The sequence below is a fragment of the Platalea leucorodia genome, assembly GCF_965183815.1.
Source record: "Platalea leucorodia genome assembly, chromosome: 6".
Lineage (NCBI taxonomy): Eukaryota > Metazoa > Chordata > Aves > Pelecaniformes > Threskiornithidae > Platalea > Platalea leucorodia.
In genome coordinates this window covers 17,120,932-17,409,289 of record NC_138828.1, presented here as the reverse complement: position 1 = coordinate 17,409,289, position 288,358 = coordinate 17,120,932, and the positions used below count along the sequence as shown (strand labels likewise).

The 288,358-nt window shown below is 41.3% G+C and overlaps 1 protein-coding gene across 1 annotated transcript; it reads left to right on the top strand.

Moving 5' to 3' along the window:
- Window positions 1–73,922: 73,922 nt before the first annotated feature.
- On the top strand, window positions 73,923–283,984 carry NR3C2 (nuclear receptor subfamily 3 group C member 2; the record flags this gene model as incomplete). Its single annotated transcript, XM_082314777.1, has 8 exons — window positions 73,923–75,697; window positions 188,398–188,537; window positions 224,416–224,532; window positions 245,413–245,751; window positions 246,172–246,316; window positions 265,073–265,203; window positions 269,456–269,613; window positions 280,210–283,984. 8 exons carry the CDS (start codon window positions 73,923–73,925, stop codon window positions 280,363–280,365), a joined length of 2,961 nt encoding a protein of 986 aa, XP_082170903.1. The 3' UTR covers window positions 280,366–283,984.
- Window positions 283,985–288,358: the final 4,374 nt, after the last annotated feature.

Below are 288,358 nucleotides of genomic sequence, written 5' to 3'. Positions count from 1 at the left end.
GGGAAAGTCAAAGAAATGAGTAAAATGGTAAAAGCCATACTGAAACCAAAGGCAAGCTTCCAAACCTTGGTGCAATGTACATTAGGTGCCAGGATCTGATCTTGGTCGCAGCAGTTCAGTACTGGAACTACTATCAAAGTCATGGGAAACTAAGTGTGACTGGGAACTGGCTTTCTATATGCATGTACATATTGTCCAAAATGTGACAGAACCTCCCAGGCAACCTCCATCTGTCGCCTTACAAAGTTTCAAGTCAAAAAAGGAGCTTGTAATGACAGCTTACTTCAGGAAGAGCATCGCCATTTGACTTGCGCACCGTGCAGCATTTGCACTTAAGGCACTTCCATTCTACTGAAGTTACTACAGAGAGAAAACAGCATTACTTAGCTGAGCTACTGTTGAGCACCTCTGCAAAGAGGACTGTATCACTAAATCACACAGCGTGAAGTTACGACAGCTTAAACACATCTAAGAATAAACATCGTCACCGTGCTGCTGCATCGGAGAGGTGCTGCAAGGAAGGGCACGGAGAAGCGAGGGTGAAGCTTCCGGCAGCCACAGCCCCCTTGGAGGGCCTGGCACAGCCACCTGCACCATCAGCTCACACGGTGGAATTGCCACCTATAGGAAAAAGAATTTATATGCATTTCTGCTATTAAAAATAGGCATCTTTTATCAATGTATGTAAATTGCTTCAAGAGGGGGAAACATGTTCAAGTATGATGACTCATTTTCACATTCATATCTAAGAGTATACAACTAATAACGAAAGTACAGGAGCCGTTCTTGCACATTTGGTTTATTATGTGTTCAGATTCTAGAGTGTACGAAACACTTTCATAATCACTTACTCTCTGATTTGGGTTTCCTTATTACTGGGAGGCAAAACTTGCCTGCCCTACTTGCTCAGTGCCTTGTCTTGCACCGGTGACCTTCACAGTTCACTCATAATAATGCTAAATGGGTATTCTGGGGGCAGGCAATTACCCCGCCCTTCAGCTGCTGAGGCTTTTTTTTCTCTTTCATTGTAATTTAAGCATCTCCCGGCAACTCATTTCCACAAACCTGTGACTTTTTTTTTAACTAACATTTATTTCAAAGTGATACATCAATGGGAAAAAAATGTATTTGGCAGGCACCCCCTCAAAGCTCTCTGTATTTTTTCTCCATCAGTCACTATTGGCTGCTTCATTTTAAAAGTGAGGCATGTGTGTTTTCTACAAGAAAATCAACAAGCTTTATTACTGCAGGATTATGACCGTCCTTGCTCAACATTTGTGGAAGGTTTGTTAATCTCAAATTTCATTAATTTTTAGCACCCAGGATTGTCTATCAAGAAGTTTCATGTTGGAAGGATTTAATTTTGAAAGCCTGCACTCATAACCCTTTATTATGCTGTGCTAGGAGAAGAAAATGTATTTTATAAATGTTGCCTAGAACTAGTGGCAAGGTACTTGGCAGTGTGGAGAGATGGCTAGTACCTGATGGCTAACATCTGCATAATGTTGATAGATACAGTAAAATGTGACATTATTACAGGTCTTTATGACAAGCTGCTGGAAGAAGCAGTCTGAAATTTGGCTATCCTAGCTTAAGTTGATTCTTACAGTTGGAGTCAATGACAAGGAAGCAGGAGCTAATTAAGAGGTGGGATGGAGGAGAGACTAGAAAATTATTCCAAAATCTTATGCAGGTAGATAATTAGTGACACAATGCCTAATTACCAGAATTATATGCAAATATGAATGAGAATCTTTTCCTCTCTTCCTAACTAAACACAAACATTTCTTGTTTTGGTAGTAATTACTAGCTGTCTTTTGCTGCTTATTTTTGTATGCGAACAACTATTTCTGTTAAAAGCTAAATCAAAGCAAGAAGATGTATTTATCAGTTCTAAGTATGGTGAGGTTAATAATCACTGTTACCTGCTGTGAGGCGTGTTTTCACACTGTGCATCTAGCTACTGAGAAAGGTCCGCCCCTGGCATTTACAGACCTCCTATTTCGGTTGAAAGTTTTGCTATGTTAGTGCATTTCCCAGCGCTGTGAAATGGAAGCAGGTAAATAAAAAACTAAATATTTCAAGTAGCCAGAGACACTCCTAAAAGAGACTGTGCATTGATTTCAGATTTTAGCCTTACTAATCATTAATGTCTTGAGGACCATGGACTGATTTTTTATCTTAACTAGCAGCACTTTTTTCCTATAGTCTTTCCTATCCAGACTCACAGATTTTATTCAACTTTATTTAGCCATCCATTAGGAAGCCCACACAAATGTTGCTGTTACATTTTATAATTGTTTCTGAAGATTAAACATGCAAAATATCTATAATACATGTTGTTTCTTCAGTAGAAATCTCCATACCTCAGCTAAAATGACTCTGCTGGGAGCCTGACAAGCATCGGTCACTTGTGAATCTACTCAGCAAAGACTCAGCACAGTTAACAAGTCCCTATAAAATGTGCTGTTTGTTGCTGAGGCTGCTGTCAAATTGCACGATGCTTTTCCACTTTGTCCAAGCAGTTTGAGAAAAATTTGATCGTTCTGTGTCAGGCTCATTCAGAGAAAACTCATTTGGATTGACAGTAATCTGAGGAGGCACTGTTTGATCAGAAAGATACTTTCTTCAAAATACACGTTTAGGTGGAGAGAGTTTACCAGATGTCACAGTGTAATCAATTGCTTCCCATTGAGGTGGCACGTGAGACAACCAGCGGCTCTGGCAGAGTGCAGATGACGGCTGTGCTTCTGCAGCTGGGCCATCTCCGTCTGGAATCGCTCAGCACTGATGTGCAGGAGGTGATCCCATAGGAAATCACGTCTTTTCCTACCTGTGAGAAGACCACAAAGTCACCACATGTATAATCCTCAGTTATCAGCATCTGCTTGCATTTTCCTCAGATGCTGATATTATACTTCACAGAGCTCTGGAAATGAGATTAATCTACTGGGAATGTCAGAACAAGAGAAAAAACTGGGGTCCCGCTGCGACATGTTTCAGTCAGCTTTTGCAACATCAGAAGTGTGAATTTCCACACATGCCACTGTCAGGACACAGGCGTACCACCATATTAGAAACAAGCCCCAGGATGAAGGCAGCATCCTTGGTTCAGAGAGGAGGGAAGACAGCCTGGCACCCATGCCGGGCATCACACCAAAAGGTCTCTGACACTGTCAGTGCCATTTTTATCTTATTTTTTTCGTCCGAGGCCTGCTACCAAGAGGCAAATAGCAGAGGGCAGTCCCGTGCTGGCAGAGCAGTCCTGAGATGGCGAGCACCGAGGTGGGTGGGACCAGAGACCTCCTCTTTCCTGATCTTGGCTCTGCCCCCAAGGTGTTGGCACTGCGTGTCTCTCTTCCTCTCCTGCTTATGTTCACCAGCCATAAAATATGGATAGGGCCTATTTAGCTCTTAGTCATGTTGGGAGCATTATTTTATGAGTGTGTTACAGTGCTTTGAAAACTAAAGTATTCTCTGAATTACTGTTTTAATGCTGTGCTATAGATCAATGACATTGATAAACCGGGTTGCCTTGTCATTAAGTCATACGTTTGACCAGGATGCCCCTCGGCACACAACTTGGAGAGCTGTGAGCTGTCCTCTTGTCCATGCCATCACCAGAGCAAGAGGCTTACCCATATTTGCTTAATCATCTGCTGGAGCTGCATAATCAATGTATTTGCTCTAGATACTATTTCCAGTGAAAATAACTGCTCATGAGGCCACACCTCACACTTCTAGTGAGATAAGCAGTTAACCATTGTCTTAATTAAAGATTGACATGAAGCTGATAAAGTCACTAAGCTAACTGAGCGGTAACTTCATTAACTCCCTACATGCCAATCAACTGGGGAGTTTTACAAGCTGACCAGAAGCTAAGGCCACCTGAAATGCAGTGCAGGCCTGTTCCTGAGTGTTAACTGAGTAAATCTCCCACTGTTAGTGTGCACACTGTGCTGGCTTTAAAGCCTTACATGCACCTGTTTCAACTAGCTTTGCAAGCTTCTGCAACCAAACCTTCTCCATGACTGTATGTATCCCTTCAGGCTCCCCAGACACCCGGCCTTCAGAAAAAGCCTCGTCCTCTGGTCCATGTAAATGCACTTTCTTATCTTGCTTCTTGTCTCTTCTTTTCTCCTTTACAGCAAGAGAAACACTGATCAATCACAACATGGATGGAGTGCCACAGCAGACAAGACACAGTTATCTCTACCCAGCAGAGTTGTGCAAGTCCTCAAGATTTCTCTCGCTGTGCCCAAAATGCAAACGTGGCACTTTTTTGTCTTTTCTCCCCTCCAGGTGCTCCACCCAGCAGCCTGCTTGCTGTAACACTGGTGGGATGGAGACACCACTGCCTAAAGAGCCTGCAAGTGCCTTGTCAAAACTCATTTGCTTTCAAGACCCAAATCCAGCTCCGCTTCTGGGTATTCTATAGTTGTCTTTCAGCCTACCTCCAGTGTCCGCTTTCCCTCATCAGAGGTGGTTTTGCTACCAGAACCTCCCGGTGGCAGCCTGCCCGGGGTGGCCCTCCCGCTGCCCACACTGCCCTGTCCTGCCCACGCATCGCTGGGTGCCCATGCACCGGCTCCCCTGCCCTGCCCTGCCCTGCCCTGCCCTGCCAGCCCACCCACGCCCCTCCTCACCCACCACTTCGCCAGCAGCCCAACAGCAGTTCAGCTAAACCTTTGGGACTGGGTGCTTTGCGGTCTTAGAGCTGACCCAGACATAATTGTCAGGCTTGTTTGCTGTCTTCTTGGAAAACCAGGGGCTGAGTGGACTTAACAGCTTCTCTGCCGCAAGAGTTGTCTTTTCACGTCAGGACTGGGGCACGTTGCCAGGATAAGATAAAAAAAAAAAGATGTGCTACAGGGGAAAGTTTTGAAAGTCCTGTTGAATCCCAAGATTCAAGTCTCCCTCCTGCAAAACCTTCAGTCTTTGCTGTGTAATCTGCTGAAGTTTGGAGGATGATGAATAGCAAGTTTCAGTTTCTCAGACTGCTCATCCAGAGTTCCACACAGGGCCCCAAACCTACAACGTACAACGTCTGCTGCTTAAAATATGGCAATTTTTTTTCCCCACAGACTTAAGAGTCTGAGAAACCACCCTGTATATATTATAACAGTCTTGGATCTGTAGTAAGTCATCAATTGCAAAGAGAAAATATTTGATAGCTCCATCCTGTTGAGTAATCAGCATCTTGCTCTTAGACTACATCATAACATTTGCAGCATGCCTCTGCAAAGCATACTCTGCAAAGGGATCCCTGACTCCTTGTACTTGCTATCCGTATATTGCTTTTATCTTTCCTGCAGATGAAATCTGACCGAATCTTTCACACCCCAGGAGATAGGGCAGGATTCTTTTTGAAGCAAATTGCAAAGTAAGGAGTTCCTTACCAGAGCAATTATGGTTTATTGTTTCAGTTGGTAAATGTTTAAAAAAGCAGCTGTCTTTTAAGAACATATCATAAAATGTGACATGCACGCAAACTGTAAATAAATAGAAATAATTGCTTGTACTAGAAGATCCAGTCTGGGGTTGGTTTCAGTGCCTGGTTGCAAACTTTCTGTTCACCTATGAGCAAACCAATTAATCTTCCCCGTATCTCATTTCCCTCAGTGCAATGAGCAGAATACTTCCCCAGTCCAGAGGATGAGTTCTGTAGCTTGACAGAGCCACAGCATTCTTACCCCCTGCCCCAAGGAGGACTTTAGCGGGACAAAAGTAAATAGCTTGCAGTGATTTCACATATTCCCAGCCCCATGGGCTTAATGTAATTTTTAAAAAGAGAAAGTATTTCCAGCGAACCCGTGGTTTGACTGTTACGCATTTACACCAAAGAGCCCAGAAAGGGCTTAAGTTAAAGTGTGACTTGGTTAGCAGTATTTCTTTTCACAGTCAGGCACCTCACTGTCTTTTAACACCGTTGCTGTCCAGAGGAGCAAAGGAGAACCTCAAAAGCCAGGATTTACATGAGGGCCACAGAGCGCAGCTGCTCCTATAGCTCTTGAAACAAGAGCAATCAGATTCGTGCTTCGGTGATTTTTTATTCTTGCTCTATCAGTTAATACTGGTAATCATGCAGCACTGACAGTTAGAAGCAGCGCTTGTTTCCCACCCGTTGTTATTACATCTAACTATCCTCCTGTAATTAAAGTGCAGGGGCTCCTTCCCCCATTTCCCCACCCACTTCTAGTAAGCATCTGAAAATTTTTGTGTCTCTACAGGGAGACACAATAAAGACTCGTGCTTGTGTTTTTCTGCAGATTTTTTTCCTGCTGAGCTGGTGAACTTGTCATCTGTATAGAAAAAAAGACTTATTTTCAAGGAGAATGAAAAATGGATCTCTGCAATTATGAGGGACTCACCTCTCCGTGCTTCACTGGTACCTTCACTATCATGACAGTGGCTACCTAGCAACCATGCCTTTCGACTCAAGTCAGCTTTATTTATATATATTTGTATTTCTACTGACATGGGGGAAAGGTGGCCATAAAAATATTCATTTACTTGGACACGGTAAGCTAACGCATCTTCTTTCAGAGAATCTAAAACAATATTTCAGCAGCAGCTTGAAGAAACACCAGTGTCTTGTTTGTTGGCATGGCAGGTGTACCTGTTTAAGCTCATTATTTAGACATGCTTCTTCCCAGGTTAGAGTGTGTAAAAAGTAGCTACTGTAAAAAGTAAAAACCAAAAAAAGTAGAAAACAAAAATGAAAAAAGCACCCCCAAACCCCTGAAAAGCAAGACCTTATTGTTTTACAGGAGGAAGTCCTCTTCTTAATAATGCACAGTAGCAATTAACCCCCACCAGTGGATGGTTTCTGGGCTTACCTTAACATAAGAATTACTTAAACTTTAAATTTATGTACGTAATGCCAGTTACTTTTTGCCCAGAAGACAGGGTGGAGTTAAGTGTGCTTGAGATTTGTAGACAGAGGCAATCTAAGGCAATAAATAAGTTCTTTTGCCTCCCTCCTGTCTGAAGGCAGAACTAGGTTAACCTTATAAAGCTATGTAATTGTTCTTGTTGTTTGTATTTTAGATCACTGCCCTCCCTTTCAGCCCTCCCCTCTCCCTCCCCATCACCTACGAAAAACAAAATTAAGTAGAAGCTGTTAATCACTCTATGGAGCTTACCTAACTCATCCCTTTTGCAGCTGACAAGAAGCAAAACCTAGTAAATATAGATACTGCCCATTTTCACATGGCAACACTTTTGTTAATTCATGGGACAAGATATCCCTCCAAAAATGTTTAAATACAGCTCTGTATTCCTCCCTATCACCCCTCTGCACCGAGCTGCAGCCTTGTCACAGTGCTCCTCTCCCTGGATTTGTTCCAGACTTCAGAGTTGGTGTATTAGGTTTTATCCATTTCAGTGTTTCTTATTTAGTATTATCCCATTAACTTTGAGTTTTTCAGAATATTTATTGATTAACCTTCACAAAACTTCTGTGAAGTAGGAAACTGCTCCTAGTCCAATTTAACATGCAAGGAACAAGGCACTGTATTTAGTGTTATAGAGCATGGGGTAAGTTTCCTGATTCTGCTGGAATTGGGTACCGAATAAAAGGACTTTGTACAAGCAGACAGTATTTGGCCAACTGTTAGAAAGATTGAAACAGAAACAGCCAGTAGGCAAATCAAAGGAAGGAGGGGAAAATTGTTTCCGTAAAAGTAGACATGGTAATAAATAGACGTACAAATAAACCAGAGCAATTACATAGAGTATTGCAGCGTAAAACGAACAGCAAGTATTTCTGAATATCATGCTACTCATCCTGGATGTTAGAGGTGTGAGTTCAATTTCAGGCTCCCACAGGAGCCTGAAGGTCCTGTGACAGGTTCACAGTTAACAAATAAATACAAAAAGAAGGGACTAAGTGAAATGTAGCCCCATGTTAAGTGCTCGGGCCATTGAGATGCTCCAAGTAGGATCCAAAACAGGTGTCACTTTGGGTAGTGACAGAAAAGAAACTGAGATGTGAGAGGAGGGCCACTCTTTCCCAAGGTCTCAGTCATCTCAGGTGAGGCTTTAAGGAGTCATTTCTTTTCACCTGAAATCCACAGACCAGTGGACATGTGGACTCTGGTACCTACAGGTAACTTTTTTCTACATTTCACATTTTTTGAAGGACTATATACAATTTTAAAATCATGGATTACATCTCAGGTCTTCACCACTAATGCCTTACTCATGTAGTATCGATTCCTGTCTGCCTTTGTGCTATCCAACTGGATTACACTGGGAATCATTGTTTTACAAGAGGGGATGTGCCACTGAGTCACACAAAATCTCCTGTGGTCCTGCTTGCTTGAGACAGACTGAAGCATGGACTTCTGCTGAAAGGAGCTGAACCCACAGATCTCACTAGCTGGGTGACTGTTTAAAGGGGATAGAAAGAGCACCAGCAGCAATTTAAAACACAGCAGCTACAGCCGGTTTCTTTCTGAGGTGCGCATCCCTTCAGCATTTGAGACACTCCTTAAGAAAGTGGTAAATTCCAGGTGAACATTGAAAAAAAGATTTTTTTTGGACAGAAGGATTCACAATCTACTTAAATCCTGCTGGAGGCACCAAGTTCTCGGTCAAGACATGTCTCTGACAACTGATCTTATTGAGCCAAACATGTCACTGCTTCAAGCCTGCAAAAGCCCATGAAGTTGCATCACAAACTATGGCTCCATTTCTTTAACAGGTTCTGCAAAGGAGAGCAATGCCTTGCCTTTGCCACCCCTACTGCTTTCATTAGATCTCATATTAAACATGTTGAATGGAAAAAGGCAAAGACCCTCTGAGGCAAAGAGCAGCTTCAATTTTAATGTGGGTTGTATTCAAGGTCTGTAAAATGGGGATAATACCACTTGCCTAACTCACAGGAGAGGTAAAGTTTGCAAAGCTTTCTGCAGATGTCAGAAGAATTATAATGATCATTCATTAGAAAATGATTATTCAACTTAGTCTTTGATTATAGGCAGATTTCATTCACTACCCTTTCTATTACAACTGTTGAATTGCAATTTCATTTATCTTCATTGTCTGCAGTTTTCAAGTAATGGGAAAAGTTCACAGTGAAGGCTTTGAGGTGTCTTCATGTTATCAAGGGTTCCTATTAAATACATTAAATTGATTTAAGCCTATTAGTTTATCAAAAGAGCATAATCCTATTCTTTATCCTTCAAGGGAAAGCAGCAACTATCTCAGTTAATTACTGTTTCCTTGCTGGTACCCCAGAGCAAGCAAATGTTCCATGGTCCAAAGTAATTGGTAATGACTGGGAACAAACATGTACGTATTGGTCCTACTAACTAATAAGGTTAATTCGAAAAAACGGAAAAAGTGTGGATTGTAAAATAACTGGGTTTTCTTCACAAAAGAACATGAATCTTCCAGCTTACAGAAAACATACACATTTTACTTGGTGCTTATATAAAAAACAGGTTATGAAAGATCCCTAAATGACATAGACAAGTAACCTATGAGTCGCCAGACAAATGCATCAAATGCAGACAAACCCAGTTTTGACAAGATGTCAGCCATTTTCAGTACACAAGTGTAACGCAAAGTGTATGAGCACCGAAGAGGTTCAGCCCGCAGATCCTGCTTGCCCTCATCATAGGCAGCTTTAGGGCCCTTCTGAAGACCTTCTGTGTTGTTTCATGGACAGGTCACCTGTGTCCCACCAGCCACATGATGCTGTTGCAAGGTGACAGTAAGTGTACAGTGGGAATGGAGAGGGTGAGTTTGTCCTGGCCATGCTACCCCAGAGGCATACTTAGCTATGGGGGAGAAAGGAGCTGGTGTTTCCTCCCTGATGTGCAGGGTTCTGATACGCCTCACCCCAGGCGGATGGAGGAAACGCATCCCAGGGTAGGAGAGACGAACAGGACCAAAGGGACGGGTGGACAAAGCAAGTTGGGTGCAGGGAGAGGATGGTGGCATGAGGGGGAACGATGCATTTCGCCTCACACAGGTTTGAATCCAAGCTGGAGAGCACGATGAAGCAGAAAGCTTTTTGAAGTATATTTCAATAAATTTGCCCAGATTCTTAAGAGATTTCTAATAAAATAGTCCTGTCAACTTCAGTGAATCTTTGATTTATACTGACTGGGGATTTATCCTTCTGCTGAGGTATTTCTAAAGTACCTATAATTTTGTTATACTAGCGAGTCAGAGCTATTCTGATATATGTATTATTGGTTATTATGGACTGTCATCAACCCTTCAGTCAGCTGGCCATGATTCATGAAAGAAAATCACTCCTAATTAAACATTCATCTAATTATTCTTGCCAGAAACAAATGAAATATGCAACCAATATGTTCCATAACAGCTTCAGAAGAGTACCACTAGGATTTGTGAAGCCAGATGATTGAACGCACAGAGCAGCTTTTCAGCACGTTACATGAGAAAAGGATCCATCCCTACCTTTTAACTGTCTTCTGAACATTTCAAGCAGTATTTAATGTCAGACTAGATTTTGGAGCAAGGCACATTAATGACTACAGTAATTGCTCTTTGGGAGAACAGATTTGAGTGACAACACTTTCTCTAACCTCCAGGGTCTTACTTTCCTATGAACAGCGTAACGTTTAAACAAACTGATTTCTCAATATTTTACAAAAAAAAAAAAAAAAAAATCCCTGCAGAGGCTCACGTAACTATTTTTCTGTATGTAATTAAAAAGAAAAGATCTAGCATAACATTTTTCTTTGGTGTGTCACTGTATTGCTAGTCTGTTTCATGCATGCATACGCATCTAAGTAGTAGGATGTTGACCCCTACAGAATAACTTCAAAATGCCTAGAGCTTATCGTTCCCCCTGTGTCTGAGAGTATAAATCTAATTACTGAGTGCCTGGAATAGTTTTGTGATTCCTGCAAATTTCTTTCTTGCCCTAACTTATCTCGGCTTACAAAGTCTTGAATATGCAGTAGCTGAAGATTTTCTTCCCAATGCATGGACATACGCGATGCAAATTGCTTATATACATTTGACTGAAATCAATTGAACTTCCCTAGTATTAAAAGCTAGTCTAGCTGAAGGGAGAAACAGAAATGAGGTTTAGCAATATTTGCCTTATCAAAAGGGCAAATGTATAAAGTGAGTGTGCCCTTCCCCTTCAAATTCACCCCAAAAGTCTGGCCTTTGTTTTTTTTACTGCATAATCCAATACCCATTAACAGATGGGTTGCCAAAAGATATATTGTGCCTTCATAAAAACTACAGTAATGCCATGAAATTCTCAATACTTGGTCACAATTGTAATAAAATAATTTCTGTTAAGAAACCTTCTCCTCAATCTGAGAAAAAGGTAACATTAATTATAGGAAAATAAGCAGCAATTTGTGGGGCTTATGCTGTTCAAATATGTGGCAAAAGCCTGGAGATTCAGCAGGTTGCTTCTGATGCCATCACATCTGCAGGTTATCAGGTTCTGGCATGGTACTTCTCTGTAATTCTTCATTAAAAGACCTAAAATAAATGTTTCAAAAGGATTTTGCAGAGCAGTTGGAGTTTGGGTTTGTTTCTCAGTCCTGCCAGCTTTTATGCGCAGGAATTTTAGAACCACACTTGCTGAAGCAGGTAGGTGCTGATCTCCCTTTGAAATCAAGACTTACAGATGTTTCTTATAAAATCGGTGGGAAATAGACATCTAAGAAACTTAAAAAATCTAGCCTCTATGCTCTCTAGAATAACCTCCAATTGGAAGTAAGTAGTGCAAGGCCTGATATGGTTTGTGAGTTCAACATAAATTTATTATATCTTGGAGATTTCTTGTGACTAGCTTGGCTTTTCATAGATATCTTAGTGTTCCAAAGACTTCTTTCAGTAAACATAAAATATTCCAGTTTTTCACTGAAAGAGTTATATTTTGAACTCATAGAACTGACTGTTTAATCACATTTTGATTCCAGCCACAATTTGATCCATATTTACCAGAAACAGGTAATTCAGCAAGACAAATGATCGTTGTTGAGAACAATTATTAGAGTCAGGATGTTGAATAGGTATGATGCTGCTGTTGTCTTATACATGGTAAATATCTGTTGTCTGGGGTTCACGACAATTGTGTTAAGATCAGGGCTCAAACACTCCCCTCTCCAAGAGCCACGTGTGCATCACCTGAAGCTGGCAGCCGCAGTACAACCACCACATTATTAATATAGTTTTATGCTACAGGAATATTTTGTGACTTTTGAATACCACCATCAAAGTTTCCTCTTTCTTATTCTGAAAATACAATCAATTTAGCTTTACTTTTCAGTTATCATAACCAGAGATTACTGCTGATCTTAATCCACAAATCATGTCTGCCTTACCACATTGACCAGATTAGTCATCAAATAGTCAGATCCATAGTCATCTTTCTTTCTTGGTTTCCTTATTATCATTTTATTAGGTGCAAGTTCCTGCAAAACCACACAGACTTCCTTTTCAAATCTGACTACCGCTGCTCCCATAAGATGGAGGAGTATTTTAGCAAGCTGTGACCACAGGAGAATGGCAATTAAGAAATTGCCACTATGGCTGCATACTTCTGTGATTGCCAGCAGGCACCAGCGAAGCACCACGGCATCTCACACAGCACCCAAAAGTGTGAAAAGCAGGGGAAGCATCAAGGCAGTAAACCAGCAGCAGACCAATGTACTGGAAGGTGGGAGGTGCAGGGTCCCTGGGAAGGCTCCCCTGCACGATTGCTCGTGCAGCCAAAGCACCTGGTTTGCTTCTCCTGCTGCCTCCTGCAACTACCAGCAGTGCAGAGCGCATTTTCCCCTGGGAGATTTCTGCTTTCACTTGCTCACTAACTGCTGCAACACGTTAGCATTGAACTTGTGACTCACTCCTCACGCAGCAAGCGCAGTGCACTCTCTTCCCATTGCACTGCTGGCAGCAATGCCTGCCATCCGCATTAGCCCTCCTCTCACCACCCTCTAGCTCAGCAATGGGACCAGCCCTGGCTTCAGACCCTGGGGGCACAGGACTACCTCCACTGGTGCTGAGTCTCGTGAGATGGACAAATTTAAAGCCATGCTTAGTGTTTCCAACTAGCTAGCTCTAGACAGGTCTTAGCTTAGCTGTGAGGGGTTTTTTAACAAGCCCTTTCGACGTGCCTGTGTGCTGTTCGAAGGGCCCAAGCACTTAACTTTAGATTTTTGCTTCTATTCTGAGGACCAGTTGGCTAAATATTCACTTTGCAGCATCTAAACATATGGGCATCTACATTCTTTATCACATGTAGCTGAGAGTCCACTGAGCAATAAGGAGACTTATTTGTGCTAACTGTTCATTTTACATTGTTTTTAATACTGCAAAATAAGGATTTAAATTTGTTTGCATACAGAAAGCAAATTATTTTTATGTTGTGCTGCCAGAGTAAAATTTTGCTGCATGCAGATTTCCTCTTCTTTTCTAAGCAGCTATCTAAAAATAAATGCTGTACACCTGCCTTGTCTCTGTATACCATCCAGTAACTCCAAAACTAAACATGTATGTAGCACTCTGCTAAAAGCCTCAGTGAAGCCTAGAGAGCGAACTTCACATGCACTGCCTTTACCAACAGTCTTATTCGCCTCCCACATCAGAGAGCTTAGACTGTCCCAGACCAAGCTTCCCCAAAAAAACACCTTTGATATAAAATACTTTAACTTTTGGTCAGCCCTGAAGTGGTCAGGCAGTTGGACTAGATGAGTGTTGTAGCTCCCTTCCAACTGAAATTTTTCTTTTCTTTTCTTTTCTTTTCTTTTCTTTTCTTTTCTTTTCTTTTCTTTTCTTTTCTTTTCTTGTCTAGTCAATTCTATTCTATTCTATTCTATTCTATTCTATTCTATTCTATTCTATTCTATTCTATTCTATTCTATAGAAACCGAAAATCCATTTCCTTGCTCTTTCCTTTATGGAGGTTTGCACAATTTTTCTGTTCAGTTTACGTCAGCCTGCGTTCCCACAGCCACACACCAGCAGACGTAGCAGCACAAGGTCGATCACAACAGGAACCAAGGCCAGAGGCACATTCCAAGACTGGGAGGGTCCTGCACTTCACACCACAGCTCCCACTGGCAACATGGACTCACAAGCCAAAACACTGCTGGCACACCGGCTTGTACAACAGACTCATTCTCCAAGAGCATATGAATTGGCAAATTGCAGTTTCTGATTCAAACTGGGCCTCAACAAGTTTTGCACTGTTGAATACACCTCAATTTCAGGGATTTACGTCATCCGGATTTCTGTTTCGCACTAGCTATTTCTGTCTTCTGAAAGAAATGCTCTTGTTTTCACATTCTGGAAAACACTGTGAATGTTGTTATGCTGCTACAGGAATATACCATTGGCTAATAGCTGTTTTGGAAATTCATGTCAGGTCTGTTCAACCATTTTTATTCTTCTCTTGTCCATTAAATCGGACAGGCGTCCTGGGCCACAGTTGCTCTCCAACTGATTTCTGGCCTGTGCTAGTTAATGCAATGCCCGCAAACTTTCATGGTAAGCTCATCTTCTCCAAAGTTATATAGATGATCTGCTCACAAATCAAGCACATATAACTGGCTACAATGACATCTGCAAATCTAACAAAAATTAAATGTATCTGGGACCTATAGCCAAGATCAATGAAGATCAATGAATCTTGCACTCTTCGCCATCACTGAAGAATTTCAAGAAATAATGGGGAGAGAGCCATACTTCTTGACTTGAAGTTGCTTATTGCTTACTGCTTGGGGTACTCTGTTTAGAGATGGGAGGTACGTGTTTGAATGACTGGGGATGGAGAATGGATTAAACTGTGGTTTTCCATTTGCTGGCCCTGAGCAGAGGACCATATGAATATTATATGAAAGTTGTAAGGTGGTTATTTTCCTCCTCCAGTGGTCCTTACAAGCAACAAGCAGCTCCTGTTGCATTTCACAGGGACGGATTCTCATGGCGTGCATACCCAGCCTCTGGGCTTCTGCAGGTGGGAGATCATCTCTAAAGCACGATCCAAGGAGTACTGAGGTCAGTTGGCCAAATCAGAGCCTAAACTAAACTGAAGACCAACTAGTCTGATCTGACCCAGCTGTGTCCTACTGCTTTTAAAAATGTAGAGATTAAAAGGCAAAAAAAAAAAATCTGAGAAGCGTTTTCCTACTGCATTGGAAAACCAAACAAAGCACACTACTGACATAAAAAGCATTTTCAGGGAAAAGTTGCACTGTGGTGTGAATTAAAAGGTTTTTTTCACTCATACCTGTTACATTGAAATGACAACTGTCAATCCCTGCACTTTAGGGCATAAAATAAGGTCAGAAAAATATTCCCTGAGGATGAAAGCTTTGCAAAATTGTATCAAAAAAGGCACTGTAGAGTAATTTTACCTTCTGCTGGAATACCTATGAATATCAGTGAAGACAAGTGATTGGACTAGTCACCGGTGTGTGGCATTAAGATTCCTCTGTAAAATTACTGAGAGACATGATAGGTGCACGCTGTCTTCACCTATGAAAATAAAAACACTGTGGGTAGGCTATAGTATAAAACATGTAATTGCTATCAAATGAGCACAAAAAGGTTTATCTTTGATAATTACTACCATTTTTAGATGACATGTTTTGGAGCAAGGAAATTCTTTTTGTCATTAATTGTTTGCTGTTTTGGCTCCTGGGTCAAGAGCTCTAGAGGCACCAGTAATATACAAACTAAGGACTTCCTTCTTTGTCCCAAAATGTGCCAGCCAAACAATTTTAGGAGAACCCACCAACCTGAATGGCTGCAATAATTTGTCAAAAATAAGAATGGACGCGATAGATCCTGACGTGCAGTACATCACCAGAGCAGTGGGGAAGAATATAGCAGAATGCCCCATAAGCAATATAGATACGGTCACCAGTCACTCTGTGCCACTGTGAGCTTCCAAAGCAGTTAGAGAGTTGTGCCCACAAGAAAAATAAATCAGTACTGTAGTAAATGTTTCAGAATGGTTTTGGACTGGAGTCTATAGTATGTCAACACGCACCACCTTAATTAGCCTTCATTCTGCACCAAATACCTCAGAGCCCTATCCTGTAGTTGGGCAAAATGCCCATGAAAGCCAAGAGGAAAGTGTAGAGCCCTTTAGTGCAAGGAGGGAAATTTGGCTTGTTTTTTTAATAAATCTACAAATATCTCAGCCAAGCTCAGAATAATGCAGGGAAGTGTTTTTCCTTCTTCCTACAAGTTTGTCTTTCAGTGGAATCACACTCTTCCTAATTTGAAATGCCCACTTCTAATGGAAATACGGGGTTACACCTGAGTGGTAACCTTTTGATTCTGGAATTAAAGAAGCAGAGGAAGTCTGCTTTAGAACAGATACAGCAACTTTAAATTCCTTCCTCTCTTCCTTCAGTATGTCTTATGCTGTTGTATAGAGAAGGTGTTATTAAGCTTTTTCAAACTACCATCATAGATGTATCAACGTAGTGCCAGCGGCTTCGAAAACAGTGTAAGTTTATAGCAGGTGAGGATGCAGCCTGCAGTTTGTGCTTGTGTGTGGGCATGTGTGTGTGCTGAGGAGAAAAACGCATGCGCAAGCACAGATTTCTAGTTTCCTCCATTTGTTTATTTTTAGCAATTTCTCGGTTCAGCTCACTGTTTAAAGTGTAAGCTCTTTCAAAGCTCTCTTTAAAAGTCCTGCCCTTTTTGAGAGACAACTGAGAGTTTTGAAAACAACCTTTAAAATGTCCATGTCCCATAAAAGAGATTTGACCACTTCTCAGTTAACATATAGTCAATCACCTAATAACATTTAATCCAACTAGGAGACCAACTAAGAAATTATTCTGGGGGCAGCTCTTATAAATCAGGAACATATTTAGATGAGTAGTAGTAGTGATGGTTTAGTAGTAGTAGTGAATGGTTGTTGACCCATTTCCAATTTATGCCTTTTTTAACTTAATGTAAATCCCACTCTTAGAGTTAAAAATTGAATTAGAAAATAAAATCTAACATAACATCTTTTTGATGACATAGGAGATGAGAAACAGTATTTCATTCTTCTATTGTTCAACACTTAAAGGTACTATTAACTTGAAAAATGGAGAAAAAAATCTGTAGGACAGAGTAACTCCTATATTTAAGATGAAAGAATAACTGTAGATTTCTTGAACTGATTAATCTCCCTTCCTCTCTCATGAAAAAGACTTCCATATGAAAACAAAATTGCATATTTCTTACAGCATGAATTGTCTTTACCTAACTAAATAGAAGACTCTTCCAAGAGTGCTAAGGAAAATGTATTTATCCTCAGACAGAACATAAGTACACATGGTTATGAAGGTCAGCCTGGTTTCTAATCTGAGTGAAATATATGTACCATATTTAGCAGATGCATGTATAAGTATGCCCATACAAGAAGAGTGAGTAAGAAAAGCAATTATAATTGAATCGCAAATTCTCAGACTTTCACATTATGCTTTTACATTCCAAGAACAAACCTTCACAGGTCTTAGTGGCAGGAGGGGAAGATAAGAGAAGTTTTAGATTCTGGCAGGACTTTTTGCTTGGTTAATTGTTAAAAAACAAAATAAAACATCTTTAGTGAACTGCAATCCTTTTGTGATCATTCAAAACATTATATTAATCCAAAAAGCAAATTTTATTCTAGGCGAAGTTGGATGGCAAAATTCTGCTCTCAGTGCAACACTTTAGATGCCCATGAATTGTGTGAATCTGTCACTGGAAGTTGAATTTGATGACAAATATCTGTATTTTCAGTGTCTATTGAGAGGCCTACAAATAACATATCTAACTAGTCTGCTACAGAGAGAATACTCTGATCTTTGTACCTTAGGGAGCTTTTGTATTTAAACAGCATTGAGGAAGACAACTTGGCATAAGGCTATTACAGTGTTTTATACATACATACAAAGGAAACACCATTGATTTCCTCTTTGATCACTATTCAAATGAAATCAAAGCAAATCCATAGTCCTCAGATTTTTTTAGGCTTAATACCTATTGTATAGACAAGCTAGGTCCTTTATCATGTACACCATCATTACAGCAATGTACATGGCATATGCCTTCCTTGCTTCTTTTGCTTTCTCTTCCTAGGACATATAATAAACACAATCAGAAAAATAATTACTATTAATCAGAATTGTTCCCCCTTTTTACACAAATAGACTTTTACGCATCTTGAAGGGTGAAAAAGTTAAGAAATTTTATGCAGGTACTAGCATGGCACAGCTGTCAAGATCTGATCTCTCTTCCCTTTTTTAATTCTATTGTAGCACAGGAAGAGTACAAAAATTCAATAGAAAAGAATTAAAGTAAAATCATTACATTTCTTATAGCAAATCATGACCAATTGTGTGGCGTCACAGAAGAGCATGAAGTGCAGTAAAGTCTAAGAGCTGTAAGTGCCCCATTATTCATTTTTACTGAAAATCTAAGAGAGCTTCTTGTTAACTCAAAATTTGTCATATGGCCCTTAAAGTAGGCCTTTCAAGACTTCAAGCAGTTGCTTCACTACTGACCTTCAGAACCATGAGTTATTTCCATGTTTATGGGGTTCACAGCATTTATAGATGCCTAAAGTGCTGTGTTAAGAAGCAAAAACACGAAGTGAAAACTGGATCTCTTTGGCTACCAACATAAAACAAAAACCAAAATATAAACATATGGAGACTGAGAAAAGAATTGCGTTCCCTCTTCCATTTAGAGCACTTCAGTGATTTTGTGTCTTCACTTCTAGCCTTTGCAAGGATTATACTTTTAAACCAAAAACCTTCAACCTAATAACTGAAGGGAATTTCTTCAAAACCTGGGATATCCACAATACCTTGCAGTTTATTGTTCTCTGAAGTGAAAGATGCAAACGAAAAATAAAACAGTTAACCAAAGTGGACTTCATAGTTACTGAATGCTAATTGCTTGGGAAGACCCTGACCTGCATTAACACTTCCCATATTCCTCAATAGACCAATTGGTCTACTTTGAATTTTAAATTTGCTCACACAAAAAGAAATATTGCACAGGTGGAGAGATCAGTACAACTGTTCCTGTTCCAGACCCAGTTTATGGGGTAGGTAACATCTCTGAACAGCTTCTCACCACCTGATAGTTTTCCTTACTTTACTCCTTGTGCAAGTGCATCCGCATGCATCATTTCAATAAATTTTCAGGATCTTTTTGTAATTCTTTAATCTTGTATAACCATCTACCACCTCATCCCACTTCAACTCAGCATTTAGGATATTCAGATCAAATCTGTCTCAAGACCTCTGTTTCATAATAGAAAACATCACTGACAGAAACTCCTGTACTCTCATGCTGGACGCCTGCCTCCATACCAGGGGAGACCATTTCTTTCTGATCACAAGGCATGCCTTTGTGGTTACTGTACCTGCCGTAGCCAGCGGCTGCTTGACACGTGCCGCTAGCTGCCAGCACCCAGCCAGGCATTACGCTACACCCCAGCACAAGTTTAGCTTCTGACTACAGTCAGACAAAGCCATCTGGCTTGGTTCCTTATTGCTCGTAATGATGATGATGGACCTCAAGCATTAGCTCCTGGCTACGCCGAACTCCAACTTTTTTTTTTTTTTTCTTCTCTCCATTCTGTAATAGGTAATTAAGAGCTGAAATTGCACCAAGTACATGACAAAATGCCTACAGAGAACTATGCTTCTTAGGAAGGAAACTTACAGCCTCAGTACCAAGCAGCAGCAGCAGCCTGCGCCCATCCTGTATTCCACAATCTGTAATTTCAGCTACATATCTATTTATTCCAATGCTGCAGTATTCCATTTCTGAATGAGTTCCCACATCATGGTGACACATGCCTAGCATTATTGCATTTTAGACAGCCATCTGTACTGATATATTCAGCCAATAATTTGCCACCAGGAAATTGGTTCCTGGGAATATATTTTTTATACAGAGGGCATGCATGCCTGTCTCTAATTTCTAAAATCCATATATCCTTGACATATCTTGTAGGAAGCGGAAATCCTCTTCCATCCTGAACTGGCCATAAAATATAATGCTTGGTATTAATTAACAGGCAAGAAAATTTATGCCATAGTTCATCAGCAACTAGCTGATCAGTTACTAGCGTAACAATCTCTGAAAGAATAAGTAGTAGCATGGAGATGCCAGTTATCTAAATATGGCAAATGATAGGGAAGAATGAAATAGGTCTGATGGGACACAGATCCTCTAACTGATGAAAGATATGGGCTAAAAATATACTTCAGTGCAGATAAATATAGAATAATGATTGTAAAAAAAATAATCCAAACGTGGGTTGTAGCATTTAGTGGAGCAATATTACAACACCCTGAAAAAGAGCCAGGTAGTTATTAACAAATAATCCTTCAGTATATTATCAGACCGGCTTGTAATACCCGTATGCAGTGAGAAATGGCTACCTAACTTCAGATCATTAAGTCCATTTCCTGTGACACTAGAACATAGTCCACCAGATGGGAGACACATGAAATATTAAAAAGATACTAAACATGTACTTTAACTTCGGGCAGAAAGCCAAGGGTAGTAGAAGCATGGGCAGGCAGCTCACAAGGGGGGCTGAGGAGGTAAGAGATCCTCAGCTGAAAAGCGTGGTTCAAATTATATGCAATACAATCTTTATATCTGCTAAAGTAGGCTTTTTTTTTTCCTTTCCTCCTTTTTTTTTGTTTTTGTCTAGGGAGGGGTGGAAGAGGGAGAGAGAATTAAAAAGGGAAAGCCTTAAAGGATAGTTCATCATGCTGAAAGAGAAATTCTATTACTTTAAGCTAAGAGAGACGGACTTATGGAAATAAAGATTTTTTTTTTTTAATTATCAGAGATTTTCCTGTTCTTGCACAGACACCAGGCTGCTAATCAGGGGCTTTCACAGCAGTTAATTCCACTTTGAGTAGGATTAGCTTTAATATTTAAATAAATAATCTCCATGGCTTTGCAGTTTTTGGGTGACAGGAGTCTGGGGAGGAAAAAACTGGTAATAATGGGAAAAAATGAAGCCTCTGTCCTCCACCAGATCTGGAAGCTAAGCAGCAAAACTGGGAGAATATCTCAAAGGTCTTCCACAGCCCTGGAGGAAATTTCAGAGGAACTGGTCAGCCATTTGCAATAAATGTAAGTTCAGTTTGTTCTTGGAGGAAAGAAGACATTCATAAGGATCTCTAGTCTACTAAGTCTTTCCAGAGAGAATACTTGTTCATAGTGCAAAAGCAGTCTTCAAAGTGTTTATGAAACCATACAGGAATATTGTTTTGACTTACACAAAATCATCTTTGGTGTGGACTGATTTTTTTTTTTTTTTTTTTTTTTTTGCCAAATTTACACTATGCTACAAGAATGCTACACTTTGTAATAGATGTCAGCCAGGTTTTGTATTTCAACAAATTATATACTGTCAATTTAAATATTTTTATGAAAAATTCACTTAAAGATTATTTGGGGTGTGTTTCCTTCCTGTATAGAATAACTTTTCACTTCTGTATGTTTTGAACTTCTACAGACCATCATAACAATGCTATCAGTACATCATGCTCAGAAGTAGAAGTATTGCTGCACCCTTGCCTTCTATAGTATACCAATATTTTATGTAATATCCTTTTCAAACTCATGAGAAAGATTTTTAAACCAATTTGGAATTAGAAAGGATAACCCATTTCCTTGATTAATGGCACCTTACATATAACAACAGGCTTTGAGAAGGAAATAATTTACAGTAGCAATTTAAAGGGATGGCAAGATTTTGCAATAGGAATCACATCTTAGAGATATTTTTTAGAACAACCCTGTTAAATTAAAATAAAACATAAGCTATTGCAAGAAGGGAACAAAAAAAGTTAGGTACAAGAGAAGTGACCAAGGAATATATTTACTCAGAGGTCATCCATCATTAACTGTAAGATCATGGTTTTGTGAACACTTTAAGCTGGCACCAGCGCAAGCATTGGTGCAGCCTTGCACTGCCCCCAGGGAGGGAGTCATTGCAGATTAACCCCCCCGAACCCACTCCTCACTGCACGGCCCCACACGTCAGTGGGCACAGGGGACAGGCACTTGCAGTAAGGGGTGCAGGTGAGGGCAAAGGTAGTCCTGCTTCTTCCACCAGCTTCACCAGACTTTGCCTGCTTTGCAGAGCTGCGACCTAATACACGTACTTAGGACAAAGGGTAAGATTTTCAATTTTTGACTATATCTGCTTCAAACAAAACAGAAAATACAGAGTGCTCCAAGCTTCTTAGCTCTCCATGGCTGGAGATACTGGGAGAATCATCCTAGAGGGAAAAATTCTCATTTTTACTGAAGTCCGCCTTGCAAGTACTCTGGGTAAGGAACCACAGAGCTGATGTCAGCTACATTTAGATTGGCTCTAAGGCCTTTTGGCATTACTAGAACGAGGAAAAAAGAAAGGAAAAAAAAAAAAAAACAGATGCCCATGAGCTGACTTCTAGGTTGAAATTTGTTGCATATGTTCAAAAAAGACAAGCGACATTTGCTCCCATGTATTGCAGGCAGCAGTAACAGAAATTTGACATGTCAAATAGAGTACATGCCACTTAATCTATCCAGCTTGAGATCTGGAACACAATGTGTTACAAAGACCTGAGAAAAAAAAAGAAACATTAAATATATGTGAAATGCTATGGAAAAAAGTGTAAATTCTGTTTTTCAGCCCCCAGCTTCACGATTCCTCCTTTCTGATGTAAATAGCTTCCAACAGAAAGATTTGGGAGTGCAAATTTGTATGAAATGTTGGCAATTCAAAAAATAAAACGTTGAGAGGAATGACATAGTTTGTTTCCTTCAAAATTTCTAAAGTTCTTATTTTTTTATGAAGCATCAGGAGAGATTTCGTAACAGGTCAGAATTAAACCTCCCTGAAATGTTACATATTAGCTCTTCAATACTTCAACAGGACAATGTGTGGTAAAAGTCTAAAAAACCCTCTGTATTAAAAAAAAACCATTTGAAACAGTAATTCAAAGCGCTAACAACCACTGCAAATACATTTACTACACTTCATTATAAAGTTAAAGTAAACGGAGCATTTAAAAAGAAATAACAGATGCCATCATCCTGGATGGATAATTAACAGCAGACTCTTTAACACTTATATTTAAATGGGACGGAAACATTTCAAAAAGATTTTTTTTTCTGTTGTAAAACATTCAGATGTAAAAAAAAGACCATTCTCCTCCAACAACCTCCTTAGGGAAATAAACTTTTGAATAAAACTGAGAGAACACTTCAGCAGTCCAGGTTTCCACATTTCTTGAGAGGCGTGTGGGCAGTGTGTTGAGTTCCTGGATGTAGAAAAACAGTGAAGGTGATACCTAGCCCACTACCATTCCTTTTGGGCAAAGAATTTTGCCCTCCTCAGCCTTGCAAACCCCTTGAGCTCAGCTTCCCCACCTCCGGTGGGCTTTCCAAGGCAGCTCTGTCTTGCCTGCACCAAAATGGGTGCTGATACAGAGCCAAGAATGCTCTGTCCTCTTCTGCACCGTCAGCTCAGGTATAGCTGCATGGGCGCACCATCCTTTAGCAGGTGCTTGATAATAAAAATAGTAATACTTTTTTCCATATGCTTTTTTCTTCCACCTTCACTTGAGCAACTCTGCTTTTTTTCCACCTCCCCGGTTTTGCGGAGATGCACAAAGCCAAGGTTTGCTCAAACCTATTCATCACAAAACTACACCTAGTTTGCTGTCACTTGGCGCCTTTTTTGGCTGCAACAGTAGAAAAACTGGCTCATGCTGACAGAGAGGTTGGAACCCTCCTCTGTTTTCTAGAGGTGATCTCTCAAGGTAAGGATTAACACATTGTTCAGAGAGTCTGCAGGAACAAAGCTGCTTTTACCATTCTCTGGGCCCTTTCAAGGCATTGGATAACACCTTTCACTTTAATTTTAAGGAATACAAAAGCTTTTGAAAAGATGGTGAAACCATCGGCTGCCAGGTTGCAAAACTCGCTCCAAGTTACCCGCTCTGAACGTCGAGGTTGGTGTGTAATGCGTGGCTGTCCAGAGGCTGGGTCTATACCTGCTACGGGTGGACGGCCATCCAGGCAGGACATTTTACTTTCATCCTGGGCCCCTTCGGCACATGGCACAGTTCAACCATCAGCTGCCCCAATATATCGTTTCAGGCTCTGAGTGTACATTGCTTATAAAACACAGCCTTTCACATAAACACAGGTTTCTCACTTTCCTTTTCTGTTTACCAGGCTGTATGTGTACAGATTCTCTTCCGAATTGAGACACACAGATGCTCTCCTTATTAATGTGAGAAAATAATAGTGCCAAGGGGCATTAGAGATCTGTTCATTCAGTAGGGGGAAAAAAAATTGCGCAATATGACGAAGTCAGACAAATACCAGGAAATTAAGGACAAACACCCCCCCAACTATTTACTTGTCAAACTGATTTTAAGTTTGAATATGCGGTCTGCATATGTAGTCTCCATATTAGCAGGTGCAAATTAATAATTGAGCCTTTTGACAATCCTAGCAGTAGAAACTTAACATGCAGCAATAGCAAAGCGTGTAGTGTGCTCCTAGCTTGCTAAAAAAACAGAGACTCCAAACAATAGAACAAAACAGGCTCTATCTGATAATCAGGAACAACTGCGTTTGCCTGTGCCTACATAGAAAGCAAACCTCCAGCTCGAAGCGTGCAGAGGGTAACTGATGAATATGAACATCCAAGAACGATTATGACAGGAAGTTTACATAATGGTAACAGGATCTGTCATACTTTGCGATTCTCCCACATGTGATATCTGATGTCTGACAGTGACTCATGGGCCACGGCTCTCATGTGGCTGCTCAGTTAGGTATGACTAAAAGACAAACCCAGAATCATGTAAATGGCATGCACGTGTGCCCCGATGCTGACAGATAAGTGGGTGTTTATTGGTGTTGGTGTCAGACACCTGTATGCATCATCAATATTTAGAGGAAGGCACATGGGCACTAAATTGTATCTTTTATATAACCGTGATTTTGAGATGTCTGGGAAGAGAAGTGATACTCGGAGTCACAGTCCCCCCCTTCTGATAAGTCGATAAGTTAGCATTTCTGTCTCGCTTTAATTTTCCCAAACTTCTACATGTATGAAATTGCTATAGGCAACTGCCCAATGCCTTTGCATCTGCTAGAGCTGTTAAGTAGCTGATGAGGTCTTTTTCACAAGATCTGGCTTTTATTTAATTAATTATTTAGGGTTCTTTTTTTTTAACAATTTCCAAAGATATAGAATCTGTTCCAGCAATATGGCGAGTGCAAATGCTTCAATTGGAGACTTGCTGATATCCAAGAAGATGTCTTAGTCCTGCTCATAAAATTATCTTTTGAGCATAAAGGTGTAAATAAGTATGTATATATGAATATGTAGAGAAGGGATATTAAGATACATAAATTTCCAGTGTCTGAGATTTGTCTATGGCTCCCATGAGAGACATTTATTTTAATGGAAATTGCTAAAGGACAGTCAAGCTCTTCATGATATTAGTATTGAATATCAATATCTTCAATGATATATAGAGAAGGTAATGGGCTATATTCACTCCTTAGTTCATGGTAAAACTACCACTGAAATTGCAAACTGTTGACTACATACAATTACGATTATATGCTTCAGTTAACTTGAAAACAACAAGTAAAAAACCCATTTTTTTTCTTTAGTTAGTTGGATTGTTTTAATATTACAGCATTTTCATGACTGAATGGCTTCCCAGGAATCCTGCAAATTGTTAGTTTATAGACAATGTTTCATATATATTTTCTTACACAGGTTTAAATTCCCTGAAATGCAGCCTGATTTCACAGGTTCCTTCCTTGTAAACTTATTTGTGAAGGGAGGATCTCCAAAGCTCAACAGCTGTCTGCTGCGGATGGAAGTGAGGCAAAGGACTGTAAAACAAATAAAAAAGGGAGGGGTAAGATCAAAGTACCTCATTAAGAGCAGTACGTTACAGCCTTGACTCTGACTGCAGAGATTGTATAAAAGTCTGTCCCCAATTAGCTGATACCCTGTTTCTGCGGTGCCAGGGAGGGGAGAGGAGGAGAGGGTGGGGTCAGGAATGACACAGGTGCTAAAATTACCTGTGCTTCCCAACATGACCTGTATTCTGAGCCATCCTTGCAGCAGTTCGATAAAGGGGGCCAGCACCCTCACTTGGTTTTTGAGCAAGTTGTGAGGCTGTTTGCAATGTTTTCTAGCAGCCGAGTTGCATTTCCACCTCAGTGTTCCTGGAAACATACAGCAGATATTTAATATTTATCTTAACAGAGGCTCCTAATTGTATTTGGCTGTGTAGGCATACATGATTACACCTCTTCTGACAACTGCAAGTCAAGGAAAAGACCTTGGAGGAGAGACTTCTCTATCTACATCATTTCCCGCCCGAGTCTGTGACTGAGCAAGGGTGACTGTGCTCTGCCCTTGCCCTCACGCTTTGGCTCTCTCTTGCTAATGCCAGTCTGTTCCCCAGCAGAGATGCCAGCCCCGTCGTGAACTTTCCATAACAATGGCGTCCTCACCTCGGTATGAGGACATGGCCTGCCTTTCCTTCTTTGCGTTGCCAGAGCCAGGAGGACTTTGGACCCATCCTTCCCACCTGACAACTGTTTCTCAGCTCTGAACAGGAGCCAGAAACTCTTCTGAGCTGACAACTCCTCCGGGGCCAGTTTCACACCCACTCCTTGTGAGTGCTCCTCCAGGCTGGTACAGGTTCCTCCAGGCTGTCACGTGCCCAGTGGAGCCCTTAGGAAGGAAGACGCATCCCTAGGATTTGAACCACCTTTCCAGCAGCGTGGCAAGACTGGTCTAAGGAGTTTTGGGTGGCAGAGGCAAGTTGGGATTTGCTCCTCTGTTGAAAAGAAGTAATCAAGAGCAAAAGCAATTGGTTTTCCATTTTGCTGTGTGACCTAGCTTCTGTCCTGCCTCCTACCAGGACACCTTGGTTGCTCTGCTGCCTGTTGAAATTGCCAGGCATTGCTACAAGGTATGTGATTTGGTTAAGATTAAAAGAAAGCTCAGCAGTAAGTAACCTTTGCCTTGACCTGCTCTCAGCAGGCGCTGTGTGGCAGCATCAGCGGTGGCTCTGAAGTACCTCAGGACACTTTGGCTACTGCTTTGGGTGACACACTACTGCCTGAGCAGGAATACTTGCAACTTGAAAAGTGTTTTCAAAGCCAAATAACCCTGTTGCACAGCTTACACGGGACATTTTTGGTGCAATAAGTAGTGGTCTTGCTGCCCTGTGCTGGCTTGACCAGGTGTCATCACCTCCCGTGCTGCACGTAGACACGTGCATACCTCAAATCCTCCCTGAAATACAAAATTCACATGGTCTAGCCAAGAAGAAAAAGTACAACAATTTCACAGCCATCACCATCACAGCTACTCACTGCCACTGCCATGTCCCAGAGGGACACCCCAGAGCCCCGTCCGAGAGACGCCCAGCTGGGCTCACCCCAGACCTCACATGTGTCGGTACGAGTGGATTGCAAACAAGGAATTTAGAGGCCTAGAAACAGGAGGTGGATTGCCTGAGGACCTGGCTGCTGATTAGGTGATTAAGCAGCCTTGGCTGTTTGACATACATGTAAGAGAGGCACCTAGGCTTCTTTGTATGTTTGAATATTGGGGTGCTGCTCTCCTGCAGGTGTAAGCTCGACATGTATTTAGACATCTAGCCTAGGGCCTGTGGTGACTATGGAAGCGAGAGAAACAATGAAGATAAATTCCTGCCAAACACATGGCTGACTAAGCAGCCTTAGATGCCTAAATTGATAAGATTAATCCTATCCTTGGTGCTTCCTAGACGTGTTGGTTGCACCTGCCCATGGCTCCTCATCAGAGGCGCAGCAGGTATGCCCTTCAGAGATGTAGGCAGGGACTGTCTTTTCATTTTACACGCTACCTAAAACATTAGTAACCAAATCACTAGTGGTGCCTTACAGACTATATTGTTGTATAAATAACTACTAATAACAATAGTTCAAATATTTATCAAGCTATAAAACTGCCCTCACCACACCCATGAGAGCATGATCTGATTCCACGGGAGTGAAATCTCACTTCTTAGCAATCACACCCTTGGCAGGTTTGCTCTGCCACAGCAGCTGTTCACCTGACCTGCCTGCCCAATGAAGACCACTATATCTCTGCAGCATGGACTCAAGGAAGTTCATGGTTGATCTTTTTTTTTTTTTTTTATTACTTACTAATTACCTACTAATAGCCTTACAAACAGCTCCATTGGTTCTTCTCCAGCTGGACAGGCCAGTTTGTAATGCAACTTACGAGAATTAGCTCTTCCATCAAAAACAGGAAAAACAGAAAGCAGCTCAGTCATGGTCTCTGCAGCAGAGAATTTACAAAGAGGTTCAACTCCACTTGTAGGGAACAGGTCTATATTGAAGATGTTCATGAATGCACTCACTCTCCCTCATTCTCTTTCTTTTTTTCCTTACCTGTGCCCTGTCAATCCGACTCCTCCTAGGAGGCAGGGACTGCTTTGGGGGCATCTTCGCATCCTTGCAGAGGCTGTAGCGCAAGGTGGCACTGGAGTATTTTTACACCTTTTAGGTGACTGCTGGTTTCCTTCCTATTAAACTAGGATTTTTCCCATAGGGAATACAAACAAATTAGTGTACCATATAAATAATTACCTTTATGTAAATGCATGTGATAAGATAAATGGAATCTGAAATGATTAACTAACCTTCCATTTAACAACATTTCTGACATTTGATTCAAGGAATGAAGCCCAACCAGCTTTCCCATGCCTTTTACTGTGGAATAGCAAGGATGTGTAGTGGTCATTAAAGCGACTCAGCCATGCTTTGATCTTCTTCCCCACATAGGCTGAAAATATGAAAAAAGAGGGGAAAAAATTAAGGAAGCAAACCAGTCAGCCAATTTTTGATGTCCAACCAGAGTGAGCTACCACTAGGGGAGAAACACCTTCTTCTCCATGGCTTGTCTTCATCAATTTCGTTTGATCTGTGCTTCCAGTTAGACTCAGGCTGACTTGAAGCCTTGAGTCCCAGCATCACCCAACCAGCGCAGCACCGCACAGCTGCCAGCTGGGAAGCTGGTGATCCAGCAGCATTTTCCCAGGGTTGGTCCCGAGCTTATTGAAGCTGCCTGTCAGTAGCTCCATGCAAACGTGGCTGTTCTGGTTCAAGGTCTGGAGCTAGCTCGTTCAGTGTTAATCTGGCGATTTCTGCACCACACCTTCCTGCTCAGTGTAGACATGTCCCAGGTCTATCATCATTTTCATCTGCCAAGCATTCAGACAAAATAATTAACTTAGCTTTGCTGGCACACATTCTTTACTCTAAATTATTTGTTTCAACAAAATCTTTATATTTAAATCGTGAAAAATAAACATGAGAAGACTCAACAGTAACAACTGATTAAAAATGTAGAAAAACTTGACTGTGTTTTCTGGCACAGACAGATAATTAAGAGGATTTGTAAGGGTTTTCTCTGTAACAGGTAGAGATTTAGTGGTATTTTGTGTTAATCACCTCTAGGCTGCAGAGGCAGTACCACTGCATAGTGCAAAATAAATGACCAGAAGGCTTAATGTTTTTTGTGTTTTTATTTAAAGTGATTTCATATTACAAGCTCATGCCAAAAGGTTCATTTGTTTCTGAGTTTCTGGCTCTGAGGACTGTTATCCATGCTGTGAATGTACGACTGTTTGTCCACACAGTTACTGGAGTGCCTATGAATAGTTTGCAGGTGCCATTCAAGCTTCTCTCTTTTTTGGTCCCCAAAAATACTTTTGACAGCTACTGATCAGTCCATTTCAACTGCCTACAATGCTGTATCTGCTGTGATTATTACAGTGATTCATGAAAAAAACGTCTCTTATCAGGCTAGGAATATCTTTTGCATAAAAGCATACCTGCTGTAGGAGTGTTATACAACACCTCTTGCGATCAGTGGAGGAGTCTTACCAGTCACTTCCCTACACTGTGAATGAAGTCCTAAATTGTTCACATAAGCTCTTTTATATCCTAGGCTTTTTTGAAGGAATCATTCTTGTTATGTTACCCAGCTGTTCTTTATCCAGCCAGAGTTTCAGCCACTTTTTTACTTCTGGACATTATGTTCCCATGCCAAGACTTGCCTTGATGCCTTTTGCCATACGCCTCTTCTGTTGAAAAGTTCCCAAAGGGCAGCCTGAGACACCTTTGGGTAAGACTCACAAAGTGACATTAGCTGCAGCCATCCTCAGTGAATTCAGGTGTTGTTTGAGGCTGTTGCAGCTGCAAAGTCTCCTCCACACATGCAAAGTGTTTGCCAAGTGTTTGGGGACCCCAAGAGTCCGGACAGCTAGATGTGTCACACCCTAACTGCACCACTCAGTAGCCCCTTTTCTCTGAAAGGCAGCAAGAAACTGTGGCTCATCCTTCTGCTTTCAGGAGTTGTAAGAAAGGGGACACCAAAAGTTTTGGGGAGCTGAGAAGGGAGTGGGCCTGTGAATTACAGGTTAATTGTTTCAGGTCCTGCTACTTGATGCCCTGCTTGTTGTGCCAGCTTTCCATAAACAAACTTTGGGAATCCTTGTTCTAATAGTATCTTTCCATCTTCTTAATGGTTATGTTTTTTCACTCCATATGGCCACTTCATCTGCATTAAGCCTCCTCACTTATAACAAAAAATCCTTCTGTCGTTTCTGTGTTTAGCCAGGTCTGTTGCTCAGATGGTGCAACCACTGAATGGTTAAGCTGAGTCTGTGTAAAATGTTGTTTCTCTAGCTATAGGCAAGGGCAGAAATAAATATCTTTGGTACCATATCTATTTAACTGAAAATCTAACTAGACCTCCAAATCTGTGCGCTTTGTCGCATATGTTAGAAACAGATCCTCTATGAATTGATTTGTAATAACCATTCCCACCACCACCTCCTCCTCCCCAGAAGCCTAACTGCTCTTGATTATATCCCGATTGTGTCCAAGGAAAATTGTCTGGATTGAGTGAGGCTCAGAGAGAAATTGGATGTTGTTTTAACACCATAACACTTTGGCTGTGCTGGACCAAAGGTCCCGTGTTTCCAATACTAGCTGACGAGGAACGTAAGGAAAACAGATAAGAGCAGAGGAGCAGAGTGAACCTATGACGGTACTTTCCCATGCAATCTCCTCTGCTTCAGGTATATCTGCCCATTCTAAGCCACATATAATGTTCTTGCACACGGTAGGTCTTTTCTTCCATGAATTTGTCAAATCACTTCTTGAGCACATTGAAACCTTTAGCATCAGCAGCATCCTATGGCAAGCATATTTCAGCTGTATTTTGCATGACAAAATACTTTCTCTTGTTTCTTTTGAACTTGCTGGATGACAATCTTATCTGACCTACCCTAATTCTTATCATATGCAGAACAATGACCAATTGTTCCTGATTCACTTTCTCCATTGCCACTATTAATTTCACAGATCTCTACTGGCTTTTTCTTTAGGTCTTACTCTACTGAGTTATTTCTTACAGGACCTATCCCATGCTTTCTTTTGATCACTGTTGGTCTCGGTTTCTCTTCTAGTTCTGCTTTATCTTTTTTGAGAGAAGGATCTGAACTGCATATGGTAGCAAGATTATGAATTTAGACAGTGACAGAAAGACATTCTTCTCTTCTCTTCTCTTCTCTTCTCTTCTCTTCTCTTCTCTTCTCTTCTCTTCTCTTCTCTTCTCTTCTCTTCTCTTCTCTTCTCTTCTCCTCTTCCCTTCCCTTCCCTTCCCTTCCCTTCCCTTCCCTTCCCTTCCCTTCCCTTCCCTTCCCTTCCCTTCCCTTCCCTTCCCTTCCCTTCCCTTCCCTTCCCTTCCCTTCCCTTCCCTTCCCTTCCTTTCCCTTCCCTTCCCTTCCCTTCCCTTCCCTTCCCTTCCCTTCCCTTCTCCTCTCCCCTCCTCTCCTCTCCCCTCCTCTCCTCTCCTCTCCCCTCCTCTCCTCTCCTCTCCTCTCCTCTCCTCTCCTCTCCTCTCCTCTCCTCTCCTCTCCTCTCCTCTCCTCTCCTCTCCTCTCCTCTCCTCTCCTCTCCTCTCCTCTCCTCTCCTCTCCTCTCCTCTCCTCTCTCCTCTCCTCTCCTCTCCTCTTCACTTCTCTGTTCCTTTCCTATTAATGCTAAGGTAACTGTGCTCATTAAGGACCTTATCCAAATTACTTTCTGCTCAAGAAAAAGATTCCCATTAACTTTGAATTGAATCAGGTGTTGGCTTTCCTACTGCCCAAAGATGGAACAACAGGAGTGGCAAAACACATTCTTGTGGCGATCCCATTGATCACATGTAGTATCACACTCTGTTCTGTGTAAAGCTCATTATTAACACCCGATAAAGCCTAATCCATAAATCTAACAAACACCCAAAGCTGGATTTTATGGTGTTAACAAGAACCATGCCATTGATTTTGGTATGGACAGGCTCTCTCTTCAGGTCTGTATTTCTCTCTAACAGCCAGTAGAGTCATCCAGTGCTGCAAAAGCACAATGCTGTACTGAAAACAGCACCCTGGTTTCCTCAGTGCCCAGGTGACTGGACATGTTCTTCATTCCTGTAAGGAAAAACAGAATATTTTAAATTCACTGACAGATTAGCTGTGACCAGACCGGCCATTTTGTTGTGACACACTAAGACTTTTGCTAGGTAGGATGAGAGGATTTTTTCTTTGAGGCGATCATGACAGATTGTCTCTACTTCATAATCTTCCTGTTGGTCTTTTAAAATATTGTCTTACATCTTTGTTCCATCCAGCCTTCTTTTGCCTAAAGTCATGCTTACTCTAGACACTTATGTCTAGAGTGACCTGTGGGACCTTCATTAGAAAAGGAAGCTGATTTAATTGGGGACTGGGAAGCTGTGGCAGTAGCTCAGCTGCTTCATGTTCAGAATTCTTCTTTCAGTTTCTGGTGATGCAGTATTTCTGCAGTTCTGCTTGCACGCTTTCTCTTAACAATTCCATTTCCAACATTAACTCACACATTTATTACCTCAGAGCTGTAAATATGTCTCCAGCAGCCCCTGTGGCAAGCTGCTGCTGTAAGGCACAATGCCTTTTTCGCTTTATCACTAGGTGTGTCTTGAAAGTTTGCCTCTCCTTTCTACCCTTGCCTTCCCTCTTGTCAGGAAACCAGAGTTTTCAATCAGAGTATCTGGGCAGCCGGTTCAAAGGCAGGCTAATTCTTCAGTAACACTATAAATAAGCCTGTCTCTCTCTGCTCCTCCAGTTCAGCAGCTCAGGCCTCCTGGTACCATAAAAGTCTCTGTCATTGGAACCTTTGCTCTGTGACTGCACATTTTTGGGCAATAGGGCATGTAACACACTTTTGAGTCTTCATATGCCAAGATGCAGAAAATCAATTTTAATGTCCCTACAAAAAAGAACTAGTGAAGCGAAAGGCTATCAATATTGCCAGACACTCTCCTGCACTGGACGTATGAAGAGAAATGCAATGAAAATAAAAAGAGGTTCAGGGCTTTTTTCAGCCAGTTACTGTTGTGACAGTAATTAGCTGTATAACACGGTGCAAGGGAATGGAAATGGAAAAGTGAGTGTCTTCTTCATAGTTTTCTTAAGAAATGTTTGTTTCAATGAAACAAAAAATTGAAAGATCATGCTTTCTTTGCCTGCCTATTAGTAGATCTTACTCTGTTTGTGTCAGCACTGGATCAGAGATCAAATGAGAAAATTGAAAAGCAGCATCTAGAAACCTATGATACCTGAAAAGAAAGTGTTGACAAAAATTCCCCCAAACAGAAGTAATTAAATAGTAAAGTAATGGTACTACAAAGATCTCCTTGTAGTTTTAATTAAAATCTTTAGTTTGTATCACTCAGTAATAATTGGCTTGATCATATCTTGCTGCATCTGAGGCACAAAACCACCCATATCTTGATCTTTTAAGCCCTCATACTATCTCCAAATTTATAAGGGTTGAAATCCACAGATGAGAAAATAGAAAAAGTGAAAAGAGGAGAGAGAACAAATCAAAACAATCAATTCAAACCAAACTGTTTTTTAAGAGCTGAACGTTAAATGTCTTCAGAACATTTCATTTCAGGGTTTTGACAGAGGCAAATTCTAAAATCTTGGAATACATGGTGGAAAAGAAGTCAACAGCTTTTGTCAGCAAGTAACACATAAATGGGAATTTATTCAATCATATGAGAATCTTAACCTTTGCAACTGTGCCTTTCTAGGGATATTTCGAGTTGTGCATGAACTGACACTCTTTTGTATGCTCATACAAGGCATGTTCTTGTTCTTCCAGTTTTCTTCGCCGTGTCTGCTGCCGCTAACCTCTTCCTTTCCGGCTGCATCCTGAAACAACTTCTCAGCGCACTCCGAGCGTTGCACATGGCTATCTATTGGTTTTATTTCGCAATAGGGAAGAGTTGTGTTGTGCAAGACTTCTCTATTAATGTACAAATACTGATACTCACACAAAATATCAGCACAGCATTTGGCACAGTGAAAGTCTTTTCAGGATGGCTATATATATAAAAAATAAATGGATGTTCAACAGGTGGATTTAGCTGGTGTTTTATTTTCCTCTAAATATCCTCTTAATAACAGCATCATTTAAGCAACTTCAGAAAGAAATAATGCTGAGTGCAAAGCGCCAAATATAATAAAGTTGTGAGAAACATGTTCGTACAGCGCATTTAAATGTGTACTGGATTACAAATTAGGTGATTCCCTAGAAACACCTAAAATAAAAAAAGTTTGGTGTGAATAGCTCTTTCTATTATGAACCAGCTGTTTGCAGAATTATGCAGGTATCACCATGCAACCCATTTAAAAAAATAATTGAGAAAGATTACAAAAAAAAAAGTTTGAGGCATTATATCAGACAAAAAATACTCGAGCAGAAAAAATTATTGTAAGTACACCAGACAGAGACCTACAGGCACTTAAAACACGGTATCCTATAGGGTAACAAACATTCAGACATGGTATCAGAAAAAGAAGTTAGGCATTTTGAGTGCTGCATATGCTCAAAATATATAAAGTTGAAAATAGATATTCAATATACAATGCAAAGAAATTTCTGAATTATTAAATCCATGCTGTTTTTCTCTGAGCAGTGCTTGCTCATAATAGCTACTTCAATGAAGCTTTCTAAAACCACTGAAATAGTCACAGCTTTTACTACATTATTTTATGCCGAAAGAATCATAGCTTAGTGTGTTGCTGTGGCATGTGAAATAATTTTAATATTTGTACCACTGAAGGACATGGTCAGTGTTTTGCTACTACAAATGGTTATATTTTGTTAGAAATTCACTGGTGATAGGATGATTGGTGGGCTGTGAATGCATGTGTAAATAACAAACTCAGAGTGCACAGAGCTGTCAATTTCTGGAAAGAAATAAATCACATTCTGAGTTATTTTACTAAATGAAAGTGTGTACATCACTTCTACATATAAAGTAATATTATATTTCTACCTGAGATAGAGAAGATTTTCACAATAATGATTTTTTTTTTTTAATATTGTAACATATATGTATAGCCGTGAAACACATGGAATACACACTCTGAGAAATTTGGGGTAGTTTGGCAAAGATGTTTTTCCCAACAGCAGGAAAAATACATATTCTGAAGATGATGTTTTTTAAAAGAAAAAGGCGGGGGGGGAGGGGGGAGCGGGTGGAAATTATTCTGGAAAAATCAGCTAGTTTTGGAAGTGAGATAGAGTAGCCATCAACCCTGCCTCCAGAGTGAGAAACATGCAGAGCCTCACTGGTGGCCAGGTGTGGCACCGGTGCCTGGGGGTGGTGCTTCTGGACAGGCATCAGGGGTGTGCCAGGACCCCCAGACCTGTGAGAGGACGGGGATGCCCAGGGGGTCCCCAGCACTTGCCAGCCGCAGCACAGCCATCCCTTGGTGGGACCTGGGGCCGCAGTGCCATCACAGCATGCATGCATCCGCTGGAGCTCAGCCTAGGGTCCAGCAAGGGTTTAACCTCTCTGCTTCCCAGAACAACTCCGTTTTGACAAACACGCATTACTTCCAGTGGAAAGCTATTTTCTTGTAAAATTCCCAGCCGTCTGTAATCAGGAATTACAGCTATTTCCTTCCAGAGGTTGTTTTCTACAACAAAGCAATACAGGTTGCAAGGCTTGTGACAAATTTGTCTTTAACGTTGATGGCATGCCAGGCAACTGTTTTTTACCCATGCATGCCAAACTGTGCAGGATCAGGTGTTCGTTCTTTTTCTGCCACGTTTTAAAAACAACTGTGAGCTATTACTGCAAAACACACCCCTGTCACAAAATAATATAGTAACAATAAAAAAGTGTCACTGCCTTTCACACGGTATACTCTATCATTATTAGGTTTTGCTCACTGATGGAGCCAAACTAGTTTCTGATATAAATCCACAGACTTCCATGTTTTGGGTTTTTTTTCACATTAGGAAACAATTAATTTCATAATGTCTATGAACTGTTAAAAATAACTATACCTATTTTTCTCTTTTCTACAGTCTCAATTTTCTGCAGAGGATACCACATGAAAATACAGTGATATAAATCTAGATGAACCTGCAGAAACATTTATTCATAATGCATTTTCAGAGCTTAAAGCACAAATGCGATGCAGCTCACTAGCTTTCCTTTCAATGGTCCTGAGGCATATAGCAACAGCTTATTATACTGATGTACTATACAGTTTGCTTTTTGCCAGTTCTCAAAAATCAAGAGAGCCTATATAACCAAAATTTAAATGATAACTTTTGGGTTCACTTCTCTTTATCTTTCTACTTGCAACAGGTATGTACTGCAACATACTTGCTCTACTCACTTGGTATTTATCATCATTGTGAATAGTTCTTACCCAATTTGTGTATTAGAGTGACTGTACCTAGCATGTTTTCTCAGGTGTTCAGCTCAGTTAGAAATTCATCCTGTAAAAATGCCTACTGGCACTAATCTCTCAGGGCATGTATGTACGACTATGGGTGTAGGTAGGATTAAGGTTAGCTATTTTTTGACTCAGTGGCATCTGGCAGAGCATTTCTTGCAATTTCAAATATGCCTGCAAGACTAGTTAACATGTTACAAGAAATGGTATAACTGTGAGATTTTTGCTAGCCTCTAACTTAGCATCGATTAGATGTTTCCAGAAGCCTAACCAACGTCGGAACAAGCTGACTACTTGGATTTAACAAAAAAAAAAAAAAAAAAAAAGTGTTGCGTCCTTTCTTTTCTGTTTTCTCCTCTCTGGTAGATCAAATATCGTGATACACCATCAGTGAGAAATAGTACCCATAATGTTGGCCTAAAGGAGCAAGGGAAGGATTGGAAGAAAAGCAGAGGAAGAAATTTAGAGTGCAGAAGACACCTGAGTGCAGCCTCTGCAGGTGTATGAGGAAGGGAATGGATGGAAAATGGTTTCAATCCCAGCTCCCTTTCCTCCCCACTGGCTTTCTTTTCAGTTTAAGAATCAAGAAAGAGGTCATGGTGCTCAAAGTTCTTCAAGTTATCAACCGGCTGTTTATCCATCAGGAGCCTCAATGCCCTGACAGAGGAGATCAGTGGTAACAGCCACCACCCTCCTATTGCCTTCACAACCTGCATTTGAGAGCATTCATGATCAGAGGGGAAAAAAACCCTTTCTAAGTATTCGGAGTCACAAGCCTCCACTCAAACGGCTCCCTTCAAAGGTGTAGTATCTTTTTATACAGCCAGAGACTATTTTCATTTGGAAGAAACTACTTCGGCTCCAGCAAACAGTACCGAATACTTGTCCCACATTGCTTCCTGAGCGGGAGCGTTTCAGCCCCACAGCCACCACTGAGCCCACAGGACCTGGAGTGCTGCGGGACAACTGCATAAGGACAGTAAACATCGGTCCAGTGCAGGATAATTACAGCACCCCTCCCTCTCTCCTTCCCTCCCTCCCATCCAACACGGATACCTGTGCATCCTGTCCTGTGGCTTATAATGTTAGAAAAATAAAAAATCACTCTAGATAAGCTGTTATTTAGAGAGAGCCTCCCTCCCTGGGTCTCTCTCCAGCTCACTGCCTCATCCCCTTTCCAGCCACTCCTCCTGCCTACCCAGACGCATCCCTTCCCATCCCCTCCCACACCCCAAGCCAAGGGCTCGAAGCAGGAGAGGGCTGCCTGGATGCCAGCTAGGAGGGCGCCTCAGCCCCCAGCACAGGTCGTGGGGCTGGCCCTGGTGTCCCTAGAGCCTCCACAGGAGCCTTGGGGCTCCTTGCATGAGTGAATGGCTATGAAATATTCTCAAATGTGGTGGCTCCCATGCACTGAAAACAGTTTTCCTTATCCCTAGGAAAATATTTATTATTATTCAGGTAAGCCTTCCTTAATGCTTTTATTCCTCTGTTTCCCACCTTACAAACAGCAAATGGAATTAAACTCAGACAACTGTTGATGTGGGAGAGGAAGAGCAAACAGACTTGTACATACACACTTCTTAAGGATCTGCTTCTTATTTTACCAAAAACAACCTTCTGTTGTTCAGCCTTAGTAAGTCTTGATGATTTAAACTAAAGTTTTTGAGTGATGCACAGCTCCTTCTTCCCTAAGGGGGACGTGAGGAGAGCAGATGCCTTCCACGCAGCCCTAGACCCAGAGTTAAAGTTTTGTTCATCCTCTCTGACTCAAGCATACAGGGACAAAGCCTAAAAACTTATTAACAGAACACAGATTTTTCTAGACATTTCCCATAGAGTCCACAAGGCGTGAGAGACGTAGCTCAGCACCAGAGGATGACTGCAAAGCACCACAGGGAGGTACCAAGAACCCCAAGGAGACACCATCCTGCAGACATGGGACAGCAAAGAGGCATTCGTGAAGGACACAGCCCAGCCACTGCAAAGGGACAGGTTGTCCCCAGACATCCTCATGCCACTGCTACAGCTGGCGTGGTATAGGAGGACTGCAAGTGTTTCCCTGGGAAAACCTTCCCCAACCGGGGCAGCCGTCCTAGCAGCGCCATGCTGGATGTCTCCTCTTCCCACAGGCCCTTGCTCCAGAGGGCTGTCCATGGGTGTTGGTTTTTACTTCCGAAGTTGAAATATTTCCTGAAATGCTGTCAAAACTTGTCATCACTAAATAGGTCAGACTGGCTGGAGCACTGCGTAGGCTCCTCCTGAAACGTCGCCAATGTGTCTTAACCAGTGTCCTTTCATTCCTGATTTTTTTTTTTTTTTTGCTATGTTCAAACCCAAGCCATACCAACAAATAAAAGTTAACTCCAAAATTCACTTTAACTTTTGTCCTAACGTGGCTTTGAGCCAAAGGCAAAGAGTTAGTGCTTTAATCCACTTCACCATCTATCCCTCTGGGGGTTCATGCCTCAGCCATGAATGTTTGTTTTGAGCTGAAACTTGCAGTGCAGGTTCTCCGCCAAAGAGCTGCGGCAGGGCGGCGGGCAGCCGCTCTCCGGCAGGCACCGCGGCCCCCGCAGAGCACGCGGTGGGGAAGCAGTGGGGGACACGGGAGAGAGGAAGGGCAGAGCCACCTCTCTCTGCAGGGACAGAGGTGGGAAACGTGGCAAGGTGGAGTCTTGGAAAGGGAGGGAGGGAAGGAGGGAAAAATTACAAGACATATACACAATAACACCTTCATATTTGGCTTGCATATACTTACTCTGTTATGGTTTGGCTGTCTTGACTTTTCACTCTGCGAGCTCTTTGCACAGACTGGGGCTTTCTCCTGATCCTGATTAGGCAGTGTTGGTGTCAATGTAATGTTATGTTCTGAATCATCATAATCACAATTATAACAACATCAGTGTGACTGGTTCTTATTTCTAAAACTGACCATTTTTGCATTTGTGAGCATACATTTTTACATCTTTGCAAGTTTTATGCAGATTTTTATAATGCAGAATAAGATTCAAGCAAACAATGCACTTTATCTGAGGTCCTACCACTGGGCTGCCTGCATGTCTCAGGCTTTAGGGTGTGGGTTTTTTTAGAATACCTTCATGAAGAGTGGAAATGCTATCTCCATTTTACAGAAGAGGAACTGACGTCCAGAGAAGCTAAATTACTTCCCTGAGGCCAAGTAGGATGTCTCAAGCAAAGCAAAGAATGGAAATGTTTCACAGAATCCAGACCACTGAAGTCCTGTGGTGGATTCCCAAGCACGGGGGTGCTGAGATGTAAACTATGACCTTTACTGGCTAAAAAATAAAATTAGACATCCTCTCATCAGAACACAAAGTACTTTATGTATGCCATGTTTACTCACAGTTTTCCTCAGTTTTGATTTCTAGAGTTACATCTTTAATCTCTTTAATGCAAAGCTTGGTGGAATTATATCAATAATGGATCTAATGAAAGGTTTTCCATTTCTAAACTCCTTTTTTCTGTTCTGACGTGCACCTTGAACACACATCTTATTGAACCACTCTCTTGTTTTGCTTATGTAGCTATTCCTTTCTTTAGAAATCTTTCCATGGGTAACAGTTACTTAATCTGAATTTTGAAATTCCAGAAGGAAAACAACCTTTATAACCTACTATCACCTGTATATTGGTATACATACCACTATGCCTGATCAAAGGTACACCACCAAAGACCGTTGCAGCTGTAAGCATGGTAAATAACATTTTATTTAACATGCTTGTATTTAACATGCTTAACATTTATTTAACAGGGGCACAGTTACCCAAGCTGTAAATTTCCTGACAATTTTTTGATTGATCCAAGGTGTTTGATTTGCAGCAAGGACCAAGTTTCAGTACAAAAGTACATGGAAAAATGTATTCTTTATCAACTACTGACGAGTCAGTGTGAGGACAGGCGTGATTAAGCAAGTGCGTGAACGTGAATAGATGAAAAGTTGAGGAATTCTTGGAAATGCAGCTCTCGGTGTGCAATGCTGCACAAAGATCTGCCCACTTAATTCTGTCTGAGAGAGCATTAAATGATCAATCAACAGCTCACCCACACAGCCATTTACCTTCAACAGAAAAAGGGACAGAGCTTGCATGGCAAGAAGAGCCGCTTATTCAGGCAGGCAGTTGCAGAAGCTGGAAAGCTGAAGGATGAACAGTTCTGATGAGAAAAATACATCCCAGTTGCCCATGGTACCTCAGTATTGTCTGCAGCAAGCTGTATCAAACCAATGACTGGCACAGCCTACATAGTTCTGTGCTTCGTACAGGAAAATGGCCGCAAAAAGGTGTCAAATGAACACAACGGCCATAATCGACCACCTGCATAGGCTCTTGCAGCAGAACATAATCACCAGGTTTGCAGTCCTCTTTGCTGTAAGTCCTCATCACGCTCCCATCAGTATGCAAATAGCAACACTTCATATGTGGCCAGACTGATGAGGCATGTCTCTGGGTCATCCAACTGCATCTCTAACTTCCTGACATCAGCAAGCCCACTTTAGCCAAATATGTTGCACAAGAATGGCTTTTGCCAGGTGCCATTTAGCAGATCAAAAACAAGTGGTCACTCCCACTTCTTGAGTTGCTGAGTCATTAACAGGAAAAATAGACAATGATTCACCATATATGCATGAGATGGGTGCACTGCAGTGGCTACGCTATGCCTTGTAACCAGTTGTCATGCCACAAAGAAAAATCTTTGCATACTTTCCAAAGAGTATTTCACTATATGCCACTGACATAAAAGGCTAGAAAGCTTATGAGGTACCACCATTGATGGCTACAGATGACTCACAAGTCCAAGACTCATGGATCCTTATATATAGGTACTTTGCACTATAGGCACATACACCAGTATGCCATTGATAACTGTAGATGTGCAAAGAAGAGATGTAGGAGGGTCATCTTAGGAATATTAACTTAAACTTCTTGAAAGATATGCTCGCATTTCAAGCACATCTGATACCTGTGAATATACAACTGATTTCTCTTCTACATCTTACTCTGTCCCATTCATGGCATTACAAAAAGTGGTTCAGCTTTGCTCTCTAATGTATGCCGCTTCACAACCACCAGTCCAAGCAAGAAACCAAGCCTGCAGGCGGGCAGAATAAGACATTACTGAGGATTCCCTTTGAAACAGAAAAATGAACAGTCATCAAACCTAGTATTAATGTAGGACATCAAAAGATGCCTCAGCAGAGGTCATACATCTTAACTATCATTTCCAAAGCCAAATTAGCACAAACATTCTTTGAAGTACCAGTGTTTACCCAGGAGCCGTTAAATCATCGCTGGGTACTGGTAAAGATCTAATGACTAAGCGAAAGCATTTTGCACCTCATTTCAACCATGCACAGTGCTTTGAACAGGTGCTCTAGTCACGGAGCATGCTCTAGTCATGGAGTGTGCTCTAGTCTGCTAGCGCCCAACTGCAGAAAAGGGCTTGTGGCCCACCAAAGAAAAGCCAGTTCTGGGAAAGTCTTCAGGCCACAGGATCACACGCTGGCAGTCACCACCTGCCTGTCAGCACAGGCAATCTGTCACCTACCCCTTCTGTCACCTGTGTTTATCTGGTGGTCAGTCTGTTTTTCATTAAATGGTACGAGAGCAACACAAGTTGACCTCCTTGCACCCAGTTCCTGAAGTCCTCTGTCTAGTCCTTCTGCACACCCATGTTCTCACAAAAGAAGCAGAAAAAAACCCAAACAAACAAACAAAAATACTTGAGAGAGAGAGACAAGGAGATAGCTACTGGTGAAACATCCTAGCTCTCTGACTCCCGGGAACCAGAATTTACTTTTCCCGGCGGCCCTCTCTGAACACAGCAGCATTGGCTGGCATACAGTGGGACTTTGAGCTCTGGCTTTTTCGGTGTTTTTCCTTTGGGTGATTATTAAATGTGTTCGCTTCTCCGATATTTGTCTCTTCGGTCTAGAAATAGCACAGAAATAATATTTCAGCTGAATGAGAACACGCTGACTTCTGATGTTTTCCACAATAGATGGGTTGATGTGAATATGAAAGATGATGTACTTGATTTGCTTCATTTTTACCAGCCTCTAGAGAGTTTAATCTATCCAGAAAAGAAGCGTCTGTCTGATTTTTTTTCCTGTGTGACTGTCAGTTCATCATCTTGCAAGACAGAGTTATTCTAAAAACAAAAAAGTAGAATTCGTAAGGCAACTTGATGAGTTTTACTCATCCTATTTGTAGTCAACTTCCTCCATGAGATTATGTTGTGATATGTTTAATTGGCCAGCTACCATCAAAAAGGTGACATCTGGATTCAGTGCCCGAACTTTGAAAGAAAAGGTTTTTCTGTCTGCCTACCAATATTTACTGAATTGAAACTGTCGGATCCAACTTTATAAAACTGGCCTAAAGCAGCACATGTTTACTTCATGTTTACTTACAAATGTATGCTTATTTTGCATACTTCTCAATATTTATTTTCACTCATTTTATTTCCCAAAGGAAAAAAGAAAAAAACACTTCAAACATCACACAACAGAAAGGTTTCTCAGGCCATGTTTTCTTATTTTTATAAAGATTTTTTTAAATCCCCACAGTAGGAAAGTTATACACTGAATATTATTAACAAGGATGGTCCTGATTCACTGATCTGTGGGGATAAGTCTGACCAGCACAGAAAAAGCTGTAAGATGACACAGAACAAGGGGTCTCTTTCTTGATGATCACCAGCAGCCAGACCCCAGAGAGCCAAGGCCCCCCGTCCTTTACCTGAAGGAGCATCAGTTGCAACCATTTGACTTTGAGGTTTTCCGTTGGCCAAAAAAGCAGAAGACAAATTTAGTTCCTGGTACCTCCAGCTCAAATTCTGGTAAATATGGCCTTTCCCTGCTTTTATCGGACACACAAACCCCCGAGTGACACAAAAATATGTAAGAGCATAAAACAAATGGATGTTGAGCAAGAGCTTCTGCTTTTCTTCCCTAGTCATATGAGGGTAAGGTGACATTCAATTACATTAAAAATTGGCAGCTTTGACTTAAGGAGGTCCTCTTTCAGATAATTAATGGATGGAAGTCCTGGCCCCAGGATGTCATTGAAAAGAAGTGCTACTCCTTGACTCCGATGAATCTGCAGGGATCTGCACAGACTCTAAACCGGGCCCTGGAAATGCAGTCGTCCCTCTGGGACTTCCCAGGATTAACAGTCTGCAAGATCCAGGGATGACTCTTTGAAGGGATTTTATAGCAAAAGAATGAGAAAAAATGCCTCCTTTGACATGTCACTAAATGTTTGTTACATATGACATCTGTACAGCAATCGTGAAGATTTAATTCACCAGCAACAAAGAATGACATGCAGTTTTTCACAACCAGTAGAGTACTGACAACTCTGCTAGAGCTAGGGGCTTCACTGTTAATGATTTAAGAATTTAAGGTGATTAATATTTTTAGACAACTTTTATCAGCTATAAAATCTTAAGAAGTTCTACATTTTCATTTCCATCATGACCTGAATTTTTCCATTGACCTTGGTGTTCATTTTGATAACCAAAAATTAGATCTGACACCCACTTTGAGTAGCACATGGGCAAAATTAATAATAAAATAAACAAACATCTCCTGTCAGGTGGATAGTTTTTGAAGAAATACTGAGTATAGCTTGTTGACTAGGGACAATAGGTAAGTAGTCCTGGTTCCTCAGCTACCAGCAACTTTTTTTCCATGTTTTTAACAAACATATTCAGCCACATCTAATTGCATGATAAAAGTAACATGTTCAACAGGTTGGAAGTCACCTGTGAAACTGTCCAATTCGGCTCCCCAAGACCTGGAGTGGTATAAATTGAATATGTTCTACAGTTACACAATAGCCCTTCATTTCAAGTTTTATTTATAACAGAAGGAGGTGCCTCAAAGACTGCTTACATCTAGATAACTAATGGGGAAATGCAACAACAGGTGGAGCCAGTATCTGCCCAAATTGCAGCACAAGTGCACCAGAGTTGTTGACAGGGAATTATTTTCAGAGTATACAAAATACCAGACTGGAATTTAATTTTGTAGTTCATGAAAGTACTGTACAGCACAGGTTGACTAATAAGAGCACCAGATTATGTTGGATATCTGTGCCGCACCTATAAAAATTCAGGAATACAAACAGTTTTAGCAGGTGAGACCAAAGCTACATCTCAGCCAATGTCCTGTCTCCAACAGCTGCTCTAGCAAATGCCCAGGGAAGAGTAAGACAAGCAACAACTCGAGTATAAAGACATGCTAGCTTGGCTTAAAAGACCAGCTCCTGAATTTCTATACTTCAAAGTAAGTATTGGAGCAGCAAGTTTACGGACACTTTTTTCCTCAGAAACATTCATGAGAAGTAGATATGCAAGCAGAAATGTCATTTTCAATGCTGTAATCCAAGTAATTTGAAGTAAGTACAGCTGTATTGTTAGAGGTTGAAGAGGATACATGATTATTAAAAAGAAATCAGCTTCACCAAACCATTTATCTTATTCTCTTTGCTTCCAGAGGATAAGATCATGACGGTGTGATCTCTCCTGCAAGAGACAGGCAATTGTGCCTCTCTCCTCCCACGAATGGCTCTCCAGGCTCTTTTGGGCAGGAGAGAAAACTGCACCCACCAGGGGAGAGGTGCAAGGCGCTGCTACCCGCAACGCCGGCAGTGGGCACAGCTACACGAAGCCCAAAACGAAGGGCAGTTTTGGGAGTGTTGGTAAGTTGGACACCTTTGTCCCAATGGTCAGTGTACTCCAAATACCAACTTCTGCAAGAGCCTTTAATCTTTCTAAAAATCTTATGCTTATAAGAAGGGATGGATGATTTAGGCAGAGCAGCTTAATATTGTTTTAATTGATATTTGCCCTTCATAGCAATTCAGCCCAGTGTCTGAAGTGCTAAAATACCAAAACAAAATACATGTGGCGGCCAAATACACCCGGTCAAGATAAGCACCTGAAAGTTAGGATTTCCATGTGAATTAAAGCACTTTATCTTTTGAGTTTGTGTCTCACTATTTATAGCACAGCTAGGTGGGTCCTGGTCTTGCAGCCTTAAGCATATGAATAGTCCCATTCACTAACACTACTCAGGAGAACAGGGACTGTAACAGCATCTTTCCCTGTCTCACCATTAGCAACGACTAGCGCTGAGGCCGCTGAGCAGATGAGGCCACTAAGCAGATGCCATTATAACCCACAGCCCGATCCTGATCTCAGCTTATGGTGGCAAATCACGGGTAAATCCACGGCAGTCACTGCCGTTACGGCAAGAGTAAAACAGCTGTGAGCTAAGTGGGATCAGGATCAGATCATCTGCTTACAGCCTCATATGTTTCCAAAACATCCTCTGATGGGGCTGAAATTTTCCATGATTGATCTCTGGCCAAAGGCAACTCTTCTTTTTTTATTTTTTTCTTTTAAGTATAAGCAAACCCTCCATTTTCGAGAGGAGACAAGATGTTGGAAAGAGGGCAGAGCAACCCTGTGAGGAACAATTCTGTAACCCACAACCTTTTTGTTCAAGCCTTTGCATCCTCGTAGTGCAAAATGTGATTAATTGCCCTAAGACAGTTAATTGCTAAAAAAGGCCAGAAAAAGTGCTATTGGACAAAAATACTGGTTTTGTCCCGCTTCTTATTCAAACACAACTCCTGCATATATTTTTCCTGTAATTGTATATATTGTGCAGCAGTGAAAATCAGAAAGTAACCGCTATACAGCTGTTTACAGAATGGGAGCTAATAAAACTGACTATAAAGCAAAGAAATCTTTCTCTCTGTAGTTTCAAGAGTGTAAAAGCATCCCTCTACTTCGCAGAGCCTGTGCAGGGACCTAACCCACAGGTCCCACATCCAGGAGAAAGTACAAGCTCAAAGCTACTCATCAGGACAGAACCAAAGAGAGGGCCAGCTCATTTGCAAGTGAACAGTTTACATAAACACACCAAAAAGCACAGACTCATTTTAAAAAGTTGTTTTACTGTTAAAAATAATTTTTTAAAAAGCTATGAATGTATCTTCTAGTGTTTGCCACAGACTTTTGGATAAACTACCTCTTTACTAACTCAGAGCAGAAGATGGAGAGCCTGCTTTAGTTTCTCCAGGCTTTTGTTTCCAGCTCAGTGGTTTCTGCCTGAGCGCAGCCCAGATTCCCCGCGAGGTCAGCAGCCATTCAAAATCACTCCCGCTCCCAAGGACCAGCCAAGCCTCATTATATTTCTGTGCAAACATCCTCCTGAAATCGCAGCTCCACTGACAAACAGTTTTGCACAGCAGAAAACAACAGGGTAAATCACACCGAGCTACAAGTCGCCACTTTAGAGTTTCCAGCGAATCTATAAAAAGCATGTAACAGCGTAGAGGCACAAAATCTTTAAACATGACAAAAGCAGGCAGTGCCAGTCAGGTCTAAGGAGGTGTTCAGGATCCATACAAGGGTCAATTTGATAAGATGGTCACACATTTAATGATTTTTAAATGCACACGGTGAGGGCCCAGCGCTGGCTCAACAGCAGCATGAGCTGTTCAGCAAAAGGTTGGTCTACAATGGGAATCTAACACAGAAGGGGAAAAAAACCACCTTACTCCACAATGGGAAGATATAGAGCTGCTTGGAGGGGAGGTCTCATTTCATGGAGATGATGGTACGCACTGCTCCCGCACCACGTTTCCCCTGCCTCTGGCTCTCTCTGCTAGCACGTGCAGTCCCCAGGAGGTCACATCTCCTTCCCACACTGGGAAGAGGACTGATGGATTTTCTTGGATATCAATTATTTAGCGTGTGTATATCCAAAGGTAGAAATCACATTACACGGCAAACGTAAGTGGTGTATGGCTGATACCATGACACAAATGTTATCAACTGGGAGGTACCAGTGAAGCAGCCTCAAACCTGGCAAGTTACCTTATCAACCCCAGACTGCCTGTCAAATCTTGGGCAAACCACTCACCTGCCCCACAGGACCACAGAGCAGGACTGTCTCAGATGCCTGTATCCCCAAATCCCTGCCTCACTGTCCTTTAAGTGCTATTTCTGCTCAATCCCAGACCCTTTCGGTAATGCTATCTCACTCCTAAACCTCACACAAGCTTTTCCTTGGCTCCCCTGACAGCCCAATTAGACACATTTCACATTTATAAAGCTCTCTGAGGAAAGAAATCAAGAGAAATGAGGATTTCCTTCTCACCCAGGGATGCCATAAACACCAGACTTCAGAGCCAACCTCACTGACATTGGACATCTTTGTCTCTGCACTACATTGCTTCAGCAAAGGCTGTGGGGAATACAACCTGCCCCAGAGCCTGCTGCGGCTGCACAGCCAGCCAGCCAGCCAAGGCTGGAGATCCCAGCCCCATAAGGAATGGGATGCTCTGAGCCCAAGCCTTCCTCATTAAGGAGGAGGGACACCCAAAGAGACTGGCTTTCTTCCCCAGCCAAAAGGAATGAGCTGACCTCCAGGTGGGGAGCAGGAGCTGGGACTTCTGCCTGCACGGTGCTGGATGGCAAAGGCTGCCGGGGGGTAGGGGGTGGCTGCTTGGCCAACGTGGCTGGTGGCAGAGATGCGCTGCAAGATGAGCAAGGGTGGCTGCTGCCCTCAGTGCTTGGTGGAGACGGCCAGCATGAGTGGGGAAAGCAGTGGCTGCTGAGTCTGGAGGCACTGGGGAGATGGGGTGCTGCTCCTGTGGCATGGGTTGTTGCTGGAGTCCCAAAATCATGCTCAGCCTTTGCCACAGCAGCAATGCTGGGCGGTCCTGACTTGTATGACTAATGCCAAGAGAGAGCTTTGGTTTATGATTCTGGATTTCATCAAGAGTCCTTCCTCAAGTCCAAATTTAAGCCTCTGCCTTCTGTCAGCAAGCTGAGGAGAGCTGCCTCCTCTGCCCCAGGGACTGTGTGTGTAGAGCGTGTTAAGGGAGAGAGGCACAAAAATAGTGTGGCAATGGGTGACCACAGAAGCACCATAGTTAGACATGGTTTGTTTAGTGCCAGAAGTATGCAAGTCACTTTGCCAGACAAGAATCTTCCTCCCAGAGAGGCTCCCAAAGAGCCTATCATCAGTTTTTTAAAGTGTTTGCAGTTTGCTGGCTGAAGCTTTCCACTGGAGTTGGTCTTGCCTAGGGGCTGTACACTTGCAGGGTTGGAAAACATAGTGTTGATGTATTCTTGCCAAATTCAGCTTGTTCCTTGGATTGTTTCCTTTCTCTAATCACTGTTTATCTTTACATGGGCCAGATTGGCCCATTTCTTCTACTCTTTCACTAGTCTTTACAACAGATATATGATCTCTGAAATTCTTCCTTGGCTGACCACAGTTCATTCAACAGGGAATATATTTATCCCTTTTTGGGCAATTAGTAAGCAGTCAGTGAATTTCCAAAGGCATTTCTAAGACCTCAGCCACCTTGGATTTCCAGGTGTCACATGAGCACTACCCTATGTGCACCCAGGCTTTTCCCCTTTTAGCAAAGCATCTCTCACCAACAGCCCACAAAAGCGCTGTACCTCCAGCTCTTGGAGAGGAGTCAGCTCCTCCCCACTCCCCCCCCACTTTGGCAGGCAAGGAAAAAAAAGAGCTACCCAAAACCTGCCCTCAGCTGTGTTTCTAAGCAGGGATTTTCACTGAGCCAACTGCATTTGTGATTTCTACTCGTTCTCATGATATTTGTTTTGATTCTGTCTATCCACCTCTGTCGCTTCTATACTCCCAGGCCCATTTGCTTAATGTTCTGTTATCGTTGCTTACATTTCAGTATATATTCTACTCGGAATAGGTAAGATAGATGAATAAAAGATTACCATCCCTTTTTACAGATAGACAAGTGAGAGAGTGGAAAAATTAGGTTATTCCTTCACAGTCTGCAGCACAGTCACAAGCAGAGCCTCAGTCCCTTGAGTTTGGTACCCCGATCATAATCCCATAATTTTCCACCTGAACCCATTCCAGTTCTTACTGATTCTGAAGGGCTGGATGAATGTGCTTTAGTGGTACCTCTAGCAGCCTGGGACAGCAAAAGCAATACTTTTACACTGAGGAGAGAGGAAGTAACTGGCCACTAAAACACTGGGAGGCAGATTCAGCCCTTACATAAGTGAAAGCAACTCTGTTTTGCCAAGTTTGAATTTGCCTCTGTATCCATAGCATTGCATTTTTTAAGTTCTTCTGGCCAGAATGAAAAGGGTTTTGGTAACCCAAAGAAACCATAAAGCCCAGCTCCGAACTGGCTATAACACAGCCGGCTGCCATCTATGACAGCTGGAGATCGTTGGGCCGTGGACGCAGTGCCAGCACGCAGATCCATCACCCATTGCCCCCCGTGGGGATGCAAGGACCGTCGCCAGACTATTCCCATCTTGCAGCCAGAACTGTGGGGCTGAAGCAGTTCTGCTGCTGTCTCATGCTGTGCTTCTTCTGGCCTGCCTCCGTTGAGAGCCTGCTCTCCACCACCGGGAGCGGAAGCCGGGGCTGAGCACGGCAGTGATGCACGGGGCCCCGTGTGCTTCGCTGTTGGAATTTTCACACATTAGCCTCTGCAGAACTCCCACTTAGAAATAAAAATCACAAGTTTGGGGCAAAAAGTGTTTGCCAAGACCCCTTAATTGGATGAGTTTGTATTCAGTTTCCCCGTGGCTGTGTGGTATATTTATATACAATTTCTAACTTTTTTCCTCTCAAGCACATATTTAACATTTGGGTGTGCAGATCCTTATGGAAGGAAAGTGCTATGATTTTATAAAAGTCCTGGAAATATTCCTGTGCAAGACAGCGCACAGGGTGGTGATGTCCAGGCAGCTGGCATTAACGGGTAGATTAATGTCATTGCCAGAGTCATCTCTGTCAGCAATGAGTTATACTTCATTCAAAACGGTGACATCAGCTCGCAGGCAGTGAAGACAACAAAGTTTTCTTGGGATATCCGAACATGCTGTCTTGAAATCCTAAAGATATGTTGTGTCACCCTGACCTGTGCTTCTCTCCTTGTAAATAAAATTACTAAACCTACTTTTTTTGTAATCTTCTTGCCCATTTTAAAATAAAAAATAGCCAAGTCTATTTTAAGAGCCTTCATATAGCCCCCCTTTCCATTTTCCACAATGAGGCACAAATGCAGCATATACAAATGTGACAGTATTTACATAATACAAAGTTCCAGCAAACACAAGACTGTAATCCAGAATAACTTTGACTCTCCAGAGCAAATGGGAGAAATAAAAAAGAAGGATGCTGGGCCCTGGGATGCTGAGGCAACAAAACCTCTCTGCTGACCTTGAGCGAGAAGTCCTTCCAGTCCTCTGCCCTACATCAGCATGAACTCAATTCAAAGATGCCACAGATGGTAACATGCCCTTTGACCACAGCTCGTAACCAAAAGACTACACCCTTTTGTGGTCACGATTTCAGTGGTCAGCATGATATCTCAACTTGGGCTCTAGAGACCTCATGAAAATCGTGCACGGTGACTGCTGCATGTAGGAGGAGCATTCCTAAACCCCATTTCCTAAGACACCTGCGCTATGGAGAACTCTATAAAAGGCCAGAGTTTTATGCAAAGAAAAAAAAAAAAGAAAAAAAAAAACAGTAAACATTTTCAAGAAATGGTCTAATCACATTCAGTTCTTTCAGTGCTTGCTGGAATAATCATGATGAACTCTGTCAGTGTTAATGGGGGTGTTGTAAGTATCTGTGTAGGACTGCCTCTGTAATTCAGCATTAATTAGCTGAATCATTATTTTAGAGTGTTACTGAATTATCTTATAATTACCACCTAACTTGGTGCTTGTAAATGAGGCAACAGAAGGAAATGGCAATTCTTTTGAATGTACTTAAAGTTAAGAAGGCATAATAAATACTCCATTCTGTCCTTTTTAGAAGCTTTTTTATCTTCTGCGAGATGTAAGGCTAGTACAACTGCTTTCATCTATGCCTTGTAGATTTATTACAATCATTATAACAAATGGAAATGAATATTATTCAGGTTTATTACCCCATAGTATATCTTTATGAGCACGCAGGAAACCATGTTGCTTCTTTATCCACTGCCTATGAAGAGAAAGAAAAATCCTACCTGGAAAAACAGAGTATTGTGATTAAAAAAAAAAATCATTTGATTCTCCTAATATAACTGTCTTGCTAATAAATTATCTGCTCTGATTCCCAACACAATCAGACCTAATTGTTGCTCACTAAGAAGCCTCATTACGGCTTGACTGGGAAGGTAGTTAGGAAATACCACGTGCATTTTGTTGTCACTGATTCTGCTCTGGAAGTGTTAATTCTGTGGTACAAAGTCTATTGCACCACATCCCCCTGCCTGAAATGTGCAGAAGCAAGGGGGAAGAAAGGGAACATATTTGTCGCTGGGCGAATCAGAAAAGCTTGTAACACCTGGCTGGTTTGGGTCCAGACTTTTGGGATCAACTTTGAATGCTCTGGACAAGACACTGCTCAGATAGTCATGTGTTCCCAAGAGACTATTCAGTACAATTTTTTTTCTGCAGGATTTTCTGACGGCACAGACACGTGCTTATAAAACCATAAAGAAGTGCGTTAAGCAAATCTCTCCTTATTCTCAGGCTTTTACTGGAAAGTACTTTTTGTAACTTCTCCACTCAGACTAAAAGAGATTGTCCAGGTCAACAGATCTGAGGTCTGCTAGACCAAAGGGGAGTCAATGTTGTGCAACCAGTTGTACTAGCAACCAGACATTTCTTGCGTGCTTTAGTTTTTCAGGGTGTATTCAGAGATTTGCAGCAGGCAGTTACAGTCTGCATTCTCCTACTTTTACCACATACTCCTTATGTGGGACTCAAAACATACCTATAGCCTCCATTTTGTTAGTATTTTGCCGGCAGAGCTGGGGGCACGTTAATACTTGACTTCTTTAGCAGCTAAGTGATTCTAAATATGAAACAAAAATATCTCTCTCTCTCTATATATATATATATGAGGAATAGAGATACTCGAAAAATCTTTGTTGTGAACAGATTTGCAGCCTGACTATTCTCAAATACATTGCTTCCTCAACACTAAATATTATATGCAGTTTGAAATAATGTAATAGTTTATTGCAGATGATTGCTGGTAGGATGGTACTGATACAATGAAGGTATGAAATACTAAATCATACTTCACTATTATATCTATGAAAAAAGATGATTTTCATACTGTGGCATGTTTATTGCTTTGAGACCAAGCCTGTTATTTATTAGGGTTCACTCTGTAGTTCTTAGAAATGGCAGAATATCACTATTTTGATTGCTCTTCTTGCTAGAATCATGATGGTATTCACTCTTCATACAGAGCAGTTTAAATCACAGGAAGAATTCACAGCACAGTTAAACAATTTGGTGGCAAACGTAGTCCACAAATAACCACAACTTATGTGTGGTACTGTCTTACAGGTGACAGGAGAATGTTTTTCTTTCCTTAAGTTTCTCAACCCTCTTAGCCAAGGTCAATCGATTAAAAATGTGTGTCACAGCTGGTCTTCAAAAGCAACTTTCTAAATAGACAGTAGTGATCCATTATTAGGAAATATAATGGTCCTGAAAACTAGAACATAAAACCCTTGGAAGTTTATATGATGAAAATATGAATGATAGAAAAGTTTTGGTTGGAAGGGACCTTGGGAGCTGATCTAGCCCAACCTCCTTCTCACAGCAGTACTAACTTTAAAGTTTTGTCAGCCACCTCAGGATCTCACATGAGCAAATTTTGCTTACTTCCCAAACTTTCCAAAGCTCCAAATGACAAAATGCAGCTGACATCCAGAACACCCCCAGTTTGGGTGCATTTAGATTTGTGACTCCTACCTGCACTGCTAGTATCAGCACAGGCAGTAGTTTTACATATTAGTAAGTCTGCCAACCGCCTTGAAGAGCCCACTTCCAATTGCGCATAACATTTCCAAACACTACAAAACATTTCCATACTGAGTGAATTCTTTGCTTTGCTTTTGTTTTAAAAGGCAAATTTCAGCTGAGTTAGCTCAGGTGTTTCTAAGGAGCAGACTCAGGAACAAGGTTGCTGCTGAAAAACCCGGTGCCCTCACATAACTTTGGAGCAAGGACAAGAAGCTGTGTCAAAGAACAGCTTCTCTGTGAAGTTTCTGTGCAGGTCCACCTACACTTGGTTAAAGGATGAGCCTTATAAAAATTGTGATTGAATTCACTCAGTGTAGATTTGCTAGCCTTTAATAGACACTGTCTGTCAGGATGCCAGCCCCATGGAGCATGTCTGAACCTCTCTCCACTTTTTTGGAGATCAGACTCCAGCTGTGTGCCAGGGCAGGACTCAGGCACAAGCAAGGCACGTGCTGACTTGCGCACTAGTCTGTGCTACCAAGGGGACAAAAGTCTGGTATCAAGTCTTGGACCAGCCAAGTGGGGAGAGCACGAGGGGCCAACACTGAGAGCGGGAGCACTAAGATGGGAACAAGTTAGAAAAGACAAGGAAGGCAGAGTAATTTGCTCATAAGCTTCTACATGGTGCTCATCACTACCAGTCCTGAGTGATTTAGAAACATCAATGATTTCATTTTCATAGCATGTTGTGAACTGAGGTGACACTATTAACTGTATTTTAAAATGGCAGTCTAAAACCTGGGGATATGTAGGTCCAATGTTTCTACTATTCTTGGTATCTGTTCTAAGTCATGTATTTGTTTTTTCTGAGCATTTACCACTACGTAACATTTCAGGCATTCAAAGTTCATTAGCGATGTAGATGCTCATATGTCTGAAAACCAGAAGCCATGGTCAAGTGTCCTTAAAATAAGGAACACTGAATTAAGAATAACTTGTGAAAAATTTGGTTTAAGCAACTACCCAACATCCTAATGGGACTCTTCAGCAGAGCCAGAATAAAAACCATCTCCCACAGCGCAACGCTCAGCTGAGGCTCCCTGTGCTCCAGACTTTCTAGTACGCCTTCACTTTCAGTTGGACATCCTAGAAAAATCTATCATGGGCTGGTTTAGAAGAAGGAATTTGTCAAGATGGAAGGATAATTTAGAAAGTTATGAAAAGGATAAAACAGCAGGAAATACTATTAAAATGTTGACGAATATGCTTAGTTTCCCCCACTGCTACATCATCTCACTGTTTGGGCTGACTGGTGCCTCCAGGACATGCACGAGCCAGAGAGCTCTTAGTGACATCTTCCCTGCTCCCATAAGCACAGACATTCAGCTGTCCAGAATAAATCTCCTGGGAGGTGTTTTTCTTCTCCAGCCCACAATTAAATGACTTCTTCTTTACTGCCTCTTCCTGTTTATGCATTCCTCCTCCCCAGTGATTGGGCTCCGTGGCTGAAGCATCACGTATTTCTGCATGGAATGGCATCCTTCCTTCCCTCCCTCCTTAAAGTTACTTGCTTAACTTTTCTTCTGTGTATCTTAATTAGCACATTGCCAGCTTTAGGCATCAGGACACTTTCTCCTACTTAAAGTCTCCTTAAAATATGGTCACGTAACTTTGCACATTATGGAGTATGAAAATATTTAATGATGAAAGATCTTTTTAAGGTTTATTCTGTTGAACTTGAGATTTTCAATACCCTGCTGTGTTAAATCCCCACATACATAGACAAATGCAACAGCAGGTTTAAGAATGAAATAGTTCAGGCTACACAGCTGGCATCTCAATTTGTTAGATTAGGGAAACGGCCTTGCACCTGCCCTGATTTTAGTGCTGGGAGGTTAACTCCAGTTTCAAGGCATGAGCTAGAAGGCAAATAAAATACATTTACTCAGTTAGGTTTGAACATGTGTTGCCTCAGTTGCCTGATAGCCTTCCTGATACCATGGCATTTATAATTCTGTTGATTCTTACTGTTGGGTTAAATATTAATACTATAACTTTTGGGGTATTTTTTGTGTGCAAAGGCAAAAAAAAAAGAAAAAAAGATGTAAAAGTACAATATGTTTGAGTTCTCTTAGGTTCATCGTGGGCTCAGTTAAAATGATCCTATTTAGTCTTGGGTTTCTTATTAAGAATCTTGTTTCAGGAAACATTTCACATCGATTTCATACTCTTTCAGGCACGAAGTTATTTGCCTGTGAGCTGGTGCCATGACCGCAAAATCCTTCATTTCTGATTTCTAATGATCATTTTGTTGGGATTTACTGACAGCAGCCATCGCCCATCCCAGCACCCCGCTGGGCAGAGCACAGGTGCCGTCAGCTCTTTGTAGCCCACCAGAAGCAGGCTCAGAACAAGCCATGCCCAGTACTCACCATACACACGTAGCAAAACTCAAAGGATGATTCCTCTAAAAAAGTTTGCCTGACAGATCCACATACGTCATTTCTTGGCATCTATCTGTCAAATTATTTGGCAGTTCTCTCCATATGAACTGTAGCAGTTTAGCTGCAACAATTTCCAGATCAAAGCTGTCAATCACTAGGCAATTCCCACAAGGACATGCAAAAGGACCTGACGGGGAAATTATCTAAAGCTGCAATAATCCAGAAGTGATAAAGAAAAAAAGCAAGATTTCCCAAATTATATGGACTGAAGTTCAATTACTGTTTTCCTTTGTACAATTTGAGACAGTGAGCTATCATAGCCACTAGATCTGGAGGCAAAAATCTAGAAAGTGAATTGCAATTCATCTATTTCCTTGGCATCCCCTCCCTTTCCAATTAAATATGCTTTTCTTTTCTTCTCCATTATTCTGAGGAGGCAGTAAACCTCAGTCTAAATGAGCATTTACATGAAAATCAGAGCTCTCCAAGGCATCCACTGAAACTCCTTTAATACAATATTTGCTTTAATTTGATTTTCTTTCTTGCCTGTGGGAGAGTTTCAATCATATTTGGTATGATTTATAATTGTACGCCCCCTCCTCCTGCAGAGGTCATTCCCTTTCCTAAAATGGCATCATTTGACTAGAAAGAATTCCTTTTACAAGTAAACAGCTCAGCAATCAATATTGTCCATAGATGAGCATGAGCACAGTCCAATTTTTAATAGGATCTCTCAAATGTCAAAAAACTCACTTTAATCTCCAGGAAATATAATCTGTTTACATCACCTGCAGCCTCTTGGTTGTCTCCTTCAGAACGACTGCTTTCTTCGGGTCACTGAATAATCTCTTCTACCTTATCTTATGAAGAATCCAGCTTCATCATACATATTTCAATCAATCTTTACCTTCCCGAATACAAGTGAATCAGGGAATCATATTCTGTGATTCTCATTTATTTATCTCTCCACTTCAAAATATAAAATCATATACAAAGGGTTAGGTTGCGAGCATCTTCTTAGACATATTTAATCCTCCTTTCATATTGATCTCATTTTGTTTTATTAAAATAATCTGCCACGTGCTATTGAAACTGTCTCTCAAAGAAACAAATACTTCTTTTAAAGACGGTACATTGAGGAAATGTGTTGCTTAATGTATTAAAAAATAGTATTTAGCATTGTATTTATACAGATATACTAAGCCTTTACCAAACATGGAATGATGTGCAACAAAATAAAAGCTGAAGCCAGTAGCAGAAAAGCAAAACTCTAATAATAATCAAACTAACTATTTTTTCTATTGCTAATCTATGCTATGACATACCACCACCATGCCTGATAGCATATTGAACCCAAAGTAAAAAATTTTGTTTATCTGAAACACATACACTGGGTCTGATTGTCTGTCCCCACATTTATCTCCACGTTTTGTTGCATGTCTGCATGATATTACATAAACATATCATGATTTCATACATATGTGCAGTAAAGTAAGTATCTAGCCACCTCTACCTGTGTATCTTCTGCTTAGCTGTATATGTGTGGTTGTGTGCATACTGATCAGACATACAATCAATAGAAAAATTAGGGTCCTTATCTTTCAGTCAATATTTATCTGCGAGATCTTGGGGTTTGAATTTTGTGAGATTCCTCTTTCTTGCAATCTGAAGCTCTTAACAATTCATTATTTATCTCCTAAACCAACTGATTTCCCCTATTCAGCTATCTCAGCTTCAAGACGGAGCTATGGGAAAACCCAGGTGATTTCTGCACAGTTCTTTTTGGCTTCTTTTGGGGAACTTTGGCCTTTATTTTAGCAACAGTGTGCATTACCCAGCCTCAGGTCAGCTATTCCATCTGTCTTACTGGCTGGCTTAAGAACATTCCCTTCCCTACACTGCAAATGACAGCAGTTTTCCCAATTTTTTTTTTCTCTTCTTGCTCTTAACAGAGTATCTTTACAAGAAAGACAACAAACTTTGCATGTGCACTTTGCATGATAAAGAGCAGTGCAGAGACAGCTAACCTGTCTCCAGAAACCAGGTGAGGGACCAAAAGTATGGTACTTCCTCAGTTAACATACCCTGTTAAAATAAATCCATATGCATTTCTGTAATATATGTACTCTAACTTGTTTTACTTGCTTTTATAGTGGCTATAGTCCAGCTGGACACAAAGAATATATATATTTGCACGCAGCTTCCAAGAGCCACGCCACTTCAGTTGACCGTATTGTTAAACACACGGCAGAAAACCACAAAGAAAGCCTGCCAAGCACTGAGACAGGGTAAGAGTTGTGGCCTCTCGGGCTTGAGAAGCTCACGTGAGGGGACATTCCCAAAGAAGAGGCAAACACATCATCAGTCAAGGATTTTCCTAACCAGAAATCCCCTGCACTGCTCAGGAAATCCTGCCAGTGTGCAACAAAAAGCCCAGAGCCATTGGCAACCTGAAGGGGTGAGCGAAACCACTGCACGCCATGCCAGAGACGCTATCTCACCCTGTGGTACTTGGGGAAAGGCTAAAACCGCTGTATCCCCCTTCCTGGGGTACAGCTTTTGGCTGGATTGCTTTAGCTGACAGGACTTATCAGTGACGCCAGTGATCAGTAAACCACTTGTTGGCCTCCGCAGGTAAAGAGTGAGAGACCCTGAAGTACATCATCCCCAAATCAAAGCTGAGTATCAACAATACCACTATCTGTATGCCACTCAGAAATGAACGCTCCCAGGAAGACGGTGCCAGCTGACTTACACTGATAGTGAGGGGAAAATCCAGAGAAGTGGTGTCTCCTAACTCTCTGGGTCACCCATTTGTCTGGTCACTGCCTGTCCTCATAATGCACTGCAAAACCTATTCCACCAGAGCGATGGGATTTACCTTAAAACTTCCAGTCTAACTGAAACCCTATCAGTCTGCTCAGTATCATACTACCAAAATGTTCCTTTGTTTTTTCATCATCCTAATAATGCGAAGCTTCTTGTTTCCAGATGTGTCCACTGCCCTGAAAGCAGAAGGCACCCTAATTGGATCAATGCACAAACTTCATTGCTCCGTGAGTACGCGTTGTTGCCTTACAGTAACTTCTGCCGTGCCTTTGATTGCCCTTATCAATGCCTTTGTTGTAGCAAGCTTTTCCTGTGATAAGCAACATTTTGAACAGTGCTCATTTCAATCTGTAGGCATGAGCTGTGGGACAAATCTCCTGTTTTTTCTTATGGAAAACCCATTGTCCTTGAAAAGAAGATTTCCTTTCACCTGAACCAGGGCTATGCCAGAATATTATTAACTTTAAATCCAACAAGTAAAATAGCAGGGATGCACAGCAATAACTGGAATCCTATTTAATATTACATTCTAGCAAGCCCCAAAGTGACATAATTACGTAGCCACTGCTGCATCAAGCAAGGAATAACCACTGAGCACACTTGAAGTCATACGCTGTCATTACAGATGCTCTTTGGATAAAATTTGCAACATGTAAGTCTGCAGCCTCCCTCTGCCTTTCAGCTGTTACAGAGGTGCAGGGAGCTGGGGAAGCAGAGGCAGAGGAGGAGGAGGGAGAGCCACTTCTCTGGTTTTGACAGACTCTCTTATCTGTCACCTCCAACTAAGGTTTCTTTGAACTGCTCTTCCTACTGGTCCATAACAAGACTGGAGTGTCATGTCTTATTCCTTGCCAAGGTCACTGGGACATAGTGTTGGAGAGCCTCAAATGTTGGCTGTGAAGGCACCTTATAAGAAACACTTTTCTCACTTCACTTGTACCATATAACATTACCTTTCCACCTGAGGATCGACACAGCTTTGCCAATCCTTTCCCACCTTCATGGCAATAAACTGTCAGTATGAGAGCTGTGAACGATTGCCCCTCTGTTTGAATATCCCTAAGGTGATATTCAAAAACTCCTGCCAGTCTCTTCCCACCGAACCATACCCCTGAAGCCCCTGTACCCAGACCGAGCTAACAGGAAATTATCAAAGGGATGCTTCAAATGAAGGACATTTCTGCTGCCTCCTTTCTCCAGTTCCACTTCTACCCTATTTTGACCACTACTGTTTTCAACTCTCCGTCTCCCTAGGGCAGTGGTCCTGGGTCACACACTACAGAAATCTCACCCACCCTGTACTTAGAGCTCTATCTCCCCATTGACTCTCTGCCTGCTGCAGGTGAAGGGGTCTCACAGAGAGAGGGACCAGCTCGAGACTGCAGAGATCCCCCTGCTCTCCCAGCCAGGATGCTGAGCCCCCCATATCAGCGCTGACACTGGCCCTCTTTCAATTCAGTGCCCTGTAAAAACGGAGTCTCTCCCCTCCCAAAGGAGTGCTCCAAGCCCCCCATTTCACTGGTCAGATTTCCCAAAGACTTGTGGGACTTACCTCCCCAAGTATTGCTACTCACCACTACTAAAACCTCTACAAAGACCCAGATGGATAGAGAAAATGACAGGCTTTTGTTGGTGTGCTTCAAGACTTCGATACGGCTGGGATGGATGGATGGATGGATGGATGGATGGATGGATGGATGGATGGATGGATGAGTGTCAGTCTGTGCTGCACGACCATTAATGAGGAGATACCACTGTCCTCTGTGCCCACATTCATTGTCGTCTTCATTTTGCCTTTGCAGTCTAAATTGTAGTCATCTTATGATGTCATTACTGGTATGAAAACCATCCTGCCAAGTTTCATGTACTCTATAAAGGTCATAGATACCCATTAATTTATACCACATCTGCTTTTTGTTCTTAATTGCTCAAATACTTTCCACATTTTATATACATGCTTTCTGGGTTATGTGACACCAAATTATTCTCCGCTGTCCATCAAAAGGAAATGCCTTCTTCATACCGCCCTGAGTATCTGAAGTCCTCATATCATTCTGGAGTACCTGCAATCCCTCCCTCTCACTGTTCCATTTACAGATTATCAAACCAGATGGGGCAACTTTGAACTCGGTATCTTTTTCATACATAAGGCAGGAGGTTGCACCACCTCTTTTATGAATTATTCCAGTAATCTCTGGATTCAGAAGTTTCTTGCCCATGTCAATTTGTCTCTTTGATTAGTCGTCTTTTTTATTTTAACTGGAACTGGCATGGGGAAGTACCTTAGGCTGTTTTGACCCACTCTACGTTCAGTCCTAGAAATCATCTTTTTGGCACATTTGATTAAAATGGATCACTTAAAGGGGACACTTTGCAATTCCTTGACATAAACTCCTCACTTTTGGTCCCATCCCCTATTTTAGTTCCCAAGAGTCACGGCACCATTAGAAGATTTTTTTCTGTAATCAAACGGTGATAATTCTTTTTATAATGGTGCAATTATCTACTCTCTTCTGGTTTCACCTTAGCAAGCTCAGTGAGTCATAGACCTTTACATCTACTGCATCTACACCCACTGACGATCAACAAGGAGCGACAGTCCCTGGGACTCATTTGCTCTCCACAATGGGTTTACAAGGAAGCATCTGCTTAGAACTAGACACCCTTCAGTAGAAGCTCTGAAATAAAAATGCACACACGGAGTGTACTGCCTAGTTTATTTATTCATTTGTTTATGATTCCCAGCAAAAAGAAGGTCTAATTCTTTCTCTCCTGACAGTGTAAATCATGTTACAATCACTATTGTTACAGTTATATAAAAGTAGTATAAATACTGCAAATCCAGCTCAGCATCTCTAGTTCCTTAAACAATCCTGTGCTTCCTTTCACTATTTTTATGCACTCCTCTTATGGAAAAGGGTAATGCTCAGGACTTGAAAAGTGAAGCTCATCTGCAGGACTAGCATCACAGTGACAGGTGTCTTTTCCCTCAAATGGAACCAAAGGAACCAGATTAAAAAGATCAGTACCTCATCTTACATTTAGGAGTAGTCATGTCTTCTGTGCAGCTGTTGAACACAAAAGATTTCTGATTGGCTCATTTTTTTCAATTTTAAGTCACGCATAAGGCACATAACTGAACCACGTTGGGAGAAATTCTTGTTTGCTAAACCCTCTATCATTTCTGCCCTGGACCAGTTTTGACTCTTAAACAAACAAGATTTCCTTTGAGTCCTGGCTGACCTTCCTTTAGAAATCTTGAGAGGGGTACATAATTCCTACTCTATGACTGTCTAGCCAGAGCTGAGAATGGAATGCAAAATAAATAAATAAAGAAAAAACATTTGAAATTACTTTCATTTGGCCACGTTCCTGCCTCTTTTGTGTTTGCTTTCCATGTATATATGAAGGAAGGAATTTTGTTGTCGGAATTATTCATTGTCCTGGTTTTGCCTGGGATAGAGTTAATTTTCTTTCTAGTAGCTTGTATAGTGCTGTGGTTTGGGTTTAGGATGAGAATAATGTTGATAACATGCTGACGTTTTAGTTACTGCCGAGCAGTGCTTACACAGAGTCAGGGCCTTTTCTGCCTCTCACCTCACCCCACCAGCGAGCAGGCTGGGGGTGCACAAGGAGTTGGGAGGGGACACAGCTGGGACAGCTGACCCCAACTGACCAAAGGGATATCCCACACCATATGACGTCATGCTCAGTACATAGACTAGGGGAAAAGCTGGCCAGGGGTCTGCTGCTTGGGAACTGGCTGAGTGTCAGTCAGCAGGTGGTGACCAATTGCATTGTGCATCACTTGTTTTGTATATTCTTTTATCATTATTATTATTATTTTCCCTTTCTTTTCTCTCCTATTAAATTGTCTTCATCTCAACCCATGAGTTTCACCTTTTTTTTTTTCCCAGTTCTCTCCCCCATCCCACTGGGGGGGAGTGAGCAAACGGCTGTGTGGTGTTTAGCTGCCTGCTGGGTTAAACCACAACACTCATGAAAAGCAGAGTTCAAAGTGGTGAGTGCATGAACAGCATGCACAGAAGCCAAAATGTAAATGTGCATGTACAAGAATTCATGCCAGAAATTCTTGCACATTCATGGAATGTGACTCTTCTGACCAGGCTTGAGCAGGCAAGGTAACGTCAATCTTTAATGGCTGCTGCTAATCCATACGGTAAAAAATCCCGACAATGTGGGTTTTCTAAATTCATTTCAATAATGAATACATTCAAACAGACCACGGCGTGTTTTCCTTCCCCAGACAACAACCAAATGTGTTTTAAATATACGTCATTCATGCTCACGCAGCAATCTTGGGAAGGCAATGGCTGACAAGGAAATCTGGTCCTGTGATGAAAGGCAGCGAGCTGGAATTTGGGAAGTACTGAGCTTTGTCATAGTCTTCTTAGGGGACCGGAGATAAATCCTGCAATCGCTTTGTTCCTCCACTCCCTGACTATAAAACGGTGATAATGCTTCTCTTCTTTCCAGAGCTTGGAAGAAATATGTCTGCGTGGTACTTGGATGCTGCAGGCGCCAGGATTGTACAAGCACTGATACACTGACAGCGTCGTTTTTGGAAACTAAGCTGAGCGACTGTCACGCTCACACCAAAAGAGAATAAACCATAGCCAGGCAACTGGGTTGGTAAGGTTATCTACTCTTACCTGTGAATCACTCTGTTTATTTGTATGTTTGGGGCCAGTAGGGACAAACCCATCCAACGTGTCAAAATTTCTGTCACTCCTGGCTTGTGGGCCAATATCAGCAAGCACAGTGGGAAAATTTTGGAATGCATGACCTTTGGTTACCAGATATTTAGTCTAGGCCAGCCAAATTCTGGTGTGACCTTCATCTTCAAAGCCAGGACACTTTCTCAGAACACCGACTTATGGTTCCGTGTGGCAAATATATTCCTTTCTTAACCAAATCTGTATAAATCAACGTGCATCTGACAAGGACCAGCTCTCCATGTTGAGCAAGATCAACTGCCCAGCTTCAGCCCACGTGGCACACTGAATGAGCTCCTCGAGCTGAACCATAGCCTACATAGGAAGCAGGTATTTAAAATATGAAAAAAATCAACAGACTACATCTATTTAGGAAAGCAGTGCAACTTCCACCAAAATCAATAGTTTTTTTTTTTTTCCTTTTCTGTCTTGGCACATGTTAAATTAACACTTTTCTTGAGCAGTCTCTTAACTCAGCTTCATAGCATTGCTCTCTTCAGTCTCATCTTAACTGTATGCTTTGCGGAGAGCCCATCCGAAATCTCTCTTTTCCGAGAAATAAAGATCTTTAAAAAATTTAGAAAACAAAGGTCTTTCAAGTCTCAAAATGAATGTGATCATGCAGGTTAATACCAAACTGTCTATCATTGCATAATATCTGGGAGCAGGTAATTTCAGGATTATAGAAGAATCTGGAAAATTACATAAGAATTCTCCTTTTGCTGTAGGAGCCTCATTCAATCAGGAAGGTAATTTCCTCTCTACAGCAAGTTTCAAATTCTACTTACGACCTTGGTGTCATGACAATTTTGGTACTAACTTGTTCCACGCTAAGTATTGCTACTAGAACTGTGAATAATCATCAAAATTAACTAGCCTATAGAGTGATTAAATAATTTCCTCCAATTTGCATTTGATATGTTTATTAAGTGCTGGAGGGTGTTCTTTGCTCTCTTATTTTTACTGCTGTTAAACACTATGTCTGGATTTTTGGCATAGGTGCAGTCCTATTATGGTTACTACAAAATTTTAATCAGATTAAGGTATGAGTTACCATTTGATACTGTAACAATGCCAGTAGGTAGTAGATAAATATTAAGATAAAATTAGCTGCCACTACCTTTTATTGTTTGGAATTCATTAATATTGGATAAGTCTGCATTCTGTGGCGATGACAATTTCTTTAATGTTCCGTTTTTTATCAATTACATTTTCTTACAAGTAATACTGCAAGTAGTAAACAAGAGAGAAGTTGACTACAAACAACATAAATAGACATGGCAATATTAAAGCTACAAAAAACACAAAGTATTGCCTGTGTGTTTTTCCTTGTGCTTTGTTTGCCCTACCAGTGTCAACGAGACCTATTACTCACAAGTAATTCTTTGTGAGATGTTTTCATTTTGAACCAGATGAAACTATCGGTGCTAATCGTCAATAAAAACTGTGATTGTAAACTGATTGGGAATCTGTGTTTTCAAATGCATGTCTTGGCCCTTTACGCAAGCGAGTGGTCGCTAATGCCAATGTGCATTAGAAATGCAATTGTACTATACTTAGATGTGGTTCAACCACAGTTATAACATGGGCCATTAAGGACCATTAAAAAAAAAGAAGAAAAAAAAAAAGACAGAAAAAAAAATCCAGGTTAAAAGGGAACATGTTCTGTTGCTCAGCTAAAAGATTTATCTATAATTAGAAAACAAAATTGTTCAAAATTAGACTAAATAGATAAAATGTTGGTATCTCAGAGAACATAGGCATACCATATAGAAAACATGGTTACTTACGTTTTCCCAGGGCTTGTAAAGAATTCTAAAGACTTTCAGCATGGCTCAGGGAATTAGCTTTAACACAATTAACTGGTGAGTCGGAGAAGAGTGTGGACTCCTCTCTCGGAAGACTCACACCTGTTGGACACAGAAAGTAAACTCTCATCTGTCATCCCCAATGTTTTTCCAGCGTCTTCCCGAAATGCAGCTCCTCCCAATCAGCTATAAATCTTGAATAATCAAAACCACAGGAGCCAAACGGCACAAAAATTAAATCTACAGTGAATAATATCGGGTAAAGGAATAATATATCTGACCATGTGATTGCCTGCTTTCCTGGGCTGGAGCTGGAGAGAAGTGGGAAATGCCCAGCTGCCTTAGTTGGAACAGACTCAAAACTTCATCCGCTTTGGTTCAGTTCTCAAAATAGGGCACATGACCTCTAAGTAAGACAGTACAGTAGGCTGCTTTTACACTACATCGCCACTCCTGCAGCCCCTAATACCAATTCGCTCGCTTTACCGAGCATGGGAGGAGGCAAAACTTGACACTTGCCGAGTTTCAGCGTTATCTTGTTTTGTAATGCATTATCCATCGCAAATTTACCACTATCTTTAGGAACGGAGATGACATCTGCTACAGAGTGGCTTACACTTGTCTGTCTGCTGCTTTCAGTGTCATGTGTCTGACATGAGTTAACCTCTTATAAAATCTAACGCGAGGGAAGAGAATTGCGCGTCGGAGGTGTCCGCGCCGCTCCTCTTGACCTACTTGGAAAACTACGACGCGACTCTTTGCTGTTTCCCCCATCGCGACACAGCTGCAGAAGGCAGTAATGGGACCACTTTTAATGGAATTTGAAATGTGCTATATAGACATTTGTATGCCTTTGAATCGCATTATTTCCAAACCTTGCAAAGCCCATTCGTTACTTTATCAAGCCCACTATAGGTCCTTTTTTTTCCTGGAATTGGCATAATGAGAAAAGATAGCCTTTTCTCTTCATAGATAAAGATCCATATTGTATTTTATAATCTGACAATTATGTAGTTTGATTTTTTAAATAAAACAGATAAACTCCCTTCCCCGTTCAAGATGAGATCTTAGTTGTTAGTGACAGCTGTTAAAATGCTGCTAAAAATAGATATAGTGTCAACCACTAAAAAGCTAAGTGCTCCTGTGAACCACAAGCAGAAAACAAATGAGGTTTCTACTGAATTTGTGGAAAATCTGTGAGCATCTCGCATGTACTGGGAAAGGTGCTTTACTCTTCCAGCAGCCATCTCTGTATGTAACGCAGTGGGGGGGGGGAATCAAACATTTGGTATTAAGACAGAAAATAGATATATTCCCTCAATTTTATTTTCTCTCTCCTTTTTGTTCTTAAAAAAAAAAAAACAAACATGCAACACAGACTGAGGCTACCTCCAGGCATTTCAGATGCCTTTTTCATATACACCTTTGCCCTGCAAAAAAAAAAAAAAAAAAAGAATAGCAGGAAGAGTAAGACAAAAGAAGTGCAACCAATCAGCCAAATACACCATTACTATAAATTAACATAAAATAGTTGTGCTCGGTATGGCAGTTATTGATAGACCAGCCAATGTGCTTGGGTGCTTTTTGCATGACTGCGATTTGCCGGGTTACTTACAGAGCTGTGCGGAACTTTCCTCTGCCTTAGAACTGCAGCCTCCAACCCATCCGCGGTAGCTCGGCTCGATTAATAAATTAGCTGTATTCCAAACCAGATGCATGACACGAAATGAGTAAAAAGAAAGAGAACAGAATTGTTCACATTCGATGTTATAATACATCTCAGTAGGTTCCTCCTTTTTAGCTACATTACGGCTAAAAATAGAGCACTAGTGTAGGCACAGTGAAATATGATTTGCTTCCAATAATATAGCAAACTAATTGTGAAATTAAGCTATTGAACGCGCCGTTATCTCCAAGTCTGGCCTTAGCAGCACTTTATGCTTCCCTGTTTAACATTTATCAAGTTACCCACAAACTTTGACGGATGCAAACACCAGCTGATAAAATACTCGCCTTTTCCAAGGCCTGGATCCTACAGAGGCTTCGGCACAGGTAAAATTCCCTCTCTGTGAGCAGTCGTTTCACATGTTTAAAGACTTCACTGAGGGTATTAAAATAGGGCCAACTTTTTCCTCCCTCCAATGCCTAATTTTTTTTCCTTAAGATGTTTAAATGAAGAGCCATTTAATGCCCCGAACTTAAAAATAATCAGCCTTAAAAGATCTTAGCCACAAGTGAAATATTAATTTAAAACCAGTATCGATGCTAGCGCCGATTTTTTTTTTTTTTTTTTTTTTTTTAACGTCTGAAGCCAGGATGGGTTTGCTCCACCGCAGCCGCTCGAGTGCCGCGGGGACGGGCCCCCTCCCCGGCGTTACCCCGGGACGGCGAGGGCAGGCCGGGGGGCCGAGGGGGGCAGGAGCGGGGAGGGGGGCGAAGGAAGGCGCAGGCCCAGCGAGGGGGGCGCAGCCGCCTCCCGAAATCCCGTCCGGGGGCGCCCCGCTCCCGCAGCGCGCCCGGGGGCCGAGCGGGGCGGTCGGAGGGCGGCGGGGGGGGGGGGGGCTCCGCCGCCGCCGCCGCCGCCAGGGCCGGGAGAGACGCTCCGCCTGGGGAAGGGCGCGGGGAGACACTCCTCCCCCGCCGCCCGCCCTGCCTCCCTGCCGCCCGCCCTCCTTCCCTTCCTCCGCCGGCTCCGCGAACCAGGAACCGCGGCGGCGGCGGCGGCGGCGGCGGCGGGCTCCGTGCGTGAGAAACCCCGCGGCGCCGCGCCGCCGGGAGCCGCCGGGGCGGGCGGCAGGGAAGGGGGCGGCGGGGGCGGCGCGGCCGCCGGGCGCTGCGAGGGGCCGGGCGGCACCGGGGGGGCGGAGGGGGAAGGAAAAAGTTTACACCCTCGCCACTCTCCTCCCTCCTCTTCCTTGGTGGCGCAGATGGGAGTTTTACCTGGAATGACATAAGTTTTTTTTTTTCGGGTTTGGTTTTTTTTTTTGGAGGGTGTCTCTCTCCCTCCCTCCCCCGCTCCCCTTTCTCCCCCCCCAAATCCCCCCGCCCCCCCCCCCTCCCCGCCGGTGCTGGATCCACCCCCCGCTCCCCTCCGCCGGCGGGCGAGGGTGTGACCCGCGGGAACACCCACCCACCTAGGCGTCCATGGTGGGAGCTGTCCGCCCAGCCGCGCCGAGCCGCGCCGCGCCGAGCCCCGGGCACCCCGCCGCCGCCCGCCGCCGCCGCAGCCCCCTCCCGCCGGCCCCGCCAGCAGCGCCCTGCCCGCAGCCCGGCCCCGCTCCCGGCGTTTCCTCCGCGTACTTTTTTTTTCTTTTTTTTTTTTTTTTTTTTTTTTGGTGGCGGTGCGGGCTCTCGGATGGTTTGCTGGCAGTAGCCGGGGGCCGTGCCTCCTCCCGCCGCGCCACCATGTCGTAGGGGAGGTGAGTGCAGCGCGGACCCTTGCGCGGGGCGCGGAGCGGCGCGGGGGGCAGCGGGGGCCGGGCGGGTGTCCGCCGCACCAGCCGGCGTATCCAGGTCACGGCCAGTCCCGTCCCCATCAGTGCAAACTTCGCGGGAAGGACACGTCCATTGCTCGGCAGCGCCCGCGCCAGCGCCGCGGGGAAGCGCGGCGGCCGCTCCGCGGGTCGCGCCGCCGGTGCTGGGAGCCGCCGCCGCCTCGGCCCGTGCCCGCCGGGGCCGCGAGTGCGGGTCGATATTTGGCAGAATGTGAAAATGAGAGGGGCACGTGACACCCCAAACCCCGGGGATGTTTGGGCTTTCGCCGTGCCCAGTGCATGCGGACCCCGCTCCCCGCGGCGCTCGCGGGGCTGCGCCGTCGCGTGCCTGCGGGCGCGCAGGGGGCGATTTCGGGCGAAGGTGCGCGGTGCCCCGGCGCGGTGCTCGGCGCCGCCGCTCCCCGACGGGCTCAGCCCCCCGCCCCGCTCCCAGGGGCACCTCTGCCAGCCTGCGGGGCCGCGGAGCTGTCCCCGCCGGGCCGGGGGTCGGGTCGGGGCTCGGAGGGGGCCGGGGCCGTTTGGGAGCGTGCGTCAGCGGCTGCCGGCCGCTCGCCGGGGGCGTTATTTACGGAGCGAGTTGGGAGCGCATCGCCTAAAAGTTTGCTCGGCGTCTTTTTTTTTTTTTTTTTTTTTTGCCTCCCTGGGAAAAGGGTATTCCTGCAGCCGGGACGCGGGCACCGCGGGAGGCGGCAGCACCCCGGAGCCGGGGGCCGTGCCGGCGGCCCCTCTCGCTGCCGCCGGGTGGGGGGAGGCAGCGGGCGGGGGCGCCCGGCGGGATGCGCGGCTGCCGCGGAGCGGAGTCAGCCCGGCGGACAGCAGAGGACGAGTCCTTGAACCCTCCCGAGCTGCTCCGCCGCCGCCGCTCCGCTCTTCTTTTTTTTTTTTTTTTTTTTTAAATTTTTCGGTTAAATCACCGCCGCACCGGCACCCCGCGTATTCATGCGCCGCTGAAAGGCGGAAACCCCGGGGCCGGCGGAGAGGCGATGCGCGGCCCTGCCGCCGGCGCGGCGCGGGCACCGGGCGGGGGCGGCCGCGCCCCGCGCACCTCACCTGCCCGCCCGCCGAGGGCCTCGGCCCGCTGCCCCGCCACCCTCCCCCGGGGGCGGCTGCGGGCGGGGCGGCAGGCGGGGGCCCCCGGCCCCGCGGCGGGGCCGGCGCCCCGGGGCTGCGCGGGGCTGCGCGGCCGCGGCGGCCCCTGCGGCTTTAAGGAGATGCGTTTTCCAGCCTGTGTCGCAGCAACTTTGTATCAGTCATGTCGCCCGGCGGGTGACTGACGGCGCGCCCCAGCCAATGGGGCGGCGGCTTGGCCCCAGCCGCGCGGCGCTCCGCGTCCCGCCCGCCAATGAGGGCGGGCGGCTGGCGGGACGTAAACTTGAACTTTATCTGGGCATGTGACATGTTTTTAAAGGACTTGGCACCTTTTCCCGTCCCCTCCCGGGTGCCGCTCCGTGTCACCGGGCGGCGCGGCGCGGCGCAGCGCGCCTCGGGCGGGCGGGCAGGCGGGGGAGGGGGGTGAGCGCCGCCCGCCCCGCCGCTCCGCGCCGCCCTCCGCGCCGGCGGGGGCTCGGGGACGCGCCCCGCCGCAACAGGTACCGCGGGGCGGGGGGCGCCGCTCCTCTCCCCGACCCGCGCCGGGAGGTGGGGCTGGCGGGGGGGGGGGAACATTTCGGGGCTCGGCACCCGGGGGGGATGCACCCACACCCCCCCCCCCGGTGCCCTCCGTGTGTGTGTGAGGGGGGGTCACGGTGATAACCCAGAGCCTCTCCGCCGCGGGGGGGTGGGGAGCGGCGTTTGTGCGGAAAAAAAGCGCTTTTCTGCATCGCTTGGGGGTCCCGGCGGCAGGGGGGAGCAGGCGAGGCGGGCTCTGCCGAAAGCGGGTTTGGACTCTCAGGATTTCCCCGCCTCCGCCCCGGTCCGACCCCCGGCGGGCGCCTGTGAGAGAGGGAGCTCGCCCCCGGGTACTGCTGGGTTCCCCCACGCGTGAGAATCCGGATTGCACCTGCGGGAAAGCGGACCCGGGCGGGGGGGGGGGCGGTGAGGGGTGCAAAGCGGTGCCTTCTGCCCGGGAGCTGCGGTGATGCTCCATGTAGCGTGGGGCAGATAGGGAAATAAGCGTGCGTGCTGCCTGTGTGGTTGTTAACACGCGTGTGCGTGTGTGCGAGGACGGAGGGACCAGCCCCCCGCCGCGGGGGCCCGAGGCCGGCTCCCCTCGGCGTCCGCGGGCGGCGGGGCCGGGGGCTGCCCCGGCCTCCAGCCCCCCTGCCCCCGGCTGCCTGCCCCCGGCCGCTTGCCCCCCTGCCCCCGGCTGCCTGCCCCCGCTGCCAGCCCTGCTCCGCTGCCCTGGAGAAAGGGGGGAAAACCCCAGCCCGTCTATAACGATGAAACTCTGGTCCCCCGGGCAGTTTTATGCCAGCGAAGCGGCTCGCAGGCAGTGAAACTTAAAGAAAATTTCGTTTACAAACACCAAGAAATAAGAAGTGGGTGGTCGCTTGAGCCATCGGTTTAGTTTTTATGAAACTGGATTGACTTCACGTTTTCCCGTATCTAGGTGACCTTTTGGTTGCAGGGATACCAGGTACCATTTGATTTTTTATTTGACTGTTGCTGCGAAACTGGTTTCATGCCTGGTTGATCGGAGACTCATACTGCAGAGGGCTGTGTTTGTTGATATGTTTGGGGGTGAAATACATAACTTGCAGCGTCCGAGTACTTCTTGGGGGGGGGGGGGGGGGTCTGGAGAAACTGCTGTGCTCATAATATAAGCTTCCTTTTGCAAAATATCAGATGTAGATGGTCTCGGTTCTGATATGTGACACGACTCAGCTTCTGTTGTGGTCCGTGGATGTTTTAGCCCACAGTCAAATGCACTTAGTGAAAGTTAGTAAAAAGGCATGTCTGTGCAGTAGGTGAAGTGTGGATACTGTGGATAAACATGCTAGTCAGGTTGTAATAAGTCATGCTTAGAAGAACAAAACCAAACCCTTACGCTATCAGCAACCCGTGAGATTTTTATTCGGTTCTAGTATCCACTGAGGCGCTCGGAGGTGACAGAAACCAGCACTCCCAAAAAATCCCTTTGCTGCTGCATTCTTACTAATTTATATCTGTCATTTTAAACCGAACTTGTATCAGGCCACAAATAATATCTCTGCTGTTTTTTTATCCTCTTGGACATATTTACCAGACAGTGCTCTGGAAGTGCAGGACCAGGGCATTTTCTTTTTTTTTTTTTTTTTTTTTTTCCCCCTTTGTGTGACCCAGATTTTTATTTGCTGAAGTTTTAAAGTGTGCTTGCCTATTGATTATGTATGAAGTTTGAAATTTACTGCTGCGGGAGAGGTCGCTCCAAAGCTCGTGCACCAATGCAATGTTAGGCCTATAACTGAGACATCCTGGTACGCAGTGGTTCTGCTGGTGGTTCTGAGGGTTAAAATTCGCTTATATCCTAATTTTAAGCCTTAACTAAGTTTCCTCGTTTTCAGAAATGCTGGTCACTCACAGCTGCAATTGATTTCTCTAGGAATTAGGTTTGCTCAGCACTTAAATTGGGGGTAGGTGATTATCTGGGAGTGACTTTATGTGAAAGTAGGCACTTCTGTCTGAAAATTTTAGACTATAGGAATGTGATTTGATACACGTGATGATGTTCTAATAAAATTTGTGCTTGAGGGGAATGTAGGCATAGGGCGATAGTTCTAAGTAAGGGCAAAGAAGTATTTGAGTAATTCATTTTAAGTTTTTGGTTTGTTTTTATAATTTTGCTTAATATAGCGTTTTTAAGTAGTGTTAAATAAAGGGATTAAACACTAAATTAAATATTGGAAAATTAATACGTTCTGAAAGGAAAAAGTATTGGCATAATATTGATATTGTAACTATTGGCACTTGAGTTTCTATAGTTCTAATAATACTATAAACCAATTCCTTAAAAAAAAAAAAAAATTATTGTCACTTATACATGATTTTCAGAATAACAGAGGCTAGGTCATGCATTTTGCTCCCCACCTTGAGAGAGTGGCATGTGGGATGGGAGGGTTTTTTAAGGTCTATTTTAGAACAAGGTTTACTTTTCTGTATATATTCCTCTTGCTGGCTGCCACAGAGGCTTGCAGAATTACGGATCCATTTAATAGCCACGCATTCCCGCCTAATCTGATCCCCTTCCTCTGTGGCAGAAACGTTTCCCATTCAACTTTCGCACTGCTTTTCTCCCCGCTCGGCCGATCCTTCGTGCCTCCTCAGGTGCCTGTAGAAGCAGTTCGTGTAGCTGTGAAGGGGCAAGTCAGCGCCCGGCCCCTCAGAACTGCCGCTTCCTTCTGAGGCGCCCTGTGTTACGCTGGGTGATGAAGAGGCGCCATCTTGGCACAGCAGCCTCCCCCTTGCTTTGCTGGCCCTGTAGCATGGCAGCGGAACGTCCTTGAAGGAGCAGAGCTGTGATGAGCAATTTCCACGGGGTTTATGTCCTGCCTGCCGCCGCCGTGTCCTCCTTTCAGGACCTCTCTGGTTTCCCTCCTTCCTTGCTGCCCCCTTCCCCTTTTTCCTCACAGGCCCCGGGGCGAGGGGCAGCCCGCGGTGCCGCGGGCGCCGGCCACGGGGCTGCGGCCGGCGAGGGTGGGCGGTTGTTGTGCTGACATTGCCGAGCCCTTCCTTTTGGGGCAGGGCAGGGAGCAATAATTCGGGTCTTTTCTAACTGCTGTCCGGTTTTCTGTCAGAACCCATAGGGCTGTCATATCCGTGAGACCTTTTCCCTCAGTTTGACTGAAGTTGGATGCATGGTTGAGAGATGATGGATGGGGCAGGGGAATGGGACTGGCAGGCAGACAGAGAAGAGGATAGACAGAGTGAGCGGATATGCCTTGTTTCCTTAGGAAATTAGGAAATTTCCTTAGGAAGTCGCACTGTCCTGTCATTTATTAATTTTACTTTTTTGTGTATGTCTTTGCTAGTTATGGAGACAAAAGGATACCACAGCTACCCAGAAGGCTTAGATATGGAGAGACGGTGGGGTCAAGTTTCTCAGTCTGTGGAGTATTCTTCTATAGGTGCTGGAGAGCAGACTGATGACAGTAACTATATGGAGATTGTAAATGTAAGCTGTGCTGCCGGCACTTTTGCCAACAGCAGTGCTCAAGGAAACAACAAAGAAAAACCTGAGCTACTCTCCTGCCTGCAGCAAGACAGCAGTCAGCCTGGTCTTTTGCCCACTGACATCAAAACCGAAACGGAGTCAAAGGAGCTGTCGGCGACGGTGGCCGAATCCATGGGTTTATATATGGATTCGATACGAGATGCCGATTACCCCTACGATCAGCAGAACCAGGGGAGCCCGGGAAAGATCTACCAGAACGTGGAGCAGCTGGTGAAGCTCTACAAGGAGAACGGCCATTGCTCTTCTCCCCTCCACAGCGCCAGCAGGCCCTTGAGGTCTTTGATGTCGGACTCTGGGAGCGCTGTGAACGGTGGTGCCATGCACGCTATTGTCAAAAACCCTATCATGTGTCAAGAGAAAAGCCCTTCGGGCTGCAGCCCTCAGAACATGGCTTCCTCAGTGTGTAGTCCTGCTGGAGTTAACTCTGTGTCCTCAACTACTGCTAACTTTGGGAACTTTGCCGTGCACAGCCCCATCGGCCAGGGAACCCCTTTGTCGCGCTCGCCGAATGTTGAAAACCGGGGGTCTATGTTGCACAGTCCCGCGCACGTTAGCAACGTCGGGTCTCCGCTTTCTAGCCCTATAAGTAGCATGAAATCTCCAATTTCTAGTCCTCCCAGTCATTGCAGCGTGAAATCTCCCGTCTCGAGTCCCAATAATATCACTATGCGATCTTCTGTGTCCAGTCCCGCGAACCTGAACTCGAGGAGCTCCATTGCCAGCCCTTCCAATGCCAATAATAGGTCCACTCGTTCTAGTCCAGCGGTTAGCACTGTGGGATCGTCCATCTGTAGCCCCGTAAACAACTCCCTGGGATTCCCGGCTTCCAGCACGCCGGCGGGACCTAGCAGAAGCCAAGATACTGTTCCCAGTCCAGAAACAGAAGACAAGGGTGCTCAAGAACTCACGTTTCCTAAGATGGAGGAAATGGAGAATGCCATCTCCAACAACAGTCAGATGAACCTCGTTCAGTTCATAAAACCCGAGCCAGACGGTTCGTTCGGCAGCGCGTGCATTGGCGACAGCAGCAAAATAAACTCAGATTCCCCCTTTTCAGTACCAGTGAAGCAAGAGTCAGCCAAGCATCCTTGTTCTGGTGCCTCTTTTAAAGGGAATCAAACAGTAAATCCTTTCCCATTTACAGATGGCTCGTATTTTTCTTTTATGGATGACAAAGACTATTACTCTCTTTCTGGGATTTTAGGACCACCTGTTTCTTCGTTTGATGGAAGCTGTGAAGGTAGCGGTTTTCCAAATCCAGGCCTACCTGTGGGAATTAAGCAGGAGCCTGACGATGGCAGCTATTACCAAGAAAACAGTATACCATCCTCTGCCATTGTGGGTGTAAATTCAGGTGGACAGTCATTTCACTACAGGATCGGTGCCCAAGGCACGATATCTTTGTCGCGGCCGGTTGCTCGAGAGCAGGCGTTTCAACACTTGAGCTCGTTCCCTCCCGTCAGCACGCTAGTGGAGACCTGGAAGTCGCATTCGGAGTTGGCATCCAGAAGAAGTGATGGGTATCCAGTTCTAGAGTACATTCCAGAAAACGTGTCCAGGTGAGCAGGCAAATTACTACTTTTTTTTCCTTTTTTTACTTTTTTTTTTTTTCTTCTTGCCCTGCATTAAACAAACAAGGCATGAATTAAAATGGGGACCGGGGTGGTATTTCTCAAGCAGATGCGTAATTCTTTGTTTGCATTTAAATTCTTATCGTTAGATGTGTTGGTTTCTCGCTGTATTTTACTCTGCCTTTAATAAAAATAAAGTGCTGGCTTTAATATTTAAAAAGAACATATTATATTCTATTGTTATTAGATTTGAAAGTGTAGCTTTAGTATGTTTATGAGCCCTTACTACTATAAATGTTGTTTTTCCCATAATGAGAGCTTAGTAAAATTGCTCTCATGTGTCCTATAATGGTTATTCTTTCTTAGCTGGTGCTTGAATGCGTTGTACCTCAGATGAAATGTTGAGATGAGGATAAGAAAACGATAGTGTCGGGAATCCATTTTTGTAAAGATGCATGGTTGTAAGTTTGCACCGGACTTTAACTGGTTAAGTTTAAAAACTAAACCTTACAAGCCTGTGGCAACATATTATTTCTGTATTTTAACTGTAGGAACATTTGGTTTGTATATATAGAAAAATGCCTCCAGAAGGAGGAGGGCTGTTAAAACTTGACGCATTTGAAAGGGATAAATGGATAAACTGATCCCCTCACTTTTGGTGGAAGAGAAATATGCAAGTGTCATTTGAATTTGTGTTTCTTGGCTGATTTGTGGAAGCATGTACTTCTTCAGCAAACAGGTGTTCGTGTATCTCATAAAGGATGCTTACTTTCATAAACTATCTAGTTTCATGGTCAATATTACAAGTTATTAGGCGCATCTGACAGCATGATGGAGTTAGAATAGTTACATAGCCTCTTCGTGTGTCAAACAGGCTCACCAAAGGTTTGTGCTAAAGTTCAGCGAAATAGCCGGTAACAGAATTTGCATTTACCTTTCTCAAGTCTTTTTTTTTTTCATCGTGAGATATGCAACTGCCCTCAGTGAATGAAACGTCTGCCTTATTCTTGGAGTGGGATGAAGAGGATGCGTAGCATTTTCCCTATTTCTATGATGCTAAATATTTCTGAAAAAATAGTGTTGCAGTGAAAAACATAATACCTAAACCAGTGGTGCTTTTGAAAAGGGAAAACAGCCTATCTACCCGGGAGGAAAAAAAAGACTTCAAATATTTCCATTTTATTCTCAGATCTGTCCAATACCTCTACAATCTCCTTATCATTTTGCAAGCCATACTTCACTTTTTCTTTGGCCATTTCAAATATGGTCTCTAAAGAATGCACTATTTAATATGTCTTTCTGAACTTGAAAGGGCTGTACCCCACCTTCATTACATTATTGATATAGTGAAAAAAGGTCAACAGAAGACTGATGGGATGCCTGAAAATAAAGACCTAATATTTTACTGCCTTTGTGGTTGAGCAGTTGCTTGGGCAAGTAGGTCCTGCCAGCAGTGTGAGCCCTTGCATGAGTAAGTGCTGCTTGTGCCGAGTCCAGGTTGTCATGCGTTGCAGGGACAGGCACAATACACAGCGAAGTGCTGGTAGGAGCATGGTTGTCATCAATAGTTGAGTTTTGAATGACCGTTTCTCATAAGGCTTTTGAAGGAATCTTCTGATCTGACATTAGTTCATGGCAGGTCTTCTCATCTGTTTACCTCTAGACCAGTAAATGGATAATCTGTGTCATCAGGCTTGATGATGACACAGGCTTGATATACTTTTCTGTCTTTGTTCTCTAAGCTGATATCTCAGTAAGATACGCAGGTGAATGTAGCTGTTACTTTGCAGGATTGAAATCCTGAAATTTTTAGTGCTCAGAGCTGTTACTGCATGTGTGGAATTCTCTTCAGGTGACGGAGATCTGCAGGGTTGTGACACTTCAGGCATCCTGATCTGTAGTTCAGGTTAGGACAGGTGTTGTCATTTCAGATCTCTTAACTCTGCCCCATTATTTAACTAAATGTTGCTCTTAATCTGCTTGGCAATGGCTTTATGCTAATAGGTGCAGCTGGGGACCTCTGTAAAGCCCTTACAAGTTTCAAGGTAAATTCATGTAGAGGTCATTTTAGCAGTACAGATTTGAACACGTAGGTGCCTGCTCAGATACTTGGCTGCTGATGAGACAAGTCCTGAAGACTCAACATAAGACGTCACACATGTAAAAGCTCAGTCTTGCTAATGAACTTCAAATTGATCTTTACCTTTCTCTTAATTTCTGTGCCACATTCCAGCTAAAACAGAGGAAATCAAGTGCAGGTTTTTTTTCATGCTCCAAAGTGTTGTAATAAAGCATGCAGAGTTTATAACCATGTCAGACCCAGCATCCCAAGGTGGGTTTCAGGTGTCCCACGTCAGCATGGTATGGGGATTGCAAAGTCTCTCTTCCTTCATGTTGTCAGAACAGCAGCATCACACCTCTGGACTCTGCATCCAAACCAGATCCTTGTTACTTCCATTTTTTTTTTTTCCTGATGTGTCTCAACCATATCAGGCATCATACATTTTGCAGACTTCTACAGCATGTGATTAACCCTTCAAAGTCTACGATATAAAGTTTCTGGTATTTGAAATCTTCATCTTTTTTCAGGTATACTTATCCTGCAATATAATTTGCTGTAAGTAAAGACTACGGTGAAGGGAAAAAATAGGCTACATGGTTCTCTAAAGCTAATAGATAACCAGCATTGAATATATCTTGCTTTGGCAGCCTTATTTTCTGAACCTCAATATCGTACCCTTTTTAGACTGCTTCTGACTTGCAGCTTACATGGTGAAAAGGAGTGGGCGACCAGGAATGAAGAAGACTTTTCACATTGAGAATGAATCTTAAAAATAATTTTTTACAGTAATATTCTATTTTTCCTATTAGAATATCACCTTTCTTGAGTCAGTTATACTTGCTGATAGTGTCTAATAAACATATTTTAGGCATTTAAAATGCCTTGCTACCTTATTGACTGTGCCGAGTACCCACTGTCAACTAGAACATTTCTCTTTTTCTCCTTCAGTTACTTTTATTAGACATCCACAGTTATGGTTCTTTTTAAGTTAGTTGGTGGTAACTCTCTATAACATTGCAACTTGTGGTGTTTGGGGAGTGAGAGCCTCTGAAGCAAAACCAAGTTCCCTTGTTCCCTTTTGAATGTTTTTTTCTGCTAATATGCATGCAGAACATGTCTTCGTCTTTGAAAGATTTTTACATGTTTAATTTTTCATAGAGGGTGAATCATACCTGTCTGTCTGTGTGTATAGATCCTCCCTCCATGACTGACATTTCTAAGAAGTAATGGTTTCTAAACTAAATAATAGCAAAGTGGGCTTGAAAAGGAAGGTGATTGTGTGATGTCACTGATGAAAACCTACACTAAGAATCCAGATAAGATTTCACTTGAAGGTGATTACTCATCTGAATCGGGGTACCAGCCTAAGCCTCATGATCATGCCGATTATGCAATTTTCAAAATGGCCTAAGAAAATGTAAGGGTTGCTTGAAACAACAGTAAAAATTGAGGAGGATGACCTTTCTGCTGCATTAGCTCTTACCTAAAGCTTCTTCTGCCAATGTGCCTTTTCCCTCTAATTTTCATATTAACTCATGTACGTACACATACATACTCGCTTTTCTCAGCAGTTGTGGTGCAAACAAAGGACTGATACTCCTACTGTAGTTTCGTCCTGTCAGTTCCACTGGTGTAGTCCAGTGTGGGACAAATTCACAAAATTTCATGTGTTATTAAAAAAGTTTACTATTTTTACATAAATTGCATATGTTTATTGATAATTATGTTTCAATTGTTGTCATTCAGACAAGGAGATTGCTCTTCAAAACAATGTTTCATGGTATTTTAGAGTCTAATTTATGTCTGTTAAAAGGAGTTGAAAGACTGTCATTGACTTCTGAGGGTTTATGGCCAAATCTTTGATCAAACATTGACAATATTTTGGGGACTTGTTATACCTGTCTGTTCCTGAGCCATTCACAGGCATCAGCATTTTTTTCATAGATCCTACTTCTAGCAGTCCCAAAAAAACCCCACCCAACCCAACCCAAAAAACCCAACCCAACAACATGATCTTCATTTACGTGTAACCTTCGCTGACTTGAATGGGTGATTGTGGTTAAAATCTGATTTCAGACTATTGCGAGTGTTTTTGTAAATAAACTTTTATGTTAAATATTATCTAGAATAGTCACTTATCAGAATTATACTTTCCAGAGAGATAAAGGTCTGGTAAATATTATTTTTAGAATTTATGAATGGCCTTGACCTCTGTTGGTTTGCTGATGGACTTTATGGGGAAAAAGACTGAGCTGTTAAAATATTCTCCATGCTTGGCAGGTCTGTTTTCCCCTTTAACTTCCACAAATTTACTTTTTTTCACCAATGTTTTCATGTTGTAGACTGTGGCCTTAAATCTGTACTTTTTTCCCCCCCAATTAGAAAAGTTATACTTGTTTTTGTAGGTTCTTGTATAATTTTGTGTAATTTTAACAGCTCTGGGTATAATCTTGATACAACAGGGACCTCTACATATGTATGTCTTTATTTCTCACTAAAGAAGTTGGGAGTCTGTGTTAATATGTCAGGCCAGGAGGTCTAAAGGTTCTCCTTAGTGTACCAGCATGCATTTAACAGCCTCGTACTTTCTGCAGCTTTCTTTGTTGTTATTTTTTTGAGGGTGCTCTTTTTTTTGTTTCGCTCTTTTTATTGAGGAGTTCAAAATCTGTATAAAGTATCTTTCGAAAATGTGACTGCTAATGATGGCTTATTTTCCCTTAAAATTATAGACATCAGTTGACTCCTGTGCTGTGGCAGGGAGAAGTCCACATTGCTGGAAAATTGTGCTCCATAAATGGGTGGATCTTCCAAATCTGGGGAAATAAGAGCTCTGTTGTCAATCCGTATGCCAGTATCTAGGGGTGGTTTGTTTCTTTGTGTGTGGGATAAGTAACGTTGTGTATTACTAAAATGTTTCATTTTCCAGTTGATACCACTGAACTTTGCAGTACTTGGCTGTTGGAAATCAGTTTGCCGTAGTTTGTCTGATAATAATTGTTTCCTAGCTTTTATATCACTTTTGGTGATATAGAATCTCAGTATGATATCTTCTTTTGACCATTTTCTGAAAAAGGGGAAGGTGAGATCACCTTCCTGCACAGATTTTATTTAGCAAGCAGAAGAAATTTTGATTATCCCTATTCCGACAGTATGGATCAGTCCATTTTAATGGGGACTGGAAGACACTGATGTCTGAAATAAGTATATGTTATATTAAGTACTTTACAAAAATGTTCCCATCCTATTTTATGGGATATGCCTTGCAATTATGCAGGTAAGCATAGGGATTGCTGCAGCGGTATCAATACTCGTGCAGTACTTGTATTGTCTGCAGAGGGAGTAAATTGTTAAGTAGTGATTCAGTAACCTGCCCTTAACCAACACTTAGCATTAATGGAACTTAAACCTGCTGTGAAGTGCTCTGCCCAGCTGAATCAGTTTTCTAGATATGTATTGGTGCTTTGCTGAACCCAGGCTTGAGTAGCACTTGCCTTTGGGTGTTGTTTTTAGCTGAATGACATACTGTTTGCAGTGGCAAAATATGCCGTTGGGCCATGCCTTGTCTGGTCTGACTCTGGTTTTGCCCTTCATTTGAGCGCATTGTATGCGAGAGCCAGGTCGGGTTCCTGATCCAGTTCACTCTGAAGCTCTAAAAACCAACAGGTCAGTGCAACTTGGTGAGGAGCATGGTGCAACATGGGCGTGAGAACAAACTGAAAGGATGGAAAGGGAAAGGAGCCTATGAAATATCCTAAGTCCATGTTTCTGCTAAAAGATAATGCGTTGTTGAGCCATGATCTCGGCATTTGTATTTTCAGAGCGTGTTTTTAAAAGGCAGTTTCTGGTTTTTAACTGTATGTACTGCATCTTCGAACAGAGTTGTAGGAGCTGGAATTAATAATGGACTGATTTCAACCAAAGCTTCTTGGTGAACAGTGGAGTGCTGTGATTTCAGATTTAAGCTCTCCAAGGTCAGAAAATACCACAGTTTAGGATAAATATAGTACCATAACTTGTTCTCTGGCAAATGCGTCTCACAATATGGCTGTATAGGAGTGATAAAAATGGTCCGACGAGGAAACTAAAAAGAGTGTGTGAAAAACAGGTATTAAATATGTCTAAGTTTAGTACTTCTATCAGTTTTCACATGCAGCTGGTTGCTACACAGCGCTTGGTGCTCAGCATATGAATTACTTCAGCTGCAGTCTCCTCCGAGTGAGAGAGATCTGTGGAGAAAAAACAAGGAGTATTTCCATTGTGTGCAATTGTCCAAGTCCTTGCAGCATTACTGGGCACGTTTGAATGCACCCTAAATAGACCATGGCATGATTTGACTGCTTGCCGCCCTACTAGTGCAAACTGCAGCGGAAGGTCACCGTCTGTTGGGTCCTCACGAAAGCCCTCTCCTGCTGGAGCCACGTTGGTTTTCCTGCTGGAGGAGACAGGCTGACCTTGGAGGAAGGCATACTTCTTTTGATTTATGCTACGGGGGAAGCGATCGTAGGTCAGGAAGGCCCTGTTTATCCATGCCAGCAGTTCCCAACGTAGCCTGCTCCGGTACCACGACTGGCAAGAGCAGCGGCAACAGCTCTTGGCTCTGTGCCGGGCTGCGCGTGTGCTCGGGAGGAGGTACTCCCTTCTCACGCTCGGAAGCAGGGTGTGTGCGCACTCTTAGTAATATGCATCCTTCTGTTCAGGAACCCCGGTGTTTTACAAAACCTTGAGAGTTGATACACTTTCAGGACAAAGTTTTCAAATAAACTGCCTCTTTAAATGGGAAGCTTTGACCTTGGTTTGTTTGGGGTTTTTTCGTTTGTTTGTTTGTTTTGTTTTTGTTGTGGTGTGGGTTTTTTGTTTTTGTTGTTTGTGGTTTTTTTTTTCCCAAGTGAGGTTTATTAACATGGTTTACCAGAGCTTAACAGTGTGTTTTCTGAAAGGATGTGATCTGGGTGGTTGTCTTTCTCTGCTTTACTGAAATCCATGCTGAAGGATTTAAAACAAAAAAGCCTCAAACACCCTCCCTCCTTGAACCCCCAGAAAACCCCCCAAAACAAAACAAAACCCAGAAAACCAAAACCATGCTGTTGATGATTCTGGGTTCTTAAAAGGATCAGCATCATTGGTTTTATCTATTCAGTATGTGAACAAGTATTTTGCCAGACACTGTTCCTTTACTGAATTGTATTATAGTAGAAGTTCCCAGATTGTTGGCAGGTCACAAGAGAATCGCTTGAAGTTGAATTTTATTTCTTTATCTTAAGCTGAGAATTAAGCTCCTGCAATTACATTAGAATGTGTTGTTAGCTGGTTGCTAAATTAAATTCCTATAAATCTGCAATCTGTAAGCTGCGTATTTGCTTCATGAAAAAATTGATAGCTTAAATTTCATATTTGGAGGTGGGGTAACTTAGGGTTAATATATATTAAGGTATTTCTTTAAAAAGAAAAAAGTGAAGTTTTGGTTGGAACATCTGAGCAGAAATAGAATCCAGTATTTGTGGATAATATGTAAAATGGCTTATAGGAATTTGTACGCTCTCCTAAGATGCATGGGTATGGTACTGATTGTGGTTAGTGATAATTAATAATAGATCAAAGAGTTACAGCCCTGAGGTTAAAAAGCAAATTTCAGACTAATTGCTGAATGTTTCTGACAATTTTTAGATCACTTCACTCATTTCCATTCTCTCTTCTAAACAATACTTTCTACTTGCGTCTGGAGGTGAAATAACTTTTTGAATGGGCTTTCAGGCTAAAATTTGGACTGAACACGTGAATCTTTTCTATTTTGCTTTTCTTTCCTTGTCTGCTTTCCAGAGGTGCTATCCCAAGTTTCTAAAAGTGGTGGCTTTATAAACCAATTCCCTAGCAATTAGGTTTCTGAAAAAGAGATTAAAAAAATCTGCCATCTTTAATAATGTTTTCTGATTCTTTTGAATTTGGAAGAATATCCTACTTCCATTTCTGTGTGTGTGTGACCATTTCAGGTTCATATTTCAGTCTTAAGTCTACAAAATAAGCATGTATTTTAGAGGTTTACTTTGGGCAGTGGTCTGAGAGTTTTTAATCACAGGTCAGAATGGCGAAGTAAGTAGCTACATTTGTCCTGACTGGGGTTTTGGCTGTCCCAGCTGCCAAACTATAGGGTCTTGCTAGCATTTTTGGCACTGGTTTTCTGAATACCGTGTTGTGCTAACCTGATAGTGCAGCCCTGCAAAACCCATCGCTGCAGTACTTCATTTCTTCTGTTCGCCAGCTCTTCTTTTGTACCTGCCTCGAAGGGTCGGTATGGAGGGTGCACGGAAACTGTCCCGGTCTTGGCTTGGGAGTCCCCTGAGGAGATTGGAGCAGCTCTCTAGGCAAAGCAGCGTTCTGCTCAATTAATTTTTAAGTTGTGCTTTGCTTCTTGATGGCAGATTCAGGCTATGTAGGAAAAGGGGCAGCCGCTGAGTTTCACGGGTATGAGCACGGACTGAAGCGCCTGCGCCGTCAGAGGCGCGTTGCCCTGCTGTGGCAGGCAGCTGCCTGCGCCCATGCATCCCCGCGAGCTTGCGCAAGGCGGCCGCGGCCGTGTGCCCGTGTGAATGCGTCACCTGGCGTGTCCTTACCGAGACCTGTGCTCTCCGAGCCCTTTGGAAACCTGGTTTCACAACCGGTGAGACCCGGTTTACTCTGGCAACGTCTCACCTTGAAAAATCAATCGTGTTTGTATCTTTAGCTCTTCGTTAGTACTGCTGCAGGTAAGAGAGTGGGGAGGGGGCTCCTTTGCAGGTGATTTGCCATATTCCCCAGTCAAACATGGCCTCTTGTCTGACTGAAGCAACGCTGGAGGTGGAACCGGGTCTCCTAGTCAAGTTTCATGTCACTGCCCTCAGACGAGGAGCAGGAAAGGGATTGCTTCTGGAAGCCCGCCTTAAGGTTGGGGCATCAAGACAGCAACCTTTATTTTCCCTCTGGAAGGTTGAGTTCAAGTATGAGCCACTCCAAAAGGTCGGAGATCTCTTTTAGCATCGCTGAAGGCTTGTCTCTAGAAACCTGTCACGCACTTCAGCGTTTTTGAAGACTGGAGTGCCAGGGACCTTGCAAATGAAGGTGGGTGGGAAATTTGCACTGTTTCCAGGCAGACTATCTGAGCTGTCAGCTTCATTATTTTAAACTAAATTAAATTTGTGCTAGAGAGTGCAGTATGTTAGAGCAGTTAGGGAGCTCTACTTCTAATGGTAGCTTCAGATCTACTTTGCTAGCTGTAACTTTGTTAACTTCCAAACTCATTTGGATAAATTAAAAACAAAAACCAAAACAGAACAAGAAAAACCTTGCACAGGTGTTGATCCTGGTATATGTGAAAACTTTCTGGAAAAATGAGTGTCTTATTTGAAGACAATGTAGTATTACGTTTGCCATGTCTAAGGATCAAGGTCCATTCTCTTTTTGTTGTTATTTAGTAGAAAATAAACACACGTCATCAGTTCTGGCCCATCGGTCAAGGGATGCGTGCTTGTGGACCATTGCAGGTCTCGCTTTCCGTAACTGGCAAGAGGTCCTGTCCCAGAGTTGGGCACGGTCCTTTGTTACGTGTGTGTCCGTGTCTGAACGTTTGGGCAGTAAACCTGCTCTCTGAAGCTGTGTGTGGCAGGGGGCTCCTGCAGCTCTCCGGGCACCCCGAACCCGGCAGGGAGAGGATGGGATGCCCTGGTGGGATGCTGCGGCAGAGGTCCGCTTCCCCCGTTTCTTGGGGACTGCCCCCCAGCTGGTAGCCTGTTCACTAGGGTTTAGGGTACACCATGTTTTGTTTTTGTTGGTGGTGTTTTATATTTGTTTGGTTGGTTTTGAGCACTAAGGCTTTCTTAAGTTAATAATTAAAAACAAATATTGGCCAATGAACATTCCTTAAGGATTAGAAGAAGTTACTGAACGTGACTGGCTTGTCAAAATTATGCGTTGAACCTTTGTCGCAGACCACCCCACTGTAAAATGCGTCAAGTAAAACCACATTGCTGCAGGATTAGCTCTATAAACCCTGTGCGGCTTTACCATACTCTTCCTTCAGATGCACAGTGGCAAAACAGAATAATTCCAATTGATTCGATCAGGATTTTTAAATCCTTATTTTAATCTGAATCCGTGTAAACTAACTGGAAGATGAACAAAGTGGGGGGGGGGGGGGGAGGGTTAGACGTGTCAGCTTCTACTCAGTGTATGGAAGTAAATATTGGAAGTGGTCCAGAGCTTTATGGCTGCTGCCAACTAATGACATAAGATAATGTTGCAATGAAACAATGCACTTGATTTGAGCTTGTTTCCCAACTAACCTTTCTGATTCTTGAGACTGCTTGGAATTTATGTTTTTGAAGATTTGACAGTAAAAAGGAGATTAGGCATTGAAAATTTTGACTGATTAAATATGCAGTAATGACAACTTCAAACTGCACATGCAGATAATGAGATAAAGGACAGTTACTCATTTCATATTAAACCCATTTGGTGGAAGAAGCAAGGAGGATGAGTGTTTTGGATGGACATGCTATTTTAAAAAGGGAAAAAAATCAGAGGAGCTGATTTATATGGAAATACAAGTGAAAAGAGTGAGTTACTGATTTACTTTTTTTTTCTGGGACTGAAACTGCAGCCATTGTGGGTCTGCAAATTGTCCTGTATTTCTTTCCTAACATAAACAAGAATTAACTATGTGCAGAAGGCTACTAAGAAACTTGGTAGGTTTTTGTCAGCATTTTTATTTGGATCAGAAATGTGCTTTTGAAGTGAATCATCCAGTTGCCCCCATCTTCTGTGCTGTGGTTCTCATCATGGGGCAGGTGAGGACTGAAAAACCAGATACTTCTTAGCCAGCAGGGAATGGAGAAAGCGCTCCAGGAACCGCCTAAGGCACTCCAGCCCCTATAAGGGCTTCTGTCCATGGAACCCCGCTGGAGCTGGCCTGAAGCATAACCCTTGTAAAGTGGATGGTGGATCCTCAGGATCAACTGCTCCTCCTGATAGATCTTCTGTTGCACTACACTGCCTGTAATGTAGATAACTGCCTGTGTGCTAATTGCATTTTCACCCTGTAACTCAAGCATCTGTAATTGAAAAAAAATTCAGGGTTACAGGCAGAGGAAATCATTCCACAGAAAAATTGGAGGCACTGTTTTCAGCAGATGTGTTTGTTCATAAGTTGTGTCCAGAATGAGCAGAGTACCTACTTAGTCTTCCTTCACAGCACTCTAGAAATCTTAAAAACAACTGAATTAAATCCTGGAAGTAGGAAATGAAACTGAAGTGACAAATACGCTGTATCCTGTTTTTTTCATTAGTGAATTTCGCTTCTTTTCAACTAGTTGAAAGATCTAGATACAGTTTGCAGATATTCCCATATTTATTATAATACTAATCTCTAAAGGAAAACAGAATTGTTTTTATTATAGGCAGCTGCATTAAGTATTTACAAGCAGCTGTAACTTAGGCAAACTAATTTAACAACTTAGAATTGTCGTTTCAGGAAAAAACCTACTTTGTGGATCAATAATTTTTTTTTTAAAGTAAACCTATTGATTTGCAGCTAATTATATATTGCGGATGTCTAATAAATTAATTTTAATATGAGGCTAACTGAGTTGAATAGGTGACGTATTAGTGGCTTGTAAATGACTTACAGCCATTAAGTCTATTTATAAGATAGATACAGGGGAAAAAAAGAGTTACAAACCTATCTTAATTTCTAGTGAATCAGCACTGTAATACCAGGATCCAGATGAGTTTTGAGATCAACTTCTTAAGAGGAGCTTCATGTTTTTCTTATTTTCATACCCTCTGTACTGTGATGAACAAGATACTCCATGTCCTCCACTGTTGTTCCATGTCCTTCCACCTGTATTAGCCCTTTCATGATCTCAAGATGCTTCAGGTTCTGCTTCCTTCAGCACAAACACCTGATATTGTGCTTATTAAAAGAAAGTCTTACTAAGGTTATAGCAAGGTCCACGAAGCTGACTCTGGTGCAGCACAGAAGCCGGGTCCTCCATCTGCCAGGCTCATGTCCAAAGCTGGCGTGCTTCAAGGCATGAGGAGGTGGCAGCTCCTGCTGTGCTTTTGGGCGATATCAGTGGTGGGGTTCAGTAGGTGTTCGTGGGGACTTCTTTACACGAGTGCCGGCAGCGTGGACATTTATAGTTCTTCCCAAATTCTGCTCAAGGTACCTGAGGCTTTGAGCTTGTGCTGGGTCTAACTCTATAGCAAGAGTTACTGCTGATTGGGATATATATTGGCTTTTTTCCATCATGCAGCGTACCCCAAACTCAGAGGTGATATTGTTGTTGGCTTGACTTAAATCAGTAAGTCAATAGAAATGAATGCAATTTTTGTGCTGAGCAGAAAAAATATTCAGGACCAAATAGGAATGAGCTAGAGATCAGGAATGCAGAAGAATAAGAAATATGATTTAATGAAAAAGAAGGATTATAGGAGCAAGAGAAATAGCAGGTATTGGCACAAGAGGATGTAAGCTTAATATAGTGCACTAGATTCTAGGAAAACTTGTGGTTTTGTCTGACATGACTAAAAATTGAGAATATTCGACATCTTATCAGTTAGGTTTACAAGAAATAGCTTTGATTTTTATAGATGTTTCATGTAATCAGTTTGAAAGACAACAGTAAATACACAAATGTTTCCCATTTACTGGCTTTGTTACAGTCTAATCTTTGTCTTGCGTTTCACATGGGAAGATTAAGGTACCTCTGTACTAGGCGTCAGAGTCAGTGGTGGAATATGTTAAATTATCCACTGTTCAGAGGACAGAAGTGTAAAAATCATCTGCCATTTGTAGAAGACTTTGCATTAATGTTGTGACTTTTTTTATTTTTAATAAGTACACACAAAACCAAGCAAAAGAGCAGAACTTTTTGTTCGTCTCTGTTACTTTGTCTGCGCTGCCTGCAATGTCTAAAATACCCGTGCTGTTACAGGTCCTGCAAGTGTAAGGTAGCTACATATCCAACTCTTAATTATATTTCTATATTACGTCAGGTCTGTGGATTAGGAAGGTGAGATGTCAAGAGTAAATTTAGGTTGGGGCTTCTCCGCCAAGTCCTCAATGCTCCCACCAGTAGCTTAGTATGAATTAGTCTGTTTCTTTAAAGGCTTGAAGTAAATATTGAGTAGGGTTTCCTAGCAACATTTGTAAGGTTAAGTAAAAATCAGATTTGCCAGGTATTGCTTCCAGAGCACACTAGTCTTTCAATTTCAAAATTTATACTTTTGATACATTATCTGCAGTATGAAATGCTCAACAGAATCTGATAGTACTGTAAATTAATTTTGGAGAGTCATATGTCAAAGGACAAGTCGGCTGGAATATTATTCTTACTTTGGGGGACAGTTTTTCTTTTGCTGTGTATTTGTACTGTGCCTAAACTAATGGGGACTAACCTTACTCGACTTCTGCAAGTATTAGCTATGTATATGTGTGTGTGTATATGTATAGACAAAAAATAGAACAAAAATAAAGCCAGTAGGTATCTTCCACTGTTTAAGCCTGCTAAAAAAAGTTCTTATTTATTGTTGGTTTTGTCAAGTCAAAGTAAATAAAGAAATGATGTGAGTGTCCAAACTGGTCTCTTGAGTTAGCAGAGGTCTGAGATACAGGTGGTAGAACCTCTTACAGAAATCTTGATTTTTCTTCAACTCCGATTTGTAGTGACGGGAGAGAAGATCAGTGTGAATGCTTTCTACAGTGACATAAAAGTAGAAGATTCATGTTCTTTCAGCCTGTTCAGTAAATTGCATGCAAGGGTCTCCACAGGTGATTTGGATGTGTAAGATGTGTTTGCACCTATGGTATACCTATTCTGAGTAGGATAGTTCCCCCTTGAGAAACATAGAAGGCTGGAATTTAGGTTAGCCCAGGACAGATAGATAGATAGCAGAGGGGAGCAAGGAATGGAAAAATTTGGTTGGCTGCTTCCAGTCCTAAGTTTTTGAGTCTATAAATAGAGTCTATCAGAATATTTCTAGTTAGTTCTGGGGAAAGTCAGCTGCTGTGCTGGGGATTGGCTGTGCTCCCAGAATGAGGAAGGGAAGGGAGAAAAAAAAAGTATGATAGGAGGCCTATTGAAAATCTACCAACTGACACTAGCGAAATCAAGAAATTGGAAGATCCTGTATTTGGGCTTCAGTTTATTTTTCTGCAGGCTGTGTCAGTGCTGGATATTCTGCAGAGCAACTCTCTCTGTAGCCTAGTACGAGCTTCCAAGTTAACCGGGCGCAGGAGGTAGGTCCACACGCAGCACCCGGCAGTGTTCGTAGTTCAGAAGCCAGGACTAAAGCCTGATATCAAGAATGAGTATGGAAGAAGGAGGAAGCGGCATATTGTCCTCATTTCATGTTGCAGCGGCTAGCCTGCACAGCCTGAACTCTGTCTGGGTTAGATGCATTATATAAAGGGAAATGGAGAAATGAAAACAAAAGCTGAATTTTGAGCTAATAAAATTAAGTTATCATGTAAGCTGTGACTTTTTTAAATAAAAAGATAAAGGTCTTGCTGATGATTTAATGTGCAAACTAGTTGAAGTATATCGTGATACCAGAAATAGACATTTAAGGGAGTCGTAATGAGCTTTGCGAACAGTTAAGATGCTTTCTAGGAAATAAAATTATATACTTGAAAAATACTCTGAATTGAGATTTGAACACAATGTACAACTAGAGTATGTATAAATAGCTAGTAAGTTTAAAAATTACAGCGTTTTTAGAAGGTTCTTATAGTAACAGTAAAAGATGACCTTTCAGCAAAACTTCCTCCCCGCCCCCCCACCACGTAACCACAGAAGGATGATCCTTCATACTGTAAGTGGAAAAAGTAGCTTTGGTCAAATGAATAGCTTTATGCATGTAAGCTGAACCAGAGTACTCAGATGAGCATTTATTCACATGTCAGAGTTCATAGAAGCTGAAATTATCTGAACAGTAAATGAGCTTTTTCAGTGCTGAACTAATCCCAGAAAAATCTGTGCTCACGTTGGAAAATAAGTGTTCATGACAACTGTTTTGCTGCTCAGGCTTTGCTGGCAACTCATTTTTTCATTTATCATTTTTCAGATATTGGGAAAAGTGGTTATATTGAATGTTTATGGCAGAAGGAGAAGGGATAGAGCAGTGTCAGTGCTTCTCAGAGGTTCATGGTGCCTTTTGATGTCCATCAGTGTCATGTACCAGTAAGGTGCTTACTTGCTGCTTCTAGATTTCCATAAACATTAGATAAAAAGGTCACACCACTGTTTAACTTGGTTTCAGGGTTTTTTAATTTTTTTTTTAAATGAATTTAATAACTTTTGTTCATCATTGTGTTTGTAATAAACCATGAAGCTTACAAGGCATTTTTAACTCTATTGCCTCAGTAGGTACTTCAGTTTCTCTGTATTAGCTGGAATAAAATATTGCACTAACTGAGTTCCTTGGCTGTCTTATTAAGCTTTTTTGATTATTTAAATATTAATAACAGTAGAACCATTTTAGACATTCTTGAGTGATTTTAAATGGGCAACTGTAGGTAAAATTTTCTTTAGATGCTCAGCAAAAGGCAAGCATTTTATTTCTGAGGAAATTATGTCAATAAATACTTTGTTATTGACAGTTCTTGAAGAAAATGAGGTAAAATGGTAAAGAACTAATATTTTATCTCATTAAGACATGGAAAAACAACTTAAAAAAAAAACCAAAAAAACCAAAACAACAACATCATCATCAAAAAAACCCACCTTGTTACCATTTGAATTAACAAGGAGGAAGGTCTGTCAGGGGGTTGAAGTCTGCCCTCATGAGAATCGATGACTGTTGCCACTTGCCTACCATAGGGCTAGTATTTTACTCGGCCTTTCACCAGAGGATGTCTGTGGGAATTAAAACTCTAATTCATTGCGACTGTGTGTGTTGCCTTGAAGAAAATGCTGAGGAACAGCTAATCGGTGGAGGGAGGAGGGGAAAATCAAGCTGTGTATGGCCAAGGTAGATTTAACTTGGAATAATGCACTAAGTTTGAAAAAAAATTACCAATATCAGCTATCTGTGTTGGAAAGGCTCCAGGAATATTTCATCTTATAATTCCATTTGTCAAAAAACTGAGAAATTGGAAACAGAAGATAAACAACTTACTAATACTTTATTTCTTTTTCAGATAGTTTTCTGTCACGTATTCGGACACTTCACTAAGATATTGGCCTTGTTTGAGGAAGCAACTCAAAATTCATGTTAACTATTCATTGTGCCACTTGTTAATTTAGATTATGCAAACCAATGTGATAAATTGATCTTGAAGGAGATCGGAATAGAGTTCTAAAATGATGCTTGTAAATAGGTCTGATGACAGCGGATGTTTTACTTCTTTCCGGAGCAGTACATTTAAGATGTATGTCACATACCCCCAAAAAAACCCAAAACCAACAGCCCCAAAAAACTTAAATCAGCTCTGGATTTAACGGTGGTTTATAATCTCCATTTTCTGAAATAGCATCTGCTCCAAGTTTTAGATGCAGACAGAATTGTGTCTTTAGACGGAGGATTTGATCTCACATCAGTTAGAGTCCTGACAGCTTCTCCTGACACATTGCTTGATGCATGGTCTGGCAGCGAGGCTCCTGCATGGAGCTTTTTATTTGCACTAGTGGCCCCATTAAAATCAGTGGGACTGGCCGTATACAAAGGCTTTGCTTAAGCTGCTGCAGGTTGAAAGTTTCCAATGTTTCTAACTTACATCAACTGTTTTATATTATGCTTTTTTCCTGAGTTGTTCTGGCACTTTGATTCTTGTCATGCACAGCATGCATCTTTTCACACTCCCAATCCCTGACTGTGATGGCTTGAATCCTTCATTATTTTGTGATTAATTGTAGCGATACAAACATTATCAAATCAAAATCCCTGAAAGGCATCTTTTAAAGGATCTGCCTAGCTTTTTAATTTAGCTGCCCACAAATGACTTATCTGGTGGCTGTGTGGTTTTTAACATCCTGCTAAATTTGGAACAAGTCCATGAAATACTTTCTGCAATATCTGGGGAATAGAAAAGCTTGGTGAGTTATTTCACCCATTGCTTGGGTCAAGCCTTTCAAGAGACGGCAGTGCTGTCTTGAATCCATTAAGTACGAATTGGTGGTGGGTGTGCAGAATCATGGTTTGTATTGTCAGTTATTGTATCGGGGTGTTCAGTGCAGATTTTCAAGTGTTAGAAGTCCAATTTTTGTCTCTCAGATACGTGTAAACTCATAAACTACAATTGGAGCTATATAGGAGAAAATTGTGATGGAGGTGAGAAATAGCATGGCAAGGAAAGCACTTTACATTAGCTCTTTCACGCGTTGCTACATGTGGTGTTTTTTTAAAACAGATTTTATTCCTTGGGATCTAATAGAAGGCTAGAGAGTTATTTGGTTTATAAACCTGTGTGGTATATTATTCAGATACTCAGAGGGAAAAGGTCAAAGAGTGTCTCCTGTGTTATCAATTCCTCAATGGGAAACTATATTAAAAACTAGAAAATATAATACTATATCATTTAGAAACACAGTATATAATGTGGGTTGAGAGACAATTACTGTGTTTTATTTCTCTGTCTTTTCCATTTTACTGAATGCATTTCGGCAACAATTGGGTTTTGGCTGTAATGCTATTTGTAGCAGTTTCATGAAGCTGCATAGCAAATTACTGTGGTGTACCAGATAAAATCAACTCCTCACTTCATTCGTGAAAGTCATATTATGAAAAGCTCTTACTCCTGGCTTATGTAGGTAACAGTGGTTTTTGTCTGGTTTTGTACAGTTTTGTGAAATCCCTATGGTAAGTCTTAAAGCAGTTTTAAGATGGATATATTTTACATATATAGCCTGTTATTTTTCAGAGTTTATTCATTTAAAACTCTCTAATTAATATACAGATACACAGAGCATGTCTGTTTCTCACAAAATCCTGTTGCCTGGGATGCAAATATTGAAGGAACTGGTCTCATGTATCTAAGTCTTCAGCAGCTAAGCCTGACAAATTAAAAGTGTATTGGTTCTAAGTGTTTAACAACAAACATATGTTTACTGTCAGTAGCCTTCTTGGCATTAGTGTTTCTGTGTACCTAAGTGGGTAAGTATTTGCCTGGTTTTGATGACCAACCTTGGAGTGCTAAATGGCTCACACTGACATGTTAGAAAAGTTTGGCAGATTGGGTTAAAAAAGGAAGTTTGTGTTGCTGTCAGGTGATGGTTTATCCCAGGAGCTTGGGATAGCATCCTTAGCACGTCTCCCAAAGAGCCAACATACCGTTTACGCATGGTTTGGGACAAAACAGATTGCAGAGGGGAGGCTAAGGGACGGTGTTAAGACTGACTGTTGGTAGAAAGGATTAAGGTTTACTTCAAACAAAGAAGTCGAATGGGTCCGTTTGGAGAAAGTATGCAGATATATATCGTAATGGATGGCAGTTTTCTGCCTCCATTTTCATCTGGCTACTGCTTAACACCGTTGCAGGAAAATCTAGAAGTAAGTTGTTTTTCCTTACTAGAAAGTTCATGCTGGGCATTCCCAGTGACGTCCTGAAGGTATTTGTGCAGCAATCGTGACCAGCCCTCCTCATCCTTGGTGTCCATGAGGACATGAGCCCTGCTGACGTGCTTGGGTTAGTGGAGCAGATTTTGCTGTTGGGCACTACTGACTTATGGAAACGTGTGAGAAGGCGTCCGCTCCATCCTTCGGAGCCGCTTAGAAACTTCTAGAAAGGCTGGAGGCGTTCTCGGTGCTCCTTTCTGGGGGAGGCAGAAGTTTTGGAGACAAAGAGCATGTCTGGGAGGTGGGACACAGTTTTGGCATGCAAGATGTTGTTTACATCTGGGCAAAAGCCCCATGTTTCTTTTGGATGATGGACTCAAGCATGTTTTGACTGAAGTGAGCAAACCAGATATAGGAGGTTGCTAATGATTGCAAGTAACTCAGGATGAAGGGTGCCGAAATGGAGTTTGTATTTATTCTGTGATCTGTATCCCAGAAATTTACCTTTTATTCCTGTCTGTGTGTATGGATTTTACTCCTTGTCTCTCTCCCCATTGACTGGTGGCTGAGTTGCCCTCAGGAGGAGCCCATATCCTCCACCACATGAAGGAGGAATATAAGGGGACTATCTGCCAAATACAACTTTTGTGAATGGTGTCGCTTGATCGTCATCTTCAGTTAAGACTATGTGTGTTCCCACATGAGTTCCTTCAGGTTTCACTACTGGATCAATGTCCTGATGGCCTTTTAATTAAACCAACAAGGAACAGGCCTGCCCAGATTTTCTGGTCTCGTCAGGAAGGCTTTAAAAGACTTTCTCTGCAGCAAAAGCAAGCATATGTGCACTTACTCGCCTTAGCAGCAGCAAGGGCAGAGCACACTGATCCATCTGTACAGTCTCCTCTGGTCATTTGCTGGATTTTCAGTCTCCTCTGCATTTTCAAGGTGTCCTGTCTACTGTCAGCCTTCAGAAAGGAGGGTGAGAAGCGATGAAGTAGTTTTGGCGTGATCTAGCTATCAACAATTTCCACGTGTGCTGGGTCTGAAAGACACTGCAGAAGTGTCTTCTCCACCGGTAAAGCAAAATACATGCACAGAAGTCTCCTGCTAGTCTTAGGTCTGAAGATTCTCTGCCTTTGTAGTCAACAGGAAATTTTGGATACAAAAATGTGATTATTTACAGAGACATTCTACATTGAGGTGTGTGTATATATTTAAAAGATATTCCTATCTGTCTTCCTGGTGGGGTGGGATGGGGGTGCAGCCCCTCTGTGCCCCCTTCTGCACAAGAGCTCCTGGGCAGTGAACCCCCTTTCTGCCGCTTCATTTTCCTGAGCTCGGCAAGTGAAGTTTTAAGTCAGCTACTATACAACTTCTGTTTTCCACCTAAAACAAATTTTGTGGTATCATAAAATCATATATTATCTGATCTCGGGAATTAGTTTTATTTTAGAATGGGTTAAGGCTGGTTTTGCTGCCGCCTTTATTTATGTAAAACTAATGTAGTAATGCTTGTAAATAATTTTCCCCATTACGTAAACAACTCACTCTCCTGGTGATACTGGCAGTGTCACGCAATCAAGTCTGAGTGGTAGAAGAAGGTTTCTCTTGCACAATAAATTTCAGTTCTTTTTGCTTCTCAAAGTATATTTTCACTCTTACCAAGGAGTATTAGAGAGCAGTGTTGTCTTACTCTTTTAGGAGCTGCTGGGTTTAATTAAACCAAATCAATACTTTTTGAGAGCATTGGATAGAGTTTGACTATTCATTATATGGAAATACATGCTCATTTTGATTTTTCTTCAGGTTACCATATGTGTCATTGTCGTGGTTTAACCCCAGTCATGAAATTCAAAGTACCTTAAAATTAATATGTATTTTTAATACATAGCCTTTTCTTTATTGTCTTACTGCTCTGTCTCCCCCATAAAGGCAGCCCATTTTCAATTTTTATAAACCCTGGCATCATAGATAACATGGTTTCATTTGTAAGTGAAGTTCAGGAAGTGAGTATGTATTTGGAAGAAGGAGGAGAAAGGCGAAAAAAGGGTTAACATCAATTCTCATGATGTTTTCCATTTTTTATTCTACCAAAAGGATTTTATATAAAGCACATATTTAAACTATTTCAGATCTGTTGTTCTATTTTATTCCCTTTCTTTTCTCTTTCACTGTTTCAGTACAGTACGCATACATATTTCCACTAATGAAATTTTAAATGTGGAACCTATCTCAAGTTGTTGACCACAAAACAGTAAATGGGCTTTTCCTCTCTTACCTCAAAAAACTATTCTAGCTAATTTCCCTTGCGTTTGCTGTGAATCCCCAGCAGGGCATAAGTGTGTATGACCACACTGAAGGATAAATTAAGAACTGCAGATAATACCAATCTAAGCCTGCCCTGTTCTTTCAGCTCCTTATTTCTCCAGTAAACCTTGAGAAAGATTTTATTTACTTGCTAGGAAATTCAGGATGTGTAATTAAATGGCAATTAAAGCATAGGAGTTATTTCACGGCGCTATCGCCTTGTTTGAACTCAGTGAGTTTCTTTAAGAAAATGCTGTGCTCGAGTGAGCTGCTACTGCAAATGAGACAGGAATAAAAATTACTCCGGCTGGCCAAGGAAGGGATGCAGTTGGTTGAAAACTTGTGTGGTTTTGTAGGAATACTGGCGCAGATGAATGCGGACACTCAAACTATCGTCATTGGAGACATGGTGTGTAGGGTCCCAGGTTGAAGCTAGCATGAACAGGACTAAAAATAGCAAGTATGACAGACCTGTTAGTTTGTGAAGATAATTTATGTTTTGAAAAATAAAAACAAAGTCTAAAGTTTAAACAAGATTTGTCCTTGAATTGGTAATAGCATTCAAATGGAAATCTTAGCAATGTGAGGTTGGTCTATGGAGCATAAGAGGAGTGCCAATGAATAATTAAACAAGTGATAGCTAATAAAATATACAGCACATTGCTTCAAACTTAGAAATTGTAACTCTGCCTAAGGGATGAATGTTTTTCATTACTTTTTAATTGTTGCCAGTGTTGACCTTCAAGGTCTTTTTCTGGCAGATAATTTGTTATGGTAAGGATGAGATCATTAAGTATTTTAGCACAAGCCGCATGATGCAAATAGTTTCCTAATATTATAGAATGCTGATGTGGTAAGGGTTTGTTTTCTTAGGAATTTGTTCTCCATATTTAGTGATTTTTCGGATCATATCTTAAAAGAGCAATTCTACTGTAATCCTGCAGGACAGTGGTTGTAGGTAGTACAGTAGCAAACGTCAGCAGTTTCTGTTGTCAGCTTTTTGTGACAGGTTTTGAATTGTGATAAAAAGGTATTACTGTAAAGTCTCAGCATGATTTTTTGGCTCCTAATAATATTTGTGTATACCATGAACAAATAACGACTTTTCTCCTTTGCTCAGTTCATGAAAGCATCTACATAGGGGCCTGCAGGTTTTCCCCAGGCTGAAGCGAACCTCTGTGGCGTCTGAGGCTCCAGGGCCTGTATGCAAGGAATTAAGTGTTACTAAATTTTGCTAGTTTTATACTGTAACTCTGTTTTTACTATTTTAATGTTTGCATAGGTAGGCACTAAAAATATGTATTGGGTAAACACCAAATGCTGTCAGGATTTATGTTTATAAATCTTAGTTTAAATTCCCTACAAGTAAATGTTTTAGTATTCAACTTTTTTTTTGTCAGAGAGTAGAGAGAAATGGCGGTGGGGAGGAGCAAGCAAGCGTATAATCTCTTTTCTTTAAGTTTACTTGCCATTATTATTTTTCTAGCCTAAGATGCTTGGAACAAACTGAATCAGTTGTTTGCTCACATGTTTGTTGATAGAAATGTTTATTGCTCGCATGGTTGCTGACGGAAGATGAACAGAGCTATTGTCTTGTGTTCATCTATGCTATGGGCAGTCACTTGCAGGAAGTCTATAAATAATTCTTAGAGTAAAATTTACCTTGCTACTGTTTATAATCGAAAGAGAAAAGCCTGCCGATGCATGGGGTTGAGGCAGAGAGCTTCAGCTCGGTCTGCCAGCAGCCTGCAGAAACGATGCTCCGGTCTGGCCTGCCTGTTCCTAAGGAAGAGGTGGAAGGAGGGGAGGAAGGGCTGCCAGCAGAGCAGGTACTTTGGTGGATAGATAAGGGTGACCAGCGCCGGTAGCCAGTACCGCGGCAAGAGAGCAGGAGCGGGCTGCAGGCCTGGGAGGCGATGGCCGGGAGCAGGGTCTGAGCTGCTGCTGGGCCCAGCCTGGCTGAGCAGAGAGGTCCCCGTCAAGGGGAGCGGGGTTGGCCTGAGCCACTGGGGCAGAAAGAGGGGCACATCGCAGAAAGGGAGCCCGCTCCCCTTCAGCCCTGTCCCAGCGCCCACCCTGCGCTTGGCTTTCCTCTCCAGCAGAAACGGGGGGAAGAGGGGTGCCAGCTGTGTGCTCAGGTGGAAGCTGAGCATCTTGCAGTTGCAGCCCCACATTATTCCAACCTTGGGCATAATGTCCTCGGGTTTTCCTGCAGAAAATGTACCGCTTCGTTTTGAGGTGGTTAGTCTTGGTGGGCCTTCTCCTGAGCCTGCATTAGGGTTTGGGCTGTTGTAAATCAGGGAGGAGCCCCAGCAGGGAGCACAGTGGACTGGCCCCGCTCATCCTAATTTCTGTTTTTTCTAGTGTGCCCCCTTATTGAACTGCATGAATAGCGCTTTTGGGGAAATGATTTGGGTTTTTTAAATCTGCCATATCCTGTAGATTAAAAAAAAAAGTCATTGCTGTGAATTATATTCATTTGTCCTTTGCTAATCTGCAGACCCAATAATTTTCACATAAAAATATTTTTCCTCTACTCTTCTATGATTGAAAATCCAGCATGTCATTTTCTGTCTCTTTGCGAAGAGATACCAGAATCAGATCTGTCACTCATGCTTGTGAGTAAGCCCTGCGCTCTGTGGGGAGCTCCCCATTCCCAAATCAATAAGATTGGAATGTTTTTCCCCAAATACTAATTCAGGAGAATTTTCCAATTAATGTAAGCGGAAATGGAAGCCTTTTGATGGTAACCATCAAATATGTTTTAGCATCATTATTCCAAAGATAACGAGCTAACTAAAGCATCTGAAGTGGCTAGGGGAGTGATTGAGCTGTGATGGTGTGGTGGTCTCTGGGGCGACCTGGGGCAGTCGTCAGTGTGGCTGTGACATGCACAAATGTGTATAACTTGCATTGAGGACCGTGAACATGGAGAAGTGAAGCACCCAAAGTGGCCAGTGATTTCTGAAGGTGCAGTTTTCCAGTGCTCAGATGTCTACAGTGGTGAAGTAAGTTGATTTGAACATGTAAATTGCGGTGTTTAGTAACTTTCAACTTACTTTCAGCGATCTCCTGCTTAAATGTATCTCAGAAAGGTTAAATAGATATTTTTCTAACTTCTTTATGATCAGAAGGAAGACTAGAATCCGTAGGATTGTCGAAGTTACTGACAGCATTAGAAGAGGAGGTAGTGCTGATCAAAATGAGCCCAGTTAATTACAGAGCTCTTTGGCGAAGGAGGGATTAGCACTTGCAACAATATCAATATGTTGTAACTGTTGGGAAAGGAAGGCAGTTTAGTCATGGAAATACACTGTGTATAGTGGAGGCCCTACAGTCTCCCTGTTCCTCTAAAGATGCCCCATCTCCCCAGGGGCTGGGGGTGGGACAAGCTGGGTGAGGGAGCTGCCTCTGGAGTCCAGACCCTCTCCCTCTACGTTGGCTGGAGAGGAAACCAAGCCAGAGGGTTGTGTTGGAGTATACTGGCTGGTCCTGCTGGACCTTTTCTAGCGCCATGAGCACCGTTTGCATCAGAGATGCAAAGCGGTGATGAAATAGCATTAATAGCTGGCTTTGGCTTGGGGCTGCGGGGAGTTCAGCAGACCATCCATCTGCCCTTGTGCATTTTTGACTTAGCAAGTGGCTACAGCAGAGGACAAGAATAAAAACTGGGAAGTAACAAGCTCCCTGTGAAGACTTGCATTGCTGTTTGTGTACGTTAGTTGTCATACCATCCAACAGTTTTGTTGTTGTTGTTTGTCTTCAGCAGGTTTGCATTCATGATGTAAATGTGACGCGTATTGTTAAATTCAAACAAGGATGTCTGAGTCCATCAGAAAATGTTCTTTTTGGAACGTTCACCTCAAAAGAAGCCAAATGCTGACTTAAAGTCAACTTGTGATTTTGAACCGAAATTAATCAAGAATTTGAATAACATATTCTGGAAACATACTTTCTCAAGTCAACTGGGAAAGGTAGTGCATGGTGCAGCATGCATAATGGCGATGAACCAAAGGAGCTATCAGGAATGCAGTCTCAGAGCATGAGCAAAATTAAGCATCGTCTAACCATGTTATACACCCTGCAAAACAGTAGATTAGAAGTAATGATAATTATTATCAAAGATATCATTGGATTAAAAATAGTATTAACTCCTTAAGAGGAAGCACTGTTAATCAACTTGTACTAGAATGGGGAATTCAAAAACACTGGCAGATACTTTCTTTTGTTACTTGCAGGAAATACACTACTGCAAAAATCCAGAAGCATAAAGGCAATGATTTGTTATGGATTCGTATGTGGTAGAGAATTTAGATGCCTCTATTTGTTGCTTAACTTGAAGCACGCTTCATAGCAATGAAATTCCATGTTGTTGAATTTATTCAGAGGTGAAACTAAAAAGCACTTTAAAAAATCAAACCCAAAATACCATGAATGACACATGAGATCTGAGACACCTTCAGAAAATAGTCAGCAGTTGTAAAAATGTCCCATTGACATGTAGAATATCCCCTTTACTTGTGAAATTGTTCAGTTATCCAATTGACATTCCTTACTCTTTTCGCATTTATTTCTTGAACACTGCAAAGAACGTGGCTAAATCAGAACTGCGATTTAGCACACTACAATTAATTTGCATTATGGTATTCATATAAAGGGAAGAAATCGCCAATTGTGTATTTGCTGGGCCCGTTAAACAGTATCTGGTTTACTAAATACAATTTTCTCTGCCTGTGGCATTGTAGGAGAGTTATACTTTGTATTTGTCTTGTGACCTTGGTGCCTCCCTGTCCCCAATGTTCTTTTAATGATGGACCAACTTAATTTGTAGCTGCAGTCTAACGAGAGACTAGAAATGTGTTAGAGGATGTAACAATGACCCCCGTTCACTGGTTTTTGCAAACAGTTTATTCGTGCTTATAATGAGAAATTAACTGCCCTAGTGTTTACTTACATACATACATAGCTATACATATGTATCCAGTGTCTCTGTGTGTGTGTATGTACTGTAGCATTTAGAATTTTTTTCAGTAGCTAGAATTAGATATATTTGTTCCCTGTTTGTGTAATCCAATAGCTCTTTCTTTTAATAAATCACAGACAAAATGCTGCTTGACAGGGGAGGGAACTGCTGCCTCTTTGGAGTGCGTAGTGTATGTGGTTGAATTCCTTCAGCATCAGAGTAGCCCATATAGCAAAGTCTTCACAGCGTCTCCGGTTCCCAGCTGAAGCGATTTCTTGCATTACCCTTATTTTGAGCCTTGGGTGTTTGCACAAGATGAATGCTTTTTTTTTTTTCCTGCCGTGTTTATATCTGTAAAGTGGGTGTTGGGAGAGCAAATGCCTGAAGTATCAGGAACTGAAACGGGATGTCTTAAGGCTGGCTTAAGGCCAAGATGAAATACATCTCTCTTGGCAGCAGGGGTGCTTGAGACAGCCCTGTGATACTGGATAACTTATTTTTTTAATCAGTTAGGCTCATCCCTACCTCGCTTGACCTCCTTTGTTGGGCAGCAGGCAGGTCTGTCCTCAGCCACCAGGGCCTCACGTGTCCCTCTTGGTGTGAGGGCAGGAGAAGAGGAGGTGCATGGAGGAGCGATGCTCTTGGCGTGCTTGATGTTATGCCCATCGTTTGGTTAGGATATAGCCCGTGTACCCCAGGGGAAGCCAGCCAGTGCTTGGCCTGGGGAAGCCGCATGCCAGCGAAGAACAGAGCAAAACCTGCTGTTGCTCCCCGCCTTGGTTGGCGTGCCAACTGGAAATGGTGCCCGCTGGATTTGCGGTGCCTTCCCCAGTCAACGTGCTGGAGGAGATGTCCCCCCATGCCACTGCGCTGTCTCTCGCCCGCGTCCCCCATCGGGCACCGCTGAGCCCCATGCCCGGCTGGCTCGGGTGTTTCGGTGTCGGTGACAGGCAGCAGCTGTCGGAGTGTCTCACCCCTCCTTAGGACGAGTGTCCGCTCTACTCGGTCGGGAATGCATTTATAACATGTTTTGCTTTCTGTGCCAGAGACAATCAGTGAGGAATATGGTTCGGGTCAGTATTTTGTTAGGGGCCTTTCCAGAGAAATGCAACATATGGCTGCTGGCCCAGGGGAGCCGTGCAGCCTGTGTGAGCCATGCAGCTGCGGGGAGCCGTCTCAGGCCCAGGAAGGTGCTTCTCTGAAAATTTTGGTGAGACAGAAAGGAGAAGCAAGGATTAGTGTCAATAAGCGGCTGCAAACATTTTTCTATGCTTTTCCCCCCGGCTCCGAGTAGTAGAGCTGAGTGTCTGGCCTGTGTGCTTGGCACCCTTCCTCTCCAAGCTGTGGAAATTTTGCTGGAAGTTGATGCTTCCACTGCTGCTTCCTTTTTTTTCTTTTTTTTTTTTCTTTTTTTTTTTTTTTTATTTTCTAGTTCTGCATATGGATGCTGGCAGGGAGTGAGCTTCAGGTGAGAGCAGAAAAACGTTGCAGAAAGATTGCTCGTTGAGCCATCTTTCCTAGAGAGAGAAGGGCTGCAGCGAGCTGGGGTGCCTGGGAATGCAGTAGGGTCCTGGTCTGCAGCAAATCCAGAGGTTCTTGCAGCTGCCTGCTTCTGTACTCATTGCTTGCTGACAGGAGCATGATCATCCAGCCCTTAATTACTACATGAGTTTCACCTGTGAAGGGACAGACAATGTAATTTATGGTTTTAATGGCGAAAAGATGTGGGTCAATCAGGGTATTAATCAGCCATTGCATTAAATGTTGATGACTTACTCATTTTTGAATGAGTTTTTAAATACTTACTGTGCAACGCAGTCACGCACGTGATAGAACAAATTAGGTAGAGAACCTAGTGAGTATATTTAACTAAAAATGTGGACATTTTTGCTTATAGCAATTCGTTGCCTAGGGTGAAATCAATGGCATTTCATAAATTATCTAATGAACTGAAATAATTAGAAGTGTAGTTAGAAGCTTCAAAGTTTTTAAAAACTATTCTCATTGTTTTGTAATGGTGTATATAGAATTATACTGCAACTATTGTATAATAGCAAAATACATATAATGGTATAACATGTGTTGTATAATATAATAATGTGCAAGATGCATCGTTATTTAAGTTTTACAACTCCTGTCTTTTACAATTAACTCTAGCATTTCTGCCTTTATGGAATTCTGCAAACAAAGATTACCAGATTGGAGCAACTTTTCTGTTTGCAAAACTTTATGGGGGAAAAAAAAAAAGAGTACAAACAAAATATTTTGTGTTTCAGACATAGTATAGGTGGAAAGTTTTGACAAAGTAAAAGCTTGCTTTTGTGGAGGACACCGAGTACTTGGAATATGGCAGAACAGAAACATTCTGGTGTTTTGTTGTTTAAAATAATGTTTCACTTTATGTAGTTGACAAAAGGCTCAGGCGAAAGAGAGGTGCTTAACCTGGTGCAGGATAATGAAAATTGCATGCTGCAAAATTAAGTGTATTTTGTAGGTCATTTGTTTGTATAAACAAGAATGTGTTGTTATAGCTGATGGCGTTATAAAGAATCTTAAACCTTGAAAAGACCAACAAGAGTAAAAAAAAAAAAAATCCTTGATTTTGTGCATTTCGATGGATTAATATACAGTTCCTTTCTCGAAGCTACCCAGGTCAGTTCTCTGGCAGCTTGATGGGAGGCCCGCTTAAGTTAACTGGAAGTAGGCTGTTAACTTCTAATACGTTTTGGATCAGAGCTCCAGTGAATTCCTTTCTTCCTTGTAGGAGACACTTTAGCACTGTGTTGGAATAATTAAAAAAAAAAAAAAATCTTTACAAGGTTTATTTTATTTTTGATTTAAGCAGTGGGGGAAATTTGTAATTGGACACGGTTATCAAAATATGTAAAAATGGTGCCTAGAAATGTGTTCTTATCTCATGTAATTGCTTTGTAATTGTTGGGGAGGGGAATCAGATTAGGGAGGATAAATATTTCCAATGCTGAAGTTAATATATTTTTGCAAATGGTGACTATAAGTCTGCATTCCTTGAAGTCGGTGGGAGTTTTGGGGTTTTGCAGAATTGGAGCTAGTATTTGCAAATTATCAGCTTTATGTAAGCAACTTTGTGGGTTTTTGTAAGGAATAATCAAAACTTTTAATTAAAGCTTTCATTTATGTTTAGAATATTTTTTAAAGTAGGAAGTGTTAATCTTGAAGGTTTTTTTTTTTTTTTTCCTTGACTTCTCTTTCTCTCCTACTCTCCATTATCTCATTTAAAAATAAAATGCAGGAATACTTCCATGAAGCTTAAAAATTGGTAACTGTTTTTCATGCATACATTGAAAGCAGATTTTTTTCTTTTTTTTTTTTTTTTTTTTAAACTCAAGTGTATTGTTCTGAGACTCACCAGGACTTGCTGCATTTTGTACCAGAAGTTAAAATATTTGTGTGGGACATTAGGAAAGCATTGAGCAGTTTTAGTGAAAATGCTTTTTTCCCCAGTTACTACCTTTAAACTAAAATTTTGTATATGTAAAGTTACTGTTTTGATGCCAGTAACTTCACTTGGGAGAATAAGTCATTCTTTAATGCCAGTAACTTTCCTAAACTCTTCCAAAGATAAAAAGAGTGTGTAAACACATCAAAACTTGTGCTGTAGGTTATGGCGTAGATGAAGATTAGAAAGCTAAAAACGGACCTTCTGTGGAAGTTGTGCTTCACAACCATTATAGAACTTCTAAAAAACATGCCCAAAATATTTTGTTTACATGCTACTTTCCAGCAAAAATGATTTCCCTGAATTTCGTACAAGAGCAAGTATTTTTGCTCCTGTGGGAGCTGATTTAATTTTGTTTTCATGCTAACCAAATTTGCGCTTTGTGTGATGCTGTATCTGGTGCTTGTCTATTCCCTTGCTACTGAGTAGCTGCAGTTATATGTGTAGTAGATACTGTGTCTACGAAAGCAATACCAGCCCTAGAAACACAATAGTAATGCCTAATTCCTATAAAGTCTGCTTTAGAAGTCTGTGAGAGTTCTTGAACAAAAGTAAATCTTCCCAGTTCTGTGAACGCAGAACTGGAGATGTGGAGAAGTGGTTTTCCTAAAACCACCCTGGGGTGACCTGCAGGTTTGGGGCAGAAATTAAATTATCAGCCTGTGTACGCTAACGCCTGGCCCCGTGCTGTACCTGTTGTCAGCGCTGCTCCCCGTGACCGGTGGGTACCTGCCAGGTGAGCCTCCCACCTGCCCCGGGAATGGGAAAGGTGCCGTTGTATCCCATTCCGATCCGTGCCCGTCCCAGGAGGGTGCATAGCAGCCAGGCCTCCAGGGAGTGAAGAGGTTTGGTCATCTGTTCAGAAATCCTGTTTGGGGGAAAGCGATGCTCAGACTTCTTTATCCCTGTTAGGGATTGTTTGTTCTGGAGTATTTCTGTATTTTTGTTGTCCACTTGTGCGGTCTGGGAGGGAATTGGCCACATGATGTGCAGAATTTATGCTTTGTATCAAAGCCATTTTACTGTTAGCGTCTTAGATTTTTGGTGTGAAAAGAAAGTGTGCTTATCCTGTACATTAGACTTGCCAAAATCAAATACTTGGTAAAGCAAGATGCATGTGAAAACAGTGATTTTCATATCTTTATAACCTTTACTGGTATCTTTCAAAATTGGGATCTGACATGAGATGTTTAGTAAGATGCAAAGGTCATTTAAACAAGGCTGTAGTTGACTTGCAGTAGTTACTCTGAGCAATTTTACTTCCTTAGCAGGGAGGGGGGAAGACTGTCAAGAACTTGAAAATCAGTGTTTCCAGCCCTTCCAGGACTGGAGGCAAAAGCTGTCTGTTTGCTGGAAAGCTAGGAGTCCTATGTTCTCTTCCATGTAGGTTGTAAATTCATTTTTAGACTAGAGAGACTGCAAGATATCAAAGTTTAACGATTGAGTACTATTAAATGCAGAGTTAAAAAAAAACATTTAATTTTTGGAAATTGGGCATGGAAGTCAAAGAATCAGATAAAGATGCTACAGTTTGGATAAGAGAAAATAACCCTTTTGTAAAAGTAGGATTTTTTGGGAAAGTGTCACGGAGCTTCTGGGGATATTTAGAATGTCTCCAGACATAAAATGGGCAGGGTAGGAGTGAAATAGTCGGAAATTCACAGAAAGTTTCAAGGCTACATAATAAAACAAAGGCACGTCACATGGATGTGCACTTCATGTAGGTGGGATCAGTGTTCCTTTTATTTTCGTTTTAATAGTGGAAGGAGCACTCAGGCTGTACCTATTTATAATCGTTGATCCTTAACTCTCATCCATATTCTCTGTATTTACACATGCGTTCTCTCTCATGATGCAGCATAGCTATTTTCTTTGTCCTTTAACGACTTGTTTCCTCTTCAGTCATGCTTTCATTCACTTCCTCTTGGCTCTTTCTATTAACTCTAGCCTATTCTAATTCCCTCTTGTTGCTGCTTTTTTACCCTGTCTGTCCTTTTCTCCCTGGCCCTTAATTCCTCCCATCTTTCTGTTCCTCCTTCCTTCCTGCCTCCTACCACTGGGTCAGATGGTTTTGAGCGACCAAGAGTGGGATTTTGCATGACGCATGTGGAAGAGTGGAATAGAGCAGTGCACTGAGAAATTTATCCTCACAAGCCAGTACTAATTCCAGATTTCCTCATTGCTGGCAAACAGCTACCTTTATAGACTAGGAAGCCGTAGGCATAAGCCCTCAGAAGATGGGGTTCCCTGTGGCACAGTCCCGTTGAAGCCCTCCTGCAGAAGTGGATGCTGGCTTCTCTACAGCTCTAGAGGGAATGAAGCAGTAGAGTATGTACATTCGTGTCATGGGGAAATAGAAATATGAACCAAACTACTTAACCCAACACCTTATATTTCTGCTGGAGTAACTTGATTTAGTAAGTTAAAATGTCAGTGCTGTGACTCGAAACACTTCCATTTCCTTTCTCTGCTTTCTTTACGACAGTACTCCAGGGTTTTTAAAAACATGCACCAAAAGAAGGAAGGATCACGAAAAACGCGCTCTTAATAGCATGCAGTTTTTAATATTCCTGGGATCTGTTTTGAAGGGTACATTTGACAGAGAGAAACCCAGCAGCCCCACACTGAATCCTTTGTCCTTCCTGCAGGGTGAAACAGTAGATAGCTTACTGTAAGTGTGGCTGGCTGCCAACCCGTGGCGCAGATTCTTTTTTTAATACTGTAAACTGGCAAGAAATCAAGAATTGCCGTTCTTCCTTTTATTTACTTTCCCTTCTGTATTAAAGAGCTCAGTAAATAAGAGAAAGTTAAATGTTGAGTGAAGGTTTCGTACTGATTAATCATTGAATAGCAAAGAGTTATCGGTTTGGGGTTTTTTTTGCCCCCTTTTTTCCATTTCTTTTTGGTTGAAACTAGAAATATCAGTTGCTTCATCTGGAATAGATTATCACAGGGAAAAGTCTGTGCAGAGTTTGAAATGAGGACAGAGCAGAATGCATCCATCATGCATAGTTTAAAATAATCTGCAAGACTGCTTCTGATTTGATCTTTAGATGTACTTCCTCCCGATTTTCTTCCAAACTTGTGTTAATAATGAGTACTCTGTCTCTAGAAAAAACTTTTTTGTAAAGTGTACCCCCAGCCTCTCCTTGTAAGTATTTTCTTATTTGTACAACTAAGCTTCCTGAAATAGCTGCTGAGTTTTTTGTTTTGCTGTTATATATAAAAGTGGTAGAGGGGTGTGGAGTTCCTTCTGCTGCTTCTCAAATCCAAGGCATGCCTTGCAAGCTACTTTGCTTTCGCGCTAGAAAGGGAACCGGCATTATTGCTTTTCTGACGATTGTATTGCTAAATTATTGGCAAAATTATCCCCAAAGAAAATAATTATGTTGATATATTGATATTGTGCACATCTTAATAACTTATATGGAGAGAAATACATTTCTACATGCATGATATAGGAGGTCAAATTAAATTTAAAAATTATTGTTGCTGTTAAATACAGACTTAATATGAAAAATTAGCCCACAACAGATTGTTTTAAATCCCAAAGCGTATTGTGGTTCATTCAGAGGTCTCTCTAGCTTACTTAAAACATATTAAACATTTAGTAATTCAATGCATATCTGTTGCTGACTTGATAAACCTACCATATAGGTCATGTATGTACAGCTCTATTAAAGGCATTGTTGAAAGAAAACATGGATTCATGTTTCGTTTCTTTTATACTTCTTGGCTTATTGGAAGTTAAGGTTTCTGGAAATAAATGATAAGGAATATTTTTGTTTTCAAAGCAGTGGACTGTGACTGGAGAAATCTGGACTTAATCTGCCAGATTTCTTGAAATAACTTGGTCAAGTCATTGGTTGTTTTTTTTTTTGGTTTGTGTGTCCCGTTGTCCCCCCGTCCCCCCGTCCCCCCCCCCCCCCCCCCCCCCGAGTTCTTAATCTGTAAAATGGAGATAATGCCGTTCCCTTACCAGACAGCAATATGGTATAGATAAATTCATGAATGTTTGTGGTACAATGCAGTAGTACTTAGTGGGTTCAGTATAAGTATTCACATTAATGATTCATATTAAAGAATGACCGAAAAACTGCATTAACTCGAAAGTTGGGAATATGCTCTCCCAGAAGCAGAGAATGTCTGAGGGTTAGTTTCCAATCTGCAATGCCCAAACGAGGGACACAAGAAATATTTACGCAGGAAATTTAGTAGTTTACAAGTTTCCTTCCGTTGGTTCCTTCCTTTCTTTAGTTAGAAAGAAATTTTTTTTTCAGACTCTGCTGGCCGAGTCTGGATTTCTGAAGTAAATTATTTTCGAATATAAAAGGAATAGGCACATTTTTGTGGACATTTGTGTAGGACTTGGAACAAAAATTAATGAGTAAATAAACTATTTCAAGACGATTAAATTTGAGAGATGATCCAAGGAATTGAGAGCAACTTTTCTAAGCAATAATTTAAAAAAGAAAACATCTCCTGCAAAAGCACGGATCAGAAAATATCCCCAGTCTCAGTAACAGCCGTCAGAAATCTTCCCCTCATTCTCCCTTTTCTTTTGTCTTGAAACTGTATCTCGAGCTCATTCAAGAAACGTAGGGAAGCTTTCTTGAAAAATGACAGGTAGAACTATCACAAACTTGTTACCATTTTAAGGGTGTTGGATAAGATGCATAATTATCTTGAATACAGTTTCGGTTTTGCTGCCTTTTCAGTGTAGCATGCCACAGGGAAAACTCAAATTCATTCTTCAAGGATCCCCGACGTTAAAGGGAGAAATAAGTAGGTAACAACTCTGTTTTCACTGGTGTTTTACAGTCTTTATTTTTGGTAAATGTGGTTGTTAATTTTAAGAGTAGGTGACATTATTTTCATCCCTATTTTATCACCCACATTAGGGGAAAATAAAGAAATATCTGCACAGAGTTTGAGTTATAGTGTGGCCATGTGACTTGAGAGGACTCTACTAATATATGTTTCTCCTTTGATACTGTGAGCAGATTATCTTGAATAGCTAGCAGATTTCAGTATATATTTTTAAAATGCAGGAGTAAGTGCTGGATATAAATATTACAGTGACTTTATTTAATGAAGAACAGTGTATTGCAGCAGCATTTCAGAATGACTCTTGCCACATTCAGGTAGTTCTCCTGTGGATCTCAAAAGCTAGGTTTTTGTGCTCCTTTAGCTATATATTTGGAAGAAACAGAAAATGGTTTTATCACTTGCTTCCTACTGACGTCCTCAGTTCTTACAGTAACAATTTTCCTTGGCTGTTGCAGCGTGTGCCAGGAGATTGCAGATCCTGTGTCTGTACGTAGACCTGATACCTCAGAAACCGTCTTTTATCCGATATACCCGTAAGGCAATTATCATGAGTCAGATGAACCCTCCACCCCAGGTTCCTTGTTATGGGTCAGGCCAGAGCAAGACCTTTTCTGGTCAGGGAGCCAGTCTGTGAATTAATGTCAGTGAGCATTACGGGTAAAATCCCCAGCCGTGGCTGGTGTCCAAAATTGGTAGCAAGACTGGTAATTTAAATGTCTGCCCCTCCTGGACAAAAATGAGCTGCTTGCATCTCGCTCTTTCACTCATCCTGACAAGGGTCATTTCTGATTTGTCCAAGTAAAACCAAGAAAATAAGTTGGAGGAGGAAAAAGCGTGTCTTCCTCCTTCCCTTCAGTAAGTTCATGTTTGTCCTCACCAGTACATCTTCCACTTTTGTTCCTCAGCTCCTTAAACAGGAGGAGGGATGTCCCACTGATTGTCTCTCAGCAGGTCACGGCGTAAGCTGCTCTCTGTTTTATCCCCCTGGAGAGGCCATATACCCCTCACTGCATTCACTCTTTCCCTTCCTTTGCCAGGTCATGTCTGATTTTTTCCTCTTGAACAGGGCTTAGACCAAACACAGTCCTTGCCAGCTCCTTACTCCCTTTCCAGAGCTGGAGGCTGCTGGGCAGAGTGACGCTTGCAGCCCCAGGACCTCCCTGGCCTCCTCCTCTCCACCATGGCACCTGCAGCGGTGTCAGCCACAAAGGGATTTTCTTTATTTCATTAAGCTTGTGAGAGAAGATTTAGTAGGTGTGTCGCAGTGCCATTAGCCTCTTGTGACCCGGTGTCTCAGCAAATGCTTTCGTGGCTGTGAAGAATTTGTTTTGGGTTGAGCAAATTCGTCTTGAAGTATTGGAGTCATCGTGGGGGAAACTGTTTTCTCTACCCACAGTGCCATTTAATTCTGGGTGGCTGGACCTACTGGTGGTATTGGAATCATTATGCCAGTCTTGAGTAACATCCCATCTGGCAATGGGAAATTTAAAAATACAATTAATTAAGTTTCCTTAAATCATATGGTGGTGAAATCTTCTCTAACAAACTTTTACACAGAAACAGAAATTTTATGTTTGTGGTAATAACGTTCATAAAAGATGTTTTGGTGTACTTAGTGCAAAGTAACATTTCAACTTTTGGAGGACAACCACAAAAATCTATTAAAAAAAAAAAAAAGAAAAAAAGTCTTGCCAGATACATAGAGAAAAGAAATCTGTCGAAGTTGTTGATGTTCATCTACAGTGCAAACCGGTTAACAAGTTCTTTCCCTACATGAACAAGCAGCATCTCATTACAACACCTTGAAATCTTTAAATTACTTAAAGGCTCTTTTCTTCGACGTGAAGTTTCGTTTGCGACACTGTGGTGACAGGGATGTTAGTTAATTATTATCTTTAGTACAGGTGTGGCCTTGTTCAAATATCTGCAAAAATATCTCATCTGTGGCACACTGATGCTGCTTGAGCACATGTATCTCTTGTACGTGAGCCGCCTTCTGATCGGGCGTGCTCATAATGAACACAAAAATGTTCTGCCATCCTTCAGATCCTAAACAGAGCTCTGCTGAAATGTCGTTGGAAAAGATTGACTAGTCTGAGCCTAGCTTGGGAAAAAAGTAAACAAAATAGGATTTTTAGGTGGGATACAGGTGGGATTTGACTGTGCAAGTAGAAAAATGAGATCTAAAACAGCAGGTTGGCCTCCTGCCAAATTCCAGATGACACAATGACTAGAAGTGTTTTGGTCTGGGTCTTTTGGTGTGTAAATCCCTGTTTCCTCTGTGACTGCAGAGTCTTTTTTCTGGGAATTGCTCAGTCGTCATGCCCAGAGGATTGGATTCCACACAAATGTACAGGAGAAGTTTCTAGTTTCTTTGGCAAAATCATTGGAAGAAGGGATGTCAGTGTCTCTGTTCGATGGATACACAGTGGTAAGACCTGCTGCCCAGTATTTGGGGCCTGAGGTCCAGTTACTGCCTTTGCTTTAGGGTGTTCAAACATTTATTCACAGGTGAGCATCCAGGGGCTAGAGTCAACCCCAGCGCAAGTGCATGGTCACTCCACCTGACTAAAAATAATTCCTTTTGACCCCATAAATCTTCATTTATCTTAGGCAGAGATGGAGACTCGCTCTGGCCACGCGATGAGGAAGGTGACTCATGCGTTCTGCTCCTATTCCAAAGACCTTTCATAGACTTGACATGCATTAGCTATTGCATAAAATGTGGACCCTAAGTGGAAGGATGTACTGCTAAGATGAACTTTCATTGCCAGATACAGGAAGGATTTAAGACCCATTCCCAGCATTTTTTTCTGCTGGCAAATGTAAAAAGCTTTCCACTTAGCATGATAATTTTGGGGGATCTTACTCTGAAGTTTTCATTCTCCTTGTACATTGCTTAGGAAGAATAAGCACATAACTTTTGGCTGTGGATGATCGTTGATGGAATTTAATGTTGTTCAATCATGATAATCAAAGCGTCAAATAATTTTGTGAATTGCTAGGTATCGTTTCATCTTTAGGACAGTGAATATGGTCCCTGGGGTTGAAGAACAGTGATTGTTACAGTTCTTTTACCATCTGGCACTGTGACAAAAATACCCTATCTTGTGTTGCTCTAGCATGATGAAAAAATAGATAAATAAATAGGATTTATGAGTTTTCTTCACAAGGCTTTTCCACAGGGCAATTGATTTTATTTTAGCCTGTACAAGACAGACCAAGACAAGAAAAAAAAATTGTATTTCTCTCTCTTGCTTTCCCAGATCCAGTGTAAATGAAACAAGACTGATGTGTACTTACAGATCTTTAAAATACCTTAGCAGTTTTTATTTGGCTTTCTGAAGAGAAGATTCTGGTCCTGTATTGTTAGTAACTTCTGCAGAAGAAAATAGGGGGTTTTGCAATAATTTTGAATGCCCTTGGGCCCCCTTATGCAGAACTTTATAATACTTCATGACAAGCACCTTGCACAAGGCTTTTTGGGGTGGGAACCTTTCTTTTTAATTAGGTAACAGATAAAGCAAAGGTTCAGCTCTGTCACATTAATCTGTTGGAAGATTCTGCTGTGACTTTTCCCATCAATTGTATATTCTCTATCAAGGTCAAAAGTATGTTCTTCAAAAATGAACACATAACCTTTTGTTTAAGGAAGTAGTAGTCTACTTTGGAAGAGACTTACGCAGAAGATTAAATTGGTAGAATCGGGAATTCAAGTCAAATCAAAAGGCTTTTTATACATGTGAAGAAGTTCCATTTAATACTCAGCTGAGGTTTTCCACATTGCATGGTTAGACAAATGCAAAATTAAGTAACAGAAGTCAGGATCAGATGCATTTTGAGGGGTTTTTGTTTTTAAAATGTATTGTTCTTTCTAGGAGAATATACTTTGGGTAAATACCAGGTCTGGCTGTAAACTGCACAATCAGCTTGTTGTCTAACTTAAAAGGTGCCTTCGTATTAAAGGCAATATAATATCATTAAAATAGTGTTTGCCATGAAGAGAAATAGAATGTGATGCTATATTTAACTACTTTGCAAGAGTCAAGCTGTTGTGATGAGAAAGTTTCAATGAAGTTTCTAATACAAAAATATATTTTGCAAGTCTGTAACCTTCTTCAACATCTATCACTTGGAATTATATACTGGTTGACTTCTTGGAAGGAGGCATGGATGTCTTTAATAATTGTCAAAATATGAATAGTATATCAGTATATTAGTCATTACAGATCAGTGTATATGTATATTTGTGAGGTGAAAAGTAGCTGTTTGCTGCATGGAAGATATTACAGTTCAAAAACTGCTTAAAAAACGTGCAGTAGAAAGTTTCCTCATGTCTATAGCTTTATGCTTAAAAGCCTAATTATATAGTTGTAGCCAGAGAGCATTAAGCAGAGTGGAATGTAACTGGGAAGATGCTTCGGAACCGATCCTGTAGCGAGACCCGGTTCAGCCTCGGTCACCCTTTGGGGCATGGCACGTTCTGGAAGGCATCTGCTGGATTCAGGAGGGTCACTGATTCAGGAGAGTGGTCAAAGTCTCAGGGAAAGCGTTTGTTTTGTTGGGCACAGGTGTATCTGCATGAACGTTTTGGTGGGGCTCAGGAGTGCACTTCTGAAGCAAGTCCGCTCATTGTCCCCGCTTCCTGCAGACGTGCACGCGTTGCCGAACAGGCTCAGAGCGCGCAGATGGGTTTCTTTCTGGGTGCCGCTAAACCAAAAGATGTTTTCAACTTGGTAATATCCATTCAGTCAGCTGGACCAGGCTGGCTCTAGCTGAAAGTGAAACCATCTGAACGAAATGCGGACACTGGGTCCTTGGTATCCTATGTTTGCCCTCTAGATCAACTCCTATGGAGTTGCGCTACTGACTGTTGTCGTAGCCTGTCCTGTCTTGGCCAGTGACCGATAGCAGATGCCTAGGGAAGACGGTAAAAGGCAAGCACGTAGTAGTGCTTTCCCAGTATATTTTCCCAGCTTTCAGCAATCTGCATCTCACAAACTTCCTGAAACAGAGATGGTATCTTGGGTTTAATAGCCCCTGATAGATTTTTCTTCCATTAGTTTGTCTGATTGTTTTTAAAACCATGTGCATTTTTATCATCCGCAATATCCTGTGCAGTGAGCTCTACAGTAGAACAATGTATGTGTTAAGAAGTACCTTCTTTTGTTTGTTTTGAATTTGCTACCTGATAATTTCATTTGATGCTCCTTTGTTCTTATCTTGTAAGAGACAAATGATTCCTTATCCACTGTCTTTATGCTGCTCCATTTATCACAGATCTCTTTGATACTACCTTGATCATTTGTCTTCCAGGCTAGAAAATCCATGTCTATTTAGTTCCTTGAACAGAACCCATTTCATACCTTTGATCATCCTTGTTCTTCTCTCTGCCTTTCCTAGGTCTGTTACGTCTTTTTTTTGAGACTGGAAGACTGCATGCAAGCTGGATAACATATTCAGTGTGCAGTGTCTGTCGTTTAAATGCTGGCTGAATGGTGTGTTCTGTGGCGGTCTACATTCCTGATAATTTTTGACAGTATTTGATTTTTTTGACTGCTGCTGAAACTAAACCGGCATTTTCTTAAATATGTCTCTAATGAGTGCAAGATCTTTCTCTGTAGTGGTGACAGCTCACCCAGAGCCTGTATTGTATACATAGGGTTAGGGTTGTTTTCCTCCCCACCCATCCTCACCACCCTACAATTCTTTATACCTGTCAACACTGAGTTTTGTCTTCCATTTTATTATCTAGTCCTTTGCTATGTGAGATCATTTGCAATTCTCACAGTTAGCCTTCGTATGTATTGCTATGAGTGACTTACTATCACACTGTTCTTGCCCCTTTTCCAACCCATTTATTCATCTGTGTCCTACAAAACTGTGCAACACTGATACAGACTTGTTTTCATAGAGGAACTGACTGCTTAATACCATCTTTTATTTCCTGTCTTTTAACAAGTTATTTATTTGTTTGGAGATCTAACTAGTTGATTGGTCCGATCATGTTTGTGCTCACATACATTGAATCTCTAGCAATGCTAACAGATTTATGAGGCAATTGTGCAAATGCCGTGTTGACTCTTCCCCAGCATGCTGTATCTAGCTCTGCGTTCAAAGACTTCTGTTCTTTGTAACAGTTCCTAGCAATTCACTCAACGTGTACGTCAAATTAATTGTTTTGTAGTTTTCCGGATCCCCCTGAGAGCCCTATTAGGAGATTGGCACTGTGTTTGCTATCTCACATTTTTCTTGTACGGAGATGGGTTTAAACAAGATTAACATGAGCAGTAATAGCTCAGCTATGCGTACGTGAGTTCCTGCAGAAGCTGAGGGAACACCATCTCACGCTTGTCATCTGTTACCATTCGTTTTGCCCATATTTCTCCTCTGACCTTTATCACTGACGCTTAAATTTCAGACTGATTCTCAACCCACCAAAAAAAAAAAAAAAACCAAAAAAACCAAAAACCACAAGATATTCCAGTCAGGGGATCATCTACCTAACCTCTTCCATAGTGAGCACAGAAGCAAAAAAATAGTTTCGTTTTGTTGTTTGGGGTTTTTTGGTTTGGTTTAGTTCTGCTTCTGCTTCAGCCTTTTCTGCTCTGTAGAAATTCACAGGCAAATCCATGCCAGGGTTTCTTTTCAGGTAGAGATAGATTAGATTATCCAGAGACAGAATGGATAGACTTTGTTCCTGTGGGACAGTCCATCAACTTTCTGTTCCCTTTAACCCCAGGCAGCAAGAAGGGACCGGAGCAGAGCTCAGAGTGGAGTGAAGCCTGTGAGTGAACCTCCTTTGAGAATGCGCTGATGAGTTGGAGGAACTTGAAAAACTTCTGAGTTGTGTGGGCTTTTTTTGTTGTTCATTGTTGTTTGTTTTGAGTGGGTTTTTGGGGGTGGTTGTGGTTGGTTGGGGTTTTGGTGTGGTTTTTTTGTTTTTGTTGGTTTGTTTGGGTTTTTTTAATTCTCTTTAATATTTCCTTTAGAGGACAAACATGGCAGTTATCTTAGTGAAACATTAGGATTTCATAATTAAAGTCACAAAGGCAGGAAATGCAGAAGTTTAGGTTTCGGTACCAATATTAGCTACATATGGACTGTTTTTGCTTCCTGCTTTTCATCATCAATTCTTATTTACCTACTTTGTGACCTACATTAATAGCTGAGCGACTGGCAAACCATGGTGATTTTTATCCTAACGGTGTTCCTGGGAAGCGTGTGTCTGTGTGGGAAATCAATTTTTATGTAAAGAATTCAGGGGCAAGAAGTTTAAGTGATTTGCTCTATTGTGTGTATGAAGCTTACAGAGCTTGGAAAAGAATGCAGGCTTTCTGAGTCCTATCCCAAGGTTAACGTATTTCTTTTTATTTCCCATAATATTGCTAACTTTGCTGAGATTCTTGCTAAGAGACCTCTTGGTCTGTGGAGAGTGAAGAGGAGAATAAAGGTGTTTGTATCATGAATGACTCTCCAAGGAGGAGACATAGAGGTTGGAGAAAGGGGGGGATACTGTGAACTCCCTGGCAGACAAGGGTGTGGGCACGGCCTGAGAGAGGCTGCAGCTATCTGTAGGGAGACAGCAGGTGACTTAACAGATTCCTATGTGGAGCTTTGTTTATCAAGGGCACCAGGTAAAATGAGTTGCCATGTTATGCACAAGGTCATTTCAAGCTATGCTAATAAGTTAGAGATCATATACTACAGGAAGGCAGTATATGAAACCCTTTAATGTGCCCTGTATGTTAAAGCAATAGGTATGAACAAAAAGGGGGGGGGAAATAAATAGGTTTGAAGCATCGTTTTGGTGTTGGTTAGCTCAGGTAGAGGAGGGTTATCGGGAATCTGCATGGTAGAAATTTGAGCTGTATTGCCCTCCACTAACAGAGCTGGCAGGGCACAAGAACCTGAAAATGGGGAGATTTCTGACAAACCTAGTGCTGAAGAGTGTGGCAGAGGATCAGCTAAAGACTGGTTTTGAGACTGAAATCTTGATGTTCAGGGGCTATGCAAGAACTAGGGTTAACTTCAGCAAAACCTCTAGAATTTGTCAGGACTGGACACAGGAGGCAACAAGTTGAGAAACTGAAGTTACAGGTCGCAGACTGGGGGTCTCGCGCATACTTGGAAGGAGGGTATTGGAGCAACAGGCATGAATGTACTCGCCCACCTTGACAAGAGAAGCGCTGGTCCTTCAGGAGATGCTTGCAGATCTGCACAGCTATTTGATGTCTCGGAGACTAAATGAACATTTTAATTTTTGTTTAGTTAATAGGTACTTGTAATTTCTGCACTGTATCAATGTTGATGGTTAATCACTTGTACATTTCATTAGGAAAGCAAAATGAGACTGCGCCTGTAAGGTCCTTGGCGTGATCTGGTTGGTGTTGGCTATCATGCTGTGCAGAAGTTAATATTGCTCCTGAAAAAAAATCAGACATTAAATGAAGCCAAACAATGCGAGAGTCCTGGGTTTTGAATGATTCTGACCAACTCCATGCTACCTTTGCCATCTTCTGTCTTAATATAGTGTAAATACTGTATGTAGTTTTATTGTGGCTGGGATATTCAAATCGCCATGGGATTTATTTTTTTTTTTTTTTAAGCTGTCCCATATCCGTAACTCAGCAGTGAGTAGATGGTCCGTAGAGCCATTCTTTTTCTGTCTTCTGTCATTTGCAAGTAATCTCAAGTGTGACTCCTTTATAATATGAATGGTATATCTTCCCAGTTGCGATTTAATGGTTTGGATAGTGGCTAAGGTAATGAGCTGAAGGACTCAAGCTGATGATCCCATCTTTCAGCCCACCAGCCTGTCTGAAATTTTTAGCTAATCACTGATCACACACCAATACTCACTTACCAGAATATTTCTTGGTACTTCAAAATTTTTCATATCAAGCATGGTGTGAATTTAATAATGAATCAAATGGGACTTTCTGTTATTTGCAAGAATTTGCTTGTACCTTTTTAAGATAAATGAATTCTCTAATTTTCACTGTACTGGTACCTCCCTTGTTCACTTCATAACTTCAGAAAATTTTTGAGCAGTGAAGATCGGGCATAGCGTTTGATGGGAAAAAAAAAAGTTTGTTTATGAGCAGAGTTTACATCTGATTATGCAGAGCCTCTCAGTGCACTAAAACTGTTGTATGGCACGTTTCATAAAAGTAATATTTTTTAGTAAAGGAGGATCTCGTGTGACATTGCTTTTCATCCCTGTTGAGAAACAGTGATGTTTCTCTTTGGGCGTGAGCCACAGCACACAGATTTGTGGAATGAATGTTTATAAACTCAGAGTTTTCAGGTACTTGTGGGGTTTTTTTGTTCTTGCTTATTTTTCCAGAGTTGATGGAATGGAATTGATTTAACTCTGCATATAACAGATAAATGTTTTGGTAGGTATATTAAAGGTCTGCATTCATCCCATGGGTGGATTTTTGGACTAAACTGGGGCATCCAAGTTAGCAATACAGCTGCTGTAGTCTCTATCTGTAATCCATAGAAGCAGAGAGGTACTGCCAGAGGGTAGTTTGCAGGTGCCTTTGTTTCTGCACAGATAATGAAGAAGAGAGCAAATCCCTTTCCTTCTTTTTTAATTCTGAAGTGCTGTCATCTTTTCAGCAGCGGGGTTTGGCATCCTACCTGCAGAGAGGTTTGCTCAGTCACAGCCTAGTCTGTGTAGGATGCTGTTCTCATACTGTTGTTTTTTCTTGTTAGAGCTTTGATAGTGCGACTGTCAGGTTGGCATCTTGCTCTGTTTTATATCTACAACCAGCAGAGCTTCATTTTTGCATCCCTGTCATGTACTAATGAACTGAGTCTTGAATTCTGCTGTTGCTCCTTGAAAACTAAGTGCCAAATTTGTTTCCACACAAGCTCCTTCACTCAAGATGTGAAGTAGATTCAGATGTGCTAGCGTATACACTTTGTAAAGTTTGTCTTCCACTGCTTCCTGGCTACTGATGGAAAGATTTGATTGCAAGCCACCTTCTGGCTATGCAGTCTTCCTCTGTACAGAGGTTTATAAGAGCAATGGGGTGCCTCTTTATCACCTGTAAATATTCTCAGTAGCATATGACACTTGGAAACTTTTAACAGTAATAAAATACAAATTTCAGAAAGATGCCAATATAAAGAGGGATGTTAACTTCCAAATAAGTTTGCACTTTCAGAAATAGTAATTTTCAGGAGCAATGTATCTACTGTCATACAATCTGTATGTTACAGATTGCTTTGTTTGCAGCGTGCTTTACTAACCTGGCCATAAGACATTTGTAATGTGACTGGACTTCTGCAATTTTGCTGCTCTTTCTAAAAATGAATACTGAAAACACATTAAAGAAGTCTGCAAATAGCCTTGCTGTTATCAAGTGATAAGTCCAGTGGCAGTCTATGATGCTTTCAGAACTAGCTGTGAAGGGGATGACATGGTTTAAGGTCAGCATTTTGGATGAGTGTTGTTAGAAAAGTTGGGCTACAGAGCACAGGAAGAGTTTTGAGAGCTGGGCAGTCGAAGATCCATTTCAGGGGCTACATCATCAATGCTGCTTCAATACTCATTGGAAACCTAGCGCTGATCTTTTTGGATGTAGCAGATTGCCCCTTTTTTGCTCCTTACACATACGCTATTTATGTTTGTTTTAGCTAAATTAGCAGGTGAATTTAGCCTGCCCTTTGTAGTCACCCACCACCTAGATATACTTTCACTTAATTGAGAAATGCAAGTGTAGAGTAATGGTCTCCTTATGCCGCCTGTGCTATTTATGATAGCAAACAACCTTGATACCCAGGTTTCTGTCTGACTAAGTTTCTGTAATTATTTATAGCTCTGTGAAAATAAAACAGTAAGAGACGGCTAGTCTCAGGTAATATAGTCAGTCCATTGGACAAAGGAACCTGCCGTAAGGCAAATTATTCAGCTATTGGATGGAGAACTGTGGTTTCTCGGAAGACTTCCTAGATCTCAGTGCCAGGGTGGGAATGATTATTGCATAATGAAAGTGCAAAAATTTGCCTGTTGGCTTGTAATTGATGAGGTTTTAATGTAGCTCTTGATAGGCAGTGGGGCAGAAAGCTTTATGAGTTTGAAGATGGAGTTTCATCTGTTTTTGTAAAAGGGATGACAGGACAGGGTTAACTCTAGTAGGAGAGAGCTGGGCTTGATTACCTGCAAGGTCCCACCCAGTCTTATGTTTTACGTTTCTGGCTAGAGGAGAAAGATGACCTGCCTGTGTGAAGGAGGTTCATATTGTCAACAGAGAGTCATATAACTGGGGAGAGCCTGCGAGAGGAGAGCTTTTCTGAAAAATGGAAGTTTTTCCACAGTTGCCTGTCTGCTCCGTATTAATGTACACTTGATGTAAGTGAAATAATTTTCATGATTTGATGGGGAAAAATGATTTTTCCAAATATATATAAAGTCTGTTTTCCATTCAATTATCCAAATATTCTGCCTATATTTGTTTGTAACTCACGGTCACAGTAAATACCCAGTTGAGAAGGACTTGCCAATGCAGAGAAGGAGCACTGAAGTCTTAAAAGAAATCTGAACCAGGTAATAGCCAGTAGAAATAAAGCTTAACCGTGCCTTACTTTACATAATTAAGAGTTTGGGGCTTTTAAAAAAATATTTTTCCATCTTACTTATTTTCCAAGGATTTGTATTTGCTCCTGGATTTTATTCTCCTCTAAGTCAGGGAAAGATGTAGTGAACTTGGAAAGTGCATTAGAAGTGTTATCGTTAGGTTTCTTATACTTTATTCAGATGTAAACCTCAATGGGAAAAATGTTGCTTCCACTACTAATAGCAATATTTCGCACAAATGGAAGTTTTGTTCCTGATGTTAAGGGGCTTTGATTTTATTCATTAGCTTATTATTCTTCACACATTTTTCATTTCATTTACAGGGACCAGTTAGGAGCTGAATTTTACCTCGAAATAAGATAAATATATATATTTCGAGTGCTCTAGATGGCACTTTGTTTTTGTTTGTTTTTTTTTTTTTAATTATATGTATCCTTATATATTCATACATATTTTACAGTAATTTTGATAATTTCTGCAATAAAACATAAAAACACATTTCAAATGATATAAGACAGTAATGCCTTTAAGAGTAATGAATAAACTGTCTTTATCAGTAAAGGCAGGAATATCTGATGCGATACTGCTGCGTATGTAAAAGGTATCTTAAACCTTTTAGGCGGTATTTGCAACATTTTGATTTCAGTGGAAGATCAAATGAGTTTTAAAAGAAAAAGTCCATAGTATTTACCAAAATGTTGTTCTTAATAATGAAATGCATTTGTGTAGTTTGTAATATCGATTCTTTATCCCACTGAATATTATATATTTGAAACCATAAAATACAAATGCATAAATACAGTGTACAATCAAAATGGTAGGAAATATGCTATTCTTGGTAAATTAAGAAAATATTTGCATTCTCCAGTTGCCAACCATCACCCTTTTACCAAAAAAAGGTGAAAATGTATTATCTGAGTCATTGTACTTTAGTTGCTAATTTAACATTTTCAATTAAAATAAAAATGCATAACAGTGAATGTAAGAACTTTTAAAGTTTTTACCAAGAAAAGGTACATCACATAGTGATTAATGAGATCATAGATAAAATGTTAGTTCATAGCGCTCTTTATATAATATGATCTCAGATATCCTTTTACATGAGAGAAAAATAACTAAAGGCCAATCTTGAACTTCAGCTGAATAAAAATACAGCTTTGCTCCTTATCACTTCAGTAAAAGCTTTTTAACAGAATCTAACTTTTTTTTTTCCTTCACATAGCAGAGGGAGCTTAGGGGATACTTGGAGACTGATTCATTTTTCATGGCAAAAGCTAAAGTTGAAATAAATATTTTGAAAAATAAAGGACTAACCGCCATTCTTGGGTTATGAGTTATTTCAGGGACATCGATTTATTTGTAGTTCAGGTTTTGCTGTGTAGTTGAGTCTCGTCTCTTCTAAATCATATTCACTCTTACTTACTAGCTGTGATGAAAGCCCTAAAAGTTCCACATACTTCCACATGAGAACTTGCTGGCAAAATAATAGCGGTCTTTGGCCGAAGTCTGAGTCCCCGCTGTTAAGTCATATTTAAACTCGTCAGAGGAAAAAACTGGAGGTCAATCATCAAAATACAAAGAACACATATGTTAACTTGTTAGTTACTCGTCTTTTAATCTTTTGAAGTAGGCATGCATTTTCGGAAGGATTGGCTTCTTAGGATCTGCTGTTAAAACTTATTCAGCTATAGAATGATGTAGAAAGACACTTAGCATGTGTTGTTTTATGGCTGTGTTAAATACTTAACTCGCAAAAAAAATCAGGGAGATAAAATACCAACCAGCGTAACATTTTCACGTCATTCGGTCCCATATGTACGTTAGGTATACAGATGCTGCTGTTTTTCTGGCTAATATTTCTAATTTGCTTTTCAAAATGTAATTTAAACACTCCTAGAGTATTTTCATTTTTCATGCTGTTTCCTCTGTCTAATCCCATGGGATACGATGTAGAACTGCTAGTAAAGTTTGTTTGTTTTTGTAGGCTTGTGGGGGGGTAGGTGGGGATTAGTTGCATTTCCTTAGGCATTGTTAACTATGTGTTTAAATGTTGAAACTGGGCCAAGAAATTCCACCTCATAATTACATGTGTGGTTTAGTGGCAGAACATAATACCACTGCCTTTAATAGCAGATATGGATGAACACACAAAAAAAATTTCTAGTAAGTCTGTTTGTAAAGCACAGACCTCGGGGATAAAGACCTGGTTTTGAATATGAAAATCATATTCCTAAATTTGTTTTCAGTGCTTAAGGGAGTTAATAGAACAAATGGTTGATTAATAAAGTAATTCTATGAAAGATTGGTTGCAATATCTTAATTCTGAATTACAAAGTAACATATTACATTAATAATAACACGAAGGAGGACTTGTTACAGTAGGTCAAGTTGTTGACTTTCAGATTAGTTCTTTTCTATTTAGACAAAAAAGTAGCGTCGTTACGAATACTGGAATATGTGTGTTCAGAGCAGTGCTCTTGAAGCCCTGATACTAATACTATATGTTGAAACAAGGATTATTTTTTCTTTATTTCTTTGTATTTGATTTCTGGACATTGTAATCCATTAACATTCTGCGTCTCTAGCATAGCAGCTGTAGGGAACACAAAATGGCAACCCACCAAAAGGAGGAGTTTTCCTGCATTTAATGTGTAAGCAGCTGCCATGCTGCATTCAGTAGGAGCCCCCTGACTTTGAAATGAAGGGCTGGAGTTTGGGTCTGGCAGCAGCCATCGGGAAGGTGCTGTACTGGAGGAGGAGCACCCAAAGACGTTGTGATCTGACTCCCCTGAGAGTCAGAATTCTTCCCTGGCTTTTTCTGGTGCTAGCAAAGATAATACATACATAATAAAATACAGAGAGCTGTACAAAAGCAAGAAGTTAAATAATCCCCTAGTATATATTGGTTGCACAAGTCGACTAGTCATGGATGGAGCAGCTCTTCGGCACCAGGAAGAGGGAATTGGTAGCTACTCCACTCCTAATTCTACAAACCAAAACCAGAGGTGCCCTACCTACAAACGAGAACGGTTTTTTTGTCCCAGCATGTTCCTGTGGCAAGAGCCCAAGATGCAGCAGGAACCCAGTGTTCATTGAAAGAGCAGAAGATTGCTTATATTCACAGATTTAGTTTACTGGGCCTGTCTGATGAGTTCATCTCAGGTAGGACAGTTTCCTCTTCTGTACCGGGCATTAGAATGTGTCGATTAGATACTTTTTAAGTATCAATTAGAAAATAAATTTTCATGGGCCTGTGCTAACGTTATTTCTATTAATGTGATTAAACAAATCATTCTTCACATAAGTCTCTATCAGAATTAATAAAAAAAGAAGGAGCTTAGTGCTATCCCAAGTTGGTTTATGTTTTTAGGATTACGTTGTTCTGTATTCGCCCACCTCAGGCAGGTGAATGTCTTCACCTTTGTGTTGATTCTGCAACAGTCGTCTTCATCAGTGTATCCAAGGGTGAATTCATAGGATCTACATTTTCAAGGTAGCCGGACACCTGCAGATGACAACAATCTCCTGGTCAAATTTTTTTAAAGTATATAAGCAGAGTAGATGGGCTTATTAGGGGTTAGGCATCTAGCCCACTTAGACTTTTTTATTCCCTATATATGGATTTTGAGGTATTGAAAGTATTTGAAAATCCAGCCCTAGAGGCCCCAGAGAAGCACATTAAACTTTCTAACCAATATTTATTACATTCCTCACTTTCCTTAAGTAGCAGCATCAGTCTTTGTACCTCCCAAACTATTTGGCCTTGCTTTGGGAGATGGGCTAGATTAATTTCTCTCCATATTAAATGGATGTTTTAATATCAGCATGAACTTAGTTGGGAAAGCACAACTCGCTATTGAATTTGAGGCATAGTTTACCCCAGTCTGGGCTTAATTCAGCAAGTAATTAAACACATTTATAACTTTAAGCATATGAATAGTTCTAATTAAATTAATGGATCTCAGTGCGGTTGTGTGATTTTGCCTGCCTGAAACGGGCTATAGGATTAGGACCTTAATTTAAAGATTGTGCTTCACAGAATGGTAGAGTTCATCCCTGTTCTTGTTAGAAATGTTAGCCTATGGTAACATCTTAGAATCAATAAATATTCCTGCTATAGAAAAAGATAAATGCCAGTTTTTGGTAGCTTTTTTGAAGACTTTTACCTATTTATGTATACAAAGGGTTAGAAAAACAGCACTGATGAGTAATAACAAATGTATTTTTGTGGTTTCAAGTCTACCACATCAATGTTCTCCAAATGAATTTGGTTTGCAGTAGACACTGCATATTGTAAACTTTTTCTGAGGCAATATGTAAATGCACTTCCCTGGCAGCATAGAAATATAAACACGCGGTGTTAACTTTTAATATTATTAATCTGAGTGATCTTCAAAAGTAGCTTAAAAAAAACTGTAGAGTTTTTTGTTGGATTTCGAAGGAGATGTGCTGTACAGATAGCAATGTTTTATCAATCACAGAACAAAATAGAAGTAGAAACAGCGTTTGCGAAAAGCCTTGTAGAGTTTTGTACCGATGTGCCAACCCATTCAAATTTTATTGTTAACATCTGTACTGAGTGATTGGAAGACTTACTACATTAGGGGCCCTTGAGACAAGTATTATTTACATCTGTGTAAATGAATTTGATAAATACATTTTAGAATGTAGGAAATTGGGCAGTTAAGCTGTTAATAAAAGTAAAACAATATGAAATGTGAGAAGATAATATTAGTGCTAATTATTATTATTATTAAGATAATATTCCAGATAAACATCACCATGTTGTTTAGCTAGAGCTTCTGCATTTATTAAATGATAATCATATTTGTAAAGAGCAAGGAAGAGTACATTATAAATTAATTAGCTGATCGTGACCTTCTTCCATTTCAACCAGCTGCATAAATTTGCTATTGACGTCTGTAAAGGCTGTATCTTTGCTGCTGATACAGTTTTCCTGGTGTATTAGGGAGCTTGTGGCAAACTGTTTTAATGGAATTTCCCTACACATGGTGGCAGTGTGCAAGATCTCACTACACAGAAACAATACTTGCTCTATTTGCCTTTTTTTTTTATAAGCCACAGTATAAAGAAGCGGCCTTTTTTTGTTGTTGTTGTTGTTTTGGGGTTGGTATTTTTGTGTTCATGCTAGCTGATGAATATGGTGGCTGTTGTCTGTGTGTATTTGTAGCATGCAAATACAACTCTACTGTCACACTTAATAGAGGTTGTTTATATGTCGTCGTGATGCTTCTTGTTAGCAGTGTTGCCTGACCAAGTAAGTTAAGCTTAAAGTGATGAACTTTTTAAACATTTCAAGTGTATGTGTGTGTTTTAAGGACGAGTGTATGCAATCCTTGAGTCTTTTTAGGAATTACACAGTACTGAAAATCACACGCACTGGGTAGAATGCAGAATGTCAACACTATTGTTTTGCAGATATGGCACTGGGTTCACAACATTTGCAGTGCATTAAAAAAGTGCTTAACTGAATAAAATTAATTGTAAAAGCTGTCAAGACTCTTCTGTCCACTGAGACCAAATGTTTTCCTGTCTTTCTCCATCACTTTTGACTGTCTCAAAGACCTACCTTACTGACATTTTTAAATAAAGCAAAAGTATCCAGCTAGGGGAGAAAATGCTAATTTATGCTACTTATGCTTTATATAGAACAGGGTATCGCTTTCAAAAGGTTACATGTACCAAAATCCTTAAGACCTCGAGATTTGTTTGTGTTGCTGGCCAGGGTGAGGGGATGCCAGGAGGGGGAACCCCGGGAGGGGGCTGTGCCGCTATCACCAGCCCTGCGTCTGGGAACACACCGCATCAGGCAGCACTAAGGCGAGGGGGGACCTGCACACCCCCCTCAGTCTCCCTGCCAATAAATCTGCGGCTGGCCAGAAAATTGCCTATAACACAACAGCAAGTGATCCAAAAACTGGATGGATTTCATAAACCATTCCAACACTTACAGTGGTGTTTCTGCATTTTTATTTTTTTGTTACTAGAAGTCTCACAATTGATATGTTTACAAAATAAGCTCTTTAAAGAGAAAATGACCATAGCAAGATTCAAACACTAAAGACTTGTACTGTGATATAAGCTCAGCCTTCTGATTTCAGCTGACCCCTCCCTTTGACAGATGTATTCTAACAAGAGCTATCCAGCCAAGAATGTTGTGGTTTTTGCAGTAGGACTGGTTTATTTTATTTTATTTTTTAATAGAGAAATGAAGGTATTTGTGCGTATTTTTATATAAGGATGAGCACATGTGTGTGCCTTTTCTCAGGAGTCTTCATTGTGGCATTGTGAGAGGGCTGTCTGCATCACATTGGAATATAGAAATAAAATGTCTTAACAGTGGAGTTTGGTCTCGGTGAGACTGTCTACAGAGTAATCGTGTTTGCTGTCTACACTGAATTTCCTGTGGTCTTCTGTTGTTAAATTATGATCTTTGTCACATTGTTTATAAGTGCCAATTGCTTTCATATGGTAATATGAAAAGAATCCTAATTAAATAAAATGCTTCTTTGGTGCTTACTTTTGGAAATACATGATTGTGTAATTCCTAGGGAAGTTTGAGATGTATTCTTAGGTATTTTAGTTTTTCTCCTTTTCCCCACTGTTGAACATCTTGGTAACTTACTGCTCTCGCACCCTCCTTTTCAACTCAATAAAGCTGTAGATCCTTCCTCCTTCCACACACCCTTGTGTTTCAGGCTACTGAATAATTGACTGTTGTGCAAATGTTTTTGCTTCCCATACTTTTAAGAGTCTTTCAGGCAGAAGCTGGAACAGAAGAGCCCCAATTTCTAGAGAAACACAGGGAACCTGGCCTTTTCTCCCTTACTCCCAGCAGATCTGAGAACTGGGCTCACGATCAGGTTGAGGAGGAGCTTGGTAATCTGAACATTTCTTCCCTTGCTTTCTTAAAAATACATTTCCCCCCCCCCGACTTCTCTTAGAGCTGTACAAACCGACTGTATAGCTGTGGTAGTTACCTTCTTGAAGACTGAACATCTTGAAAGTAGGGTATACCTTGCTTCTGGACAGAACCCTTCATGTATGTGAAGGAGCAGTGTCATTAAATCCCGCTCAAAGTTCAGTATTGAGAATTACTGAAATAGCCAGTACCAACTCTGAAATGTAGTTTGTGTCCTAGAATTTTTAGCTGTAGGAGTCATCAGCCTACTGATCTTGCCTACTGGTATCTTTTAGATCATTAGCCCCAAGATCCAACATCTTTGTTGTACTGTAGAAAATTATTCTGTAAGCATTTGATTACTCTCTTCAGAGAGATTGCATGCTTTTTCCATGGTTGAGCAGATACAAATAAAGTAACAGATACTTAGTTGCCTAAAAGCTTGCAGAAGGTTTAATAAACTACCAAAAATTCAACAGCGAAATAAATAATGAAACATTACACTTCAGTGCACCTGTTTTATTTGAACATAAAGTTACTGTTTTGAAAAGTTTATGTCTGTAATTTAAATTTCAATATGTAAAACTGTTTTCTATTAAAAACAGTACATTCTCCCAAATTGAGCATGTTACACCAGAACTTTGACTAAGCCATATTTCACAGCTATCCTCAAAAACTGTGTCATAAGAAGTTGTAAAAAAAATATCCTACAAAAGTTTCATTTGGCAAGCAGGAACAGCTCAGCCACATTAAAATTTGTTTCTAAGTTGTTACTAAAATGTATGTGTATGCTTGTGTTTGTAGCATATGCTGTAGTTCAACTGTATTTTTAATAGCCACGTAACTTTTTCTCTGTGCTTTGCCAGATGAATTCTTTTCAGTTTGAAAACTGTTATGCTTGCATTCATCCCAAGAAAGGAATTATTTTGGGAAGGTTGAGAAAAATGTGTTTAAGCATTCTGTGAAAAAAGTAATCAATTTGAGTTCTTAATGATTGTAATTGAAAGTTTCAAGGAAGAAGAGAACAAAGTTTCTGTCCCTCCTGGGATGGGAGGACATGGGACGAAGCACAGCTATGCATGCAGCAGAGCTTCGTTACAGCTAAGGGAAGCTCTCTGGACGCTGTTGCAGGATAGTCCCCTCACCACAACACTCTTGATTTCCAGTCCTCAGAACAGGCCAGCATTGGGAATAGCATTTTGCTTAGCATGGACTTAAAATTAACTTATCCCACCTTCTTTTGGGTCAAGAGTTGTGAGGAGAGACCCTGTGACCACAAGGATTTCTTGTTTTGTGTGCTGCCGTACAAGGACGTAGGAAAAACCTTCAAGAATCCAAGGAAAATCTAGTAGTTCCGTGGTCCTGAATAATTAAACCTGTAGCTTTCTGAACCACCTCTGGGTTTCTTAATTTTTTGTTTTCTTCTGTTTTCAGTTTTTTTTGGACGTATTTTAGGGGCTCTCTTTTAAGACTCTCCGCAGTCAGGAAAAGTGACGTTAATTTGCATGATATTCATGCACCTTGCCCTGAAGGTTCCTCTGAAAGCTGATGTCCTTCACAGCACCCCCAGGTACCGCTGCACCCCGTCAGTGCCATGAGTACCAGACAGCATAGGAATATGGAGCATGGTTTGGCCATGGTGTTAATTAGGCTTAAGCAGAAAAGTCCATGATAAATACACAGATGGAAGGACTTCTTGTGACATCCGACGGCTTTAGATCAGGTCTGCTGTCAGTTTATTTCTGTTTGATGCTTTCGGGGTACTTTGAAGGGAGTGTGGTGGGGAGAAGCGTGGCTAACTGACTGTATAGGGGAGACACTATATTGCAGGAGTGATTGCTTTTAAATAAAGAATTTCTGTATCTCTTGAGAGAAATTAGGAAGAAGACCATAAAGTTTCTGTTGGCCAGCAGAACAGAACCATCTGCTGGAGTTATGAACAGTTGGCTGCGTTTAACAGCCAGTGGTTGATGGTCTCTGCTCTAACCAGGAGGAATTGGTTTATTCAATGCAGGTGATTGAAAGAGAAGAATAACAAGCCAGAGTTAAGGAAGGGAAAAAAGAAAGTGGAAAAAAGCTGTTTAAAACAAAGTTATGGTTCCACAAGGACAACATTTGTCTATTTTAATTTTTTTATCATAAATTTCTCAAATCGTTAAAAGGCACTTGCACATGCTATGTCATGATGTTGGTGAATCATTAGCTTCATCTGCAGAGAGAAATACAACATTTTGGTACTTCCTTTTCTTTTTCCTTTCTTTCTTTGTGGTTTTCCATTTCTCTTCTGCAAACAGTTAGGATGAAGTAAAGCATTCTCTGTTTTCCATTAGGTCTCATTTGCTACAGCTTTCTGCCTTTAAATTACTTCTGAACCACAGAATCTGGCAGGGCTCATTGGAAGGCATTTAAGGACAACTACTTGATCTGGAGTACAGCCATGTACGGTACTTGAAGGCATAGAACAAAGCAGTATAAATTGAGATTATTTTACTAAATGTTTATGGCTCTTCCAAGACAGCCAGTAGAATTACAGAAAAAAAAATCTTAATTAGGGCATAGTATGTAAATACTCACTTTTTATTGCATCAAGGAATGCTTTTACCTTCTCTGTCTTAAAACAAAGGCCTGTTTAATGGCTTTTCCTTGGTAGTGTCCCTAATCTAACATTTCTTGTCTAATTGTTGGAGATCAAGTACACGTAAAGAATTGCTAACATCAGGGGTATTGAATAAATGATTTAAGGAGGACTGACTAGGTTAGTAGATTAATCACGCTTCCACAACTTTGCAGCCCAGTTTAAACTCTGTACTGGAGAAAAGTAAATGCAAATTTTAATAATACCTAATAGGAGCCAGTTGAAGTGTTTTGGACCAGTTCTATCCTTATATGCACCCATGCAGCCTCGCTAGATCCTGTGAACTGTTATGCAGTGCAGGTACCTGTACGCAAAACCAAAGTGGATACCTCCAGTCCACTCAAATGCATCTGGAAAGGAAGGAACGTAGTAAAAGTTATGATGATTTAAATGGTCTAGCAATACAATAATTAGCATCAGAACAGAGACTATTTTACAATGTATTATGAAGGAATGCTACCCTTGGGGAAAGTGAGGCAGTGGGAAGGGAGAAGTGATGCGCTCAAAGCTGTGAGGAGAGCTGGAGTTGCGGAGGCGTGACTTGTGTTCCCAGCTCCTGCCTGTTCCTCTAGACCATGTCATCCTTCCCCAGCACTGGACCAGTCAGTCACTCCTGGAGGCTCTGTGTTCAATGTCATTCTGAATGTGTGGCTGAGAGAGGGAGAAAGAGCGCAGTAAGTAGTACAGCATAACAAAAAATAACATTCCTGCTAACTCGCTTAGCTATTATGCAGTAGAGGAATTCAAGCCATGTAAACTGTTTTGCAAGGTGTTAGGTCATATTTTTTTTCCTCTTGCTCATTACAGTTTATGTTCTTCCTGCAACAAGCTCTGTGTGTATTCAAGAACTTTAAATATATAGAAGCATGTTTTCAAAACTTGGCTAGTTACTTGAATGCAAATGAGAGTGATCAAGGTCTTTTGTACAATTTTCCACTGGCAAAAGAGCGTGCCCATGCAAATTATGTAGATCAGGTTATTCCTAGGCAGGTTCTAATTTGGTTGCATGTTACACGTTAAAAATCGTGACTACAAATGGAGATTGGCTTGAACTCTTGGGGAACTTTGATAAATAGATAGTGCTGGGTTTTCTGCATGTCAGTGTTATTTCTCATAATAAAAGGAAGAAATACAAAGTTAAGGACATTCTAGGTGGATGAAACATCTTTGGTTTTAGTATTAAGATATATCTGTTGCTGGAAACAGTATGTTTGTATTTAAAGCATACTTTTTAGGTCTTAGCTAACAGTGTGGTTATTGTTCAAATTCATGATACTCATTCTATAATTTTGTGGCTTCCTTGCCATTGATAATAATGCAGTAATGAAAATGATATGCAGTGCTTGAAAGGTTAATGTTACCGGTTTGATTAAAATACAATGATTACACCTTAGAGATGGATGCTGGTCGTTTATTTTCTTTGCTTTCTTTGTCAAGTTTACAGTCCTCCAGCTGAGGAAACGCTGGCTTGTGAAGTGTGCCATCAGTACCTGAATGTCCCACCCTTCTAGTCGCGATGTGTCTGGCAAGCTGGTAGTTTTGTATATTTGCCCCAAATTGTATCATATAGCTTTTGAAGGATCTGAATGCTTTCTCTCATCATGACTTTAGTAGAGACAAAGCAGTACGCAGGACATGAAGAAGCACCCAGCAGACTCTCAGGATCATGTCCTGTGTGTGCGTATTTAGAAGAACATTGTCTGTGAAGTCATCAAGACACTTTCCATATATCCCTGTAGCAATGTTTTCATTTGAGGAAGGCCATTAATGAATGTTTTTCTTTTGTTTTCTTTACATTGTGTGTTCCTGCCAAAGGCAAATGCTGCCCTGATGGAAAACGCTAATGAAAAAAAAATAAAGACATATTGCTGATTTTAATTCACAGCCATGCTTTTCTACTTTAATATTGGCATGCCACATAATTCTGTTTCTCTTATACATCTTGTTAATGAATAGAATATTCCATGGAGAAGCAGGCTTTAGTTATCTGGTAGCTAATTAGGCAAAAATTACCGTTGTGTCAGTATTATTTGAGATATAGCAAGGGGTCACAGGGAAGGGAATCTGTTTTTACTTTACTAAAATCTAGAATGCTGTTTTTCTTACTCTCCAAGAACAGGTTGAAATCTTGCGTGTCTTACTTCATTGGGCCAAATGTGGAATTTATTTAGATCTCAGTCAGATACAGTAGTAACACATTCACATTCAGCAGTATGAAATTTCCCAGACTACTTTAAGTGATGCCAATTAAGCTCACAGCTACATGAGTCACCTAGAATAAAAAGAGAGGAAAGTGACCGAAAAAGCACATAGCCATCTTTGCATGCTGAAGATTTAGGAGGTATGTCTGAATAGAAGAAATAAGTGTGAATTTTTTTAATTTTATACTCTAAAGTGCCAATTAAATATATGCTGATGAGAACCTGTTTGATTTTAAAAGGTAAATACCAAATCCAACCATATTCTACCAGTATTAGAGAGGACACTTAATATGCATCAGACTTGTGGTTTTATGAACAGAAGGCAAAACAGCTAAAATTTAGCAAAGTTTTTCAGAGTTGTTACTTCTTTTGTATGTGCTGTCCAACGAGCTATGTAAAAAGAATTCATAATAAGTATAAAAGTTACCAGGGAGGATTCACCTCTTAGGACAAGCACTCTGGAAAAAGGTTGTAAACATTACATTCTAAGCAAGTTTAGCATAAAGAAGAAAGGTTGAATAAAAAAACCTCTTCTTTCTTCATCGTCTGTGCCACTGGGACTGACTATGAGCTTTTCTTCCCTCTGCTTCATGTCTAACTGCCCCCTTCTGCTCAGCACGGCATCTCGGTACTTTACAGAAAGTAATTCTGCTCGTGGGGGAAAAAAAAAGTGTGAAGGTGATTTCTGCAAATCCTTTATATTTTCTGTAAAAGCAGAGAGCTGTTTAAGTAGCAAGGAGAAACTTGGCAACGCTCAGTACGTTCCTGATTTCAGCTCAGCTGCCGAAGAATGAGGGGGAGACGGGAGCAATACAGTGGCGTTATTAAAGATATTACTGTCCTGTCTTCTTAGTGTGATACAGTGTCAGTGTATGACTCAGTGTTAAGGGAATATGGTTGAAATTACCGTGTTTGGTGTAGTATACATTCTTGCAAGATGTAGGTACACATTTAAGTATACTGCAAAATGTGGACATAGGTAGAATGTAACTGTAAAGCTACAAAGAGATGTATGACAGCTACCTTGCAGGCAAAAAGGGAACGAAATGCATTATGAATGGAATAAAAGAAAATAGAAATTAAATGCAAAAGTGGAAAAGGCCCAAGTATTTTTGTTGTCTGTGATGATCTCAGCAAGTGCAGGATAAAAACCACCATCATGGAGATAGAAAAGGTCTGTGGGATTTAGTAGTGACTGTAAATGAATGCATACATACACACATAAAGGTGAGAACCGAGAAGAGGAATCGGGCTGGAGAAAGGGAATTCCAGATGGATGAGGCAGCACGTGCTGAAGGGCAACCCCAGCTGCGTGGTCATGAGGATGGGATGGGGAGGAATGCATGAGTGGGCAGTAATGGGATGATGGACACAGGACTGGAGAGGCAGGGTGGAGGGGGGCCAAGAAGAGGTTTTGAAAAAAACAGGATGCTAAATATAAATAGGGTTCAGACATCAACTGTGTCATGGTGACATAATTACGGCCGTTGTATTGTTTTAGTCTGGAAGGACGCAATCTTAGTCCTTAAGGTTTTAGGTTACAGGGACTGAGGGACAAAGTTAAAAGAAATAAATAGTATGAATGGAGGCAAGAAATGACAAAACCATGAGTGGTGATGTAGCTGGAGCAGGTTGCTAATGAATTAAGTAAATGAATCCAGCTCTATTTAGTTAGTTTTAAATTTAGAGTAATTTGGAAAAATTCCAAAATAAATTTTCAAGCTTTTTTTAAAGATAAAACTGAAGACATTCGTTTTTTGTTGGTAGGTATTTTTTCAGATCTTCATATTCACTAATGTGTTTTCAACATATCTGCTAACTTAAATGCATTATCTCAAAGTCCATTAATTCATTTTAAAAAACTGTCATTCAGATTCTGTGATGTGACTGTGTTTTAAATCCCTGGATGGGTTTATTAGGACAAATTGCATTTCAGATCTTGGACAATCATTGTCTTGTATTTATTGGCTGGAGAAAAAAAAAGTAGTGTTGAAATAGCAGATTACTGCTGGTTGAAAAATGTACCAATCTAATTTTCAGGTGGTAAAAATGTATTCATAATTGAATTTAAACCTAGTTTAGGCTCTTACCAGGTTACTGACTTTTTCATCCACACAGAAAATTGTGCAAGTAATTAAATCACTTACCTCTAATATTTTGTAATTATAGCCTGCATTCTCCTTGAAATAATTTTTTTTTTCCTGGACCAAATTCACAGGTGTCTTACACTTCTCTGCTTGCTCTCTGCAGCTGGCATGATTTTTTTAAAACCTTTTCCTTTTAACTGGTGGTACTGCAGGCAATTTTCTAAATCCTCAGCAGCTGCAAGGCTGCTTTATACCAGAGTGAAGTGCCCTCTCGAGGGGTGGGCTGGCTCTGCTGGATGACCCGCTCCAGTGGGGAGGCAGGAGGTTGCAAGGGGGTGAGGGAGATCAGGTACGGCAGCTGCAGGACGCAGACCCCCGTTGAGGAGGAAGGGAGATCTCCTGCAGCCTCCTCCCCACATGGGCTGCGGGACTGGGAGCAGGGCTGGTGCTGGTGGTGTTCCCAAGCTGCGGAGGTCAGGTTAGTAATCTGCTCTCTGTGGGAAGACTGGGAAATGGTTTTCGGCAGCGTACTGGGTCTCTCTGGGCTGTGGTAGGTGTCCGCAGAGCACTCGTTTGATGAAGCGGCCAACGCACCATGGTGCAGAGCTAGCCTCGTTCAGGCAACCACCTCCTAAAACCAATGCCCTAGATTTTGGGGGCTGGGGAATTACCACTTTTCTTTGAACTGAGGCTGCAGACATGCTTGCTTCTCTTGTGAGTGGTCAGTGTGTGCTACCTGTGAGCTTCCAACTTCTGATGGTCTGTTCCCACCGCCTGTCCCCTCAAGTCTGGTGAGTAATGGAGAAAGTCAGGAGGATGGTGGGGTTTTTCATCAGCTGGCGGCACATTTCGTAACTGCAGTGCCGTGTCCCTGTGTGGGAGAGCAGCTCCTGAGCTGGGGGAGCAGCCTGGGAGCGATGCCCTCCCCAAGGCGGCTGGGCTGCTGCGGTGGTTCCCCTCTCTGTAAGGCAGCAGATCCTGCATGGGCAGGATCAGAATGAAACTATATTGCCGTGTTCTTTGGGCAATTAAAAATGAGCGTATTGATATATTGATTGACTTTGCGAATGCTGCCAGGAAGCTAAATGAAAGGTGATAAGAAATTACACCTGGGACTGCAGCACTGGATCGTGGTATGAGGATTGCTCTTGGTCTTGCTGTGCAGCCATGCCGAGCTGTATTGTAATTCTTTACTCTCTCTTATGTGAACATTGTATTTTGACTGGGAGCTTAAGATAGAGAATGTGAGGGATTTTTTTTTTATAAGCTCCTAGATAGAAAAACAAAATTGAATGTGACATAATATAGCACTGGGTTCACAGGGGGCCTCGGGCTCTACTGTATTACAAATAATACTTAAAAGTCAGTGTATTTTGGTAGCCTGACAAAAAACTTGATTATTCTGTACCAGCCTTTCCACTGACAGAATTTTTAACTTGTAGATTTGGTTAAGAGGTTTTCCATTAACCTGCTGAAAACTTAAACTGATAAGATATAAGCACACTTGATTATTTGCACTGGGCCTGCTCTTCATGTGACAAAGATACTTTCATCTGTCCATTTAAAACTTTCCCAAATCACTTCAGGTTTTTTGGACTCTGATTAAATAACCAGCACAACTACGGAAGTTGTATCTTGTCTTTGATGGGGGAGGTTATTATTTTTTGCCTTGTTATTTATCCCATTCTGTTTTAATCCCACTGCTACTTCACCTCCCAGCTGTGTGAGGGCAGTGAATCAAAATGGAGGGAAATCAGGTGAGGGGCTGTGTCCTGTGAAAGGACTATGAGAAGACCATTGCTATTGACCTTACAGAAGAAGTGGGTTGGTTTTTGGTGGTGATTTTTTTCAATTGCTATGAGGGGTCTCTACTGGGTGTCCATGAAAATGCTCTTTTCCCCACCCCTGGGTACCTGCACCTCAGTGTGGTCAGTTCTCCATGTTACTTCCCAGGAGTGGGGTGCCCTCACCTGCTGCCATGTCTCTGCAGTGCTGGGCAGCCCTGCGCCCCGTTGCTGTTTTGTCGTCTTTTTTTCTGTGAGTGACTTGGTTAATACAAGGTTACTTACAGCCTTTATAAGCTGATGTGCTGTTGTTGCTGTCTTATCTCTCATTTTATTTCTGCTGCCTTAAGGTATATATTTAAGCAGCAAAAGGGTGGTATAGTTTATAGCACATGGGTGCATCCCTGTGCTAGCTCAGTTTAGCTGCTGCGGATAACAGAAGTAGCAAATATGCAGGGACGTGGGAGTATCAGGCTGGCACCTAGGACACAAGTGCCCCGGGATATTGGGGTACGTGTCCTAGCTGCCAGCCCTGGCCGCTGCATCCTCGCTGTTGCTGGCAATCCTGCAGAGTCGTTCCAGCTCTCGCCTCGCTGTATAGACATGCTGCAAGTGTTGGTCTGGCACTCGTTTTAAACCACGATAAACCTCTACTACTCCTTTTCCTCATGTAGATGTGACCACTCTCCTTGCTTATCTGTGCCTCCATTTTCTTTTCACTCCTTTGCACCTGTGTACAGCCACCAACAAGCTGCTGCCCTCCTTCCCCACACCTGTGATGATACTCCTTTTGCATTTTGATTAAATACACTCATTGGTGCCAAAATAGTGATCTCTACTCATCAGCTGGGCCTCACTTTTTCTTTCTGAATTTCTTTGCTTAGGCTACTTCGTGTGCTTATGGCGTTCAGCTCAATTATTTTGCATGCCTTGCTACTAAGAGCCTGTGCCATGGATGAATCTACTGCAGGGCTCTGGTGCTAGAGCAAAAAGAGTCTGGGCCTGGTTTCATTTAGAGTCGGTGGTTGCAAACTGAGCTGCCTGGGGAGTGCAGGCAGCCTCAGGGCAATACCTCTAGTGACTGCAAATTCTTTTTCAAGTCACAGTCCTTACTGAAGCCACTGTTGTGTTGCTGGTTTGCAAAACAACCTTGACTTCTCTTTCCTTCTTTCAGGAAGCATCACTTCTTTCAGTGATGCCAGTTTGGAGGTGCTATTTGATTGCATCTTGTGTTTTTTGATTCATGTACTCTTTGCACGCGTCCTCATGCAAAGATGTGAGTCAAAAACACATGGAAATGCATCTCAATACGTTGCTTCCATTGCTTGGTCTGTTTGTTATCATTTCTGTTTAGCATCACTTCTTCTGTCACCGAGACAGCTGTAACTTGTATCTGTTAAGTATTTTTCTGTACCCTAACATGTTTAAAGAAGGGAGATTGAAAACCCAGAAAAAGCTGCTAAAGTGGAGATGGATGAGAATGTCTACTCTGTATGTCCAGCACTTAAAATGGAAGCAAATAGAAATAAGCTTTTTGGGATGTTATCTGCCTCTCTTTGTATTTCTAACTCAGTGCTGAGGCACCTGACGGCATACTTTGAAACGTGAGAATATGTAAGTGTCTGTAAATCACTGTGGCTTGACATATGAGACTACTCATGTCTTTTGGTTTGTAAATATGATTTATATTATGTTGCAGAGGATCTGAAAAGGCCTCCCTAAGCCAAAAATGAACAAACCATTGGCATCTGCAGTTTTTTGGCTCATCACTGCACTTAATAATACTCACAGTTTGGAATATTACGTGTTAATGGTTTCACGTGTATGAAATGCCAGTAAACTTGCTCTGCTGCTAGTGTAAAAGACCTCAACGTTGGGAAGTTAATTAATGGGCTTTTTTTGTTGTCTGAAGAATGGTACTATTTCTCATGGGTGTAAATTCATGATCTGTTTGTTTCCCTACAACTTGTGATGCATCCAGTAAATTGTGGCTGGCTCATAACAGACAGCAGAGCGAGTGACTCAGCCCATCCAAGTGCTCTCTGCGAGTCCATCTTGCGACGGCTGACGTGCCGATGCGGTTACTGCCGAGTCTTGCTGTAGACGGTCTTGAGCTGGAATCGTGAAGTAACACTTGCCTCTTGACACAGTTTATTATAATGGGCTTGAATGTGCATGACACCTATTTGGAGTTTTAAATCACTGCAGATACTTCTAAAGGCAAGTTGGCTAGAGCCGCTGTTATGGCGCATGATATGCCTTATGTCTGGGTGAGTGTTTAGTCCTGTCCTCCTGGCTGGAGGTCAGTTCTTAAAACAGCAAAAGTTTTCTCTCACTGCAGTATTTTTAGAACTGGTAGTGGAAAAATCATGTGTAAATGCACAGGAGTGCTTTGGGGACTATTGGCATATATAACTTGTAGTATCTTATTGCTTCAGCCTCTATTTCCAGAAGTACGTCCCTCATTCGGGCAGCTTCTCTGGGATGAATGCAGTTTTGGGCCACTTGGCTTGTGCGGTGAGGTGAGAGCGAGCCACGTCTGCTGTGGCTCCTTGATAGTGCTTCTGGGCTTTTCTCTGAGTGATGGGCCACTTGGAAATAATACAGGTCACAGGACCTTGTTGCTGCCCAAGAGTGGGGAAAAAACAAGCAGGTATTACTAGACAGGGTTGAAAAAGTGATTAAGGTGCCTGAGTATGTACTTCTGCATATGATAGGATTTCCAGAAACACCCACTGTTTCAGATGCACAAACAAGTTACAGTTCATCGGCTATTTATGGTAATTGTATGTGCATTATTAGCCCCTGGCAAAAGCAGGGTTACTTGAGTTAAAAAGCATGCATGTGCAATTACCGTATTCGTCAGCTGGTTCACAGTAACTTGTTATCACACAGTATTTTATTGGGGTTTTTTTTTTTTGGTCTTTCCCAACTTTCACCAGAAGTGGTGGTATTTTAAAATTACAGGCTCTGCATCTGTAGACACCTGTAAGCCTTTGAAAACTTGGCCCAAAGCGAGTGCTGCACCGGGTGGCTTCCCCGCTGTGGGGACAGGCAGCCTCCTCGGCTGGGAGCTACAGTTGTGTCCGCCGTGCCAGGCACCGCCTCCGTCCCACCAAAATTATTTCTAGCAGAAAAGTCCATAACGCTGCAAACAAACGGAAAACTTCAGCTAAACTAGATTTGATTACTGCATCTATTTTTGGACTATCGGAAATGGCACTCGGACATCAAAATGCTTGCTTGTGACGTTGAGCTGCTGCATTTCCATGGATGGGGTCTGTGTCTGTTGCAGGGGTGGGAGAGCAGGACGTGGCCCACTTCGCGCTGGGAAACTGTCTGGGATGAGGCCAGCTTTTGTGTGTGTGTGTGTGTTTCTGGATTAAAAGCCTCCTTTATCATTTTCTTTTGGAAAATAGAGCAGCCTTTCATGTTCGTGTCTGAAGAAATATCTCTTGAGTGGTTCAGGATGTCCAATTTGGAGCTTCTGGGTGCTTTCTGTTTTATACGCGGTGTTTTAAACACAACTTCAAAAACAGTGGGAAAAGCAGCTACAGTGAAAGTAAGTTAAACTTTATTTGCAGTACTAAGGCTTTTTTTTTTTTTTTTTTTTTTTACTTCACATTTGGGTCATTGCTTTAAGTGGATGTTACAATGCCAAAGATAAGGCCTGAGGGCTTTGTGGTTGTTGTTCAGTGGGGCTGCGGGGGGGGATCCAGGGCTGCCACTGGACCTGGGTCAGTGTGGGGACCTGGGGCTGCTGCAAAGGGGCTGGGGGATGAGGATCAGCAGATATGAGTCACTGTGCTTATGCAAAGCCGTGCAGGTACGCCTCGGTTTGGAGATGCTGAACCCAGCGTTTTCTCTGTCTCTCCACTACCCCGCCAGATCTGTCCTGTAGCTGAGAGCTCTCGGGGTCCCCTGAACAGCCACCCTGCACTGGCTCAGTGTTTTGCTGCCCAGAGGGAAACTTTTGCAGGGGTCATAGGCAAGCGGCGTTCTCCTTTTTGCTTCCTTCTCCAGCTTCCTTGCACCACAGTCGTTGTGGCATGGGTTGGCCAAAATCTCTGAAAGACCCTGTCTTTCTACCAAGGGTAGTTAATTCTGTTCCTGATTCATTAATTTCAAAAAAGTTACATGAAAGCTTGAGTAACGTGCAAAGTCCTTGTCTGAGTCTCTCTACCATCCTTAGGGGAACTTCAGTGGAAGCATAGGCAGGAAATCTGGCATGAGGGACAAAGGTATGTTACTACAGTTGTGTAATAAAAATGCGTTATTGTGCATGCAGGGTGTGGAAACATGTTGCATAGGGATATTTATATAGTGCTCGGGTCGAGAGCCAGGCGTTGCATTATGCTTTTGGGCCATGTAGGAGGGACGTCACTAAGGACGATGAGTCTGAGCGTGGCTTCCTTGCTGCAGGAGCTGTGCTCGGCTCTGCCCCACAGCTGGAAGGGCACTCAAGTGCTGGTAAGGGTTAGCACCCAGTGCCAGCTGGAGCTGAAGAACTTCTGCATTTGTTCAGTATCACCAAGGGAGTTAAAAAACCCAGCAACTGAACCTTCTAGTTGAAAATTCAGCATTGAATTTTTTTTTTTTTTTACTTGACAGGCCATCAGCAGTCTTCTTCGAAGCCAAAACAAAGAGGAGGATTAAAAATAAAATTAAAAATTAAATAATTGCATTTCTTTCTCTGTTGAAAGTTGTTTTGTTGTGACATCTCTGAAAGCATTGGTATTTTATACCAGCTTTGTTTGGTTGGACAGAAAGCTATAAAATAGGATTTGCTAGAGGAATAGATTGGTTTATTAGAAATACTATAATGATACTGTGCTAAAAGCAGTTGGTATTCAGATCAGTATTTGTTACCTATATACTGAACATGACTAATGTCATAAGTGATCTAAGCGAGCTTCTTGAAGTGTAACAGTAGATAATAATAAATAAAAATACCCGATATCCATGTGGCTACCACTTGGTCTGACAACTCGCCACTGAAACGGTGAACTCGCTCTGCAGCCTCTCAGCTGGGAAGAAGTCCTGGCAAGCAGCAGCCCTCTGTCCCTCTGCACGGTTGGGTGTGCTCGAGTAGTTGGGGCAATGCTTTTCTCAAGGGTTTGCCTTCTGTAGAGGTGAGTGCTATCAGCAAAAGGTTACGGAGAGGGGTGGCTGTGAACTTGCTTTTTCCTTCCTTGTACTGAAGGAAAGCCTGGAAGGTTTATGCTCCTGAAGGGGCAGCTGGGTGGGGGTTTTTGGTTTGGTTTTCAGTTTTTGTTGGGGGGTTTTGTGTTGTTGTTTGGGTTTTGTTTTTTTTTTTTGTCTGCGAGAGGATAGTTCCTTATTAATCCCAAATTAAAAAGGGGAAGAAAAGGTCGTCTTTACAAACAAATGTTTACTCTACAGCTTTTCTCAAATCTGTGCTGGGTGTTTATTAATTAATCACTGTTAGTTTTTGCATCTTTAGAGAATTTTTACTCTTTGGACTTGTTACTCCTGTATTTATTCTCTTTCGGTTATTGATGCCCACGTTCTTACTCCATATTTAAATTAGTTTGATTCTGTTTCTGAGGTCTTGCCTTTGCATATCCCAGTCCATTTGGAAGTTTCACTTTGTGAATTAATGGAAGGCACAGATAAAGGGATCTTAAAAGGCCCAGCAGCCCATGAAAGAGTGGATTTTATAAGATCCTTTAAAAGGTAGTAAGAAGTGTTCTTCATCAGGTCGCCATTAATTTCTTGACTTATTCTCCTTCAAAAATAATTGCCTAGGCAAAATGTAAGGCAAGGAAAAAAGGTCGAAAATCAGCGCTTTCAGTTTTTTGTGACAGTCATTTGGGAATTAATCCCCGACCCAAGTGCATCTGGAAAATTGTGTGGCAATACATGGTATAGGCAGGACAAATATTATGAAAATACCTTTAAAGCATTGATGTTTTTATTGTATGTATACTGTCTTCATCTACATTATAGAAACAGCTCATCAGAAGGGACCAAGTCTGGCAAATTGACCAGAAGGATTATGGTGATAAAAAGAGGGATGTGGAGACACCTGGCTTTGGACATTATTGGCTTGTTAGGGTTGTTTGTTTTTTTTAAGGGGTAGTCCATGTCAGAAGCTGTTACCTAGTCAGAAGGAGAGATTCTGTTGCTGCAATTGCTTGAATTTAATTGTGTTTTCTTGTCTCCCTTCTCAGTCTAAATAAGACATCTGTTCATTTTGTGTTAGTAAAATAGTATTTTGGTAGCAGAATGTGGCCTTCTGGCTATGTCTTAATTTGTAGGGGCTAGTTTGCAGCCAACCTCTGGCTAAAGGATGTTTACAGAGGACATTGTAAGGCCTGAATACAGTGAATTTGGGTCATACTTGAGTTGTAATTCTTTTTTTTTTTTTTTTTTTAAACTGATACAGTTTCTAATAGGGTTTGTATGTCCAGAGTATCTAGAGCTGCATATTTAAAGAATTTTGTTCTTATCCATTCTGTTTTTGTGAAATATGCTTGTATGGAGTCCTTGTGGATCGATCAACTGTTGCTATGCATTTAACTTTGCAGGTGGAATGGCATCTTTTTGATAACTGTGTTCAACAGTATCCATCATTCGTTTCTCTCCCCCCTTTCTAGAACTACAATAAAGTGGATTTTTTTTTTTTGCTGCTGTTGAAACCTGTGCCTAAATATTACTTGAACTTTTTTCAACTCTGGTAATTTGGATCAAGATTATAGGCATCGAGCAGGCTGACTGCAGAACTCTTTCTCTCTGGTTGCTTTGAGACTTTGAGAAACAGAAAGGTGGTTTTTTTTTTATGTAAGGTCTGTAGGAGTTGGTAATTTCTTATTTGATAGAGCAACTGATAGAATTTGAAATCAGAGCAGATCCAGAATCCCTTCTGTCCAGTATGTGGAATTTCCCACATGCGTCCTTAGAGTTATACTCTAAGAGTATATCAGAAAAGTGTTTTGTTGAAATAGTAATGTCAATAGGTTTCTATAGCACCTGTGTGTTTGGTGAAAGTCTGTGAAATTGTAATTATTTTTGGCATTCTAATTTACTTTCACTTCCACCTTGAAATAAAACTGTGAAGAGGTTGAGTAGGCTTCACTGTATACTGTTCACTGTGTAGGAAAAAAATAATCAAGCTGATACCTTTTACCTCTGGCAGTAGTTTTCAAGATGACTTAAGAGTACTTAGAACTCCTTTTCCAAGATATCTTTTAGTGTTGGAAAAATGTTATAGACAGTATTGTGTTAACTGTTACTGGTATACCTAGAATGCATGTTTTATAGGTATTAAAAACAATTCTGTTATTTCCAGAGATCTTTAACTTCAAAAATATGCGTAATGAGGAAGCATAATAAAATAAAAGTCTGAGGAGGTTGTATTTTAGCGGGGGTTCTATTATACTGCTTAGACACTCTGACAATGTATAATTTGCTACTATTTATGTTGGTATTTAGTCACACTCTTGGAACTCAAAAAATGCAGGAGAAAGACAGACATATACTTATCCACCAGGTAACAAGCATACAGTTGGAAAACCAGAATATTCAAGCAGTTGCAGAGGGTCTCATTGACTTTGTTTTAACCCCCATGCAGTAATTTGGTATACAGGCTCCTCAAGCTTCTTTGGAATTTTGCGGTGCAATTTCTGCCTTTTTTCTGACTGTTTGGTTTTTCAGTTTGTCTTGGCTTCTCTCCTATTAGTTTTGGTTTTGAGTGTTTAATCTTCTTGCTTAAAAGTCACCGTTTTGCCACTTGAAAATCACAAGTTAGCTGGAATTCAGAAGTCCATTTTGGGGTTTGTTTAGTCTCCAAACCCTCTCTTCCAAGCTGTTAGGTTTGGCATTTTTTTAATTGAGGAGGGGAGCAGGAAAGGTTTGCAGCTAAATGAAGAAATTGTGTCTCTCTGCTTCCAGACAAAGTAGGGAAGGGAGGGAGATCTTGCCAGTCCTTGCAAAAGCAAGACTTTAGGATGGTGCCTGTCACTGTATCAAACACTAAACTGTAAGCAACCTTTATCTTTCAGGAAAGTTACTTAGCTTCTCGGTTTAAGTAGATGTGGAAACAGTGCAAGACAAGATGCACAAAGATGGAAGCTGCTGGATTTTTTTATTCTGATGAGTTGATTGGGTATTTAATATTTAATTCAGTCAATATTCTCTTTTGAGGTATGTTTAGAGGATATTGTGAAAATGAGAATGGCAATTACATGCGGTTGCAGAGGCAAAAGGGAATTGTTCTCATCTTTTGTTTTATTTTCAGCTTTTTTTTTGTAAACTGAGTTTTCTAGACAAAAAGCTTATCTACTGCACAGTGCCTCAAAATACTAGGGATATATACAGAAAACCCACAAAAGCAAAGAGAAAGCTGCTGAAGCCATGCTCCAGTGGGTTACGATCTATGCCAGCGCGTGAGAAGCAACTTTTTGTAAGCTTGTTGAAGGAAAGCAAAACGTGCTTTAATTTTACTCTGAATTTTTTCCACCTTCCAGACACTGGATTTTTACTATGCTTGTAAAAGAAGACATTTCTGTAACCAATTTTTGCTCCTCACGTGGGTGCTTCGAGGCTGGTGAAGCTGCTCTGGGCTGAGTCAGGCAGACTGAGCTCCACAAGTCTCCCTCCCGTGGTGTCAATAACCAGCTCTGTAGGGGCCCTGTTGAAGCAGACCACCTCGGAGCTGGTCTCTATTACAGCTGCGTTTTCAGGCTTGTCCATCACCTCTCAATCTGCCTTCCAGTCTGCTTTAGTGTTTGCTAATGCCTTTTTTTTTTTTTCTTTTCCTAGTTTCTTATTCAAGATGTTGTGCGTAACTGAGTCAAGTTCTGTGCAGAAGTAGCATATCTCATCAATGCTTGTCTTTCCAGCTAAAAACAAGTCAAAAACTAAAGTTCTGTCAAAAAAAAATTAATTAGTTTGACAGGACTTACTTTCCATGAGCTTGTTTGATATTAATTGCTTTAATTACTTGATGCTTAATAATTAAAGTCTTTCTTAATAAAATCCTAACTCAAACTTCTCATTATTTTGGATGGGCTCAGTATCCAGATGACAGGCTATCATAAAGTTAATCTCCCCAATTACTCATTTTAAGTATTGTGGCAACCATAGTTTTCTTCCAGGCTTTTGGTGCTCTAGGACTTCTGCTTCCTGGCGCTCCAGGACTTTCTGAAAAGGAGTGTTAATAACTCAGATAAATCTCTTGGGTGTTTCTTGTTACTTTGGGTACAAGTTATTTGGACCTAGTGATCTCACAGTTAAATGTTAATAGCTGTTGTCTAACATTGTTTAAATCTTCAGATACAGAACAAAAATATCTGTTGTATGTCTCTGTGCCTTTTTTTCTTTCCCCACCCTGCCACTATTAGCAGCAGTTCCACAATTTTAGTATGGCTGTTGGTATCTCTTTTTGCTTGTTCCAGTAAAGTTAAACGAGCCTTTTTGTTTTATTTGTGGTAATGATGATTTGTACTTTGCCTTTCTTATCTTTTAACACTTTTAATTAATAAAACTTTCTGTCGACTTCCATTTTTTTTACATATATACCAGGGTGAGAAGTGTTAGGAGGTTAGGAGCTGCTTTTCCTGTTACACTTAACTAAGTTGTTTTTCTTGCTAATTTTGCAGTGCAATGTATACTACTCTTAAAAGTTCCGAGTTACCATTTGCATCTCTAATTATTTCTTCAGTAGCTTTGTCTCAGAACTGCTGTGAGTTTTACAGAACTGCGTCTTGTAAAGCACTGTGCGTGGATTACAGGATTGGACTTGATTTTGCTTGCTCATACGTGACCACTAATTATTATACTGTGAGAATTGGTGTCTTAACCAGGGTGGGGCCTGCAATAAATTTTCTGCATATTGAGCGTTCTATTTATTGAGTTAGAAAATGGGTGCCCAAATATACAGGGATGTCGAGTAGTGCTATTGCTCATAGCACTTAAATTCCAATTAACAAATTACTGTGTAAAAAGTTAAAGTAGCGGCTTGGCCTTTTCTCCGTAACATATAATAACCTGGATCTGAAGGAGGTGGTCATACTGGACTGTTACTGTGTACTTTGGGAAGGATAGGGGTGCAGGGTGTTTGACCTTTATCAAATACAACTAATGTTTGTCTCGATTGCTTAGATCGAGGTAAGCAATGAAATCCTATAAAGGCCCCATACTGTTTGCTGCTTTTCTGTGCATCATCTCCTAGGCAATCTCCAGATGGTCATCGTTGCCATTCCAGTTGTGCTGTCCTTTACAATGTATAAAGACTTCCCAGCAGCTTTCCCTGTGCCCTTCTCTATGTTAAGAATTAGGCCTTTGGGTTGAGAGCAAGGAGACAACGCTGAAGGGAAGACGGGGATTCAGACCTAGGGTGATGGGAGCTGATGATCATCTGGCAGGGAAGGACTTTCGGTTGTTTTATCTTGCTCTTTTCTACAAGCTGTATTTGGATGCATTTTCCACTGAAAAAATATTTCTGGTGTTTTTTTTCTTTTTCATGAGCTTACACGTAGTTTTCTTGATTTATAATGAGCAGTAAATCCATGGAAAATATTTTTAGAGATTATTGTTTATTTGTGTGTGGAAAGAGATGCTTAAAACAATCCATATAGCACTCAACATGTTAAAAGTTTTATACTGCAAGCAAAGCAAACCTTGGAAATAGGCCAAAAATGTATTGACTTATTTTATTTTAATTTTATTTTTTGATGAGGTTTATCTAATGGAGGAGTTAATTCCACAGAGGTATAGAAACAATCTTCCTGTATGTGCTGGGTACCATTCCTAGCAGAGTGAGACTGTGGTCCAGATTTTGACAAACCCTTGCAAGCTGCTGCAATTATGCCGCTAAAACTATGACAGAAACCTAAGAGGATGCTGCAAAGCAAAAGCTGACATTTGTACAACGTCCTGCTTCATCATCCATTATTTGCAAGGTGTCCCTTCTGAAATCTGAAACAGGTTTTTACATATAAAATACCTGCTTGACTTAAAAGACAGTAGTTGGTGGTTTACCACTGGAGTTGAAGGGCTTTTCAAGGACCAGGTGTTTTGGGGACAGGGTTGGAACACTGAGGAAAGCTCAGTGAGTGGTGCTGTAAGACTCTGGAAATGTCTGTTGGAACTTTGGTTTATTCTAATCTTAAGTATATTAAAGGGATAGAGAATATATTAATGTTGTTGATACTGTGGACTTGTTTCCTGTAACTGACTGGTATTGGAGCTATGTAACAACCCTGCCAAGTCTGAGCATGTGCAGAAAATATATAGTGGGCAGCTATTACCCCTGCAATTTCAGGGTATGCCTGGATCTGCTAAACATGCATCTTTGAAGCATATTTGCTGGCACAGTGACACTTAAACTTGTGCTGCTTAAAGATTTTTATAGCTCTGAATAGAGCATCGCTGCTGTCCTGTGCCTTCTTGACTTCCCAAGGCTTTTGCAGAAATATATCTCATGCGGCCACTGCTCAACTCTTACTTTGTTTTCTGTGTGTGACTGACTGATGTCAGTCAATAGGCAAAATATCTGTGAATTGTATTTCTCATAAATATGTAAATGAATATCCACAGTAAATATTCAAGGCTGCTCATATTGTGCAGCAGGGAATGGTTTACATTGAGGCAGTAGGAATTTTTGTCTAGGTCACAACAGGGGGGTTAGACTAAGTTATTTACAGTACATTCCAAAATAATAATTCTCTCTCATTTAATGATTCATCTCCTTAAATGTTCTTACATTTTTTTGAGAGGCTCTTTCTCATTGTTCTGATCTTTTCTACAGTAAGTTCTCCTTAAGACATTTAAGTATATGGAAGTGACCTGTATTTCTCTCCATTCCCAAATTTAATGGCTGAAAAAAGCAAATGAAAAGATGCAATCTGTCATTTTTCCTTTTTTTTTTTTTTTTTTTTTTTTAAAGTAAATAAATAGCTGAATACTGGAATGCTTACTGTATGGAATACCATCTTCAAATGAACTTTCCAGACTAAAACCATCTTGCAAAGGCTTACATATTTTATTTAAAAAAAAAAGGCACACATTCAGACGTACTTTTTCTGTTGCTGCCATCACCTAAGGTGACCTGTCAGCATCGTGACTCGGAGCTCAATGGGGATGCAACTTGCAGATTTTTGAGGAAAGATGTAATTTAATGCGAAGAGCAAGGATTCTTGCTCTTTCAAAGCAGAGCTTTTGCATTTTAAATTCACAGGGCTGTTCTTTCCTGCACCGCCAAGAGCCGAAGGTGAGGCTGTTTCCCCACTCAGCCCATGACGCCATGGTGAGGTGCTTTTTGGTGGTATTGGCCGCCTGCCCGGGTGGCAGAGCCACAGGGCTGGGACACGCTCTCCTCTGCTGAGTGGAAGGAGTGCGTTGCAGGAGGCAGGCATGCACGAGCACCTCTTCTTTCCTAATTTCATGAAACGCTTCCCGGATTTCCACCTCTGCTGTGTGGAATTGAGGTTTTGCGAAACTGATGGTCAATGGAAGATTTCGGTGTTAAGGAGTCTGTGAAGGGTATGCTTCAGGTGAAGGAGGCAATGCAAGCCCAGGCTGTAGATAGCCCTCTGTGTGTTCAAAATGCTTTGGTCTTAGGTTCTAGGCTACCTTTAATACTTAAGGGTTTTTTTTCAGACTCAGTCTTACTTAATAAATACATGTAAATACTGTGAAAATTGAATAGAGTTCTGCTTTAAAAATGTCCATAAACCCGATGTGTTGTTAGTTGTTTCTTTCATTTGACTTCTGCTCGCTTCAGCTAGTTTGGAGATGTTTTAGCTTGCTGCAATCTGATTCTGAAGTTAGAAAGTCGAGTTTCTTTCCTGCAGTTGGTGCTTCTTCATCAGGAATACAAATTGTTCAGATGAGCTTTGTCCCAAGTCACGTCTGGGCAGCCCTCTGGTCTTCAAATTATGCTGACTGAGACCCACTGTGCAACCCTGTTGAGTTCAATATAGATGCATTTGAGCAGGTATCTGGGACCAGATTAACAGGTTTCTTGATGTGAAAAAACAGTATTTAATTTGTCCCAGAGTGGCGTTGGCCTGTAAGAATAAAAGATAAGATGTTTCTTGGGTGAAGGGTGCTATTTGTGGTGCCCACAGGAAGCCAAGTTGTTGGGTTCAAGGTGTTTTTTTCCTAAATGAGACTTTTGAGACTGTACTGCAGTTGATATATATGTGCTTATTTAATGCATATAGATGTGCTTTATTTTGAGGAGGTGTTAGTTTTAAATTAAAGATTAGCAGTTAAATATTCCTTCTACAGCAGCAAATATGCACTGGCTGTGAGTTTTACTTGCTGATGCTCTAACACCAACTGATCTCAGCCATGCAGTGGAGGATTTTAACCCGCTGTAGCTTGCAGGAGCTGTTGGCAGGCTAAGGAAGAAAAGGTTGCTGGTTATTGGTGGGACATCAGCTTTTATGAAAAGGTTGTGGACTCTTCTAGAAGTCTGTCACTAATGGGTCAATATTTGTATATTGGTCCCATTTACTGAAGAGTTGTTTACAAAACGAGGATCTGCATATGGGTGTGATAGACATGACTGCAAGTTGATGATTGCTTTGAGCAAGGCTGTACAAAATGTCGGTTGTTCAGCATCAAGAGCTGTAGCACATACATGAAGCATTTTTCATTGAAACAACTTCCTCTGTGTGACAGTGCCTTATTTCTCAGAAACATCACTGTGACATCTTGGGGAACCAGGAGAGAATTAGGAGGAGATAATACAGTGCGAATTTTTAAATATTTACATATAGATATTTAGTATAGATCATATTTAAGATATTAGAGAAGGGGAGACATGGTGAGACTTTGCTAAGTTGTTTGCAAGTCCAACAAGGAGGCCTTCGTTGGGGAAATCTAACTTGAAGCTTTTATAGGACCTTTCTGCTGTAAATTATGCTTGAGAGAGCCAGGCATAATTTCCTACTTAGCTGGATAGAAAAATAATAATGTCCATTTAAATGAATGATTACAAGAAGCGTTTCTGCCACTGGTGATATAAAACTATGTTGTTTCGAATGGAGGATTCACCACCACACCTTCAATAATGAGGATTCCACCGTACTCAGAAAGGGGTTTGGTATACGCTTCCATTTCTTTTTAGCACTGTGAAATAAGCTCATTTCTAGCAAGTTTCTTAATGCTGTCTTTGAAAAACTGAGTAATAATGAAAGTTGAGCAAAAATTTTTTTCTCTGCATAAATACATTCTGTAATTTACATAGGATCAGTTTTATGAATATTAAATTAACATTAAATATGGTCCTGTAATATGCTTTCTTCAAGCATGAGGACTGTGGAAATAGCATTCATTTGGCTTTATTCATCTTGTGGATAGAAATGAAGCAAATAACAAATTAGGAGTAATTTTTTTCTTTTTTTAAATAAAAGAAAATTAGTCAATGCATACAGCTTAAGCCAGAAAAAGCTGTTGCCTCCATGATGTTAGCAGATTAAGATGAAATAACTGAGATGGTATTCCAACATTTAAACAAGGCTATGAGCCCGGGGAAGTCAACCTTCTGAAGGGAGATGGTGAGCTCAAAGCCTGAGCTGCCAGCAGAAGGCATTTGGGAGCCCAATGGTAGGTATTCCCATCCCAGCCGCTGAATTTCAGCCCGCTGACCCTGCTGCTGCGCAGCACTGAACTCAACGCCATGTGCTTCACAAAAGCACAACTTCTTTAGCTGAGGCATCTTCCAAATGAGACCGTATGTTTTGGGTTTTTTTAAGAGTATAATAAAAAATGGAGTATCTACAGCTTCCCTTCCCAGCTTGCTTCTGTGGTTTATTAACCGGCCTGTTAAAGCTTTTCTCCTGATTCAGTCACAGACGCTTGTTTAAAAGCGCTTTAAGAGTCCTTTTAGTATGCACAGACTCTCTTAAGAAAAGCGAAGTGACCTATTTTTAAATTTTCTGTTATCTTCAGTCCTCAAATCGTTCTTTTCTGCACCTCTCTCACAAATGTACTCGCTTGTGGATGTTTGTGTTGTGTATTGCATGTTAGTTTGCTTTCACTCGCTTCATAATTTAGTACTTCAAACAAATGAATCTAAAGATTACCGTGGTCTGGTTTACTCCAGCAGTTCCTGGTGAGCTCCTGTTGGGTTGCTCTGGCCCATTTTAGCCACCCTAAAAAAGACAGCAGCAAAAAGGGGGGGGGGAGAGAGAGAGAGAGAGAGAGAGAGAGAGAAGTTGTCCTGTGGGTGGCACTCCTTTCTAGATGGGTATCAAGAGGCATAATTTAAAAAGTGTTTGTTGAATGGGCTTACCAGTCCAGAGCACTGCGACACTAATGCTGTATCCCCTGCCAGTCTTTAAATTCATTGCTAATCAAATATTCAGAAAAATATTAGCTATTTGCGAGTAAGTACAGTGTGGTGCCAGGCCTAGACCTGAGTCCTGCAGAGCCAGATGCAGCGGCATGTGGTGATGCTCCTTCACCTGCAGCTGCTTGCGGAGATGGCAGCCTATCATTAGTCTGTTTTCGAATGTGTGCTTTCTTTGGTTTGTACACTGATAATCTACGTTAAAATATCTTGAAGAACGAGAGAATACATTTTGCAGAAATCTTGAGTCCATATTTACGCGTGAACTTTTGTCAGTTAAACTCGGCCTACATCAGTAATGGATTGTGTGCGTGCGTTTTGAGGCTTGTCTTCCAACAGCCTGAAAGCTTTTCATGGCATTTCTTTCTTTTTATTGGCTTTTCCCAAAACTTCTTTAAAAACTGTGTTCTTTGGGGCAGATCTCTTATTCAGTCAAACTCCTGAATATGGGCTTGTTACAGCCTACCCAGGCTTGCTAATCTGAATATGCATATCCCTAACAGACATAAATTAGGAGGATGCTTAAACAACCAATGGGCTGGAAATGATTAATCGCCCTCCCATGATGCAAGCCTCTCGCTCTGGATCCAAGTAATCTGCTGCTTTCTGTTTGGCATGCCTGTCCTCTGTGCGTAATTGTAAAAAAGTTACCTAGCAATAGGTCTGTTCTTCTTGGGTTTTTCTGAGCTCTCTAGTCTTGTTGTCAGTTTTGTTCATAAACCATGTCATTTGGGGAAAACTGGCCAATGTCTTTATTTTTCCTAATGAATTTCCTATACTTTTTTTTGTTCTGTCATTTGTCACTCGGTATTCCTTATTTTTCGGTGCGGCCTCTCATTTGTTACCAAACTAGAATGGGCTTTTACCCAAAGTCTGGGGCATTATTTTGCAAAGTAGAGCTGTGGATTGGAGTCCCTGTCTGGCTAATTCAGAGCTGGTTCCCCATCTCTCACAGCTTGACCATACAGACACTATGCTTGCTGGAGCAAGTCTTGCCAATTCTGAAGAGACTGATTAGGTTGGGCATGACCCTGCGTTAGGCGTTTGAGATTCCCAGTTGGAGGTTTGGATGACAGAGAGGACTGAGCAGCTTGGCGTTGTCTGGGCATGGATAGCTGCAGAAATTTGAGCGCTAGGAGGATATAATCACCAGAGGGCTTACTGGTACCTGTAAGGCTTGTTAACTGTCCCCTTAGTATTTTATTTTAGACAGGCAGCAAAAAAGATGGCAATTTAGCCAAGTATTGTCTCATGTGCGTGTGACCAGACAGTGGTGGTGGTTCTCTATAGACAATTGCTGGTTACTAGTGCGGTAGCTTACTTACTTAGTTTTAGCATTGCAAAGCAACCCGTGCATTTAGAAACTCAGACGACTTGTTACAGGCCGTGGGAGGTCTAGAGCATGTGTCTTCAAATCTGAAGACTTCTGTTTCTATAGCATAATTCTTTTCATTTATGTGATAGCTTCTTAGTCGATGACATCCGTTCTCTAACACAATTTGGTTGCAGATTCTTCTTGGTGCCCACTGTGCTGCAAAGAGTTAGCCTGCAGATCTATTGAAGTGCAAGATCGAGTACGCAACTGAGTCGTCCGCATATGTAAAACAGAAAACGAGGCTTCATGTAAAATGTCGTATGTGTCTCATAACCTGTTTAGGAAGGATAGAACCTGTAGCTTTAGTATTTGGAGGATGTGAATTATCTCACCCTTTTTCAGTAGTGCTGTTTGTATCAAAACTTCTTCTCTAAAGCAAGAATTTTCATGTACTTTTCCCTTTTAGCCAAACTCCTGGTATTGGTGTATAAGCAATTGGGGAAGGGGTGGGGAGGATTTTCGGTAGCATTGCTTTGTGTGTCACTACAGTAGTTTGTTGTACCATAGTTGTTACCTTCAGTATGGTGTCCTTCTGGCTAGTCAACTTCATATTCAGCAGGAAAATTTAGTGATACCTGAGGTGCAACCAGAAAATGCATGCATATTCCTTTTGGTGCAAAGCAGTTGACTATGGATTTCAGTCAAGAAAAAACAACAGACCTTACTCCTTCCCTTAGTCTGTGAAATATGAGTGGTTGCATTTGTACTGCTCCTTTCCATGCCTGAACTTCAAGAAGTTATTTAATATCCTCTGTTGCAGTTTTCTTTTTTAATTTTAAAAAGGAAACATTTTAATCACTTCCATACATGTGCTAACTTGAAAGGGTAGAATTATTGCATCATCATTTTATAGCACTTGGCAGAGATACTATTCTTGCTAATTTTATCCCAAATCATACCAACTTAAAGCACTTTTCATGCAATCTTGATTTTTTTTCAGTACTTTTATACTTAACGCACACTTTATATGCTCTCCGTAAAGATTCAGAAGTCTAAATGACCTTGTCCCTGTTTGAATGCCCTTCATTTTATCTAGTACAGATTGTCAAATGTAATGTGGTGGCTCTTATGATAGAGTAGTCCCAAAAGTGATGGTTCTGTGAGAAAAATACATCAGGGTGACAGTGGCGTACGACAGAGAGAAGGAGCTGATTATAATATTTCATACTAAAAAATGCCAAATGGCCCCATTACAAATCCGGTTGTAAAAAAAATAGTTGGGGGAGGGGGAGCACGCCTCTCCAGGAATTGTTTTGTATTCATGAATTCAGTTTTGATTTGCCTTTTTTTTTTTTCTTCCTGAATATTGCAGAAACTTTCCCAAGGAAACATAAATATTTGCTTTGAATAGTTCAGAAAGTAGCTACTGGTTTGTAGAAAGTGGGGCATAATGTTTTTGTGCTTGTCTGACTGTAGTAAAAATGCCAATGCTTTCAAGGTACAGAGGGCGTATATATAAAATCAGTATGGGTTTTTTGTTTGCCTTGAAATTTACCATGAGCTGTTGTCCTTTCCCTTTCTTAGAAAGGAACTTCCTTACTGTCACTTACTTAAAACCAGCCATAAAGATCGAGCAGTCTGTATCCTGTGCTGTTTGGACTGCATCTTGCACAGCCAGACCTGGCTGGTTTCTGTCTTTGCAACAAATGATGAAAATCCAAGGCTGAAGTTCACTAAGTTTGCTACGCTGTGAAAGTTGCTTTCTCTCAAATGTCTTCTTGCTTTCATTGCTTCTGAGTGAGGTAATGTAGTTTTTTTATACACACTGAATCTATGAGTTTTCTTGGGTTTGATAGAGAAATTAATGACTTTGGGGAAGTTTTGCAGCATATTAGTGCCCCAACAGCAACTGTCTTCCTAGTCAGATGTTGTATTCCTGTTTAATTTTTGCAACGGTTTTATCTAATTTCAAGTATATTTTTAACATAAACATTTTATCATATGAAGAAGAAAACCCTGTGCCAAAGAGGAAGTGAGAATACTTTTGACTGAAGCAAAAAGGTGTTTCCACTGATCAGGTTTCCATCCTGCATGGGAAACTAAAAAATGGTCATTTTGCCATTCTCATAGTGCACCTCGTGTACTTCCATTGTTAAACTTCAATTGTTAATAGTGTTTAAGAGTGCTTGTAAACAAATCTCAGGTATGAGTTCATTTAGTCAGTCAAGTGGTAGAATCTTTTACTGCATCTTTTCCTGAGCATAACATATATTGCTGCAGATCCCTTAAAAGACATATGAGCACAGCTATTTGTATGAACTAGAAAACCATCTGTTCAGAATTCACTGTCTGAAGACTTGTTTCCTGCAATGGTTTTTCATTCTGATTTCAGACCCTGGTATATTATATATTTGCATCTATGGCGGGGAGACAGAGCAAAAAAGTGTGCCTGACTGGGGAAGTAATTCCTGTGTGATTCACACATCTTCCTTCACTAGAGAACAGAATTAATGAAATGCTGTGTTTCTTGCTCAGGTCAGTAGCAGTTGCAAGTGAAACTGTTGCATGTGTATGCATTTAGGTAACCTCCAGAGACGGTCTTTATTACTGAATTTCTTTGGAAGCAAAAGTTGCAGGGGATGAAATTTATCTTTGAAGACGTAATAAGATACAGTTGTGGTAATTCCTAGGAATACTGTTCTATTTGTGTCCTGACAAAGTTTTAGGGATCTTTGCTGGCAGAGAGACGTTTTTGTTGTACCAAAATCAGTGGACCCACTCCTTTTTTGATTCAGCCCTGGATTGGAGGCAGAGGTTTCAAATTCCTCTAGAGGCTTATTTCATTAGCAATTATGGGAAACCTTTACCATGAAATATTAAACTTTGAGAAACAGAATACATTGACCCACATAACTGCAAGCCTACAAATCTAAGATCTGTACTATGCAAAGCATTAGAATAACATTCATCAGAAAAGTAGGTAGATGCAAAGTAATTGAAGTAAAATTTTTATTTGCCAAAAGTAATCGTACCAGACTAAGATTAGATTTCAGTGGAGCCTTTGGTGGAGTGGCAAACTGAAAATATTGCTTAAAAACTAGAGAGGAATTAAAAAAAAAAAAAAAAAAAAAAAAAAAGTGTTGGATTAAGACTGTCTCACAGGGAGACACAAATTGGTTGTGCCAGAGAATGCTTATTAGTAGATAAGAACTGGTCTTTGTCATTCTGTCATTTTCTTCTGCCCAAGCTTATGGCGACAACTGAAAGTCGAGAACAACTAAATGCACGATCTTGCATTTCCTATGTTTGAGCCTTGTCCCACTTCTATAATTAGGTATTCAGAGCTTATACACGACTCTGATCCTTTTGTGTGGTGATGATAATCCTCAACATTGTGCTAAGGGAGCACATTTTAGTGGAGCAGTACTATTTTTATGAAAATGTGCAGAAGAAAGACTTGGGACACCATTAGACCACATACAAGTAACATTCTGAAAATAAGAAGATCCATGCGATAGGGGTTGTACCATGTTTAATAACAGTGTTCAGCGCTCCAGAGAGCCCATCCTACTTGCAGGCTCAGGAGAAGAGCTCTTATGACTTGAGACTAGTAAAGCAGGTAATATCTATCTGAGGGAAAGGAAGGCTGGGAGAATGTATGGTTGTGTGTGTGGGGGGGGTGTTCTGTTTTTAAATAAGGCTTTTGTAGGGAGTAAGGACTGTTCTAAAAAGTTTTGGGTTTTATTTTTTTAAGGTGAAGAATATTAATGCTGCAACAAGAATGAGTACATATAGCTTGGGTTGTATAATTTAACCTGGAGATTAAAAGGTTTCTAGTCATTGGAGAGGCAACATTCAGAAACAGCTCTTTGAATGGGAGTAATAAGATCAAAACATTTGATTATTTTTAAAATAGGGCTTGTGAATTTACGAAAGGGATTACCTTGTGAGGTGGAGGACTGCGCAAACTGTGGAGTCTCATCCAGTTTCCTAACCAGTTCTGCTGAGCATTGGAAGAACTTCAGTGCTATAACAGAAAGATAACCTGTCTGCTGGTTTCTTTCATTCTGGTACAAATAGGGAAAAGATGAAGTTCAGACTTGTCATTCATTACAATTCAGTGAGAGAAATATCTGTTTAACTTATTAAGAAAATGCCTCAGAAAAAAGCTAGTCTAGCACAGTTTGGGCAATTCAGTTATAGTCAAAAATGTTAGGGTGTGTTTGTATTCTAATTTGTTTAAATACAGCTTGTAAACCACATAATGAAACAGTTCAGACGGTCATACTGGACAGCCCTACAGCCCTCTCAAATGAATTTAAATAGAATTTCAGAATAGGTTAGTGATTGTTCTATTATTATTTTTTTTCCTAACAGCCTACCGAGATTAGTATTTTTAATCCCAGACTGAACAAGGTAATTTCTGTATCATTTCATAATTGCTTTTAATTTTACAAAGGCTGTGTGTGAGTAGGCACTTCTTATGCATTGAAACAGCATAGCTGAATCTAGTGCTTCAGTTTTGATTTCAGAAGATTTCTTTTCCTGGATTACTGCAATGACCCAGCACAGATTGGAGAAAAAAAATGATAGATTCTTTTCATTCATTTTACTTCTGTGTTTTCTGTGGCAGCAAATTCTGTGGTTTTGGCTCGGTGCAGGAACATGCAGAATTGTATTTCTGGGTAGATTATCAACTTATTTTTTTCCAGTAGGAACTTGAATTATAAAGAGGAAACTTTTAAAGACATTTGAGGAGCAAGGTTGAATGTGTATATATGAGTTTTATTTTTCTGCAATGCAGTTAGAGGGCTGTGCAGAGAATGTGGAAAACCTTTGGCAGTATTTTCAGAGCATAGTACTCGTGCTGAATAAAAACTAAGCAGTCAAGGAAAAAAAAAAAGAGAACAAGAGAATAAAAAAAAAAAAATTGCCTTCCAAATAGAGTCTGGAAAGCTAATGAGCATATGACATCATTTAACTAGTTATAAAAAGATTACAGCTTGTCTGATCCAAGAAGCAGACCCTCAAGGTTTCTGATGTTCCCTAGATGAAGGAGGTCTAGTGTTGCACTGCTGAAGTTTGTCCTTGCCAGTAACAGGGCACAAAGCCCCTCGGTGCCAGCAGCGAGGGTTGCCGCTAGTTCTCCTTAGGAGCAGCACCCGTTCCCGGGGTTGGCAGCAAAGGGCTGTGGCCCATCTCAGCTGGGACAGGCAACAGCAGCCCGAACCGGCCAGCCAGAAATAGTCGTCTGCTCTTGGAGTGCCTCCATCTGTGCTTGAGTGAGAGTTGCTGGAGATGACCTTGTGTGCCACTCACGCATATCTGTGGAGACCCACAAGTCCCCACAGGGTGGTGTGAGGTGTGCAGGGCCGGGAGGGGCATGTCTGCCGTGGGTGCAGCACCCGCCCCAGGGAGCCTGCACCTCCCTTGGGCTGCGGCTCCTGCCTCTGATCAGGATGTGCACGTGGTCCAGAGTGGATCGGCTCCTCTGAAACCCAAACGTCCATCAAGCAGACCGTATTCATGTTCACTGTACCATCACAGCGAAGGAGGTGGGTCCCCAAGACCATAGGTGAACAGTAATTTCACTTCTGTTCTCGTGGCTTTTCAGATAAAGACCAGAGCACCGGTTTGCACAGTCGTCAGCTCTTGGTACTGTGTGTCTTCCTCCATCCTGATGGCGTGCTGCTGCCTGTATTACCTTCCCACTTCAGGAGAGCAGCTTTCTTGCGAAGGCCTCCATGTTCCAGCTGAAGAGCTAGTAAAAACCATGGAAACACCATTTTAATTTTTCAGTCTTAATAATTATATTTCAAGCTAAGAATGTATTTTTAGGAGGGGGAAAAAAAGAAGTTATGTAACTCTTGATTTATTGCATTGGCTTAAAGAGATAGCAAACCTGGGATTTTCCTCTCTTGTCGCTTTGCTGTAAGCATTTCCCTTTATGGCAGCAGGGAGGCCAGCGTATGACTCTGTTCTCAAGAGCAATTCAAACTTTTTATAAATCTGCTGAGCGTGTTCCTCTCCATCACATCTAGATTGCATAGCGGGGAACAGCCGCTGCGTCAAAGTGAACCTCGGAGTGGAGACGTACCTTGACATTGAGGGAGCATCTTGAAAGACAGGGAAAGCATCTCAGTCCTCTGTGGGCAGAGGTAGTTTCAAGGCAGTAGGTAGATTTATTCCGAATTAGAGAATTTTGAAATTAGTTACGTAGGAACTGGGCACTTATCTGTAATGCGCGTATGGAGATAATCAGGAGTAACTCTGCAGAGGAATCCTGAAAGTTGGAAAATGTGGTGGAGCCGAGATGGAGAGAAGTGAATTATGATTCTGCAAAAACAAAATTACAGGTTAGGAAGTGTGTGCATGTGTGACTTGTTGGGAATAATATGCATAATAAAAACAACTTGAGAAAAGCAGCATAGAAGTTAACATGCATTTTGTCTGCTTCATCTGAGATTTGCTTTTATTCTTGTCCAGCAACTACAAACCAAAGAGAAAACTTCCAGTGTTCAGAGAAGGGACATGGGGGAGGGGGGGGAACTACAAAAGAAAAATAAGAACTGGATATAATTCAGAAAAGACACGCAATCAAACTGAACAGATTGCTCAGGAAAAGATCTATTCTGTTGCTGAAATCCAAGAAAATGGGGGAAAAACAGGAAATAGTGAAATCTGTTATCGACCATCTGCTAAGCCTAGGAACTTGAGAACCATTCCTATGACAAAAATACTAGATTGTGAACTTGATTTTATATTTCATAATACTTAAAGTATAGATGCAGAAGTCCAATGGAAAGTCTCATATTACTAAATGTTTAAAAGATATTTAAAATTCTACATATAAATCTGAGCATTAACAGGTTTGAATCTTTTTCCCGAGATCTTTATTGATGGGTTTAACAGATCGTGCCTTGTAAGGACAAGGCAGCCTTTTCAAACTTTCAAGAGAAGATGGGAAATGAGCAAGCTGAATTTTATTTGGAAGGAGGCAGCGGTCTTTCTCCTCCAACTCCCATCGCCCTCCCTCTTCGTTTCTTCCTTGTGAGTGTTGCCACATCTGTGGAAATGAAGCGAGGACCTCGTAATCGTTACCATCTGACGGTGGGTCATGTGGATGCGCAGCGGGAACTGTTCGTGTGCTCTGATGTTCAGGAGCTGCGTGCTTCCCCTTCCCAGCGCCGCCGTTGTGGTGGATGGTGTGTTTGTTCTGGCTCGCTCGCTTCTTGTCTCTCCTTTTACATACATGTAAGAGCCGGAGAAAATGCGGTCCAGAATAATTCAAACAGTTTGGGGTGCCGTAAGTAAGCCATAAATTCTTCTGGACTCAGTGTATTTACAATTACTCCACATGCATAAAGGTGTAAATACTGTTTTCTGTAAGCGTTTTCAAAGTATGTAAATGGAGTTTAATTGCAGAAAATTGTAATCAGTGTGGCTATTCAAAGGCTACATTGTTCATTACATTGTCAGTATTAATGAACTCAGTGCACAGTTTGCAAATTACCTTAAATGTGGGCTATTGGCTAGGTTAGCTTTTTGGAGTCTTTTCACGGTTCAAAGATAAAAGTAAGACAAATCTTTGGCAAAAGCATGTATTTGTATGAGAAGTATCTATTATATAGCATGTGGAAAAGTTACGATAAATTCAGTTCTTCATGGTAACACTGTACTTCCTTAACTTGGAGCGGTCTTTTTCTGTCAAAACTTCCAGCCTTGTTCAGGTTCCTGAAATGAAGGAGGCACAGTCTCCTTCCTAATGAAAAATTTTTCAGTTATAGAATATACTTGAATTTGCTCCTCCAAATTTGCTGTCCGGATAATGGTTCATTCATCCTGTGCACAAAGCAGAGTTGTAGTAGATAAGGTTGCATACAGTCACAAGTACTTCTGGGACCTCTTAAGAAAGTTGATGGAAATAAATTCCATTTCATGGAACAGTGTTGGCATCCATGTGGCTCATTGAATCTTAGCAAAAGCAGCAAGGTCTGTTTTTAACAGACTTGCTGTAGAAAGAGGCCATAAGTAGTAAGGCACAGGGAGATGTTCATGATGTCCTGGGCTCTTTACCTCTCTGCCTAATGCAGGAGTTTGGTCTAAATAACCCTGTATTTCCACCCGCGTTGCTGTAGAGCTTTTTGCCGCTCTATCCAATAGTCTGTCCCCTCCTTTCTTCTGCTGCTGTCTTCTGTCCCGGCTGGCACATTCTCATCTTGCTCGTCTCCTTGTAATACTGCATTTACATCCACTCATTGCATCTTGGCAGCCTCGAGTAAATATTGTTGCCTGTCCTGGTCCCTTTGTGTTCAGGTTGGGACCTTTCTTTTCTTTCCAGTCCGCATAGCAGCAATGCGTTTGCCGAGATGAGGTGAGATTAAGTGTCCTCCATCTCAGTTCAGGTGCAGCAGTCCACAAGAGCAAGAATGAGCATCTGTGCAGAGGGAGGGAGGGAAAAGAATGAACTTTGTTCAGCCCTCATCTAAGGCTTGCTCAGTGTAGATAAAATGTGGAGGGAATACTGCTGCCAAATACTGTGAACTGCTATCAAGTGCTTGCAAACACTGCTTTTGAGGAGTGGGTTTGAGTGGATTTTCCCCAGGCTGGAAAAAGCACCACCTCTGCCTCCAAGGTCAATTCAAAGTCTGTACACTAAAACATGGAAATACTGGTTTTCAAAGGGTCAATTGTAGGAAATTTGAAAACTGTCAAAACAGAGTTTTCCCCTCACTTTGGTTTTTCAGAAACAGCTATGGTGCTTTTCAGATTCTTTCACAGATTCTTTCAGCCTGAAACACACCCATGCTGGAAAACGTTAATGCTTAGTTTTAAACAGACAAATAAAAACTTCTCTCCACTTGCCCATAGAAAGAGAAATATTGGGCAGTTTTAGTTGTAGCTGCTGTTCCACTATTGTTACCTAACTTTGCCACAAAATTAAAAAATGCAAAATGAGTTGCAGGAGTAATTAATATATTATCCTTAACGTTTTATGTTATTTTGCAGTTGTAGCTGTAGAACTCAGAGTCATCCTGTGCATGTACCAGATATTAGTTTTCATGAGGATTTGTGTGGTGGGTTTTGTTTTTTTTTTTTTCCTTCAAATTCTTTCAGCTGACCCTAGTGTATCATATGCTATCCACAGGAGGGCAGGCAACTGTATAGGGGTGACTGCGGGGATTGCTGATTCAGTAAGAGTAACTCTGTAATGTGATAACCTTATGGAGAGTTACGTACTAGCATTATACAATTCGGGTGCAGCGGGGCCGCTGTGCAGCTCCTGTGTCTTGACGAGTTGTGATCAGAGTCCACACACTGATGGCATTTATCCTCTGGCTCCCAGCAATGACAGCCTGCGCCTTGGATGAAGGAATAAACTCTGCAGACAGTTTATTTGGTGACATATCTATATATGCACGTGTGTATATACATACATACCTATACACATACCCTGTTTTAAAAAAGGCTTAGATGCGGTTCACGTGCAAGCTTTGTCACGCTGCAAGTGCTTGCCTTGCTGCTGTCCTCTACTGCAAGCTGCCATGTCCTTGAGGAGCGTGGAAGAGATGGAATAAAACATCCCCTGGCCTTTATTTATTCTCTGCCACTTCATCCCGCTGCCCAGATGTACAGTTATTACAGTTCCTCTCTGCATACTGTAAATTATAATCACTGCTTAGCTATTCCCTAGCTTCAAGTTACACTGAATCGTGTGTTTTAAAGAAACCTGTATCCTGAAGCAATTGCAGGTTTCGGGGTTTGTTTTTTTGTTTTGTGTTTTTTTGTTGGTTTTGTTTTGTTTTGTTTTTGTTTGGTTTGGTTTGGGTTTTGTGTGGTTTGTTTAGTTTTTGTTTTTATTTTCTGTTCTCCAAGTCTAAAACAGAAAAGATTACGGTATGAAAGAGGGAATATAACTGAAATTTCATTTAAAAAAAATACTAATCTTTTCTTCTACCCCCTTGGCCTTGAAAGTTTGGGGAAAAAATTTATGTGTAGTTCACTAGTACTTATGTTCAAGCTTAATTTTACTGGTCTCTTCTTAATTAAAAAAAAAGTGCTCTTCTGTGAGGACAAAATTTCTGTCAGGAGTATGTGTGCCTCCTGGCTGCTTGCTTGAACGTTGCTCAGGTTCTTGCTCTGGCTTTGTGGCTAAAACTTTCTGTGGGTTTGTTTAAGGGAAGGACTTCTTCATAATGCAGCTCAGTAGCTGGTCTGGCATACTGCATCAGTCATGAAGTGAATTTCTGGCCCACGTTAAATTAGGTAGAAATTTTATCGTGGATCTCAGCGAGACTCGGATATTACTTAAGACCATGACACCAAGACTTAAATAAGTGCTCACAGCTTGCTGAATTCAATGAAATTGATTCTTCATATTTAGGTTGTATTTTTTCTTCTTCTATCAGATTTTTTTTTTGTGTAACTTTTTGCTTTTTCATCATACTCTTAACTTCATAGTTTGTGACTCCTGATAGATTGAGAAGTGGGCTCTCTGGATTTGGGTGGATATAGCGCTCTATAAATACTGTTGTGTAAGCCTCTGAATTTAAGTGCTTGCATGTTTTGTTTTGTTTTGTTTTTCAACCTGCCCTGCTTGTTCCTTTCAGCTGATGGTAGTTAAACTGGTCTCCTGTTCTGGCTGGATGCGATATAACTACTGAAGAGGTTTTCCTCTTGTGATTGTCAGGGTTTGGGTATTCAACAAATAATAGGAACTTGGGCCTCAGTCTGGGCTGAGAGATTTTCCTACTATCCAGCTATTGGATTATATATCTGAGATTATACACATGTGGTTTTAGTGCTCACCTGGGTGATGCCATGGCAGGACTGCTCTACTGGGAGCAGTGGTTGATCCCACAGCTGAGAGCAGCTGCAGAGGCAGAGCCCTGGGTTTGCTTGTGCTAACAGTCCCTGTAAAAGTAAAATCTTCAGTGTTTAAATTGAATATTCAATATGGTTATAATCAATAACTTTTTAATTCTGAGGCTCAAAAACCAGTGAGTGCCTTAAGTAGAGATAGGGCAAATTCACATCACCATAAACCAGAAATGGAAATGTCCCTGGAGATTTTAATAAAAAGAGCTTAAGACCTATCTGTCAACTTCTTTAGCTGCTGAATAGAAATAAGAATCCTTGCAGAAAATTTCTAATATGGTTGTAGAATGGATGACTTGGGATTCTGTTTCTATTCTTAACTAAACCCATGGCTTATCCCGTCTCAAAGGGCCAATAACAGAAATCACGTCCATTTGGCATGGAGGAGTATCATTCCCTCAAAATTCACAAGTGCTTCACAAGGGAAAACTGTTCCCTGACCTACAGTTTATTTGGCTTTCTGGTCTTGCTTTCTGTCTCTCCAGGAACATGTCGGTAGGGGGTGGCGAAAGAGATGACTTTCTACAGCATCTGGGCTGTATTTGTCATTGAATGCGATTTTTTTTTTTTTTTTTTATATACAGGAAATACATGGAGACAGAATAATAAGTGATAAAGGAATAAGTGTATGTTTTCAGATTTTTTTTTTTTTTTTTTCCTTTTGGTTTGGGTGAATCCTGAGAGTTTAGGACTGAGACTGCAGTATCTCCTCCTGAACAGGAACTCTCTGCAGCGTTCTGTCTTGTTGATTTGTCTTGTTATGCCATCTTCCTTGAAATGGCCGCCATGCGATCCTTTCCTGTATATTTAAATGTTTATTATTATTATTTATTTATTTATTTATTTATTTATTTATTTCCCATCTGGTGAGGTGGGGCCACCTCTCTCAGGTTATCTGGTAGCTATCACCTGCCTTGGGAAGATGGATTCTTCTGGGCATGGTTGTTCCTGCGTCAGTAGAAGTTCCCTGTGACGTTTCATTGTTATCTCTGTATTTGATGTCTTAGTGGTCTATCTCAAGATGGAGGTTTAAAAAAAAAAGAGGAAACAGATTCCATATTTCATAGCCAACTTAATTTGATGATTATTTATACAGTAAAATGGCAGCATTAAATTTATAAGTGGTGTAGAATAAAGTTGATTTATGTGCTTGTGTCTCCTATTAATCTTCAAGGAAACCAGTACTAGAAAGGAAATATGCTGTGTCCCACCTGTCTTCATAATTACTTTTTTGTATTATACTTTCCTAACTCTGTTGAGACCTAGAACTAAAATAGTACTGTACAGTGAAAAGAATCCCAGCTGTATGGTACTGTATCTTTTATATATGTGCATATTTATTATGTTTGTTGTTATAATAATTTTAGTTATATGAATATGTATATATTAAGCCTGGACACGATCATCAAACCTGCAACACTAAAGCAAAGCAGCCTTCAGGGTGCATACTATAGCTTGGTCATGTAGAATCATTTTACAAGCCCATATGGCCATTGGTGCCAAGACATCCTGATGATCCTCTATCCAACCTGGGCTCCTTAACTTCTGGACAAGCCTTTTAGGTTGCTATAAGTTACAGCAGGCTTGAGATTACTTTAACTTGTGATTAGAGATGATGATAAAAATTACCTTGCCTCCCTCATTGTGTATAGAAGCCACTTGGAAAATTTGGCTAACCGTTCTTCTATGTGTTCTGACTTCACTGCGTTATGGGGTAATCTAAGGGCACTGTACCTAATAAGCCATATGTTAGCATGGCTAACTACAAAGTTGTTGTGATGGCACCAAAACTGACTTTTCTAGCTTTCTGAATCTTCAATTACTACTTTTTAGTAAGAGAGTGTGCAGAATTTTGACCTTGATTTGTGTCAGAAAACTGAGCTGCTGGTCTTCATTCCCAAATAAAAATGTGTCTGACTATGCAAGCTAGATTTTGAGATATACATACATTGGTGTAAGTAGTATATTTGCGTTTATCATTTAAAAATGTGAATTGTGAAGAACTGACACTATGTTGAATATTGCATATTGATGGAAATATGACATAGCTGCTTTCTATGTGGCTGCGTGAAAAGCAATGCCCACTGTGGTGACCAGATTAGTTTTAGATGTACTCTATTGGGAATTGAGGGAATGTTCAGAAAGAGGAAAAAATGGTGGAGGGGTGGGAGTTGTCTGTCTTTTTTCACAGAATTGGCTTAACTTTACTAAGCATATCTTTTAATATTTGATTTCTTACAACTTTCAAACATCTTGCTTGGAGATTGTCCTATTCATTATCCTGTTTTGTTTTGTTTTGTTTTTGAAAGTGAAAATATTGGCGTAATTTTCTGAAACCAGTCTCAGTTTGGTCAGTATAGGATTTGCTGGTACAGGATATTTTTTGAAGTAAGCTTCAGCAGATAACCACAAATGCCAAAGACACTATTTTTACTTCAGTGCAGGCATTGCATATACAATTTCTGACTAAGATGGGAAGAGGAAAAACTAGCTCCAAGCTTTGTATTTTGATGAAGAAATCTAGAAGAACCCTGCGGAATTGTTTAGAAAAAATATATGAATGTATAACAGAGTATAATCAAACCTCATGATGACACACTTAAGCAGAAAAAAACTTTTTAGCCAATGAATACATTTCTTATTTCACCATAGCCAAGATTATCAAGATGGCATTGCTGATAGAAGAGAACAAAACTTGCAGGCAAGTTTCTGCCTCAAATACACTTATATTTTGAATAGCCTAATGTGCCAATTCTGCTCTTAAAGGAAAAATAGTTTACATACCTGACATCTGAGCCCTTTAAATCCTACCCAAAGATGTGTTTAGCATGCAGAAGAGTGGAAGAAAACGTCTGAATCTTAAGAGAAAAGCTTGAGGAAATAAGGAAGGGAATACAAACTAAGGCAGTCACAAGGGAAAAACTCTTGAAGGTGAAAGCTTAGAAGTGAAAAAGTATATGTAACTCTTCTAGTCTCCTTAACATACTGAAGTTTAAACGCTTGAATTATGGTATAACACTGCAGAAGGGATAGTTCAATATAAAGTAATTAACAAATATTGACCGAAGACTAGGGAGGGAAAAGGTTTAAAAGATTTTGTGTATTCATCCCTAGCTGCAATAGGGAGATGGAAAGAGAGCAAAGAATTGCTTGCAATCTGTAAACTCTCCTCAAATAGTTTGAAAATTAGCTATAAAAGGAGTAAACATCCAGTGAAGAGAATGGCTTTCTTACGTGTTTCAATTCATACATTAACTTACAGCATTACAGTTAGTGCTTGTAACTTTTGCATGGGATGTTTGGTTTCTTTCTCAGTTGAGCAGACACATTCAACTTTAGCACTTGCAGAAGTATTCTGCAAATCAAGGTAGCATCCTTGTTGATTTATGCACAAAGGTCTTCACAGAGCAAACAGGTGATCTCTCTCTCTCTCTCTCCTGTTTGTGCACGTATTGACAGGCTTATTTGGAATTTCACCAAATATATTTAATCCAAACTGAATGGGAGTTTTGCCATAGACTGTCATGAACTTTTACAGATTTAGTACTTAACATCCTTTCGGATCTGTGAATCTCACTGTTAGGGGGAGGGAAAAAAGAAAAAAAAAAAAAAAAAAAAGAGGACTATACAAATTTCATGAAGTATGCATTGTATAAAGGATAAATGATTATAAGCATATGGTACCTTTCCATGAACAGACTTGCATATGCATAAAACTTTCTTTAGAAGTAGCCTTGGAAGCATGTAGAGCTTCCAATATATCATTCGGACCACTAAATTAGACTTTCTCCTTTCCCCCCCTCCCCTCTGTGGTACCGTAAAATGACAAGTCATAAGAGTAAATATACTCCTTAATTCCTTTCTTCCCTGTCTTCTCCCTCCCTTCGCCCAAGAGATTCCAGGGAATCATTGTTTAACATCGATACTCATTCTGGCTCCGTGATGCATAAAATGTGAAGAGATTGCCTTCAGCTGAAAGGCAAAAAGCTAGAAGGTTATTGGAAAATACACAGAGAGAGTAACTATATAAATAAACGATATGATAGTACGTTAAGGAGTTGATCATACATGTTAACACTAATTTTGTCTTACTGGGAAAACCAGGAGAGAGCGATTTTTCTTTTGGTGGGTCCCTGTGTGACCTATTCTGTATTTCCTATACACTCCTTGTAGTCAATTAAGGAGGTTTGTGGTGGGTGGTGGGGGAGGATTATTCTTCTTTACGCGTGTCAGTTGTCCTCTACTCTGTTAGCTCTCCTTTGCAGGCTGACAGCAAACTATAACAAAACTCTGGAGTAGCTCAGAATTGCATTTCTGTATCTAATCTGAGATGATTTTGAAGTGGATCGCATTGGCCCTAACAGGATTGGAGTCAGCAGCATATAGCAGCTGAAAATGCCATATTTTGGCTCTGTTGCTGGGCTAAGTCTTAATATTGCCCTTTGTTATTCTTGCGTGTCATTTTATTTTTAGGTAGCATTGTTTATGAGGACATAGAGAAGAGGGGTGGGAGACAGAGAGGACTAACAACCTTAATGTACAGATGTAAACTGGTGAAGAGTTGGATCACTAGAGTCATCCTCAGAGATCTCGACATGTGGGTGGGTAAACATTAAGATCAAGTGTGAGCTATAAGTTAACGTCAGAGTATTAGCAATTTATAACAAGGTTTTGCATTTATTACATTTTTGGGTAATGTGTCCTCATGTAGATTATGATTAATCGCATGCTTTGTTGCATGAAAATGTCGTTCTGATGAACTCGCAGCAGGGGAGGATGCTGCAAAATAGAGGGAGTGCTTGAGAGACAGGTAAACATGCCAGACGGTATTTCAGATGCACTCCATCATGTTATCTTCCAGGAACAAATGTGTGGGATGCAGTAGTCTTTTAAGCAACAAGCTCATTTGGACTAACGTAACTACGTGCATTTGAAACAACTGGGTAGGCAGTGATTTAGGAGGTGAAGTTCAGTAACAATTTGACAGGTAGTGCTTTAGTGGCACTCATCAATCTGATGATTTAGTTATGAAATATTTTTGCAATTTGTCCAAAATATCTCTGCCTGGTAGAGCATCAGATGAGATGGCTTCTTGGGTCCTTTTAATAAGGAAATTGCAGAAAACTGGGAATGAAGGGCACAGCTTCAAGTAGTAGTGATCGTTTTACATATGTGAAGTTCTTGAAGCACTTGAGGACTGCGGTAATACAAAAGTGATGTATATAATCTTTCTGTACTATCAGTAATAACCAGAGCACCTCGGAGCACTCTCAAGAGTTTAGCAACTCAATGGCTGATAAAGTTAGGCCAGGACAGGTTTGCCACCCCCTCCTTTTTTTTCCCCCCGCATCTGCTTAGCATAATCAGAAGAGAATAATTTTGCTACTTCTTCACTTAATTTAATTTTTACTCCATTTGAAAGGGGGGGAATTTCCAATCCGGAGTGCAGTTATTCCCCGTAGCGTTTTGGATGTAAAGGGAAGCTGTGGCAGAGATTCTCCCTTACAGGAGGAGCCACCTGGAAGCAGCGCCCAGTCCTTGCTTCCCTGCCGGTCTTCAGGCTGCACCCGCCCTGGTTCTGTGCGGCGAGGGAGTGGAAGCACATGCATGCCGAGGGTAAAAGGGCACAGACATAAGTAGATGGAAAAGATCTGCCCGACTGTCTTAACTACATTTCTGTCAATGAGACATTGTTTCCTATAATACAATCTTAAATCAGTTCTTCATTAAAATTTTAAACCACTCGGCTCCAGAGTAAAATGCTTCTGTCCCTTTTCTCCTTAAAAAATAATATGCATGTGTCTATTGGAATAGTATTGTTATATTTCAAAATACCCTAACAGGCTGGTTTCTAATGAGCAGTTCTTTTCTGATAGCAGTGCACTTTTTTCTAGAGCAGCGGAACAGCTCATAAATGGTTAATCCGAGTGATAGCCATACTTGGGCACTTGAGTAACAGTCTTGGTGGGTAACTTCTCAATCATGCAAACAGGCGCACTGCAGCTTTATCAGGAACAGCAACAATATGTCAAATTTTGAAGAGGAATGGGAGTCACTGACAAACTTTCCCATCTAATTCTAAGTATAAAGCTGAAGTGTATTTGCTTAAGACAACAGTATCCAAAGCAATCCAGATTTTTTTTCTGTAAACTTTTTTTTTTTTAGGACATGATACCCATTAAAATAAATTTGAACTAAGTTAAAATGTTGAAGTCCTTGCTTTATATAAAAAAATGGTGTGTTTCACATTGTCTGTGTTTCAGCTGTTCAGTTTATAGTTTATCCTTGTCATTTCTTTCACAGCATTGGAATTTAAATATGTATATCATGTTTTGTTAATAATATGGCACTGAATTGAATTACTGTACTTTTAATGAAAGCTCTTCAGGTTTAATGAGTAAAGAAAGAATGTAAAATATAATAACACAAGTCTTAATATTTTCTTGATCACAAGTCAAGCCTTCTATATAATTTATTAAAGTAGCATAATGTCCTTAAATTTGAGGTCAAGATTTTGCAGGCTTAGCAGAGATTTTTATGCATAAGGGAAAGATGAAACTTTAAAAATATTATTTCAGCAGTTTCATAATTTAGGATTGTGACCTCATGCTCTAAGAATAATTATGGCACATCACGATCAGCAGTTTATCAATATTCATTCATAGACTTCTTAGACTCTCTTCGTATCATGGTTGTGGGTTTTTTTTTTCCTTTTCATGAAACCATGGTGACTTTAAGATAGCTAGTAAATGCCTCAAGAAGCACAGCCAATTGTATTATTTATTTTGAGGGGCTCTAACCAGTATCTACAGTATTTATGAAAGCCCTTTTTCTTCTCTTCTTTTCCTGTATTTTTATTTAGTTGTTATACCTTCTGCTGCCAGTTGGGACCAGTGTTTTTAGGAGCTATCACAGTGACCACAGGCAGTCCCTAGAGCCTGTATTTATGGCTGCCTGGTAAAAGCTTATCAGCTATGCTTTGACTGTGGCCACCAAGAATTTGTTGTGGCCACACAAGCGGTTCCTACAAAAACCTGGGGGGTTGCTGTTGGTTTAAACTGTAACTATAATGGCAGAAAAGGCATGAGAACTTACGCGAGCCTCTGTGGGTGCTTAAAACTAGTCTGTGGCTGTAAATTCAGTGTTGTTGCATCAGTCCATAATCAAGACGGTCAAACACTGAGAGCCAGCTACAAGTAAATCCCAAATCAGTGGCATGAACACTTCACGAGTTTATTAAAATGTCCATCTGGCATCTCTGACGAAGCATTAAATGACGTTCTCCAGCCTACCCACCCAAGAGCAGCTGGCAGCAAAATAGCACAAACTCTTTTATCTGTCCTGTAAATACCGCAGAGAAGGGCAGCGGGCACCCGTGGTGCTTCTGCTGCAGTAGTTGGTCAGAGGGCACCACCTGGCCTGACAAAGGCACAACCATTTACAGCCGTCAAGGACAAGAAGGTGATTCCTCAGAAGTTCAAGGATGCAGAGATTCAACTCTACAAAAAGAATAGAGCTCATGCTTTGGAAACTGGTGTAATTGTTCACTTCTCGCAGGAAAAAGAAGCTTCTACGTTTTCTGGGATAATGGTCAGCAGACCTGGAAGTTTGGTTTGGTTGAGGAACAACTAATGCAATTTTGCAGCCAAGGAAATCTCAGAAAAGCTGAGAATAAAGGCCTGTATATCATCTTTGTCAAGTAAACCAAAGCCTGTAATACCATTAATCGCAAGGGTTTCTTCAGGCTTCAGCAAAATTCAGCTGTTTGGGCATGCTCTTGAATTGGCAACTCTGGCGAGTGTTTTCAATCAAGGCAGAGCATTGCAGCTTTTCACTGTCGGAAGGGCACAAAGCAAGGCTTTGTCCCTACGCTGATCTGCCTTGGTATCTTGTAGGCAGAGCTGCTTCCTGACATGTTTGGAGACTGCGATAGGAGAAACTACATGCCGTGTTACGGGATTGGGGGAATCTTCAACTTTCAGCAATTTTTGCATCAAATCTAAGGTTGCACAGCTGATAACCTGCAGCCTGCTCTGTGCCAGTGACTGCAGTTGGTTCCCAAACGCTTGAGAGCCAGGAGGGACTGACTCTCCAGAACATTCTGCCAAACAGCTTGGCCTGAGCACTTCTGTGAGGAAAACTGAGGTCCTGCTTCAGCCTCACTCGGCTAGAAAACATGCAAGTTAGCAGTGCAGGCTTGACATTTGTAGGCAATTTCTGCTACTTCTGCAGCAAGTTGTCTGAGCATTGCGCTTGACAACAGAGTCACAAAAGAGGGTAACAAAAGGCAGAGCAGCATTTGCAAGATTAAAGCAATGTTTCTGGAATGAAAGAAGCGCTGAACTTCAAACAAGTGCTTGGTATGCGTTTACTTTTATTAACATTCCTCTGTACTACTGTGAAATTTGGATAACAGCCTTGTTTCTTCCAAGCATTAACTAGTTCCATTTGGCTGGTCTTTTGAGTCCTTGCTGGTGTAAAAGGCCTGGAAAAGGTTTTAGGTGACAAGTTCTTACAAGTGTTTTCCAATACTCGGTGTAGAAGCATGTTTTTGTAGATACAGGAGCACAGATGTAGATTTTCGAAGAGAATGATGGACGGTGTGGTGCCTGAAGCCGATTTCTGTGGAGTCATTAAAATCAGAATGGCTCTGAGGCAAGTCCAGAAAATATTGCAAGGAAGTGTTGAAGGAAAGTCCATGTTTGGAGTCCAAAACCACACAAAAAATGACGACATTACCCACTGTGGTCAAGCTTTTGCAGATTCAATAACTAGACTTCTATAGGTATATGCAAAACTAGAATACATTGCTCTGGGAAAACAAGCAGAACGAAAATAGATAAATCAGATGAGTATCTGTAGCTGTTAATGTGCTGCAAAAATGGAGTTAATTTCTTGCTAGCTTAAGTCAAAACAAAGTGAACTCTTCCTATACAGACTAGTAGGGTTTAATTCATCATCATAATGGAAACCCTTCTTTCCAGAAGCATGTAGAAGATCTTCAGGGGTGTGTAGGTACAGTGGTTAGCACTGCGTCTGACATGCAACGTGACAGATACGCTGTCTTGTGTGTGCCGGTTTTAGGGGAAGTTGGTACTTTGCTTCAGTCATTTTAATTACAAAAAAAAAAAAAAGTATGAAACAAAGCAGTATCTGATACATTTGGGCCTAAGTCTTCTACATGCTTTGAACCAAGGAGCAGGGTTTCCCCTGTGGGCAGTATTCATGGTGGGGACAAAGAGGAGTTGTGGGCTGCGGTACGGCAGCACAGCTACCTGTGAGCTTAATTCAGGTGAGCTGGGGTGAGGGCTGCTAACAAGGTTTGTAATTGCTGGTTTCACTGATGATAAACTAGTTTTAAATGAACTAAATCAAATATTCACTCCTGTCACAAAGCGGGACTCCCCACCTCTTTCCCTAAAGAGACCTGGAGGGTACGAGGGAGAAGGCAACGATGCCGTGCCAGCGGCAGCGGGCTCCCCTCGGCATTGGCAGGCTCTCTCCCGGCCCCTCACTCCCTGGGCACCGCGGTCCCAGCAAGGTGGGTGCCGGAGGCTGTGGACCACAAAAGGGAGAGAGGTGGCAACCTGAAGGAATGAGAAGGAGGGTCAGAAGGGTTTGTGTCAGCTCATGGGTGTGTTTGGATGTGCTCGGTGGGATGGAGGGCAGGTCTTCTGAGGGGGTTGTGTGCTTTAATTAAGCAGATGATGCCTTTTAAATATGCGAGTATGTGTGAGGGTCCAAAGCTTTAAAGTGATGATAGCTTTTTGAGCACTTTTTCCTATCAAGTTATTGGTGAAGGTAGCAAGTCCAGCAGAACCCTAGACAGCGCCTGAGGAAATTAAGTTTTACATAACTGAGCTGTCTATGTGTTCCCGCCTAATAAGTTTTGAATGTCAGCTAGCTTCAACTAAATTTGACAGTGGGTAGCTATTACCTCTTTCAATTTTAGCTGTTATCCCTTACCAGTTCCATTACAATAAGTGACTGGATGGAAGAGTAGCACCCAATTAGTGCCCCCACTGGAGAAAAGGTGATAGTTTGCATTTTTCTCCTGCTAAACCTTGCAAGGGGGAAAGAGGAAGCCTTAGGAAACAAAGTTTCATTATTCCTGCTCCTGAATAGCAACTTACTTTTTTTTTTTTAATTATTAAGACCATTTTCATATACTTTGGAGCTCAGCACTTGCTTTATTTTGTATATGTTTATTGGGAATACAGAAAGCAGATATGGAAGTAAGAAGAAGTTGTAGGTCTGTTAACGCTTTGTGACTGCAGTGGGCTCCTGTGCCAGGAGCTGCCTGGAGGGCTCTGAAGCCTGAAGGGGTGCAAGTGGGAACAGCAGGGGCCCCTTGGATCCTCCGGCCACGTATTAAAGTTAAGTTACACTGTGATTGCTGCAATGTTCAGACTGTGGGTCCTCAAAACTTACTCTTTGTTGAGTCATCTTCTTTCTTCCCTAAGTGCTTATTCTGCATATTGCACACCTGTTTATGGCAGAAATAATTTTGGCGACTACAGCGGGGGGGGGGGGGGGGGGGGGGAGGAGACCGTTTTAGAATACGCAGAAATTGCATAATGGAACAAAGAATGTGTGTCATCAGGTTCTTTCTGTTTGGTTTTAATTGCACTCTGTGTGGGACCTGTTGTGTCAGTGAGTGATATTGTGGCTTAACAATGACTGTAAATATTGCAGTCCTTCTATAGAAAATTGGAAGTGTGTGCCACAGACAGGCTGCATAAATGAGATTTGGGGGGTGATGGCTTAGCAAGTAATAACGTTTGCTCACTCTACTGTACACCTTGATTACTATGTAAATTGTGTAAATTTATGCATAAGCACATAATTATGCTCACTCAACTGTCAGTTTGCCTCTACAGTAACGTGCTTTTGTGCATAAACAGTTAAACATCCTTTTCCTGAAATGGGAGGGATGGTGGTATTTTTAATTATTGTAGCAGCTCTTATTGCCACTGAAGTTAAAGGTAAGCTGCCTTCCAAAATCAAGGCCTGCTATATACTGCAAGAGGATTTTGACAGTGTGCAGCAGAGGATTTAGGAGAGGAACCGGAGCTGTGTTAGTTGCAAAGCACAGCCCAAGGAAGTTAATACTCCCATTTTCTTTTAGTCTTTGCTAGGTGGCTTTCAGCTATTCAGCCAGAGAGAGTGGTAGGTACAGTACTGTGTATCATTAGTATGTGAGCAGTAGAGTGATTTTCAGCTGAATAAAAATGAATTCTTTGACTTGCAATTGTGAACGTTTCTAGTTTGCCTTGACAATCCTGTCAAGACAAATTTGAACTTTGTCAGCAATTGTGATTGCTTGTGGGAGAATTACCAAAAGCCTTTGCTCTAGGTATCAGTCAGTGATCGCAGCCCTCATCTGCTATTTGACCAAAATTTTCCATGGCACTCAGCAGGCTATTACTTGTCACTCTGACATATAATGGAGGGGTATTTTAATTGATTTAAAAGTTAAAATCTATAGTTATTTAATACAGTATAACTGTATTGTCAGCAGTTACACTTGCTGTGAAAATAGGGAAAGAGGAGTTGAAAGGACTTGGGGTTTGGAATATTAAAAAAAACACATACAATTGATTTTTACCTTCTACTTCTACAGGCTATCAATAGAATTTTTATTTAGTTAACGGGAGCAGAGATTTCCTATTTTGTAATTACTGTTGATTTTAAAAGGGATTCTTGAATGTTAACTGTGCATCTAGTTACTAAAACCTGTATCTTCCAGTGTTCAATAGTACTTCTGCTCAAAAGTCTTCACTTTTGTGGCGAGATCTGAATGACTGCGTTTCTGCTCTGATGCAGTTTTGTTTTACGACCTAAACTGTTCCTCTGTCATGATCTCCTGGTGTCTAAAATAAGTATAATCCTATCCAAATCCAAGGGGTATGCAACATTAAAAACTGCAAATCACTCTAAGGCTGTACAGCATGAGTGCAGTTGGTGCATTTGCACACATGCAGGTTATGTATATGCTGGAGCATGAGATCAAATGGTCTAGCAATACTGTCTTCCTAATTGCTCCTGTGGATGCAAGTATGCAGTGTCTTTCTAACTGGTGATGGTGATGATTAGTTCAAAACGTCTTTTTCTATGTGTCCATTTCAAAACAAGCTCTCTTGCCAGAGACAAAATGAAGAGGGGAAGGCTCTACAAAGATAAGTGCCTCACATCTCTCCCCGCACCCCCCCAGGTCATTCAGCTTACCTGGCTTTCTAATTTAGGAAGAAGCATGGAAAGAATATCTGCATTCCTCCTACAATAGTAGGATGAGAAATAGGGCTATTGAACGCTCATTAATACAGTTCTCTTTTGGCCCATACTGCCTGACAATTGACATAAACTACAGGCAAGGGAAAACAGAGGGACTTGAAGTGTAGAAATAAATGTGGTAATCAACAATATCACCACCAACCGGAGTGACTGTACTTTACCTTGGTGTAAATGTAAAATAGTAATTGTCACTGTGTAGCAGAGGTGGGGCAAGTGGGAAGTGATGTCGCTGTCTGAACTGGCGCTGCCACTTGCCGTGCCTCCTGCTAATCACAATTTTTACAAGCAGATGCAAAGCCTGGAAAGGCTGTTTCACCTGTGATAAAATTCACAGGTTGGACTGGGGTTAGAATACTTTTAAAACTTTGATTTGTCTCACAGTGTATTTTCTGAGAAGGTACCACAGAGCCGTTTACCAGCAGCTAGTCATTTTAGACCAAGGAATTACTCACATACTTGCTAGAGCTGTGCAGGGTAGATGTTTGCCTCCTGAAGTTAAGGCAGGAGGAGGGTTGCATAGCTACTTGTTTGCACTGAAGAGAAAATGGGACTGTTTTTCTTATTTCACCCTGGTTGGTGAATGCTCTGTGAAAACATGAGAGAATCCTCTATGGAAAACTGACCTATAGGGAACAGTTTATCAGAGGAACTTCACATATGCTGGTAAAGAAACATAACTTACAGGTTATATTTGAAAACCAGGTTATACGTGGGATTGCACACCTAGAACTTAAAGCTAGTTTGTGATGAGTTTGGGTTTTGTTTTGTGTTTCCAAAGCATCAACTGCCTTAGAATGGCACCTTTATATTAGGTACATCCTTTGAAGAAATGATGGCTAGACAACTTGCTAATGTATTGGAGGAAATCCAATTGCAAACTGTTGGTAAGCATCCTGAGAGTCAGAGAGACTGGGAAGTGAGTCGTAGGCTAGATGATGTTTGCAGATAGGCACAGGCAAAGGCCACTGGAGATGTGATTGGCCAAGCAAAGAAGCCACAGTCAGAAAAATGAGGGATTGTTGCACGAGGGCCAGCTTCACCACTCACAGAAATAGGCCATGTGAAGGTCTGTCTGAATACCTGCTCCTATGCTGTTTTTCCTTCTTTGCTTTTTTCTCCTTCTCCCAGAAGCTGACAGGTGTGAATCCCGCATCCGTTTGCCCTGTATCGCCTACTGAATGTGGGCATATTCTGCTCGCCGTAACACTTGCATGTTCCTCAAACATCATGACTGTCTTCTTGTTGCTCTGTCAAAAGGTAGCAAAAGCCCGTGAAAGTGACAAGAGGGGAATGGTAAAGGAAATAGAAATGGAAATCACCCTGGCTTTTCTACCTTCTAGTTTTAGGAAGATGTTTTACTGGGGCCATGGGACCAGGAAGGTGGAAGAGACAAATTTATGAGCTACCCCAATGTCTGTGTAGTTCCGTAACTGAGAGCTGCAAGAGTCGTCTTATTTCTTGTATCAAGTAATAATAGTATGCATTGAAACACCATGAACAGCTTGACTGTCTTAAAATGGAAGAATCTTAGTTAAAATGAAGCCTTCATTATTTTGAATGGTGTTTTTAGAAGTCACAGAAGATATTTCAAAATAATGTGAATATTTGCTTTTTGAAATACCTGTTAATCAGAGATGGTGGTGAAGCTGGATTTCTGCTTTTACTGTATAATCTGAAACAAGTGCCAAGCTGGAAACTTTCAGTAAAGAACTGTGCCTAACTTTATTAAGTATTATTACCTTTTTATTAGTAAGATCATCTTCAGCATAATGTTTCTTTTTCCAGCCTTCTTTTTACAGATGCGCCCAGAACTTGCTGCACGTTGCAACATATTTAAGTCTGTTCATGTCGGGAATTTCTCCGATATGCTTATGGGCTTGAGTCTTACTACTCAGCTCTGCATTGGTAACTCATACTAAATAATATTGTGAGCTGTCTGTTACCTTTTATTTTTCCCTATGCCTTGTTTATGAAGTTTAGGTTAGTGTACAGACTTTCCTACTTTTATTTTCTGTTCCTATGTGGAATTATAATATACAGTGGTACCATAATGCTAATACGCTTTCAACATCCATACTAATTTTGTCTTGTTGGCTGTGGGGGGCACAAGGGAGCTGAAAGGGCAAACACCCCCCCTTTCCCCCCATTACATTCTTTCAGCTCAAGCAATAATTATACATGTTGCCTTTTGAAGCCTGTGGGATTGCTCTTATGAGTAAAGGTCTGCCATACTGGGGCTTTTATTTGACAAGTTGGAAAATAGCCTTTGTTCCCATGGTAACGTTTTTTTGTGCTTTGGTGCGTTTTTTCCCTATGGTTTCATGGTTGCTCTGGAGGTTTTTCTGTTGTGGTATTTTAATCTCCATTAGACTGGGGATGACAGTTCAGTTTACTTTTTGCTATTATGAAATATTTTAATTTTTTTTTAATTTGATTACAGAACTCTTGTAAACTCTTTATATTGCGTGGTTAGGTCATTAATGGTTTGGTGGCTTTCTCTGTAAGCATATCATGCACTCAAAAGATAAATTGAACAGTTTGTAATAGGAAAGTATGTACAACTGGACCAAGCTGCTTCTGTTATAAACTAATATTTTTGATACAGGCAGTCTTTCAGGACTTACGGGGCCAAGCCCTTGCCAGACATACCACGTAGATTTTTGTCTCTGCAACAGAACGACGTTTCTTAAGGTTGAAAACAGTCAATACTCTGGTCATCAATGTCATTTCAGGTTGCTGTAATAAGGGTTTCATAAAATAAAGCTTTCAAGCAAAGGCAAGTATTTTTAGGAGTTGCTTGTTTAGACTCTGAGGGAAGAACTTGAAGAAAGTAGTGAGCTTTATTTTGAGAAGAGGAGGCTTTTTAAAGAGATGTTCTTGTTACTGGTAGCATCTCTCTGCACTTGGCTTCTATGTATATTTTCCTTCTTCCTTTCTCGTTCAATTTTTCTTTGTCTTGGAAGTCCTCAATAGCGGAGCAAAATAGTCATGCAGTCTTGTCTTGCCTGCAATTCCTCATGACAACGATTTCCCACGGGTGTCCCCATCAGCAGGTGAACCTCACTTGAATCACTGCATTTTATGCAGCTTTAAAATATTGGTATGTTGCTGACCAAGAAGGCAGCAGAGCCTCACCAAGTAAACGCTCCTATGCTCTTGTACGAGAGTGATCAGGATGCATAATTATTTTACATATTTTTCAGTGGTGGAAGATGAGATGGTGCTGTGGAAAATTGGATTTTCAAAGCTGTATCTCTTTCCTTTTAGTCATGGCAGGTGAGCAGGTGCAGGAAAAGAAAGAGTTAAACAAACTCCCTGCCTCCCCCCCAATAGACTTTCAATAATTAACTAGATCATTTTCCAGATAAACTGTTCCTGCCTTATCTTGCTATACAATACATAGCAGTTTATAATCAGCAGCACAAATACCAACATTGCATGCATTTAAACTGCACTAATTCTATAAGTGGACCAAATATGAAAAGTTAGAGCAAATGCGGTGCGAGGCTTACTGTTGTTCTCTGGCTTCCAAAGTTGGAGGTTTTCTCCTGATAGGAAGCGCTCTGTCTGGGTTAAGCATTCCATTTCAATAGATAACTATATTTATGTACTAAAAAAACTGCAGAACAAGTAAATTTTATTTCCCTGGGGCAGTTGGATCTTGGTACATTGTGACAGTACTTAGAGGAGAAAAGTGCGTTGCAGAAGAATATTGGGACGACTTCTCTGGTTACTGAATTAGTGGGTAAAAAGTAGATTTATTTCCCTAGGAGATAAGTGCTCCTCAGTTTCAGTCCACCAGAACACACGTTTGTTTATGCTTAAGTTCATATTTTTCTGTAGCCGACAGATTATTTTGAGGTAAAATCTGGATAGCCAACTGTAGTTGCTACCAAAAGATTTCAGTAGAGAAGGTCAAGGAAAAGTCAAAGCTTACAGCTGGATTGAGGAAAATGCTGGGTCCTGTCAGCATCCACTAAGGTAAATGGAAATTGAAGGAGCTTAGTACACTTGCTTCATTTTGTAAAATCAACATATGCCTTAAGGTTAAACTAAATACAGGAACCTGTTCACTGGTGACTACAGCACAGGAGAACCCATCAGCTTCTATTTGCAGAATAAACACTGGAATTTAAATGCCTTTTTTAAAATCCTGAGTGAATCTTTTTAGATGGGGGCTTGGGAGAAAGGGTGGAGCCTTTTCTGTTATCAGTGAACATTATTTTGCTTGTTACCAGAATTAAGATCCAGGTATGAAAATGTGATATATGACCCTTAGGCATTGCTAAATAAAGTAACTTAATGTGAAAGCTGGAGCTGCTGAGGAAAGAAACCACCTGATTTCACAGTTTGCTTTCTCTTAACTAAATGCGCTTTCCCCTGTGATTCCTATGTGTTTCACCATACTAAGCATTTCTTAAGAAGAAAAAAAGTATAAATACTGGATTAATTTGGTAATCTATACATTTGTATTAGGGTTGTAGTGTTTGAAGTTCAAACAATTAAAAATTTTCTATCTTGGAATAGAATACCTCTGTGCTTAAAAAAAAAAATAAAATTGAGACTAACCACTAAATTAAGTGCAGTTTTATAGCCACTGAATTTTCTGGTTGGTTGGTTGGTTTTGTTTGTTTGTTTTTTAATTTCTTAAAATTATACCTTCAAATTCGTAGGTGGCAAAATAAGTTTATTTTGGTGAGATACTGGTCCATTTTTTTAAAATTACAGCAATTAGTAGTGGATTGCATGAGTTCATCATTAGCTGAAACAAAACAAACAAAAATGAATAAATGGTAATCCAAGTAAAAGCTTCAGGATCCTGAAGTTTGGGACATTTCAAAAATAATTGATTTATAGCACAAGAAGATACTATTTTCTAGGTCATTTTTCTTCCTTAATTGAATTTTCTGAATATTTCACGTTGAAAATGTATTTTTTCAATGGATGTTTTTGTTATCTTTGTTATTCTAATAGAGAGAAGACATTAAAGAAAAAAATTGTTTCCCTAACCACTTATATTACTTATGGACTGATACAATACTCCAGATGTCAGAGTAAGCATGCACTGCTTCAGATGTTACGCTCGGTGTCTATCATCCATAATATGCACTAAAGTACACAGCTTTCCTAAAATATTTAGACCTCGTTCAAGATTTCTGAGTCTTAAAATTTTTGTTTGGGTTTTTTTTAAGGTTTAGTCTTAAAAAAAAAAAAAAAAAAAAAAAAAAGCCTTTTTTTAAGGCTGCAGGTCTAAGGGTTGGTAGTGGCCATATGAGTCCTATTGCTTTATCCAAGGAAACATACCCGTTTCTGTAATGTCTGTCTTATCTCCGTAGGAGCAGGATGATACCCCGAGAAACTCAGCAAGCAGAATTTGCAGCTAGGTTATTTAGCAATTTGTATATGTCTCTGTCAAACATCAGAGGGTAAATGTTGCTCTGCCTGCATGCAGGAGTGTTGCTGCTGAGGCTCAGGGGTGGTTTGGTTTCAGCGGTCCTTCCTTAGCTCAGCGTTCATGAGGTCCCATGTGATTGCCTTCTCCTCCAAAAATCTGATCGTTTCATCTCTGCACCTTTTCACTTCTCTATGCTTTCTTGGTCTGCTGACAAGAAGATTGGTTTATATAGTCTGACATTTAAGAAATACCATTTTCCAGTCTGCTAATCTGCTTTATGTAAGTAGTTCTAGGAGAGAGCCAGGGTGCCTTCCTGCAGTGAAACTTTTTTAAAAATTCGGGCTACACAAGGTGAGACTGATATTGGTCAAACCTTAGTATTGACAATTAAAACTAGCAGCATGGAGCAAAATCTGGGAAGATGGTACATGCCGTTGGTGGAGGTCGTGACCAGCATCATTGTATAGGGGTCAGATAATCTATTGGACAACTTTTGACCAGTGTAACATTTTCTAAATAACTAGTAGAGTTATCTTAGGCGGTGAAATATTGTTTCTATGTGAACACGCACAAAAATAACGGAGATGATGTGAAGAGGATATCGTTATGCTATATACTGTGACCGCTGAGTGAACGATGAGTTAAAGAAAAGAAGATACTAGGAGAGCTGCTAGAGAAGTGACCAGTAAAAGGAAGCACTTTAGGGATGTAAGATTAGCTGTGGAAACCAAGAAGAATTTGGGGGACTATTTGGAGGGGGATAAGAGTTTATATTCAGGGTAGCATAAACTTGGTAATCAGTCTCTCGATTTTAGCGCTAGGTTGTGAGGAGTTGTATTTTCATTCAGCGTGGGAGTTTCTTGTCTCTCTTGGGCAGCATCAGCTGCCCCGCTGCATTGAGGTTGGTGAGGGCCAAACATTGTGGGTGTGCCGCTGCAGCGGCACAACCGGCTCGGCAGCGCCGGGGGCTCTTGGGTGGCTCTTGGTCAATCCCTGGCCACCTCCTGACCATCTGAGCTTCCTTGGGTGTGAAAGCCAGACTGTCCACGTCATGGTTGTGAAATACCATTGAAATACACAGTCCTTGTTTTGGGCCACCAGGAAGGTTAGTTTCAATATCTGTATGTGCACAGTTAACTATCATGTTTTCGTGTGCCAGTCCCCAGTAGAAGATGACTTGCCCTGGAGGTTTCACCCCTTCAGAAATGAGATGAGAGGGTAGAAGGAAAATGCTGGCAGTCTCTGCATCTTGAATCTCCTGATTATTCTTCCTCTTAAAAGTGGTTCTTTTTTCTTTTGGTGAAAATAGGATGCTGATCTCAAATTCTTTTTACCTTTGTTTTCACAAAAGTTTATTTATTGAGGTGTACCCAGGTTCCTTCTGTTTGTTTTACTACCAGAAAATTTCTGTATGAAAAAGAAAAGTCAATGATGTGGAATTAAAAAGGACTCTCTAGATCTCATAATAATAAAAGCACTTGGAACAAATGAATTTGGGATTCATATTGTGGCTTACGCTTCTTTGGAATGCCTCATTTTATCATCAGAGAGGCATCGTTTGTTTAAACTGTGCTCCTGTATGACATCTGGTTTGAAAAGCATAATAACCTATATAATCAGCTTTTAAAATGCTGGATTATCTGTGGGTTTATTGACTCTTCTTTACAAAATCTGTTATTTCTAATTAATTCTCCATATAACTATTACTAAAGCCAACTTGCAGACACACAAATGAGCTTGATGGCAATGGCTAGTCAAGGTCAGCATTTCACTGCCAGCATTTGCACTGTTGAGGATAATAAATCAGGCTTATTCCTAATCACATACCCTACAACGTGACAAATGTTAGTGGAGCAACCATTTTACAAATCATTTAGAAGATACATTTGGCATTGTTAAACTGCTCCATGCTGCCCTTGGCTGTAAAAGCATTGTATAAAATACGTATGCTCTGTTAGCTCTCCTGTATTTAAATCCTGCGGGGGGGGGGGGGGGGGGGGGGGGGCAGGGCAAGTGTTTGCTTTTTTTAATACTTTGTATTGGAAATAATGAGAGAGGTGTGAAAGTAATAACACCTAATCAACCTCTGGAAACCACTGGCTTCTGAAAGCAGTGGTGAGTAGCCAGCTCTGTGGCACTAATTCATATTTCTTGTGTTTTCAGTTAGAAGTTTATATTGAGAGTAGGTTGCTGCCCACAAGAAATTTTCTGGGTCAACAATAGTCCCTTGTGTGAAAGTTTAAAAAAAACTGTTAAATATCAGAGCAATAGTTGTTAGGCTCCAATTTGGACTGGGGCAAATGTGTAAACACAATGTTTTCACTTGGTCTAAAGTTTAAGACTCAATCGTGTTGTGGCCCACAGATGTCATCACATTTAGCGTGTCATTCAAATAGATGTTTGGCAGTAGGCTAATTGCTGTGCAGGGAGTCAGTTGTAAAGTTCTTGATATTTTTTTATGGTATCCATTCTTAGTTCTTGATCTTTTTTATGGTATCCGTTCTTATTTGGACCAACTCCTGTATTTTTCTAAAGAGAGAATGATGTATTACCTAGATAATCTGGATTATTGTAATTAAAATTCTCATCTGGAGCAAAAAATCAAACTGAGCTCCAAAAAAAGAACTAAAATTAATATATGTATCAATATATTAATATACACCTGTTATAATCAATTTAACGCTTAGTTTTTACCTATTAAGTGTTACCTGCCTGTAGCTTTTCCCATGTACCTGTTTACATTAGAATTACTTTTCAGAAATTTATGGGATATATCTGTAGAAAATTAATGAAAAAGGAAAATATTTAACTTGGAGCATGCATGAAAAGCACTTTCAAAGTGGTTTTTCTTAGTGCAGTGTTTCTCCCTGTACATATTGTAGGATATAGGGCTATACTGATTAATTAAATAATTGGCTGCTTAAAAGCAGTAAATAAATAAAGTGTGTTTCTGTGTCATAAACACTGGATATCTGGCCTTGAAATGAGGGCGGAGAGGTGGTTCACTCACCAGTTAGATCTTAATGCAGATCTTGTTCACCATGGTCAAGTCGCTAAGAAAGGAATGACAGCCTGAACGTAAGAGAGATTCAGGAGGAAAAGGTGTAACCATCTGCGCGTGCCTTGTTGAGAAAGAAAAGCTTCCACAGAGAGAATGACTTAATCTGAGCTTTAGCAATATGATTTGAGCATATTTTTTGGACTCAGACTTTTATCATTTGCAGGTGTGTACAAACACCACTTTATCTTTGTATAAGGTAATATAACAGCATTTTGAATTGACAAATGCTTTGGTGTAGCATGGGTGAAAGAAGAACATAATAGATTTTAAAAACAAGCCAAACGGTGTTCATTAGAAGACAATCATAGCTAGAGCTGGCACAAGTTGGAGTAGATTTAAGTATCAATGTTTCTTTGCAATAGAGTATTTGAGAATTGCTCCATGTTGGATACTCCTATTAAGAATAAAAATATGTCATTTGTGCTTTAACCTATTCCACTTTTAAACTGATTAAAAGGATGTATGGGAGTTAATTGAATTTTATTCCAGAATGTTAAGTTTCCACCTGTGATGCTGTGGCTGAGCAGTTGAATACATGCTTTGTATTCAAGCTGTACCTTCACCTTTCAGCTATATTCAAGCCCTTCGTTTAGAGAAGCACTGTATAAAATATGCTATAGATTATGTCTTAGGTAGGCATTTAATAATAGTCATGGATCAGCTGGTGTCTCGATGTGTCTTTACTGGCTTTTTTTACCCAATATTTCTGTGTAAGTGAAATTTTATAGGGTAGCTTGTATATTAAAAAAACGCTCTCCCACCTTCTGCAAATCCTACATGACAATTTATTTTCAACTAAAAATAATACTTTTATATATATAGTATGTATCTATATAGAGAGTGTGTGTATATATGTGTGTGTGTATATATATATATAAAAAAAAAAACACACACTGCTGTGATACCCTGGAAACTTCCATTTCTCCACAGGAAGAACTCTCTAACAGAATTACCTTTTTTAGATATTAAAAAAAAAAAAAATACACTGACCTTTTTCAGGGTAGAAAGACGAAAGACTAGGAAAATTTTTGCTAGTCTTATGAAGAAATGGGAACATGCAGCATCAAAATTACAAATGCCCTGAGACATTTTGGTGGTATGTCAGAATTGAAATGTTTCCCTTCTCAGACAAAATACCACCCTTTGCAATGAAAAAGCAAAACAAGAAAAAAGATTTTTCAAGGAGTTAGTTTTCCAGGTTATTGACATTTTCTCTAGAAAGCAGACACCTTTTGAAGAGTTTTGTTTAATGAGAGGCTTAATGTTTTTCATACAGTATGAAACGTGCTACAGGGAGAAAGTCCCGTTCATTGCCTAAACAAATCCAAACGCAGAGCTGAATACCAGCACAGTCTTGGCAAATCCTGAAGGATCTACCCTTTCCTTAGGGGTAGATTAATGCAGTGTGCATAGGTATGACAGTGACTTGAGCACACAGAACTTATTTTAACATAGATTTGGTGAGGCTTTCCTTTGTCTCTCTAACAGATGAGCTAATGCCATCACCTAGCAATTATCAAGTAGTGTGATGTTATGTAATGAAAGTATAAATAGCACGAGGACTAAAACTAGTAAATCTAACAGACTAGCGAGCAGACAAGAGCAGGAATACTATCTGGAACATTTTGATTAGCATCTGAACGCTGTCATTTAAAAAGACATTTAGATTTGATGTTACAGTAAAGCTGCAGGCCAGGAGAGTTGTGGTCCTTGATCTGGAGTGACATTCGTGCTGTGCCGCTGGGTAAATCGCTTGGCCTCTGTATACCTCTTTAAAGGAAGACAAAAAATTGGAAAAAGGCAAAGGGTGTGTACTTGAAATTTCTTAAGCAAGGTGGTTATCTTATGTTTGAATTAAGACTACCTGTGAACTTCGTTTCCCAATGACTGACCAACAAATAGCCTATGACCTGCAATTTGAACTATCGGATTACTTCACCACCGGTGTAAAGTCTTTTAGGGTTGTTCTTGTAGTTGTTTGGCAGCATTCAGAGAGATAACGTGCGAAGAAATGCAAGAGGTCACGTTTGCCTGGAGGAGAGAGCCTGTGTGGAAGGAAAGACTCTCCCCAGCCCTCCGGAGATGTGGGAGGGATCCAAAGCTTTCATCTCCTTCAGTATCTGGCACGTTTCTCCTAGCGTGCCGATTACATTAGGGTGGTATTTCCAGTTCCCCGGGGGGAAGAGGGGAGGGAGGAGACTCGCTCCATCATGAAATGTGACTTGTTTGTGAAGAGTGCTGTCTTTTAGAGTTGCCAGTGGAAAATACTTCCTAAAGATGCCTTCGGAGAGTCATGATTTAAAAAACCCAACGACAGAAATGCCCGGTCTTTTCAGAAGGTGGTAGATGGTTGACGCTGGGTTTGCAAGATGCATTGTTCTGCAAAGCTTTGGGATGGTTTCTGAACCTCTGGTGCTGCTTTGCTGGCACCTACAGTCATATGGAAGGGTCTTCTGCACTTGCAGAATGTAAAAAGGCTTCAAAACTGCTTTGGAAGTAAGCTGTTAAATTACAGAAATATTAGATATAAACTCAAGGACCACTGTAGTGGTAAGCAGGAATGCGGACAAGAGAGTGCATACAACTTTGCTGCGCTACTTCATAAAGTGGTCTTAGTGGTTTTATTACAGGTATTCCTTAGCTTGAAACAAACAAACAGAAAGAAAATTTATTGCTATCAGGTCGCTGCCAGAGTGGTTGGTTGGTTGGTTTGTTTGTTTGTTTATTTTCAGTTTTAATCATCTGCTACCAATAAATTCCACTGCCCTTGTGGTAACTTCTCACATTAACATTGATATATTATGGGTGTTTTAAAACAGACAATAAAAATATTGCACTTACTAATTAAAGCAATTCATGTATCCACCCAGGCACTGCCAGAAAGAGTTGTGGTTTCCTAATTGTTAGGTGCCTTGAGCAATATACCTGTTATAAATTCTTAATTGAACTTTGCATTATGGCCAGTGTGATTTGAAATATTCATAGCTGTTTTTGTTTGTTTGTTTGTTTTTGTTTTGTTTGTTTTTGTTTACTCCAGCTCTTCATTGAGAAGTGTATCAACTGGATCTTCAAGACCTTCCAAAGTGTGTTTGGTGTGCGGAGATGAGGCATCTGGATGTCATTATGGGGTGGTTACATGTGGCAGCTGTAAAGTTTTCTTCAAGAGAGCAGTAGAAGGTAAGAAAACACAAAACAAAAAAACATCAACAAAAAAGAAAAGACAAAATAGGTGCGGGTTTGGGTTTTTTTAGTATAAGTATATATACACACATGCACATATGTGTTTTCATATGTGTTTTCTGCCGTTGATAAAATTCTGTGTTGTTAATCTGGAAAAAAAAAAGTTGAATGAACTCCAATTACGTGTGGTGTAATTTATGTAGAATATGCCAGGGTGTTTTGCAATGTACACCTTCTAAAGGATGTGTTGTTTTACTTCATGCCACTGCTGAACCAGGCTTCTTCTCCACCCCTCCAAGTGGATTTTTGTAATTTTTAATGGACACAGATACAATTGATGTAAACGTACTACTGCTTACTACTGTACTGGAGGATGAATATGGTTGTCTCATCATGCTTTGGCAGCCTTATATATGATAGTATGATTCACTCAGGTCAGTTATCTCCCTGTGGGTACCTCCAGGGCTTCAATTCGGTACTGCATCTGCTTCATCTTTCAGTAAAAGAGAAGTGGCTTTACAGTACTGTGGTAGATTGGTGAGGAAGCAGGAACTGATCTTGGAGCTTTTCTTAGAGATCATTTTCTTCATTAAGGACTAGGACTTTCATGAGGACTATATTTTGATAGCTTTATCATCACAGGATTGTTTTGCTGACATCTCCCTATTTTATGTTAATTATGGTATAGCTAGTCTTTCCTGGGCATCTCAATAGAAGGAAGTTAGGATCACTCAGAGTGCTACAGGACCTCTGGTAGGTGTTGCCTCTCTGTGACTTGGGTTGTTAGGGTAAAAGAAAATGTTTGACCCTTACAGACTTTGTAAACAATTTCTTCAAGTGATAAACATTAAGTTTTTAATACCTGATAAAGAATAAGAGTTCATGGCATGCAAAGGACATAAATAGGTTTTTTGAAGTCTTTCCTGATGAGTAGATGTTCTTAGAACCACTGATGAAGCAGGAGATCTCTATTGATTTATTTTCATGAAGAAAAACATAGAAGGAAGAAAACAGGCTCTTAATATGGTGTCCAGCTTATGCACTGAGAAAAGTGAGGCAGTGTGTGATGTGATTAATTCCTTCTGTGATCATTAAATCTGCTGCTGATGGTAATAAAGATTTAGCTCTGTTAAATAGACCTGGAGGGCTTGTGCGTCATTGAAGTCAAGACCTCATGTAATATCTCTCTATCAATCAATTTGTCTATCTATCATCAAAAGTGTCAATCTAATTGAAATGAACTTCCCAAAGTTATAAGGACGCAAAAAAGGTTTCCCCCTTCTGAAAGCATTTTCTGTTATTGTTGTGTAATAGCTGACCTTGATGCCTTAATTCCCTAACTTCTTCCTTGAGTTTTCAGTCACTTAATGTAGCACATGAACTGGAAAACCTTACTTATTTTCATTGAGTGATTTCCTCCATGTGCTTGCATGCCACGTCAGGGATGGGTCTTCAGACATCCATGTCTAAGCTGGCCTCTGAATCATGGGGATATTTTTTTTGTTGTGGTGGTGGTGAGGTTTTGCATACACCAGCACGTACTACGTGAAGTAACACCACCTTTTGTTATCTTCCTTCCTCCTTTCCTGCCTTCCAGGAAAGCTTCCTTCCCAGTCTTGAATCACTGTAATTTCAAGGTACTGTGTATCTACATTGACCACACCCCTCTCTTTTGGTGTCCTTTCTGACTTAATCTGATGGATATCCCTATCCAACTTTACAGGAATTGCCAAGGATTCTCTTTAGGAGTTAACAAAGTAGCAAGACTATGTTTCCAAGCCTCAGGAGCCAAACTTATTAGGAAAGGATTACTCTGTAATTAGGCATAGAAATACAATTTTTAAATGTAGCTAAGAGTTATCAGCAACTACTGAAAGCTTATGAGTTAAGCAAAAAAAACTCAAAAAATGAAAGACAAAACGACCTGTCATCCCTAAAAATTTAAGATAGGGGTTTTAAATTAGCTTAAAATATATTTTTTAGAATTATTATATTAACATACATGTTCCTACCAGTGGTATGTGAATACTATCTAGACTTCTGCTTAGTATGCACATGACTGTGAGCTCTTGATGCTTCCAGTAGCATTGTTGTTATGCAAACACTGAAAATTTGGCTTGTACTTTTCTGTTTATGTATATATATATATATATTTTTGTGTGTGTGTATATATATATGCATAAAAGTACACTGTAGAGTATTAGCCACAAAAGAACATAGCGAAAACATAATATACATTTTGGCTCCAAACATCCTGACACTATCAATGTGAATAAAAATTTGTGTAGGTAGTAGAGTCGTCATAAATTTTTCAGTTGGGTACATGACCAATAAAATACCCCATCCTGAGGTTTCCTATTTGAAATGGAATATTTGTAGTAATTACTCTGTATCATGTGTGCATGAGAATGTTTTTAAAACTATGGTAGTTCAGCGCATGGTATAAATAAAAAAAATAAATCAAAGTGGAAGAACTACCTTAACTGTAGATCCTGGGCATACCTGCCTCAGCTCTGAGCTAAACCTGAGTTGTTTACTTAAGTGCTTGCATTCTTGTCTTTATGACAAAGAAAACGGTAAAACTCCCTCTGTGAATATAGAAACAACTTTCTTGGGAATTTGTAAGTACAGTGGCTAATTTATTTGAGTAAAAATTAATTGTTCCCTCTTGAAAAGATAGTAGTAAAAGAATAGAAGAGATTCCTCAAGTGTCATTCACCATTTCCCTGACATCACGTGTACAGACTTTTTAAAGATTTATTAATATTTTTCCAGTTGCATTTTACACACTTCATATGCGTGCACACACACACACACACACACATATTTCTTACTTGATCCACTAAACATTCTTCAGTAGAAAGTGGCATGAGAAATTATATTCTTTCAAAAATGGCCTCCTCTTCCAATTGTTATTAAATCTGGTAGCTACAGCTGGTGCTATTTTCACAGAACCACAGAATGGCTGAGGTTGGAAGGAACTTCTGTAAGTCATCTGGTCCAACCCCCTGTGCTCAAGCAGGGCCACTTAGAGCTGGTTGCCCAGGACCATGTCCAGATGGTTTTTGAATATCTCAAAGGACGGAGGCTCTACCACCTCTCTGGGCAGCTTCTGCCAGCCACTGGTCACCCTCATAGTGAAAAAGTGCTCCCTGATGTTCAGACAGACCCTCCTGTGTTTCAGTTTGTGCCCTCTTCAAATGGAGCAACCCTTCTTCTTGAAGAGGAAGAGTGTTTTTTGTCATTAGTTTCTACTGATTACATGAAAGTTTTATTTAGTTTAATTTAAAAAGTTACATACTGACAGTCCTTCAAAAGATATGGTGGGATGGAAATCATGGGAGAGAGCAACTGGTGTTCAGGTGGAAGGACAAGAACAAGTGATCTAGTTGAAGATGTCCCTGCTCATTGCAGGGGGGATTGGACTAGATGACCTTTAAAGGTCCCTTCCAACCCAAACCGTTCTATGATTCTATGAAGTGGGGAGACAAATTGTGTCCAAAAGCATGGAAACAGAGAGAAGGAGGATTTGGAGTAGAGGGACCACTGCACACCACCCAGCTCTTTGGGTCTCAACTAGAATTGCTAATGTTGTCAGCCTGCCTTGAACAGCTTTTGGGCACCAATTTCTTTGCACTCCTCTGAAATATTATAAAACAGGGATTATAACATAAAGGAACAACTGCATTGAAATTTAAAAACAAGAAGGTACACAACAACAAAGGGACTAAAGCTTGCATTTCCAATTATAAATCTGGTAATTGTATTCCCAGTGAATCTTATTTTGGGGACTTGCAGGAAATGTCTAATGAATTTATGAGAAGGAGAGCTGTAGACCAAAAAAAGTATTAAAATGGGCTTATTGGTAAAATTTCAAAAGTGATTTCAGATGGAATTCATTACAGGGATGTAAATTATCGAAGTGCAAAATTTTGGTATCAAGTAAGCATGAACTTTTTGCTGACTGACTTGATGAACTGGTATGAAGAAATGTGATTGTGTCATTAATATAAATCTGATCTGCCTTGCAAACACTAAGATCCTTTAACCGTAAAAGTGTTGATAAATGGTGTCACTGCAAAAGTAGACATTTGTGTTTATAATACCATTTTTACCTAGGATAACTATATTGTATGATATTCTAAATTACGGATAGGGGCAATCATAAAGTTATTTAAACTTTAATTTATGATCATTAATAGAGTCATATGCTGAAAATGCACTATACTATGAGGAAACCTAGAGCACCTGGCCAGTCTTGTCTTCTCTTTTTCCACTGAACCAGCTTTCTTTAAGGAGAGTAACAGGCTTGAAGTCAGAAATCACAGCTGTTCTTGTGTATGCTTTGCATTTTTAGTCTTCATTTGTTCAAGTTCCAGAGAAGTATGAGGTAATCTGCCTTAAATCAAAATTTATATTGCTTCTTAAGTTGCTAAAGTTAATCTTTCATTCTTCCTTTGGCTTGAACGTAAGAAAAAAGGAAGGCATTTTTTCATCTCCAAATGGTGCTAAAGACTACAGCAAAAATGACCATAATCTTTCAGTTATTTTGCATATTTGCTAGGAGATTTTGGCTACTTAAAATGGAAGAATTAGCAAATTATATCATATTAGTTATAGGGAAGCTCGTCCTTTCTTTAAATACAAAGATGTGATGGTCAATAAATTTCAGATTTTGCTGTTGGTTTCTGCTCCAGGAGGTTCACTTTAAAGCTAGTTCTGCTATTTTGAGTCAGAAACAGATCTCTCTTCACCTCTGAAGTAGAAACACAGTCACAGCAACAGAAGTTTCTAGGGTTGCATTTCCTTTTCACCTGAACATTTGCTATTTGCCTGTTTAAAGTAGGGAGATACTTGGCTGAAGGAAATTTTCCAAAGTCTAATCTGATGCTGTCTTATTTAAATGTCCTCCTGGATATAGTAAGTGTGCTGTGCACCTCAGCAAGCAGCCTAATAACAAAGAAATCCTACCTCTGCTGTGTGTTTGAACAGCAGGTTATCCAAGACTTCGCCTCAATAGTGGAAAGGATGAAATTTCTTGTGTAGCAATCTGCAGGGACTCAGCACAGCTGTGGGAACCGAGGTTGTCTCAAAGATAGGGTTACCGCAAAGAAGTGCTATTCTTCATCTGCCTTTGTGCCGGGCTGCTCTGAAAACATAGAAACAAAACAACCTGGGCTGCACTATGGCGGGTCCAACCCACCAGTCGCATGGGGTAACTCCCAGTCTGCCTTGCCATGCACCGAGGCCAACCTTTTTGCCATAACCAAGGCGATCCAAGAGCCTTCTAGAGACTCATCTTCACATGAAGGATTGCAAGCTATTGCCAGCCTGAAAATTCAGTGGTAGATAAATTCAGTTCTTTGGCAAGCAAAGGCACTGTGCAACTGTTTAGAAATGGGCCAGATGCATAATATCCCAGGGATTTTTTTTTTTTTGGAAGTACTCTCTATTCTCTGCTTCCAGAAGGCCACACAAGAGGGAAAGTGACATGTTATGCATCACATGTTTTTTCAGAAACAGGTAATCTTCCTATGGTTTTCCCATGCACTGTAAGTGAAAGAACTTCCCAAGGTTCTACATCCCCCAGTAAAAATAAAAAGAAACTAAAGCCTCTGTATGTGCCTCCTAATTTTTTTCATTTGAATCAAGGCGGGGGGGAGATATCAAGATATGAGAATTTAAATGGTGGAATACATAGCTCTTGAATAATTTGCTTAATTAGCATAATGTAAATTTTTATAAAATACTACTGGTGAACAGGAAAGTTTACCTTATTGATCATTTAAAGAAGCAATATTTTTAATGCTGTAGAAGCTGAAATTGATATAGTATAGAAAGGCGTTTTCCACACAATTTTGCAGTGTGTGCACCCATGAATTTTGTAGGTCTGTATTACTAGAATTAATTATACATACAGTTCTTCACTCTCCACTCTTCTGTTCATTCACTGTAATGGAGTCGGTGTTATTCCATCACAGGCTGCAATTTTCCTTTTATCCACTTTCATAAGGTCAGTGGCCTCTCTAAATTCGACATCACTCAGTATAGATGTCCATATGTTTTCATAGAAATTTCTATGTGGGATTTGAAGTTGACGCTGTTCCTGACCTGTTGCAAGAATCTGTTTTACAACCTATCAAACAGAAATATTAGGTGAAGAGCAAGCAGATGGGTGATCTGCTGAGGGCAAGTGAGCTGGTCAAATTCATGTAGCAGCTGCTACTCTTACTTGATATGCTATGGTTAATAGGTGTAAAATAAAATTTAAATAATTAAGTCATCGTAGGTTTGAAGCTGCCACCAGTCTTCCATGCTTTCACAGATATAAAAAGGACTTTTCCTGGTTTTCGCTCTGGCAGGCAGTGTTGCTCAGTGAAATGAAGTCTTCGTTCCTGCTCCTGGCTGGCTTTAGTTACCAGGAGCTCGGAGTTCAGGAGGCAGGAGCTAGAAAGGTTTGCATTGGGACCCCAAAAAGGGGTAAAAAAACCAAGCAGCAAGAGGTGTGACAGAAAAAAATGAACGATTAATAAAGGATGGAGCATGTATTACAATTGAATATTTTAAAGCTAGAGAGAGGTGGAATGGGAGGAAGAGCTTTTCTTGTGGCTCTTGGAATATGTGGCCTGCATGAGCAACTCTGACTGACACTCAAGAATAAGTGCTGGATGCATGTTAAATGGGGAGTGCAACGCCAATAGAGCAAGCATATTGTGGTAGCCTTTCAGAAAGGTGGGGGGTGGGTTTGGGAATCATCTAGGTGATACAGTGTCTTGGTTTTAAAACAAGCAAAGAATGGGTGGGTTTAGCAACTGCAGTGCCACAAAGAACCACAAGTTGGTTAATGGTTGGGAAGGTGATTTGAAAAAATATTTTATGTCAAGTAAGCTAAAAATCCACATTCATTCCTTTCCAAAAGCATTAATAATTTCTTCCCTTCCCCAAGACTTTCCAACATTTGCAATTTTTTTTTATTGTAATTGTTATTTACTGTGTAAGCGGGTGTTGCTGTAGAGAGGGAGAGACAAGAACAAGGATGAGAATTTAAATATGGACTGCTGTCTAGCATTGAAAAACGCTCACACGATGGTAGGAGGTCTGTGTGCAACTATTCTTCTGCACTCTTTTGTTTGTCTTTTGTTCTTTGTTTCATGAATACTAATTTCTAGACTGCTTCATCTATAAAATAATATATTCAGTAGGTGAGAGCCAGCCCGCACAAGCACAATATGCGGTAAACAGAACATAGATGCAGTGGTAAGGTTGGTTTATCTTAGGTAACGGTCTTCCATCACCACAAATTCAAGCATCATACAGGCTTTCACATGGTTGCCCTCTACATTCATATATGAGAGCAGGAATTTTGGCATTCCTATGATGTGACAGGGAACTGAGTTGCAGTAATTTTTTTTTTTTTTTCCAGTTGTTTTCTTTTTTAACACATCATGGGGTAACGCTGCAGTGGATCAGAGTCTTCATGGAGGTCGGATGGCCCTGTGAATGCATGCTGATTTAAGATCACCACAAATATTTTGGCTAACAAAAGTTCAAATGTCACAGCCATCCGTTTAGTGTGTTCTTGAATACCTCAACTGCTGTTTCTTCTAAAAGGAATGGATTTTTTCCGTATGCTGCATAGGGAAGGTAGACAGGGTGCTTCCCGGGAAGTTCATCTTTTAGGTAGTAGTTCCAAGATGGCTGAGCCATTTGTGTAATGTAGTTATACAAAATCCATATGTTCAGATGCACCAAGTATTTCAAGCAAACAGGGAAGTATTCACACCATTGTGGTACAAATGATACTGGGAATGCTTATATGGAGGATTGTGTATACTTCTGGTCACCAGCATGTTAAAGACAGTTTGATTCAGAGTCAAGTAAGCATGTTAGGAGAGTTTCTGAAATTATCTGGGGAATAAAATTTTATGTTATGTCAGGTGACTAAATGCTCTTAGCTTTTTTTAGCTTACCCAAAGAGTCTAAGTTGGGACATGACTGCTGTCTATAAATATTTCACGGTTGAGGAATAGATAACTGAGAGGGAGGAGAATTTATTTTGAACTAAGAACTGTACTGAAACAAGAGCAAATGGGTAAAAATTACATTAGTTAGTTTGGTATTTGGAGAAGGCTGCAAACCACCAAAAAGAGGGACTTTTAGGGTCACTTTTCTGAAAGGAGTCAGAAGGATTTAAGTACCTACTTTGAAATGGAGTGTAAGAGAAGTAACTGATGTATAATATGATTTGGTTATCTGTGATAGTAAAGGATAAGCCAAAGAGGTCTCTTCTGGCTAATGTTGTGTCCTGGTAAGGCTGGAGAGTTCATCTGACTCCAAAAATGAAGGAAGTAGGAGTAGTAAAAGAGAGGATGAGCCAACTAATACATTTTTAGGATACTCCACTTGTAATGATAGTGGATGCCCAGATCTTCACAGGGATACAGGACTCCAAGTTTTAAACATTGATGTAAAGTGCTCAGATCTTGCATGAAGCAGAATTGCTTTGTATTTGTACTAGCAAATGAATGTCTCTTTCCTGCAATGACTTTCCTTCTTTTGAGTTCAGAAAAAAGCTCAGGAGAGTGAAGTCCTTTCGAAATAACTCCATCCCATCCGGCTAAGCCTCTGCAGATACCCCCAGACCCCATCAGGTGACCTCATGCTTGGTTACGTTTGCTGGTAATCCCCTCAAGTGAGAGCCTGGCTACTGAGAACTCCTCCGTCATTGAAGTATAATTGGTTTGGCTTCTTGGACACTGTGCTGCTGGGGTTTTTTTGTAATGCCTAGTACAATACAACTGTAAATGGATAACTAAAGCATGAACGAACATTCAGATTGGAGTTTGCAATTGGACATAAATACACGTACAAGATCTTCTATATCAAACAGCATAAAGCATATCATATCATAAAACATCATTAATCAAATGCTTTAGCTCCTTATGGCTCTGGTACTGCTTCTTAAGAGATACCACTTTATAAAATGCTGTTATCTACCTGCCTTGGCAGCCTATTGAAGGAATGTTATAATTTTCACTTTTATTAGCAAATAGCACTTCTCTTCTACAACCCTCAAGGTTCAGAAAATTTTTAGAGCCTGAAAAGGCACTTCCCAGTCTCAGGTTAAGTAGTTAAGAGCCAAAAGGGGATAATCCTGTAAGGTGCCTTCAGCGAAAAAATGTTAGAGATAAGGAATGTTGCAGTGTTGCGGCTGAAAGAAATTCTAAACAGATAAAATCTCAAAATAAATATATAAATACATAAAGCCAGAAACAAAACAACTTTTTGTACCTCCTAATCCCATTTTAAATAAGAGGGTGGGAAAACAGTCTCCAGACAAAAAAAAAAAAAAAAAGAAAAGAAAAAAAAAGAGATAAAATGTACATACAGATCTGTCTGTTATAGACAGAGGGAACAAGACATCTGCTAGCATCTCGGATATAAATAGAGTGGGAAAAGGTAATGGCAAATCTCCCATCGCCTTAAAAGAAGCCAGGATTTCAGCCTTTTTTTGCAGTACAGTTTTAGGTTGTTGAAGGTTGGGAGTGCCTCTGTTAGGTTTGAAGTCTAGACTTAGACTGAGGCAGCTTTGTCAGGTTTTTTAGAAACAATAATGGCCTGTGGTCAACTTTGAAGCCCACAGCTCTTTATTGTTTAAGGAGAGGAAACTCTGCAAGACAGAATTATTACCTGGTTTTAACCTATAAACTTGTTTGGTGCCATCTCTTATGGCTGAGTTGCCAAATCCAGGGGCCTAAGAAAGGGAATGTGGGTCAGTCAGTCCATTCCCACCTGTTTCAAGAGTGATGATGATAATGTGGGGCTTTTGTACACACCTTGTCCACACTAAGAGCAAGCAGAAAGAAACAGGCTTCTGTTCGGTCTCCTCAGGTGTCAGGTGAAGGGCTGCCAGGAGCTGCTGACACTGTAACGGGGAGCTCTGTGCTTGCTGCAGAACTGATGCAGCGGCTTGGGCAGGTGTTGGAGTGGCCAGTATATGAGCTTTCTCTGTAGCGTGTACATCACCTGCGGTTGCGTGACGTAGGCGTAGCTGAAGCCTGAAGTCCACGTTTAGGCTCTGCACGCAGCAGGTGAGAGCATGTGCTTGGGATTCGTGCGTGCTGTGGTTCCTGCACAGCAAAACTTGCTGATGTCCTGCTCCTGTTCACAGGCAGCGTGGCAGACCCTTTCTTCTCCCGTTTGAGTTTGGAGCGGCAGGGTTGTCTGAGGTGGTTGTCCTCTACAATCCCTTTCTGTGTGGGTTCTTATATTAGGTGCAGTGGTGGGTTTCAGGGGTTTTGAGCTGCTTGGGGTTTTTTCAGTTTGCTATTTTAAAAATACGTCGGGGAGAAAAAAAATCAGGTTTGCAAAATCGCAACGAAATATGAGAATAATGAATGCTAGTGGCCTGCATGGTCTTTGTTCATCTGCATTGCATGTAATGATTTCTAATTCAGCCTTAATTACACAATCACATAAAACTTTTTCCATTAGACCTCTGCCTTGTTCATTGAACAGATTGGATAACGTTCAATTAATGAGCAGCTATTCAATATCTTGTATTCTTCTCATTGCTCAATGTATGGTCCTTTGCCTTCGCTGCTGATTACTATTCATCCCATGCTCAGAAAACATAATTACTCATTTCTCACAGAGCTTTTTTGTGGTGCTCATCACTATGATATGTAAGTGCTTCACAAACATTGTTTAATTTATCCTTGCAATGCAAGATAAGATGAGTGGTTATTACCCCTGTTTCACAGTCGAGGAGTTTAAGACACAGATTAAGCTCAGACATACCCACTGATTTGGGGTTCACAATTTATGATATTTAGGACCTCGGCGCAGAAGTAGATGGCATTATATAGCACTTAATATGTCCAAAGTGCAATTCCCATTGATTTTACTTGCAGCTATGATCACTTAAACCACTGCAAATCAGACTCTGGATCTCATGTTGGGTATTCAGGAAACGAGGAGTATAATTACTGATTTCTCTTGCTTATTATTATAAAGTAAGTCCACAGCAAAGGAGATGTAGTCCAGTTCTCCAGGCATTGACTTTCTCTCTCCTCTCGTGCTCTCTCATGCTCTTTTTTCTTTAAATCTCTATAATCCTTTATATACTTTGTTTTCGGTAGCGTGCGGGTATTGTGGACTCCAAGGACAAGAGTCCTTTTGACTTTGTGGTCCTGATTCATTCTAAATCACCATCCACATTGTCCCCAGGATAAGCTAGAGGTCTGGCAAAAGAATCGAGAGCGTAGAAGTAAGACATAATGTAGTTAGACTTCTGTCAATCTGATTTGAGGATCAGAATTCAGGTTTTGAGGTGTTGGGAAGTCCGAGACTTCTTACCTGTTCAGCGACAGCAACCAGAGCAAGGTTCCTAGGTGGTGGTTGTATGCAGGGAACATTGATGGTGGTGGTGCTTCCTAGGAGAGCTACTTGTAGCTAAATAGCGACAAGGTGCCTCAAGGTCTTAGGAGCCATGCCTAACCATTTGACTGAAGTGAATTTGGGAAGACTGTAATCCAGCTTCTCTAGTACATACAATACTTGTATTAAAGGGAGTTTATGTTATGGTTCCCCAAATTCATCCTTTTTTACCTTTGTTCACACAGTACATCCCAACATGTTTAATACTTCAATTTGAACCTTTACACTGTGTAAGTTTTCTGCACAGGTTACCAAAACACATTATTATGATGTGGTTAGTTAGCAGTCTTTTCTGAATATGCTGCAGATGTTTTGCAGTATAACTTTTCTTTTTAGAAGCTATACTTTCTTCCTGTCTTCCTGTGTAAAACTTCAACTAATACTGGGTAGAGCATTTCTTTGATATGGAAGATATGCCTTAATCACTTTGTGCCTTTAGGACTATCGAAGGCTGCGCTAATGTGCATATGTTTATGAAAAGAGCACCATTTTGTGTGGATTAACTTTGTCCGGATGAGAGAGCATTATCATATAATCGTAGAATTTCTGAGGTTAGAAGAGACTTCTGGAGATTATCTAGTCCAACCCTCCTGCTCAGAGCAGGTTGCTCAGCATTGTGTCCAGGTGGGTTTTGAGTATCTCAGAGGGCAGAGACTCCATGGCTCCCCAGGGCAACCTGTTTGACCATCCTCACCATAAAAAAAAAAAAAAAAAAAAAAGTATTCTTGCTCTTCTTGAAGACAAAAGTGACACCTGCATACTTTTAGTCCTTGGGAGCCCCACTCAATTGCCGTGACCTTTCAAAGATAATCGAGGGTGGTCTTTGGGTGACATGAGTCAGCTCCCTCAGCGCTCGTGGGTGCAGCCCATGATGTCCCATTTGTTATATGCTCCCTAGGCTGATCCTCCTCATCCCAGGGTAAGTCTTCCTTGCTCCAGACTTTCCCTTCACTGTTGTGTTTCAAAGCAAAAGAACCTGCTTTGGATTTAGTTGATTGTTATCTAGAAAATGTCCCTGATATTTTTTACTCTATCAAATTGCTTTGCTTCTACATTGATGAGCTTTGCAATCTGTTAGTTGAAAAGTAAATAGCTCAGACTAAAGGAAGTGAGTGCAGGAGAAAAACAGCCAAGAGTTACCCTCTCAGAGCCTGGTTAACTGCTAGAGGAACTCAGGCTTCTGCCTGGACCTAATGAAGATCTCCTGCTGATGCATGCTGCTAGTTAATACGTGGTTGCAAATGGGAAAGACAGACTTAAAAGCTCGGTCAAGTCTGAATGATATTCCACCTCTCAAGACTGACTCCCATGCTTCCTAACAGATTATTTTTTTCTGATCTATTAAATAATAATTCAAAAAAAGGTCCATCTACAGGTTTTCTTCAGTGGTACACCAGATGACCAGTAATAAGAACAAAAAGCTGTAATGGAATTGCTGTTTTAGACAGTAGGTTTTTATGTTTATTGAAACTACTCAATGACTTTCGCCTGGAAAAGAATATCTGAAGAAATTCAAAAAGACTAAATAAATGCCTCAGAAAATAAATATGGAAAGGTTATATTTTAGAAATTTATTCTAGAGATTTAGAACGTAGGCTGACTTTCAAGTCACAGGGTGAGAAAAATACCAAAATGGAAATAGCCTCTGCAATAGGAAGACAGATGCATTATTTTAAAACATGATGTGACGTCCATAAAACAGAAAAATAGTATAACATTGGTGTAGAAGAAAATTGGGTTTCTTTGAAACTTTTGGTACTGTTCTTGTAAGATGCCAACAAAAGGCATTGCCATTTGTGTGTTACTGACCATTCGGATAAACAGAATATTTTGAATTCTTGTAATTTAATGTTTTACAGCTTTTCTAGAAAAGGTGTCATTACTATCAGCATTAATGCAGTTGTATGAGATTTTGACGTCTTGTTTCATTTGCCTTTAATTCTTCTTGATTCTTGCTGAAAAAGGGTATCCAGAACAGTGGAATTTTCTCCACTCATTTCCTCTTTGTGGCATATTTGCATTCATTCGGGCTACTACCAAGCGTAAGAACTAGACCATAGTTTTGTCATTTGTACCCGCCTATTTATTTACTTCATCTCGAAGTTGGTTCATGTTGCACTCTAATACGGAAAAGGACTGGACTTGATGTTTTGTACTTACTGTTGCAAAGCCCACTCCTTCATTTCTTTACATGTAGCAAATAACTAATGCGACTCGTGTATTGGAAGTAGACATATGGCAAACAGTTCTTGCAACGTCAGAACAGCGATACTTATTACAGAGCAGGGTGATGGATGATATTAAAAAAGGTAATGTTACTTTCTGAGGGAGAGACTGTATTATGCTGTGTGTGGGAACAGATCAGAACAACCGAGCTGTAACTTTTTCTAGCAGGAACGATTTAAACTGCAGTTTGAGGGTTTACAAACCTTTTGCATGCTCTGCACAAGTACTCTGCTAAGCCTTTTCTTCATTACGCTCCAACAACATTTTTAATGTAAAGCTAATGCCTGTGGGGAAGAAGTGCAATAGTCCCATACTTTCAAAACTTGGGCATTTATGCAAGTTTTCTATAAACATTTTAGGAATCTAACTATATTATTCCATTTCTGAAAGGGCATTTTTTGTCTAGGGTATTTAGCTGTAGATGAGTATTATTATATGTATTTTCACAAACTTGTGCTCTAATTTTTTTTTCTAAGAATAATTATATATTTGGAGCTAAGCATTCAAGTATTTATTCATCCATTTTACCACGTGGACTTAGCAAATGGACTTGTGTTAGCCTATACACCATATCATGCATGCAGATTCCACTCTTAACAATACTGCTTGAAATTATGTAAGTGATAGGTGCTAATTTTCTCTGATACAACAGAATGATAATGATGGACTATTGGGAAAAAATAATAATACGTACTACTTAGGTTGTGTGCACTGGCATACTAAACTATTCATAAAAATTAAAAAAAAGGGAATGAAAAGACACTAACCTATTTAAAAATTATGTCTTTTACTTGCAGTCTTTTTAGTAATAACAGGAAGACAGTATTCCTATAGTGATAGCACTATATTCGTGAATGAAACTATCTATCAGGTTCTACATTCATTTGTTTGAGGGGAGGGCGGTTGTTAATGACTTCATATGCAAAGTGCACAGTGCCAAGCAGTTGAATTCTAGATATTCGAGTGTTTTATAGAGCCCTGAGAACTACAAGTGATATTTCATATTCTCATACTTCTGCAGTGTCATCATGCAGGTACTCTGTGCTGAATGTAGGGCAGCAGGCAGTCTGTCAAGTACAGTAGATATGTGTATTTTAATACAGCAGCATTGCATACAGCTTTATAAAATAAAGCAGGGTGTTGGAGAATAGTGCAAGCACTTGAATACAGTGGTCACACTGAGATGCATCTTATCTTGTTTCACTTCTGTTTTGTGAAGGAATCCACTTCCATGTAAGACGTTTAGAAAGAATACCTACCAATTATTCCATGTTAATTATTCATTTAAAAGTAGGAAGAGGAAATATGGCAAGGATGAGATCTTTCACTGACTGTTTAATAATGAAAGATCATTTGTGGAAAGCTTATGAAAAAGTGAAGAACATAAAAGCACAAGCAAAACATATGTATTAGTACATGCTCAAAGAGTTCTGTGATAAGACAGAACAGGGTTGAACAGCAGAGGGTTTTTTGAACAGTATTTGGGTAAGCCTGCTTACTTGAGCATCCCTTTTTCCATAGAGTTAGAAAATGTTCCAGAAATAGAGAACTGAAGGACGGTATCATCTTTCTGACTTTCATTTCAGCCCTTCCTGTTGCCATTCTCACACTTACCATGTTTTCTATTACTGTTCCACTAAGAATCGGAGAAAGTCCTTGTTCCTGTCACCATTCTTTCTGTCCTTGAAGCCTTCAATAACAAGCTCACGGTGCAAGAACAGTAAACCACCAAGAAAAAAAAAGTGGGAATTGCTATGTGTGCTTCTACAAGCAGAGGTGCCCCCTTAGTTTCAGCAGGCAAAGACAGATCTAAACTATTGCCATATAATGCAGGTGGGGGTAATCCAAAATCCATATGCATGTGCAATATGTGGATTATGCAATCCATAATCCAAAATCAGTATGCATGTGGATTTCTTGGAGGCTTCACTTAACATGAAGATTGACAACTGAAGAAGTGAGGGAAATCATTAGAATTAAACTATTTCCATCCAGATGTGGGACAAATTAAGATTTCAGCTGAAATCGGAAACAAAGGTTTAGAAAGAGAGGGGAGAAGGGCCCCTGGCATCCAGAAAGATGCACAGAGCAGGCCACGGTAAAAACATTTCTCCCATTCCAGACGTGGTGGTAACATCTTAAAGTAGGACTTGCCAAGACTAATAAAGGAAGATTAAATGTAAAGTGAGAGAAGGATACTTGTTCAGAAAAAACTCCTGGTGCTCAGGCCTGTCCTGTCTTTGTCACAGAATGAGCTGGCACGTCCTCATGTGCATGTTTAGTTCTTGTATTTCTCCTGTGCTTTTACCATTTTCTCTGCGTGCTTCCTCAGCTCTCTGGGTGTGTTAGGAGAAGGGTTTACAAACAGCAAAACCATTTGAGAACATGAGGAATATGTGTGATAATCCAGGCACTGCCAAAATTCAGCCTAAGGGACACAGGGGGCCATGTGGCTGAGTCTGTAAAGGGGGAAAATAGCAAACCTGTCTGCAGAGGAGAGCAGTCAAAAAGGATTTTGGGGACAGGGGTCTAAACAGGGTCATCTGCAGCAGTGCAACAGCTATTCTGTGGCGTGTTCTAGTAGACTGCTCATGAACTTGGTGATGGCTGAAGTCAATCTATTGCTTCCCTTTCTTTAAGATGTGGACTTTTTCTCGGTTAATATGTACAGTGCAGATATGACGTTTATTCACCATTTAGTCAAATTTATCGTATGTATTCACTTTCATTAATCTGCCTGTCAGGGTTTTTTCGGGTTTTGCGGGGTGGGGTGGGGTGTGGTATGTAGGCATACTGTACCTTTTGTTTCCTGGGAACCCTTGACCCTCAGCAGAACCATGGCTTCTCAGTGCTTGATTAGCTGGGTTAATTTCATTTTGCGCAACTGTAACTAATGGTCATTTAAAACTGCCAGAAGCCTGCAGTGGGTTTCTCCTCGTGCCTGACCGTATTTGTGAGCAGCGCATTAATCAGCACTCTCTGTCACGCTTTATTGCTTAATGATGAGGGTTAACTGACCACTTCCTAGTAATAATGAAAAACAGAGGTCAGCAATCACTGACTGAGCAAAGAGAGGATCTCTTCTGACTTGTACTTCTACTCCTTCGTCCTCAGGCAGAGACAAATGTGTCCACTCCACCACTTAAACATGAACGCTTATCTTTAAAGTTCATCTTAATTATAGATCAATCCATGTCACGTGTTTACCCAATCGAAACAATCAAAACCACTGAGCCAGTTACCTAATTAAAGTCGATGCAATCGTATGTGTGGGAAAACATTGTTCGATTTAGCAAAGTCTGTTCTAAGAGTGTGTAGTTACAGCCATAATGGGATATGTGGATGCGGCACTGGAGCTCCCCAGCCCAAACATTTTTATGATGGTTAAGTAATCCATGTCGCTTCCAAGTGTTGCAGTTTAATTTCTGCCTGCAGATACAGGAACTGCCATAGTTCACCTTGGTCGTGGGTTTTGATGATACTAGTTCACAAATTCTTGTTGAAGGATGCTTTCAAATTTTTTTGCCTCGATTTTGTAGTTTTACTACTGTTTTTGGTTTCTGCAAGCTTCATGTACATGGGACATCATGCTAGCTGCCGTGGTGGGTGGCCTTGCTGGCCAGCGGGCACCCATGCCGAGGTGAGCAGAAGTTACCCCCTAGCTGAACGGGCTGGGCAGGCAGTGGGCACTGAGGCGGGGACAACCAGCGTTCGCCTGCCTCCTGTCACCTCTGGGCTGTGCTTGTCTCTGCCCGCCAGCCAGAGGTGTGGGGGTGGCCGGGCTGCACTGTGGGAGCACAGAGCCTGCTCCTCCAGAGCTGCTCTGCTCAGTGGTTAGGACCCGAAAGCTCCATTTCTTTTTCCTACAAAGTTTTACGAAGGCAAAGAACATAAATTAAAAGCCAACATTGTCAACATTTTCTAAGGTAAATACTTATTTGAACTCCTGAAGCTGAACTCCAGGTTATGAGGGAGATTTTGCAGCCTCCTGTACCAGCACCACCTATCAAGTGCTGTGGAGCTGCTGTAATGTCTTCTGCTCCTCTTCTCAGGAGCATGTGGGCCAAAGGGCGAGAGGTGAAATGGGATGCGTGTGGGACATCCATCCGTTGATGCAGCACTCATCTGCTCCAGCAGCACCTGACAGACCGCTGTCAGGCTGTGTAGCTGTCTGGTAAAAGTAACCTGCAGGCCAAACAGTGTTTATTGGGGTCTTTCTTGCTTCCATAAGTCTCTGTGGCTGCCACCAAGCTGTTTTCCCCATGCCTGTAGAGAGCAGCAGAGGCGGCACCAGGCCTGCTTTGAGCTCACCCCCTGAGATAAGCTTGGCAAAGGAGGTCCCAGGGGCCATGAAAGCTTGCGGGCAGAGGTGGAGTTGCACGCAGCAGGCCTGGGAGCAGTGGCACCCGGCTCCAGCTGCCTTACTGGCAGCCGCTGCCTCGCATGGCGACCAGTACCCCAACCAGAGGGTTGTCAGCCTACCTGGGAAGCAGTCTCTCAAAAATGCCAAACGCTCTGAAAAATCAAGTTGTGGGAGTGACAGGTCAGGCTCAACGCATTAGTAGACACTTTTAATATTGTTGGCCTTACTCTCTTTTGGCTTCAGTTTCCAATCTGTAGAGATGGTTGTGCCATCTTCTAGAAGAATTGAGTCTTAGGTTTCCTGCATTCAGCCCTAACAGTGTAGAGATAGATAGGTATTCTCTTGACTTTCTGCCCCCAAGTAATTTTCTTCTCAGCTGCTTCTGTTCATCCAGTTACCACCCATCTGCATCCCCTGCCCTTTCTGCTTCTGGCCAGCACTCACCTCTGGACATTTTCTTTTCTCCTTTAGTCATCAGCTTCCACACTCTCAGACTGTCCTGACCATTTCCCCTCTTCCCCAGCTTCTCCAATATCCCACTGCCTACATCTCCTTCTTCCCACCACTAGCTTTGCTTTTTTGGGGGCCTTTTGCCTTTCATGTCTACTACCTCCCCAGACTCCTGTCTTCTCTCCTCATTAAGCTCCTGACGGTTCCCTTTGCTCTTGCAACCTGTGCCTTGTTCCCCTTCCCTACAAGCTCTTCCCTTGCTGTGTCCTGAGAGCATGATGGGGATTTTCTGCGTGGAGTCCCCATGCCAAAGCATTGCCTGACATGTGGAAGAGATGGCTGGAGCACAAGCTCAGCTGAGACCCTCTGCCCTGGTCCATGCTCTTTGCAGAAGGAAACTTTGGAGGTTGGCAGCCAACCTCCACCAAAACCTTTGCAAATCATATCACGTACAAACTGCAACTTTTCAGTGTTTTATACTGTGATCCGTTATAATTTTAAGTGATAATGTATGAGATGGCAAAAGGCACATCTGTGGTATCAGAGCAGTGATGCTTCAAAGGGTCTGTCTCAAAGTGTGAAGGCTCTTGAGCTTCTCAAATATGTCTGCGAAAAATGTAACACGGGGAAAAACCAACATGTTTCTCTGTACCCTTATTCACAAACTTACTTTTGCACTAAGCTTAGTACTTCTAGCTGATACACTCGCAAAATAAAATTCAGCCTGAGGCAGACATCCAGCATGGAAAATTTCAGCCCTAACTGCTAATGTGTGGTAAAGTTATAAGCAATAGAAAATGAGATCTTAAAATGAGAAGTGTCAGGCAACCTTAACTATATGTAGTCCTACAAGATCAACTGATGATAATCTGGCTTTTGACAGATTTCATCCAATTTGCAGATTCAGTTTGACATACACTATGCAAAGAAAGGGAAAAAAAGTCCCTGGAGTAGGACTCTCAGGCTTATAGATACCACCTTATAAGTAGTGAAAGCAATGATCAACCATGCAGTCATTTTACTTTCTGCCAAACCTTTAAAACTGTAGTGCAGAAAGTCCATAAAGAAATCATAATATAAAATCAAGGCACTGATGCACTGAAGCTGAGACCTGTTGACTTTGTGCCAGTTTTTATCTCATTCTCATAAATCTAAATGTAGGTTGCAGGTAAATGTTGAATTCTAAAAATACTGCAGAAATTGTAACATAAAGCTTGCATTACTTGCATAAATAAAAGCCTAGGCTAGCATGCTATTCAGATGTGTATACCCAAGACAATTTTAGTAATAAATGCTGACTTTCCAGTAAACACTGCAGACTTCTGTCTTGTTCCAGGTCTACCCCTCCTGTAGTTAGTTCCCCCCCCCCCCCCCCATTTGTGATATAAAAATCTGTCCAGGGTATTTCTCCAGAGTGGAACTATGAACTTTGCTTATTTGGAGCATCAAGAAGTGATTTTAAGCACAAGCTAGGTGAAGGAGGTGGGGAGTGAGGGCACATGGTTACCTTTAAGATAACATTTCTGGGAGGCCTCGCCTATCGGTAGAGGGGCTCGGGAATCCTACGTGCCCAAACATGGCTATTGGCCTGGAATGTTGTTTGGGGATTATATAGCAAGCTGCATCCCAGCAGACTTTTTTGCCAGCTGCCTGCAGCTAGGCTTTTGCTTTTTTTTTTGGTTGGGGTTTTTTTTTTTTTTGGTGGTGTTTCCTCCCCCCCCCCCCCCCCAGATTGCGTGCAAAACCTGTGTGAATGGTGATCAGACTCTGGCAGTGTCTACATGACTTTTAAAGTGTCTTTCAGTAGAGCCCTGCTGATAGTTCGACAATTATATAAAATGCTGCCTTCCTAAAAATCGCTTCCCAGCAATGTCGGTGCGTGAGGAGCTAGGAGAATGCAGTTACTTTCCTGCTGGGATATAATTTGTCATTTTTCAGAACTGTTCCACCTGGCTTACACAATCTGGGATAAAGATGTTTGCTTAGTCAGGTCTCTTTACCTGGGCAGGATAACTTGGTGCTGTATGTTTGTGGCAAAGACTGCGAAGACTTGTGTACATGGGTAACACTGTTTATTTTGAATAGTCCTGTTGTCTCATGGAAAATAAACTTTAGATGTGAATAACTCTTTCCATTATCAGCAATAAAATGTGAAATTTCAATCTCCCATCTTTTATGGTAGCTTAGTTAGTCGTAATTCATTCCTGGGAGGATTTCACTGGTATGTAGCCTAAATTTTTTTTCCTTGCTTAATCTTATTCTCTTCATCAGGTCAAAAGCTTGGTGTACTCTTTATTCTTAAAACCAGGCACATGCTTAAGTGCCCAAGGCGAAAGGGCTTAAGGCACGTGACTGGAGACTTGAACTAGGCTGTTATCATTTCCCGTCTCTAATTATCAGAGAAGTTACAGGCGGGTAAAGGGCTACTTTAAATTTTCTCGGTAAAGCACTCCCTCCGGCTTCTAATCATTTCCGTTCCACTTCTCTGGACTTTCTCCAGTTTGTTTATATCTTCCAGTAATGAAGTGCCTGAACTGCATGCAATATTTCAGGTGTGGCTGCAAAAGAAATGCATAAAGAGAACACTGCCATGCCAACCTGCTCCACTGTGTAATGCTCCTACAGAAAGAGCCAGAGGTGTAATTGGTGCTTAGTTCTCCTCTGCCGCATTGCTTCTTACACCCAGATTATCCTCTTATTCCTAGGTGTCTTTCAATGTTGATGCTTTCCAAATTTCACTTCGTTATTTTGCTTTGTTGTTAACTCTTTATTTTAGATTACTCCCTTGGTACATGCAGTAGCATTTTTCCAACTGCAATTTTATTGCTTGTTTCCTGTCTTTGCTTCTAATTTCTCTACACCCTTTTGTATTATTTTTCTGTCCACACTTATGCTGACTACTCCTTCTCCTTTCTTCCTGCTTCCAATGAAAAGATCACAATAAGCGGGAGTCCCTCTGATACTCCACATGATATCTTCCCAGTGTGATAAACTGCCTGTATTTGGCGGTGGCTTATCCTCAGTAGGAATTTGCTGTAGAAATTCTTAATGGCAGAATTGGGATGGGGTCTTGTCATCAAGTAAACCTTGCCAAATAATAACAATGAACTGGATTCTGGATTTCTTGCTTACTGTACAAGCAGTTTTTTCAGGTGAGGAACAGAAGGACAGAGAGGTTAGTGGATGAGAAATGTAGTGGATAAAATGAACTGGGCATTGTGCATCAGTGAATAAATAAAATACATTCCCTGCATGAGTGCATCTCCAACAGTATTTCCATATCTATGTACTTCACTCTTTAAAGTAAGTATTCCTGATCTGCTGGATGGCTCAACATCTTCAGGGAACATTACCTTGGAAACACGATGGGTAAGGATGCTCCTAGAGGCAGAAGGAGTATGCTGTGCCCAGGAGGGAACAGCTGACCAGCACTATTTTTTTTTCTGCAAAGAAATAGTGGATTTTTTACACTTACGGGTTGATTTCCCCTTTTACTTTGTGTAGACATCTAAACTTGGGTAAAATAGAGGTAAAGCACTGCCATTCGGTTCTGCAGAGTCTTCTGCTTGCTTTGTACAGGTATAAATGGCTTTGTACTCTTGGACTAGTTTCAGCTTTGCCTTGCCAAAAACTCTACTGCAGGAGAAAGTGTGGACCTTCAAGCAGTCCAAGAAAACTCAGGGAGATGATGGCATGCCTCTTTCAGAGGCTGGAGAAGCTTTGCAGAGGCGTCATCTGGTCATACGCTCTCCCCACCACGACCAATGTGCTCCGCTTTCCAGCTTTTCTTTGTCCTCCTGAAACTCATGCCTTCCGTGCTTCTGCAATATTTTGAGTGTTAGTCTCTTACCGTTTTTTGCCAAGTTACGGAGCTGATGGGTAAACTCAAGACCAGGGCATAAGCGCCATCTGGAAAAAAATGAGTTTCTCCGGTTGCATCAGCACTAGCGTAGAGAGGTCTTCTGTACCAGCTTCTCCAGGCTTAGAGGGGCTGTAATGGCAGGGCAAGTCAGGCTCCAGTTGTCTTTTCGTAGCATCTATTCCCTTTCAAATATTAGTTCACTTCTGCGCTTCATCTTGTGTTACAACTACTTTAACTTTGGTCTTCTGGTTAACTAAAAGTCAGTCTGGCTCTCTGGAAAACCCCCAAAACCCAACAACGACCGATCTTCCCACATAACTTCTTAATTATTTCTGCATGTGAGTTTTGGCTGTGCTCCAACTTTGAAATCATTATGCTGCTTCAGAGTGTAAATAAGTGGGACTGGATTAATAAATTGTATGAAACATGGTGCCGCACTTCATTATAATCCACTTATTAAAGCGGAAAAACCTTTTAGTACATAAAGTGCATCTGCTTTTAATTTTCATTTTGATCTTTTCTTTGTGTGTTTTCAGACACGAGGGTACCTTTTCAGGGAGGCTTTTAATGCTGGTGCCTGGTAGTTTCAGTGTTACTTCTGAAGATGGCAAAACAGAGCTAGGAAATTTGGGATGTATTAGGAAAAGCATGGGACTGGATTATCCTCTCATAATTATAAATTGGGATGCACTACATCACACTGAAATCTGGCATAAATAGAAGGCATATCAGGTTTTTGATGCTAGTGACCTTTTTAAAATTTCCATTTTCTTAATTCAAATTTTATCGCTTTTATTTACAAAACATGTTTCAGAGAGGTGGAATTTTGCCTTTACTCGCTATCACTTTTCACAGATAAAACAATTGCTTTTGATGCCAGCAGTGAAACCCACCATTTATGGAATATAAAAATACATTGTCAGCCACGTGCAACTGAGGTTACGCTCGTACAATGGCTTTACGCTAAATGACCACCACCCTCAGTCATCCATTTGCTTCACTGACCTCTCTTGCAAGCTTTAGATCTGATAGCTGTTGCTGAAGAGATTGGGCTTAGCCAATGGCTAACTTCTGTCACTTGAACGAGAAAATTGTTGTATTTTATGAAGGTTAACACAAAGGATTTTTGTGCCATTCATACACTTCTTGTAAGCAATGACATTTCAGTTCACGTGAGTTTATATTAAATAGCTACTTGCAGGAAACTAAAATTAATTCAATCTGTTTAGTACTACTGGAATTTTAATTATGAAAATTGAATTAGAACTGTAAAAAATCTGTGTGCAAACATGCCCCTTGTGAAGTTAAATGTGAATAGACTGAGGAGGTTTTTTATTTTGTTTTTCTTAAATGTATTGAGGGGTGAGGATACATACCATGAAGGAGCAGCTACTCTAATCCAGGGGTGAATTCTGGATATAAATCATATAGTAATTGGTCTTTAGTTTTCACTGAGCAAAACAAATTTTGAAACAGCAATTACATCAATTAGGCAGAATGATGTTTGAAAGTAGAATGGAATAATTCGATTTATGCTTTGGTGATGTTGTATTTACACCCTGAGATTACTTTTTTCTGTTGTCCTGTGTCTCTCTTCGGTTTTATTTTCAGTGGCCACCATCGTTCGGGCTGAAATTTGACATATTTGTTTTTACCTAAATATCCATTCCCTTATAATGAAGGGAAAGCCTGATACCTTCAAGATCTCACTCTGGCATATGAAATATGTCTCTGAAAAAATTGGTATGCTTTAAAAGATGATCTCAGAGATCCTTTCCAACCTTAACGATTCTATGATTTTTTTTTTTTTTTTTTAAACTCCCCGTGGTAACTTTATAGGTGTTGAGAATGCTGGATGCAGATCCAAGTCATCCGTGGCTTTAGTTGTTCAAGACCTAGGATGATTCCAGTGTGAAGGATCATCACTTGATTTACTTCTGTGGCAAAGCAAATTGCAATTCCTAGTGAAAAAGTGCAGTAATGAAGGCGTGGGGCCAGCAGCCAGTGCAACGGCTGTCACTGAAAGGCAAGCTTTGCTTTCGCTTAGAGGTCATCCTGGTGCTGGTGCCGCGGCTGGAGGCATCGGATCCAGCACGCTTGGCTGAAGGGGGCCACGGGGGTGTCACTTGCGAGATGATCTCCGATAAAATTTGGGATAATTAGACGAAGCTTCCATTCACCAGTGGTTTTGCTGCTATGTGATACTTTGCTCAGCCTCTTGAGGCTAGATGAGTAAGCCAAAGGGTGAAGCAGCTGTTTCCAGGGGTGCGGGAGGGTTGCCCTGTCCCGTTCAGGGGTTTGTGAGCAAGGACTGTGGACAGAGCTACCTGGCAAGCCTGACCTGCCTTCGGGGGGTGGAGAGGGCTGGGACCCGTGGCTCTGCAGCCTGGAAATTCTGCACCCGCTTTGGGGGGTGCTTGGAAAGACCCGCTCATCCCTTTAAAGATGAAAATAGCGATCGCAATTGGTGTAATACCCTTTCTGCTACTTAATTTACACTTTTTGTTTTAGGTTGTTACAGTATTTTAACGGTAAACAAACTGTGAAATTTCATTATGATCGTCAGATCTTCTGCTATCCCCTCTTCCTTTTTCTTCTGACTGTTTCTTCAGATTTACCTGGAATAACAGAGCGCTGAGGTTCCTGATAAAAATAAACAAATGGAGAGAAAAACGAAGGAAATAAATAGGCAGACATGTACATATTTCAAAGGGCAAAACAGACTCCTTTTTAAAAAGCCAGCAAACAAATGCAGAAAACTTTTAAGCTCACTTTGGTGAGTGTCTAATATTACTTTTGTCAACGTTTTTGTGTTTGGGATCTCAAGAGATTCTGCTAAAATGCTCAGTTGTCATGGTGTTTCTTGCAGCCTTTAAAAGAAAATTACTACTGACCAGGGTTCCAGAGGAAAAGATTTGTCAACGTATGTGCTGACAATATTTTAAGTTGTCGCTATTATTCATAATAATATTCATTATTATGAATTTGGCATATTTCCAGTCTGAGCTGTAGTAAACTGTATATGAAAAATGCAAGAGAAAAATATGCTTTGAAGATAACGTGTCATTCACACAGAATAAAATTTATGATCTGCTGAGCATGCTAAATGCAAGAACATAGCAGACTTGAACTTCAAAATGTTTGCAAAAACCAAAGGGTAGCTACTTTTAAAAGAAAAAAGTTAACGGAACATTTTCACTGAGATCAAGAGTTGGGAAAAGTTTTACTTTGTGAACCAAACTGCCTATTTTTCTAGTAATATCTTATATAAATAGCATGCATCTCATGGAAGGACTCGGCCCGGAATTGCAAATTATAAAATGGAGTTGCAAAACACAGAATTAATGCTGTGTACCTTGATTTTTCTGTCTGTCCTATGAGAACAGAAGATCTCTCTTAGTTTGCCTGTTCCACATGATTACTACAAAGACAGTTTGATACACGCCTGAGTGTATCAGTAGGATACTGGGGCAGACTAAGCAGTTTGAAATAGTGAATAGAGTGTAACAGGCTTCAGCCCCATATACGCTTACAAATATGAATATTTTTGTGAAGGGGAATATTTTCAGTAGAGTATTCACTGAAGGAGCATGGCTTAGGGAGCCATACAGTCAGCTAGAAATCCTTGCATTACCAATTAGTGCTCCATCTTCCAGAATGCACCCCCCCACACCCTCTCAAGCGTTCCCTTAAATGAACTTGATATTTCACACAACTCTTACTTTACACTGTGTACTTCCTGAAATCCAGTTGTAACAGTGAGCTAATTGTAGAGCAGGATACTACATCATGTATGTAAATGTAGCAGAGCAGTTGACCACTTCTATCAGCAAAAATGGAAGGGCATTTCAGTTGCAGTTTAAGATTTTTGCATGATGCTTATTTAAAAAGACTTTCCAGTCCTTCTAGACCATTTCTTGTACACTGAAATTTTCCACTGAAGTGCATTGAAATTTGTAGTATGTCAAGAATGCCTTATCAGATTTTTAGCATGGGAAAGCAGAAGTAGGCATCATTCATGCAACATGATCTCTTATAAATCTATTATTTGTACTACTCTGCAGATAACAGCATCTAGAGACTTCAAAATTAGTCTTCAGTTAAAATTTAAACCAAAATGAAAATTTGGAAACTTGCTGTGAAAGAAAATGCTGTAAAATATTAGATGTGTGATTTTGTCAAAACAGCATCCTCTGAAGCTCTAATTCTCACTCTTTGTATTACTGTATCCATTATAATCTAGAATCAAAAGCAACTGAACTGAAAACTAATTTCAAAACAGAAATAAAATTATTTAGCTCGATAACAGCATTATTTTTGGTGTTTGTAGATATTTCTCTTTGGTTTTCCTCCTAAACAGATTTCCAGTGCTGTGTGATTTCACTGAATTGGAAAGCTTTGCAAAGATCAGATACTTCTAGTCCCTTTCTGTGCTATCTAGCGTCATTCGGCATTTCTTTGACGACATGAAAAGGGAATTACCGCATAGTCAGTCATGTGGCCATGTTTAGACTTCCAACATGCTGCACTGAAAGCTTTCTTAGCACCCCTGGTTTTCAGGAGGCCCCAGCTGTCCTCCGTGACCGACTGTTGATGTGGCTGTTGGGAGGAACACTGCCTCTGTTGTGGAGATGACAGTGGGAGCCCCGGAGATGGTTTCAGGACCAGTTCGGGGCATATCTTGTCTTGGTGGCTTAGTCCCTCTGGATAACGGGACAGCTGGAGCACCAGGCACAGGCTTGTAGGGGCTTTCGAAATTCTGCAGCGTGTTTTAAGCATGGCAGAAGAAAATGTGCACGTGTACCTCAAATATGACATATTTATGTATATTTTCTTGCTCAGTTGTCTCACTGTTGTTAACAGGTTTCATCCCTGCTGGATGGTTTCTCCTGCAAAAAATAGTAGCCTCTTTTGGGCTACATCCCGTGCTCCGTTGCCAAATTTCCTCTCTCTCCTTGATCCCTCTCGTCGGTGCCCTTTCAGTCTGCTTAAAATAGTGAGCGAGAACCACTTTTATAACTTCTCGTCTCCTTTGCCAGGATCACCAGACCATACCAATTGCTTTTGTTAGCCTGGTCGCAGCCCAGTGTGAAAGCAAGTTTCCTGGGAAGGTAAAGGGGCAGGAGACGGTCTCCATGTCGAAACTGGCAGAGCATTGGAGTCTGTGCTCTTAGGTGTGCGTAGGGCGTGCATAACAGTACGGCAATTTGAAAACTTTCACATGTAAAGCATGAGGGGACACAGCCCTCCCTGCTCCACTTCTGAAAAGAAGGGGAACCATCCTTTTATCTGTACTCACCATTGGAGGAAACGCTGGTAGTTCACCCGTGCTTTCAAACTTCGGCTTTCTGGAGGAAACAAGTGTGGTAGTTAACGCGCAGAGCATTAAGTCGTTGCTCATGTTGTAATCACCGCCTAAGGACAACCTGCAGCTCTTTCTCCGGGATACTGATTACGACTCAGCAGCATATTTCAGATTAGGCAGAGAAAGAAGGTCAGGTGATCACAGGCCAACACGCTGGATTTGAGAATGTTTTTGTCAACACTGTTTAATTATATTATATTATAATTAAATAGCAGTTAAACACAAGGTTTAAAGCACATAGAAAATTTAGAAAAATACTGTGTTGCAGAAGTTCGTAGACCATCCTCACTATTTGAGCACCAACTGATGTGCCTGTGCTTTTAAAGGGGCCTAGCTGGGTTTTGTAGACCCTGCAGAAAATGACGCTGTTGAGACTATGTTTTTATCCATGTCCCGGGTAGTTTTAATATACTTTGCTCAGGTAGAACTGAGCTGTAGCCATACCTTTGACTGCAGTGTAGGTGTGCCCTATGAAATCACCAGTTACCGACTGAATGGAGGAAATAATATATTTAGAAGGTAAATGAGAAGGCTGAGGAAAGAGTTGTGGAACGGGAGAGGAGTAAAAGACTGAAGATGAAAGTAGGTAAAGGAGAAGGTTAGAAAATAGAGTAGAAAGTAAGGAGACTTAAAAATATCATCAAAATGATAGATGAATTATTCCAGTGATATAAAAGGGTAAAGAAACTGAAAGATGCCTTGGGATCTAGAAGTAGCAGAAGGTAATTGAGAATGAGAAGCAAGCAGGAAATATCCCAGATGCAGTGAATATTTTGCCAAAATCAAAACAAATTTTAATTAAGTCTCTATCATAAAGGAGGGAAAGCTCTAAGTTCTTGCTTCAGGGAAGGATTTAGACTATACCTATGCTATAAGCACAGTCTGTAATAATGTTAATAATAGATCGATATTGTCGTCTTGAGCGATTGGCAGATGCAGCCGAAAAGCGTATTGTCTGGGAATGGTACGGTCAGATGAGGAAAGCTGTGGAGTAATAAGGGAGACCGACCCTGAAGTCAGACTGAATTTTGGGAAACCATGAGATTCGATATCTAAAATACAAACCCCAAGCGTTCACTATATAAAATGAAAGAGCATTATTCCTATCTAAGTTTTGTACCTTGTCTGTGGCATTTATAAGCTTATTCTGCATTACACATAAATGGCAGCGTGAGGGATCAAGTTTATTAGTTTACTGTGGTCAGATTGGACTGGTTTAAGCAGAGCTGAGGAAGTTAATTATCAAAGGTCTCAGGTGGGTCTAGCAATAAGTAACTAGTTATGGAGCGAGGGACTGGCCGTGGCTGCAGCCTTTGGAGCTGCAGCGGGGGGACGGGTCCTGCTGTCGCATGCGGATGGCCGGCTGGGAGGGACTGCCCTAATCTGTTTCCCAGGTTGTTCGAACCAGTTCAAGAGCAGTAAAACAAGGTTATGTAATTGACATGTGATGTAGCCTAAAATAGTGACTGCAAACATAGGCTGCTGTTGCTGGGCAGTTGTCAACTGCTAACAAAAAAAAAAAAAAAAGCCCTCAACTGTGTAACAAATGGACCTTTTAAATGAAAATGCAGTTCTGATTTCCATTGAATAGCAGGCATTTTCCTTTTTTTTTTTTAATTGCAAGAAATAGAGGCTCTGTGAAAACTGAAATTTGGAAAGAGATTCATTATCGTACTTACCATGCTGATTTAATTGAGAGTACCTACCTACTGCAGCTGGTGAAATAAAAACCTCAGGTATATGCAGTTTGTTTCTCGATAGTGTGATACAACAACTGTCAAACAGAAAATCCTTTTCTCTATGTGGAAAATCATTGTGACAAGTCATAGCCATAATTTTATTTATAATACTGGCCATTAAAAGGTAGAAATAGTTTATTAATTAAAAGAGCTTATATGGATTACAGAGATAACATCCGTTTCACAAAATCTGTGAAGGCTTCAGAGCTGGATGAAAGGAACACATCACATAGCTCAGTGAGCACAAACGAGAGGTTAGGATGTGCACATTATGTGATTTCTTGCTGCAGGAGGCAAAGCCCTTCATTAGGGCTATACCAGAAAGCAGGAAACCCCGGTGTTAAGTTCTGTTTGCTGACCAGATATTCTTGAGGTGAGAGGCCTCCCTTAGAAAATCCTGATGATTTTCTGCAGCATGTTTTCTTTGTCTTTCCTTCAGCAGCCCAGGTCAAAAGGGTTGCAGGGGCTGGGCTCGTGCAATCTGATGGGCTGGTGGGTAAAGGGAAGGGACACAGTTGAGCAGTAAATAACATTTATGGAATTGTGGGAAACTTAGTGTAGAATTACAGCTATTCAACCCAGATTTTTTTCTCCCCCTCGTTCACTAGCGTTATCAGGAGTAACTTCAGTGAAGTGGGTAGTTATGCTGGTAAATACTGATCGGTGCAGCAGGAGGATCTTTAGAGCAGTTCCCTGCACTAAGGATGCCTGATTTAACACCTATATATGCCTGCTCAAGAAGGTGCCGATAGGTACTCCAAGCCCTAAGGCTTTTACACGTATCATTATTATCACGGAGATAATCTTCCCACTTGGGAAATATGGAGAAATCTAAGCCCTTATTCCATCCCAGAAGCTGCAAAAGGGATGCTAGCTCAGATGTGCAGATCTGCAAGGCAGGGCTGGAGGTGGCTTCCAGCTCCTCTCTCCTCAAACCCTGGAAGAAGGCTTGGCTGTTCTGGCAGCCTGCAGGGAGAAGACAACTTTGCCTGCAATTTTATGAGTCAAAGTATTAATTCTTATTGTGGAGGAAGAAGGAAAGTTTGGGCATTTTGCATGCATTTTGATGTGCTTCACTGAGACACTGTTTTAAAAGTTGAGATTTTTTCAAACTTCTGCTTTGTTTGGTCCTTAGCTGCCACTCCTGTTTTCTCACTTTTCCGTCCTTTTGCGAGGCTTCCTCAATCACGTCTTTGTCTTGGGACCCAAAGCATACTCGCGTTTCAGCCGTCGTACCCGGAGTGGCTTTTGGACTTTTCCCTTACCTCTCCCAGGGGATGTTGCAGTGGGCATGTAGCTCTAGCAGAGGAAAAAAGTGAGTTGGCTGCCCAGGTAAAAGAGGGAAAGAATGCGTGGAAGGCAGCGGCGTGGCAGGAGAGGAGCTGGGCGTTAGTGGCACACAGGCGAGCGTGAGTCAACCACCTAATGCCATTGCCAAAAGCCAGCTCTGGTCCAGGATCGCATTAGCAGGGCCGCTGTGTGCCAGATGCAGGAAGGAACCGCTTTATTGGGCTTAGGGGTGGTGAAACTCAGCAAGAAAAATGCACCCGTTTTTGGGCACTCCATTTTATGAAAGAAGCTGGAGGAAAAGAAGAGGAATGACGACAGATTTAGGAAACATGACCTGTGAGGAAATATTGAGAGAACTGGATTTGTTTAGTCTAGCAAAGAGACAGGGAACATAAATCTTTCGATAGGCATGAGATTGTTGCAAGAAGGTGGCGATCTATTACGCTGTATGTCTTAGGGGGAGTGCTAACATCTCTTTCAGTTGCAAAATATTCCTGTTTGGGTTAAATGCAAAGGGAAAAAACACAGCTTCAAGGCTAGCTAATCACTAGCCTAATCACATGGCTTGTAGGAAAGTTGCAGAATACCTTTCCTCAGAGGGTTTTAAGACAAATTTAGAGAAAGGAAAAAAAAAAACCTTCCTGAACTGTTAAGCTAGTCTTATCATGCTTCCATGAGTGGGCTTGAATTAAACAGTCTTTGGATCCTCTTCCAGCACTACGCTTTTTTTTCCCCCCGGTACAAAATTTAACATTTGATCATAGTAGTTGCTATTTTAACAACAAAGCAGAAATGTAGAAGACTCATTAATGATTTGCAGTTCCTGACTTAGACTTCAAAAAACTGGGGAAAAAAATAATTTTTAGGAGGAAGATAAAACGTGGAATATTTCAGAAATTTCTGTAATTTTCTAATTTTGCCTTAGACAGTAACAGAAATATTACTGACAAGAAATATCTATACCCCGTTCCTATTGCAGCCTTACATGTCTGGAAGTATCACAGCCCCTTGAAGAGTGCAGCAGTGCTCTGCACACGTACGTGAGCTCATCTTAGCAAGACAGGTTTTGGGACCAGTGGCTTAATCATTGTGCTGGAGTTTTAAAATGGGGAAAGGCACAACTTTTGCTGCAGCCTCATTTTGGCAGTAATTCACAAGCCAAATAAGAACAGCTTTTTTCTCCCCTCCTTTACTGCTGAATTTTGCTTGCTCAAAAAAATATAGTAAGAGGGAAGACTGAATTTCATGAATGCTTCCTTTTTTGTTTTTGTTTGTAAGCCTATAAAAGCAGGGAATTAAGGAGTCTTCACAGGTGTGAGAGTTGGAAACATTCAAGTATTTTTGTTGCGTACATTTGGATGTGTCATTCTGTGGTATGTAGTGACACAATAACCTGGAAAGTGCAAACTCAAATATTCCTCTAGCTCTACTGTGAAGAGGGCAGATCTCTATTTCTTTGTAGTGTGTCACTGTGTAGGACCTATTATTTTGAACAGGAAATTTTCCTGGCATCTTTTGTAACTCTGTATTTTAGATGGAGCAGGAATTAGCTCGTATTAGTGCACTTAATAGTGGTATATGTAAAAATTACTTTCGTCTTAATGCATTTAGCACATGGGAGATGAGAATTCGATATCTACTCTGTCACTTTCCAGCCCACTTGTGGGTCATTAAACTGAATAAAAAGAACAACTGGATTAAGCTAAACACAAACTACACAAGCAGATCAATATGTGTCTTGAAAGAGTTGGAGATCTAGCAGCACAGAAACATCAGCCTCTTTGCAGGACAGTCTCCATCACCTCATTGAGATCCTGAAGAGCCCTGGAGGTCTTGAGAAAGCTGCATCAATTTCAGATGTGTAGGGTTTTGTTTTGATTCTGAAGTTGAGGGGCATTAGTGAGGCTCATGCTGCACAAATGGAAGATACTGATTGGTTATGAGTGTCTTTGCTTTACTAACTTATTTTACAAAATTGGTTTTATTTGAAACATATCGTATTTGCATGGAAATCTGAAGCCATTTTTTTCATCATAGATGATAAACTTTTTAACTGAAATACTGTTCATTATTATTTCATAGCTGTACTCTACATAGAGGGTTTGCCTGAATGCTGATCCATTCTGATTTTAAGGGTTTTCAATTTACTTGCATTAATGCAAGTTTTAAGATGACTGTGATTATTTAATTTTTTTTTTTAGAAATTAAAAAACTGACAAGAAGATATTTGCTATTTGGAAAGACTTTTGCCTTGCTTATTAGAAAAACTACTTACGGATTTTGTATCATACATTAATATTCAGAGATGCATGATTCAAAAATTGATGAACCTTTAGTAGTTATGTTTTCTGCATTTATTTGGTCTAGAGTAGATAGGCCAGAAAGTAATAATTGCAGGCTACCTAAACCATTTGAAGAGTGACTTATGGAAGTATTCTGCTATTGTAGGAATATTTCTTATGAAATCACAGTGTGACAGTGATTGAATCAAATAAACATTTCCACGATATTTAAGAATGTGACCCAAGTAATTATCCTGGACTACATAAATGTTAACCTCATTTTATTAAACCTATTAGCTTTTGAAAGCAGTAGTGAAAAATGTTGACTTAACAGGTGTACAATTTCGTAGAGCAAACTGCCTTCAGGGTAATTCTGCAATGGGGTTCATTTTGCAGCATTAGAGCTGACTTGTCATATTAATAGCCTGCACCCGCCTGTGGAAGCCTAAAAATGGTATTGCAGTACTCTGTGATGTACAAAGGACATTGTACGAGCACTGAGCAATCGCACTTGCATTCCTAGCAGAAAATAACCATTTTTCCAAAAAGATACTATGCCAGTATTTGTAAGGGCATATAAACCGTCTTTATACTGTATGTCATTATTTTAAACACTTTTGTTTTCCCCTTTAATTTTACTTTTGTGCTGTCTGCATGATATTTCTTAGGAGATGTGCTCGAGTCAGTACAGAGCAAAAATGTAAATAGGGATTAAGTTGACATTTCTCTTGTGTATTTGGTTTTTGTATAGATCACATCATAAAATAAACATTGTGTGATAAGCAAGTTTATTTTGTAATTAGCTGAGAATTTTATCTTTTTATTGTTTAGCAGGCCTACTTAAAGACCAGCTGATAGATAGCGGTGCCATCACTATATTATAGAACTTGATTTTATGTCTGACGTAACTTCATATTCATGAATTATTTTGCCAAAGTTTTATTGTTTTTCATCTGTCGCAGTGCTCGGTAAGGTCCCTTAATAAAAACCCTTATTTTCTCATCTGCTTTTTGTTTAAACATCTAAATCATTATCTAAATGATGATACGTTTGTGACATTGCAGTAACACTTTGCTTACCCAAATAAGATTGGTTCTCTGTGTGGGAGATACTCAGTGAACAGATGCAAGAAGCAGCCCAAACCTCAGTTCACTGTCTGAATAGATAACGTTGGGCAAGGGTGAAGGGAAGTCAGATGCAGAGATAGAAGACGACTTATCTGAAGTTTTAAGGCAAATTCCTGAAAGAGCCCAAAACAGAAGCCAGGTCTGCTGTCTCCCATGAATATTCTCTTTGTCTTTCCCTGAGGAAGAACGTGTGTATTGCGGAAAATATCTCGGCAAACATATTTTATACCTCTTGTCCTACAGCAGCTCTGTCCCCTTATCAAGCCTGCATCTTTGCTCCTCTCCCTGCATGCATCGGCCTCCCATACGTTTCAGTGCAGCTCTGCTTCTGAGCCCTGCCCGGGCTTCCCCTCCCCGCCCATGGCTGGTGCTCGCTTCGGTCCCTGGCGTCAGCTTTAACGTTATTTGTACAACCCTTGGGTTTCTGCGCATCTCGCCTGCTTCATTCATGACCTGCTTAGGAGTCTCTCTGCTTAGTTGCTGGTTGATGCTATTGCATTTGCAATCTGAATTTTTTTCCCTCTACCTTGCATTTCAGATATCTTTGCTATGAACTTGTGTTTAGTTTAGAGAGTAATGAGTTTCTTACCTTATGTCTAAAATGCCTGTCCCTGAGACTCGGGTAGCTCTTACTGTGCCTGCTATGTAAGCCTGCAACACACTGTCATATTTTACACAGGACTGTTTTCTTGAACTTCACATGCTGGCAAATCCTGCAGCTTGCCTTACAGTCTGTTATACTTCTGTGTGCTGCGTCCTCTCCTTTCATCCTTCCTCTGGAAACCCTTTGCATTGCTTTTTGTCTCATCTGCTGCAAACCGTTTGATCTGGCCGCCCCGGATCCCCGTGTGCCACCTCTGGATCGAGGCAACTAAAATAATCTTCTCTCGCTTCTCCTGTCACACTGCACCAACCCCTCGTGGCTTCCTTTATTCTTCCACATCAAATTCAAGTACCTTGCTTTGAAAAGTCCACGTGGTCGTGCCCTCGTCTGATACACTGCATCCGTTTGCTCTACCTATGTTCCTCCCACGAAGCAAAACGTCTTTTGAGTCTCCAAGTTGTTAAATGCCAGCCTATTTCCCTGGTTGCCATGTATTTCCCTTCTGCTAAATGTTGTGTATTAAATACCTGCTGTCTCCTCAGGAGTGCTTCTGTGGGGCTTTACAGAACTGAAATAACATGGTTGTGATTTAAGCCTGTTCTGGTAAATCCTTCACAAACCTTCTGCTGTGTACAAAGTAACTAATTAAAAGAGAAATCAAGCACTCAGTGAACTGGTTGAAGAGAGGGGAGTATATTGGGAAAGTTAACCTCTAGTTTGCATTTCTGCTTTAGATTGTGAACTTCTTTAGCATGAGAATAGCCCCCGGTTTTGTACCAAAACTAAGAGTTATCAGGCTGTTCTGTGATATGGAACGTGTAAGAAGATTTGAAAAATCTCAAACCAATGATTTGTTTTTCACAAAAAGAAAAATTCCAGTCCTGCTTAGAAAAAAGTAGTGAGATCTCTCTTGTGAGTGACACACCAAAACTCTCTCCTAAATTAAACAGAGATGCTCATAGGAAGGCCCATGACAAGTCACCAAGATTATCGGGAAGGCTAAAGAATGGGATTGGGAATGTCTGCATTAATAAGAAGCTCAAAATGACTGCAAAACCAGAGAGGAGAACAAATTGGAATTACTTATGTACATCCTCTAATAATGCATTTTGGTTTTGGTTCATTCAGGACAGCACAATTACCTGTGTGCGGGAAGGAATGACTGCATAATTGATAAGATTCGGAGGAAGAACTGCCCAGCCTGTCGATTACAGAAATGTCTGCAAGCTGGAATGAATTTAGGAGGTAAGCAGAATATTAATAGTTTGGTCTCTTAATTTGATTAGGCAAAAACATTGGAAATGTGCAGCCTTTTTATAGTTCTGGCAGCTGCATAATCTCAAAAGTTTAAGGTGGAATTATCCTGAAAAAGTGCTTAATAGCTAATAAACTCTATTGTCATTCTAAATCAGGTTTTGGAGATATGTATTTTATGGCTCAGAAAAAAGAAAAGTGGGTGTTTTATGATGACAGTAATTTTAGTGGAATCTCATATAGCTAAAAGCGTTAAAGTTTCAAGTATTGCATGCCTTTTTTTTTTGTGATGAGCATTCTCTCGAACACTGAAAAATATTTTACACCATCATGAAAGCAAATTCACACATAGTGAAATCTCTCAACTTTTTTTGTTGCTTATTCAACATTTATATTGATTATTTCTGCAACTGGATATGCAATAATTTTGATGATGTTACTCCATCGTTCATATACCAACAACAAAAAGGCAGAACTTTTTCATAATAATTATCAAAAGTATTTTGAAAACAGTATGACAGCAAAACTTACACTAGTTTTTTCTGTTGTTTTCATTCTTCGATTGCACTGTCTACACAATCCTGGCTGTGCTTCAGCGGGCATCTTGTTTCAAGTCATCACCTGAGCAAATTGTATTACAAATCACTTTTTCCCACCACTCTTAGTTTTATTATGTTGTCAGTGAATGGGGGTTTGGATACGGCTGCAGGTCCTTTCCCTGATACACAGAGTGACCCTTCCCATAGAGTGTTTTCACTGTTCCAGAAAATTATAACACGATCACATGAATTCCTGCAAATCATTTCCTATCTCACAGTTTGCTTTTTATCCTCCTGGTCGTATTCTCCTAGTGGCTTAGTTTAGTTCTACAGACAGATTTAGCTGCTTGTCTTTCATAGGTTATATGCAAAATCCTGGTTCCTGCCTGCTGCCTGGTACCTTTTTCTGCCTCCTAGACTTCTTTTTCTGTCTTGTCTCCTGGCAGAAATATTCACTCCTTACTTAACACTTCTTAATTTTTGGGGGAGAGTAGCCCTGTTAAGACCCTGTTTGAGATGCTGTGTTTCCCCCAGGTCCCTTGTTTCTGCTTTCCAAAGGAAAATGGGGCCAGGTTGTAGCATGCTGGGGGCTGATGGCTTTCCCTTGATTTTGGTCTGCGCTATTGAATCTATCAAGGAAAGCAGAACGGCACCTTTGATGAAACGGGAGCTCCATGGTAGTAGCTCCTTCCCCAGAAAAAAAGGTGCTGAAAATGTGTGTGGAGCAGGAAGCCCAGCTCCCTGGAGCGCTGGAAATTTTGCTGCAGACTGCCAGCAGCTGGTGCAGGGCATCCTCCGTTGCTGTGCCCTGCGCAGTGCCAGCAGAGCTCCTGCAAGCCTGCCGTCCTGGACAGGCACATGTGCTCAGCGTGCTAGCAAAATACGGGGCTGCCGTCCGACTTGATAACCTTTTGAAACAGTAACACGTGATGCTTCGGCTGCAGTGTCATGAGTTCATCACTGCGATTTCCTGGTGTGTTTCAAAGGACGTGTCCACACAGGGTCATCTGCAAAAAAAAACAAGGGAGGGGGCAAACTGTACTTGAGGGGGTTGCTTTTTTTTTTTAGTATTGGCTGGAATGCTGTAAATGAGGAATGCATTGAAAAATCTTACCTTGTATTGGAGCTTGGTAGTCTGCTGGAAATTGTAATTAGTGATCTGCATTTAATGACCTAGAAGGCCAAGTCTGCCTCTGCAGCGTTGTTGAGCTTTGTGGTGTAGCTCTTTCGGTGATTTTCTTCATGTAGAGAAACTGAGGTGAAATTCTCATTCTGATTTGATCCCTTTATGCCACATAAAGGAGCTAAAATGGCATAAAAAAGTCCTTCCATCACTGCCATGAACGAGACAGTGGGGGAACGGCTCTGGATGTCAATGCAATATGGTGCCTTCTGCACCTTCTGAGAGAGAGGCCAAGCTGGAGGCAGAGAGGAGGACTGCCAGAGAGAGGTAAAGTGCCTGCACCCCAGAGACAGCGTTACTGTTTCGAGAGCCCCAAGGGCTGCCAAATTACGCTAACGGACCTTTCAGCCTTTGAGCCAGCCCAGGTCTGGCAGGAAATGTTGGGAGCTTAAGGCCATTTGCTGCTCAGGCCGTCCTTCTTCCCCAGTGGTGAGCTTTGCATTGAACCTCTATGGAGGAGCAACACAGCATCTCAGACTTCATTTTGGGAACTTCTGTGTGCTGTTGCAGGGAGTTTCTGATATGGTGGAGATCATCACAAAAAAAGGAGGTGGAAATGGCAAGAAGAGATATTAATGTGTATTTGAAAACAGTAATTTTCTCTTCATATAAATTTCCAAGGTTTGGTGTTAAATAACATTTTTTCATAATTAACTTGAATAGACTGAGTATGTTCATGTTACTATGAAGATAAGTCGTAGCTTATAGTTTCATGTGGTCATCCTAGTTTTGCCAAGAATTTACATTACTCCAATAAAAATGGACTTTTACCTGTTTCTAATTTGGACTTACAGACAAAATGTGCAAGTATTTTGTTAGGCAGTGTGATCAGTAAGGAGCTGGAGGAAAATGAATTTATAAATGCAATTTAGTTTAACTCCTATTTGCAGCATAGTACTCTCTGTAGCTGAGTCACGCTGCACAGTGCTGTGCTCTTTGTGCAGTAGATCTAATTTAAGCTCTCACCCTCCAAATGGAAGCAAAGGTAAACACAAAAACCAAAGTGTATCAGAGATGCCTATGTGTTTGGTTTGTGAGAAATAGAGTAAGATGATACGCAAAAGGGTCATAAGCATGGCTCAAGGCTGAAATGTGTGCAAGTTGCTGAAGCCATGGACATTTCTTTTCCACTTGTACATAATTATAATGTTTTATTCCCTCATTTAAAATTAAAAAAAAAAAAAAAAAAAAACAACAAAACAACAACAAACAAAAAACCCCACAAACCACCTCCAGTTCATCTAGAAGAAATGTTGCGTTAGGGAACAAGGTCCTGTCTCCCATGGGCTGGAAAAGAACTTGACTCTCGTTTGCAGCTCTCCCTGTTTACAGACGGGAGTGAAAGACCCCAGGCTGCCACCCAGCTCCTCCCGGTTACTGCAATAGGGGGATTTATAGAGCAAATTTTATAATTTGAAAGTTTGTGATTGTCTTCCTACTGTTACTGAAGATATTAATCTATGTAGTGGAAAACTGGAAATCAGAAAGAGAGTTTCCATGTTTCCTGCAGCATGTTTTTGCACAATCTCTGATTAATCTACTGATCTTTTGTCTTTGGGTTTCTTTTTTTTCTTTTGGTTATATTCTCTCTCATTATTTTTAAAATGTTCTTTCTTTTGTTTACTGTGTCAAAGTGTTACAGGTTTGTTTTGATGGCATATCTTCTACTTCCCAACATGCTAACCTTCTTTTTTTTTTCCTAAAAGAAATAATATTTTGATATGTGGCAGCATGCCATGCTTTAAGCACCTTTTAAAAAAATGTGTAATTCAGTGATACAAAATACACCTTTTCTTGAATGCTCAAGCAAATTAATTTGGCAGTTTTATTGTTTACCTCCTCCTTTTGTTTGTTGAAAAATTGGAGCATTTTCCGAGCTCTTATATTCTCTAATAATCTTTAGAAAATTATTCATCAAGTCAGCAAATAATTTACCTAATTATGTTCTTTTCTCAGTTTTTGTTTTGATTTTATAAGAAGCATCTGCAACCTGTAATTTCTGCAAAGCTGAAGTTGCCAAATACCACGCTAATTCATCCTCCTCATTTCTAGAAAGTATGTGTGTGCACTGCAGACAGACATATCCCTTCGGCAAGTAGGACTCAAACTTTTTTGGGAATCATAGTTTGTTTGTTGGTTTGGGTTTGGGTTTTTTTTTTTTTTTTTAACTCCAGTGCCATATGCTAGACTTAATTATTGGAAGAGATTCAGAGTGAGCAACTGCACTATGAAGGTATGCTGGCCCATTTTTGGTTTATGCTCTTTTCAAGATCCTGTAATTAATTTTCAGTTAATTATGGACCAGAATGACTTCATGAATTGTAAAGTTTCTTCCAGCATACGCTGTGATCAGATTTGTCGAGTCTCTCACTTCTGCACGAGACATTTTCATTTGACTCCCACCTCATACTACTGTTCCTTAGTCATGTCTATCCCCACGGCAGCACCGGGGGGGTGTCACGGTGAGACCCCCCAGTCCCACACTGGTGCTCAGCGTGGTTTCTTATGCGGGTTTCCACCACCTGCATCCAGCAAGGCAGCTGGTGGCTCGCAGCAGCACCTGGGATGCTGCATTGCAACCGGGGTGATGCAGAGCCTCCTGGTTTCACTCCTGCTGTGTGCCGCACTCTGTGCTGGAGCGTGGAGAAGGGAAACGTTTTATGTGGTGTGACGTGAGGGGACCCCCACCCACCACCACCCCCTTTTGTTGGCAGGTTAGTCCTTGCTCCTCTGATGTGACCTACTGACCAGGCATCCCTCCCTCTTCTGCCGCGTGATCAGAGAAGATCCCTCTTCTGCCATGTGATGTGCCACACATGCTTAGGGGACAAAAAAGTGTTAAGAGGTCTGTACCGTGTAGGACTGCAATCCTTTCCTGCCTCAGCTCCCATGTAAAACACTGCTGAGGCTTACCGGTACTGGTCTCCCACAACAGTGAGAAGCAGCTTGCTGAAGTACCCTTTGGATGGCGAAGGGAAATAAAATAGATTTCACCTTGCAAATTACATAGTTCATCGCTCTGTCTGCAGAGACTGCCTGTGAAATTTGAGTCTTGGGTTTGCATACATTTACATATGTAAGACACTTCATGCACAAGATGCTGTGTGTGATTTGTAGTCTTCAATTGCAGAGATCCTTATTTTTTATACATTAAAATGTTTCAATAATCTGAAAAATAGATTAAATGAGAGAATCGGTAATAAGATACAGTACTTCACCTTTTTGCCCAGCTTTCCATTTTCTGTTTAATAACTCATGCTAGTAGGGATTTAAAACTACAGTATTATTTTCAGTTACTGCAGCTTATGTGGTTTATATTATCATTGCTTCTATCTTTTTGAGAAAAAGAAAGCAATAGGGAGAAAAGGAAGAGGAAAAAAACCATGAGTATTAGAAAACTGAAAACTAAGAGGAACTTAAATACAGCAAAAATGTATCCTCTTGGTTTTCTTTAAAAATTTCTATGAACTTTCTACTAACCCAGGTTTCACAAATTTGAAAGGAAAAAAGAAACTGTGTGTGTAAAAAACCGAAAGCAATTTTGGGTACATTTATGGTTAACTTTTTTTTTTCATTTAAACTTTAACTGCAAAGTATTTTGGAATGCCCATTAACTTTAACTGCGTTTTTATTTGCATTTATTATGTAGCATTTTCTTTTGAAGGAATCGAGTCAATCTTTTTTTAACTTGAACATTCAGCTGGGTTTGTGTCAGTTCTTCCAAGAGACTTTCACCGATATACAGCAGTATATTAAAGTTATTTGTGGGTTTTGTGAAGCAAAACCTCATGTCATCAATTTTTCTTGCATTTTAGCTGCACAACTTAGTTGTAGTACCTACCAATGTCTAGGTTATCATTAGTATTGTTTCAAAGAAGGTTTGTATTTTTCTAGGTGTGATGATTTCAGAAAACATTTGTGTTGGGTAGAAATCCATCAAGTTATGAGATTGTATTAAAATCTATGCCTTCTCTTAGCAGAGACGTGAAGCACTGGTTTACCTACTTTTATTGGCACCTACAGTGTATTGAGCCTAAGCAAGTAATGTAACCTTAAGACATAGCCTGCAACCATGCTACCTTGTGCTGTGATTATGTTAGGTCTCCCGAATTATCTCATGAATGTACTCATAAGAGGGATCAGCAGGGAAATTTGTGTTGCTGCATGGAGTCCATGTTGGTGACTCTTCAGAAGAGGGCATCCTTCTGCCTTCATAAGGGTCAGTTGTTCCTAAGGTGCTGCTGTTGCTGCACCAACACCCCGCATCTTGTGAATATATATTTTTAAAAAAAAAGAAAAAAACAGTTAGCCTTGCTGTTTCGGATCTTGTAGGAACCAATTTGTTCAGCAATGAACTTTTCCTACTTTTTGTGTCCGGTTTCCTCCATGTTACAAGATACTGCTCTTGCCCTGTTCTTGATGTGACACTCTAAATTTTCAACTTAAGCTATCCTCAAGAATATTGTAGATAACTATCGGAACAGTCACTTGCCACAACTATTAAGAAACTACTTGGAAATGATGATTAAAAAGGCAGAATTTTGAAGAGGGCTGGTAACGTCAGAGTAATCTCTCAGGCATCAATTAAAAATGGTATTGGAAGCATGGCCTTGTACTTTGCATTTTGCTGATGATTTTATTTCGTATGTGAAGGCAGCTCAAGAAGATGCGCTGCAGTAGTCCAAAAGCACACAGCTCTCATCCAGCAATCCTTGATCAAACTCCTAATCAGGTTCATGTTCTCAGTCCTCCTTTTGTTTTTTCAAGTCTTGCTGGTTTCGGCTCTGCCTTCTGACGAGCGCCCAGCTGCCAGCAACGTTTGTCTTTCCTCCAGGAACAGCCTTTCAAGCTCTTGGCACGGGTCTGCTGAACTCCAGACTTCTCTGTTTTATCTGCTGGACGCTCCATCGCACCATTCACGGCATAACACCCTTGGTTGCCAGGCTCGCAAAGGAGCTGCAACTTTTCTGGGCTCCTGCTGGGAGTACGTGTCCCAGCCTGCCTTGTGTCACGTGGCGGCACTGTGCATGCAGGCTCTATGGGGTTTTGTCTGATTTCAGCAGTATACAGCACTTGCTATACAGGCTCAGAGGCTGCTCTTTCCTGAGCAGTTCATATTCTATATGTGGTGTCTTGCTTTGGTTGAAAACACAAAATGGAGATGGGCAATCACAGCTTTCTGAGAGGAAGGTTTAGGCCCTCCCAGAAGAGGTACAAAAAAAATCTCCCACCATTGTGCTGTTGTTAGGCAATGCGACTGAAGCACAGCAGTGGCTTTTGCTTGGATGCCTTCTGCCAGGCATTCGCTGGCTGGCTTGTGTGGATTCCCTGCGCAGTGCCCATGAGCTTTTAAGCTTTTCTGTCTGTTGTCAGGGCTCCAGCTTTCACCTCCAGGATGCTCCCAGGGTAGATGATGTTTGTGGCCTCTTGACTCCCCAGGACCAAGGCTGACCCCCCTTTTTCCCTTGTGCCCTGGTACACCACTTCTCTGTCTTGTAGGGCATTTAAATTTAAACGTCTTGTTTTCCTGAGGATCCTGAAATGAATTGCTGTTTATTTTTGTTGCTCATACAGATGCATAAAGCAAGCAAGCCCGTAACACCTCTGTTCATTGTTTTGTCTCATCGTGCTGGAGCAAACCAGAGGGCTTCAGCATTTCCGAAATCCGTTACGTGCAGCCCTTGGTGATGTTTTGTTTTTTCCTGAATCGCCAAGTTATCACGCTTCCTTCCACAGTGCTCTAAGTCCATGTCATTTTTACTCTTCCCCACAGTAAAAGTGTAGTCCCTGCTATGAAAGCATGCCTGTGTCTCCCGTTCCTCTTTCCAGAGCTGCTGGTTATCGCAGAGCCCTTCTGAAACCTTCCTCTGTGGGCTGTGGGGGTGCGTTTCCATTACGCACTTCCCTATCACTGCGAGAAGCTGTAGGAGCAGGAGGAGCTTGTCCTTTTAGCTTCTGCTGAGCCATTGCTTCAGAGAGTTTCCACCTGAGTAAGAGGGTGTGAAGATTTAACTTGCCATGCTTGACACAACCTTGGCCAAAGTATGGTGGGCTCACTATGCTGAACAGTGGGTTTTGTTAAAACCCTCATTAGGTGCCTGCAAGCGTGCTGTGAACCAATTTGGAAGAGCCTGGAGTAGAGCAATGAGAGCGATCAGCAGTCTTTAAAACTTGAGTGGTGGGGAAAGATTGAATTACTTGGTATTGTTTAGTCCAAAAAAAGGCTGGAGGGAAAGTCGAAGAGAGGGGCAACCAATGTTGCTTTAGCAACAAGCGTTGGTAAAGAGAAAAAGGAGATGTCTGCTTTCCGTGTCTGTGAAAAGCAGAAGAAGTAATGAGCAGCAATGAAGAGGCAAGTGAGGAAATGGAAGAGTATCTGTTACCATAAGGCCAGAGAAGCACTCAAATAGATGGTCTGGGGAAGATGTGGAGTCTGTCATTGGGCGTCTTGAAGATCAGATAAGACAAACATTTGTCACAAGTGACGAGGGTACAGTTGTCTCTGGTCTGAGCAAGAGGATAGATCGTGCAACTGTCCCAGGTCTCTTCCAGACTATGATTAATATTAGGTAAATGGACTTAAGCTAGGTGATTTGTGTGCAAATCAAAAAAATGTGATAAATGTTACTTCCATGTACAAAAAGACTTTTTAGACTTTGACATCACTGATCTTCATTGAATGAGCTGTTCTGTATCTCTGTCCTCTGTGTGACAGTATGTCTCGAAGAAGCAATGATGCTAAGACTATGCAAGTCGTGCTCTTTCTTCTGACATTGTGTTGCTTTTTTGATTGCCTGCTACTTTGCCACTTCACAGGTTTTAAATTGACTCAAGAGCTGTGGTTTGCTCCAGTAATGTCACAAGGAAAATTTATTCAATCACAGATTGTGCCTTAGCACGTGAATCTGTTGTTCTTTCCCCTTGTCCTCTCATATGTACTTTGCTTCAGAACTACCTCAGTAACTTGCACTTTGTTTTGAATCTTGTTTCCTGCTTTTTTCCCCACCAATTCCTAAGTGCATGCCTTTCCATTCTTAGTATCTGTGTTTTGCTAAAATAAGTGTGGGAAAAGTGGCAAGGATACCTGGCTCAAAAAACGGACTTCAGAGTTTGATGTTAGTAGAAAGAACAATCCACAGCAGGTTATGAAGGAAACATTGAGCACATTTAATCCTTAGAAATACACAACAGTCAAGAAGGTGGTGTTTAACAAAGAGGAAGGCAAAGTGAAGGCGTCGGTTGGAGTGTTCCTGAGCCACCCAGTACCACTCATCTTCCTGCAAATTGGTGCTGGTGGTTTGCGTGTTTTTGTGGTTCTCTGCCTTCAGTTTTCCTATTTCCCTCAACACTGTAATGTTTTAGTAATGGAAATCATCTTCCCTGCATAATATCTGCAGAAGGTGCAAGAGGAAAAAGACTGTAGAACCTGAACTCACGAGACCAGTCCACCCCCCATGGACAATAAGGGGGATTTGTCAGTAGGGAGTAGAGAAGGTACTGCTGTGGGGCATCTCTCCTGCCCTCAAAACCATGCAGTTGTCATACTGGAAAGAAAGAGCTGAGAAAACTCATGTGTGGCTTCTGGGTCTGTCTGCACATGGACCAAGCATATTCAGGCACGTCATTTAGACATCCTCTTAGAGAGGCATGTGTTAATTTTAGTCATTACTGGCATTTCATACATAACTTATTTCAACTTCAGGAGAATTTTGAAATGTGCCATGCTGTCAGTCACAAAGAGATACTTGGTTTCATGATTGAGAGCATACATATGGGTAATATTGCAGAGTTGCATTTTCCTTGGAAAGGTGGTTAATATCACGTACCGGGTGTTTCACTAATGTTCAGGGTGATTTATTAAAGCAGGAGATTAACAACGGTTATGTTCTTCTTTTTTTTTTTTTTTTTTCAATGACTAATCATGAACTGGATGGTAAAAAAATATGACTGAGACGACTGCAGAAGATAAACAGCCAGCTTGTATTTAACAGATAGCATTGCTGTTCTGGGAAGCAGGGTAGATGATTTCTGCAAGATGAGGGACAGACCAGCAGCATTGAATGTATTAGAAATAAGGTCATTTGTGAGAAATCTGAGTTGATTAAAAACTGGGGATATGGAAATCGTACCAGTGAGGAGATGAAGTATCTCAAAATTTTTGTTACTTGGGAAAAATACAAGCAGGGATGTGGTGCGTTACGACGTAACCAGAAAGACCGCAGAGGGAAGTGCAGCACTTACCAAGCTGAGTTCTAGTAATAGTAGTGCAAGAACAAAAATTAAGCATTTAAAGCATGGCACACTCTTTAGGATGGAGTGGAAGCGTGAGCACTCAAGATGCGGGATGAGAGGTGCTGCGGCAGAGTTTGCTTATCGACGCTTTTGAAGAACTCTGAAAAGCTTGTTGAGTACCTGTGTCTCCAGTGTAAATACGAAGAGAAAATTTCACATGCAGTAAATGTCTACAGGACTGTATCAGGAGCAATTGAGATGGCTTAGTGTTATGATCAGGATGAAGGGTGCATAAATCATGGAACACACTTAGCATTGGGTATCAACCCAAATAAAGGCAAGAGAGAAGACTTGGACAAGGAACGCCTGCAGAAGGTTGGACGGGAATGGGTGTCTTGGGAGGAAGGTTGTCGCTTGGCACAAGGCAGAAACCAGTGATCATAGCCAAGAGCATTCAGTCTGGTACAGTGGAAGATTTCAAAATCTGTTCTCCAAAGTTTCCCTAACTTTGTTTTTAACCAAATTATTACCAATGCTGGCAGTTCAGGCTGCTGCTGTTTCGTTGCTGCAGGTGTCTTAGAGTTGTACGTGACAAATATGGGAATTCCAGGTGACCTACTCTTCAGGTTCATTGTTGGTATTTTACTGCTAGTCTTTAAATCTATTTGATGAATAGTCAAAACTACTGACGCATTTAGTAGACAACGCTTAGCTCAAAAATCATTGAATTTGCCATACGTTTGAAGAATGAATAAATAATCAGTAAAATATGAGTTTTGGGAGCATCTGAAAAGGACTGATTAAGATTGGCTTTCATCAACATGATAATTTCCTTTTGTAAGCTTTTTTAAGACTTTGTTTATTCGATGATTTAAATATTTAGTAAATACATTTCTTTTGAAATTAATGAAGAAGTATAAGAGGGAGTTTTATATACCAAAAATGTTAGCTGTGAGACTGTATTATGTCAGTTTGGGATTTTATATGAAATATATGTGGGGGAAATTTTCATACTTTAGCCATTTCTCATTAAAAAGCTTTATCAAAAACAGCTTGATTTGATTTTAACAGGAAACCACTAATTGGCATTTGGTAAAAGTTGTTCCCACATGGGGAGGAGTACCCCTATGAAACTGTTATTTTTCAATTAATTATCACTTTGAGGATTGCTGAGAAACAAGCAAATGTGTTAGACATTTTCCCTGACAACCTAAATATTCCTGTAAAATGCACTTTGGAACTCAGCTTTCTTTTGTCACTTTTGTCCGCTGTCTCTTCACAAATGCGTAGCCTGAAGCTCGTCACAGCTCAAAAAGGGATTAATTACCTCTGTCTCTTACCCAGACCCTCCCCAGTGCCTTCCCTTATTGATAGCTGTGGACATCACTGTCCCACTCATCAGACAAGTAGGTAACCTGAGCTTCATCATTGAGTCAGACCTCAAAATACGCAAGATTTGATCTGGGCTTTCCCCTAAGTTTTTCTGAGGCAACTGTGATGGCTTCTGTGCCACTTTTGCAAGGCTGCTTCTTTTATCCATGCTACAAAGGCCATCCCTGCGAGCAGATCTCCGTGGCTATGGATCCACAGTCCTGAATCCTGTGTGAAAAGCCAGCGCACTGCAGAGGAACCACGTCTGTTCCATGAGATGTGTGCAAGCGCTGGCATGAGGTGCCACCTCCCTGCAGGTGGTTGTATTTCACCACTCAATATCTCTAGCCATAAGTATAATCAGAAGGAAATGCAGAATTCTCATTAAAATATTATAAGATTTCTCATTAAGTGGGCTCATAATTACTTGAAATGGCATTCTCCAAAAGTAGCTGTGAGTGGTTTGCTGTCACACTGGAAGGGCATCTAAAGTAGGGTCCTGCCGAGGGTCAGTTCTGGGTCTACAATTCTACTAATTACTTGCATAACAAAGTAGAGAGTAAATACGTAAATCTACAGATTTGGAAATTCTCCTCTGTGGCCAGAATGAGAATTCAAAAGCATCTTCAGTTCTCGTGTCTGAAGCCAACACGATGGCATTTTCAGTAAAGTGCAGGGGGTGATGTTGGGAAGTGCAAGTTGGGGTGTGCAAGAATGGAATACCTGAGAGCAGCTGTTTAGAGACTGCAGTGAAGAAAGAAGCACAGTTGCATGAGGGTTGTATGTTAGAGTCAGCGATGTAAAATTATTGCAAAAATAGGCAAGTCTCATTTGATACTAAGGCATTATTCTGCTCTTGTCAGAGCTGGCAAGTGTGGGCCTCATGATTGTGTCTGGCTTTCAGCACTGCTGGTCAGGGTGGTGGGATGGGACAACCTTATGAAATTGTAGCCTACGTTCCTATGCCGATTGGTAAGATCGGCGGTACCGGTGTCCTTCCTGATGGACGCGTCTCATCTCTTGAAGATCTCCAGTGTGGAAGTCTCTGCTGTATCCCTTGACAACCTATTCCAGTTTTTCACAGACCTTTACATTTAGAAAGGTTTCCTTAATATCTAAACTGAATCTTCCTTCCTGAAATTTCATATCATGTGCCTGAAGAAAGGTGTATACAGTCTAGAGAGTGCCCAAGGAAAAACAAGGATAATAAGAAGCTTAGAAAAAAACATAAATCTGTAAGGAAGAGTTGAAGAAACTCAATTTATTTTAGTGTAGAAGAGAGAAACATATTAAGAAGGCCATGAATACCAGTCTTCCACTACAAGAAGTGGTGTAAAAGAGGGGACAGGAATGATAAGTTGTTCTTTATGGCCACTGGGGGAATGATGAAGAGAAATCAACTTTACTGCAGAAAAAATGATGGGATATTGGAGATGTTGGGGGGAAAACTGAGTGGTTAGGAGGAAGATGGGGGATATTGCAAAATTCCCTTTATTGGAGATTAATAACATACTGGGTTGGGCAAAGTATAGCTGATCCTGCTCAAAGCAAGAGGATAAACTGCTTCACGTATATTGTTTCTGTGCTTTACAATGCTGTACCGGAGCCACATTGCACTGCATTGTATATTAGAACCTGTTCCAAACTAAACAAAATGCAAACACTTCCGAAATTGTTGTATAAGTAAGCAAAGTCATAAGCAGGAAATATTTACCTAGTTACAGTCAGTTTTATTAGTAGTTTAAATCCAACTAGAATAAAGAACCAGAATATGTTTAAATGAACACAAGGAAAATAGCGTACAATTATGTAGATGAAAATGTACATTAGAAGCTCTTTCTTTCATCTGTGCTGTACCTCCCTTTCTGGTGTACTGAATGTGAACCAAGAACAAGAATTACATTTATGGATGTGCCTGGATCTTTGCAGGGTCTGACTGAAGGCAAATAAAATGTGACATACCCATAGATCAGACTTCATGCACATTTATTCCTTGTCTTTAAGCTGTCCAATCCTGTCAGATTAAAGTGTTACTTATTAATTAGTAAGCAGTTGTGAATGATGTTGGCAATGCCAAACTATGTCATTATTTCAGTTATGCCTACCGTTTCGTTCTACTGAATTCAATCATTGGCTTTGAGCTTATTCTCCAGTAAAAGCTTGCTTCTGCTGGTGGAGGATAAGAAATTAGGAAATTTTCATTGCTTTGTTAATTAAACTATACTGATTCCTCAGGCTCATGGCAAGTGATACCATTTTCTATCGCTTTCCATCTCCTCTGGGTCACAGCTGTCAGAAACAGATTTTAAAATTTATTTTGCTATGTGAAGGCACGACCTTTATTTTCTTCCTTACCAGCTGCAGTCTTACTTTCTTGGTGTATTTAGACTAATTACTTGATCTCTTCAGCATATTCCAAATGCCACTGCAGAAATCACCCTTGAAAGGCCACTGCTTTGCAAAAGCAAAGTCCTTTTGGTAGTGTGTCTTAGATGATAAAGTAATCTTGTGCTCCCCTTTTACATACCTGTACTGTCCCCTGCTTTAGCAGGTGCTTTTTATTTGCTTCCTCCCCTTGGTCTGTCCAGTCAAACCAGTGACTCACCCATTGGTCCCTGTGTCTCCAAGATTTGTACCTTCCTCTTACACGTGGGACAACGCTTGGGTTCACATTCAGAGGTTCTTCATCTACCGCAGCTCTACCTGAAAAGCAGTGGTTTGCTTCCCAAAGTGGATCATTAATGGAAGTTTTAGGGTCCTGTCTTGGTTGTTCCCTTCTTTGTTTCCTGAAGAATAAAGGATGCATGCCTGAATGCACTTTGTAGAGCGAATGGGATGATGCTACAAAATCTTGTTTGCATTACTGCTTTTCACTTTATCCCATGTATTTGCGTGCATATGTGTGTGTATATAAAAAATGTCTGTATTATTATCTAGAAATTTCTCAGCAAAATCTCATACCCATTGTGCTAGACACTTAAGTGAAAAAATGTCTGTACCAAGATAGCTCAAAATTTTCATATATGTCAAGATACAACAGATTTGGGGGAAGGGAAACACTATTTGTGGTAGCAGTAAAATAGCTAATGAGAACAGATGTCAGCTCACTGAAGTAAGTGAGGCAAAGGCACCAGGCAAACATGATGAAAAGATTCAGAGGAGGAAAAAGTGGCATTTTGATGGAGTATTTATCTATACAAAGGTGGAAGCAAGCTACAAAGTGCGTATGCTTGGTGAGGGCTCAGAGGAGAGCCTACCCAAAGGCTGTTATGGCTGCCTCAAGGGGAGAATTGGCAGCTTGATCCTTTGGTGTCTCGGGTGCAGCAAGGTGCCATAGGTTGCTTTTGGAGAGGAGAGGCAGGTGGCAGCAGAGGGGTATGCGGGAAACCCCTCAAGCATTTGGCGTGGGGTGGAAGGGAGCAAGCTGACAGCTGTTGAGGTGGGGAAGGGGGTGGTGGTTGTAGCCCAGGTGCAGAGTTCGAGCAGTGAGGTTGGGACCTGGATGGAGGAGCTCAGGTATTTGAAATGCAGGTGAAATGCGTGGCGTTCAGAGCCGGCACAGTTAAAGGCGGTCAGGGTGTGTTTGTTTTGCAGCATATTGTCTACCCTCAGACTGCCTAGGCCACTGGTAGTACTGTACATACTTTGAAATAATCCCAAATTATACCTTGTTTGAAGTGCATATCGTGATTTTTTTCCCTTTGTCTTTTACATGTATTTACTCAAATGACTGCTTTCTCCTTTACCTCTTTTTTTAAACCTCCATTGCTTTCTGTGTTTTGTGCTGTGTCCATTTTAGTTTCCTCTTTCCTTCTGCTGATGTCCTCTGCTTTACACTAGAGGTAGCATATGTTCTTATAATGTGCTTTTGATATCGCTTACTGATTCAAATATATTCTGCAACATGGATAGAATAAAGATCTGTTGGGTCAGGATCAGTTTGGTCCTGGCTCTGGCAGAGCTTTACACATGTGATAAATAAAGCTCTTGGTTGTCTATATCATGCCTTTAGCTACGCAAATAATAATTGGTTTTTGATAGGCAGCAAGGCAAGCTCTGAATATCATCTTTTAAAAAAAGAATTTGATTCCAGGGGATTATCATTGCAAGTCTTGTAATTCACTCTACGTAGAACCATGGATAATTTTCTAAACTTCGCATTTCACTTCAGAGCACTGGATGCCAGCATGAATTTGCAGAGCATTTTAGATTGTTCATTTGCTAAATTTGAACACTGATACAATTCTGCAAACAAGATATTACTCTGTTATAAAACTGCTGAGTTAAATCATAATATTTATGGGTTCTTTTATCTACTATTGATAGCATTTTGTTCTTTGGCATTTTTGGATCCCCTTTTTTAAACAATAATGCTGATGAAAATTATTAATTTTGAGCCTATGAAAAATAGTTATCAGCTGGGTGGCTGTATGGAGTCCATAACTTAATTTGTGTATATTCCCTGGGGACAAAGGGAGTATAGATTAGCTAGACCCAACTTGTATAGCATGTGTAAGTTTACTATGGTATTTTTAAAAAGAGCGTATAGTAGCTTACGTGTCTTGTAACTACCCTAAAACCTCAAACTTAACCTTTAAAAATTGGGAATGCCATAGATTTGTAGCTGATGTTCACATTAATTCGTATTCGGAAAACAATTTAAAATAGGGTCACATCCAGTTAATGTCCTGTTATTTGACCTAGAGTAGCATTCACTGTTGCAGATGACCCGAAGCCTATTCAGTGTTTTACAAATGGCATGAAAACTCCTGATCCTGAAATCTCGGGCCTCCCTGTTTCAGCTTTGTGACAGGAGTCTTACAGATGAAGGGTCAATACTAAGGAACCACTCGTCCAAAGCTGAATTCACCCTGGTCTCCTGCCAATAGCTGTTTTCAAATGATTATGTCCCATCTTTTTGCTAGATCGTAAGACTGAGTCGGGGGGGGGGGGGGGGGGGGGGGAATATTAATTTGCCTTACAGCCTTAACAGTGCTCAAGACTCTCTTAAACTGGTTTTAATATGGGATCTCAGCCTTCCTCAGTGCCTCTGCAGCAATACCATTGTCCCTTTCTAGGCAGATGGCACTGGCATTGAGGGTGATAAGCAAGCTGATGTTTGTGGGCTGCTCTTATTGAGGTCTTCCAAGTACGTGGGACAACGTGTGGTTTTGCAGAATTTGCAGGCGTTTCTTTGAACATGTTGGACAACAGGCCTGCTCGTATTAAATCCAGGTAAAACTTTGCCTATTTGCAGAGGAACAGGGACTGCTATTTGTGGTCAGACTTGTAGCTTATTTATTCCTCTGTTATACTGTAATTTATTGTTAGAGCTACAGAGGAGGTCTGTTGGACTTGCCTTTATAAAGTCCAACTTTATGTGACTTTTCAGATGCTTCACCTTATTTTTCGTTATTTTTATTGCAATGTACAAGACCTTCTAAAATACTTATTCAACAAAAGTCATGTCAGATACTTGAGGTGTTAACTTCAGGTATATCTGCAGTGGGTCTTTCAGTATTGTTTGTTTTTCTTCAACTATTACTTTATCTCAGATGATTTAAAAATACAAGGATTATAATACAATATCCTGGCTGCAATAATGCTGAACAGGAGGGGCAAGAAGTCCTGCAATTAGAGATAATATGCAGTCACTGGCTGTGTAGCCATTTGGATGAAAGTCTTGTCCTAACCCCAAATAGGCTTCAGACCTCAGCTTTGCCATGTGAAATGCCCCATGCGTGCCCCATCCCCTGGTCTGCCTGGAGAGCCTGTGACTTCTTGAACATTTCCACGTGGCAGCCCTGGTGAGCATGGCTTTTACCTGCCGATTCAGAGGTGCCTTTGTTGGTTTTATGGTTGGTATTGCAGTTAGAGAGCAAATGTGAAAAACAGCTTCAGAAGACCGACTCGGAGTACGTACTGCTCAGAGTTTGTATTTAATCTTTAGTTGTTGGTTTCTGTGGGAGTTACCAAACCAGTTGAGCTACAGCACTGGCATGAAGCCAAATGAAAAATACAGTTTTCTTCACTGTAAACATGACTGTCAAGCAGTAATGTTTTTCTCAGCTTCATTTTAAAGGCATTATAATGGAACAAAATGAAACTAAAACACGTTTTTATGCCAGTATTATACATGGAAGAATGTTATTTCTCTTTTCTTTTAATGAAAATCTCTTAGAGAATAGAACATACAAAATTATGCCTTAATAAATACGTAATCAGTTATCTGTGTTGCTAGATACTTGATGGAGTTGGAAAACCAATACATTTCTTATTCTGGTGTAGTTATGGTGAGAATGCTTTTTTTTTTTTGCCTCTGCAAGCATGAAAGATATGTAAAGTTCTTTATTTTTAGTCCTGTTTTGATAACAGAAAAAAAAAAAATATAGTGCCCGATAAAACTTAATGGATAATAACAGCAAACGCTAATCTCTATCCACTCCTTCAGGCTTATTTTTAAACTCTCTTTTCAGTGGCCAGTAGCTCTGTTAACTCGTCATCAGGTATTCTGCTGAACTTGGCCATCCTTCCTTTGCTTTTGGGATTTATTTTGTTGAAAAATGTGTAAGTTCAGCTTTGCCTTTCTACGATAAATGCAAACCGTATTTAATGCTCATGGTGATTTCACTGGGACATCGTCATGTAGGTGCAACTGTACCAAATGGGGAACAGCAGCATTTTCACTTTTCAGAATTAAATTTATCAGAGTTGTCTGCTTTGCCTCTAACTCCCTCTGTTTTATTTTGCACAGTGAGGAAAAAGCTTGTTTAACAAAATGTCTGATCAGCTGCTGCTTTGTAAAATGGTTTTTTGGGTACTAGGAGCGGAAATTGCATCTTGAAGAATGGATGTCAGCATCCGTGTAACTTGATGCACCAGAGGATGAAAAATCCTTCAGTTGTGCTTCATTGTTTGAATGAGCTTTTCTAAGAGTTTCGTAATAGAAAAGTAAGAAACAGAATTGGAAGGGACTTTTATAAGGGTCTTCTCGTCTGTCCTGAGACAGAAACAGCTGCAGTAAAACCTTTCCTGACAGATACTTGTCTTGCCTCTTCCTTATAACCTCAAATGACAGCGATTCCTGTGTTTCCGTATGCAATCTGTGCTAATGCTTCAGGTAATTAGGAAGGTTTTGTTAAGTATATGTGGATAGTTGAAAACAGAATTTTAAACTAAATTTTATTAGGACTGGCATGTTTTTATTTGCATATCTAGTCCTTTTATTAAAAAAATCAACCTGCCTCACTTGGTCTGGATGTTTGCAGGCATAGAGAAATTAAGAAATCGTTGAAAGCAGGCATAAATGCTATAGCGGAATTAATGAAATGGTGTCCAGCTCTCTGAAGGAAAAGTGATGAAAGTTACACAAAGATCTCTGAAGTTCTCTGTAGATCTCCAGCGCGCCGTTGATGCTGAAATCAGCCAGGAAGATCCTTTTTTCGTTGTGTGATGGAAACGACACCAAACTGATGGTCAGATTAGGCCTTTACTGCTCGGTGCAATACCTGCTGCAGTAGTAATGAATTGTATTCAGGTTTTGAAAATGATAGTCAAGGAGTGGCTCTTTGAGTGGGCACCTTCAAGATCTTGTGTATGAGTGGTAACGTCACTGTTTTCTATAGCAGTGTCCCGTGTCTACCCTAACAAATAAGCTTTTCTTTTGGATCTTGGGATGAGCCAGCTCCTCAGAGTTCAAGGTACCGTCCCAGCAAGGACGTGTTGAAAACAACAGGCTGTTGTCGCACTTGGGCATGCGTTGTCCTGGACCCTGGGTGTCTGCATCCTGCCTCGCAGGCACTGCGACCTCCGTCGCAGCTGCTACGAGCTCCGTCGCAGCCGCTGGCTCTGGGCCGGCAGCCCTGGTTTCAAGGAAACAGTAAAACACTAATGGCTGCTGCCACCAGCAATGGTCTCAGGGCAACAGCAGCTCTGCTGTTGAGGAGGGTTTTCTTAAAACGTGGGTTTTAAGGAGTTTGTAGAAGAGTAATGAGGTAGTTGCGTGGATCTTTGTGGGGAGTTTTCTGCACTGTTATTACAGTGGGAGTGGGAAGACACACATAGAGCAAGCTTTGAAAACTTCCCAGGAGGCCATGGCATGGCACGCTGAGCTGGAGTTGAAGTGAACACTTCGATAATGGAGAAGAGAGGAGGGGTGAGATGGAGGTTGGCCAGAAAGGATACTGAAACTGCAGAAAAGGCGCTATATTTAAGGAGAGATAGGGAGGAGAATTGATGACAAGGGAAAAAACTTGAGGAGATAGACTTGAGACAGGGCATGGACTAAGAAGGGTGTTTGCAGTAGTATCCTAAGTAGGAGTGAGAGACGCATTAGCAGTTACAAAGAGGTATATAGACTTGTATTTCCTGATGCCAGTAAAAGGGATGTTGCAATAATCAAAAGACAGGAAGATAAAAGTCCAGACAAGGGTTTTCGCTGTGTACAGATAGATAAGAAAGACTATATTTGAGAGAAGTTACTCTGAAAGAGCTGCGAACATTTAAATTTAGTTCGTTATTTATTGATTTTAAAGGTTATTTTAGTTACCTTTTCCTATTGTGAAAAGGGGGGTGATGAGCTTTTGGTTGGGGTTTTTTTGTGTGTGTTCTTGTAACTTAATTGTCTTTCTTTTTATTTCCTATTCTTTCCTCGCACTACGAGATTATTTTGCTGGGGCGGGAGCAGGGCTTTCTGCCTGCTTATGTATCTGTGCTTCACATGGCAAAGATGGGAAGGCAACCCACAGAGAATGGCTGGCATCTCTGCAAAGAGTGGAAGCACGCTAGCGTTGTTGTCTTCTAAGAATACTTAGTAAGGAAAAGTAGGGAGGGTAGCATTAAAGAAAAAAAAGGAAAAAAAAAAGGGGGGGGGGGAGGCAAATCATTAGAGAATAGTGGTGAGAAAGGTGTTAGACAATGCTCTGTTTTTTCTTTAACTGGGTAAATATTTTTAGCATTGTTTCAGAACTACTCAAGACAAGAGGACAAAGCTCTTATGGAAGCATCAAAACAGCAAAAGCAAAGGGATTTGACTAGCTTAGGCTGTTCAAAATGGATTGACTGCATTTCAAGTTGAGGCATAGCCAGGGTGGGCACTAGGACTCAAAAGCTTAAGAGGGCTCCAGGTCTGCTAATTTTAGGCATTGCCAGGGAGGTTTCTTTTGATGACCAGATGCAATGGAGAAATAAATTGCAGACTTGTAGGTGATAAGTGATTCATTTAAGCTACAAAAGAAATAAACTTCTGAAATGTTGGTTGGGCACCAACCACAGTAACTGGGATATTTTATACATGTCTGTATGGACAGATACTGGATGTTCTGTCACTTATAAAAACATCCAGGAAAGCAATGAAAATGAGCTTATGTGTGTCTTTTGGTCCTTTTTCCAGTGTAACGATGCTGCAGGCAGTGAGGTATTTCTTAAGGTCCTCCACCTGTTTCTCTTGAGAACTTTGAGATGATACTTCTGCTTCCATTTTCTATAAAGCCAGGGTTACACCAGCTTTCTGTACTGATTTGGTTCTTGTGCTGCTCATCTTCACAGCCCGGAAGTCCAAAAAGTTGGGGAAATTGAAAGGGATGCACGAGGAGCAGCCCCAGCAGCGGCAGCAGCCACCACCCCAGAGCCCCGAGGAAGGGACGACGTACATCGCGCCCGTGACTGAGCCCTCTGTAAACACAGCACTTGTCCCCCGCATGTCTGCTATCTCACCAGCACTTACTCCCTCTCCTGTTAAGATCCTTGAAAGCATTGAACCGGAGATTGTGTACGCAGGATACGACAGTTCGAAGCCAGACACAGCGGAGTACCTGCTGTCCACCTTAAACCGCCTGGCCGGCAAGCAGATGATTCAGGTGGTGAAGTGGGCAAAGATACTTCCAGGTAGGGCCACAAGGCATTTGGTGAATGGTGTTTCTTTTAGGTTAATGAACTATTTGCTTGACAAATTGTATCTTTAATCCGTGGGCTGTGTTGAAAACCCTCACGGGGGGGTGGGGGATGTGTGAGGTGAACATCTGAGAGAAGATTGTTGGGTTTTTTGATTTATGTAATGTTTGTTTCATATGTCTGTGATCGATATTTAAAAAGCTTTCATTTTGAATAATAGCCTCTTAAGAAGAAAACACATTTTGTCACTGGAATGAAAAATTATGGTTTTGTTTTTTCAGAAGTATACTTTGTGGGAGTGTTGCTCTTGTTCATTAATACTAGAAAAATAATCAGCAATATATTCAGTGCTGGTTTGGCCAACCCTTGTAGAGCACAATGTAGTTCATGGGTATCTTCTGGTTTGATCTCTAGGATTTAGAAACTTGCCTCTCGAGGACCAAATTACTTTAATTCAGTATTCATGGATGTGTCTGTCATCATTTGCCTTGAGTTGGAGATCGTACAAACATACAAACAGCCAGTTCCTCTATTTTGCTCCAGACCTGATCTTCGATGAGTAAGTATTCCTTAATGGTCCTTTTCAGTGCAGGCTGGAAGGATTACTCTGTCTTTATTTGGTTTTCAGGTATACCTGCAGTCTAAGAAAATTTCAGCTAATTCCGGCTTAAAAATTAGCTTAAATTTTTTTCAGTGACTCAGTTTTCAGTTGGCAAAGCTTTGATACTGCCATCCGCTTCTCCTTATATGTGTGGATGTGTTCTTAAACTAGGACCATCGTGCTGGCTTGAAATATGTCTGATACAGGACCAAGATTTATGGAAAAAAACATTTTTTGGTATCTACTGGAGCTTGGAAAAATATCTAACTTCTAGGAAATGTGAATGTTTAAATTGCCAGTTTTTTTCAGAGCAGTCATATAATGGTGCTTTTGTTAACAATATACAGCTGTTCAATGTGTTTTCTTGACAGTCTTAATTACCCTTCTTTGCAACCATGAAAGAAGCCAAAATGTTTTTTCAGTAATGAAACATAATTTCTTTTATGATGCATTCAGACAAAAAGAAGGATCAACCAAGGAACCATTCCTTCTGAGTATGTGTGTTCCTTCATATTTTAAGTTTGTGTTTTAGTGCTTTGCTTTTGATGAGTGTAATTTAATTTCTGTTTCATTCTCCTAGTGTTTATTCCAAGACAGTAAAGTCAAAATTTAAGCAAATACACAGGCAATCAAACTGGGGTCACATCATATGCTTATCGCAGAAGGTATTTTTTTTTTCTAGAGGTAAAAAGGAGACATAATCAATAGGATATGGGTGCTCTTGAAGGGAAAAACAAAAACAAAAACCAAACCAAACCAAAACAAAAAAAACAGGAAAAGAATGAACAAAAAATAACTTACCGCTCAATCTCCTGAAATGTTTTTCTTGGAGAAGATGCTTTGTTGCTGTCCGTCTTAATAGTCTTTCTTTGATTTAGGAATTCCTAAATAATTAATGTGTATGAGATTGGTCCCAAAGCAGTGAGCAATATCAAAGGAGGATCGTTTGGTTGGTTTTTTTGTTTTGTTTGGTTTGGTTTTTTTAAGAGGAGGAACTGGTGATTCACTGCATGTGGCTGAAGATGCAGCGTGAGCCATTTTCCTCATTGAAAGCACCTCCACTGACTTGGACATTAGAGAATCATCACAGAAAACGTGTCTGTAGCTAAAGCTAAGTGAAAGTGTGACCTTCGAAGAGTTTAGTTCTCCTGGGGAAACGTAGACTAAAAGTTCAAACACAGAAGCAGCTTTCCCTGATCTGACGGAAGTCGGTTGGGGGGTCAAAATTTATTGGACAGGGAAATCAATCCCACTTGCGAATAAAAATGCATGTGCATTGCTAGCATTCTTGATACTGCAGTTAGAAGCAGCTTCCAGAAGTCGAGATCAATTGTGAGTTTTATGCTGCAGGCCTTGAAGGTAAGTGCCTGCAGAATTATACTGAGGTTGAGGTTGGGATCCAGTTGGGAAAAGGAGTGCAGTCTGATGGAGTGCAAAATAAATAAACATCCCAAACCAGATATTTATGTAAGATAGTGGTCAGGTCTTCTACATATTTAACAATGTACTCATTGCAGAGCTGCCAAAGGTAGCAGAAGGCAAGTATTTCTAAAGAGAAGAAAAATAAGTTACCAGGAGCTGTGTTGAGCTGTGAGATGTGGGACGGGGGCTTTTGAAGGAGCTAATCGGGGCAAGACATTTCCTTGGAGGTAAAAGGGTAGGAGTTCAGCACTTACTCCAGAACAGTAATGGACACATCTCTGGAACGAGGGGGGCTTTCTCACTTTGCTCATGTTTCATACTCATTGGGAATCGTGGGAGACATTCTTTCCAAGGTTCTCACATTGCCGCTCAGGGTGGTAGTTGTGAGACTGTGTTTGGAGTCTGAGTTTTGGGCTCCCCGGCACAGGAAAGTTGTTGAGAAACTGCAGATAGCCCCGTGGAGGTTGGCCAAGGTGGTCGAGGGCTGGCTGGGACAGCGAGGGAGCTGGGCTCGTGCAGCCAGGAGGGAGACCGTGCTGGGTGCGGTGGGGATTTAAGTGCAGCCTTCATCTTCCTGATGGGTCGTTGTAGAAGAGATGGAGTCAGACTCTTCATGGAGGTGCCCAGTGGAAGGATAGGAGGCTGCGATCGCAAGTCTAGGACAATAAACTGTCTCCTGGGCAGCAGGGGAAGAAATTTCATAATGAGATGGTGAAATAGCAGAGCAGGTGCCCAGAGAGACCCTGGAGTCTCTGTCTTTGAAGATGTCCAGGCCTTGACTGGGCAAAGCCCCGAGCAGCCTCCTCCAACTGTGACATTAGCCCTGCTGTGAGTAGGGGGTTGAACTTCAGACCTCCAGATGTTTGACATAAGGTCAGAAGTGAATTACTGGAATTGTACGAGCCAGCCAATACAGTTCAATGTAGAAAGCATTCAGATAAGCAGAAAACATAATATATATTCCTGTTTGTGAAAATACACTGCTCTGAAGCTTTGCTCTGGAATTGCTGAAGGCTGGTCTTTACTTTTTGAGTACCATGAACTTGGAAATGTGGTATGTGGTTATAAACATGGGCCTTCATTTCTGTGCCACAAGGTTTATCAGACCTCCCTAAGGTTCGCTTGGTGCAACTTTTTGAGTGTTTTACTGCCCTTGGCATTTTAGGACACATATTAGTTGATGCAGAATGAAAGGGAGATGCTTTAGAGTGACTTTTCCTTCTGCTGGCTTGAGAGAATTATGCTCCTGTTATCACCTGGCCAAGATTTTCTTGGTATTTCTTCATATTGTGTCTGGAGAGGTCATTTCTCATCTCTGTGCAAGAAGTAATTGGGAAGGTCCCTGGCCAGGAGCATGCACTCGGTGCCCCAGAGAGTTCAGTATTTTCTTCAATGAACAGTTAAAAAAGAGCGAAAGTAGAGGTTGGCATTAGCAGAATTACGTTGCTTTGTTTTACGTTAAATGAATTTTCCATTCACTCTTAACTACTGTGAATAAAAGGAAGTCGTAATGTTTCTGGAAGGCCATGATATATGATCTTGTGTTCTTTCTTATTCTGAAGGCCTGTAAACAAGGCGAATAACAAATGAGGATCTCTGTCGTTAATAGCTGTTAAATGTACCTTTGATTGTATAAATACAGCGCAAAATGCCTCCCTACTCATACGTGGTTTGATTTCCTGTTAGCCTTATGGATGGCTGGAAATATTTGTTTGCCTTCATTTAGTCATGTTACATATCTAATTAAGTGTACTGTTTGTCTTTATGGATCATGCGTATATTCCATTGCTTTAATTGGGCTTAAGTAAACGCGAAGCTGTGAACTGAGGGATAAGAAAATGGCTGCTCAGCCTGTTACAGAAATGCCTAAAAGCAGCCTGAAAAGAGGCGTAAAATAGACCAGTGTATTTGATGTTATGTGTGTGTTAGTTACAGTATGTGTTTTTTTAAGATCTATTTATTTTGTAGCATAGTAGTTGTAATCAAAACTAATATATATAGCGCTTTAATTTTAATCCACAGTAAATCTTTAAAAGACCATCATATATGTGACACCACATAATTCCTATTGCAGGTAAACACTCTTAAAGGGTGACTTGCATATGTAATAATACTCAAAAGATGTTGCAATAATGTTCTTACGGCTGCAAGCTCAAATCCGAGAAGTTGCAAAATTCCAAAATTAAGGTGGTCTCTGAAATGGTAGTTTGAACCCTTTGGGTACATGCTTTGAAGACTGTGTCCACAACCAAACCTTCAAGTTATCTTATCCCATAATATTTTTCCCGTGTGACTCCTTCCTTTTTGTATTGATCAGGTTGGATCAGTTGTAGGGATGATACAGGATTATGTAGTGAGAGACTGTTGGATTTTTGCTTCATTTGTTGCCGGCGAGGAAGCCTTCCCTTGAATGGATCTAGGGATTCAGGAGAACAGAGAGATATTAATGGGGAAGATTTTTCTTAAGACATGGCAAAAGACTATCCCTGATTCAGGACCTAAGCTCTGAGACATTTCAGGTTCCTACTGCAAAATAACAGAAATCCCACAGAAGAAAAATGGCTGTTGTTTATTTAACTCGAGGGAGGGAGAAAATTTCTCTTAAGACTTAACCAAAGACTTTAGCTGAAATTTTCTAATCTAATTCAACCTGAGGCAGGCATATGCATGGACAATTTAAGTCCAGAGCATTAAATTGGTAAAATTATACACAATTGAAAGCAGGAAACTGAGTGGTGCTGCTTGGAATGGGTGCAAGAACAAAGCAAGGGATGTAGCAAAATACAATGTTTTTTAATGCTAGCTCATTTTCAGGGATTCTGTCTGAAGCTGTGCAAAATGAACTGTTTGCTACAGGGAACAGCCTAAAACATGATTTTAAGACGTGGTCCTGGAAGGTAGGGAAGTTAGTTTCAAATTCCTGAATTAATCATTGAACTAACAGCTAAAACGACTCTTTCTCTGGCTGTTTTCTTTTGAAGGAAAAGTTCTCAATGTTTTTGAAAAGAGACAGCATGACATTTTAGGTCCTAGAAGAAATCTGATGATCTGAATCTTTCAATAGCAGGAGTTTATGTGTTTGCAGTGCAGAAGTCAGATGCCTAAATCCCAGAGGAAGGCAAGGGATGCTCCTTCTTGCTCACGTTTCTGTGACAGGCTTGGGCAGTTGCTGCCCCGCCGGCTAGTGGTGGCAACTTCCCAGGTGTCTGCTTCCACCCATACATTAAGTCAAGGCATCGGCTGGCAACCTTTCAGAGGCTCAGGAAGGGATAAAAAGCATTTACGAGTGCAGCGCTGCCAACAGAAACCCAGCAGGAGCCAAGATGTGGCACGGCGGGGATCCTCGCTCCGTGGGACATGGGCTGCCTTCAGGGCCACGGCTTGTGCTCCCAGCACATATCCCCCTCCCAGCTGGAGGCCAGAAACTGCATCCCTCATGGCAAGCTGCCCTGCTTGTCCATCCCTTTCCCTAAAGAAGAGGGGTAGTGGCTTTTCATCTCTCCATAGGGCAAAAACCCAGCTGATGGCATTGCTGATGAGCATTAAAAATCAAGCCGTCCGTCCTCTTTGGCACACATTGGTTTCTGCTAATGTAAAGAACCCAGAGGGCCAGCCTGATGCCGGAGTTCCCCCTCAGGTCTCGATTTTTCTTTTGATTTCAGGTTTTACACGGTCTCTTTGTAGACTTCTAAATCCTTGGGGCTCTTGAAGAAGAGACTCAAATTCCAAAATCATTTACTATTTTTAGGAAATTTACCTAAATTATCTTATTTACCATTCCAGCCTTATCTAGCTGTAAAACAGCAATGATGTGGGATACTGAAAGAGTTCAGTAATGCTGAGACACCATGTTGAGACACTTTAGTACATTAAAGTACAGCATCAGTATTTCAACAGTATTTTGCAAATGCACTGAATGACCGATGTGCTGTGTGTTTTCTTGCTCCTTTGATTTTTCTTGGTTTGTCGTCTGCAGCATAAATAAGTCATAGGTGCATAAGTGTGCAGGTTCTGAATTTCCTGGCCATTGTACTTTCTTCTAACTGTCGTCGGTTTTTAACAGAGATTTTTGCCCTAGTCAAGGACTTGAGGGCTTGCCTGATAAAAACAGCACTAGGCATTGCACAAGGTACCCAAAATTATTAAAGTGAACTTTTATTAAACAGAGTCTAAAAACTGGGGTGAGTTTTCACAAGCATTTGGATCAGTGACGTCTTTTTTCCATCTCTGAAATTATTGTATTACATCATGCGCAGCTCAATCCTTACAGTAAAAAGGTTTCAGTGGAGGCTGCAGTTTATTGAATATTATGTACAAAACATTAAGAGCAGAATATACCAATTGATGTATTGGTTGGCGCTTTTGATAAGGCGAAGCTTCAGGCTATGGATTTTGAACTAAGAAGTGGCTGTCCTTTCATTATTGCCATTTCGGGCAATTGTGACACTACTGGCCACTTTTCTAGTTTGTAGTGCAGTATGGATGGCTTTCTCATTATAAAATTCAATCATCTACTCCAGATATTTTTAAGTAACTCAATAATCCTATGTATATAATGTAGTTTTAACAAACTAACAAAGGTTACTACAAATTAACATAAATCCTTCCTTTAAAGTGCAAGATTTAACTTTCAGTAAAATAAAAATGTAGTACGGCAAGGATCTTTCATGCTATGCCTTTGGTAATTGCCCCAAGTGTGAAGTTTTAAAATTCAAAAGCAGACAGAGGATGATATTAGCAATAGAGGAAAAACAGAGGATACATTTTTTAAATGAGAAAGTTGATGTAGAGTAAATGAGGTAGAGAAAGGTGGGAAAACAGCTTCAGTACATGGGGATTTCTGTGGAGTTTCTGTGCTAATGTTGTCATGGGATGTGAATGGGCAGAGGATTTTGTAACATTGAGGAAAGTCATAAAATTAAATTAAGAATTAAGATGTAGCTTGGCTGAATAGCTAAGATTTTATTTAAAATATGCATTTATTAATTTTGTGTATTTTATTAGTAAATAGCATGTTCATTGTCTTTTCATTATGTTCATAATATCCTCTCATAATATACTCGTGGAATCTGGGACCGTTAGGATTTGGTGTTGTGTAAGGCAGTGCAAGGATGCAGCTGCCTCTCTGTGCCCTTTCAGTGCTGAACCTGTAAGTCTTTCTGGTGTTCTGATTTCTATAGTAACAGCAGGAAGATAAACGTAATAGAATAAGCTGAATATTTAAGAAGAGCAGATTTTTTTTTTTTTTTAACCTTATATAACCTCAGGGGGCGAGGGGGATGATTGCTTAGATCATCTGTGAGTGGCGATAAAGCCAATAAGTAACTTCTTTTATTGTTTAAAAGATTACTTTTTCCCCCTTTTACATTTTGCAGGATGATGGCTGTTAACCCTTTTGGTTTCTTTTGCAGTCTGTTAATCCTGTAGTGTCTAAATTTAGGTACATTTTTGTAATCTCTTTCATCTGGCAGTCTCCAGATCCCTCATTTTTAATTAGTATTGCTGCAGTGATTGTTGATATGAGTTGTCAATGTTCATTCTTTGCTAATAAATCGTGTGTGTGATCACTGGTCTTGTTACAAGGTCAGCAGGCACTCCTTGATATTCCTCCCTGCGTGATTTTTGTTTGCATGTATTATTTTGAAGAGGAGTACTGCATTCGTACTAAACTGTCAGTGCAGTGAGAAGTGGATATTTTTATCAGTAAATTTTTTATATATGTTGTTACTATTATTTATTTTTTCATAAAGTGCAGCTCAGTTCCTATCCAAGGAAGTATATGAAAGGATTTTTTTACATACCCACCCCAAAATAGTGCAGACACAGAAGGAAATTTTGAAGAACTACTGTCATACCTGTAGATAATAGATGTAATATGCTTCAGCTAGATTTTCCAAGTCTTATTTTGCTTTTTCTTTGTAAACAGATCAATGGTTGGGCAAAGCAATAGATTCAACTTCTTTGCATAAGTTTCTAAAGGCTCTGCCTTTTAATGCCTTTATCTCTAAACGCTTCTTAAATTTCTAGGGTGTTCTAGTTTAAACTGTGAAACTGTAAAGGAAAACAGGAGATAAAGTAGTTTTAAGGAGATCCGTAAGAATGGGAAAACTGTCAGAAGAAAGGTCCATCTAGCACAGTTTCTCATCCTTTGAACTGGCCAGTTGCAAAGAAAGCGTAAGATCAGGACAAGGGTAAAATGATACTTCTTCATTTGCCCGTTCCAGCAGTCAGTGATTTAGGTACTTTCTGAACGGGAGATTGCATTCAGACAATTGTGCTTAATAACCCTTCTGTATCTTCCTTCTGTGAATTTGCCTAATACCTTTTTGAATACATTTATAATCTTGACATCTAAAATGTTCTGTGGCAGTCGCTTCTGCAATTTAATTATGCATATTTGTTTGTTGGAGATGTTTCTAAAGCAGGTAGCTGATAATTTAATGGAGTGCCACTTCATTCTTGTGTTTGTGGTAATAGCGGATATATTCCTTTTCATCCTGTGTATGCCATTTATCACTTATAGATCTCTGTCAAGTCCCATCGTTTCTTCTATGGGCTGAAGAATCAGCTAGTCAATTTAATCTCCTCTTGTATGTCAGTTGTTTGCTACCCCGGCCCGTCCTCATCTCCTCCCTCAGTGCCTTTGCTAGCCCATTGTATTAATTTTGGGAGGAGACCGGACTGACACCCTGTGTTTAGAGCGCAGTGCATTTATGCAGTAGCAAAATTACGATTTCTGCCTTGCTCTCAATTCTTCTTCTCTCACCCTTTGCTCTTTTTGACCATTAATAAACACCAAGCAAGCATTTTCAAAAGGCAGAAGCCCCAAAAACCTGTTCCAGGTTACACTTAGGTCTCTCTATTGTGTGATGTTTGTTAATTTAGAGCCAGTTACTTTCTATGTATGGTGGAAGATGATTATACTGTCTGCATTGTCTTGGTATCAGTGATTTTCACCTTCCATTTTGTCAGCCAGCCGCACAGTTTTGCAAGATTTTTCATCAGTTTTTCACAGGCAGCCCTTGATTTTATCGTCTGGAGTCATCAGCAAGCTCTGTCACTTCCATAGGTCTGATTTTTTTCAGATGATGTATGAGCCGAGGCCCCAGTGCAGAGCTCTGTGAGACTTCCCTGGTAACCTCCATTACTTGTGAGAGATGTCCATTTATTATTACCCTTGGTCTCCTATTTTTAAGCTGCTAATAATCCATGAAGAGCCCTTCTCCTTATCCCTAAGATGTTTTTAAGAGCTTTCAGGAGATCTTTTTAATAGCTTGAAAATCCAACTTTGCCGTGATTGCATCCCCGCATACCTCCTGATGCAAAGCGCAGTGTGCAGGAGGTCCTAGACCAGTAATTACCCACACTGGCACGCCGACAGACGGCATTGCAGCCCATACCCAAGCTGCCTGCCCCAGTTTCCTTTGTGTGGAAACCAGGGCAGAGGAGAGGAGGAGGAGGCGAGGGTTGGTGTTTGCTTAGGTCTCACCCCATATGGCCGTGGGATGCAGCTAGACCTGGCGTGTGCAAAACATTTCCGTCGTACAGACGTTGCCTGTATCGACCAGAACATCCCTGTGCTATTGTCAGAGCACTCTTACAGATTCGTGAGACGTGACCTCTCTTCACCAAAGCTGCGCTGACTTTCTTCCCTTATAGCATATTTATTTATCTATTAATGCTTCTCTTTCAATTGTTTTGCTAGATATAGAAATGAGACTTACTAGCCTCTGGTCTCTTGAGTGCTCCCTCCCCACTCCCAGACCCATTTTAAGAAATCAGTCACGTTTGTCACCTTCCACGCCTTTTATAAAGGCAATTTAAGCAATAAGCTGCACAGAACAGTTAGTAGTTCAGCAATTCCATATTTAAGTTACTTTACAGCTCATGGATGGATGCCATCTGGTCTTGGTGATTTATTACTATTCATTTTACTGTATTTTTTTTTTTTCTTTCTAAAACCTCTTCTACTCACACTTTAATCTGAAACTAGTTCTCACACTGGCTTACTGAAAAGGGAGACTCTGGTGCAGGGCCTTCCTGGACTCCTTTATGGAGAGCACTGATGCAAAGATTTTATTTAACTTTTCTGCTATGGCCTGATCTTTCTTAAACACTTCTTTTTCATCTTGATCATCTGTTGGCCCAGTGGATGTTATGGCAGGTTTCCAGCTTGTGATGTGTTTGAAAGGGCATACAAACTTGTGATGTGTTTGAAACCGTTAGTTTTTATGATTTTGGCAAGAAGACTTGCCCAGTGATTTTACATTTAATTTGGCATAATTATGCACTCTTAGTATTGTCTCAGCATGACTTTGGGACATCCACAAGTCTTTTGGGGGAGTGTCTTTTCAGTTCTCTCAAGGTCCTTGGCAGGAAGAGCTAGGATAGAGAAGAGGTTTGTTCCTTTCAAGTGGCTGTCTGAACGTGGTGCTGTTTTAATCTTTCTGCATGTCAATGAGCTGTTTGGTGGCACCTCCAAATGCCTTTTACGTGCATAGTGCTTCCTTTTGCGACTTCCCCTATAGAGTTAAATATTAACCTTCCAGATTAAAAGAAAAATTAGGAAGTAGTTTCTTTAAACTGGTATGAGAGGAAGGCATGCCTCGGTTGGCTTCCAGAAAATGCCATGCTCTGCATGACAGCGTGAGCAAAGTCTTGATTTCTGAGGCATTGTTGGCACAAGAGAATTGCTGCTGCATGTGGAATACAGCAGTAATTTTGCTGATGAACCACTGCAAGTGACAATGAGCCCTGACATATTGGCTGATACCTAAGGGGCACCTTTTCTGGCTGGTGATACCTTTCTCTGATAAACTTTAAAAGAGTATTTATTGTCATGTGTACGTTATCATCACTTATTATTGAACATGGTATTGAAAAAGCATTTTGGTAAAGGCATAATTATGTATTTTCTCTCTTAAACTGTGATTTGTCTCTTTTGGAATGCAAATGCAAACCAAAAGAGAGTATTTGGTATCAGCATTCTGCTAACTGCATAATTAACTGTTAATTCCAGCAGATACTTGGGGGTTTTTGCTATTGATGTGCTTGGGATTTTAGGGTTACGTAACGGGGTGATTATTAAGTTGGATTTTAGCACAAGTTCTCGGTTACTGATTGGGAGCTGAAACTCTCCTTTGGCAATCGTTATCCACGAGCTGTTGCCAGTTCCCTTCTTGATCAGCCTATAACAGGAGGATACTTAGCTGAAATTTTAAAGCAGCTCTAAATTTCTTAGTGTCAGTTACCTGGGATTGTATTCTCTAGGATCACCAGGAGGACTTTCTTGGGAGAAAACTAATTTTCAGAATTGACTCCTTTAAGTTCAATGTAAAAATTGCCAGGTTTGTATGCCTGGGTGGCTAAAGCCCACAAAACATCAGCTATGTCTGTAGATCTGTTTTGATGTGAAATGACCTTCCTTGACTGATTACCAGTGTTCAGCATTGGTGGTACTCAGTCTAATCCCTGTTTTGTCCTGGGTTTGGCAGCTTCTTCTGCCAAGGTCATGACTGTAGCGCCAATGCTCCCAGCTATGCACCCTTCAGTCTGCGGCATCCCAGTCACCTGGAGAGAAGCTTGTGGGGTTAAATGGTTTACTTTGGTAACAGTGGGTTTGTATGTTCTTGTGGCAGGGTTGGTGAGAGGAGATCATTACTGAATTACTTCTCTTTCAGCAACTTTTACAGCAGGAAATCTGTCTTTTTTGCATACTGTGCTTCCTTGCTGGGAGCAGCTTTCTTCTGTTGCATGTCAGATTTCTGCAGGAACACAGTAGCAGGAGGCATCTCCAGGACCCTCGAGCCAATTCCCTGCTGCTGCAGAAGGATCTTGCCATAAAACCTCCTTATTTTCAAAGTAGAAGGTAGTACCAAAGCCTTGCTGCAGTGTCAGATTAATAGGGCACAGGGTTTTTTTTTCTCCCCACCTTCTAGGTAGAGGGAAGAAATGCTGACTGTCAGTAGTGGCTACAGTCAGGTAGGACAGGAGAGAGGGATTTGGGGGCAGCAGGAGGAGCTGAGGTGACATTTGGTGGCAGGTCTCACAGCTTTGCTTTAAGAAATGACCACTGGCACCTGCCTGCCTCTGTATGAAGGAGCATGTACATGGGCAATAGCTGCATCAGGCCGTTCAGCAGTATCAGCCAAAATGGCCTGGGAATGTAGGAGTATGCTGAAAACCCAGACTGTCACTGGGGGCTGAGGCAACAGCATTTCGGTTTTGGTTTGGTTTTTTCCCTGGGCATGGTATGAGGATGGTGTTTTCCAGCCGCATGATAGAGCAGGCAGCCAGGGGCTGTGGTGGTGTAACCTGGCTGAGATCCACCGTCACGTGTGTAGGCAGCAGGGTGGTCGTCTGAGGCTGTCACTTTTATGCTACCTCTAGGCTAACGCTTTCCTGGATAAACCACCTAATTCCCAGCCTGTATTTATCCATGGCTGCTTAACCAACTGCAGGGTAATAGTTGTATTCTCTATCCCTTACTGCTTAGAGAGAGCATCTGCTGCCTTATCAGTAGGAGGAGGAGGTCGCTGGTGCTGACGAAGATGGGGTATTTATTTCTGCTGGCTTGCTGACAAGTTAAAGGAAAAATGGGCATGACCCAAATTTGTCTCCAGTAGAAACTGATGACAAAACTGCCATGAATTTCAACAGGAGTGAGTGCCTGCATTTGCCATTGATGCAAGGTAACAGGTATTTTTTTCCTTCCTGGAAGGAGATGGCTCTAAAGCTTTAAGAGTTGAAGGCAATGAGTATGTTTTTGTCTCTTTCTGCTGTGGCTTGCAGAGTGAGCAGAGATGCTGAATAAGAAATAAGTGCTGAATGAAAAGTGATAATTGAATTTTTCCTGAATTCTGCATGTATTTTGGCTTGGATTTTGATCAGTGCAATAATTTAATGATGCTGCTCCAGTACTGCTGCCTTTGGTTGTGTTTATAATGGCTTCAAGATGGGAAACAGGTGTCTGGGTATAGTCCATTGAGCAGAATGATGCGCAGTGTTTTCCAATGCTGCCGCACAGAAAGCAGTGCAGCGATTGCCCCTTTGCATGGAAGAATAGGTTCAGTTTTGTGCTTGGTAGTCTTGTTCTGTTCCCACTGTTCTTCATAATGGAGCTGTTGAGGTAGAATACTCCCTCAAGAAAGAGTAAATTGTTGTTACGATAATATGTTTATTTTTTTCTTTCCCCAAGAACCTCAAAACTTTTTCCAGACAAGTGAACGCCTCCTAAGGCAGGTAAGATAATTCAGGCCAAGGGCTTTTCTGATTCGATTGTTTGAGCAGCTGACCCTGTGATCCCATGGCCCTGGTCTTTTTGCACCTTTAGCCGCAGCTTGCCTGCCTTGCCCTAAAGGTGTGTGGTGATGTTTCATTCCTCTCTCTGCCAAGTTCAACCTGACCCCTTCTGGCATGGTGGAAAGCATACCTTGCTCTCTGAGGTTTCCAAATGGGTTTTGACCTTCAGGCCTTTGGCAGGCTTTCTTGTTGTGTTGCATTTGTTTATTTGTTTTGGTTGTGTTACAGCGTAATGCGCTTTCTGAATTTCCCTGAAATCATTTAAAATGATGGACAGGGTTCAAATGGATACAGGTTTTAGTCTAGCAAAGAAGCAGCTCTTGATTACAAAATAGGAAACAGTTCTTATGGGGGAAATGTAAAATCAGGAAACACAAAGAATGTCTCTGACATCAGACTTTTGATACGAGTGTTGCTTGGACTTTTCCTAAGTCTTTTCTGAGCTGCAGAGGCCAAGGGACTAAGTCAGCTGCACGGTTGTTCCTCTGAGGTGCTGTGAAAGGGGATGCCTTTGCCCAGTTTTTCTTGGGATTATCAGCAAGCTACTTGAGTACTGATGAAACTTCAAAACACCCACCACAGCTTTCCCTGTCTTCACTTCCCTGTCTAATTTAGGAAGATGCCTCGTGCTGTGGCTTTGAATAGTATGCATGAGAAAGTAAATAAAGCATGGTATCAGGTTTGGTTTGGGGCCGAGTTTTGCCTGTGAGGGAATATTCCTTGATGCGTGGGTTCCTCTTTTTGGTTACGGTCAGTTGAGTTGCAGTTTCCATACTCAACAAGGAGATTTACAATACTAGACTTTATGATGACTTACAAGTTACTCATAACAAGTTGTTTCTGTACAGCATGCCTGTAGTTTCACAATTTTTGATGTGGCTGTTCATTTCTGTGGAAGTCACATAAGGGTATTAATGAGATAGATGACTGGTTTGGTATTTAGGATGCCTTGTCTTAAGCAGTTTCCTTAAATCATCCCTCCTCCCCCGGTGTGACTGCTCAAATCCTACATCTCTGTTGTAGTTGGGTGGCTCACCCCTTGGTGATTTGGGCATCAGTGCCATTTCGGCAGGGTGCTCAAGGCGTTTGCCTTGTTGCTTGCCCCTGTGTAAAAGGACGGCTACTTCCATGGAGCAGGGGAACAGGAGGGGCTGGGTTGGTTTGCCACTTTCTCATCCATATATTCAGCTCTCCGTAGGTAGATGCTGAGGATGAAACAGGCTGAGGTGTTGGCCCGGTACCGCAGAGCTGGTCTCCATGTAGCCTGCCCGTGGAAGGAAGATAGGAGATCTGGAGGCAATTTGGGAATAAGGGTGGCAGAGATGAGAGAGGCAAGGATGTAGAGATTGCATTGGAGTTCGGGCGAGATCCCAGATCAAGTGGGGAGAAAGAGAAGACAAACTCAGGGAGAGTACCAGGGAGTCTATCAACTAGGAACACGTTTGCTGCAGTTCATTGAAAGAAACCCAACAGCAGGAACAAAACCCCTCTTCCCACCAAGGCAGTGGAGGTGCCTTGGAGGCCTTCACCAGCGGAGGTACCCACCTCGTCTTCCTCCCAGGGAAAAGCAGCGGCAGTTCAGTTCCAGTGGGGATGTGGTGAGCAACTCAGTGACCAGTTAACACGAGGTACCCGTGGCCGAAGAGGCTCTGCAGGAGTAGGTAGAAATTGGGCAGAGCAGTAGCTGGGGGGGAATGGGCTTGTTGCAGCCACTCTGCCTGCCCGCAGTGCCGCAGCTGCAGGAAAGGTCAGGCAGAATGTGAGCTGGGCATTAAATTAAGCCTGTAAGGAGACACTCGGGGAACTTAAGATGGATTAACTTAAGGTGTAAAGTGTATTATTATGAAGGAGGATTAAGCTAAACTGAGCTAATGACACCACTTTTGAATGCATATCCACACAGCAGATTCAGAGCTTTGGCTCCACGCCTTTTATTACTTAAATGTACTTACCTTCTTAAATGTCCCCATAAAGACACATGCCCTTATATTCCAGATCTTGCATTCTCCATTTTCCATGTCAAGAAGTTTATATGCTGTATCAGAGGTGGAACTGGTTTTGGTTGGTTGGTTTTTGCATTTTTTTTTCTTAAAAAAAAAAAAAAAGGCAGGAGGTGAAGGCAACATAGAAGTTTGTTTTCATTTTTCCCCATGGTGGTAATGGCATTTGTGATGACTTGATGGTGTTTATTCTTAGGTGAGGCATTTGGTAAGGAAGAAATAACTTTTTTCATGTTATGTTGAGATGCCCTAATTTCTATGTGCTTCATCTCTTTTAATATATGAGCCATTTCTATTGCTTTATTTTGTTGTTGCTCTCATGGTATTGGGGTATCTGTGATGTCAGCATCTGAATTTTACAAAAGCTGTGTACCTTCTTATTTTACACTGTGTGGGTTAAAAATCAAATGCAAAGTTGAATAATGTAAACTTGCACAAAATGCTTAGCTTACATTAAACAGAGTCATGAATTAACCAATGTAATTTGTAGTTAGTAATAATTTGTAAATAAGTAATAAATCAACCAATTTGGTTTTTCAGGAGGGAAATAGATTTGAAATTACAGGTTTGCTGTGTGTTAAATAAACTACTTAGTAACTAGTTCTGTGTATAATTTTATCTCACTACAAACAATGCCATTAGGTTTTCCTTGAGGGTAAACTACAGATCAATATTTGTAAGTAGATAAAAGACTAAATATTTAAAGGAAAGACAAAAAAAAACCTAACTGAAAAAACCCTGACTTTTACTAAAATTCTTCTATTTAGGCAATCATATAAAAGCAAAATAAATACAAAGAAAAGCATAAGAGAGAAAAAATAAAATGTCACAAAAAGTGCAACGCAATGTAAAAAAACCCAGGGTTTTGAGTCAGGATGCTTTCAGGTTAGCTGTCACAGAGAGTGTTTTGCCACGCTGTTTAGTGAAAGCATACGAAACCTGAGACAAAACCTCAAAATGTTTCGGTTTACTTGCTGTGTGGCTTGTGGTATCGGATGAAAGGTCTGGCGCTTCTCCTGTCTGTGGAGGTCATATGCAGGCAGGGATGGTGGCAGCTGCTTTATGTTCGGAGGCTGCAGAAGCTAACTTTGGTGTGCTGCAAAAGTAAAAATGGATATAATAGACTGTTCTTGTTTTGAATCCTGCTAGTCTTTAGCAGTCTGAGATATACCTTAAAATGCATTTTTTAAAATAGAAATGTCCCTTATTAATCATTTGCCTTTCAACTTCAGTACGTATCCCTCTGAGCCTCCTGGGGAGAGGTCAGTTAGGAGCCACCATTATCTATGTCCTATCCCTGCATTTGATGATTTTGGGAGGAGGGAGGGGAGCAGGAAGAGCAGGAGGGAGATCACTCTGGGGTCTTTCGGGGTCCTTTTCCCCAGCTGTCTCGGGGTCAGCTCAGAGGTGCCTGCAGCCGTTCGGTCTCTGGGCAATAACCCGTCAGGAAGAAGGACCTCGGGCTGGTTTAGGGTGATGTCCCCAAATGGGGGGTAGGCTGAGTCATCCAGTGGCCAAACGTGAAGGGAGCCCCCATCCCTGGCACACTCAGTCATCTGTGCTAAAGGCAGATTGAAACACTGGGAGGGATCCAGGTGCTGCTGTGCTGGGTTGGCCACAAGCCTTGGATGGTGGCCACCAGCCTCGGGCAGACCCGGGGCTGGAACTGGACCCCAGGCACAGCAGCTTCAGAAATGCCCATTTGTGTGCATCTGACGTCTTTTAATTCTGCAACTCCTTTTCTGTTTCACCCGATCCCAGTTACTCAGGGTCACTCCGTGTGCGTTCATAGCATGTGACCGGCGTTGGGTGTGCAAGCGGCGTTTGTAAGTCCTCTGCAGCGCGCAACCAGGCTTGTGTGCTCGTGCCTGTGTGCATCCAGCAGCGGAGGCTGCTCTTCTCAAACAGAGGGCCAGGTGGTATTTCAGTCACTGTCCAAAGACTATTTTCTTCTATTAATTTTCTTCCCTGCAGTCCATGATGCATAATAAAAGTAAACAAACATGGCATTACTACTACTATTAAATTTAAAAAAAAAAAAAAAAAAAAAAAAAAGAAGCTGGAAGTTCTTAGTCTCAAGAAGAGGGTGGAGCAGGGGAAAAGTGCAGAGCCCATATAACAATGGGGAGTCCGCTTTATTAGTATTAAGGAGGAAAATAAAATCTGCTCTGGCAGTAGTGAAATAAAACACCAGGAAGATTACGTCAGTCCTTGTTTGCACACAGTATGATTCTTCTCTTTCACCAGCCAATTTGTATATTTGAAGAGGCAGTTTCTTGGTTAAAATAATTAGCTGAGCTTCATCCAGTTCCCCAATTATGTGAAAAAATGTTTGAAGAAATACAGACAATTGTTGTTGAGCAATTAAAAAAAACGCAAAAAAGTAGTGGTCGCTGAACAATTATAGCGCCTTTTCTAAATACCCACATATATATTGTCGTTTCAAAATGAAATGGGCACTTCTCAGTGACTCTTTGCTGTAGCTGTTGTGGTTTGGAATAGCGGCTTTAGAAGTATAGCAAAATCCTAACTAATTCTGCCTGAAACTTGTGCAGGATAGGTTAGCCTGGGGTTGCCTCAAAGAAGAGAGACAAGGTCTGAAGCTAAATGTATCAAAGTATATTTAAAGGAAAAAAAGAGTAAACTGGATACAAGTCATGTATCCTTATTATTTTACGATTTAACAGGCAAAAATCTGATTAACGAATGCAATCATCTTATTATATATTCCTTTATTCCAGACTATCTTAGATTATTATTTTGGGAAAATACATGCAGAATTTTTGAATATTTCAGTGTTTGAATAAGAGACCATTGCAACAATTTGACTAAGAATTCCCCGTAGGAGGTCCAGTGCAGTATATTAACGAGAACTTCAGTGGCTGGGAAATCATTTCTCCTTGTTGTTCCTACACTTTCATCCTAGGAGCTAGACCTGTTGCATTTTCAGGAAAAGTAGTAATCAGAGATTTTGAAGTGGAGGTTACTTGGGAAGGATGCATAAATGCTGCTGGCTGAGGCAGTCGTCATCCCAATCGTTTCTTAACTTCAGACTCTTCAGTAGACGTAAAGGCAGTAACATGAAGTCATGCATTTTATTTTATTTTTGTTAAACCACTTCCCCATTTTCAAGACCTGCCAGCCGTATTTTTACAGGACTGTGTTATTCAGGATGAGAAGAGTCAAGGTGTCTGCTGGCACGGTGGAAATCCCTGATCCCAGGGCTCTGCTGGCTTGTGGACCCGACCGTGCGCAGTGGGCAGCAGAGGCTGCTGCGCTGGGGCCGGGGCTGACCGGCCTGAGTGGTGCGGGCCGCAGGTGTGAGGCTGTCAGTCCTCCTTGGCCATCCTTTCCCCCAGCTCATCTCTGCGCCAGACACTTCTGAAACCTGTTTCCACCCATATGTCAGCTGATGGGGGATGTATCACTTAAAACGTGCATGCCATGGATGTAGGTTCCCCTGTTGCACCAGTTCTGACCCCTTCAGCAGGCTCATCTCCGTCAGCCAGGGCAGAGCTGAACAAACGCTGATGATTCAAACTAATTTTAAAACATTTTCGCCAGTTCATTAACATCGTCAGTGTATAAAACTCAAATTACATTTGTTTCTGTTCCTTTTATGGGGGTGGATGTTAATGCTGCCTGTGGTCTGCCGGGTAGCAAAGTGAACTCAGCCATCAGTGGATGGCGTAGGAGTTGGGCAAGATGATGCCCGGGTCCCCCAAAACTCCCAGGCAATGGGTTTTTCTGCCAGCCCGGGAGCACGGGGACCAGGCAGCCCTCTGGGGCTGGCAGGGCTCCAGCTTCATCTCCATAGTCCCCAGCTCCCTTCCCTAACCTGAACTTTGCAGCTGCGGTGTGCCTTACTGACCTCTGCGCGATCGGTGCTTGGTTTCCAGGTCACACCTTGCTTTCCTTATGCGTGGGCTGCCCCGTGCACGTTGCACTCTCCCGTATTTATCCTCTGGATTTTGTTTCTTTCTCTTTGCAGGGAACGGATGCGCCAGTCTGCTATGTTTGAACTGTGCCAGGGGATGCACCAGATCAGTCTGCAGTTTGTTCGCTTGCAGCTTAGCTTTGAGGAGTACACTATAATGAAAGTTTTGCTGCTATTAAGCACAGGTAAGTTAGATTCATGGTTACATGGGAATACTTGAAAATATTCCAGTTCACAAAGAGGTGCAGTGATTTTAACTAATGTGACAAAAGAGCCAAACTGTTTCCAGCAGGGCTGCAGGAATAGGCCTGGTTTTATGTCGTAGGGTTTATCTGCAGATCTCGCTCTCCATTAGCACGGGAAGTGTCTTTGTAGTTTGAATGTGTCCTGTGCATTGGAGGGAGAGGAGTGGCCGGGCAAGCGGCTTTGGCCCCCCCTTCTCTGTATGGGAGCCACTCAAGTCGGCCAGGCGTGCCAAGAAAGTGCAACAGCTGTGGGGATTGGAGAGGAGTCCCCACTCAACACTCAAAGCCACCAGCTGGGGTGACTTAATGTCACCTTCAAGATCAAAAGATGTACATTGCCTGTACTGCAAAATGGGTAATGTACTAATGCTAGGTGAATTGAGAATGGCAAGCCCTTTTACAGGGCTCTGAAAGTTTAATAAATGACAGTGCATGCTTTATTTTTCTCTCGAGTGTCATGCCTTGAGTTTTCTTGAGACACAAAATTACATCTTGGTGTTTGTTACAGCACTAGTGTAGTAATTAGCAGATCTCTTGATCTTGCCTTACTGAAAATATTGAAAAACTCCTGTCCCAGTACAACTGTATAAATATACAGGCAATTTGTACATTACTTTTCCATCAGTCTTGATGAAAAAGCCAATTACTTGTAAACAAACTTTCTCCTGTATAATCATGCTCCCTTTTGTGGCATCCACTCAGTGACATCATGATGAGATAATGCATCAGCTTGATTGGTGGGTGTTCGTGATGTCACTTCAGTGAACTCACCGGGCAAGAATTCCCCTGGCAGAAGGAGGCTGGATGTGGGGCCATTGCGCGGGGAGAGGAGGAGCAGGAGATCAAAGGGGCTGCTGTGCTTATTCTGGCTTTCGCTTGCAAGCAGTTGGCAGCAGGACGCACGCCCAAGGCTGCCGGGGCTGTGCCGCACAGAGCGTCTCCCCATTCGGTGGTGAGCAGAGCCCAGCGTGCCCTTTGAGATCTTGCTGTCTTCTCCCATCACCCCATCTTCTGCCCCAGCGAGCTGAGAGAAGAAACGAATGGCAAGTGACAGGCGTTAGTTGTGCAGCACTGGAAGGCGCTTATCCCCAAAACCGCTAAAGGACGCCAGAGCGGGCTGATGCAGCAGCAGATTTAGACACCCAGGAGCCTCCTGAGTCCCCAGCCGTGGCGTGGGCACGTTGGCTGCAGGCAGAGTTAGGTGCCTACGAAGGGATTTGCAGCATCCAGCAAAGCCGAGTGGCAACCCCTTCAGGCGAGGTGGTGGGACGGGCACTTTCTCCCTGTCTGCGGTGCCTTTCATTCAGACCTCGCCCGTCTCACCTATCCTGTAGCTCTGTGGTTAAAGTACTTGCCTTTGAAGGAGGACATGAAGCTGCAGTTCCTGTCCCGGCTGGAGGGGATTTGGATCTGCTAACAGAAACCTCCTGGGGCTGTAAGTTTTTTGGGCTCAGCTGTCTCCCTTCCTCCCTCCCGTTGAAGCCACTCCAGCTCCCCAGGACGGGGAGAGATGACACCAGTTGGGGAGCGCTTTGTGTCCTGGTCCGTGGGGTCTGACCTCCAGGTCCTGCTCCACCAAGGGTTCAAGGAGATGGTCTGCTGGTGAAGCTGGAACTGTGGGGAGCTGATATGCTCCGGGGTAGCCCTGGGGGGTAAATGGGCTTTTTTGAAGGTTGTCACTTCAGGTCTTTCCAGAAGCAACTAGCAGCACTTAATGTGGATGTGCTTGGGGGGTGTCTAGCTCCCAAAATGTTCTTGAGAGAGTGTCTGGTTTGGAGATCTGGCTCTGCTGCTTTTTAATCAGCCCTAAAGGGGGAGAATCTTTAGAAAAAGAGCCTAAAGGCATTCTAAAAATGTAGCAAAATGTCTTTAAGCTAGGTATATATTATTCTACCCTCTTGAGAGTGTTAACTAAGGACTTGAGTTATTGCGAGAATCTGTTAGGCGAGATCAGCCTGGCCAGTTAACTTCGGGTAGCTGGGTCCCTTTGAAATGCACACCACAGTCACTAGAAAACCTACTAAAAATAGTTTGTTTTGGGAGAATCAGGATATTTACGTTAGAGAGAGAGGAGAGCAAAATGGAAGTGAAGAGAGTGATAAAACCCAGAAAGTGTCATGTGAAGGGCAACAAACCTGGTTTCAAATGATTGCACCTTGATACACCCTTATGACAGAAAACACCATTTTTTTTTTTTTGTTAAATTTTTTATTGAATCGTGTGATGAGCAGAGTACAAGTTATTCTGAAACTTTCATGATGACCACATCAAGGAAGTTTCACTCCATTTACATGTGGAAGAAACCACACATTACAACTCAATTGTTTTCTTGCTTTCCACAGACCATAGATTTTGGGAGCTTGCCAAAAGCATTGCTGCATTTAATAAGTAAAATCAGAAACACTGGGCAAACCTCCAGAATTTCATGTTTTGCTTGAGTTCTCTTTATTTGTGGTCTTTCTTTCTTAATAATCTGGCTGGGGTGATGGTATAATAATTTTCAGACAGAACAGTAAAATACATAGTAGTGGATAAAGAAGGAGTGGCTCTAACAGTCTTTAAGCAGCATGTAGGAATACAGACCTGTAAATATTAAAGGAACTGTAAAGCCTGTGCATTTTGTGTGAGGGCCACAGTATGCTCTGATGGCTTTACCTATCTTGATTGGTGTCTCTATATTCATTCAGCTTGAACTGAATTTGTACATCTGTTCCAGACAGTTTTTTCTGCCTGTCAGCTGACGGACTGATTTGGCATCTAGAATTTCGAAATTAAATATTGTAGGCAGGTTGGTGCATTCCTCCTAGGCTTTTTCTAAAGATTCCTCCGTGTACCTCCTTCCAGCACTTGATGGTCACAAATCCTTGCTGCTCGTGTGGTGGTAGAGCTCCTCCTTATTTTCCATTGCTAAATTGCTCTGGTAGGTACTGGTGATAGAAGATACTGGTGCTTTTTCTTAAAGCTTCTACTCTGGAGCCATTTGGGCAGTTGTTACATGCTTATGATGTGATTGCAGTGGGATAGAAGGCAGTTCACAGGATTTTCAAGAGAAGGGAACGGATGCACAAGGCAATTTCTGTCAAGATGTTAAGTCAGAGTAAGCTAAATTGGAAGATCACCTTTTTTTCTTTCCTTTTTTAATAAGTAGCTTCCCATTTGGCTTACTCTGACATAGCTTTCTGGCTCGCTTTGAAAATAAACTCACTCTTATACAGTGTAGTATTTTGTTTTCTTTCTGTGGACTTAGCATTAAGAGATGCAGACTAGGAAGATATTTGATGGTTAAGAAGTATGCAACCAATCCAGGTATTAAAACACCAGAACATTTTGTGTAATGTTGTTAATAACCTCTTTGGGGTTTTCCTAGAGATCTGATCCTATAAGCCATTTCTGTTTGGGGCAGAACCTGCTGGAGTGCAAGGGTATTTGCAGTCTGTAAAGAAACAGTGTATTTGCTTTTGTAATTAGCCTTGCTAATACCAGTCACAGTAAAAAGTATCAGAAAAGTCTACTTTTATAGCCCATTTGTGAAATGATCCCTCTGGCAGATGGCAACTTTGATAGGACGCTAGAAATGCTTGCAACTGTGAAACACTGGGTCAGGATGCCTGTTTGGAAGAGAGTCTTCTGTTTCATGCAGAATAATGGCTCTGTTTGTTCTAGGTGTTATGCAGATGCTTACTAACATTCAAAGAAATTTTAGATGTTACTTGATGGCATAAAAATGTGTCACTTGGTCTAGCATTTCTGTACGCAACAGCTGTAATTCTGTACCTTCTTCTCCTCTGCCAAGTGTGGGGAGTCTTTCAAGAATGATAAATCACGTCTTCAACTTCTAAAAAAAATAGCCTTGATCCATCTGCCTTTTTTCTTTTTTTTTTTTTTTTGTGTGTGTGTGTGTGTTTGGGTTGTATTGAAAACAGTTTCAGCATGAGGTTAGCATGTGTCGTGTTTCTGAGATGTTATCTTGTCATCTGCCACAGCTTCTGCAATCAAAGATCTGGAGAGGATGCTTGAATCACTTGAAAATCTGTATGATGTTGTTGATTCCTTACCAATGTCTGTAAAGTTATGGACTTTGCTTAAAGGTTTAATTCTTTCATCCATTAAATAGTGTAACTTTTTAAGTATGCACATCAGAAGAATAAGCAATACAGTTAATATTAATATAAGACTGTCTTTTCAATGACAGTTCCCAAGGATGGTCTCAAAAGCCAAGCTGCATTTGAAGAAATGAGGGCAAATTACATTAAAGAACTAAAGAAGATGGTAACTAAATGTCCAAGTAACTCTGGGCAAAGCTGGCAGAGATTCTACCAACTGACTAAACTTCTTGACTCCATGCATGATGTAAGTATAACTCTTCAGGGAATGCAGACAAGTTAAGCAAAAATCTCTCCATTAAGGTAAACCAATAGTCTTTAATTGTGTTAACTAACAGGGAGGAAAAAAATGAAATTCTTTTTAAAGGAACATCTGAGAGAAGTTGTTAGATGAATTTAAGGACAACTGCCAAGTAAAATAAGAAAATATAAGTCATTAAGGGCTGGGTCCTGCTGCCTTCTCCTATGGTAAATGGTAGTGTGTTCCTCCAATGATTCGCTTAAGGTCAGTAGAGCTATTAGCGGGGTCAGAGGCTCTTCAGTAGGAGAAGTGATGTTCGCTGTGACCCTAAGTTAGATACAGCAGGAGCACGCCACGCAGAGTATCCCACCAGTCACTTCTCAATGAAAGGTGCCGGATTAGCGTGTTGCGCGTCTAACATGCCTGATGTGCTAATAAATGTTGAATTAATTTGGTGATCTTTTACAGCTGGGACTGTAATAATGATGACTTTAAAAGATGTATTAAGACCTTGGAGCCATCTTGGGTATTTGAAGCTTTATTTGAGCGTTTCAAGCGTAAGATTCACTGTGTTGTTAGGTTATTTCTACTGGCCTGTCTCATTCCGGTGTGAGGTGTTTGTTTTACATGCATAGGGTGTGAGAGGTGGTGAATGACATGGGAAACTAAAAGTGCAGTCCCAAAACTCCCAGGCCGTCGGTACCTCAGCCCAGAGTGACTCTGAAGGGTTGTGGTAGGTGCCTAGTGCAAGGGACCAGCTCGCGATTTCAGAAGGGGTATCCGTAACGTTGAGCTGTTGAGTTGGGAGCAACCTGGTTCTAGTCAGTAAAATGGTAAGTGCAGAGATGTACCTCTCCAGATGCTTTGAGCAGCAGCGGGGGCGTTATCTCTGTGCTCTCCGTAACGGAGCCTGGAGTCCCCACAGAGGGAGCCAGTGTCCCAGCTGTAATGGTCTCCTCAAGCTGAGGGGCTTTCCCCAGTGGCCCCTGAGAGGGCCCTGGGCACCAGCCCCTTGCCTGGGGCCAGCAGGGCTGGCGCCCGTCCTCTCTGAAGCTGCGTGACGGGAGACTCGTGGGGCCAGGAGAGCGACCTTTAGTCGTGTTTGGGTACAAGAGAGGAGGGGTCCCGTGAGCAGAGGCTGAAGCCCACTGTCACGCACTGATCGCTTCCCAGTAAAAACTGGTAAACTGCAGCAAAGGAGGAGACTGTCCTACTCCATCCTGGGTGGGCAGGGAAGCAGCTTTGCTGCATGAAGAACCTACAGCACTTGCTTTCAGAGCCTGCATATAAACTTACTTCTTTGTACTCAACTTAAATTTCATTTTTGTAGAGACAGTACAGTACAGTGCACTTCAGGTCAAATCTGTATAAGAGCCTGAGGTCTGTTTACAGAATGTACATATGGAATTATTTTTCAAATATTGTTCTGTTGTTCATTAAAACATTGCAAATCTTAGTGGGAGGCAGGGAGAGTATTATTAGTACTGCAGTAATAGCTCATTCTTCAGAGATCGGGTTTCACTTGCTCCGTGCCAGCAAAGGAAGTTGTAGTGTTTTAGTGGAAAGAAAGGGGACGGGTGATAAAATCACTTGCAAGATATTCACATCTGAACCCCAGGGCAGCATAACAAACCCCTGCATTTATGGAGTTTTCTAATCCTCTTCAGAATAGGCAGTGTCTATGGTTTGTTGTTTAAACGGGTGTGTTTGTGTGGTTAAGGTGACTGGATGAGAGACTCGCGCTTACTGAGAATGCTACCGCATCCTACAGACATTTTCCAAAACACAGCATTAACCATTGGGAGCTGAACTAACCAGAGGAAGCAGACTGCTCTTGCATTTTATTTAATTTTTAATTAAGCTATTTTTACATTACTTTTGTTTTAATGGAGCACTTTCTTACAAAGGACTTTTTAAAGAAAGTCCCATTGTCAGCGTTCTCCGATAGAAAGGCCGGTTGTCTGCACAACAGTGCTTCCTTTCAGAGATGATATTGGAGACTTGTTCAACAAAGGCACTTGTTTATTCTTTTTCCTCTTTAAAACTGATTTTTTGCTTTTTGAAATCCATCAGAATAAATTTAGTGGTGATAATATTAACGAGAAGTGAGAATGCCTCTTCTCCCCCCACTGCCTGTTAGTGCAGAATTTCTCCGTTCTATCAATGTAAATGCAAATTTTCTGCTCGATTCCTTAGTATCGGAGGAACACTTTTTCAGCTGTCACCTATGTATTTTTAACTTACTCCATTATAATTTCGAGGATCAGAATATATTTGGTGCTGAGTGGTCTATCTGGAGCTGAGGCCCCATGTTTACGTGCTGCTGTAGCCACAGCATTGGCTGTGCAAGCCCGGAGGGACTGGTGCAGAATTCCTGCTTATTCAGCCCCCCTGCTGGCTCCAGCTTTCCCATCAGCATCTCGTCGTTCATGGAGTTTGCTGTACCTGAGTACAGCGATAAACAATAAAAAAAATACTGCTCCTTTGCACCTTCGCACTTGCTTTCATCGACCTCATTTTTAAGTAGTCTTTCTGAGGACTATGTGAAATAAAGCGCATGGGAATATCATATTACAGTCTGCTTGGCTTATATAATGTGAGAAAGAAAAAAAAAAACCCCAAACAAGATGGTTTTACATTGCTCAGTATACTGAATCATTCATCCGCACAGTAAACATATGTGCAGGTAGAAAAGTGCCGAGGTGAGGAAAAAAGAAATTTTCAAGAAGGCCAGGTAGGCACTTAAGTATTTGAAAAAATCAGCAACTTTATTTAATGATCCATAAAGCCTCAAAGCACCAAAATCGCAACCGAAAAATAAAGAGATCGAAACCCATCCCGAGCAGACAAGATAAACACGGTTTCGCCCGTGTGTGTGCGCACACCTGCGCTCGGCCTTAGGAACATGCCTGCAGGCTGCCGGGTAGTTTGCGTCACTGCTGCCGTGCGCTGAAATGCTCTTTATTTGCATGATGCTGCGCGGAAGCAGCGGTTGCTGATACAGCAGGCGCTGGCTGACAGCGTCGGTCTGGTTGCGCAGCGCGCCCTTCCTCTCCCTCGGCGCGAGATGACGGAGTCGGCTGTTGCCATTTACTTGCCGTTGGGCTACGGCTCAGCCTTGCTTGTGTGGATGGACCCCAGCGTGGGCATCTTCTGGGAGGGCTGAGGGCAGCGACGTAACCAACATATTTCCTTTTTGTAGGGATTGTATTTCTGCCGTTGTGGCTGGCCTGCGTGCATCATTTCACAAAGCAGCGTTATGTGTTGAGGACCATAGCGTAGCAAGGGCAACCGACTTCTCTACCCAGGACATAAAGGTTTCGGTCTCGTGCCCATGAATGGCCATGGGCGTTTCAGGGAGAGATGCATATGCAGCACTTGGACGTAGGTGAACTGCGTTATGTGATCAGACAAATGGCATGCAGGAACATTAGAAACAGATGTACTACACATGGTATCAAAAACTTCATTTGGATCCTCCTCAACATCTCCTGTTGGCTTTGGCAGGAAGGGTTGTATCTTGCATGGCAAGCCTCATTTCATATAGAGAGTGTAGTGTATGGTTAGGCGGTTTGCAGAACAAAAGCTGAATTTGGTTTCAATCTGGCTGATACTAAACAGACTTCGAGTTAAGAGGGCTTTTGTTTCGATGCCATGACATTAAACCCTAATGTGAACCTTCCCCTTGTCTTGGCAAGGCAGAGCACTGCACTGTCATTTGCTTGTTGATATTTTCTGCCAAACAAAAATAAATTCTTTAAGGCTCATGCTGCTGAATAATTAATTTTTTATGGTTCCTGAAGGGAATACTTTATAGCTGAGGTGGATCTTTCCATAGGCTGAGCACGCCAGGATTACACTCACTGAAAAAGCTGAGAGTGGGAAGAAGGGCACCGATCCTCGAGGGGCAGGTTTGCAAGGCACGCTGCGGCGGAGGCAAATGTGCCTCTGCAGGTGCTTAATCCCACAAATACGAAGCCGCAGATGAACCCTTCAGCTGTCACCAGCACCTTTGGGTGCACTTACTCCTGCCACTGATCTGCCAAAGTCGTGGCCCACAGCTGATGAGCTGTTTGGAGCCTTGTTTTAGTCCCAGCGCCTGAATTAGGTTAACGGTTGGACTCGATGACCTTAAGGGTCTTTTCCAACCTTGACGATTCTATGATTCTATGATTCTCAGAGTAGGCATTTTCTCTGTTTACTCAGAGGCGAGATCCAGTCCCTGCTGCTGGTGTGGCCCCTATAAAAGTGGCAGCAGTGCAAGAGTGTGCATGGGTGCATGTTGCAGCAGCTAATGTGCGTCTGTCAAGTGAGAAATTGATTCCCACCTCCCTAATGTAGGCAAGGGGCTACACTGAGGGTCGTCTTGCTCAGTTTGTGATGGCTGGATCTCTTCTCCTTCACGTTGATAGGTGTTTGTTGGAGGAGGGCAGAACCCCGCTACTCTTGACAGAAGAGCAAGGGAGACTTGGCTCAAAATTTACCCTGGCCAAGGGCTGAGAGTGTTTCACTGGTGTGTGGTACTGTGGGTGTGCGTGCATCCTCCAAGCATGCCAAATGAGTTCAGCTCAGGTTCCTCCATGTCATGGCCAGGTGTCAAGTGCTGTGGTTTCGGTGTGCACGTGTTTATGAAGAAAACCCCCCAAAATGGGTGCAGTTCCTAAATGAGATAAGTGCACCTGTCCAGGCAGAACTAGCTTCCACATTTGCTCTGGTCGGATACTGTTAGTGCTTAATCCATACGCATTTTATCCACCTTTTACTCCTTGCTAGCATGAGGTAAATACGCTGCATAGGTGTAATCAGAGGCTTCATCCCTTGGTCTTACCTCATTTTCCCTGTGTTTGTGGGAGGTTTTACTCTTTGGGTTAGAGTTCAAGATTTCCTAAGCAGCTAGGAATTAACCCCTGTGGCACCAAAGGACATCTGTACCTCTGAGAACCAGCCTGTGAGCCATCGCAGGGGGGAATAATTTCCTTCCTGAGCCCTCAGAGCAATAATTAATTTACATCATGGGATTTCCATAGGACTGGGAGCAAAAGGGAATATAGTGGTAATGGAGTAATCGAGACCTGGCTGGCAATGGTTTTCTTTAACCTTACCAGCTGTGAAGCAGGAGCTTTGTATCCACTGCGTGAAGGGGAAAAAGGTTGCAATAGTCCCCAACTCACCCGGGGCTCTTTGCTGCCGGGGGGAAAGGAGGCTGGCTGGCCTCCGCTGCTGCTTCTTACCTTAGCAGGGCAGCAGGGTCCTGACTTCTGCGCAGTTTGAAACACGCAGGTTTTGAAAGGAAGAAGCAAAATACTGCTGCTCAGCTGACGGGCAGCCGCTTGTCCTTTCAGGGAGCCTGCCTCGGTGCAGGTAGTCACCGAGGCTGCGCAGTTGCGTCGTGTAGAGCTGCGAGGTTGCCTCCTCCCAACACGCGCCCGCTCCGTGCTCTGTAGGAAACGGGCACAGACCCATTCCTGAAAGGGACAGAGAAAGTTTTTGGAGCGTCATTTTTATACGAGAACACTGAGGTTTCTGACAGTAGTAGCTGTAGCTAATAACAGGAAGAAATTACTCAGCATTGTGGTGTTACCCTGCTGCTGTCTTAATTGCTGTATCAGTAGGCTTAATCGCAAAGATGCTCCTGATGGAGAAGTGACTGTGGGCTTTCATACCACACTTGGAGAATGTGAGAGATTTTGAAGTCAGAAAAGTAACTGAGCACAGAAATGTGCACCCTTGCAAATCAGACAGTTCTTACCATTTCTGGAAGTACAAGGGCATGGTGCGATTGCCAAACTAAAATAAATTCTTTTTGCTGTAAAAATTCTGCAAGTGCTCGAAGGTCACTGTAACTGTATTAACTTCAGGGACTTCATTAAAGGATTCTTTTTTTTTTTTTTCTAATTATGAAGAACAGTACGGGTGAAAAAGTCCATTTTATGGAAACCCCACCCTAATAACAGAAAATGATGTTTGATTAATACTCCTATTTCTCGGAGGTGCTTCATACAGCATACAAATGCAAAGATTGATTAAGTAAAAATCTCAGAATTGCTAAGACTGCTGTACCCTTGAAAATGTTTAAACGCAGCACGCTGCCTGCAGGGTAGTGATGAGAGAAAGCTTCATGATTAACGACCAAAGTGGTGAGGGCTTATAGCTAACAGCTGATCCGCTTGCCGGCGGAAGAGCTGTTGTGTCTTACAGCGGTCTGGGTGACACGAACGTGGTAATTCTGACCTGTGCGTCTGCATCCCCACGACCCAGCTCATGTGAATGTATTTAGTGGTATTTGCCTGCCCGGAGAGGCTGCAGTCTCCACTCCGGGAGATACCCAGGACCCAGCGGGGCAAAGCCCGGCGTTGCCCGCCGGGAGCGGGCAGTGCCCGAGCTGCTCTCCCCCAGCACCGGCCCGATGCCCCCGCGTGCGGAGGGAGGCTTGCAGTGCCGTCAAAGGTACGGAGCCGTGTTTTACGGCCAGCTCCAAAGAGAGATGAACAACTGCCTACTAAAGCGGTAAACAACGTCCTGGTTGCATCCCGAGGAAATGGGATTTATTTTAGTTGTGGCCTTAACTGCACTGTCTGCGCTCTGCTAAGCTGTAACTCTTTAGAAGCATGCTTCAGTAGCTGAAATAATTGGAGATTGTAAAAGTAAATAGATTCCTAGTCACTGTTGCACTGCTTGTGAAAACAGTGGTGCTTTCACTCACGTGGCTTAGAGTTGCCTTTCACGCTGCTCTGCTGGAGGAGGTGTCAGCGTTTCCAATATATGGAAGTAGAGGGGAAAAGCGGTCAGGTAAAACGTAGTCAGGAGTTCTTAGAGTGCAGGGGTTTTACAAGCCTTTGAAGCACAATCAGAAGTATATTTGATCTAGAAAATTCATAAGCCAAACGTAGAGGTGCTGGCTAGCTTGCGTTGCCTCACTTGTAACCTACGGTGTATCAGTCACTGTCACTGCCGTGACAGAGCTTGTGTGTTACAAAAGAAAGCAAACTTTTTCATTTCCGTACTGAAAAGGGAGCTTCTCTTTTAAAGCAAAAGACTAGCTAAATTATTTACCTGTTATAAATCAAAACTGTATCAGATGAATGTTGCTTGGGATGCAGAGACAGGTACTCAAATTTCAAAATTAACATTGCCTCTGGAAGCTGAATGTTTCGTCCCTTCAGTGCCTCTTCGTGCCAAGGCTGCTGGGCTGGCGGGGGGGGGGTGCCTTTTCTGAGCGGCAGAAAAGAGCACTGCTCGCGGCTCAGCTCTCGGTCTTGCGGCCTTCTCTAGCTGACCTTATCATATCGTTTACGTTTTAGTACCTCCAAGTTGGCCTTCGATTCTCCCACATTCATTCCTCTTTGTTTTAAATTAGTGCTAGAAATACTTCTCCAGCCCCCAAAACCACGCAGCTTTTAAGATTGCAGTTAAAAAGATCCTGCCCGCGGTCCCGTGTTCCTTGCGACACAGATGGTGTGCTTCCCAATACTCCCTTTTTCTTAGTGGCTGATAATTGTCAAGTACGTTAACATTGATAACTTTGCTTAAGAAAGAGAGGCGCAAAAGTTTTAGCAGACTAAATAGGTATAGAATATATATTATCCTTAAGGCTCCAAAGCCAAGTATTACATGATGGGGGGGTTCAAGGTATTTTCTTCTAAATTGCTGTGTAAACTTAACCTTTCTCCTTTGTGGTGAGACTCCTAAGTTAGTGCTATGTTATGATGGTATCCACGATGACGTCCTGTTTTTTCCCCACTGGACTGCTAACTCATTTATTGTATAGAACGGATTATGCTGTCTTCATGAATGTTGTTGTTTTTCATTTCCCCGTTTGTCTGCATATTCACCAGACATACCTATGTACTTGGTACTACTACAAGCTTGCTAAGGCGGCAGAATTAGTAGTTACCACGTAGGCTTTTCTGTGATACCTGTCTCACTGCGTTCAGAAGCTTCACGTGAGTGCGATGGGGCAGGACGGGGCTTGGATTGCACAGAAGGTGAGCCATCGGCACCGCGAGGGTGGTTGGCAGCGTGACGGAGACGACCCCAACCCCCCCAATTCAATGATGTGAAACTACTCGTGTTTGAGTTTAGGAAAAGCAGTACCTCCATCAGGTCGTTACCAAGGTTGTGTTGGGGTGCAAGGCCCAGTTTGCCTAGGTGCTGGTGTTCGATGGCAGAGGCGGGGAGGAGGTAGTGGCGATTATACCAAGAGACAGTTTCCTTCACTTTGTTTGCTTTTGTGTTATGTTTGGAATATTTTTCTGACACAGTACATGCAGAAACAACCTCCTCCTGATGGGTAAAGTAAACCTCTCGACATCAGCATTTTTTCCCTTGAAAACCAAATTATGTCTATGCTACTTTATTTAGCATGCATGTTTAATTAACTAGCATTGCCTCATGACATGCCAGATCACTGGGAATGAACTAAGCAACAGCAGACTGACTCGTGGAGTGCTCAATAGCAGAAACTCACGTGTTCAAGTGGTCTCAGCACTTCTCTGTGTTGTTCATAAATTGCTTATGTGTTTGCAAGAACAGCTGTGAAAGTCCTGAAAATAAGTAATAAGGTGTGGTGCTACAGGCCAGTAGTCCGTTGCTTGCCTGTATTTTTTTTCTTATTTCCCGTTCTGCTTTCCAGAGGTCCACTTTTATTTACTCAGTCTTTAACAGGGGCTTTACTGTAGAGTGCAACTCTACAGGTTAAGAATTGAAACGACAAACTTGTGTTTGATAAACTACAGAAGCAGAAGTGGTTTAAGTCCTTTGCAAGGACATAAGGCACCAAAGTTCAGCTGAGCATGTGACTTGTGAGTTTTTAAACAGCAGAGGCTCTGGTTTTTCTTCAGTCGTACAGCGCAGTAATTTGGTGAAATGCAATGGAAATGAATACGCTAACTGAAACGTAGACACGCCTCAGTCACAGGTGCCTCAGAAGCTGACTTGCCTCTGCCCCTTGACTGACTCGCATTGTTTTTCTTAAAGATTGCCGAGGGTCCAACATACTGCAAGGCTTTAGGAGATGCATTCACATCACAGCAACCACACAAACTGGTTTTGAAATAACGTTCTCTTGCTGCTAAAGGTCAGGAACGAGTATTCCTCGATTGTATCCAAGCAGTACGTAAAACTAACCCAGCAAAAGCCGTATGTAAAACTAAGCCAGCCAAAGCCTGCACGCGTGTAGGTTGAGCCATGAGATTGCTTTGCCATGTTTTTGTTGTTAGAATAGAAGTCATTCTCCCAGCAGTGATGCTGGAAGAGCTGCTCTTGTCTTCACAGTTCTCTTGCTCTAGTGGCGTGTTGGTTTATAGCAAAGAGAAGCTGCAGTTTGCAATTTCGTGTGGAGAAAATAGCACAGAACAAATTAAAATGCTCAAAAGCCAAAATTAATGGTCATTCCTGTAGTCTGATTAAGTTTCCCATAACATGTAGACCGAAATGAAGCTCTGTAATGGACATATGAGAACAACACAACTTGAGACAAGGTTGAGGAAGTCAGACTAAATTTATTGGTGCTTTGAAGGTTTTTTTTTTTCCACACACCAAGAAGCTCATGGTACCTGTATGCCATTTACTACTTCAGCTCGCATTCCCGTTGCAGCCGCAGACCACCTCTGTTAGGATTACAAAATGGCTGTCAGCTGCCATTTGGGAGATCGGTGACGCGGTTTCCCCTGTGGAAGCCTTTGCCGCCCAGAGGAAGCCACAGGAGAGCCGCCGTGGCGCGGCGTACGGCGCAGCTCTGCTCTGCTGGTGGAGGTGGTCCCGCGCCAACAGATAACTCGGTGCTTGTGGCGGCAGGGAACAAAGCTTCCTTCTCCGTCATTGAAGAGCTCATTAGAAATGTTTATCTTTAAAATTCTCAGCATTACGCTTCATCTAGGGAGAGAAAGCAAAAGCGTGCTGTTAGCCACCACTACAAAAATAGAGAACTTGGTGGGGTTTTTTGTTGGTGTCTCCCCCCCAAAAAAAGAAATACTTCCCTACATATTGCCTCTATAGTTTAATTAGTAAGCAGAAAAAAAAGCTGGGGGGCTGCGTATGAAAAAAAGAGCATTTCTATGTAAATAGAAATGCTTTACCAGATGAACAATTCCAGGTGGACGGTGATGCTATGAAACCTGAAATGCTGCAGTGTGACCCAGCGTTCCTGGTGTTGAGCTAAAAACATCAGCTGCTCTGGCAGTTGTAGGTTGCGGCCCCCGGAGAGCGCGCTGAAGTTAACCAAATAATCTGATTTAACGAACATGTATCCAGCTGAAGTTTAGAGATACAATAGTTTATGTATGTCTGATCTTTTCCCTCTGGGCAGAAGGCTTTAATTTCATAGACATGGAGTACCTATAGTTTTCATGACGGCCAGTTGCCTGTTAGTGAAATGAAAAGTGCATTTACGCTGAAAAATCCCATCTGTGGTATCTTGGTTTTTCCTAGTTAGCTGATTTTTAACGAGTTAAGTAACCCTTTGGGATTGGAGTTCTTCTGTTTGCTTTTTAACCCCTGCAAATGGTCTGCCAAGTCAGGGTGAGATGCCGTTATCAGTAAGCTGTTGGTTGCATGCAAAATTCTCTGTGTTTTTCCTAAAAAGTGTTTCTTTCTGTATTTCAGCTTGTTAGTGACTTACTGGAATTCTGTTTCTACACCTTCCGAGAGTCTCAGGCACTGAAAGTAGAGTTTCCAGCCATGCTGGTGGAAATCATCAGTGACCAGCTACCAAAGGTGGAATCTGGGAATGCCAAGCCCCTGTACTTTCACAGGAAGTGATAGAAAATGTCTTAAATGGAAGAACTTTGCCTTAAGTTTCCCTGTGTTATTCCACACCCATGAAGGACCCAAGAAACCACATTTTAAACATGCTATTTACACGTGTTCAGCAGTCTCTGAATAGTCTAAAATCATATATGAAGGGTTTGGGGAATGGAAAGCAGTTGACTCGGATTTGGCAAGACCTAGATGTTTGGAAATTACCCCGTAACCCTAAAACACTTAGAAAATGTTCCTGTTCCTCTGGATGAAAAGCCATATCTAGTCAATAACTCTTTGATTTTGATATTTTAACAGATGGAGTTTTAAATATGCCATGTAGTTTCTGGTATTGTTTGCTTGTTTTAAAAGGGTTCGAGAACTAATGAGAACTTTTTAAAGCTTACCCTTGGTTTGCACATAAAACGTAAAGTCAATATGGGGCATTAATATTCTTTTCTTGTAAAAAAAAAAAAAAAAAAAACAAACAAAAACTATATATATACACACATATATACACACACACACACACACACAAACCCTAATGTGTAAAGTAATAACAGAACATTTGGTGTGGAATACTCTGTTATCCCCACCTGTGGCATTTGTTATCCCATGTTATCCCATCATAGCTGATATACACTGTGTTAAGTGTCCATTTACTATTTAATTAAAAAGGATAAGATGTGAAAACAAATGCCCTGGTATCAATTTATAGTATCTATTGTGCTGGCTTTACAAATAATTTTTTGCAGTCTTTTGCTGTACTGTACATTGCTGTATGTATAAATTGTGAAGGACCTGAAATAAGGTGTAAGGAACTTTTGTAAATGAGACAAAAAAATCTTTAATGGTTAATAGGATGAATGGGAAAGTATTTTTGAAAGAACTCTATTTTGCTGGAGACTATTTAAGTACTATCTTTGTCTAAACAAACAAGGTAATTTTTTTGTAAAGTGAAATGTTCTGCATGCATAATGAACCGTTTACAGTGTATTTAAGAAAGGGAAAGCTGTGCCTTTTTTAGCATCATATCTAATTTACCATCCTACAGTATCTGTTGTAAATAACCACACTTAACCTTTTCAGTTGTATTTAAGCCTTTCTATTTTCCTCTATATTTTTCCCCCTTTTGTCTCGCTTGCAAGCGTACGTGACTCGAGCACATCTTAGAAATCCTGCTTCATTTTTCTGTCGGAAACTACACTATGTTGTGTTTGCCACTTTACGAAGGTTTCATTTAACAAGACAAATTACGGTCTCTCCAAAGCTTTTGCCAGCTTAATGATATAGTGAGTTCTTGCCCTCTCTTCCCTTTCTCTCTCAGGGGAACAGGGGTGAATAAGACGTTGAATGATTTTTCGTTTTTTATGAAGGTTTCCCAGATTGTTTGTTTTTCCTTTGAATACTGGATACAGAAAACATCTTAAAAGGTCAGATTATTATTTCAGATGGGGGAGAGCGATTTCTGATTATGATGAAGGGAACATGCAGATCATTACAGTAAGTATACTGCACGGATTTGTACTGGTGAGAGGGCTGGTAAGGTACTGGTAAGGGCAGATTAGCTGAGTAGAACTTTTAGTGATAAACTAAAACCATCTGTAATTTTGTAAGCATTTTTGTAATCATCAGAATACACCTGAGAAGACAACTGTTCACACTACGAGTTCAACTCAGTTGGTCTGATTTTGTCTCAAAAATGTCTTCTCTAGAATAAGACTGCAAAGAAAAAATTTTTTGAGGTGATTTTCACTGTTTCACAATTTATAAGCAAATACAAAATTTTGGAGTAGAATAGAGGACAGGTGAACTTTTCTGAGGCTCAACTGTTGCTACCATATGCTCGTGTTTAAATAGAATACTTTTTCAGAGTCCTAATCTGTAGCGCTCTCTCTGGGTGCCACTGCTATTTTTGAGCTCTAGTTTGTCCCTCGGCCGGTCAGAATGTAGCATTTCTTTTACATGGTGGTCAAATTAAGAACTCCACACCCTTTCCGAGTCCAAATTTTGAGGTGTGCTTTGGTGCACTGAAGACAGTCAGTGCTACTTGTCTTTTTAAATGACACCTGCCTTATGCAAAGGGTTATCTGTAAAGACTGTATTCAGAGAGGTTTTTTTATATATAAATATATACATACATATATTATTTGCATTTTGGAAGTCTAATTCATAGGCAGATCTTTAAATACTGACCTGCACAGCAATATGAAAGCCAAACTTCCAACCTGAGATACACAGCATGCAGACTGGTTGTTTACAGTAAAGACACAGTCATACATCCATCTTTTCATTTACCTTTTTTTTCTTTTTTTTTTAACGTCTAAAATAGAAAATTTCAAAGCCAGGTTCTGGGTGAATACAGTCTGCAGCAGCTTTTTATATTAACAAAGTTACTGCCTCCTTTTCTGTCTCAGAGTAACTTTGCTTGATTAAAATAGCAAAGCCATATTCTACACTTCACTGTTAAATGCCTGTCCCAGTCCAAATTGTTGTCTGTTTGCTCCTATTTTTGTACCTTATTACTTTTAATCTTGGTTTGGTACAATTCATAATTCACAGAAACTTCATATAATTAAACACACTAAATTAGTTTTAAAAAGCAATTTATATCTTTATGCAAAAACGTATGTCTGTCTTTGCAAACAACTGTAAGCAGATTATAATAAATCCTTTACTTTAATCACCTGTTGTTTATGAAACCATTCATTGATTATTATTTTTTGCTAGAGAGCATTGAAGTAATAGATACAATTGGATGTAGATGTTGTAAGAGGCAGTATTCTCTTATCAAGGACACTTAAGCAGAATAGCCATCACTTTTTTTATCTAAACCTGTGTACAGCAAAAAAAAAAAAAAAACAAAAAACCAACCAACCAAGCCTAGTTTTTAGCTACCGGGAAGTTACGTTCTTTTGAATTTGTTTAGAATGAAATAGGCATTTGTCTCCTGCAAAATACAAGGACAAACTCAAACACCTTTTAGAAGTGGGCTTCTGTTCATTGAGCTAAATTATTTTGTTGTAAGAAGGAACGGGGATATACAGCAAGAGCATTGTATACACAGTTAAAAATGTAAAATAGTGTTAATGTACTGCAGTGGGTATTTCAGGAATACTACACAGTGTGCGACTGAACGGTTGCGCAAAATAAAATAGAAACGACTAAAGTTTGCAATATCAAAATCTTATTAAAAAGATACTTTACAATCAATAATGCAAAAAGCTAATTCACAGGGTGGTGTTTTTCACTGACTTGTTTAAACATTTATGAAATTAAACAATTCTACAGTTAATGCACTTTTAATTGTTTATTAAAGATTTGACTTTTTCTTTTTTTAGAGCAATGTTTTCAGCTGGAGGTCAATGACTTGATAAGATAGACAGCAGTTCTGAGGCCAGGAAGCTCAGAGGAATGTTTAAGAATTCTTGGAGTTTAAATAGATTCCTGGATGAAAAATAAAAGCAGCCAGCAGTATGGTGTAAACAGTAAAATCTATGCATAATGATGCATTTATAATTAGGGGTTTGCTTCTGTATGTTTAAAGCTTTTTAAATAAATAGAAAATATTGTTTGGTCTTTATGTTAATGTCTGCAAGTACCTATTTTTCTTTTTCTTTTTTTTTTTCCTTTTTTATACAAATTGTACAAATATACATTAATTAAACTGGTTTGATTGCAAGTATTTCTTGCATTTTAATCTCAGGTGCTGGTGCAGTGATATCCTTAGAGACAAGCTTCTGCTCCTCTAGAAACAATATTAAGTAACATAAAGTAACTAAGTGTAAGGTAACATCTTTCTTCATGCCTCTAGAAATTTGGTTTCATCAAGCTCTGTTAATTCGGATGACGCAGCACATACGATGGCTTCAGCCAGAGAGCGGCCGCTCGCGCTGTGGCGCGAGGGATGCCCAGCCGTGAGGACCGTGGTTCACCCCCCCGGGTGACGGCTCGCCAGGCGACGCGCTGCCGCTGCCCGTGCGCAACCTGCATCCCGCTCCAAGAAACCAGCCCAGCAGCCTTCACGGGCCGGACACGTCTGGCTTCCAGTTCCAGTTCACCTGGAGCTGCTGTACCCATTGACCAAAGTTAGAATTTCTCTCATGGAAACAGGGATTCGCTCTTTCATATACACACGGTTTCCCCAGTGATGAAATCAAACACTGCCTTCTCAGGGTCAGGTCTTTCCCAGTTATGATTATGGTAAGGTAGTTAGAAGGGGAAATAAATAAAACACTGTTCTGTGCACGACTAATCTCAAAATTTCACCGCTAAGTTCTGCACGAAGCTAGGTCTGCGGTGTAAGAAAGACCACCAGTTAATTGCATTTTGTTCTTTTTAATAACAAGTTACACAAACTTTTTATTGCCAAAAATCCTTGCACCTGCCTTCTGTTTGCTGAATTGTCAGAAGGAAAGAATAGTAGAGGATCAGCAGTGTTAAGAAAAATTTCCCATATGTTTACAAGCAGATGTATCTGTCATATGCTGTTCTAGAAATAAGAAAACGCTATCGCTACTTAAAAACATAACAAAACTTGTAATCTGACCTCAAGCTGGGACGCTGTTTGCTTTCAGGTACCTGCAGAGACGGGGAGTTGATGATGAGTACAATATTGCTAAGATAGAAGGGAGTGGACAAAATGCCCATTCATTTCAGAGATTTTGCTAGGTAAAACATGCCATGCCATAAGGTTTTAAAAGAACGCTTTAATTGTAGAAGGCGATTGAAGTTTATTGGGTGCTTACCTGTGGTTACTGCAAGGACAGCTGAGGGCACACTGTTGAACTCTGATGCAGAAAATGATGTCCAAGGCACCTTCAGCTTAAAAGGTGAAACTCCAGGGAAGACTTCCAGTTAAAACACGTTTAGCACTGGTGCATTCACAGCCTACATAAGCCCTCTGTCAGCAGCTTTTCTCTTTAAATTGCAAACCAGGTAAGAATTGTGAAATGGGTTAAGAGAACAAGGAACAAGAGCATTGAGAAAGGCAGGTTTCTCCCAGAGCCTTTTCTGTGATACAGTTACAGAGGCTCAGCTAGCAAAAGCTGTAAGCAACGTAGCAGGAACACTTACTTTCATTCCAAGGCAGACACTTCAGCCAATGAGGTTTTTCTTTCACTCCCGACGAAAGGCCGGGCATCGGAAGCAAACCTGCCATGGAGATCAGCCGGGACAATGATTAACGCCACTCAGCAGCCTGAAAACCCCGGGGGTTTCCCCCAGCAGAGTGAAAATGCTACCTGGCCGAGGTGCAGAGCTGTGCACTGTCCGGTGACTAACCCAGACTGTAATTCCTACTGATCCCAGCGAGCCAGGAGTCTCAGCTTTTCCATTAATTATTCAGCAAACACACACACACAACCTTAATCCCCAGGCTGAGGGATTCAATCTCTGGCCCCACAGTGATGGCAAGGCAAACGTCATTTTGCATAAAAAGCACAAAATAGGGTTTTTTCCTAATTCACCCTCTCTAATTTTCAGCCTGTGTCATGCATTCACTACCAGGAGTCTCAGCTTTTAAAAACTGACAAGTGCAAGCCCTACGCACAGCGCCCAGCGCATAGCAAGGGCGGGGGAGCCCAACCCAAGGATGAAGCTGAACCCGTACCCACAGCTGTGACACGAGAGCAGCTCCCCGGGAGAAGACGGAGTCAGGCCAGACCCACGGAGAACGACCGCTCCTGCTGCCAGGCCAAAAACCGATGCCCTGCCCTCCTTCCTGCCTCGAGTTAACAGTGCGTTACTCTGCTCTTCCCAAATCTACCAAGCCATGGAAAAGACGGACACGAGGCATGCCCTAAGGCCCAGCTTCAGGAAAGAAAACAATCTCAAAGGATGGGAAAGGGGCCTGACTTCCTTTATATGATTTTCAATTTTTAGCATCCTTTAATCTCTACTGCCGAACAGCCAGCACGAGGGCGTCGTTTACAGCGCTGTTCAGCAGCGAGGATGAAGAATGAGATGTGCCACAGCTGCTGGGCTGTACGAGTCTGTACTCGGCGCTAGTATGACCGGGCTGATGTGGAAACCCGTACGGTGGGTAGCAGTTTCCACAGCTAAATTCCTAAGAGGCAGGGTGGTTAGCCTGAAAGCCAGATCTGATCTGGCTCAGCTCACACCACTGCCTTCAGACAACATCTAGAACGTGAGAAAGTTTGGATTAGTATTACCTCTGCTCAGTGTATCACTTCTCAGTAGACAAGTTTGCATCTTGTTTGGGTTCTGCGTGGCTCCAGAAGTAACAGGAGTCTCGAAACATCTCACCTAAAGACAACGAGGGTCACAGGACTGGATGGAAGAGACACTAAATCTTTTATACCTTCTCTATATATCTGCCTTTTTAAGCCACATCAGTTAGTTAATGGGGGGGGGGGGGGGAACAAAACCACAGAGCTAGCGCTGAGAAATAAATACATTGAGAATTGTGGAAGATAGCAGCCAGAACAAGATCAAACACGCACTGCACGTCTAAAACAACACCAAAACAAACGGAAGCAACTTAAAAAGCTTGTACGCTTCAATTTATCTGACAAGCCGGCATACCTAGCTGCCACACCTACTAGGCTAAGACCAAAGATTTACATTCCCCTCTTCTTTCAACATTTTCCACCAACTGGTAGCCATGAAAACCGAGTCTGGCTACACAAACACCATCCCGCCTCTTCTTTAAGGCCGCGAGCTGCGGGCCCAGGCGGCACGATAGCCAGCCAGAACAGCGCTTTCCCACGTGAACGAATCCGAGTAAGGAAACCTGCAATCTGTTGCTGTATGTACTGGTGCAACTATTTCCCCTTAATACTGAGTCAAGGAGCAAATTAATTAAAGAATTCTTATCTCCTTCACAGAACTCCAAAAGTCATCTTCAGTGCTTGGGTCACTCAGCCACTACGCCAAGACAAGAACTGCCTGAAAGCTGTATGGCAGAGAGTCGCTGCTCAGCCACCACGAGAATACACCAAATGAAACTCCTCCAAGCTCCGAGGTTTCGTGCTGGAGAGCTGTACTGACTTGGCCCACCATTGCTCCATCTGGAAATGATTTGTGCGTACTCCAATGGTCTGTGCAGTCTGGGCAAAGGAACAAAATCATGGTATGGAGTTAAATCTTAAGGGAGAAAAAAGCCATCCCAACCTTAAGGCAGCATTAACCGGTTTACTAATCACATTAGTAAGAAAACACTTGCAAGCTAAGTATATCTGCCGTAAATGACTCAAAATCCACAGAGTCCAGTTTAACAAATAAGTGAGCCTGTCATCCCGTCACATTTTCCTGCATCCTCTCCACTGCCTCCCAGAGGGTCCTGCTTGAAGGACAGAAAAATACAAAGATTAATGATAAACCGCACATAAGGTTTTTGTTTTAATCGCAAGGCACAGACTTACACACCACAAGGTTTCTGGAAGCTGCTTCTATGCCCACAGATAACTCTCTTACTACTCAAATAGTTCCACAAACTATGAGGCAGCTACTTGAGGACTCTGATACTAGGAAGTATCATTAAGACCTTACAACTGACAGTTACAGGGGAGGAAGACAGGGAAGCTGAAGAAGGAGCTAGACAGACAGACAACAGATAAAATGCAAGATGCCTCCAGGACGCACAAGGATCATAGCCAGAGATTCTCTTTTCCTTTTGGCTTGAGCCTGCAGAGTTGCCGATATTAAGCGAGGCAAGGTCCCCATCCATTTTGGAGCCTGCTTGAGGCTGACTGCGTACAGCTGCCAATAATTATTTCATGTCATAACTTACAGAACCAGAGCAAAATATTCTCCAACATAGGAATGACTTCGGTCAAATAGCAAATAACATTTTATTTCATTTACGGTGATATTTTTGAGTAGCAAAGGAACCACGATATATAGGAACCTGTAATAAAAGTTCACGTGTCTTTATAAAATAAATGAAATCATACACACAACATAAGCGAATGTGTTCTTTGAAGACGTTTGAAAAACATCATGTCTTGATACCTATTCTTTTACTTACTGGTGTCTGTTCCGTTCCGTCTAT